Raw genomic sequence first — 243,545 nt, forward strand, 5'->3', positions numbered from 1 at the left:
TATACTATCACAAGTTATAAGTAACAACCAGCACGGATTCCATTTTGTTAATGAGTGTACATGACTGCGACGTAAACGTTGCGCATCTGCCACGCGTCCGCAACGAATTCGCTGCGCAACCGCAACGTATTCGTTGCGCACCCGCTCCGCTTTGAAACCGCTCGCAATCCGCTAGTGTGATATGTCACTTAATGTAATAGGTACCACTAGTACGCTTGTTGCATATAGATTTTCAAATGTTTAAGCTCTTGTTCTCTATAATTTAGTTTTACATAGATCGAATCTGATAGCCCCATTCCTCCAAAACACTTATAAAATAGCACTGTATTTACCCTAGAGACGAGTGTGCGGAGCTGTCCTCGCTTCGGGGATGATCTAATAAAACGAGATAAGCGAATTCCGTGATTTCCCTTGCGGGGTACGCTAAATAGTTTTGATTGGTCTTGCTTCAAGGCTGGAGATGGATTGTTGACACGCGACATTGACTTCCGTGGGCATCGACTTCGCGAAACTTCGATTGTTTCTTTGTTATTTTGTTCAATATGTCTAGCTAGTGCATGTAAAAATTTGCTTTACGTTACTATTAATTATGTAAAAAATACATTTCTTCTTTCATCATAAATATTGATATGAATTACGGTTTCAAAAGTGAAAGTGAAATTTTTGGCATTTAATTATTTAAGCCGTGTTTCTGGTGTGACAATGATTTATAACATCTTAACGATCGCCGTAAATAAACTCTGAAAACATAAAATATGTTCACATAATTACGAATTGTGAGTTTTAATATGAAATTGACTTGCTTAACATCAGCGTAACTATTAAATTTCCGGTTGAAAATTGCAATAAAATCGATACACTTCACAAGAAATTATTTTGTTGGATTCCTTCCATGAATATTGAATAGTAACTTCTGTCGCTTTAACTAACCCAAATGCTTAATAATTTTTCTTTGAAAATGAATCATATTTTACCAATACACCTACCTAACTACCAATTTATTGAATAATTTTAAAGAAAACATGCACATAAAGCACTAGCTGTACCACGCGGTTTCACCCGCATTGCTCCGTTCCTGTTGGTCTTAGCGTGATGATATATTATAGCTTATAGCCTTCCTCGATAAATGGGATATCTAACACCGAAGAATTTTTCAAATCGGACCAGTAGTTCCTGGGATTAACGCGTTCAAACAAACAAACAAACTCTTCAGCTTTATAATAATAGTATAGATTCAAATGAATCTTATTGTTTAGGTGTAGCAAACACATGTTTGGGTTTCAGCGAATTTCGGATGTAAAGTGTAAACTTAACTTAGGATTTAACACCGTGCATCTTCAAAGATCTGCATCTTATTTTAAGAAAGCTTAGCTCACTACGAAATTGTTATATTATTGTATTACTATGTACGTTCATATATCTTATGCATTCTTAAATATTTCCGCTTGGATATCTGAATTCTGAAGTAAATATAAAATTTTAATAATTATTACCATTTAATACCTATTTTTGACGTTCTCTAATGCTGTGAATTGTCATGGGTGGCGACCATAAAGTGGGAAGCCTGCTCCATTGCCGGAGTGGGAATAAAAAAAAATACCTATGGATAAATACTGTAATTATAATTTATAAGCTTGTTTACAAATGCTATAATCCGATTTTACGAAAAATACCTGTGCGAAATATAAAACAAAAAAAGAACATCGGCATAAAATTAAACAATGGATTTACCAACCGTTTTTTTGAAGGGTTATCTTTACTCCAGACCAACTTTAACAAAATATATAGCCTGAAAGTTTTCCCATTAGCTAATGTGTTATGAATTGTAAAATATTCTTTTATAATTTGTTTGTTGTGTTTCATCAGTGTATATAAGGTTTTTGCAAATAACCTTTAAGAATTAAGAGTTATTCGTGTTGTTCACTAAAAATAATAGCAAAACACATATGAATATTATTACTGTGCATCTTCAATTACATTGTACTATTTTGTTCAAAACTCGGCTAAAGCACAGAATAATAATTAATAACTAGTAGCTAAAAAATTTTTTGTGTTATTTTGGATATCGTGAAGAAAAAAATATCTATATCTTCATTATTGTTTTAGTGTTTCCAATAATTTTAAAAATAAGAAGAATATCTTCTTAAATAGATTTGGATTATATTTCTCGGCTTCAGTTCAGGGCTGATCCTTTTATAAAAATATAGAGAAAGAGATATTTGAGAAGAGAATATGATATAAATAAATAATAATATCATTTACGGTTTTGAGATACGAATTTCACAATTCTGGATAACATGAAACAAATAAGAATTAGAAAATTAGAAAATAATTCACAGAGTTATACACAGCTTCTTCGTAATATCTTGTTTTCGTACATAAATTCATCAAATTAATTCGGCTGAATTGTTGAAGTTTCTTAATGCCTAATTGAGATTTAGAGGCACGAATGTAATTTACATATAATAAAGATAATGCCGTTGTCCCAAGCAGGCTTACGAAGGGTCAACATTATGCCCATTACACGTGTTTTCTTATATAAATATTTGATATTATATAATATTTGAAAGATTCTATAAAGGTTTTCCTTACAAAAATATGTTTATTGTTATTGATACATTTATTGTCCTACGAGTTCATATAGGATATTATGATTTATTACCTACGACTCTTGCGTCCAATTTCATAGAAATCTTTTGAGAATTTTTTAGCACATCATTGAACACACCATCGCAATTTTAATATCAGTATAATATACGATTTGGAAAATTAACAAACCAAAGGAAAATTATTTAATATTTCTTTTTCTTTTTCAGATACAGTGTTATTCTGACGATATCTACCTCAACTCCACAAGGATACGCTTTGATTAGCGGTAAGGTTCCAAATATAATTAGTATATTTTTCTCTATTCTATAGTAATAATAATTAGTCCTGTGTATGTGTGATTTTAAGAAGTTACATGTTTTGTAAAAAGTATTCAGTAAATAAAAGCATGAAAATTAATGTTTTAATTCAGGATTTAGTGTATCTTTCCTTTCTCAGTATATCTTTGATTTTGAATTTCTAAGTAACAAAGTTCCAGCACAGATAATAAAGAGTTAGTTCTATGTAACATGCGGCAATTTTACTTTTTTTATTATGCTATTTTTTATTTCAATTAATTATAGGTGAATATTATAAGGATACTAATCCATACTTAATATTATAAATGCGAAAGTAACTCTGTCTGTCTGTCTGTTACTCAATCACGCCTAAACTACTGAACCAATTTGCATGAAATTTGGTATGTAGATATTTTGATACCTGAGAAAGGACATAGGCTACCTTTTATTGCGAAATATGTACCACGGGCGAAGCCCTAGTAGAATATAAATTATAATAAATATATTACGAGTAATGTGACTTTTAGTTGTGTTTAAAATGCTTGGGATTAAAAGCAAAGACTAATTTTCTCTTCAATAGCTCATAAATTAACGCTAATGTTTGCAAATCGTGTTTTGTGCAATTAAACCTCAATTTCCGGTCCATATAACACGCAATATTTTTTTCTTGAATGGCTTTTCTGTTGACGAAATATTTAACCTTTATTTAAATAAATGCGTCTTTTCAAATTATATTTTCATTATTGTACATTATATATTTTTTGAAGCAAGTAATCTGAAATAACTATGCATGTTATTAAAATATAGGAGATGTACACTTTTTGTCCACTCTCAAATCAAATTAATGTTTTTTTATGCAAATTACACTAATTAAATGTTTAATGTCTATAAATAGCTTTTCTATGTGTCAAAAAAATCGATAAGATAAATTGTTAATGAGTGTCTATCTCACCTTGTAGACGATAAAATAATATTGGCGCGATACCAATTAAGCATTTTTTAATTTGCAATAAAACGCAAATGACCCTAAATCATAATTTATTGTTATAATTGACCGTAATATCGTTGATTACTTTCGTTTTCGCAAAGTCAATGACACACAATTTGAGTGGCGGACCCTCTAATGAAATAATGAATCACATTCCCTGATCGCTGGTTACGAATGTTATGATGTTGCCGCTAATGGTTGCTCATAACAAGAGCTACTCGTATGTTAAAATCTTGAATATCTCTTTTAATTTTTCATTGAAATTAAAATCATGTCATTTAATTTGTTGATGTCACAAGTGAGTATAAGCAACTCGGTGAGCGGAGAGCTCTGCCCTGGATGAATCAGGCTGAAAAATGAATGCCTACGTCACGTAGCAATTAGAAAGTAATAAAGTATAGATCTATTTTTGAAACAGCTTAAGAAATCTCTTAGGTAATTTGGAGTTTGTTACACATTTTCAAAAATATTATCTTTATTTTAGTCATTAGTATTTTAAATCATATTAAATATAAAATAAAATGTTCTGTGCACAGTACGACATGTCTATATAAAAAAAAAATAGTTTAAGATTTTACTTTCACCTGTTATATTATTCAATCTCAGCATCTAACACTTAATGCATTATTCAAAGTTTATAGCGTCTGTAATCTGTAGAGACGTAAAATTTCGCAGATGCGTCTCTGTAAAATGTAAGTTCGGCCTGGCAGACGAGGGCGACGCAAGGGCGCCGAATGTCAGACGGTCGATTCACCCGCACTTTACTTGCCTAATTGCTAGCTAATAACTTGCGAAACTTCGCTTTTTATTGATTAATGAGTAATTGAGGATACGTTTTATCCGCTTCGACGAAGATAACTCATTTAAAAATTATTAACTTTTCGTGCGCATCAGCTTCGCTTTGAATTTTTTGTCTCTACTCTACGATAATGAGACTCATTCAAAAATACAATAACGCTTAGCCAACCTCGGCTTAACTATCACAATGTAAAGTTGCCTTCAGAATAATAGGAAGGTCGCCCGATTTTATGATAAATTAACGAGGAAGAGCAGGCAATAGTTGTTCTTATGTGGTAAAGATAAAATATATATTGGTATGATAATAATTGGGAAAATTTGGTCACCGTAAGTTATTGCGAGTGACACTTGCCGCATTTGACAGCGACATTTTTCACGCGTGCAGCGCGGCGCGGCGACGGGCGCGGGGCGGGAGGTGCTCGCGCGTCAAGGTCACCGGTGACGTCATCTCGCGCGCACAATGACCTCCCGAAATAAGGCATTGATGGTCGACGCAATTCGACAGAATTGCTGTTGACTTACGCCTGAATTTAAATCAAATTTCAATTTACTGTCGGAAATTGGTGTTTATTGTTGGCGTTTTATAGTCAACACAATGTTTCTTACATTTTATTATTAGTATTTCATACGCAAATAGACATTAATTAAATCGTAACAGAAAAAGTTTAAGTACCTACATACTTACGTATATATATATTTTATTATCGAATTAACCTTCTTTAAATAAACACAAAAATTCAGCGAGTAATGAAGTAAGTTCTTATTTGGTTGATTGGTTCCTGCCAAACAACATTTTATCGTGAAAAAACACAACAATAAAAGTGTCACACCAAATGGTTTTTCCGAAAGGCGATGTGATTTAAAATTTTAAACCTCCTAATTGATACATTGCTTGGTTTTGTCGACATATTTATACCGAATTGGTCCAGCCTAACGAGTTTTTCTTATCTGGCAAAATATTTGCAATCAGCCCGTGTAAGACTGTGAGAGATATAAGAAGTGTGTTATAAGATTTACCTTTTACATTTTTTTGGTATGACCATAAATTTCAACCAACTTCTAATAATAGTTATACGGTAATGAAAGGAAGAATGAAAAAAAGTGTAATTAATTCAGTCTTATTTAAAACAAACGATTCAACAAAATTAAGTCCTTAATTATATTTTTTTATTCTAGTTCAAAATAATATGTAAATATTTCCTGGCGTACAAACTGCAAACAGTCAACAGATAGTAAATCTAAATTGCGTGCATAAAAAATATATTCGAAGTATTTAAAATAATGCTTAAACAAGTTGTCCGTATGCGAGCATAGATTAAGTCCGCTGTTCGATAGAATAACACCTACGTTTTTATCAGCTCTCGATCTTTTCTATACATACATACTGAACAGGATGCTTTGCTATGCTTGCACGCAGATTACAAATACAAAAGATTTTATTGCTCACATAATTCACATTGAGTATATCAAGTAAAATTCCACTGGGTAATAAAGCGAGGCTATTGTTTTGTCACCTTTCCTTATAGTGATACCCAAGAGAATTTTAGGTTGAGGACGATTTCAATGTAGGAATTTTTTTAACAAAATACATATAAAGTACAACACAATTTGGATTTGAACACTTTAACATATGTGATATGAATAATTAAAAAAAGGCATCTAATCTAGATGAGGACTAACAAACAATAAAAATTGAAATATTTAAATATTCTGTTAATATTCTAATCGACGAGATACCTATCCTTGTTCATTTAAGGTCGTATCTTGTACGATAAATAGACATGATAAAATTTGCTTATGCAGACTTCTAACTATACTTAGTTAAGGCGATAATTGAATATTTCAAAGTAGAAGAATGTTGACTCTATCACTTAGAGTTTGCCTTAAACAGTTCGGAATATGTAAGATAATTTTAGTAAGCTTGATATGCATAATATAGAAATATTTATTTTCTTTCTTTTCGTTCACAATTTTTTTCACCATTATTTTAGAATGGCTATAGAAAAGATGTATACGGTGCATTTAGTTCAAACGAACATAGAGCTAAAGCTAGAGCATTATTTCGCGATCTTTTAGTGTAAACGAAAACTCGTATGCTGTGTTGTTCAGTAGGTATTAGAACATTGCATAATATTATAATATTTTTGAACGCATAAATAGACATGATAAAATTTGCTTATGCTTATTAACGGTCTTCCGTTTTGCTCATGCTAATGCTCTACGCCTGTTTACACTAAAAGAATTTGACATAGTAGGAAATGAGCATTCCCTATTTTAATATAAATGCACCGTCAGATGTGATTAATACAAATAATAATATAATCTAATATTATAGCCCCCATGAATTTTACAGGAATTTTCATCATATTCTTTTTTTTGTGTACTCATTCGTCATATCAATCTCATACAGATCTCTAAACCAAACCTTTTGCGGTTAAAATATCACTTCAACTGAATCGCAGGTTTCATTTAAGTGAGGAAAGAGCGAATGAGGTTTCCTTAATATGACATCGGTGTCGAGAATATGTGATATTAATCATAGTCATAGATGTACGTCATCAATCAAGTGTGATCGGTTTTTGCGTGATAATCTCTCGTAGCCGCTCCGGTGTCGTGTCGCATCTTGAACGATGGGATGCTGCTGGTTAAAAATATATTGTGTTGTATCATTGTAGTAGGAATTTAGCTCAATACAAATAGGATAATGTGAATAAAATACATATATGAGCTAGATACATATGATTTGATCAAGTAAGCAGTCATCAGTCGTTGAATAAGAAAACCTAATTTGATTTTACGTCCTCTTCAATTGCAAAGTAATTTGGTCAGACCAATCCAACAAAAACAATATATGTTACAAAAATACATGAAAAATACTCTACAGTCTACAACATCTGACGTGGCCCTTCCAATTTGTATGCCCTATAACACTTGAATACTTTTTAGAGCTGCATTAAAGTGAACATTTTCTTAAATAAGTTTTCATTCATCTTTTTCCTTTTTTAGAACTTCGAATATATCGTGAGTAATTTTAATAGTTAAACCTCATCGATTGTCAGTAGTTAAGTTACATTTCGGAAATTGCTACTAATTCATAGTTAGATTTATACTTAGAATAAATAATGCTGAACGTGTTGCTACAAAAGTGCAATAAATAATGGCTTGTAAATAATTTTAGTTGAATTTTCATGACAGTATTGATCGGTTACACAGTTAAAGTTCCGCGGCTCTCAGATATTTATTGGCCCATTACTTACTCTTCGACTCTAATTGATTGCTTTGTTTACCCCAGCTTGGCTGTCTTGTAGATATTTTAATAAGGCATTCAATTTTGTCTCCATGCTTTTTCTCATATCAATTTCTAAGCGGTATTATGGAGAATGTTATATAATCATACTTTGCAACCCATTCGTTTGTTTTCATGACATATTCCAGATATTATCTTACATTACATTGAATATCAAATCGGCAAGAAAGAAAATGATTGAAAAGTCACTTCTGCTTCATAACATAAATTATGTATTATGGATAAAATTTAGAGGTGGCAAATTTCTAAACCACAAAAGCCAAAAACATTTGCGTTTATTCCAATCACATTGAGAGGTGTTAAAATAGTGTATACACGTCCGTGATGACCGATAGCGTACACACGTACGAAATATGAGCTAATGTTTCAATGTCATTGTCTCGAGCCACAAGGCATCAGCGGAGCGTCCATTATTCACCTTTCAAAGTAACCTTAATGATGGGTAGGTTGTAGGGCTCCTAACGGTCAACGACCGACCTTGTTATGTTACTAGAAATTTACTATGACCGATATAATAGACTTCGGTCACGCACTCCCTGTTCGCTGTCTTAAATCGGTTCACAACGCGTCCATTTAGCGGTCACTCCTACTCGATTCAAGTACAATAAGATGAGGTCATAGATGCAGTTACACGATTGCTGTTTTGTCAGGCTGGGTGCAGAGCAAATGGTCGCGCTGCGCCGGCGCAAATTGGTGCGGCAGACAGCGCGTCGGATGTTGCAATTGTCAGGACCGCCTGTCCCCACTGGTCGCACCCAAACATTAATAAACATGCCTGAAATTGTCCAAATTACAGACGTTTTAGGTACCTTTTAACCGTCCGAGCATATATGTACCACCACTTGAAATCGTACGTCGATTTGTCTTTCGCTAATTTTACGAATATTTTCCAAGAACTACTAAGTAATTCTTAACTAAACAATAAACATAGTCTTCCACTTCAGACTCATTTAAAAAGTTAATTAGTACACGAATAATTTACACTATGAGGAAAATGTCGGAAGATAATTATTCAACCTAATCAGTGTTTAAAATGTACCCACATGACTTAAAATGCATTATTTAAACTACTTACGTTTAACATATTTTACGTACTACATGGTAAATTTAAAATTATTATGAGTACTCTATTGCAAGTGCGGAGACTCGATGATGTCACTAGTCATCTAGTAGTGTAATCACTGTAAGTACGACGTTCGAGTTACATTCGGCCCCCTAGCTTAAATTGTAGAGTCTAAAACAATTAAAAGTTATTTAAATTTAGGAAATAATAATGAATTGTGGTACAAACTTATTATTATATATGTGTGAATGTGATATATCACATAAAAAAGTCAATAGTTATAGAGAAAACTATTCAAGATTTCTTATGCTTTTGGTAATCCGTAATATTTTAGTATCATATTATCTGTGGTGATACTAATTCTGTTGGAATCAAATGGCACGATGTATTTTTCGATCCACATAATGATGTATTAGCCTTGGTACCGCGCACACGACCTCGTATCTATCATAGTTCACACATGATTCCGGTGCGTTGAAATATTACTCCTACACCTAATATTTATTGTTAACCTTCAGTGTCATAACATTGAGTGCGACCGCTCATGTAGATGTAATGTCACTTTAATGAAAACGTTCGAGGTTTCATACTAGGTACATCGCTCATAGAGAATCCAATCAAAATACTTTGCTTTATCAAATTTTCTGCTAGTTTTTACATAAAGCGGCAGATAACGTAATGACTTCATTTAATACGCCTACACTCCATCGTCTAATTTATTAGCTGTCTGTATTTTTCTTAAATTTTATTTTTATATCTTTTATTAAGAATAGCAGGAACATTACCAAAATGAAGACTTGTAGATTATTGTGATGGAAGTTAAATGCACTGTACACGCATTTGTAAATTATTTGCCTTATTTACCTATTTATAATTTTGCTTAAATATGACATTCATGGTAAATAAAATTATGTCTTCAGTTAAAAATTTAATGGTGAATCATATAATAACTTCGAAAGTTCCAAGCAAATTATCGCATCCTTACATATTCAAATAGGGGCAGAACACAGGATATGAAATAATAGATCACACTTTTTATTATAGACACTTGTAAAATCACGTGTTAAAGAGGATGTCTCGTAGAGGCAGGATATAGGTCCTAAAAGGTTCGCTGACTCCTCACCTAACCTTGAGCTAGGATGATAATTCACACTTCGATCTTGTCATGCAATGTGATATTTTTAATCGCAGATTATTAAAGCATTTGCATGCGTTTTAGTTTGTATCGTTACAGCTATATCGTTACAAGAGCAATAATTTTATAAGTAAATCTAATTAGATGTCAAACTTCTTGATATTGGTATATCCGAGCATTCTTGGATACGAATTCAGTATTTAGGATTAGAAGTGTTCAACTTCTAATCCTAAATACTGAATTCGTAACAGGATCTTGACATGAAAAAATACTGTAAATAAAGGTAATTATGTCACTCCAAAGAAATAAAAATGTTTCGTATTTATTGTACACAACCCTGGGCTTGTGCCATTTTTGAACAGACCCTTGTATCCTTCAATCAAATGCTGAAATTATAAAATAAACAAAATGATTTCTTCTATTTGTCGTATTAGAAGTTTATTATGGATGGGTATCCTCAAATAATGTGCCCACTTTGTGCCCATTTGTTGGTAATACTATATTACAAAATAATAAATTTTTCATTGAATTTACTACAAATGAAATGTCAGCTGCTTGAAATAAATAATGGATGGAGAGTTATTTCATAACTATTCTGTAATAGGCTCAATTAAACAGTCACTTTTAGTATGTATAGGGCTCCCCTACATATACATTAAATGCAGTAAAAATTCCTCTTAATTAGCTTCAATAAAACTGCCTATGCTATAAGAGAACGTAAACTTTACTAGCTGTATTATAAACCCATAAAGAAGTCGTCTTGAAATTCGTTATAATTATTCTTACGCCGCGGCCGTATTTAAAATATAATTAAGTACATAGCCTACGTACAATTTGATCTAACGCTTGTGTCCGTTTATTGCAAGGTTTGTTCCATAATTAATATAGATGAAGAAAAGAAGCATAGTATAGTTTCATGCTTAGTTTCATGATTCTTTGTGATGTTTTAGAGGACACTATTTGACTATAACTTCCTAAACAAAGAGCTTTATGTATAAAAATAACTAATCTATAAATACCAATTATCTATTGACAATACTCATGGTTGATGATAATAACGTTTTCACCAATGATATAAACGATAAAATGTTTGATTTTGTTTGGGTAAGTCAACAGAAAGGTGTATATTCACATGAAAGCAAACACTAGCGAGTATAAAAGAAACGGTAGTAAACAATAACGAAGATTCACGACACAAAAGAGAACAATGTCATTCGAGTATTCACATCAAAATTATTCTTTTGATATAAGTGTACGGGCAAACAAAATAAATTATGCGAAGAGTCCCAAAAATAAATCTTGAAAGTAGTATATTTTTTCATTAGCTGCTGGATCAAATGTAAAGTAACCAGATAAGTGTCGTTGGCTGTCACTCACATTCGGCTGTTGTGGCAGTATTCCAAGATCGCCTCTCATTATACCTCACTATCCTGCTACACAGGTTTCGCTACTCGTTCATCTATAAATAGTACTCTTTCAATCCATACTTACTAATCGCGGTGGCAAAGGATTGTAACCCTTATATGCAATGTGTAAAACGAAATGTTGCAACTGCCGTCTTGATGTCTGTAAGGCCATTTTTCCAATACGTTCGTCTAGTGGCCCAGTAGCAAGTGCATGGAATGAATTTTGCCGTCAGCTTGCACTTTCGATGTGACTTTAAGAGTCGATTCGTTATAAGCAGCCAGAATAATTTATGCGTCAAGTCAGAACTGAGAAATAGTCAATTAAACTGGAGATAACAATGCAGTCGTAACTTGAGGTTTACCTATTAACTGAGAAACTATTATAAACCTTTTTTTTATTTATATAGCGCCATAGGAGTTGAAAGCATTATGTAATGAAGCTTCTAAAGATATTGCTTAATATAATGCGTCCACACATCTCTATTTTCTTTATTAATTGGCTATGTATAAGATAAATGGAGACATTATATTTTAATATGGGCTCGCATAAATTACTTAACAGTATAAGCGTCTACTGTGTATAGCGTATAGGGCACCGGCAGTTCCTTTGTGACTGTATTAGGTATGCCTGCACAATGTCTAAGTTTAGGATCAGGTAAGACAGCGCGCGTGCTAACAATAATGAATTTAACAATTAATATTAATAAAATGTTTGTATTATAAAAAATCTAAAATTAACAATTAAGTTGTTCTGCTACAGTTGGTATAAGTGTATGTTTTTCTAATATTATAGTAGTAGTAGTAATAGGCTGTAGTTTACCGGCTCCCGCCGTGATCTCCACTTATCACAAGTGAGTCACAACAAATCAAAAATTAAACGAATTATAGTAGAATTTACATTCTTTTTTTATGCCAATCATCTGAGCAAGTCGTTCTCCAATGTAAAATATCTTTCGTAGCATGTTTGTCTTCCCTTCTAAGTAATCAAAAAGCCAAATATCCCAATGTATACAGGGTGTAATCGTTAAGTGTGCACAGGCGATTTTTCCGTAAGTATTACAGATAACAAAAAACTTTAAACTGATATCGAAAGTACTTAACCTAATGAGTAAAATGGCGGTAATAAATTTTTAAAAATAAATCGAGAAATATCAAAAAAATTATCTTTAAACCCTCCCATACATTAAGTATGAAATATGAATATCCCATATATACATTTAATATGAAAGATTTTAGCTTTCTTTTTCTTTTTTGGTTTTCTGCTTTAATTAAATGTATAAATTGTTTTTCATTATGTATGTGTGAGGCTATGTGTCATTAAATAAACGTTTTTTCTTTCTTTCTTTCTTTCTTTCTTTCTAATTACTACGCAAATTTGAAGTGGCATTTTCCACGCTTTTTCCGGACATTTTCACGCATTTTCCGGATATTTTCCGGGGATTTTCCGAGCATTTCCCTGGCATTTTCCACGCATTTCCCAGACATTTTCCGGACATTTCTCTGGCATTTTCCGGGGATTTCCAGGCATTTTCCGGACATTTTCTAGCATTTTCCGGACATTATCACGCATTTGCCGGATATTTTCCGGACATTTTCACGCATTTTCCGGATATTTTCCAGGCATTTTCCAGGGATTTTCCGGAAATTTCCACGCATTTTCCGGATATTTTCCAGACATTTTAGAGCATATCCCAGGCATTTTGCGGTTATTTTCCGGGAATTTCCCAGGCATTTTCAGGGGATTTTCCGAGCATTTCCCGGGGATTTTCCGGATGTTTTCCAGACATTTTCCGGACATTTCCTCGCATTTTCCGGACATTCTCACGCATTTTCCGGATATTTTCCACGGTTTTTCCGGAAATTTCCACGCATTTTCCGGATATTTCCGGATATTTTCCGGATATTTCCCGGATATTTTCAGGATATTTTCCGGATATTTTTCGGACATTTTCACGCATTTTCCGGACATTTTCACGCATTTTCCGGAAATTTCCGGATATTTTCCAGGCATTTCCCAGGGATTTTCTACGGTTTTTCCGGAAATTTCCACGCATTTTCCGGATACTTTCCAGGCATTTTCCAGGTATTTTCCGGTTATTTTCCGGGAATTTCCCAGGCATTTTCCGGGGATTTTCCGAGCATTTTCCACGCTTCTACCGAACATTTTCCGGACATTTTCAGGCATTTTCCAGGGATTTTCCAGGCGTTTTCCACGTTTTTCCGGAAATTTCCACGCATTTTCCGGATATTTTCCAGACATTTCCCAGGCATTTTCCGTTTATTTTCCGGGAATTTCCCAGGCATTTTCCGGGGATTTTCCGAGCATTTCCCGGGGATTTTCCAGACATGTGAATGTCCGGAAAAAGCGTGGAAAATGCCACTTCAAATTTGCGTAGTAATTAAAGCAGAAAACCAAAAAAGAAAAAGAAAGCTAAAATCTTTCATATTAAATGTATATATGGGATATTCATATTTCATACTTAATGTATGGGAGGGTTTAAAGATAATTTTTTTGATATTTCTCGATTTATTTTTAAAAATTTATTACCGCCATTTTACTCATTAGGTTAAGTACTTTCGATATCAGTTTAAAGTTTTTTGTTATCTGTAATACTTACGGAAAAATCGCCTGTGCACACTTAACGATTACACCCTGTATAATGTACTCATGTCGAGCAATTAATATATCACTGATAAATATAGCGATTTATCGAACCGGAGATTTACAACGAACACTTCTGTTCAGGCTTACCCATTGAAAAGTGATATCACATATCATTTTATTTCGCTCGGTAGTGGAGCTAATAAAATACGTATCGTGCATTCCGTTCCAAGCACCACGTATGAATAGCTCTTTGTTCATAAAGACCACTTATGTTTCGAGTATTTTAATTTTCTACATGAATGTATCTCATATGCTGTTCTTACGCGTAATTAATCATGTAGATTGTTATTGTACCTTTTTTTTCATCTTGGCTTAAATGCGGACAATAAGCTTTTATTTCTAATGGAAATGAATACGAAGAATCTTTTAAAGATAATGAATTTTAGTCATTTGTTGAGTTTGATTTCATTTTATATTCTTATTCGACTCTCTTTTTCCGAGGATGATGTACCTTGTTACTATTGTGAGATCTCTATAAAAATATCATTAAGGTTCTTAATTAAAAATTAAACACTAGACGAAATATAACACTAACATGATCCGAAAACTCTGCCTATAAACGGGTCTTCATAAATAATAAGTAAAATATAAACTCTACACGAATCTAAACGATTACTACGGGTACGGGGCAAAGAACTATTTAAATGGTCCTTGAGAATTAGAACGGAATAATTCACGGTCATGCTAACCCTACCGAACCTTAGCGGTCCCATTACCGTTACTCAATCGAGCCACAGATTATATAAAAACATGTTAAAGAAAATTATGAAGGGCTGTCGGCATGCGGCCCGCGGTTGTTTTGTTTGTCTATTCCACGTAACGCGGGTCGTTAGCCCAACAATCTGTTTTTATATTGAATCGGGTCAAAAATTTAGGTTGAACTCGATGATATCGGACGTGTCTTCACCTCTCTAGGCCACGACACTCTTACTATAAATATTATGTAAAATCTATTTATAATTTTAAGCGTTCCCTCGTAGCCGTAGTCTGATAATAGGATTATTTTTGAGTTCGTTTATTCAAGTATCGTGTTAAGCTCCTAATATAAGTTATAAGCCGGTTATAATTTAAAAGATTAAAAATCCGATCGCAAGAAGAGATTTTATCTTACAACGCTATTTTTACAGCTGGATTTGAAGTAAGCTTTCGCAGAATCTGGTGTTCGTCCGATTATTGTATGTCTTTTGTAATAATTTGTTACGCTAAAGTTGATATTGTTGAGTGCCCTCCACTTAAGTGGATTAAATTGAATCGAGTATATTTATCTACTTGCTATGAGGGCCGGGTATTCATAATACGGAATATATTCGTTGCATGGGTTATTAAAATCATCTACAATCTACGTCATATTAGATTCGAAGGTTGCTATTATTTATTTTTTCATAACTTGACTTAAAACTAGATTTAGTTTTGTGGAAACAGAGTTCAATTATAAAAGTATTTTTAAATTGAAAGTTAAAATATAAAACATTTTTTATAACTAACAAAAATTTTAACTGGCAGTTCTCATTGTATTCTCGATTAATGTACTTAAAGGTATGTAATAAAGTAATGAATAATTAATGTATTTGAATAGCAATACGACCATAAAGATCTCCCTAGCGTCACTCGCATACTGACCCAATGGACGAGTACGAGTAGGTTTGGTCTAAAAAGGAAATCCTACTTGCGCCCGCGCAACCGATATGTGAGTCTAGCGCGTGGATCAACCGACCATTTCAATTAATACGGAGTTAAATATAATTAATGTATTGTTTGCTTTTCATTTATGTCAATTATTCTGTTGAAATATCAATTATGTTGGCAGGCATGGAGATGATTGCCAACAAATAATAATAATCGAATGTTCTTACTTTGAGTGGGCTTCGATATTTTAGACACGATTAATTGTAGCAGTAAAAAAGATAATTTTTTATCGTTTTATTTTACTTAGTTCTATTTATAAACTTTTGTCTTTACTTCAATATTTATTTAAGAAAATAAGTTCATACAAAATGGTGATCAAAGAAATGTTTTATATACAAAAAATGCCGCCTGTTTCCGTTTTCCTTATTTATTTTTCTTTGTATACAAACATTATATAAAAGCTTTATATCTTGAGCAGGGCATTCACAATGTTATAGTGATTCAATTTGTCGAAAATAAATTACATTCCTGAATAAGATATTATTGAAATATTCTTAGTTAAATAATATCTACACATTTTCTTTCATCCGCATAAATTGTTGGGAAAAAAATAATTATTTAATTATTTTTTTACGAAACATTTTACTTTGTATTCAAGTATGTATACTAAAAGTAATTTCCGTTCTTTAATTAAAATTGAAAATAATTATTTCAGTTACCTTTTTTCATAACGAAAATTTGTTAAAAATAACAATCGATTTAACAACAAAAAAGGCACCGCCGCAAAACAAATATTAAGTCATAAATCAAATTCGCTTATAATTAAAAGTGAGGTTTATTTATTCGTATTGATTAATCTTATAGTAACAATTCATTTTGGGTCTGATGTGGGCAGGTTGTGGGCAGAGAGGGGTTGCCGAAAGGCGTTTTGACCTCTAAGCTCTACAGGTGTTAATTGCACCAATGTATACAAAAACACTAGTAGCAAATGTTTGCTTAATTTGAAACTATTATATGATAATTGAAATAGCTGACTTCAAATGTGCAGCGAAATGTTTTATTTGTTTTATGAAGTTGTTTCTGTCTTATGTTGAATCGTTTGTGGTTGAGTAATAATTATCGTATTGTTCATAATTCATAAATTGATGATGCTTTTTATAGAGTAAACTTTTACTTTAGGTGATGTGATTATGATGCGATCTTATCCAAATAATAATAATCTAATTTGTAATCGAAAATTTCCGGTGGGCCAAAATATACAAACAGCAAATGCGAACATGCTTTATAATGTACTTATGTGAATTATATACGCTGTATATAATTCACATAAGTACATTATACTGCTATCGTATATACGCTGTACTACAGCACAATATTCAAAAACTATGAAACATTGTATGAACAGCCTGGAGGCTCTAATGAATTTTATGTTTTCCTGGACTCGCCATTATTATCCTTTGTTGTTTTTTATTCGACAGGACTCTTTGAGAATATTCTCAGAACCAAACTATATTTCAGAATGGTTAAAAAACTTAACAGAAGTTCAGACTTACTCATACTCACCTTGTTATAAAAATACGTTTAGAGGGTAGTACAATAATGCTGTGTGATTATACACATCCCACGTTACCATATCAGCCTTTAATTATAATATTTACGTAGCACAACGAGCCAATTTAATAACCAATGTTATAACTCAAGTCCCAAAAAGGTGGCTAATGGGTACGTTGAAGACATAAACATTATTCGGCATGTTCCGATGGGTCAACGACTTTACCAATATCCTAAATCGTGTGAAGTGAACCGATGTTAGTTATTATTACGCAGACCTTAAGATAATATGCGTTGAATGTATTTTAAAAACGTTTTGCAGCTCCTTCAACACTCCATATGATTGTGTTCTGTAGTTACGACTGTTTCTATCGCTGTTGCAGATTGTGAAAATGTTTTGTTCGTAATATTTAAATGTTTATGTGGCATTGTGCGTAGAACTTGTTCATGCCCATCAGGCAGCCGCGGCGGCGCGGACAAAGCTTGTCTGCAATAAACCCAGGCTACATTTTACATAGCTGCTTCTATACACGGACCACACCTATACTTTCAATTTACGTTTTTAACAATAGCTAAGATTCTATAACATGAGTAACTGTGTATGAAAATCTACATAGCATAGACTATGTGTTGCTGCTTCTTTAATACTTTTAACACGAGTACTCATATAAATTATAATGATACAACAAACAGCTCTACAATCAGTTTATAAAATTTTACATGTTACTAGCAAATAAAACGTCAGAAACAAGCTCCACTTTTAGCTTACATATAAAAGGATTATTATAACAGTTTCCAGTTGAAGTGTTTGCATGACTTTATCCCCTAAGTGTTCTGGTAATGTTTCGGGCGCCGGCGGATGTTCTGATGTCCATACAGAACGACCACCTCGGACACACAGCCCTCACATTGTTTCGTGTCCACAATTAAAGTGCAAAGTATTTTAAGCCTGTTATGGAGAAAGTAAACGTCATGTGAAATGATTAAAAGTTGAAATCTGAAACAAGATTTATTGAGGAAATAGCGCGGCATTCAGTGACATTTTTGGTGGCTATTATATGAGAGCTAATTGGTACGCTTACCCTCTTTAGTCGCTTAATCTTCTCGCTTTAAAAATGTTTTCAAGACTTGTTTTTTTTTATTCATCCTTATTAGGAATGTCACGATTTCCTACATAAGTACATATAGGTAGAAGATGTAAGCATATATTATAATTTATATACAAAAATCAATTTCATACCGAACAAAGAAGTCTTTTACATGCAAATATAAAAAAAAATAATCACAGACGTTAAAAAACAAATAAATAAATATTATATTAAAGCATTTGAGTGAACGACATTGCAAAGTAGAAGATTAAATTCAATCTTCGTCCAGAAATAAAATCAAAAAACCATAGAAACGAGCGTATTTTAAAATTTAAGTCCTAGAGTGCACTTTTATGGATTTATCTGCAAGCTTAGGGAACAAGTCGTACAAGTAGAGCCTTTTTAACTGAACCAGTTCTACGAGTTGCATACTTTGGAATATTATTGCATAGCTTCAGTTTAATTTATTGTTACTGGGTTAAATATTTATTGTATGTAAGTATACATTTTGAGTGTAATCTCTTGGTAAAAACATTGGACATTATAATTAGTTATTTTTTTCCAATTAGCCGGGGTAAATATCCAGTTCTAATTATACATTTTAATTAATATTCACAGTCGTTCCACATGAAAATGATTTGTTGTTTCAGTCACTTGATGAGCCGTGACGCCTGCAATGAATAAAAGTATCTTTGAAACGTCATTTCAATTTTCAATGTCACTTTCAGACGTTTCTAAAAATAACAAAAGAATGCCGAAATTTAAAATACCACGCGTTGTTCATATTACACTCCTCAACAATTTAATATTATTTTATATTTATTGGTTTGTTAAATCCCGTCATTTCCAGTCATTTAGCTATGTTACTGCTAGAATTTACATTCAAGAATAATTACTAGGCTCAACAAAATCATGCTCATAATTTTTTTTTTCTACGCAATTATCTCTAGTTTTTACGTCCGAGAGTGGGTAGCAACTGCGCTCATTATTAGTTCGATAGCTCTACAATTATCTCATTCAAGATTCTAGTAAGATTTTTGCGTGTGTGACGTGGTATAACCTTGAGCACATTTTATTTTATAGTTTGCGGCGGGCAAGCGGCAAGTTAGACGAAGCGAGTAGCGACTACATGCGCGGCTAGAGCGCTCCTCTCGGCACTCGGCAGTCGGCAGTGACGCGGGCGCCCTCACTACGCCTGCTATTATTAAACGAGTTCATTGGAACATCTATTTGCGCAATTTGTAGCATCGCGCCTAAAGCATTCCGATGACCTTACTCTGCCTCCACGCGTGCATTCATATTGATGCTTTGTTTCTGACAATTCGAGCTATTCTTATTATACGTTCTGAAAAATAAATAGGTAGGTACTAAAAACTAAAGACGTTATCTAATTTTAAATTTATATTTGTAAAATGTCCAGGAGCTCTATACTAGACTATATTAATATTAATCTTATTAGATTTCTGAAGTACATTAAAAACAAGGAAATAGAAAATAGAAAAAGATCCTTTCTTCTAATAAGTAGAGTACCGAGAAGTTGTTATTGGCGATAAAATTACATCTCTTCGCTACTTAAGTGTACGATATTGTTTGTGTATACGTACAACAAATACATTTGCGTTTTGAGGCTCTATATTTAAGTGAGTGTGCGTGGCGCATGCGCTCTCGTTGTTTCTACACGCGCTGTCCATTCACTGCGCAACCGATTCGTCCAGTGAGACGCTTATATTTCAGTAAATATTCAGCGGATTGGGTTTCTTCGACGGACAACAGAATTTTAAATTCAAATAAGGAATGTTTAAAATATTATCGGTAAGTGCGTCCATAGAGGCGCTGGTCGGAACGGAAAGCGGTGTCGCGTCGAAGCAGCGCGGCGAGCGGGCGGCGAGGTTCGCGCCTCCCGGCCGCGCGAGTGTGCGCGATTGCGCGTGTGGTGGTGAAGTGAGGCTCGTCGCGGCGCGCCCCGTCAGTTGGCGGCGGCGAGTCACGCGCGTCGTCTCGTACAGCTCTCACTGTATTATTACTGCACTTCCACCCGCATACTTTGCTACCTTTCAGGCTTCGACTCTCACGCTCTCGAGCGTGGAGGTCGCATCGACCTCGCGTCGCGGTTTCGGTCTTCGGTGGTTTCACTTAGCGCTCTTGGCACCCGCGTTGCTGCAGCGCTGACCGTATTACGGTTGTGTACATGCCTGACTCCGGCTGGTCTGTTGGCCGCGTGCTGTGACAGTGAAATCGTGAGTTTTCGATTGCGGATGTGCAGTGATGGATAAATAAGACAACCGCGCTAGTGCACGCGCGAACTACATAACGTATACTTTCTAGCGGAGTGCGAGAGTGGATCGTCAAAATTGAGCCCAAACTGTATCTAGGTGGGTATCGTATGGTTTAAGATTACAGCATAAAACCCAGCGCGATGAGAGCGCTTTCTGCTGGCTGCTGGCAATGCGTTAACTGAAATCTGAATATTTATAGCGTTAATGTTTGAAAGTTTTGCTTGTTTATTGGTAGTAGAAGGTACGCCCGCATATCGCCGTATCCTACCAGCATCTTGTTCCAAAGTTTGCCTTTGTAAAATCATATTCAGATAACGTACCTACCAGAAACCTTTATGTGGCTATCCATTAAATGTATCTATTACAATAATAACATGTAAATACCAAAGGCATAGTAAGTTGAGTAGGTATAGTAACACTAACATAAGTTTACAGATTAAATGCCTACAAATTTATAACATAGGTAGGTACCTACTAACATATTCTCCATTAACTATTAACAAAATAACAGCATCAACTATTTCTATATTCCACTTTATAATAATTATCTTCAATTGTTATCATTAAAATAATGTTTGAAATAAAACGGTCCAAAATGGGGCACAAAAATATACCTACAACTAGGTAGGTAAAAATAGTTTATTTAATCAATAAAGACTAACAATTTGTAGCCGAAACAGTTCAGTTGCATTAATTTGCATAATATCATGTTTATGTAACATGTTTAATAACCAACATGTTCTTGTGATTATTTATGGACACAGTTTTAATATGAGGGGTGAATATTACAAATGACACTATGACAACACTTTCGATAATTTATGTATTTACTATTTACACTTACATCGACTTTCATATCATGTTACAACTCGGTATATTTTTGCTCGATTTATATAAATAAACTAGCTGTGCCTCGCGGTTTCACCCGCATTGCTCCGCTCCTGTTGGTTTTAGCGTGATGATATTATATAGCCTTTCTCGATAAATGGGCTATGTAACAGCGAAACATTTTTTCAAATCAGACCGGGTAGTTCTTGAGATTGGCGCGTTCAAACAAACAAACAAACTCTTCATATATTGAAATAGGTAGGTACAATATGTTACAACTTACATCATAATCATATTACAATAGATTTTTTAAATGTGTAGGTACGTTAAAACTATGTATCTACCTTGGTTTTAAATTATAACTTTTTTTTTTTTTTTTAAGTGGGGAAATCTTGCATAGATACCACAGACCTGTGATAGATACCCACGGCCTCCGGGGAAGGGGCCGCGGGTTATGTCGGATTCCTACCGACCAAAACCCCACTGTGTTCCGTCAAGACTCAAGCCGCATCAACGACGGGGCCACGGGTATGGTAGAATTCTTCCATGACCCCGTCAGCGGCTGCCCGTCGCCGGGCCAAAACAAATTGTGAGCCAACCAGCTCTAACCTCATGGGAAATTATAACCTACCCATTTTGCTTATAATGAGTATAGTAACTCAGAATGGGAACGGTAAAGAAATATACATTTGAATAAGGTGGTGTGATCTATTCCTAAATCTCTGTTTTAGATATCAAATGCCAGCCAGAATGCATTAAAAAATGTTTTTGCGCTACAATTGTTTTTGAGGTACTAAGGCACCCTAAGGTTAGGTCAACAACATTTACCTGCATCGAACAGCTTAGCGTTAGCTGTAGGTATTCTAAATCGAATTACACCGAACCGACTTCTATAAACTAGCATTAAAGTTAATACCTTCATTGGATAACAGATATCATGTACCTATTGAGTTTACAAGCCTTTTATGCAAAAGCAGACTGATATTTACTACATTTATTATTCTAGAAAAATAATATCAAATTTTATCTCAATGTTTATTTCATAAACAATAATATATAGGTATATGACTAAAGTCTAATCAGATCCGATTAATCAAAATCAGACTTGAATTGTAATAACTAGGTTTATGATTTCGCTTTTGATTAAAGTACCTGCTTTAATACATTAATCTGTAAAAATACTACGTCAACTACATTTAGATTTTTTTTATTGAAATTTGCGTGATTCAGTAGGTAACTTAAATAAAAAATAATACCCCGGTGATATCAACCTACCCAGGACTTATTTAAAGGAATCATGTTTCTAAACTCAATGTAATGTTTTTTTAAGAGGAACATAAAGAAAATTACCTAAGATTTTTCAATAAATCCATGACACCAATCAAAAAGTGGAAAACTTGTTCAGCTACACTTCAATAATTAATTAGGCATTGTGTACAAAACACCCTTGATTCACGAAATTAGACAACTCTACTTACTAATAAATAAGACCTTAAGCGTTTATAAAGTAACGAGTGCACTAACAGACACCGAAACTGTAAGTCAACAAAAACTGAAAACATCCTTCAAGCTGATGAGTTGAAAAGTGAAATCATATTTCCCGTATACCGCGAGAGCTCAGTATTTTAATTGCTGGAACTAATCTCATACGAGGCTGGCCTGCCCGGTACTTACATTGGATACCTACACACGTCGCGTGATAGACCAACTAGAAATATGAAAGTAAAGTTCATTTCTGAAACTTGTTTATCGATTAACAAAAACACAGAATATAACATTGAGTTCGAATGGACAATCATGAAAAGAGTTATGAAAAACGTTGCTTATAGGTAGGTATTAAGGCACTTTTAAAAATTTTAAAATTTGGAATGCCAATGTTCTCTGTGTCTGAACAGATGTACTCTGAACCCCCTAAATATTTAATTACGAGTATCTAAGAGCACGCCAATTCAATTTCCCATAGAGAATAGTTGGCCCAACATCTCGCGTAGCTATTGTCATTTTACTTAGCTTGCATTTAAATTTTAATTCAATATGAAAAGGGAATTTCCTGCAAATAAAATGGTTGGCATCATTATAGTCACGACGTTGCATCGCCGGTGCTGTTAACAATATCAATACATAATAATCTGTGTGCTATTGTCGTCGTGCAACGATGCATGGGTACTAAAATGTAGTGACATTGCCATATAAATAAAAGTGTTTTACTTCGTTTTGAAGTGACATGATACTGAGCAGAATTCGTAAACGGCTTTGTGGTTTGCGGCTTTAATTAAAAAAAGAAATACAGTGTATTTGTATACGATTCTAATGTTACAGTTTAAACATAAAAATCTTTATTAGAACCTCAGTGGACCTACGAACCTCAGGTCGTCGTAGAAAATGTAACTCAGTCTTTCAATTGAGACATGAACCTATTGTCAATCATAAATACGAAATATTTAATGAAGTATACTAACCAACCATGAATTATATTAAATTGACGTTGATAAATTGATAATAACTAAAAAGTATTAATATTGTCGCATGATCTAGTTGTTTGAATTTAAAAAAAAAATCTCATGTAACATGTGTACCAAAAATTAACATATTCGGCCCTGTTAAAGTTTACAATAGTTACTCCGGCCGTGATGCAAAGAATAGAAAAAAAATGTGCCAATTTCAAGAATCAGGACAAGGCTGTGCCCTCGATTCGCGAGAAACATTGGCTCGTAATAAATCTGTTATACTTTTATCTGTCCACTTGTAACCTGATAGCAAAAGACGGGCGTATTAAGTTAGTCCTTCTCATTGAAAGATCTGATGTTTTTGAATAATTATAAAAAATACTTACCTGCTGCATCCAAATTAGCCATTGAGGATTAAAATGCATCTTTTACTTGGCAATTTATTTCAGGTATATGAATTCATGACAAAAATGTCCATATTTTCATTTAAATAATAAGACTGAAATGTATACCAGAAATCAATCAATCTATCAATTAGTTTATTGTTACAGTACACGCCCGTCTGACGGCTTACCACAACAAAATGATCAACATGCCTTTAAAAATTAAAATTTTCAAGAGCTACAAATACATACTTTTACTTATTCTATGTAACAGTAAGTACTCTGTTGACAGAGAAATAATTAAAACGTATACGGAAAACCACAAATTGGCAAGCGTAGTACAAATTAAAAGTATTGCCATCCTTGAATAACAACTTCTATTTACAAAACAGCGTTCACGTTACCCGTTATGAGGTGCTATCACGTGCATTGCAAGCAATTATACAACAGGTCATAATTTAGATTAATTAATAAAATACTTCAATACAAATCTCAAGTGTATTGCACCGTCAAGACATTCATTATCACTTCGGTCGTCATGTCAGTTGCTTGTGTCAACAAAGACGGCGCGATTGCAGGTGCTTCAGAGCGGGCGCGGTCGTTCACCCCGCACTCTCTGATATTTGGCTACTATATACCCATGCGTTATAATGTGAGATAACGGGCCTAGGCGTTCCACTCGCGCCGGGAATCAGGACACGTCCGAATTATAATTATATAACGTAGGCAGCTCGCATTACTCATTATTTTTATCACTTTTTGTACTCAATTTTCATTCCACATGTTTCGAACACGTATAACATTCCAAACACATAAAGATCAAAATGCAATATCATGACTTACCATCCAATAAAACATAATATCTAAGTATGTTGAACCCGAATCGCTATCGTTGCAATTTCCTCTCTGTATTCTGCAAAACAATTACCCATATTATTACTTCACGAATGCGTAGTCAATGTCATTCAATGACCCAAAAAAAAGTTAATGGGTTACGTCATTGGAAATTTTTCTATGTGAGCTGAAATTCGTTCGGCACGCGACTAAAAAGCTAATTCGCTTGCATCCAATGCGGAATATTTGTTAAGCGTGTTCATTCAATTCGCAGAAAAGGTTTTCGGGGTCAGTAACATAGGGTTAAGATCCGGAGACGGCCGCAAAAAATCCACGCTCGCATCCAGAGGCCTTATGTCGACGGCCGCGAGAGCTAACAGGGGACACCGTAAGTGGGACGCGGTACGGGTTATTTCGGTGCCCGAATTGGGGCGGCCCGTTAAACATCAGGGTTTCCGAGTCGCGGGGACGAAAACAAATAGTTATACCGAGTGGGCGGTTTGTGATGAGATAATGTATAGCTAGCTTTATCTGCGTGGGCCTATTCTATCGTGATAAGATTTATTGAAACGTTATAAATTATTTTAACAGTAATAACTTGAGAATAACTGAGTTTATTAAAGCATTCGTCGATACAGTCACGCACAATGTTGGTCTCTGTTCCAGCTTTTATGTTCAAGGAAATAACCGATATTATACATTCTACTTCGAAATATTGAATAGTATAATTCTCTTCCAACATAACTTCAATTTTATATTCATTAGTCTGGTGAAGTGTACCTAATCACATTATAGTAGTAGTAGTAGTAGTAGTAGTCTGGACTCTGGATCATGGAGTTGGAGACGATACTAGCTAAGAATGGCTCTATATAAAGTTTTTTTATACTTACTACAAATTTGGAAGTGAGAAGTATCACAAGAATTGTAGGTTGATAGACAATGAAATAATAGTACTGCTAATAAAGAACCCAAACAATTTCAAGGTGAGTCAATCAAAGCAAACGTAATGAACTAACGACACTGAATGATCATGGCTGAAAAAATCTTGCCTAATTGAAAACGAGCTTAATTGGTAGTATTTTTTATCCATGGAAATAAATTTTTTGAAATATTTTAACTAACTATAAAATATATAGATGTATACTTGAGCTGATTGTTCCTCCGTCTAACTGTTTTATTTGAAAATTATGATAATTTTATTGCTCAACAGCCGAACTGCCGAAGTGAACTGGAATAGCCTATTTATATTATTTAACCCGTACCGTATTATTACCGGTAATTTGAAGCAAACGTACGCATCGTGCGAAAAATTTCGCCTCCAGGCATTAACAGGTAAATTCGTATCGGAGAATATTATAACGTCTGCTATAAAACTGAATGACTAATTTAACTTCAGTGAATCACTAAAACAGGTAAAGATTTTTAAACTGATTGAATACACATAGAAAAATCGATATCCGACGCTCTCGCATACACTTTCAAATCACGCCGAGTCAGACCGTCCCCGTGCATTCCTCAACTTGCTCACCCACAGCACTGGACCGGTCCTCGAGCATTGTACGAAACTGTACTACACGGTCAAGTTTCGTAGCTTGTTACTCTGTTTATTGCTGGACTCGGACAGCGACTATTCGCTTCGGTGGGGTTATAAGTCGAGGTGCGGTCTCAAGGTGAATCGCCCGGTCAACATACGTTCGATTCGATCGAATGCCTAGACCAAACATTACCTCGTGCTCTGGCTATAAATATTCTATATAAACTTACTCCTAATTTTCTGTGATGAAGTTTTGTTCATTGTTTTGCCACCGAGTGTTCAAACAATAGATATTGGAACGACACTGGAATTTAATTTACTCGATGACTGGTTCTTAGAAATACGTATTGTTGTACGACTTAGGTCACATCAATTTCCAATTTAAAAATATTTAAGAAATTTGTGACATATAATACTACAGATTAGAATGATTTACGTTAAAATAAATGATTACAATGTAGAATGCAATTTTAAACAGTATTTAAAATTAAAATTATTATACATGCCACGTGTTTGTTACCTACGATCTGACCACGTTTTAACGATATCATTTGAGAGTTTAAAATACCCATTAATATTTCCTCCTGATCGGTACCGCGATATGTTTGTACCAAGTCTCGAATATAAAAAAAAAATGTTAAACACGATGACAGAGCGTGGGTTTCATAATCGCGTATCGTAAAAATAACCTACACGTTCTATTTAATAATATAATGGCTCTTTTGTGTGGAAATATAATACATTTACCAAAGCGACACAAGCTAAACGAGTTTAGCATAGATTTTCCAGAAAGCCCTAACACTGAATAGCGTTAGGCAATTCATTTGATGCCACGTGCGTAGCTCATTGTGAATAGTAGATCGAAGCGTGACTAAATGTTTTTATACTAATATATTTTGAATAACCCTATGGATCGATGTCAATGGAACTCGTACAATAAGGCCGCACGGCCGTTGACCGAAATAAAAAATGAACAGGATTTAAGCGTTAGAAAACGGGAACCGGTATTTTGCATTGAAACTCAGTACTATTCGAATTGGATTATGTAACTGGTATATCGGTTTAATTTAAAACATTTATGGAATAGTAAATCACAATATTGTATTAAGTGTTTCAATTAAAAAGATTTTATATAAATCTTTTTGTTAAGTATAAGTATAACAACACCGTACCTACTTTTAGAAGAAAAAAAATCCAACTCGATTTTGAAATAAATACTTACCTAACCATTAAATTTTAAATTATTGGAAAGAAATAAATTTTAATCATACATACAAATTAAAAATAATTTGGAAAATCCAAAAGTGCACGCCTCATAATTTTTTTTTAATAAATATTTATTAATTATTATTTTTGTTTATTTAATAACAATTAAACCACATCGAATCAGACCCTGAAAAATGAAAGGGTTCTATTCCTGAGCATACTCAAGCGTAAGAGAAAAAAAAAGACTCGATTAGTAAAGTATTTCGGTCGCTATCGTGTTAACAAGAAAAAGGATCCGCACATACAGACACACGGACGTCCAAGACAGAACTTTTTTAAACTGTTTTTTAACTAGTTTAAATAACAAAAATGACATCAAAAATATCATGAACGTTAAAAATAGTGTTTTTTCTTAATATGTGTATGTATGTATTATCTTACAAGTGCAATGTATGATACATAAAGACATTTTAAGTTTGAAAAATCAGATGTTTTGCGCGAAGTGACAGTAGTACCCACCTCAACGCTTCGCTTATGAGGCGTGCAATAAAAGCAAACCTTAATAATCAGCGTTTCATTATCTTTGAACACAAATGGATATTAATTAATTCTTACTCATAATGCAATTTCAAGTTAAAGGTTATGGAAATGTCAGAACGTAGGTAATGAATGTCTGAGTTTTCCTCATACTGGGCGCTTATCATCGGGGTCTTTGAACTTAACACAAGTTAAGTCTCCTTCACACTCGATAAGTAATTTTTGAGACGAAGCGGTTGCTGCGTGCAATTCTGCATCTTTGAGACAAAGGCCTGCACGAAATAAACTTCTTTTGTCATTGAAACGAACATTCATTAGGCTATTTTTTGTTAATAATAATGTGACACAAATTAATTGATCTTAATGAGGAAGATAGAAGGTTATCTACATTTATTTTGTCATTATTGATGTTTAATTAGTATTTTGCGATTAAGTACATTTTTTTAATAATTCTGTTCCTTTGTCTTATTAATCTGATCATGAAAATTTTTATCACTAAATTCTCATACACTTTTATCTTCTCAGCTTATTCTAAAATCATGTTTTATACATAAACTAGCGACCCGCCCCGGCTTCGCACGGGTGCAATGCTGATACTAAATACACTACAGAAAAACTGTGAAGTGTGAACGTTGTGTATAAAAACATAGCGACCCGCTCCGGCTTCGCACGGGTATAAAATATATAGCCGGGCGGCCGGCCGGTACCGCCGCAAACGCTACGTCCCGCAATTTATAAATCTGTAATATCTTCGAAAATATTCACTTAAATCATACGGTGTAAAGGGCCATATAGATCTATATTAAATGAGCAATGTATTGAAGGTATTTAATTGGTTAAGGATTAATGCTGTATTGATTAAAATCGCATCGAAAATTAGCCATTATTTGTCGTAAAAAGTAAATGACTAAAAAAAGTTATTGTGGGTTATCCATAAGAGATAGACATATACCATCGCGGACTTTTCTGTAGACCTTTTCAATGTGTATAATAAATAATTAGTACATTATTTTGATGAAACTCGTAGGGTTCAGCCTGCGTTTGCAATGTAAGCGGAAAAAATGTAATTTTTTACGACATCACATTAGAAACCTCAAAAATAACAGTACTCCTCCACTATTTAATGGATGTTATTATACATATAAACCTTCCTCTTGAATCACTCTATCTATTAAAAAAAACCGCATCAAAATCCGTTGCGTAGTTTCAAAGATTTAAGCGTACAAAGGGACATAGGGACATAGGGACAGGGAAAGCGACTTTGTTTTATACTATGTAGTGATATGCACAAATTTATTTAAATTTATATTTGAAATAATAAATTTCAAATATTTATTATAATTTTAACATGTTTTGATATTTTAATTACCTTTAAACACGAATCTCGCAGTTCAAGAGAAACGCGTCAACAACAAAGTATGAAATTATTATTCGTCTAAACTCTAAAGTACTTCTATAATTTAACGGATGACAAAAGATTCGAAGCGTTTAACCGACTCTACCAAAGTATTGAGCAAGAAGTAATTGACAGCAAGCAATGGTAACGACCTACATATTCATTGTAGCGGCAGAAACCGGCCAAGGTAGAGCCCCATGATCTGAACGTGATCTATTGTATCTATTAAATGAGCAACAGAGTTTCTTGTCGGTTCTTTTCCGTAGAAACTGCTTTCCGAATCGGTGGTAAACGGAAAGACTAGAAAAAAATTAATGTTTGAGTTTGAAAAAAAACTTTTACTCCATTTAACTCTACCATTACTTATTCTTATGTTTACCGTTTCAATAGATAAAATTAAAATATTTTTGACACACAGGGATTACTTTAGTCATACACTATACAGTCAAACCAAAACTGTTTTAATTTAGAATTTAAGAAGCTTAATATAAACTTTTGAAAGTTTTTGTATACATTAATTGTATTCAGGAATTTATATTCTCTACCAACTAAACACCGAACCAACCATACCTACAATAAATTACAACGATATTTATTTTTAATACAAATAAAAATTTAGGTAGTAACAAAAGAATCGTTTTAAATAACAATCCGGTAACCGACTAAACTGTTTAGATTTTTTATGTGCGATATGGCGACCAAACTCGTTTTTATATAAATGATGCTGAATAGTAATGTGCCATAAATATTACTTTATTCGGCGAATAACTACCAGTCGTTTTTGATAAAAATGGAAATACAAAAGATCGGCTGCTTAGTTTACAATCAATTAATCGCTCTTAAAAAGATGAATTGCAAGAATATTGTATTATTTCGAATTCTATAGATTATGTGTAGCAATGTTTGATTTTAACGTCCAGTGAGAGTAAGTCTAAATTTAGTGTTTATATATTATATAACTATTATATTTTCTTGAGTCAAAAGTCTTTTTAGTTTAGTAAGGCTATATTATTTACTGTCCTGATTCTATTTTATACATATGATAATAGAGCCCTGCTGCGCTTTGGCTAAGCAAATCATAAATGGTTTCTGTTTAAAAGGCCTGCATATATAAAATTACAAGCCATTTTATAATTCTTATAACGTGGTCTTTAGGTAACAATATTTGTCTTTATAATATCGTTAAAAGTAAATCGATACCACTAAGAACATCTCCTAAACTGTCATTTATCAAGCATTTTTGTTTAATTTAATCAAACTTTAAGGTGTCCTCAACCGCTTACGAGTATAAATTTAATTTTATTGACGTACCAGGTAGAAACCTTTAAAAGTTTTCCGACAAATCGACAAAGCTCAGATTATTTTTAATCTTATCCCTTTTATTTGACACTTTAAACATAAAGTAAGATTTTTTATTCATCCATATAAACTCTCTAGAATAGAAAATAAGTGTAAAACGGAAGTCAAATAGACACGTGTAATTGCTGCCTTAGAAACAACATTTATACAGCACGCCTTGTATAAATACTAGATTCTATTGATCGAATGGCAACTGTCTCTACATTGCGATAAAATTGGCGCTTTTGAATAATATACATTACTGGTTTTATTTAAGATTCAGAGCAGTGCTATAAGTGAAACGAGAAATGAAAATCGCACATATACATAGCTCGCTTGCCAACGTTACATAACCCAATCGGTCACTAGTCGCTACACACACATTTGAAGAATATCTATGCTGCACACAATCACCTACATTCATATACGAGACATCAGACAACGGAGACGCTATGTTTGCGTGAGTGTAAGATTTTAATGTACAGTGATTTAAAAAGCGGAAATCATTTACTTTTTTATTACTATTTTAATCGTGAGAAACTCACTTAAATGCCTCGTCTAGTGTCATTATACGATTCTGCTGTTATACCAAAATGTTTCAGACAGTGACTCATCAAGTGTCATAAGCCATAACACACCAGTTTTAAAATTAAATATAAAATAAGCCACGAATGGTACTTAATTTCCAAAAATATCAGCAGCGCCAAAACTCGTCCGGACACTTGCTTCTTGGCAGACAGGTTTCAGACGGGGAAAATAGGCGCAAGTTGCAATGGAAATCTGTATCTGTGAGTAGCGGAAGCGAGGTATCGATCAGGGGTGTGTGGGGTCGGGCGTGCGGCGCGGGTCGATCGGTGCGGCAGAGGTGCGGCCAGCGGCGTTTGGGCGGTGCGTGCCGCGTGCGTTCCGGGGGTCAAGGGCAAGCTTTGCGCCCATTCAGCTCTGAACACGTGCCCGAATGTAAATATAGTGCTCGTAGCACCCGTTACGCTGTCCCGCCAAATTCCCCCTCTATAAATGGCCCTTTCGACTGTTTGCTGTAAGTGCATCGCCCAATTTAATCATTAATTGAGCGATGGTTATCTAATTTTATACTCAATTCTTTTGCCTTGCTCTCCCATCCCGTGTACTCGTCAGTTCTTTTTAACCTGGCTCTGTTTTTAAAATAGATGCATTTTTAATTTTTGTTGCACGGATGACCCGAAGACCACTTCAGACGTTACTACCATAAGATTTGTAAAATATACTTTATGTAATCATCATCATCTATCAGCAGATTCATTTTAACAATGAAAGTGTACACTTAATTTCAACTTCATTCCTCATACACGCAAGTAACAAATGTGGGAAATGCCACCCCTGACTCTACATTAACCTAGTAATTTAAGGTCTAATTCTCATTTTGTAAATATACTTGCGTGTAGAATATCCAGTAGTACCAATGTGAAATTATCTATTTGTACTGCACCTGTGTGAATACGATATTCATTACTTATTTACATAATATCCGAAACACAAGCAGAAAAGCTTGGTTGGGTGATATTTGTTTACCAATTCGTAGAGTATCCAGTTTATTCTAGTATTGCCTTATTAGGTAAAATTGTTTAGTTTTATCTATTTTAATATATTTAGAGGATATTAATATAAGAACATTTTGAATGTGTTTATTTAAATTTTAAATAAGCACTGTTACAAAATTGTCATAAGTTTTATAGTCAAACATTTTTTATTTAAATTTGAATTCGATCTTCGTTTGAGATAGGTATAAGATGGGTATAAGCGTGTATAGAAAACATGAAATATGACGTCACTAAAATTGTCTAACATTAGATGAACGGATGTGATACATTTACAAAGCACACGTGCTGGTTTTTCTAGTTTTCATCCATATTCTTATAGTTTATCATGAAGTAAGCTTTATTTTTATAATCTGTAACTACAAAGAAAACTTACCGGTTTATTAAAATTATGCAAACATTTTTCTGTACTGTATAACGGTTTTAATCACATTAAAACTGTCAAAGTAATCTCTTCATTTGTATCTGCAACATTTATGGTCCTACTAGTATCGACTTCATCATTTACTCTGTGTACTAAGGCTCAATAAAAAGCTCCTGAAACAAAAACAAAACAGTCGCGAAATTATGTAGCAAGCAACGCTTTCAAAGGGCCCCTTGTTCGTGCTCTCCTATAATCATAAACATAGAAAACGCACAAAAGCCTCTCGGCGTCGCGTCGCGTTGCTGTCAGATAAAGTTGTAGCATTTCTTTTGCTAGACGTGCCTATGGAGCGAAGGCGATAGGCGCGTGCGAAAGGGACGGCTGCTTCACGCCGATCGTTAGCCCTGATCTTCAGCGCGCCACAAACACACAGCCCGACCGAGAGCGAAATTGCAGCGAGAATGCACCTATTAACGCGACTGCTCTGTTGAAAAACGGCCTCCTTCCGCTCTCCGAGTCAAACAAATTTCAAACCAATTTCAAGGCAAATGGGGCGCGAATCGCTTGCACGATAACACAAACTGGTTATTTTCTCCGGACAAGCGATTGTGAACGTTGTGGTCGGCACATAAGTTCCGTTCGGTTGGTGCAGCGCAGGAACGCGCTAGGCTAGTATATTTAGCCCGCATTGCAAAGACCATCGTAGTGGGTGTATTAGGTCGCCCGCACGCACTGCTGAACTAGACGGAGGGCTTCCTATTATCGATTTACGTTGCTATAAGGCAGATGTGGAAGGATTTTACACGTTTTTCTAGCTGGAACGATTTCCTATTTTTCGCATCAACGCGCCGCGTTCGATTTCTCCTTCGAGAGCTTTATTCAAGAGAAACTTGCTCGTGGAAAATAGAATGCTTTCACTCAAGTCTAAAATTCCAATCATACGCTGATATCTTGTAGAATGTATGCAATGCATTTTTGTCATAACACCTTATCCACTTTTTTTTAAGACGTTAAACGCTTTGTTACAAATGTGGGACATTTTAATATCAAATTTACATTGTTAGCTAACAGTATACAATGTACGCAAGCTATGTAGTTCATATGCATTAAAACTGGGTTGTATAACTAATGTATTTGTTCGTTTTTATGTTGGTTCAGTTTAAGGCACATAATATATAGCTAAACGCATAAGAATGATCGCCGCTTCGTGACTATTTAAACGACGAAGTAAATACATTAACCCATTTCGATTAAATTTTATACGTAGGCAGTTATTCATATCTTGATGCGGTTGTACTGTGTTGTGTGGTTCAATTCTTAACCTATTTAACTCTTAACTAGCTTGTTAAGACTAGACTGCGATAGTTATACGGAGCGGAGCATCTTCCGTGTCGCAGCGGTGAAAGTGGTGCGTCAGTAAGTAATCTAGAAGGCTTATAGGAAAGGCGAGGGGGCTAGTGGTTTGTGGTTTTGCCCACACACGATAGCACTGTTATGTACTGCGGCCAGCTTATCTCGGTACAATCACAACCACGACGTTACAGTACATCATGTGTGTACAAAGTATATTGTTATCTGATCTCGTAAATATTATGTGTTTGCACTTTGCATCTTTATGCAGATTTTTAATAGTCAAATTTCTCATGAAATGCTTGGACTAATGAAAGAAAATTGCGTATTACATCTTTATTATTGTATGCCTTCTTGACAGTGTTATTTTCTAGTTAAGGAAGCTTGTAATCATTTTGCGATTTTGCTGTATAAATAGGCTGTTAGAGACGCCTTCATCATATCGTGATTACGTCGTGAAAGCTTTTATAAAACGTATAATTTACTTGCTCATTACAATGATACCTCCCCTCGCTTGTTATGGTTTAGTTGTCTTCTGTATTGTTTATTTATAAACGAGCTGCTATTTCTGTCAAGCCATCAACAAAAATGCACCGAAGGAGTGTCACGATTTTTAATAACTGTGTATGACATTTGAAATGTATGTTTTGATCGTAAACCTGAAAATTTCGGGATGCCAGCCAAGTAATATTTAATTTCCTTACAAATATCCTTCTAGGTGAGGAAGACAATAACGTGAAAAAAATTGGATATATTCCAAAGTATAGCGGACGTCTGCACGATCGATAGTCTTTTAAACGCCCTTTGCCGTGTTTTATTTCAGTGCGGTTTCAACGTGGCATTCAATATGCGGTACGGTGAAATGCAAGGCTAAATATAGGCCGTTAGCGACGGGAAAGCATAGCCTGGTTGTGCGTGGTCAGGATTCAGTCTCCCCCTCACACCCCGGGCCCGCAGTTATAGGGCTGTCTGTCTGCTCGACATGAGAACAATGTTGCGACCGCACTGCAGCTCTGCGCAACAAAAACTATATTCATTTTCTAGTCCCATTCATTCAGATAGTAATTGTTTTCAATTATTTAACGTCTAGGTACTATAATTTATGTTTGTTGTGGTAAATTGAGCATATTTATGTCAAGTAACTAATATACTTTGTAATATTCAATTGCGATTTGCGGCAATATAGTAATGAATATTTATTGTAAATTTATTTTGAAATTATATCGATCGCATTGAAAGAACATTATTTATATTCTCTCTATACTAGTAGATAGCAGACACTTTAAAATTTTGTAGGTAGGTACCTAGCCCTGTTGGTTTGCGGGTGGTTAGAGGGAAACCTGGATCGCAAAGGTGCATCCTATAGCTACATACATAGTTAGCATGCGTGTTCATGCATGCATAAAGTATAAACAAGTATATATTTAGTGTGCACGGAAAAATGTCGGCACTACGGTCAGTGGGGGAAACGAGTGGGTGAACGTTTCACATTGCTATAGGTCAGGATTCAGGAATAATTTAATAGCGTTCTCTTGGAATAACATTGTAGAGTTTATAATTTTAACCGTGTTTGTATAATAACTAATTAGTTTGTTATGTTTTCGTATTTCATTATTAGGTTAACGAATAGGATTCTAATGAACCGATTTATTTTTGACTGTATTGAACTATTTATTTAACTAAAGCATAATTTTAATTCAGTATATAAATGCGAATTATTTTTATTTTCAGTCGTTATTAAATATCGTAAAAATACATTCAATAGCACGAATATGTTGTTGTATTCAATACAAATAATGTTTTTGCTGTTTAATACTAAAAGATTTCTCTATGAATTTTAAAAGCAACAAAACTTAACATAACGAGGCCACCAACCCGCGCATACTCGCGGGCGCCTGTGTGTGTAAACTTAAATTAAACATGTCTGACGCTGCTCACGCACACACGGGCGCGGCTAGTGACGGACTATACACACATTTGCATGCCATAGATGTAAGCAAAATGGCAGTAAACTATACAACACTGATTTTCGATCAGTGTGTCAAGTGTCAACTCAATGTGCTACCGTGCAAGTGTTGTGTATCAAAAATTAGCAGTCGAATATAGTTCGCCTCAAATCAGTGTCGACAATCTGCGACCAGGCGATGTGCCAATCAAATATATCCCTGCAAAGGTTGTAACTAAAAATACATTCATGACTATGAGCGTTTACTATTAGGTGAGTAATTATTTATTTAGAGAGTTCTAATTTGATAAACAAAGGAGAATTTACCATTCGTTCCTTCTGTAACATTAAGAAAACTTTTTAATATTTAATACTAGCTTTCCGCCCGCCGCTTCGCCCGCTTTATCTAAAACCTAATAAATTATATACTAAAACCTTCCTCTTGAATCACTCTATCTATTAAAAAAACCGCATCAAAATCCGTTGCATAGTTTTAAAGATTTAAGCATACAAAGGGACATAGGGACTGAGAAAGCGACTTTGTTTTATACTATGTAGTGATGTAGAAGATCATTTTCCTTTCTGATAAAGAATAAGTCACAAATCTAAATTAAAATTTAAAACGCATTAAAATATATTATTCTCCATTTATCGTAGAGCACAACGCTACATAAATAATGTCAAAACCAAATCACACACAAAATATGTCGAGCTACGTTTAAAACTCGTGAGAAAAAGGGTGTTAGGTCAATTTAAAGTAGTTATATTGTCGTAAAGTAGACAATACATTGCACAAGTGTCATTTACCCCGTGGCCTTAGTTTCATAGGCCATTATTGGCATCAAATGGAGACAATCAGTTCCACTCTGAGCAGAGGTATTTGTAAACTTCATTCACTGATTCGATATGAGTTCTTACAATTGAAGCTGATATAAAATTAAATAGGAATTCAATCATGCCTTTTCTGATACGAATATCTAGGTGTTAATTAAAAATTTATTAGATATAGCGCGATAAAAAGTCGCTTGCAGATGATCTATTGAAACCGGTTATGATTGTATGATATGTATTTAATCCTATTAAAGTAATTAATGGAGTCTGAGAAGGCATTAGTTACGTAATTTAAATTTGAATCTAAAAAAAATCTTAGTCTCAGTTATCTTAGTCCGTTTTGTAATTGAAAAATTTTTACAAATTTTAAACGAGATTTATTCATTATACAAATGTAAGAAAACAATCCACTTTAACCTAAATACTGGTATGTTTAAAATGTTCGTCTACATCTAAATCTATGTAAATTACGAACAAAAATCTTCACAAAATACATTTGAGTCTATAACTTGAGATCGAACTTTGAAGTGTTTCTTGTATTATACAAAAACTTTCGATGTATCATCTTCATACAATCTCTCTTAAATAAAAGATTTTAGACCTTTTGTGTGGTTACATACAATGTTTTATATCTTATAATAAATTTAACTTGAAAGCAAATAATAATTGTTAAAAAAGAGAGAAGAATATAGAAAAGAGTTAATGACATTTAACCTATTTCCAAACATATCATTCTATTCAGTCATTTAAAAGTTGTAAAAAAATGTCCATTTAACACACGCTACACACGAAAAGTTCAGTTTCATTCCTTTTTGTGTAAAACATAATAAATACGCTCAAGTGATTAATGGATACAATTTTTTACCTGAAGAGATATCCTGGTATTCCCGTACAATTTCACAAGTTAATTTGTAATTACGAATCTCGAGCCTGTACCGGGATCGAAGTGAGTAATTAAAGTAATTTGTTACGATTTCAAATGTAATTGGTTGTGTAATTGCTTCCAGATTATAACGCCGCCCCGCTGTTCGCCTCGGAAAACGCCTCCAGTGGTAAGTGAAAGACAAATTATTTGAATATATTAATATTATAACCCATAGAATATACATAATGGTGATCTACCTTTGTCATTAATGACCAGCCGACATAGATATCTGTTTATTTATGTTCTGAAATCTGTATTTCTCAATACGTTCTCATCAAACATGCCTTAAAGCTACTCTTGTCAAAAATGTTTCCGACTATCTCTCATTGTTACAATGTGTCACTTCAAATTCATAAAAAATCTATATAGTACATCTCACAGAGTACTTTTTTATATATATGAAAGTACATCTGTAGATATCCCCATTGCCAGGACCTTATTGATATTCGTAATATTATGATTTAATACAGTGACTTATAGATTGATGTTACACCACAAATTGGGACACTCGCACCCTCGCATAAAATCGTTATATGGCTAGGTATAATATTATGTTATCCAGTTTCGTAGAGGGGAACGGTGTTATAGATATTGCTTCATCCCTACAGTTCCATTCAGATTACCAACCCCATTCATAGATGGCAAAATGTTAGTATTGATGATGCTTTTTGGAATGTACCGTTTACTATTAGATGACGTTAGTTTACTTTTTAATAATTCTGCTCAATAATCGGCAATTGATTACTTATCTAGTTGTTAGAAGATTTGAATTTGACCTATCCGGAATTCTAATAAGACGGGCGCTTGTGCATTACAAGGAAAATTCCTTGTAATAAAAACAATGCTTGTAACATATTACCTATTTGGATCCTGGAATAGGCTTTCCGAAGGACTAGGACCTAGTTACTAGGTCTTTCAAACATGAAATGTACAGTGTAACATGTGATACATAAAATTAGTACGACTATTAAAACTAGTAAAGAACCATAAAACAAATGAATAGGTGCTCTTAAATTAACAAAACATATTAACCTAAATAAGGAATGATAATCACATGATAGTGAATGAAAAGATGGAAAGTCGTGAATCGCTTTTGGCTGCATTCGATGAAGTATAACTTTCATCTTTTTATAAAACAGCTTTCTCTAGCCATTTTATTTTATTATCTACAGCGAAACGAGTCTTTATCTCTTGGACAATAGTGATATGGCGAAAAATAGTTCGTGATTATGAAATACAACAGCCACATTAAATTCCTTCGCCTTATGTACTTTTTTAACTTTTATAAACCCATAAATAACAGCTGATGCAAAAACCAAAAGCATTTTATCCAATTACGCTTAAGATAGAGAAATAGTATCACTGAATCATTTGAAAAAAAAATACATAAATAAGTAGCTATTCATCAACTTAATGACACTATCCTGGAGAGCATAAGATGGCACAAACATGTCTCTTAATATTAAGCTATGAAGATGAACAAGCGGCCTGATAAGGGTGTCGTGATTGCGCGATACTTCCAATACTGGCTATAGGTTATTAACCCAATAAGATAAGGTATCGCCGCCCGCGCCGGCGCGAACGTCCTACATACTTCCGCGCGCTGCTCTGTTTTGATCAGACGAATTCCGTCTATTTTGGGACGCGATGATCGGTAATGCATCGTATACGTATTTGATTGATTTGTGAACTGACCTATCTAATGGATTTGAGTGCTTTTATTGAAATTAAGCGGTAATTTTGATACGATCTTGTTTTCGATTCTAAATTCTAAATTGGAATATGTATCAAAATTCAAATCTATTGATTAATTGATACGAGTATTGTAATCAAGGTTAATATATAATTTGCGTGTTTTAGTAATAGCATAACTTATACTTGTTAAAAATATAAAATTTTGAGTATTACATAACAGAAAAGTTGTAGAGTCAAATCTCTACGTCGGAATTTATTGCTTTCTTAGGAAAATGTTACGTTTGAATATAGAGTTTAGCAAAAAAGACAGTTGTGTTCCCAAATATCTGAACATTTTGTGTGAAAACAAAAGTTGATAGATCTAAAAACGAATTTTACATAAGGTAGAGTTACACAAGGACAAGATCATCAAAATATTTGGAACGATCGGTGTTTACTTCAAACCGTTACATGCCATACGTATACTAAATATAGAACTATGTACAAACCTATATATTAAGTGCATTCTTTAAAAGGCATAGTTGCGAGAGAAAATGCGCACGAGCCGCAGCTGACTCGCGGCGCTTGGTATGCTAACAGATTACTCGGTTGTAGACTAAATAGTTAAATACCAATATATTATATTGTAATATAATATAGTACTTATATTGCATTCAATATTATGCAAAGCATATTGATGTATTACTAACAGATGTTGGTAAGGCAACAGATGTTGCCTAGATTTCAAATATGCATTAAATAAATAGTGAAACGTTAATATTAAATCAACTATACGTCATTTTTGACCTGAAGAAGTTATGACCGTATAATAATTTTTTCTTACAACTCTTCCATACACTAAGATACGTTTATACAAAACAAATATTGCATATGAGTCATTATATGCATTACAAAAACAGGGTTCTTGTAAATCTATACCCATATAACGACAGGAAGTAGTGTCGCACACCGTCTACTCTGTGGCTAGAAACGTCGACGTTCGCCGCTAGAGAAATTAACAACTGGTTTGCAATGCAGTGACCATTTACAACATATTTAACATCTCAAACGCGAAGCTGTATCATTAAATGAAAGTCGATGTTGTAAACCAGCTGTCATTAAATTGCTATCTGCTTGCGGTCAAAGATAGATAGCATTGAAATTACTTTCTCTTGTTAGGCACGGCTGTGTCGCGGTCTACCAGAGGAATATAATTACAAACGTTTCTCGCCCTGCGAATTATATGTCAGCGCTTTTCTGATACTCAATCTGCCTGAACTTACGAAGTAACTATTCTCTAATCTGTGCCTGAACTATGATTGGTACTATCTGGCACTCTCAAAAATATTTTAAGTTAAGGTTTTTAAACGAAGGAATATATAAACAAACCACATTCCATTCATTATCTTCAGAATAATAAGCATTAAACGATCTCGTTAAGTCTATGTTTTGATTCCAATTATTTTCAAATGGCTTTAATAGCTCTCTTGTGCAGTCCAATTAAGTACTTAGACTGTCTGAAGCCCTCACGTCAGTAAGTTTAAAATTCAATAATTCATATTATGATCATCGATATTTGACTTTGAAAATGATTGTCCAGGTGTTCAAAGTCACTGCGTTTTCAGTGAACATCTAATACGGTTGCTTATGGGAATAACGAAACAAATGATATTGTGTGTTGTATTAAATATCCAAGTACATAATCCTATTGGGCGGCGTGCGCTGGCCTCTAACGGCGCATTGAATAAAGATCGATATCAACAATTATTGAACACATTGAAATTGATGCAATCGATGCGCGTAACTACGTCAATGTTTTCGTGATGGTGGACGATAAAAACTTTAGGCTTGGAGCTCACGTCTTCTACGTGTCGCACTTTTTGTTTATGTGAATTTAAGAAAAAATCAAGGCAGTTGAATTACCATACTATGTTAATCTCTCTAGAAAAAATTTTGGCGAATAATATTTTGCAAAATTTTATTATTTGTAATAATAGTTTATCTTCAAATAAAAGTCTATAAACGGGCTATAACTGAAATGTGACAACGAAACAATCTACATATAAACATGAAAGACTTAACTTTTTTGTTCCACTACAAATCGTGATGTACACTCGAAGCCTAAGCTCGAGATTGAGGCCAAACGTTACATGAAACACCAAACACGTCAGCATTGTTAACAAAAGAATTTTGATGGGGTTGAATCAGAATATTCAGCATTTAAAGTTGAAGAGTGCATGCGAGTACCTAATAGGTTTGTATATGTTTGTAAGAATGGTTATTATAAATTTATATCATAAAAAAACTGTGCGTATTTTAGTTCATACTCCACGTATCGCGGTATTACATATAGTATTACTAGAGGCCCGCCCCGGCTTCACCCGTGGTACATATTTCGCAATAAAAGGTAGCCTATGTCCTTTCTCGGGTATCAAAATATCTCCATACCAAATTTCATGCAAATTGTTTCAGTAGTTTAGGCGTGATTGAGTAACAGACAGACAGACAGAGTTACTTTCGCATTTATAATATTAGTATGGATGTTGTTGTTTTCATATAACATAATCAATAATAATGTACTTACGTACTTATCTCCATTATTATACGAACACTGGAACGCAGGTGAGTCGTTAGATCGAAAAGGTCAGATTTCGACCACTGGGCGATTGTAGCCGATACAAATGAACTACGTAAAGGTTTAATTTGATTTTATCACAAATTCGCCTTTAATAAGAAGAGTAATTGAAATTTTAATGGACTATTTGCTATAATAAAAACAAAACAAACTTTTCCAAACCAACGTCCAAATTAATGTTTATACGAATATATTTTTAATCTCAGGTAAATGGCATACAAAATGTTATCAGCAGTTGACAAATAAGGCATGAAATGGCGTGACTCCGCGATATATTTCATTAAGGTTACATGCAAAGTTTTAATTAAGGCGACTTGAAAATATCTGAATGCTACAACTTTGTATTATGACTTATGAGTTGTAAGACACGTAGTACAAAGGTATTATATTATTCCTTGAATTCTTTGCAAAATTTATGTGTATCAGCACGTAAGATTCATTTTGTGAGTAACCCATGTATATTGTGTATATCAAAGTTATACAGACAATCAGAATTCACTTTATTATAATAAAAAATGTGTTATTACTAAATGTGTAGTTAATTCATAAATATCGCTGTTAACGTCTTGAAAACATTCGACGAACACTTACTAGACAGATTACAGAAAGTCGTTTTTTCTTAACTTGTCAGTAACTGTTATTTTTAATCTTTTTCACGCTGCGTGACAGGTCGTAATGGTCACATGAGCGTCTTATTGTGTTATGAAAGAATACCGACGTGGGGTCATTTGCCTCGGATAAGATAGTACGTGTTTTTCTCGTATTGAGTTTGTGGGTAATGGGATTGGGCTATTTTATATGATTACATGTCACGAATTATAATAACGTGTACTAAAAATATTTATTTATAGTATGTCTGGTGAATGAATGTATTTCAATGTTTGCACGTATTAAAAGATGTGAAATGTACGTCCGTAACAATTTTAATAGTAAACTTCCCAGTTAAATAAGAAAAGGAAAAAATTCATGCTTTTAATGAAATTACTAATTACATACGAGCTATTTGTTAACGATACTTATCATTTATAACGTTTAAAAAATTAACAAAGTGTTGCTAAAAAAGGTTGTCAAAAGCTAAAACTCTTTCATTCACACGAAAATCGGCATGAATACACAAAGATCGGGCGCAAAACTATCAATATGTACTATACAATATCATACATAATACAATACAAATCTCCTGCTTCTGTCGGGTAGGTCAGGCAGCAGGCTAGATGACAGAAACTGAAAGTAAGCTAACCAGTTCAAGTGCAGGGGCGGGAGAGGGCGCGACCGGGTCGCGGCGCCTCGCCCAAATGACATATCCCGGGACTCGAGTTATACATACAAACTATAGTATCGATCTAAAAGCTTTGGGATTCGATATTGAAACTATTGAGTCCACTACACTACACTCTTCGCTATTGACAGAATACTTACTGAAAAATATCAAGATATGTTTGGTAAGATGCCATTTTTGTGTGTTGAAAGTAATTCGTTGATAAATGTGAACTATTTAGTCATTTGGTAATGTGGATACTATTTCTGAGAAAAGGAGTTAAATATGCCACAATTAAGGTTTGACCTTGGAAATACAATGGAATTTAGAGAAATGGAAACAATGATTTAGGATATTAATGGTTTATTTACCTCAGACATTGGGACTGGGTAGTTAACTCTTACTAATATAAATACTAAGATTATAAAATAATATAATTTATATATGAATAATGAATAATGGTCATTAGTCTCCTACCTACATCTTAATAATTTACCTCTTCTTTCGAAACATTTTATAATAAAATTACAAATGAAGTTGGCATTTTTATAATGTTCTTTACATAAAATACGCGACATTAATATGTAAATACATCAGGATAAAATATTTCATATCAGCCGTATTGTGTCGCAATTCGATAAGTGTAACATTACATTCACTAAGCTGTTGACTTGCTGACCCATATTTCGTGTTAGTACTTGTACAAATATTACTTAATTTGTAGTTTTATTCGAGAAGTCTCAAATATCAGTGTGTGGGTTGGCAATCGTTTTGAAATATCTTCAATTCTGTTGCTGTTTCAAATGACTCGTTTGGAATTGTTAGTTGGTAATTAATTTAATGACTTAACTAGATTCTGACTAATTCCAGTTCTTGTAAGGACACTGTTTTGGTTGAAACAACATCTATATTCTAAACTGGCCTATCTCATGTTTGACTATGAATTTGATATTGTTCCATAAATGGAACTGTTCTAAATACTTTTATTTTGATACCCACTAATAATGCACGTATCTTACCTTTCAGTATAGTTCAATAATCAAATAAATCATATTTATCTGCATATAAAGCCTTACATCAACTGTAGCGCGAAGTGCGTATCGATTGGCCAGAGGATGTAGGTTACAGGCTCCCGGGTCAAAGGTCACGGGTAGGTCACCTCTGCTATCAGGGCATCGGGCCGTCTGCCTCAACTAATAAAAGCTTAGGATGCTCCGGAATACTTAGTAGTATTGACTGACAGTCTGGCTTACAAGGGAATACAAGGCTTTCTCTTTTTTACGTTCTGGCACGGACTATTTGCATAGTTATGAGGCGTTGCTATTGTTACACTATCATATTGTTTACTGTACTAATTTCAGATGGAATTTCGGAATCTATTTTGCAGATTAACCCTGTCTGTCCTTGGCCCTGCCTCAACTAATAAAAGCTTAGGATGCTTAGTAGTATTGACTCTTAGTCTGGCTAACAAAGAGCGATCGTGCAGTGAGTACGAGGTTTTCTTCTTTTCATCAAAAATGTATCAAGTAAATACTTGCCAGACTATTTACAATTCATTCTGATACAGTTACTAATGATAATGATACATTATACACGAACTTTGGAATCTACTTTTCCCCATAAGCCTTGGTCATCGATTATTAAACAGAACACAGTGGCTGTAATAAAATTTTAAAGAAGCCGACACTTGTTTCATAAAACTGTATTGGATAATAACATGTAGGTACTAACCGTAAATTTATCTTAATTACACTCACAACACGGTATATTAGATACTTCTTGACAGACTTTTACACCTATTGTATATTCTCAATTCTGTAAACGTCCTATAACACTTATATAAACAATTTCATACCGTCGTTATGTTTATCCCAATGGCTTGTTACCTACAAAGTAATTCGCATAAAGTAAAACCATAAAATACATTGTTACATACCTCCTTACTGGAATTTATTATTTATTTACGTTCAATTCTGCTTTCAATGATAATAAATTCAAAATTATTTGCCTGGTATCGTGTAAATTAGCCAGGTAGGTAGAGTTTAATGTCAATTTAAATATCAATTTATAACGTGATTATAATAAATGTAGTCTACTAAGAGGGAGTATGGCATAGGTTTTATATGTAGGTATTGATTTTTACGAGCAGTTACCTCGAGAAGTGTGCAGATAACCATAATTAGGGAGCAGTTTCAACATCATTACATGCACGTTAACGCAGATGTTTGTCCAGTGTAAAACACTGCTTATTACTAAAATTACAAAGCAATAAATCAAGTTGTGAGTACAGTGCATAATTACGGCTTTAGGATTTTGTTTGTTACCCGGTTCCCACTGAGTAATCGCTCGGTCTTTAATACTTGTGTAGCTACCGTAACATTGAGCGTAATTATAACAACATATGAAACGGTTTATAGTATCATTTGTTTGATTTACTGTGTGCAATATAGTGTTGATACAATGTAAATGTAGTTTGTGGGTTATAAATAATATACACCATACATAATTGCGAAGAAAGCCTTGCTTCAAAACATCATACAATAAACTTGCACACCACACTACTTCCTAGGACTGTGGGATTTCAATCACTGAAAGAATTTATCTTCCATTCCGATCCCACCATTTGCACAGAAGCAATATCGAGGTGTAAACACATAATAAAGCAAATTTAAATAACGGTCAGCAAATTATAGCTTCCGATACTGCCCAACACGCAACCATATATTACTTTACGAACCCTCTTCGCTCGGGAAACACGACTAAGAATAAAAGACATTTACATGCAAATACGATAGAAGAGAAGGAGCGTTATTATACATTGGTCGTGTTAGCTGAAACAACTCGTGCACTTTCTCACGCTGGCTACGAATGCACAAAGCCAATTTTCCACAAGAGCAAAAATAACACAAATTCAATTAGGGTGAATGTTTCTGTTTTGCAAAATTAGATGCAGGGGGGAAGATTTGTGAGTGTAATATAAATAGCAATGGTGTACGGTAAGCAACAGATGTGGGGAGAAACTTTAAATTGTAGACAATGAATATATCTCGCTAACTTTGATTACGGGGGTGTAAAGATGTAAATAAAGCACAAAATGTTTTGATTAAAACGCTATTGCTTCATTCCTGGATAATTAGCTCATACAGATGTTCCAAAAAGTGTTCTAAACAATTTGATTAATACGTCCGACTAACCTGCATAGCTACTTTGAGATATCTTGTACTTTTGTAGGCGCAGTCGGGCCGGAATGAGGGCGCCGGATCGATAGCACTAGACGCGAACACCGCTTCGCTACGAGCGGTTTGTTTTGTTGTGACATAACAGTTTATACACCCCCGTGCCATACGATATTGTAAGGGGTGTTAATGGACTTGCTATAGTTTAGTATGTGATCTTAGTTTTGTTTGTTAAACGGCCAGATTGTGTAGGAACTTAACTTTCGTGATGGTGGTAAGTCGAAGTTATCATTTTTTATTTACATTCGGTATCTTTAAAATACTTATGGACAGGACAGCCTTTACAATTTTATATTTTCTCACATATCCAACCCTCCTTTTCCTTCAATCTCTCTCCTTTTAAATATTTATATGAAAGATTAACATTTATAAGTTTGGACGGCATAATATATTTAAAATTCTTACTATACACCTGTAAATAAAACCTCATAATATATTTTAGGTGTAATGAATGGAGTGCAATTAATCACTTGTCCCTAACATATACATTAAGACTCCATATTTTGTCGTGCAGACACATTTAAGCCACGCCTCTGTAAACATGCCATGCATGTCTGGGCATATGTATGCAATTTCCCTTGAACGTGTTTATAGAAGCATTATTCAAGCTCACACTTTTGTCAAAAAGTCAGTTTTGTATCCAAAATTTTCGTCTTCACTATGGCGTAGAAACGGCGACTAAAATATCGTCTGAATAATAAACAATATTGAAAAATGTAGATAATAATATCTAATAATAAAACTGGAATATTTCAGGATTTTTGGAATTTTTGTTTTTTCCTTCTTCTTCTTCAATACCTTTCTCCTACTCGATTTGATAATTCATTATTCAGAAATTAAATTGGTGTTTCATATGATAAATGAAATAACTGCTTTAGCACTAAATCAGTGGATACCAACTATTTTATCGATTTACACGTACATTTGCAACAAATGTATCCCGTTGAAATCCGAATAAAACTCCACTTTATCCACCCCATTTCGTTTTTTATACCATACGTAGTAACAATGGGATCCTGTAATCAAAGAAAAGTCATTCCCATTCCTATCTATAGCATAGTTAAATTGAGTGCTTCTTTGTTCTCAAATATTCATTGTTTTATGGCAGTTTTATTTGCGTCCATACTCCATTGACTATAAAACATCAGAACAATTGTTATATCTTCCGTTATGGGGATTTTGCCATTCGTTTTCTTTGTAAGTGCCATTCGTGTTCTAAGGATAACGTTTGCTATCTTATATTTACTTATATGCCAATAACAATATAGTATATTCTTGAACTGTTAAAATTTATTCAATCTTAATTTTAACATGTAAGTAAAACACGTAACATTCTTTTCATCTTATCTCTAACTTATCAACGAACATTACAGTATAGTTTAAAGTTTGTTTAAAATAAATTAATGGAACTGTAAAAGTTAAACTTCTTGTTTTAAAACTTGTTTGTGTTTTCGTAACAAAACCTTGTAGCTTGTAGCATCTAGATAGAATAAGTTTAGCTGGTGTCAGCAATTGCACATTTAGATGCAAAATTCGAGTTGAAGAGATGGCATCGTGGCGCCGCGTAAAGCTCAGAGCATTGGTGTGTTCCCTGAATACTAAAGGATTCTAGCAAACTACATAACTAAATCAACCCGAGACAGATAATAATTTGTTTTTCCGCTACGAATTACATTCAATTTGCATGTACCGTTGGATTTATTTCCTGTTCTTGCACGTGCCATCGCCTTGTAAAGCGCTTTCTGTAGGTAAATATACTTTTTCAATTTATTTATACACGTGGTTTTATGTCTATAGAAATATAATTTTAATACTAATGAGCGTGAAAGGTATGAACTCACTGACTTGTATATTAAATGGCTGTTAAATAATTTCATTTAAAGTTCGATTTTTTCTTTCCTAGAAAAACAAACCAAGCACATAACATTCACATTTGCTATTCAATATTATTGCTGCTACAAAATTATAGAAGCGTCGTTCAATTACAAAACGAGACTGTGATTGTCTTCTTCAAAGAACAATAAATAAATGCTAATACATCGTTTTAAATATACGAGAGCTGTGGGCAATTAATATCGATGAACAAATGCAAACGTAGGCTTCTAATTAGGTGTCGTAAAGAACCTTTTGTGGTACGTGGGTATTTATAATCACCATAAAAAGTCTCAAGAGACACCATCCAGATATCTTCAGTAATTAGACTTTGCAGTTTTAGAGCTCATGAGTAATGCACTTACTCATAACTTTTATGAGGTTTTAAATTACACGGTTATTTATGGCAACGTTCTTATAGATAGTGCAATTCACGTGTCTTCACAGAAGTAGAGAGTTTTTGCATAGATTAACAAACGTGTTTGCGTTTCCAGACACGAAGCAATGTGTAGGTACATCCTTAAAAATCATTAAAAGACCAGTTTTAACCCATTGAGCCCCGAACGGCTCGATCGGTCCACGACACAATAGATTTTCTATTGTGTCTGCGATTCCGGGGCCTGAGTTATTAATAGATAATCTGGAAATTATTCCCAACTTGAAAGCTTGGTACTTCTATTCAATAATATTGGACGAATTTTAATAATGCTAAAAACCAACGCAAACTTTAAATGAGAACTCAATAGTATAAATTACGAAATCCCAGCCATTATTAATCTCATAATCCATACTGACATGTTATTATTACTCTCCATTTAAAGCAAGATTTAATTTAGCAATCGTTTTGAAGGCGAGGTGTTTAGACTCGATATTATCATCCGATCAGCTTACCGTCTTTATATGAGCATGCTTTCGTAACAAAAGTCGTGACACATGTAACTGGTTTTCATCTTGTGATTGACTATGCCCATGTATGTACTTAGCAATTGTTCACTGTTTATTGTGTAATTTGCTTTATGATGGCAGTCTTTTTGCGGTCTCAATCAACTAATATTCTTCGCTATATTTAGGTTGGTACACTGTTTCATCATGTTTGGTTAAAAATGTAATACAATTTACATATTTGGTTCAACGTTAAACAAAATACGACTGACAATTTAATTTTATTTGATTTGTGTATAAAAGCTATTGGATTCTTGATCTTTTATTGAATTGTAGTGAATGACAAAGAAAATATAAAGTTCAATGAAATTGCACACATCCCGCACGTTACGATGTAAGCGTTGAAATTGGAACGTGATTCGCCAGCGCGGATTTCACCAATCTTTTCATCTCCGCTTTTCCGATCGTCTCAAGCACAAGAATAAGACGCAGTAAATACTGACTGTCATCTGGTGGGAATATCCAAGGATTTTACATTCGAAACGAGTCGAGAAATCGCATTATTGAAGCACTCCCCCGAGGATATCAGCACTGTATCGGTAGTTACCGACGTCTAGCGAGGATCACTAATGCTCTCGTCGCATACGGTCAACGAAGATTTCCTTCTACATTTTTCTCATTTTCAGCATCGCCACGGACGAGGAACTCACTTTATTAAACATAAAATGCTGTTCTTAAACCGAAGCACATCACGTTCGTTGCGAAGTAAAGAGATTCTCCTCAGCTTTTAACAAATTAAACAATCTGAAGTTTGTTGAAAGTTTAAATTAAGTAACATTTAGTTTAGGAAATCTCGTTCCCGACGGTAATAAAAAGATGTCATTTGAAAGAAAGACATCTCATCCTTGAATTTCTTAACAGCGTTGCATACGTAATGCAGTGTAAAGAAGTTGCGGTGGATGCCATTTAACTTTCTTAATTTATTCAGTTAAATTTCTGCATGTCGAGCTTTACTATAAGAGACATCCTGTCGGAATCCTTAATTTTCCCTATCATTAAAGATGCTTTAATTAGGAAACTTTATTCAATATTCACGTTGCCTTTGTAATGATAATGATAAAACAGTATACAACAAAGACAATATTTTGATGTCATTATAATGTAATACTTTGAGTTGTGTCTTATATTTTCTAAATGTACAAAAACGTGACGTTTTATATTGATATGCGCTAGATATTTGGTAGTTATATATAATTTACCGTTGACATAGATCCTGTGGGAAAGATAACAATTTGCCAAAGGCTACCATGGTCCGGTACGTACACTGGCCACGATCTGGCCTCAATAATGCATGAGCCACCTCTACCACGCGTCAAACTCTCTAATTACGACAAACATTCGTATAATTCACACCACGCTCGGTTATCGAACTCACCTCCTAGAACTTTATGCCTACAAATCTGTCATAACAAGGTCGTCAGGCCAGTGGTGACGTAATTGTACGCCTGGCGTAGTAACTAGTAACCTCGCAGCTCGCTTATATCACTGACTATGTTCCGTTCATGAAGACTTATAGAATATTAAATTATGAAATGAAATAATAATTCATTAAGAACAAAGATACGCTTTTGGATGTACTAAACAGATTTGGTGTTCAAGTGACTAAGAATCAAACTATAAAACTTCATGAATATAATATTACAACAGCTACAATTGTTTCGTAGACTCGTAGTAACAAACAATATGCGCCAGCAATCGCTCGAAGCGCAACTGTAGTTCGCGTTGGTATGGCCGAAGGAGCGTTAGTAAATTCTATTTCCGCGTCATCAACTATTCCAAATGTTCAAGAGACTGTGGTGTTGCCTGTAGAATATAGATGGAATAGCGTTACATAAAGTGGCGCGCCACGCCGACTGCCATAGCGCATACCTATAACTATCTGCTGGTGTGGAACGGTGCTTGTCCGAACTTCAGAATAGAACATTTTACGAAAATCATGCTCATTTTCCCGATAATATCTTATTCGAGACTGACCATTCCAAGATATCGTCTGTGGTTTGCATCGAATTTATTTTCAAGGATATTCTGCGATCGCTGAAACGCGTATAAATCAAGTAGATATTGCAAATCGGAAAATACACTGCGAGAAAACTCTAACAGCAAACGACGATATATGGGAATTTTGCATTCATGTTTATTTGACGGATCTTCTCATAACTTTCTATGTGGTCTTGGCAATATACTTTCAATGCAATGTAATATAATATGTACATCTACATATAATTTATGTATGTTTGTGTAAGTTTGGTAATTATGATACGCCTTACTGGTTATCTAACACATTACGAATGTTGGATGACTGGCGCTTCATTACCATATTATCTACCGTTCAACAGATTTAGGAAATCAATCAATAATTAAACCTTATACAGAGTTTCATCATTCAATTGGCTAATGGCTTAAAGTTAGAATTGAATGAGTAGATAACAAATATTAAGACGTTTAAATGTACACTAAAAGTGACATTAGACGTAAATGAAAGATACAATATAAAATTTAATAAATTATAGTGTACATCAGGCAGCCTTATCAGCCTAACCATCGTCCTATATCTCCATTCTGCTCACAGGTATACAAATAAACGGTCTACATACATTGAAACGCAGCGTTGCTGATATTTTAAGGTCACCGTTTCCGCTCCTACCTACACAAGTTTCCGAATCATATGCAACAGAATAATGATAAAAATTGCAATCTGTAAAAACTTTTTTTTTTTTTTTTTATGTTAGAGCAAGCAAAGGAGCAGATGGGCCACCTGATGTTAAGTGGTCACCACCGCCGATAAACACTTGTAACACTAGGAGTATTACAGGTGCTTTGCCGGCCTGCCGGACTGCCATGAAATTTCAGATGTATCCTAAACATGTGAGGCTTCATGCATTAGAGAAAGCTCGACATTGGTAGCGAAGTGGGTTGGTGCAGGCGGCGCGGGCGCGGGCGCATGTAGGTGAGCGTGTCGAGGTCGTGACGTCACCCGCTTTCTCTGCGCCCGCGCGTTGTGCAACCGCCGCTGTTGGCGTTCTCACTACAGCTACGTTCTTGCACTCTGCCCTTACTGCTTATTTACCTTTGTACTGGGTGCTATCTGGGTTGAGTACGTGAGATTCAATTGACTTTCGACAATGTATCTTCGTCGGTGACTTGGCATTTACTTGCAATGTTGTTTATAAATAATATGTGAACATATATCAGTTTACACACTTATAAGAAGTTTTATCTATAATACTTAATTTTTAACGTCCTTTACTTACAAGTTTAAAAAATCTCTTCTATAATAAATATTCCTTAGGAATTTGAGGTACATGTTTCGCGATAAAATAATTTATGTGAAAAAATAAAAGAGCGTTCTCAATATAGCTATAGGGCATCATAAAATCTCTAGATGAAATATTTTAATATTGTTCCGAGCTGGTGTTGTGAGAACAAAATCGTGTATTGCATATTTATATTTTATGTTTCATCGTAAAATGTTTGAAGTAACCAAGTTTATTGTGTAGCCAATAAAATGCTGTAAACATCGACGTCTAGGTGTTGCATGTGCAAGTTATGGCGAAGAAGTAGAATTAGTTATTTAAGCCATACATTGTTACGATTTTCCAACACTATTCGTATGATGATAAATGTTTTATGTGCCATTTTCTAGGTTATAAACTAGTGCACCTAGATTTATAGTTGTTGTCTTTGTTCATTCACATCTGATTCAGAATAATAGTTTGTCATATTTTTATGATTTTGCGATAAAATTATAGATTCGCAACTAAACATTAGAAATAACAATTTTGAACATTCACCGACACATAAAAGCCCTGGAAATCAAAGCAATAGCTAAATTTACAGTCATTTTATGTTCTTTAGTATATAATTGACTGCCCAATAAAAGTTACGAATTACGATCATAGTATTCATAAAATATTCATATAAACTTAATCAGTTTTTACACCTCAGTTCTAGTTAATGTGTTGAAATAAACAATGCACTAAATGTCTGCAACCTTGGTTTCTGAACGAATGGAGATTTTAGACTGATTTGTGTTTATCGTACGATCAGTCACACGGACGTCTTAACCTACATAACGATTTATATTTTAATACAAATATATTTATTATTTATATTGCTTTAAATTGCTATTTATTTAGTAAAATTATGAGTATTTTGAACTAGAACTTTTTATATGAAATCCGGCTGAATTATTTTTATCTTAACCTCTATCGTAACCTTTTAACAAAGACGTGGGTGTAGATCTAGACTAGAACTATTCTCGCTGTAAAATGTGTTAACTGTTGATACTTCTAGAATATCAAGAGTTTATAACATAAAACAACACATTTAATTAGATAATTTTATCTATGCTCTAACTATGGCAACCTTGATAGAGATGCGTAGAACTTGCACATAAATCTCTACAAGACTCTATCAGCTATAAGGAGTAACTTAAAAAAATATGTTCATTACAAATTGTAAGAATGTACATTCTTATTTTCTACAGACTGACTGACAACGAGTTTCAAGACTTTCTGCTAAAGTAACAGTGTATATTACAATTGATGATGAATTTTGGTGATGTATTCTTGTTATAAATCCAAACAGACATAGTATTCGGCTATTAATCATTCCCTTGTATTTTCAACAATTAATTACATGCTTTCTCTGTTCTTTGTAATGTGTTTAAAGGTTTATATGAATGGGTTAATGAGCTGACTTTTATTTGCAGACGTGTGGAGCGCGGGCGGCGGGGGCGGTACAGCAGCATGCGGTAGCAGCGGCATGGACCTGAAACACGAGGTGGCGTACCGAGGGCTTCCCAGCCAGGTGAAGGCGGAGCCGGGGGTCAGTCACAACGGGCACCCGGTGAACGGCCACGTGCGCGACTGGATGGCGGGCGGTGGAGGCTCGCCGTCCCCGGGCGCGGCGCAGCCACAGCCCAACGGGTACTCCTCGCCGCTCTCCTCCAGCAGCTACGGACCGTACAGTCCTAATGGGAAAATAGGTATACTACTGACCTGATTATTATTGTTAAGAAAAACGTTGAGAAGGATTGCTTAGTAGTTACACGGTTGAAAAAGACGTTGATGCAGGCAATGACTAGACTAAAGGCCGGTTTCTGAATTTGAAATTGATTTGAGAGAAACTATTATGTCACAAATAATAAATTACCTTACCTATTAAACCCCTTACCCTCATAGGAGGCCCGTGTCCCAGCAGTGGGAACATATATGGGCTGATGATGATGATGATGATGATTAAAACAGAATTTAAGTATGCTTGAGACATTTTTAACGTCTACTCAATTCAGAAGCCAGACACAAACAATTTGCACAACCCTTTTGTAATAGAAATGTATCGGATAAATAACTAAGTAAAGTAATTAACAAAAAGACTATTACATCGAAACGTTATTTAATGAACATAATCAATTAAATACGATTGACTCCGTCGTATAAAAGTAATGTCAATTAGGTATCATTAAACGTATTGCCTTTTCAAATTGCAGTAGCGTCATTAACTTGATGTAATTGTACAACTTTACCATTTATAAATTAGTAACTAGTATAATATACAGTTAAATAACTTTAAATGTAACGAGGATATTTATTTTCTACTAGGTTTCCGCCCGCGGCTTCGCCCGCGCAGTAAAAAAAAAACCCGCATAGTTCCCGTTCTTGTGGGATTTCCGGGATTGCGTCATTTTCCCGGGATAAAAAGTAGCCTATGTCCTTTCTCGGGTATCAAAATATCTCCATACCAAATTTCATGAAACTTGGTTCAGTAGTTTAGGCGTGATTGAGTAACAGACAGACAGACAGAGTTACTTTCGCATTTATAATATTAGTATGGATAACCTTACGATTAGAGATCATCATTTGGTAATCACTCACGCAGTTGCTTCATATAAGTAGTTACTAAAGACCACAAACAGAACACAGCATAAAAAATAATTAGAAAAATTGGATCTCATGGCAGACGTTTTAAAAACAATATTACGAAAGCGTAACCAAAACAGAAGCACGACCTACTTTCAGATATCATGTCACCATGCGTAATCGTGTAACAGCGGGGATTCAATATTACCCACATAATATACTGTAAATCCCAATAGTCGATTTACCAAGGACCTCGCCGCGAAGGACTCAGGCACCCGGGTGGTTACACGTGCCTCTAATGTGAATTAAGGACTTCTTTGTTCGAAGGATTACTCTTTTAAACTCGATTACTTCTTTTAAAGGAAAACACAAAGGGTTAATAAGTTTTGAGCCTTTGTGAGCCCAGCTGTATCGGAACTCCTGACATAATGCGATTTTGTCGGAGGGGAACGCTTCCGACGCTCGTGGCCTGTCTTTTAAATATTTATTCTATAATGGAGTCAACGAAATAACACTTTATTTGTCAAGTTATAAACCCCGCGGTCAATGATACCTAAATAATTTAAGCAAGTAATATACATTCAATACAAATAGTCAATACATTGGATACGTAACAGACAATTGTTAAAATAACGAAATATAATTACCGAAGTAACGCATTTACATATTTACACACATGCATGACTTCTCTCGACCTCTTTGACTCTACCGACATCAAGGTCGAACATAAAATATTTTAGTTATAACATTCGTTATCAGCACAAACTCGAATCTGCATAAAGAACCCGATTACTCAAAGCGAAGCGTACATTTCGTATGTTATTCAGAACTGGTCGGTATTTTATCAGTATAAAAAGGATTTTTCCGTTTTTATTATCACTATCATTCAAAGCTGATAATGAGGGCAATGACCTGAGAATTGCTTTAATGCGTTAATAGATAAAAATTGTTTGATATTTTTGGTAAATATTTGACTCTTCATTTATTAAAAAGTTATCTTCGATATATGACGTAGATCGCATGTAGGTACATTGTATATTTATGTATAAAAATAACACATATATCATATTTCATTTTTTAAATTCAAACACTAAACGTGATTTAAAATTGATAATATTCTGTCTGCTAATATTTATTAATACTAAATGAGATCTGAATATTATAATATTTTAGAATGACTGCACAGTTATTCATGGCAGCGTGTATCACGATTCGCTGCAATTAATTATACTTGGACAATTTATTTGACAATCTAAGTTCGTTGCCAGCCGCGAAATGATTAAGTTCACTTCCCTTATATTAATTTGAAGTGAAACCCGGTCGAGTTTCCGAGAACCAATTAACAAACTTGTCTCACCGAAAAATATTTGCCTCCATACCGCTAAAAGCATCACGTTGCATGCGCCCCTCATTATTTTCTCGTTAAGATTTATTTCACGGCACTACCGACGGCGATGGCTTGAAAACCAGATAGTATCTAAAACTTCATATTACCTACCTATAATCGACGAGCAAAAACCTGGGGCGGAATATACGCTTGTTAAGACCGTCAAGGCGGACTCTAGCGAGTGATTAATTTTTTTGTTTACCGATTACGCGGATAAACCTTCGGTAAAAATTAATTTATAGGTTTTATACCAATGCTCGTTGCGTAACAAGGACGGAACGGGAAACATTAACGTTATAGGTACATAGAATGAGTAAGTTTTTAATGAAAATTCATTTTCATAATGCGACTCGATAAGATCTTTGTAATTAATTCAATTACCGAAGAATTATGGGAGCGAATATTTTAATTGTATATCTGATGTGTCCACATTCTCACTGCATATACAAAATAAAAATATTATACTCAACTCAAGTTGTAGGTAGATAAATATGGATTGTTTAATATATTTTCAAAGTCATCAGTATGCATTTTTCATCTGTCTATAAAACTTTTTACGTTTGTTCGCCAACGATCGGGTGGGAAAAATAAATAAACCAAAACGTACCGCTGTATTTCACATGACTTGAGCAATCGTGGTATTTAAAGAATTCTAATTTGATTTTTAAAACCGTCGCAACAAAATGCAGAGTGCAGCGTAGGAGGATGCAATGTGCTTATTTATTTTATTAAAATTAATGTTTATTTTTATGTTCGCTCAAATTAAAATATCTTATTTATTCTACCAAATATTTCAATTATTTATTGCTGTTATTTTGTGTTACGTGCTTAGAAATGTGAAATATCACGTTTGTTCGTCAAACGATTTTACTTTTTTCTTTATCTAAAAATATAGTAGGATCTAAAAGAATATTCTCATTATAGAAAGTGTCAAAAATATCACATCCAAATATAATTGCGTCGAGATTTTTGTGTTCAATATAAATCAAGATATAAATATGAGACTCGCATATTTTAACCGTTACTGATATTGAAAATTGAAATATACAGTCGTTGTTCTATTTCCAACGTTCCTACATGAAATTCATAACAGTAAATTATATATCCAAGTACTTATACCTTACCATGAGAAATATATTGGTTATAACGAAACGGTAACAAAGATATTTGCATGAATATAGTTGTCGCAGCGATCGTAGATAATATGTTTAAAATGGCTGCACAAATATACTGGGATAATATTTATTATAACTGGCAGTCTCTATTGCTTTATAAGTTTATTACGAAGTACTCCTGGAAACCACAATAACAAGAATATATTTCATGTGAAAGTAATAAACCGATGATACAAGAAAATGTGAATTACGATGGAAGATCGGATATTTAAGTCTTTTGAGAATTATTTCTGTCAATGGCTGTTCAATACGAATAATTCCTATTCAGTATAACTGAGAATTGCTTTTATGAGTTTGTGTATAGAGAAAATATATCGAAATAAATATTTTTCTATCTTAATATATATAAATCTCGTGTCACAATGTTTGTCCTCAATGGACTCCTAAACCACTTAGCCGATTATAATAAAATTCGCACACCATGTGCAGTTCGATCCAACTTGAGAGATAGGATAGTTTAAACATGTAGGTACCACGGGCGAACCACTAGTTTTGTTATAAATATCATAACACTGATCTCTTCATTTTGGCCGATTAGGTAAAATAAATAACTAATAATCGAAACTCGGACTGTATCATTGACTCCTTTAAATGTGAAGGATGTATATATTTTTTTTAATATTTAATACCTAGTAATATCTCATATTAATTAATTGTGTATAAAGAGAAGTCATGAAAATATTTTCAAATACTGATGCAATACATAGCAATCACTTATGACATTCCTAATATTTAAGGATTTCTACTTTCTAATGTGCATTTCAATACGAAAGCATTGTTCTTAAGGTTAATGAATTAGTGAAAACATTGAGAAAGCGTGCCATTGCAACTCCGTCTGCCAACTTGGCAATCTCAGTCGATTCATATAAAATTGCATAATGCAACAGACGAATTTAGCTTCAGTATGTCAATTGTTTCTTATATGAAGTTACATTGTATGTGTGTCGTTAGTCATTCGATGTCACACGTGTAAGGAAATGTACAATTAATGTGACAGCTTTAACCTCGATAAATATAATAATTTAATATAGAAAACTATTTTGAGAAAAAATCTAGGTTATAAATTTGAAAAATCAACATAGTACGTTCACAATAATAAATAAGTTCTAAATAACGAATGTAAAAACTTAAAATAGGCTGTAGATCGAAATTCACTCCAGGAAAACGTGAAACGTGAAGTGATGTAAATAAATTACAGCAACATTATGAATGAGCATTATAACATAATACTCCATATTTTGGCTTTTGTGAAAACTTCGCAACTCTTACCTCTTTCAACAGTTCATTAAAACGTTTCATAATCAGTATTGTCTATCGCTGAACCGGGGCCAAGGCCAGCTTTATCGCTGGTTGAACCCGTGTGAACCCGGCATGGCGCAATCTGCTCCCATAATGTGTACGCGGCTTAATCTGCTCGTTAGCAATGATTATACCCCTATAGACAAGCTTATTGGCTTTATCTTAGCAATCTCTTTAAAGGAGAATCCTATTTCTCTGAATGTACCTAATTAGAGAAATTCTACTGCTAATTCCTTTTAAATTTACGAAGAGAAATCCCGTTTGCGAGGAATTAACGGCGACACAGTTGAGGAAATTAATATTCGAGTTTTAATTCGAATTCGCTGAAAATTTTAATTGAAATATCGTTGTTTGTAGCGAATCACTGTAAATAATACAGCTACTGGAAATACAATAAAATTAGACAATCTGAAGTGAAACAATGAACGGAAACGCGGTTCAATTTGCGAGGATATAGATGATCGATTATACATGCGATAACACTGAACGCTTGAAAAAATATTCATAATAAAACATCATTGTATGTGCAAATTACACATAGTCATGCAACCAAACAAAATTTAATTCAGGACATAACGATCCAACGACATTCATGGGTAGTTCATATTTTGTATAGAATTGATGTATGGTAAGTGTAACAAAGGTTGTTATTATTATTAGGCGTACTTAAACATAATACAGTTTATTGGTTACAAATAATGGCATTTAACTTTGTAGCATTCCTGCTACACCCGAAAAAGTTACATCTACTACAAACTTAGCTGAATTACTTGCGTAGGAAGTGCTACAACGAAAGAGTGCTCAAATAGATTTCCAATCAAGTGCAAATAAAATGAGTGCAAATGTAAATAAATTAGCAGCGGAAGTCGCTGATCTCACCGCGTGGGGGCGTTGCTGAGCAATGGCGCACGCGTTCGCGCCGACAAACGGCATTGTATAGCCGTGCGCTGAATTGATGCGGACAAACCGACAAAACGTTATTGACACTACGTAGGTGACGCTGATGTTCACGATATACTTGGTGCTTAACAAAGGAAAAAATAATTATTGTATTTGGCAAACTTTGAAAAATAAGATACGGTGGAATTTGAGGGATCTAGTATCATATTTTTACCGTCGTCGTGCTAGCAACACATTTTGACGTATATTATAATTTATAATTATTATAAGATTGATGCGATTTATTTCTAACCCTTAGAATCTACCCATTTGAACTGGCATCGATACATAAAATCAACTGTAAAATATCTGCTCAATAATGATACAAACTTTCCATGTACGAATCTCAATTTGCAACTCGCAAGTCTTATGATAATATTTCGATTTCCTTCCAGCAAGAAATAACTTTAACCCGTGTGAATAATTTGCGGAGATTGACTAAATGCAATTGTATTTCATATATAGAATCATCCCGAATGGAAATCTTATTGTTCGCAACCATCAGCGCGTGAAATCAGTCTCACTTTGTGAATGCATTGATACAATTACAGAGCTTATGGCCTATTACATTTAAACTATAATGTAATCTCATTCAACATTATACATTAATTATTCAACCAAGGTAAAATTTCACGCTTCACCAAATTAAAATGTAAATAGAACACGACGAAAACAACAAAAAGTTTGAAATTATATTTCGAAGACCGGTTATAAATGAATAAAAGCTGGATAAGGATAACATCTCGAATTGGGTGTGCGAAATCGTTTATTTTAGATTGAAATAAAATAAATTGTACCGATAAATATCAAAGTCAATAGCTTGATGGTCGTGTGAGAAATACAGAATCTGAAATAGAAAAGGGCAATGCTAAATGAATTGGTATTGTTGGAGCTTATATAGACGTAACTGTATTGAAATGCGTAAACGATAGCGCTCAATATTGACCTATGTATGACGTCTACGTGCAACTAGGTCATGAACTAATGGGGTAGGTCGGACGGTTTCTAGAATTGGGACGATTCGGGACAGCGTGGCCTACTTACGTGTCCTGGGTCGACCCGGTTATAAGCTCGATCTTTATCTCGGTCTAAGAAAGAATTAATACGTTAGATTAAATTCGTTCAACGGTTTTATTGAGCTTGACCCCGTATATATTATACTATCTTTGTTTTAAATCTTCTTCTGTTTGGGTGTGGTTTGGGCAAGACGAACTGGTTTGTCTTTTTCAAAGATCTTGTTGATAAGAGCTTACGGTTTGGTAAAGCCTTAAAATATAATTCAATGAAGATACATAGCATGCATTTGATATTTTTATTAATTCAATTGTCACATTAGAAAAATTTTTAAATGCTCCAATAAATAAAAATATTTTTTTTTTCAAAATTCCGATTGCATAGCAAGGGTTCGCGATTCTCCGGAATACCATGAGATAATTTCTCCAATAAGATGTCCAATAAGAATTTACCCTCGTTAATATTCTCATCAGAGACTGCAGTAATTTTGCATTCTGCGATCAATACACGAAAAGATACTTGATTGAAAACAGGTTTATTTTGAGAAATGCGCTTATGCGATTAAGTAACGTTTCGCAAATTTTAAATATTTATTTCGCGTGAGTTACAGAAAATAAACGTTTGGGAAATAGCTCTTCGCTCACGGAGCATGCAGTTTAAAAAATATGTTGCAACGTAGCTAGACTGATGTATCCATTGCATTTATCTTGAAGAATTTATTACAAAAAACTACATTTAAAAAAAAATGTTGTGTGGTTTTATGAAACCACGGTAAAAGTGAAACTTTCCGAACACTGCTTTATACCTACTCGGCAGCCGACCGTCACGCGACATGCGCTACACAGACCAAAAAGTTTGAGACGATGTAATAAAAGTTTCACTTTAAAAAGTTATTAGGTAAACCTTATCAAAATTTTAATACGAAATTGGTACAATGTATTTTAATGAGTACTTTTCTGTTTCAATTACAAAATCCGATTGCTGGAGTCAATGCATAACCACAGATTACTAATGATATATCAATCAATATTTAAAGCTTTCTGAATATTTTTTTTCTTTCGATGCATTGCGATGTTGTGTATGCAAAACATAATGATTTTATTACGAATTCAGTGAAACGCAATAGATTTGTAAACGATTTTAATTTTAGTAGCGATGTAATTTTTTGGGAAGATATTATCGATTGCAAATAATTCCGCCTGCTATTTTCTTAAGCAAAGATACAAGTGTGGCAACGTCGTTTATAATAACTAAATTTACTTTAATTAATAAACAAAAGCTCTATACATGAATCTCTTACAATTACAACATTGATAGACAAATCGATTCATTCACGTCGCATCGAAATGCCATACAGGCCTATGTCACAATATTTTCACACATGATAAATAACGCGTTCCCACATCCCATAAGAGTGAGAGCCGCGGAGCGTTCAGCCAATTAATCACTTTTTAGACGTCGATTATCGATAGCATTCGCTTTCACTAGTCCAGGGCACATGTACCGCATAAATAAAGCATGAGCTATCTCATCCGTATTCAAGGGCGCATGGACGCTTGCAGCGCTCCGCTGCGCTCCAGAACGTTCAGACTAATGACGTAACACATCTTGAAATATTAAATTACGACTCGAAATGAGAATGCCATTCGAAACTCAATAAATGCGATACGTTGTTACGTGAAGACTGTAGGTAATATTAGGACGAAACAATGGAACAAAAATTGTGCGGGTCAAATATATTTCATTTGTTTTTGTACAATGAGTTTTATTTAAAATTTACTTATGCAAAATTTATTCTGAAATATTCAAATTTTAGCAATAATTATTTTAATTTTTGTTATTTGAATAAATTATCGCTGCCACCTATTTACAGTGTATGGATTATTTTCAGTTTTCCATTACATTAAAGTTTGTATGGCGATATTAAAGTAAGAAAGCGATCTGACAACACGATATGACTTTCCACAAATAAAATAATTCTTACACTATACAGCTGGTTAATGAGCTAATAAAATATTTAAAGTAAAATTTAGTTGCAGTAAAGCTCGGTAAGCTTCTTTATAGCTTGAAAAGGCCAAGTCTAATGGCGATATTCATCCACTATTTATATCGCGATGTCTCCCAGTAAGAGACCTTAAGTCTTGGCAATAGAAATTTAACTATCCGTAAAGCCTGAGCAACGCTAACGATCGCATTTAAAGCGGGGTCATAATTTAAGCAACGCAGCCATCGCTTGGAAAATGTCTTGAATTGTGATGGATATTAAATTGAGAATTAAATATGTATATCCTTGTTGAAATTACGGGTCTTAAAGTCCAGCGAAGATCGGGCGTACCAATGCTAATGTTTAACCCACCAGCGTATAATGTTGGTAATGCAATTATCTACTAAAACGTTTTCAACCCATCAATATAAAATTGTTTCACTCCAGTTCCCCTATGTTCAAATTTAAGAATAAGGTACACAAATGTATTAAGTTCGAAGACAACGTTAAGCTGTATAAATGTGCTTTGATGAAGATACGTTTCGTTGCAAAGTATTTGAATTGAGAAGATCAGTGACCGTGGCTCTATAATCTCTTCTTCCTTTTTTAATCTGTTCGTATGAGTGAATCTTATATATCATTTCTTGTAGTTTTTGATGACGATTCAATAAGACCTGTTGCTCATTTGTTTTAATAAAATGTATGTGTTATGTAAAAATTAATGGTGATGGAGATTAAAAAACCTGGTGCTATTAATAATATGAGACAGAACATTAAAATGTATCACATGAGTCATTTCACAGAACTAGATGTATTGCAAAAAGTAACATTACACTAAAACTAATGGTTACGCAATTAATCTAGTCGCTAGCTCGAATTAACTGCCAGAGAACACTTGCAAAGGTTAATAACTGTAGTTATTAAGAAACTGGTTTTCGTATTAACTTGATTAATTTACTTGTCATATGGTGACATATGCAAATAATCTCGCCTTTGTATTGTCCTCATAAATCGTACCGCTGATGAAACTGCATTGTATAAATGCAAATCTTGTTTAAATAACAACATGCCAATTTTATTTTTTATTACGACCCATCGTTATTGTTTACTTTGTCTTAAAATTGAAGTTAAAAATATTTTTATTTCACGAAGCATTTAAAAAAATCTATCCTACCTGTCCTTACAATATCAATATAACTAAATTAGTCTATTATTCCTACTCTCGCTATATTTTTTCACTGAAACCTTTATTATTCAATATGTATTTAGGTATATCATTGCCATCATTTTTTAACCAGCTAAATAATGTCACTATCACAAAGACATTCCAGTCCCGTAGCCATAATAAGATTTGTCAGTTTTAAATCTGCTGAAAGAAAACTGTAAACAAGTCTTAAAAGAGAAATGAAGTTTAGAATGCAACAATGGCCACTGCGGGAGCTATTTACTAGTATTATTCCGTAAACTATGTGGCTTCCACAAACACAATATAACTATAATTCCTTTGAAGTACATACCTTACTTTCTATTTCAACGTTGTTACACTGAAGTTTATTAAAATAATACCGTATATTTCAATTTGCGTTTGTTGAAAGGGTTTGTCTTACAGTTTCATTTCCATGAACAAAGTTCTAAAAGAAAACGTAAAATAAATTACTGATATAATTAAAAGAAAACTATGAACATGTTTTGATTTATTTATTTACAGGTAAGTTGCCCGCAGTTTTCCACATGGTTTCCTTTCATCGAATGAAAGTATGGTAAGCCACATTATAATTTATACTCCATTAGTTATTCATTATTAAGTATAATTTTCAAATAAATATTTGTAAGTTTTCCTTCTAATCTTTCCGGTTGCAGGAGACGTCAGACGACAAAGAAAAGTAAATTCTTGAATGTATTGTATTAACGAAATTAAATCCACATTAACATAATCAAAATCAATAGTTCTAAGGCATACGACAAATTGCACCTGAAACCTTTGAACCTTTGAAATTACTAGAGAAGAAAATAATATCGATTTACACCTAATTGCTCTATCATGCATAATATCCAACAAAGGGCGCACTATTAGCTGCATGTGCACGTCGCTCCATTGTCGACTGACCTTTGCTTAATGTCTTTACTCTTCATACTAAGAAATTATAATTCAAATTAAGTTATTTTGAATAGTCCAATTATGAAGCCAGCTTAACTTTCTAAGAAACTTAACATACCTTTGCGAATAGAAATAATGTGAAATTTGTTGAGGATACAAAATGATTGGAAAAAATATCCACATACGTTCGATACAATTTCGTTTATTATTCATCCGCTCTGTGTTCTTGTAAAATCAGGATTTAAAGGCTATGTGAATAAATACGTGAAACACACGAGCCCGAAATAAATTATTGTACAAGTGGATCGAATTTCATTAGACCAGTTAAAGGACGTAACTTGACGACCAATGAGTAATGGCTTCTGCGCGATGAGATCACTTTCAAATGGTGCTAATTTAAAATAGCCGCTTGCCGACAACCCTGGGAGTCATTACACTTTGACGTGTTTACTGTTTTCAGTATAAGTTATCTTTCAATACACACCTAATTACAGCAGAAAATATGGCCCAAATTTTGTATTTATGAACACGGAGGTAATTATACAGATAATAAAGATTTAATGCTTTTATCAAGCTTATAGGTATCAGACTTCAAAATGTGATAAAAAAATCTTTTTTTTTTTCATTCATAGCTAATCAATCGCAATCACGTGAAAATTAACAATATTATAAAATGTTGGTAAGAACGTTAACTTTTTTTTGTAATATTAATCCGTATTTTATATTTTATTACGAATTGTAAATAACACATAAAAACTAAAAACATATTATCGCAATTCATCGATGTAGCACATAGCGCCATCTGTTACGCCATAGCGGAATCCAATGAGGCAACGACATGCCGACATTGACCGCTAGATGGTGTTACTAGCACACGATATGAATGACGCAGGCGGTAAATGAACGTTCTTGACTGCGGCACTCGAGTTCATACTGACACAACACAACAGTGGGAAATCATGCCGTAGCTTTAACTCGTGGCAACGTCACCTTGGTAACATTTTATTTACACAAAGATCAACGGCTTTATCTTTTCTATTTTAATGGGCTATTGCCACTTAATTTTAATTTTAATTAATATCGTAGCATTTACATAATGTCAAATGTGTTAATGTTCATTTCACGTAAATACGGTGACGCGATTATTCGTGATTATGTAAATATTTTAAATTTAAATTAATTTGCGATGAAACATATTTTCTTTTTAATTAAATTAACACTTAGTTCGTCATTATTTTTAATAATAACGATATGACTAGGCGACTCGTTATTAAACAATTTAACTCCAAGTCGTGCTAATAGATGGCGTTACGCGTTCTTTCTTTCTTAACGTTCACAATATTATGCTTTCTGTATGGACTAACTAATTTCTACTATGGCATACAGATGCCATAGTAGAAATTATATCTTATAGAAACACCTATGCAGACGAAATAAAACTTTTGCGCTTTACTATAATTTATTATCATTCTTTTGGTTTATCTTCTTGAAGATAACTACTAAAATTTATTATTATTAACAAAAATATTGTCCTGGGATTGAATATTATGACATAAGTAGGTACATAAATATAAAATAATACTTACATCAGTTTTAGATGTTTTTTCAAACAATATTAAATTAAATATCAGGTAAGGACTTCGGTACATGTTCTATTCAATGCGGTTAAATAACCGTCAATACCATGACATCGCATGACATTAACTTACAATAATTATATTATGTGTCTTTCTAAAACACACAGCGTTGGTGAAGAAAGCTGCCTATGAATCCTATATATCTCTATGAAAAAGGGTCACCTTACCGAATATCGATGGATCTTTCACCTCACTAGCAAGAGCGCGTCCCTAGTATGTCATCTGTCATCGCCAATTTGACATCACCTTTGAAGCGCTGTCATCTGCCTCTGCCGACATAGCGTTTATGAATTCGTGCGCAATAACATCGCGCAGAATATAATTAGTATTTATCTCTAGTAAAAGTGATAAAAAAGTGTTAAAACACATTAAGCGTTAAATTTTAGCAGTAATTGGTGTTTTTCTAGTTGCTAGGAACGTAATTAGTTCCAATATGAAACACAAAAGACCACGTTGTCGGAAGAAAATTCGAAAACCGGTGCTTTGGTATGTATAATAGTGGCGGGAACTCTTTTTCGTCCTCGGAGGACGAGAAAAGCAATGGTTCGTCACTGCCCAAGAGACCGGGAGACGAGAAATTCCGTAAGTACAATCAGACTTGTCATGACATGTCCGGACTCGTGCATAGAATTCCATGCAACACGTGGCATACATTTCAGTACCTATTTGACACAAATACATCAATATTTAGATGTAGGTAATTAATAATAAAACACAATGCATACAATGCATGCAGACACATTGGTTACTGTGTCAAGTATTGCTTTTAATCAGACTTGTGAGATAGCGTTATTCTACCTAGGTAGAAGGTATTTAGGTATAAGGAATCGACCGTGATCCCCTATGGCTAACGAGCCCCAGCAGCAGGTAGTGAGGTATCTCAATCACTTACCATTCAATTGTAACTACCTAAACAAAAGTGAGTACCTACTACTTAGATTTTAGACAGGTACAAAACCAATCTATTACAATATTCTAAAGAGAAGAAATTGTTAATTAACTATTATAATATTATTTCAATATTGATACATGTCACATATAGATTTTACATTACTTAACTGTTTTAATATCATTTCAATATTGATACATGTCACATATAGATTTTATATTACTAAGAATATGATATAGAGTGTATAATATGAGCAACAGTCTCACACAATATTCAGTAGGAGCTACTTATTATTGCAAGCTGAGATTACCTAATTTATCTTACGGTAAATAATTCTTAACATAAAGAGCTTATTTTCATAGTCAATTGATACCAGAATAAGCCTTGGTTCTATGGGTACTTATTTGAATAGTAGTGGAAAATCATAAGAAATAGACATTGCATATTATGAGAAGTACATATGATATACATTATCATCATCAAGGACCCATATTTACCGTACCCCGAACAGTTGAATGATATCATTCTTGCTTATAATGTTACCGATGATAATGATGTTTATCTAGTTCCTTTCTTACTTAAGTGAAAGAGCTTGCCTTAAAATTAACACTCAGGCGTGATAAAATTTTTATAATATCAACAGTAAAGTAACCAAAATCTTTGTATTTTTTATTTGTATCTTCTACAAAAATATGTACTGAAAATATGTACAAGGCGTCCTTAGCCATGATTAGCTTAGTATGGTTATGCTGAAAGAACTGAGTGTCCAGAAAGACACAGAAAAATATATGCCATACTTACATTCAGATATGCTTCTGGCAATAAGAGCTGATGGCTCTGCCAGGTTGATATTCAATCTGAGACACCTAAACACCTAGGTATTAACCAGGTAATTTTGATACATATCACAGGTTATAATGGTAATTAAATTTTTACAAAGCCAGGATTGGCTTGTAAAATTAGACATCATTGGTAACAGTAATGAGATTCTTTCAAGGCCAGGATTGGCTTGTACAATCAGGCATCATTGGCCTATTTTCTGCCTGCATATTGCAGCCATTTCAAATGGTCGCGGAGACCCTACAAGCTAGAGGTGCCCTCTTTCTATTTTATTTAAGCTATTAAGTTTGGTCTATTGAGACTGTTACAAAATTAACTTCACAGGTCTTGTAGACTGTGAGGATTTTGGAAAAGCTTGATTGGCACTACAGCCACATAAAGTCCATTGCCTTCTGGTTTAGTTGGACAATTATCTTTTGGGTCTACCATGACTAATCCAATTTAATTTCACAGGTCGCGGAGACCATGGAGGTTTTGATAAAGCCTGATGGGCAGGACTATTCCAATTCAACTTTACAGGTCGCGAAGACCATGGAGATATTGGTAAAGCTTGATTGGCACTCCAATCACAAAAAGGGCCACAGCCCTCTGATTTAGTTAGACTATCAGGATTATTCTAATAATTTAACTTCACAGGTCTCGGAGACCATGGAGATTTTAGTAAAGCCACAGAATGAGCCACAGCCTTCTTGTTAGACAATTATCTTTTTGTCTACAAGGATTGTTCCAATTAACTTTACAGGTCCCGGAGACCTTAGAGATTTTGGGAAAGCAGGTTTGGCACATCAATTACAAAATGTACATTGTAAACCTGGATACTTGTGCCTCATGTGTGAAAGTATAGAAATGTCTGTGTTATTGCTAGTCCCAAAAGCTTCAAAGATGGAGTATACTGTGGTAGTCATTAAGAGGACCATGTCTTGCACTAAATAAGAGTTGCAGACAGTTCTAGACATCTAACACTGAGAGGACTGTACAGTTGTCGCCTCCAGGTATTTCTCTAGAGTTTCGCGCACAGCAGACCAAGAGAGAAAGGCTTTCCCTCTACATGCTATACAAGACTTACAAGCTGTGGAAAAGACAACATACACAGAAATGTCATAGTCTTTGTAAAAGAACAAGTTTGTCACTTCCTAACTACAGATACCGCGGATGCGGGCTGAGTAGGACATCTGAACAGTACTTACCTGTCAGAGAAATGGAGAGGGAAGCAGGGGACTTAGCCTTAGAATTTCTGACTTATATGTAGTGTACCATAGGTATGCAATAAAAATGCTTCTGAGTAGATTGAAAGGGGCGCACATCCTGTAGCCCAAGCAACCAATCAGACTTTGGTCGCCCACATACAAAGGTTGCTAACTCTCTTAGCCCTCACAACTGAGTAACTGTACCTAGCTGAGAAGTTGAGAATAGCTCTTGGCACGCTTCCAGGACGCCTAAATGGCTTTTGATTTAGATTGCCTCTCAAGAAATCTACCTGTACCGGAGTGGCTTCTCCTACCTTGTACAACAGGAAATATATTTTGGAGGCTCCTGATATGGTCCATTCCGCTATCCAAAGAGGTGCTTTAGTGCCAGGGCATATTTGCCAAAGCCTGCTCCGAATTTTGCGACATCTGTAGTCGCTGATAGAGCTGACGCCTAGGCTGAATATTCACTTCCAAGGATAATCCTCCAAGTGTACTAGCGCACCTCGCACCCCGGGACCCGGGCAGATACATAGCACCCAAGGGTGGCTTATGGTTAATATAATAAATAATAATAATATACGGGCATTTCTCCGCAACTCGATGTCAAGCGCCTAAAGATGGCTTATGGTTATTGACTATTATGGTTATATATGGTTATTGACCCGGAAATCAGGAGCACTCAGACCATTGGTGAATGGCCTTACCCCCCAACTGCTCAGTCAAAAAAGGGGGGGGGGGAGAAAAAAGCCCATTGTAGAGCAAAGGAGAAAGAGCAGTTAGGTAGTGGTGCCCCTCCACAGTGCCAACATATGATCCTCCAAGCAGGAGGTGACTTTCACAATGCAATGCAATGAAAAAAAAAAAAAAAAAAAACAAAAAGAATGCATGTAATCTAGTGCACAGAGATTCTATTTAGCTAATTAAATTAAATTAATTAATTTTAATTAGCCTAGGTCTATCATAAGCAAGCTGACCCTATTCTCTCAGCAGCTCTTTGCTATTACTGGGGTCAGGCCGAGAAGCTCATGACATGAACATGACTTCTGAAGATCTCAAAATAGAGTTTTTTATCACAGCAAAATAAGATTATAACCTGACCTGAATTTGGATATAAAATGGATACAACAACATATTATCCATCAGGGGTCGGTTGTAAGGACAACCAGACACATAAATGTGCCCAGTGACCCATGTGGAAAGGTTGGTTCAAGTAACAAAGGACTGATTTTCAGTCTTAAAAGTAGATAATTGATTCTTATCTATAGAGGGGCGGACCCTTTAAGCTTGCAACACAAACCTTTATGTCTGGCTAGATAAGGTCCTTCTAGATCTTAAAGAAAGTAGCAACTCTGTCCAGCAGTGGCTTCAAAAAGGTGGTAAGGGCACCAACCTGTTGAGGCAATGGAAGGACCATACAGTCCTTTATAAAGTTTTACTGTCAATCAGTCAATTTAGCCAGTGCCAGTGAGTCTGGTTTACTTTAAGGTAACCTTAAACTGTTTAATTAATTATTTAATTAATTGTAATTAATTTAAGATCCAAGTAATGATCAATGTGTAACAAACATGCTTAATGCTCAAGGTACAGTTGTGTTAACATTGGTTATTATAGTTATTTTATATACAGATGTTATTTACTGTAGTATTTAGCCTTAGAGGCTCCATTGTTTATCCTTGATGACATTGATCTTCCTTTGAGTTATAATTTTTAAAAAGGTTATTTTTATCTTATTATTTGAACTTTGATTTGTTTCAAAGATACAGAGAAATAATTAATCAGTTCTTAGGTTCTAAGACTTAGTTCATTAGTATTGGCTTATGATTATCTGAGGAGAATAATTTAAAATTTAGAGGATATATGGTTAGTTCTTACATGAAAGAAAAACTATCTTTGTTGTTGCTACATAACCCCCTTGTATTGTTTTTAGAATTTAAAATATAACTTTATTTTACAATACAAGAGGTTCATTTAACATTCTGAAAGGAATGAAATTTAAGTTGTTAATACTCTTAGGTATTACAATATTAACAAGATAATTTATTTTCAACATAGCGTTTGTATGTCTTTCTTCACCAGCAGATATCAAACACATCTTCACCAACGCTGTGTGTTTTAGAAAGACACATAATATTGATGTTTTGCATTAAAACAAAACATGTATTATGTGTCGAATAAAACACACAGCGTTGCAGTTTACTGCTTGCTGATGAAGATGCTATGCCGGCAGAGGCAGATGACAGCGCTTCAAAGGTGATGTCAAATTGGCGATGACAGATGACATACTAGGGACGCGCTCTTGCTAGTGAGGTGAAAGATCCATCGATATTCGGTAAGGTGACCCTTTTTCATAGAGATATATAGGATTCATAGGCAGCTTTCTTCACCAACGCTGTGTGTTTTATTCGACACATAATACATGTTTTGTTTTAATGCAAAACATCAATATTTAATAAACACCATAGCAGCGTAACAAGGCTAGGTTGTAAAAATTAGTCATTAAGTTGGTATAGGTCATAATTTACATGTCAGGTCTTGTCTACCAAAGCATGAAAATGATCTCATCACCATAATTGTGATAAATGTACAAGTCATTGGTGCTTATGAATTATTGGAGGCCAGTATCGACCATTTTAATTGTAAGAATGAGTTCAATTTATAAAAACAGCATCTCTTGTGCGAATTAACCAATCGATATTTTATCTGTGCGCAATTAAAAGGGCGAAGTTCCCCCATTTATCATATTTTAATTGACATTTCTGTAATAGATGTCTTTGTAAACAATTTTATTTATATTTATAAATATTTATTTAGACATTAAGTTACAATTGGCGTTGAATTTAATTATATTTAATGAACGTGTTTGTATTCGAAATAATATTCCTAAACGTTGCATTGGTATTGTAAGCATTCATATTCGTTTAAATCAAACATACGCATTCGCTCCTGTATTTATTTTAAAACTTGCTTGCAAATTGCAATGTTGTTAATTCTCAACGTTTATGCTTTACAGTTTGCGACGTTGTGTTTTGAATTACTAGTCTATTTACAGAAATAATTAAAACGTACTTCGCCCAACGTTTCAAGATAAACGGTGTTGTTATACGTGTTTTATGTGAAAAAGAATACAAGATTTAAATAAATCATAAGAAATATTTTTAAGTTTGAAATAAACTTATTTGTTAAAAGCCTTGTTGAATCCATTTAAAAATTGTTACGTTTTATAAACACAGATCTTTCTAAATAAATTATGTTCTAATACACTCATGCAATGCATGCACTTAATAGATTTTACTTTCATTTCGTGCTCCGTAGTTAAACACAAAAATAAGTAGGATAATAAAGATACTGATCTCAACAAAGCAGCCATATAATAAAAACATTATAATGAATTCTCAAGACGATTCTCATTCTGGAAACTGTATGAAAAAATTTATCTAAACAATTCATAAAGGCAGTTCGTATTTCGAATTATGCAATCATTATGTTTTAATTAATTATAACTTTAAAGAATTAGTTTTTATTTAAAAAATACTCCATAAATGTTTATATATGTGACATAATTTTCTTTTACCAAAAATATTATTACTTTTCCCTTTCTGATACTTATAAGTTTGATACCATGTTTACATTCTCTTTATGTACAGTGAGTATGTACATTTTCATCGAAAATTGGCTTGCGAATCCTAACGAAGGCCAAACCACTTCACTGTACAAACATCTGTATCTCCAGCAAATAATTTGTTTGCTTCCAACACCCTTATCCTTCGAAACCCACTTCAGTATCTACAACTACATACGTTTACTTAGTTTTTTTAATAAAAAATATACCTACGATACATCTATACCTATGACTAAAGTTACCAAAGAAATATGGAAAAAACCTTAACTACTATGGAATGGAACTTGTTTTTATTTTGTCATTTATAAAGGACTATACTAATAATGTAACAAAAGATGATTATATCTATATGTTTCATTTGACCTCGGAAACCTTTAAAAAGTAAACGAAGTTAACTTGTAAACATGAACGTTAAAATTATTATTATTCCGCCGATAGTTAGTCGTAGAAACCAATTTACATTTTGTTGGAGTATTTACTGAAAACCTTTACATATTCACAGTTAGTTCATGCCTCAAAAATAAATATAATTTATGCGAGTGACTCTCGATACCTGAGAATGTGTTGAATTTATTATCTCATAAAAACTGATAGGTCAACGCTCGTTTACAAATACAGTGGATAAATAGACAAAGGTGCGAACGTACGAAATTGTAACGATATTTGAGAACCTCTGCTTGCTCTTGGTGAATTGAAGTGTTTAAACTTTGGTGGAATTTGTAGTTGTTTACTGCGCAGTTACACATCTCTCTAGGGACATGAACAAATAAATTGAAATGAAATTAGTCATACAAATTGCTATTTTTTTGTTAAGGACCTCTCCTTTAATATTTACAAACAATCCACAAATATAGCATTCGTAGTCATATTATGTGGCTCTGAAACACTTGTTTCTAGAATTTTATTTCTTATATAAGACGAGGCACAATTATCTTCTTATATATAAAAATGAATCGCAAAATGTGTTGGTAAGCGCATAACTCGAGAACGGCTGAACCGATTTCGATAATTCTTTTTTTATTATATTCCTTGAAGTACGAGGATGGTTCTTATGTAGAGAAAACGTAAATATTATGTACCACGGGCGAAGCCGGGGCGGACCGCTAGTCTTATATATAAAAATGAATCGCAAAATGTGTTGGTAAGCGCATAACTCGAGAACGGCTGAACCGATTTCGATAATTCTTTTTTTATTATATTCCTTGAAGTACGCTGTACGAGGATGGTTTTTATGTAGAGAAAACGTAAATATGTACCACGGGCGAAGCCGGGGCGGACCGCTAGTATTTTAATAAATTTAAAAGTGAGGATTATTAATGCAACTTATTTATAAACTAAGAGAAAGCGACCGAATAGGAAGTGTTCATTGACCCCATTAAATTCGGCCAAGGTATGTGCTGTGACTAAAGTTTTCCTTCGCAATTAATGCACAATCAGAATAACATGTAGTTACTGACTGCACACATTCTATTAATAAACAATGCTCTGAATCTGTTCAATGTTATAAATTGTTTGTAAAATAAACAGTCGAATGCAATGCTTTATGAAGTTGCTGGTGCAGTGGTGCCACCAGCCAGCTAACCAAGCACCGATTGAATATACGAATGCTACGAATTTTTTAAGTGCGGACAATAAGACATTTAAAACAATATTCTTAGGACGTCCAAATAATATTCTCATAGGTTTTTTAGTATAGTAATTTCGATTTAAAGTTCCAGATAATTTATTTATTCTTTTTTATTTCAATATATCTGGCTCGTGTTTTTATGATTCAGATGGTCATAAGGATACGACTGAACGAATCATAAACTTTATCGTCGTGCGGGGAAAGTTATAAAACAGAGCAAGGCGATCGTCGAACCTGTGTCTAAAATCGGCCAAGGTCCCCGAGGTCGTCGACCCTTTAGAGAAACCCATTCATGGCATATTTTCTCAGTATTCTGATGAAAAACTCAGAAACTAATCGAGGTTAGAGTTTTGGGCATTCCAAAAGTCCGATAAAAGATCCCACACGATGAAAGTAAAACGAATGGCATGGAGTTTGTCGAACCGAGTCTAAATCCAGCCAAGGCCTCGTGGCTGAAGGGCACCACGTCCGACCGCAGTCTGCCGCCTGCCGGCCGTTTACATCGCCGATAACAAAGGGTACGCCGTATGTGCCTACCTCAATGACTCATTTGTGTAAACTTTCTTGCAAGGTGAAAAATTATCACCCATTGTAATATTTCACAATGTTGCTACAATTGGCTGGATATTTATCTTATGAACGCATTTCTGATTCGTTGTTTATTTGTATGTCGATTTATACATTTAAATGGTTCGTTAATAAACTTTATAATTAAATGATTCCCTACTGCGCTTCCCCGAACGACTTCCAAAACGTTAGTCCTGCTCGACATATTTATGTCGTAAGACTTTGATTAACATCGGTTTAGAGACCACCCGACGGGTAACACGAAATATTCGAAGTGCTCCAAAACCATTTAAATTAATTAAACTCGCACAAATAAAATAAGAAACGAATTTTGCGAATTAGCGAGAACCTCCATAGGAATCTTAATTAAAATGCAAAACACTAATGAAACGTACAAGATTATGTGGATCTGTCTATAACGAAAGTTATTTATGTGAGCAGAGTCTAGACTCGGTTTTGCTTGACTGCACCTAGATGTTATGGTGTTGCGGTGAGCTCCCGCGGCGTTCCCACAGCTTAACCAAACAATTAAAAAAAAAACAAGATTTTTTGTAACTCGATTATTATTGGTTACATAGAACGATCGCATGTTTAGCTGCACGTCTATTAGTAAAACGTAATAAAAACGTTAAAGCTAATTACTAAGTGTATAGATAAGACGAAAATGATATGAGCAAAGGGCGTTAACCTCGTCGACCTGCCCCAACGCTCTCGGCGCTGATAAACTTCGTGCATTCTGTCGTCAAGTGCGGTCGAAAGCAAAAAAGAATTGTTTTACGCTTCGCGGGCCCGTATCGTTCCCTCGATGACCTATATTCGCTCCCCCAGTACTTAGGGCTTACAGTGAGTGCCTGTGCCTGGACCTGACCTGCCTCAACGGCGGCGTAGTTGTGTATTGGCAACCTAAAATAAACAGGACGCATGTCAGCTGCTCTGTCCTACAGTCGTGTTACTTCCGCATTTATCAGTTTAATTATAATCATGAATGAATACTGTTGAGGAGCGCGTCAATAGTGCTCTTTATTGAAGAATCTTACGTTGTTTACTTCAATGACTTTGGTCATTGGTGCATATTCATTCATTCATCATTCCATTGAATTAACAATCAGTGCTGATGAAAGATGCTAAACATAGTTAGAAATATAAAATACCACGTTTTAATGAATTACAATTATTATGTTATTGATTAATAATTATCAAAAACAAATTTTCATAATTTATTTTTAACTCAATAATAGATGTCCCACAAAACGTGGTTGAAAAAAGAAATCTTTAAATAAAATTAAACGCAACGTATAAAAGTTTATTTATGCCATAGTGGTCCGCCGAGGTATTCCAATAACAGCAACACATAATGGCGTCGTATATGACGGGCACGACACCGCCTTGGCATTCATTATTGATTGGCAGTATGCGATGCATCAACATTGTTCGCAGGATCGATTCCTAGCGTCTCTGTCGCCCCCGCTTCTATTTTTACCGCTTCATTGCCTACTCCCCTCGTTGCTTGTTTCCTGCCTTTTATTAAACTATCTGTATGTTAATTAACAACGGCCTCGCCGCTCGCCGATGTTTACTTTTCTGTTAGCCTCTTCCTACGAATCGTTTATTTACTCTTTAAGTCACGCATTTCAAACTTTAAACCGACTCTCTCATCTTGCTCCCAGCTGTTTATTCCATTTTTTATTTTACCAACGATCACCATTTAACGAAACGTGCAATGCAGATATTCTTTTATTTTTCGACCTTTAACTATATTTAATTAGAGTTCCTACACTGCGTCCCCCGAACCTACTCCCTTGTCGCGCCTTCCTTATCTATCTCGAACGTACCTTTATTTTTGTCTCTTTCTACTCAGGCATCTGGTATACATAAACCTGCGTCTGTTTACGTTATGTCTACATGTTGCATTGGTGTGCGTGTCTAGGGGTGCATACATGTGTAGCAAGCGTTTTGTCTACAGCTGTTGTAGATTTGTGGGGCTTAGCCACTATCGACTTCACTAAATTTATGCTTCCTCATGACCTACGCCCTGACGCTACAGGGCATGCATTAAAAGAGATTTCTTTGTCCTTAAAATTCTAAACAGGGATTCGTCAAGTTAAAAATTCATTGTACCATGTCCCAAAAAACTTTATTGTTTTGTGTCGTTTACATTTTCTATTTCGTGATATTATTTAGAAAGAGCTATGAGAACTTTAATGGTGACCATTGCCAGGAAATTCTTAAATAATATGAAGGTTCGCGGTTGCTCATGTCGTGTGATTATTATCGCAATCTTCTAAGAGGAAAATAATGATGTCATTATCCACGTCTCTTTTGTCACGGATCGTGTGTACCGGAATGGTTTCTGTATTAACCCGTCTTGTGCACTTGCCTTCATCTTCACAACAAACAGCTGGCGAGAGGTCATCGACACGGGCTAGTGTAAATTGTATAGATACACATCGAATAAAGCAAAAAATGTCGGCTTTGTTGTATCCATATGCCTTGCAATCAGAGAATTCCACGAATTCAACCGTTAGAAACCCGTATGCAGTTTTGGGATTTCCTCTCACCGTTTGAAACAATTTGACTAAGTTTTATCACGGCACATCGTTTTAATACCTAAATTGTGAGTACAGCGTCGCTTGGCCTCATTCTTCTCACAATATGTTTCGAATAATAAATCTATGTGTGTAACATAGGCGTAACGCAAATTAAAATATACATATTTTATTGCTGTAACACACAGAAACCATTGTTTTTGGCACGTCAAATGCGTGATCACATAGCGTTAAATTCCATGTTCTTGATGCGCATACGCCGAAACGATGTTATTCTGATGACGTCACTAGCTCATGGGGTCGTTGATCGGGCCCTTACCTGCATTTTTTATTGCATCCCCTGTGACGCAAGCAGACCCTTCAAACATAAAAACAGACACCGTGGTCCCTTCATTTGCGTCAAACTGTGGGGCCTCACTGCCAGTTATCCCCTCGACAATTAAATTGACAATCATTATTGACGACTAGTTGTTTTGTAGTTGGCAGCGTAATATCCGTGATGGATTTTTTTCTCGGAACCACATTTTATACATATTTCGGTTGTAAGAATATTGTTCCAACATAAATCATGAAGCTATAATAATTACAGAAAGACGTCCTGAAAAACAAGAACTTGTGCACAATAATAATTTAGAAATTACATTGAACTTTCAAAGGATCGTAAGAACATTGTCAAACTTTGATTCAGCTCCTTCCCGGCTACAATAGGCGCAACCACGCTTATTTTGGCAACCTCGGCCTACAGCCCTACTGATTGGCAGCCGGGACCCCGTTGCGCAAGGCAGGTCGGCGATCCCAAACAATTGGGCCAACCAAAAATGTGTCAAGTTGAACTCCGGTCGTTCACCCTGTGTATTTACCTCTTCAGGCGTGCCCCGTGACTCGCGGCGATGGTTATTGTTAATATAGAAAATACTACAATTAAATATAAGACATTCTCAATACTACAAATATAATTAGATTCCAGCTACATTACATATTTGATATTTTTTATTGTTAGTGAAAGATGCACTCACTATTATTTCAATTTTCATGCGTTTTTTTTTTATCATCATTTATTTCACCTTACCACCACCAATATAATATTACAATGTAACAATTTTAGTCTTTGAAATCACAGTATTATCAACATAGATTCGTATATATAAAAAGCACAAGATAAACTTTTTGACATACAAAATTTGCTTGTTCTTAGAATATAAATACTGAAATTACATACAAAAAAAATGCCATAAATTAATTAAATGCATAACTAGCACTCTACTATAAAATTCTAAAAACTATCCACAACAATTTATTATTTAGTATATTAATTAGTAGGGATGCATCGATACGCCTTTTCGCCGATACGATACCGATACCGATACTCTTATAAAAATATCGGCGATACCGATACCGATACCACAGTATTACCTAGGAAATAATATTGTAATACTGTGCCGATACGCTGACTGTGAATTCAAAAATAAAAATTATATACGAATTAAATACCTTAAAATAAACGAATTGATACAATGGCTTTATTTTCTTTTATAGTATTGTGAGTATTTTTTGATGTCAGACAATTAAAAACGTTATTCAAATAATATTTTTGTGATATTTTAGTTAGCAATTAAATACAGTTAACTCGTGCCGTCTCAGTGATAGGTACATACGCACAAGAGAAAATGTTTCAAGGGCAACTGTCGGTGAAAAATGAAAATATAGAGCTTTTATTAACTATACTTACCAAGTTACCATCCATTATGTGAGTGAACATGAGTTAAACCTTCCGTTTTATTATAGTTTATTTCTATTTTAACGAAGCCAAAACCGCCAATTAGCTACCGAAGTAATCCATTACAAGTCTTAATTAGACCTCTGATACATACCTTCGTTGGAAAAATAACTTCATACGGTATAAAAAAGGTATCATGACTACGGATATTAAAATTTAAAAGCACAAAAAAATATTAACTTGCAGACACGAACCTTATAGACCGGGAGATACTGACACAAAATTTCGAGTCATTTGTAACAGGATGGCGGTTCTACAGGGTTCTAAGTACGCAATGACAAAAAGAAAAACGATGTTGTGAACGCTGGTACCGGCGTCTTAGTCGCGTGGGCGTTAGTCGAACTCGTCGGAAAAATAGCGAAAGTCAAACGATTTGTAACACAAAAATTTTAGAATTTACCGATAGCCCATAAAAAACAAGTAGGCGGTAGTGTCATGCCATACTTTTCCGGTGTGACTTACAGCCCGCCATACCGACGCGAATGTGTTGATTTAAATAAAACAATTATTCAACCATTTGTATCAGGCTAACTTTTGCACAGGTAACCATCGTCGTGCAGCCATTTACGAAAATCGCCATGCCATACTTTTCGCACGATTCCAAATGGTCGCCATACCGCCGAAAATCTGCAAAAATTTTTTATTTCGCCAAACTTTTTGTACCAGTATTGCATTTGGATTTTTGGAGAGTATTTGATAAAATGTGACCATTATTATATTTGCCATACTTCTAGTAGGGGGAAAAAGTGCTGTCATACTTGAAAAATTAATTTAGTATTAATTTATATAAGTGAAGATTTCCAACACCTAGATCTTTGAAATTTTGTATTTATATTCGTTGATCCTCAAACTTACAGGAAAAATAAGTGCCATACTGTTACAAATCGTTTGACTTTCGCTATTTTCCGACGAGTTCGACTAACGCCCACGCGACTAAGACGCCGGTACCAGCGTTCACACCATCGTTTTTCTTTTTGTCATTGCGTACTAAGAACCCTGCAGAACCGCCATCCTGTTACAAATGACTCGAAATTTTGTGTCAGTATCTCCCGGTCTATTATTCAATTTCAATAACAAGTTTGCGCTGGAGTCGGTCGCGTTCACTGTTTCAACTTAAAATAGTCAGGTACTTATTATTCACGAGCTGTTGCCTTCAAGTAGAAAAGAAATAATTGTAATGGTGTCTACGTGAGAAATAAATAATTCATGGAGATCTTTTGAAAAATATCATGGTCGGTCGGCGCAAGCGCATTATACTTGTAGATTGCCGTATATAAGTTACTACGATCGTGTCATTCTGGGCGTTTAACGTCTTTATAAGGTTAAAACTATTAAGCAAATTTGTTTAAACGAGCAGTGTAAATAAAAGGTTATATTCAATGATCATCTGAATACCATTCGCAACCAAGTACCTACCTATTTTAAATATTTATGTAAAATTAATTTGAAAATTAGTATGATAAAATATAAAATACTATTTTTTGAAGTCAAATGGTAGTTTAATTTTACACCTAACACTTTAATTGATGTCTACATATTCACTAATTATTCTTAACCATACAAAATTATATTGGCAAATACAAGTTGAGTTCAAAATGTGTGGACATTACAAACACGAATAAAAAACCAGTTCTCTATACTGTCATCGCTTAATAATAATTACTTTTTATAGAGTTCATTTTCAATTCATGTACCTTTTGTTGCTTCATGCTCTATGCGAACACAATGCATCATAGATGTAAAGATAGCACACGTCGCCATAGCAACGCGTATCTATATAGGTTGGGGATAGTGCCCTATTTGGCTCACCCACAAAATTCTCTCGTTGGAAATCCCCCGGTGCACCTTTTTTTTAAGCGACAGCCACACTTTATAAATTACTGCATGTGTTTATCAGTGTCTTCAGCATAAATTAAACATTTTTCTAAAGCTGCAAACTTTTGAACCAAAATTCTCAATCCCGACTTCAATTTACGTAATGACTTTAGTCGTCTGCCAGACCCCTAAAACATTCTCGACTTAATATCGGGGAATATCTCCAGAAATCCTGAAGCACTTTACGTATATTAGGTGAGCTCGTCTATTCGCGGCGTCTCAATTTGTATCAAGCGCATACCTAGCTTAAAGTTTCTCATTTAGAAGAAAAATCCGAGAAAGCTTATATGTACACTCAAGTGAATCTATTTTGTTCAGTAAATCTTTTCAAATCTTCTTACATCATCAACATACTTTAACCGAAAGCAAAAATACGAACGAACATAGAAAACAGATATAAAGTTACAAAAGAAATCGTTTCATCGCAATGTTTACTAATAAAGGTATATTAAGCCAAGTGTTTAAAAATAAGATCTAAACATTCTTTGTTCACGCTTTATGTTGCATGCCTTACGGGACGAGGAGAATAAAGAATAGGCCTTACAAAAAACTAATCTAAAATGCGCCGCGGCCTGCAAGGAGGATAACAAAACAAAGCTTATGCAACATCCTGCTATGTAATCGTACGGCAGAGGGGTAGATATAAAACTTGTGAACTGAGCTCGCATTTAGTCTGCTGTGGCCTTGATTTTTTCCGATTCGACGCTTTGGCCTCGAGCAGGCAGGTGATTAGGTTACATAAACTAAGTCCTTCCCCACTTCCTGCTGGCGCGCTTTGCAGTTGTCGGAGGTTTCTAAGAAAAAGCCGAATTCGCAGCCCGCCCCTATTGTTTTGTTCGTGTTGCTTTTCCAGTTTCGCCTCCTTAGGCTTCTCGTTCACGGCGCGGGTTTTTTACTCAACTACATTTCATTTTCCTCCTTTCCTGATGAATCATTAGTATTGCATGCAATTATTATTATATTCATGCTTAGTTCTCGTAATGATGATGAAATAGATGCAGATGGATATGAAAGCTGTAACACACGCTTATTAAGATCAATCGAGGTTACTAAAGCTAAAAAGAATATTCTTCAACAAGTTAACCACATAACATTCTTAATGCTTCAAGTTTAGAGCTCGTCACGATTGTAAAAATTGTATCATTCCATCGAAAGCTATTAAAAACTGTTGTTAAATAAAAGAAATAGTAATGTAATGGGCGCGCTGCCTTACGGGTGTGGTGGAAACCAGAACCAAACTGGTTTGGCCGCACGCGATCCGGCTCCAAGCGAGGAACATGCAACGAATAAAAAGAAACCTAAATGCAGCTCTAGGAAACGCTGACCTTGGACGCAACAAGCATGGCACCTGGCGTTTTTATGTCCTTCGAAATTGCGCGCTATATTTGTTACAATTTGGCCCGCTGTTTAAAATTTTACTCACATAATACTACAGAATGATCCTTTCAAACCCTAAAGTATTTATCCTTTATTCGGTTTGAATTGCTGATGATTACGTGGGATAAGTGTGGCATTTGTGTGTGACAGTGACGCGCTTTCAAAGCCGGTATGTCGGTCGTAGAGATGGTTGCGTAACCGGTGTGGAGTCGCGAAGAAAGTGAATGCAGCATTACGAGGTCGCGTAGAAAGTTGCCGCCCCGCCCGCTCTCTGTCGGTGTCACATCACTATTAACACTGTTCTTCTCGTTGCTTGCTTCGTACTGAATCATTCTTTACATTAACAATACCAGAAATTTCTTTTATAGTAATGCTATCTAGAACAAACATTTTTTCTTGCGTCTAGCTATGATGCAAAGGTATTTTGATTTCAATGAATTACGGTTAAATTAGTCTCGATCCTTAAAACGTAAACATCACGCAATGTTTGCGTTCAGCCGTTTTAGAATGACTCTACAATTCCAAGAATGAAACTAATTTTATACCTAACCCAAATCGGTTCGGAGCTATAAATATGTTGCATAATAAGATATTCAACCCAGAATCTTCAGACGCATTAACCTTTTGACCGCCAGAGCAAAAACGCATCGCCGTGCCCTCCACGCCAAGCCACAAATTCAATGAGATAACCTTGAAAATAGTAGGGATTCCAAAATGTTATCGATAAACATAATAATTCACGTCTGAATATTTGAATAAACAGCTTATAACACAAAAATAATATTTATTTAACCTCATCTCCTACTGTAAAAACTTAAGACCACATTAAATAGCAACTATCAACAAAAAAATCAACCTTTTGAGATACAAAAATACATATAAAATTGCAGCAAGTTACAGCACTATTCTCTATCAGTTACGCCCCATTGGCATGTATACATGCCAAATGGCGCGGGCAACCATCCTTTTTTTTATAATCTCTCGCTTCTGATTAGGGATGTGTAGCTGTATATTATTATAACTTATCGAGTTTATTTATTAAGTTTATATGAACTATAGGTATTATTGTGGAGTGTTTATTTGTAAATATCAAAACAACATTACCTTTAAATAAAGGGAATTGAATTATGAGCTATTACGCACTGTCGACCAGTCGCCGGCGACTGGTCGACAGTGCGTAATAGCTCTAAAACTACATATTTATTTTCCAATCATTTAGTTTAATACTTGAGTTATTACAAATACTAATTATATGTAGGTACCTATTTAGGTCAATTACCATATTTTGATATGACATAGCGACAATTTGTATCATAAGAATATTCTAATAAAGGCACTCACACTCTCGGCAATACTCGATAAAATATTTTTACAACTTTCCGCACTTAACAACACGGCACGCGCTTACGACGTCACCAGTCCGACATCTATTCATGTCAATGGCGCAGAAGGGATTGCATATCGATACTGTGCTAGAGATGCGCATGATTGGCGAAAAGGAAAATATTCAAATCAACAATATCCACAATATAGACAATATGGTATTATACCAAAGAATGTATTATTTACCTTTTTTCTCAGTGACTAAGCTTATATATTTTTTTTGTAGTTATTACAAAAATTAAGCGAATTAGAGTAATTTCGCTGAAATTTTAATGAAGTTACTTGAATATTACACTACATCACTAGTAGGCACGTATACATGTCATTGGCGCGAGAGAACATGCTTTTTTAGCCATTAATTAAGTTATTTTTTGTCATCAAATATTTGAATAACTACTTGGCAATTTTGTTTACTGTGTACAATTATGTAATAACTGGGGATTCAGTTCATAAACTGTATAAATAAAACACGTAAAAGTAAAGGTTTAATATGTTTATTTTGTATTTATCTATGATCTGTTTCTTGGCATGTATAGGTGTCGCTGGCGCACAGGGCACGATTGCGCATGACATCTATAGATGTCATTGGCGTTCAAAAGGTTAAAGAATTCCAAAGAGTGCACAAAAAGTTACACGTGCCACTCAGCTCAATCGCTCAGGGCTATTGAAATTTTGGCCATGGCCGGCTTGGCTTGCATATAATAGGACATCAATTCCGCCTGACAGTGTGGAATTAAAAGGCGGAATTGGTTTTATTTTTAATCTTAATTCATCAATATCTTAGAAACGTGTTTTGGTTCGAACATGTAACGCTTTTAAGTCAGAATGGCGAATGAGTATACCTAATGAATAAATTGAATTGAAAAAAATGCTATCAGAATTTTTATAAATTTATTTTTATTCGTCTCGACATGTAGGTACACATAGAACGTAAAATAAATACAAATAATTGATTATTTAAAACAACTTGAAATTACTGACAACAAATCATACTTTTTATTTATATGATGTATTTTATGCTATCTAGGTAAATGTACTCCATTTTTAGAAAGTGCTATGCTGAGCTCTGGGTTTGAAATTTCAGAGTTCAGGATTTCGATCATGCATAAATTGAATAATTTGCATATGGAGACGTCGGATGAATTGTTGGAATTTTCGGAGCTTCATTGCGGTATTCCGAATCCTTTACTGATAGCAAACATTTATAGTGACTAGCTGAGGTAATAATAATAAAACATTTGATCACTTTTTTTATGTGAAATATAAGTTACCAAAATATAAGTTCTTCTGAATTTTAAAGTCTTAAGGCGGTTAGTCCTGATGATTTCAGATGTGCGTTCATAAGTCGATCGGTATTTTCCTTTTATAAAATATCATATAAATCAATAATTAATTGTGATCGCGACAAATGCATACCTCACATAAACCTCCACATGTATGGTAAGTGAGCATTCCTCTCAAATTGCTTCCATGCATCGTTTATGTTCTCAAGTGCCAGGCTAGAGCCAGGAAGGCGACGTTATCTGTCAAGTCTCACATCAAGTGTCCCGCTTATCTCCCCACATGTTTGATCAGGTGCCTGTGAAAACGACTAATATAAACTTCATGTACCAAGGCCTCCACGATTACTATTTGACCATGAAAATTCGATCCTGTTACGCTCATATCAAATTATATAATACGGCTTCTGATCAAATTTTTTTCAAGATATCGTATAGCTATCTAAAACCAACAAAAATTTCGAGGTGCCGTTGAGAATTTTTTTACGAATTTTATCCTTATATCTAACTCACTTTAATAATTGGCCCTTCCAAATATTAAAAATATCTGCTGTATAGTGCATAAGCTGAAAGGGTTTTATTTTTTAGTGGAGTACAAAAACGACACATTAATTCAACTCAATGCTAAAAGTATACTAATCGGCTTAAATCTTGGTTTAGGCGTGAAATTAAACTGTCGGATTTGACTTGGCTTCAAAAAACTCTATCGTCGTTTGACTATAATTTATTTTACAACATTGTCGCGAATCATGGATTTATTTTGATATTTTTAACTTGAAAATTGCAAAGTATGTATTTTAATTAATTAATAGTTATATATTTATTTGCAGAATGCGTTATCTTTCACTTTATTGGTACAAATGCACTTAATGGAATGCTGATGTCACCGATATTCAGTATAAATTCAGCTAAGTAGGTCGCCACGCGTGATTCAACCATCCACATAGGTTTTACGGCAAACGGAAAGCCTCCTTTTACCTGTCAAAAGGAAATTACAAGTGGACAGTCAAACCACCTTGGACGAAATAACGCATGACGTAATCCATCAAGGATTTGAACTTGACTCGACATTCACCAGCTTTCGACACCAAAACTTACACCATTTGCATAAACTGGTTATTTTACGCAGTTACTTTTATGTTTGCAACGATATTTTAAGGGCTCGACAAAATATTTTGTGGCAAATTATTAATATACTGATCGAACAAGAGCAACTTTGTAATTTATTATTCTATTTAAACTTTTTTTAATATCGAATACCTCAACAATGTTTTATGTAGTCGTTTTAATTTGTTTCTTCTAACATAATATAACAATTTCGAATAAAGTCTTCGTTGTCGTCGTCGTCGTCAGCCATTGGACGTCCACTGATGGACATAGACCCCCCCCCAAAGACTAAACTAAATAATAAAGTACTCATTAAAAATCAAACCCAAGAAACTCAATATATTCTAACACGTCAATATTTATATTGTAGTGAATATTATAGGTTATCGTGTAACAAATGTGATATCGAATTCCTTCGCCTTGGGCACTCGCCAGTGAACCTCCAGAGGAACCTAACGGGTTTCTGACTTGATGCGAAGATAATGGCCTGTGTCTCTCGGACAGGCATATACGGAAAAATCAAAGCCGTATTTTTTTACTTGAAAATATATTGTTGAATTTTAAGAACATAAGATTTGGAGACTTTAAGCTTCGAAAAAGCTTCCAAAATTATTTCTTAAGTATGTGATGTAAAAGAAAGAAATTGCACTGTTAAATTATATCTACGTTAGTTGATTATAATAAAATTATTTGCAAAGAGTATTCAGGTAGAAGCATACTAATGCTTTTGGAATGCATACGACAAGTCATATAAAAAGTAAAGAACTAAATGTATGCTCAGATAATTGAAACGATTAATCATTTTTCTTAGATTAGTCACCTCAACGAAGGACCTGTCGATGAGGAATAAATAAATAATAATTAGATAATGTATGTACCTACTTGATTTAGATTTATTGCTAATAGTTCGATAACATATTAAAGTTAATTTGAGTCTTGGAATGAATAATGTGTCATTTATATAGTTCCTATGTTGGTTCCTACAGTATGTGCCATAGTTCTTTTTTTTTTATTATTTTTATAATCTTTTTGAGTTCTTGGATACCCTATGTTTATAATATCGATCGTTCCTTAACATATAAAATATAATGCATAAAAAAATTATGTACTGCGACAAATTAACAATTTTTTAAAAGAAATATACATTTCTAAAATCAAATTTGCACGTTTAAAAATACCTTAAATTTTCTCACCGTTTACACGAAGAAAATCAAAACATTTATTTTATGAGTAACGGTTAATTTTGTGCAACGGTATTGATCTCTTTATCTTTTATTGGCTCATTATTCACATTCGAGAATATTCTTTTATATGAACGTTACAGACTTACATGCGGGATGAATAAAGCTAAATAAGATTGATCGTGGTATGGTAACATTTTCGTCTTGATAATGATTGGCATCCCTGTCTTGTCGGTTGCGTTACATCTTTTATGTTTCGTAAATAAAACTCTATGCACTGGTCATAAGGATTAGAATAGGCTTGCCACATGTAACAAATCCGTCCTCCTATCTCCAATTAAATCGCGGTAAATTTAAAGTTCTGTCTTTTGGGTGATTTTTTTGTTTTTCTTCTTCATCTTCATACTGGTAATTATGGATAAACATGACCCAAATAAACACCTCTGTGGGTGTGACATTGATAAGATGTGATAGTTAAATATAATTGCTTTATAAAATCTGTTTACTAAAGTAGGTATTTCGTAAATGATAAAAGCGCAGGGCCACCGCGCCGGGTCACGTGAATCAAAACTAAAGAAAACGAATAAATGAAAATAAATCTCATATGTATAAAGTAATTGCTATATATATTTTATGACAATATGTATAAGAGCAATAAATTTGTGCTTTCAGAATGATGTTATTGTTATCTTATTAAGATAATTAGTATAGGCTTACAAGAAACTATTACAGAACTATTAGTTACTTCCATCACGAATAAAGAAAAATTGTCAAATATTTAGCCGTTAGAAAGGATTAAAAAGGAGCACGACCACGTGTCAACTAAACAAACTTTACACTCTTGAAAGGGTTAGTCAAATCTAAAAAAAAGCACCTATTCCATCCACACAATACTTTCTATGAAAGGTATTGTTTAGAAATCACTCAATAGTGCATTCGTGTTAATAGACGGGAAATAAAAAGTCTATTACCACGGATCCTTGGTTTTAGCGGGCACTAATTGCGTTCCCCGCTTCACAAAAACTATAACGTGTTCCTTTCCCATGACTTGAATTATGTGTGACTATTTATTGTTCTACGATGCTTTACTAGTAATAGAAATATTATATGTATGTATTAGAATTTGAAATTGAGATTTTTTTGCTGTAATGGTGTTGAGAATTTAATTCGCATACATTTACGTCATACATCTTACATACTGTAGTTACAGTAGTTTAGAGATTTACGTTTTATTTTTTCAAATTCGTAACTTTCATTTAGGTATTAACTACTTATAACCTTCAGACTGTAAAAGGCTTGTACTTTTTACGAAGCAACAGGGTATAATATCACGGCTTACGTGAATTTTATAAATTCTTTAATAACATTACAAAATAATACCTATTGGTATAATCCTTGTCCACGAGTAAACAACATTCCTCAAGGGTTTTTGGCACGTCCAATAAATATTTAGCCATCGAAGTCAGGCACATGACGCAATGCAACGTGAGATGTTTTTCAAATGCAAATCTTAACCAAATCACAAATGTAGGTACTTATATTTTCGGATTTTATCACTTAAAGCATAAACTGAGATATAAACGGACAAAGCGCACCGAACCATGTAAGAAAATAATTGTGTAGTTTTGGAAATAAGTATTATTTGGAGCGGCTGTATTAATTATGTATGTTATATTTCATTAAAATTAAAAAGGATAAGTTTTTTCTCACCTCTATGCTTAACATTTTAATGTTAACATAAATATGTAAAAACGAGATAAGTTCTTACTTCTTGCATAAACCAGAATTACATTGTGCTAATAAATAATTATACTTTCAACAGCGTAAGTTTCAAATAACCAACAAATAGATAAATTAAACTTGTTTAAGCAGCAATTATGTAATATAAATAAAACTATTTTACAAGTGGCATTAGAGCTAGAGACAGAGTCGATTTCCCGTTGCCATCGGCCTTGGAGTTGGACCTTGAGCGAGCCAAGAGTATCCTCAATGTGGCTCGACCAACGCTTCGCTCGCAAGGGGCACGGAACCGCCGCGGACGTTCACTAAACTCTGCCGATTGCGTCACATTGTCTTGGCTTTTCGCACAATAAAAATAACGAACAAAATTGGCAGCGATTTAAACCATATTTTCGTAACATTCAAAACTCATTCGCGTTAAATAACATCCAATTCTAGGCGTCGACGTTAAATTCGCTTTGTTTCTCTCATGTTTTTAATTCAAGGTAGACGAATGGTCATGACATATAGGCTCAAATATGAGAGGCGTCAATAAATCATCATAAGGGGCCCGCTATTGTTCCGGTTCCAAATCGCACTAAATCATCTGAGACGTGTCGTTCACATACATACCTAATTATGTATTTATGTGTGGTTATCAGTGTTTGCGTCGTCAATGTCACTGAGTTGCTTGGAGGGCAACGGACGCGGTATCTGTAAACAACACGATTCATAGTACATTATATTATATCGTATCACATTCACAGTGATATTTTTATCGGTAGATATTATAAGCGGTTACGTTTTTTTCTTCAATAATTATTTTCATCACATTATTTAATACTGCAGTATTGCATGTTTGACCTTTATAATAAAGCCATATGTTTTATGTTCTTCTTTGTACTAATGTGTAGAGTAGGTACATAAGTAGGTACATCTGTTGTAGAGTATAATGTGGTGATCAATTATAATTAATAATAATTAATTCTGCATCTACTTAATATAATTTACAAGCAGCGGCAAAAACCACAGCAGATCTTAATAGATACTATTGATAAAACGGGTATTATAATTCATTGCCCTTGGCTCTTATCTCAATTCCGTCTACAAAACAATATGCAATACATTAATCGTTAGTACATATAGAATTGAAAATAAACTGCTGCTCCATTATAATCTAACTAACGAACAATTTTTTTTATATTTTTTATTAAGTAATTAAACGGAGAATAACCTTTTATTTATACACTAAGCAACATTGTTAATAATTTTTTTGTTTATAAATAATAATCAATAATGTTCTATAAAATTCGTTCGTCAAAATACAGAATGTTTATTTGTGAAACTTGATAATGTTCACATTTCGCTAATAAATTTACTTCATGTGATTTTATTACGTGATAATTTAATTTAATGAATACACCTATTAACAGACTAGATAACATTATTTGTTGTGGCAGAGGTTGATTAAATTATTATAATATTTATTTAAACAAAAACTAATTATAATTGCATTTTTCCATAAGTCATTTTTCAGATAAGCAGAACTATTATAGTTAATAATAATACTTTGCTTTTTAAAAATTATAATTTTTGTTTATATATGTTTATAATGTATATTTTTGAAATGCTGTAATTTATAATATTATTCTCAACTAAGATTCTGAATAACAAATTTTTAAGCAAAAAGAAAACTTATCGCAGTAGGTACTGACTGGCTGATAAGAACAGATTATATTTTTATAACCGTTTTGTGTATCTGACCTCATTCTACATATATTTGTGGATCAATGCACAAAAATATCATGAACATAATATATCATTTAACATAACAGAAGAACGAAGATATGAATTAATTATGAAGTCAATAAAAAATACTAAAAAAAAAATTACCTACATGATTGTTTTTTTCTGTTCATCGCTCTTGTACATGATCACGATCTTTGTAGGTACTTATTCGTTTAAAAAAATAACCAAACAAGTATCTTCTTATTAGTATTTTTAATGATAGAAATAAGATGATATCATTACAAATAATAAAACGGTAAATTTAGAGAACTTTGAAAGGTAATAAATAAGTTTAACCCACGTATTATTAATCTCAAACATTATTTTATTCAAATAGACATACATCATGAAGAAGAACTTTTGAATCGTCATACAAAATAGCAATTATTACGAGACTCTACATGTTGAAGATACAATTCTTCCCATAATAAATACACGCCTTTGCTGGTACACGAGCTGCATATAAAACAAAGGGGCGCCAAATAATTTCACTGCATAAAAATCTATCTTTAGAAGCAGGCTACTTCAAAAAATAAGGTATAAAGTCAACCACGTGCCGCGGTGGACCGAGACGTAACCGTGGTACTAGGTCATGGCGTATACTTGCATAATCTCAGTTTTTTTCAGCCAAGATTAATAGTCACGGCATCTGATGTTTTAATTTTTAGTACAAAGCATTTTTTAAACCATGAACTCAGCTTTATTTAAAATCGTCGCACGTTTATGTGTGAATGAATGAAGCTTATGTACCTATTTCATTTTGCTATTTTGTTGAAACAAGTTCATATTTTAAAAGAGCAACAGTTTTTGTTTGAATTTATATCTGTACCAAATGATCAACTCAACTCATAGAGTATGTTCTTTTGTATTTGATACTGCCAAATCAAGGTCGTTTTGGCTTGAAATTTATGAATTCCTGTCACTGAGATATAAAATCTGAGCATTTAATTAGAATGAACGTTCTAATCACAAATAGCCTTCTATTACGTACCTGAAGTCATCTAGTCCGCGTGACTCACTAAACGAACATGCTAATGAACTCTATAAGAACAATTTTTCTCATAATAATTTTTACTTGAAATTTTAAAGCTTATTAAAATAAATTCTGGAAGTACTAATTTTGTAGGAAAAAGATGTATGCTAATTTTTACTGAAAGAAAAAGTACTGGTGACAAACGAGGATCAAAAGTAACCTTCTTTAGTCACATATTTTATTAATATACCCAGTGCTTCTACATTTTTTCTAATACAATTTTTTTATGTGCAATATTATCGGCCAATCGAGTAACAAATTTACAAAAAAGGGCTGCTGCGTGAAATTGTCATAAATCGCCACAACCTTTTAAGCATGCAATATACACACAATCAAGCAATATTTTAAGGCCATATAGATATCTTGCAATTTACTTTCCTTCCTCTATCTTGTACCAAAAAAGAAAAGTCAGTATTTTTCATAACACTGTAATAAACACGAAACAAATATTCTATTGACATTGAAAATAAGATAAAATATGTTTGAATTACGATCCTTCATATTATTATGGCTATAAAAATTTAATTATAAATATTGAATGTTAAAGGTGTGCATTATAAATATAGTCGTTCATTATCAGCATTTGTTCGAGACAAAGTGCATCAACCTGTTGTAGGACAGGTCCTCTGAGATCATTTAAAATATTCCAACTGACCGCAACTCGTTTTGTTTTCTTGGGAACGTTTTTTATGTTTTAAAAAGAAAAGCCTTTAAACTGACTTATAGAATCCACTATAAGGTATGTTGTTCGTATAATCATGAGTATTTGATCTTAATTGAAAGAGGTAACGAGAATTTAGTAGTTCCTTACTTTTAGATTTACTGATTATATCTCATTTGGAAACGGTTGTTAATATCAGTATTGTCGGTGAAATTACGTTCACTTTATAATAAAATCAAATAAATATACTTAGCCACAAATTCATTATAAATTTATAATATTCATTCACAATAGGTAATTTGTTTATCTATAACACGTATAATAATGATGTGCGATAATTTGGTGGGCGACAATAATATATTTTGTCGTTATTTTGAAATAAGTAGTGCAAAACAAGGAAAAAATTAAAATATTTAACGGCACCTCGGTTCCTCTGTCTAGGGGCTGACCGTTAATCGGTTTGCAAATAAAATGAATGTCATGTACATTTTAATATCCCTGGATGTATTCACACATAAGTGTAATACCCACGAACATGTTACAATGTAAACGAATATAAGGTTGTTTCCGATCATTGTGACGTAAATCATAATATATTCATAACTTTTTTATTATACAGCATACGTTCTTGTTGAATTTTATTGGATAGAACGCCCTGTGATATTTGTCTTTTAATAATCGAAAACATGCTCAATACAGGTCCTTGGAGTAAAAGTAATCAACAGATTATCATGACAAAAGTATTTAAATTCGTATGTTCGATTGCTTAAAATAGATTGAAGATTAAGCTCGTACCAATTTAATGGGACATAACCTTGGTGGTATTTGCGCAGTTAAAAATTAAATTTTTTTGTGTAACAACATATTTTAGTATGAAAAATGTTCAGTAGGTACTGGTTAAATAGTAAAATTGATACGAGACGTTGTAATAGACGTCCAGTGTTGCTATTATGAATTCCATACAGGTGGTAGGGGCGGCGCAGGTGTCGCATTGTTACTTGCATGCTATGACCTTTGCATAAGAATACAGTTGTTATTCTGTATGAAGAGTTTAGTGTATAATCGCTGTTCTAATTCTAATTTCAATTCAAGCGGAAAATATTCTTTTCACATCAATGAAAAAAAAGATTATGAATTTTTTTCTTAGTTATAATATGATGTATTTTTATGGTGCAATGTAGCGAATAATTTCGATTATTAAACTCATAACCTGATTTTATTTTGAGACTAAGAGCAAGACACCTTAAATGTATTTTTAATTCTCTTGTAGCGGAAATATAGCACAATGCTATAATTAATATTTTGTCATTGTAAAATGTTAAGTAAAAACCTCTAATCGCCCACAGCCTCACTACCCAATTTGTTTTGCGGCTAGCGACTCATTGTATGCAGTTTTTTGCTAGGCGCGAGTTTTGGGAGTGACGTACCTATCTTATGCCGATCGAAAGCCGAAAAAACTCCATCAGAATAAATTGAATCACGTACATCACTTTTTGTGATGAGACAATATTGATTATGTGGCTATTATTCTTAGCTTGCGGATTTTAATTTGTGGTAAATAAGACGTGATCTGAGCCGCGCGGGCGGGCGTCTCCTATTTCGGTTGTTATTGTTGTAAATGAGTGGGATGCTTCGCGAGATTAATATATGCTTCTATATGCTAAGACTAATCTGAGGTGTAACGTTTTGATTTCGCATTATAACCAATGAATAAATTATCTTCATACTTATTTAGCTTATTCATATCGAACATCATCTACTTGAATACGAAATTTTAGAAAAATATGCGTATCAAATTATATTTTTAAATTATTAAAAAGGATAGAGCTAATCAACTATATTTAAAAATAAATAACATTATAAATTTAGACTATAAGGTTCATTTTACCGTATCGTTCCAACGCTCAAACTTGACAAAGTTTGTGCGCACGTAGCAATGCAATCATACTTCGAAGCTTTGAAATGTATAAATTTAATAGCAACAGAACATCGCAGTGTGAAATTGAGAGCGTTTATCTGATTCCACCGATGTGCTCGAGATAGCGGTAAGTGGACCAAGGGCGGTGATAATACAAGGTTGCCCTACAATGCAGGCAGCTATCAAACGCCATTCGCGTAGTTCATGTTAGTTCAGTTGAACGGTATTCTTACTACGATATTGTTCTTTCGAGGCAGTAATAGAAGCTTCGTTGTTGCGGAGATGGCATTTCGGTGAATTGAACTTTAGTTTGGAATGGAACTGAGAAATGAACCCAAAATGTTCTAGCAAAAGTCTAAAATATTTATTGAATCCTACATTTATTTTATTGAATGCCTGGTCGCTGACGTGACGCTTCGTTTAAAATTTGAAATACACAAAATAAAATAAAACATAGGTATAATTTTTGCAAAATTTGAAGACAAAAATAGAAATGAGGATAAAGCCACCATTGAAGCCACCTTGCCTCTATTTGAAAACTATTTCAATCTAGGTATATTTTAATTTTAAATTTATGAAAATAATGAATTTGTGTATATCCAAAATAGAGTTCGAACGATTTTAAAAGGCAATCTACATTTTATAATACAAAATTAAAGTACCTACCTAAAAGTGGATAAATTAAATCATTATTCACCAATCTAAAAACGTAATTCATTAACCTTCATAAATCATAGAACAATTTAAGGAAATACATTATTTCGTTAAAATTTGCACGATTATTCTATTGCTTTAATAACACTAGACCACATGTTATACCTAATTGTGGCTGTTATTACATGTGTGAAGTATTCCAAACACAGACACGTATGTTAGACACTTCCTTAATATAAAGCGGATGAACTAAACGTGCGTTCCTTTTTTGTTACAACACATGCTGGGGAGCTTCAATGTCTTCTTAATCGCAAATTTATTTGAAGAGACTCGATAAACACACTCAAGGATATTCATTTAGATGTTCTTTTAAATGTGTAATTTGCTCCAAATTTTCACGGATCGTTTCAAAAATGTTCAATATCTGCATTGTAAATCAATGCAAAATCTTCACACTTGATAACATTAAGCGGATCACCGAGCGACGGTTAATCCAACAACCTAAAACTGGAAGGCCGAATGATAACAGCGAATGCATTGTTTTCATTTTATAAAGGTCGCCACTGATAAACGTATGACGACCTCGTGATTCGTGAATACGGAAGAAACAGGTCAATATAAATTTACCAAATTATAAATTTATCATTGTAAGCGCTCGTGTCGTCAGAAACATATTTTTCCGTCGACTTCACTCGGTAAATATGTCGCCGACAAAGCTCAAGGTTGACCTCCGAGATAAACGCGATAACTTTAGGGTTACAGGCTTTATGATGCATCGAGGAAACGCGACGGTAAAGATTTATCTTAAAATGTTTACTCAAGATGTCTAGACAGGATTGTAGCTAAGATGTATGTAATTTTTTGGAAATGCCAAGCATGCGTTTATGCACTAGTACCTACATGTGAACCGACGGGAGTGAGTTTAATTCCCTTAGGAATTAATAAAGCGGATAGCTCTACAAATAGCGGGGCGCGTAACGACTTGATAGAATAATATGCTATCTGCAGCCTTGTCCCCGTTCGGCGACCCACTTGCATGTCCTGGAGGATGCTCTTTTACTAGCACACTTCTGAACCAATTACACCATTTGAAACTATGAGAAAATAAATGCAATCCCTCTTCACTTCGAATGAGTTGCATATTTTTTCCATTTTAACATTACTTTGTCTTCTTGTTATTCATTAGATAAGATCTTTTAAATAAATAAGCATATTTCTAAGAAGTGCATTTTATGGACAACAAGAGATAACTGCTAATGATTCTCATAGTCAAATTAAACGTTAATATACGAGGAGAGATGTTGATTATATAATAGCAAGTAAATATAAATAGGAGCAAGTGACGCACGTTGCAGTGGATGCACACGCTGTGAGTCAGGCGCGGTCGGCCAGGTCAAGGCTATGCTGGAGTGTGCCCTGATTTGATGACCTGCTTCCGAACTCCCAATTGTACCGTCAACCGCTTCTGTACACATCAAATGCTTTCATAATCCTTACACAGCAATTATGAATTGTTGTGTTGTGTAAGCAAAATTCATAGTGTCGCAATTGTTTCACTGAACAACTAAATTATATTAATGTTTCGCAATTGAATGACCAAGAATAAATACATTATGTAGGAAATAAAAAAAAAATTAGAAGAAATTCAAGATGTAATTGCAAACATAAGTACTCGAATCAGTTAATTGACTATTATCGCGGATCTGAATATTGCTTTGGACTTGAGAATTATTATAATTTTTTTTTTTGGTTGGAGACACGTCTGTATGTACCTGTCGTGACTATGGCTCATCAAGCCCCGATCTTTCACGCATTTTATGGGAGATTAAAAACTTCGTCTCGGTATGTATTACGCAACGCTCGACTCACGACGAACACTGCGTTATCGTATTTCAAGGGCAGTTCATCGATGTGCACTGTGCTGTGTGCAGGACTATGTAGCGCCTACATTGTGTGCCATACGTGCTGTCATGCATTCCAAAGATAACGTTAATGTTCTCTTCGGCTCTAGTTAAAAACGATATTTCACTGTGCACTACAAAGTAAGGTCAAACCATTCTGTTACAATGTAATGGTGCACAATATGCTCAAAATAACTTATTTTACGAGCATTTTATAGCAATAGAAAAAAAAACGTGTTCAAACCGGCTCTGGACCTAAATTACTATGAGAATGTTAAGACTAAATAACTTTTGCGAAACTGCTCAAACGACCGCATAAAATAGATTTACAGTCGCGGAAATACAATAAAATAACTAGAAATAGATATTGGAGAACAGCGACCAACAAAATATAGAACTGGTTGGTTGATTGATAGATGTCGAGGCTTAATCACTTCCGACTAACCGGGAATGTGATCTATTTTCTAAACACTGCCAACAATAAACGGTTTAGCTTTATAGTCTTAAAAGTCTGTATCTCTCAGAAAAGAAACACGCTGAATTGATTTAAAAACTGTCATTTATTCACTTGTTTTTTTGTACAGGATCAGCACTATAATATGTTTTCTAGACATAATTAAAAATAATCGTTACAGCCAGTTATGCGTAATCTATGAGCACATGTCAGGTAATGGCGATAACTTTTAAATTGATAGAGCAGAGGTGAACCTGCAAGGATAAAAAACAGCAGATGCAATTACAGTACAGGGACCGTTGAAATGTCAAGCATATTCAAGCAAGTCGATAAAAATACCTCTGCTAGAACCGAGACTTGACAAACATTAGTTAGAACACGTTCTATCATTACCAGGTGTCCTGTAACCGTAACCACATGTTAATTTATTAAATCGATTAGCATTACAGAAGCAAAATTTAATGAAGGTCTTGTTGCAAGTTATCTGCAATCGAAAAACGAAACCAAGAGATTTATTTCACGGTCATCATTTATATCTTGATACAATGTGATGGGATCGATTGTCGGAAATGATTTACAAGACTTGATTAAAGGGCAGAATAAAACCTCGCTACGGACAGCGGCGTCGGGGTACGTTAATGCTATATCCAATTAAATTACAAGATTATCCATGCCATTTTAATAATAAGTAATTACAAGTCATTAAACGGTGAACAATATAAATTGAACTCGTTGCCCATTATCGGTAGATGTAAGATGCCAGAAAAAAATCACTTAAATTGTATTCATTCTAGAGTTAAATTATAGGTCTTCTTTAAAATTTACAGTTATTCAAAGCAAATTTACCAAAGTTGATTTTCGATGTCTTTTTCAAACTTAAACTGATTCATTCAAGTAGTTCTTCTTTACAGTTGCTAATCTGTAGAATTCCTTTCAGATGAGTATTTTTAAAATTGAAATTTGAAACTTCATTCCTGCCTACAGTAGGAAATGGCAAGTCGGAATAGTTTTACGAGAGGTGGTAGTAAAATTCTTGCATTATACTCGTGTTGGTAGTTTATACAAGTGCTCTTATTGGCAATGTGAGCTTGCACCAAAGCGACTTTTATTCCTAGCGTGAACAATGGCCGAGACGCCAATACAGCCGGTTTTGTTACTCTCAGTGCGATCACAGCTACGAGTTACGACGCTATAAATTCAATATACTAAGACGTGCCCGTGACCTGCGAGGCGTTCGTCTTGCTTCGCCGGTCTAAGTAATACGATCTATGTATTTACATTGAGCTATTTTTACACTACGTCCTAAGGTAGCGTCAAGTCACATAAACCTCTTCGAGGCTTCGCTCTTGTTTCATGATTTTGCTCGTTTGTAATATCCTTAGCTTCATAAAGCTTACTTTTCTAAAACGCTTATTATTGTTGTAAGGTAAATTAACTGGATGTGGAAAGGTCTAAAACCCAGCCTAGAGCCTTGGCAATTGTCCAGCACTGCAACTAGGACACACGTTCGTAGGTGTCAGTCGAGAACGGAGAAACCGTTGTTGGCAGTCTCCTTAATAGGTTATGCGGAATTCGCACTAGTAGCATCAGCCAGTATAATAAATATTTGATGACTACACGACGAAGGAAGGTAAACGTACCAATTCAGGCGATTTTTAAAATCATTTTCAAGGCAACGTCGTATTAGCACATGTGTCATGCTCATCGCGTTCAATTATTGTGCAAATAAAATCTCGAGCAATTCAATGTTAAGTGCAAATTTTATGTGCATTAGGCGCTGGAATAAATTTCAGCCAATAGTCTTCATATTGCAAGTCATAAGGAAACTGTGATTTATATTATTTTTATGAGCTCCGTCTCGAAATGATACTTTGTGATTATATGTCATAGTTATGTGTACCTATGTCAATTCAAGACTAGACCTTCGATACACCTTCAAATGTAATAGCATATTGGTGCTTATTAGCCTTGACCATGACTAGCAATTAGATAGAATTATCTTCAATTTATCCCACTACTAATGTGCCTCCCAGCGGTCTGACATAATGTTCAACTTGGCATGCAATTATTCTGCACATGCGAATTAGACCTTGCACACTATGCATTTACAGGTTATATTATGTTATTGTTCTTAGATAACGACTATGAATGATTTATGTTCCGAGGCTCAAATATGACTTCATTTATCACATGCCAATTGTATACCATCTGGACGCCGAATTTTCGTTCTAAATTAAAACTATGATCTTGTTAAAGCCCACATGTTTTATTTAAAATAAATATACATCATTATTTTGTCTAATTGCGAAATTGGCAAATGTTGTGGGAGACGACACAGGCTGTCAATCTTTTTCTATAAAAAACTGCAGATCTTATCTTTTGGCAAAATTTTCTTCCGAGCTGGAGTCAACGGCTTCTGTGACAGCGGACACGGACTATGCCAGATAAATAAATAGATACACCATTTTAAGCTTTTAGAAAAAAAATTGTTTATCTACTTATTGTTCCGCCTTGATATTGAAAAATTGCTCCACTCCTACACGAATTTCGTATTTTAATGTTTTAGTTTTGTAATCTCCTCTTAATAAATTAGAGTGCGATCAACTCTTTGATTAACGTTATTATTAGTTTTAACTTTGCTTAGAAACAAATAGAAAACAGAAATGAAATGGATATTTTAGTATAAAATATTATATTTTAGAACATTTTCATTGTAATTTAAGAAAGCAAGAGTGTTGTTTTGCGGTAATTAATATTGCATAAATTTAGCTAAAAGTTTTTGTAACGTTGCGTGCATTCTTTGTCGGAATTTCTGATAAAATAAAACAAAAAGCTCTACTGGATTTCTTTGCCCTTTGTGAATTACTAAGAACTTGTCAAACCAGTAGCGTTTTATTACAGTGTTGTTTTGTTTAGGACTATAAATAAGGATGACTTATAAGTTATAACTTGAATTTGAAGTATAATTACATACGTTCAATTTTAGGCTTCAACTGTTGGAGGCACAAGAGCAAAGTATGCAAAATGGGAAGATAGTTTGAATGATGAATGAAACTGCATAGTAACAAAGTGTCCCAATTATAGTAACATGTAGTTGTGTCATCGTTACCCTACAGTGAGGACAATGCATTACGCAACCGATGCATTTTATCCATCTGTATGTCACTCACGCGCGCCGCACAACGGTCGACGCATCAATGTATTGCTTTGACCTATTTGAGTCTAGTGAATACAATTTGAATCGTAGAAAATGGATTTATTTCATCCGTGCAAATATATATTTTAGAGCTGAACAAGCTGTTATTTCATTTTAGAGCTGAACAAGCTGTTATTTCATTTGTGTTAAAATAATTTTTACAGATTGCTTCTGCTGTGCATTTATCTTATATCAAATTCTTCATCCATATGCTAAAAGTATGTATGTCCAATATATTAATTATTTTTTTCACGCATATAATGTCGATTGTTTATTACATTTTCTCTTAATTTCCGGATTCCTGCAGCACGTCTGTTTTTACAGGCGCTCAATAAAGTCCCAAAGTAAACATGTAACCAAAAACAAACATCGCATCTTCGCATCGTTGTCATACAAAAATAACTCGCTTTCGCAGGAACACTCGTAAATACACTCATAAAACATGACCAATTACTATATTTTTTGACATGTTTCGTGATTAATATATAAAAAAGTGACAAATCTCATATATGTATTATAATTTTTTGTGGAATGAACTACTCTGCAGAATCCTTTAAAGACGATAATATTATGTTAAGAAAAGCGAAAGACTTATGAAATTCTCATATATATGAAGGAACAGAAACAAATAAGCAAGACAACGATTCTATATTTTCCCAAGGCCTAGAATATAGTATTAGCCCGCGGCGAAACCTTGATTGCCCAGTGCAATATCACTGCGAATGCGGACTCAATAGTTATATCACGTAAATCATACGGTATGAAACACGAACCTGTAAAGGAGTGACTACCCCATTTCGTGATACAAGAATGGACTTTACTTTACCCGAAACAGAGCTCATATTCCTAGAGCTCTGAGACTGAAATACGGCAAATATTGTTTGCTAGTAGAGTTTAAGTCGATGCGCTTGCAGGCGAAAGTAAAACTAAAGCTGTTCACTAAAAGCCTACGTTCATCTAACATCGTAACATAATGCCTAAACATTACATAATCGTCCGTGTGACTGAATAGAACGGTAACATGGTTCTTAGCAGGTCACATTCGCGACTAACATCAGTGATTGTCAAGTGCATAGAAGTCAACGAACAGGATTACCATTGCGTATTCAATAGATGCTCTTTAGCCTTGACTTCCTCCTGTACTCAATGGCTCCCAGCCAAAACTATAAGTTCTGCTTCAGGTCGTTTAAATTCCGTCCTTCCAGGATCTATCATCGAGCGAGTATTTCAAACTACAAATGCAACTAAAACATATTTACAATGTACGGTAATTAGAACACTAAGTGAGAGAAAACCTAATTTGTCACTGGTCAGTTCAGCACGCTCGGTTTTCTCATTACGCTGCCATTGAACGTAACGAATGACCAGCACCGATGCATGTGTGGGTATTAAAGGTTATGCAGCCGGCGTGTTAAGTCTGCTATTATCTTTTAATACCATCGACTTCATTATTCGCTACATTTTTTGCGATGGCAGCGAGGCGCGGCACTGCGAGTCGCCGACACGGGTTTGATAACCCGGAGACCTTGGTCTTAATTGCGCTTCAGCAGACCATTCCGCCACGTCCACTTTTTATTCGCCTGCATCGCTAGTAACAACACGACAACGATAATAACCCGTCCAACTTCGAATGATACATAATACGAGAAAGACTTAAACCAGTCGTGCACTTGCTAAAAATAGCCGTGTAACTTTAAGAGAACTCTACTCAGAAAGCTAGTCATAGCGATTCTTTACAGATTCGCTCGATAAATCACATTTTTGTCGTTCTGTTTTTTGTTCTGAAATGTCATACCATATCCGTCATGAAATATACCAGGGATAAACGAAGAAAATTAATCTAATAGGCTTATATATGTAGATGTATATCTACTAGATGAAAGCGTCTCTACCTAGATACATTGAAAAATCTCTACAATTTTCTTTCACATGCTTCTTTTCTACTATGTTGTTATTATTAACAAAATCTTTTATTGTTTCAGGTAAGCGGGATAAATTACCAGACTCTTTTACGCATCAGGTATTTAACGTATGAATTACCTATCACTATTATTTTAATTTTCAAAATAATTCGTGGTACTACATTAATTTAATCCCTTAACAATGCAATACCAATCCACGTTTTGCCTAGTAACTAAGTATTTTTAATAGGTCTAAACTATAAATGCATGTGATTTAATTCTTCACATTCAATTGTTTCAAGTTTTCCTTATCCACGTCCACTTCAGCAATATGCAATAGATTTTAATCTGAAACAGTGCAAGTGCGCTATAAATATGAGTTACTAAAAGTATGAAATTGTATAAATAATGTCATTGACTAAAACACTAAACAATCGCGATGACTTCAATAACGTGATGACTTTAAGTGGTCGGAGCGGGGTGGGGGGAGAAGCAATCGAGCACTTTGTGCACGCATGACTGAGTAACATCACGACTGTACAAACATTGTCTGTACTCTGTAGCTCTGTAGTCTGTACTATAGAGGCGGTGACAAAAAATATACTTTGCCCTGTTCAAGAAATGAGACGGTTCGAGTCACTGATTTCAATTATTGTTTACTTATAGGTCGTAGAGTCACGTTGTTATACGATGTTCAAACAAGTGTACCTCCTTGTAAAAAGCTTTTTATTTTCAGTACGTTTGGAAATATTATTAGTTGCTATCTACCGTAATAATTAAAGTTGCACCCACACAATAACGAGTAATTAGGCAGGTAGGTATAAATAGTTTAAGATTTATATTTAACTATTGCTCTATTATTTTATATTTATTACCTACGGCCTAATTTATATTTACATAACAATAAAGTTTTACACTTTTATCTCTAATATGTTATCCAATTCGCTTACTAAATTATACAAATCATGATATAAGAATCAAATTAGCCAAGATGATACTTCCAAAACACAGCAGGTCAATTACCCTGCGAACACGTGATTATGACGAACTAACAATTTGTCACCGAACATCATTCTCACGTCATACAGAGTTATCAAATCGTTGGATTGAACTTGAGTATAAATATTCATGTAACATTCCATTAAAAAAAATACACACGAACGTAAAATCTCCTTTTGTTTTTGGGAGTCGGTTAAAAATTATAAAACCCGTTGCGAACGTGATTCAGATGACTAGAACGTAAGGTTGGTTTGATAACCTGAATTTAATTTAGGTGAACTAGTAACGCAGATCAGGTACACGATAGAAAATTCATTGAATATTAGATTTATCCAATCAAACGTAGCTATACAGAAAAGGTAATAAAATAAATATAATTTATTTTATTCAAATATAGAGTTAACATTCAGGCCTTGATCTTCAAAGTGTTATATACCTACCTATGAAAAATTACGTTTTTAGCATGTTTCTTACCAATCGAATTATAAGAACCTAATGTGGAATCGTATTAATATAATTACAGTAGCACCTCGTTAAGTCGAACCTCGATAAGTCAAAAACCTCCAAATCTCGAAAAAATGTCTTGTTCCCTTCCCTTCAAACCCGAAAACCTCCGTAACTTGAAATCTTGGCCCTCTGTTAGTCGAAATAATCACCGAGTCCCTCCAAGCCATTTTTAGGGTTCCGTAGCCAAAATGGCAAAAACGGAACCCTTATAGTTTCGTCATGTCCGTCTGTCCGTCTGTCCGTCTGTCCGTCTGTCACAGCCGATTTACTCGGAAACTATAAGTACTACAGTGATGAAATTTGATGGGAATATGTGTTGTATGAACCGCTACAAAAATATGACACTAAATAGTAAAAAAAAGAATTGGGGGTGGGGCCCCCCATACATGTAACTGAGGGATGAAATTTTTTTTTTCGATGTACATACCCGTGTGGGGTATCAATGGAAAGGTCTTTTAAAATGATATAAAGTTTTCTAAAAAACATTTTTCTTAAAGTGAACGGTTTTTGAGATATCAGCTCTCAAAGTCGTAAAAAGTATGTCCCCCCCCCCTCTATTTTTATAACTACGGGGTATAAAATTCTAAAAAAAATAGAGGTGATGCATGCTAATTAACTCTTTCAACGATTTTTGGTTTGATCAAAGTATCTCTTATAGTTTTTGAGATAGGTTGATTTAACTGTAATTTATTATATTTGCTGCTACGGAACCCTTTGTGCGCGAGCCCGACTCGCACTTGGCCGGTTTTATTGTACATATTTTCACTCTATAACTCGAAAAATTAAATTTGACCTCTGTATCTCGAACATGGCAACATTTTATTTTACAATCTTTATAACTTGATCATTTGGACTTTAACAACTTGCCGACAGTGCAGTACTGAGTACACTATAATTGTTTCTTAGAAAACATTTTAGGAGTATACGATAATAAATTTATGACTCACGTAAACACGTGTTTCCATTAAGTAGGTAGGTATCTGATGAAGAAATTATCGATTCAGTAGCTCAGAAAACCGATACTAATGATTAAGATGACATAGAAGACGTGAATAGTACATGCGCTCCATGCGTTTCCATCAAAGAGGCAAGAATATACCTTACGAAATTTTATGGAGCGAACCAGTATCTCTGAAGAAGAAGAATTTTCTGTTCTTTATAGATTAGACAATGCTAGAGAACAACCAAATTATCTAAAGCAAAAAAAATACTGACTTTTTTAATGCCGTATTTTTTATTTTAAAATGATTTGAAATAATGTTGATTTATAAATAATAAATAAAAACATGTTTGTCATCTCTGCAAGTTGAATTTTAATGTACTTTACCTCTATAACTCAAAATTTATAAGAATAAACCTCAAACTCTTTATGTCGAATCAAAATCCGCCTAAGTCGAAATCCTCCATAAGTTGAAAACTCTATAACTCGAATTTTTTGGTGTCTCCCTTGATGTTCGAGTTATAGAGGTGCTACTGTATTAATTATTATGTATAGGTGCGTGTACACTGTACATTAATAATTTATATTTACGGTACCTATTTAAAGTGTTTTATTAAATTTTCTCGATAGTCGCTTAACGAAAATCATTCAATAATAGTTAGGTACCTAGGTAGGTAAGTAGTTAAAAAATAAAAATATTTTGAACTTGACTCTACGAATATGTTTAAAATTTAAATCTTTACGGTTTAATACCGTACCTAGCTACTAAGAAAATATGCAATTGATAACATTGCAAACGAACTCGTTATACTTACTTTGAAAACAATTTGTTTAAAACAAAAAGTTTTGATAAAGTGCTTTTACATTGTCACCTATTTGATTTTCTGTGCCACGGCTGCGCGACTCGGCAGAGGCATGCGGGGTGGTTGCGGGGTGCGAGCGGTGGTGTGACGTCACGCTCGACCGTGGCAGTGAGTATAGTGAGAGCGGCGGGCGGCCGCGTCGTTGTTCGCTCGCTCTACGTACTTCGTTGACGACGGTCGCGCGCGCGTAACGTGTTTGTGTTTGTATTTTAACGTACGCGGTAACTTCTCTGGCTCTGCATTTTATCTAGACAAACTCGTGTGACTTTTCTCCCTGCATTGCCTATTGTAGCGTTGACAAAAACTCGGTTCGCATGAGACTTTCTGTCTTATTGGAGTGGAAGTAGAGACGACCGACGGTGAAATAGGATTTGTTTCGGTCTCGACGCCGGTTACATTAGTGGCTGTTATTATAGCGTTTTGATAGTTCAGTGCGACCAAAAGTGAAGTGTTGGACGTAGGGATAATGTCCGTCGGCGGTCGTGAACACGGGAGCGTTTGACGCGCTCGTCGACATGAGACGCCGCTGGTCCAACAACGGAGGGTTCCCGTTGCGTATGCTCGAGGAGAGCTCATCAGAAGTGACTTCCTCATCTGCTTTGGGATTTCCTCCGGCTATGGTTATGTCGCCGGAATCGCTAGCCTCGCCCGAGTACGGGCTCGAGCTTTGGGGCTACGATGATGGCATCAGTTACAACACTACCCAGTCGCTGCTCAGTACACATTCGTGCACGATGCAGCAGCAGCAGCCGCCCACGCAGCCCTTGCCGTCTATGCCGCTGCCGATGCCACCCACGACGCCTAAATCGGAAAACGAATCTATTTCGTCAGGTTAGTTATCGGAACTTTCTGGTAAATTTTTCATACAAATGTTTACATCAAATTTTGGCGGTCGGCGATGTGCCGGTGCCGATTTGCGGCCGAGGCGGTGCGATGCTGTCATCGACCTTTGGCCTGGATACCTTGACCGGGCGACACAGGCCGATGTCTCTGCGCACAATGCTCATAATAGGTACAAACGTTTTGTTTACCTACAGTTGCCACTTTGACCTAGACCACTTACCTATTTTCAATAATTATTAATTAGTATTATAAACTGTTATTTTTCGGAACCTTGAAATCAATTAAACATTTTATTATAGTGATATACCGTGTATGAACATTTGATTAAGTAGATATATTTTCATCAGACATTGAACAACGCATATTGCACCATGCGTTATTATAATTTATGGACCACACGCCATTAAGTTGAGAGTACAGTATGGTGATTGGTGACTAATCTTAGTAATGACAGAATAGTTTGTCCGTGGGCGACCTATGGTTAAAAATACGCCACCCATGTTTACCTGCCCATATTACTCAAGTCAGTTATAGACTTATAGCGACGAGAGCTTCGGGAATGGTAGGTGTGATGGTGTACGTTGTTATTCTTAGTAAACAAAGTTGCTTGTTTGGTTTGTGGCCGCTAAATAGGTAGGAGGAACACTGTATGAGTAATTGTTATCGCGACACGTTCAAGGTTATCGTGGAAAATTTAATACATCCACAGCCCGTGTTCCGGAAACAGAAAACCGTCGGCATTCAAATAAGTTGTGAACGATAAACACTAAGCCGGTTCAATTAAAATACAATATAACTAATTGAAGTTTATCGTTCATACCTTACTTGTGTATACATACTCCCCACATGGTTTTAGTTTTGTAGCAAGACACTAATGTTAATTTAGTTAATTCATGGCTGAATTACCTAACATGCGAAAGACTACTAATAAGTTATTATTTTCAATAGTTGTACACCTTTAATTACTGGTGTATAAGTGTTACTGCGTTTATGTGTATCTTACACTGCAAAAGCTTATGCGAAAGTTTTAGTTGATGGGCTTGATTTCATAAAAAATAAAAATGTACATAGGAGAAAGTGCCTTTAGAAATTATGTAGCTAAGCATAAGAAATTGCCATAATTACAAGTTACTACTCAAATCTCATCAGAAACTAGAATCGTAAGCTATAGTTAGAAAAGCAAAATGAGTATAATCATGTCTAGTGAACTCGCAAACATAATTCAGTGGCTTTTGCTGTTAGGTAATTTATATTTTGACTTCGCTTGTAAATGAAATCCTTCTGTACTGTTACTGTATGTACATTATGGAGATTATTCTTATTATGAATAAAATTCTAATCTTTCACCATTCGAAAACACCTGAATCCAGTATTGAAGATTGCACAACATTATCTGAATTTCGAGAAAAATCACAAACGTGTTTGCAAATTACGTTAGACTTAGAGGAGCGTCCAGTAGAGCGTCGCAGCTTACAAGACTATATTCGGCTGTATCAAAGGAACACCATTTTGTTGCCAGAATAGTACAATACTTAATCTATCATCAATTCTCGAGGGAGGTATGAGGGGTGCTCGGGATGAGGGACTCTCCCTCCTATTAGCATCAACTGTTGACTCGTCATGAACGAAGAATTTTCTATATTTAGATTAAAGAATGTGAAATGCTTCCATACACGACGCTAATATAATAGGAAATGTTCGGCAAAGGCAATTTAACATATGTTATTGGAAACTTTATGTCTTCTAGTTATTCTACATAATATAGAAACATCTCAAACCACGAGTCACCATAAAATGTCGATCCCAATTTATAAATGGAATATCTAATATCATATTCTAATATGTCATAATATTCTAAATCGACTCCTTTCATACGATAAATAAAGTAATACACATATAAACAATTTAAAAGTGGATGCAGTGGGTTTCGTCGAAGAGGTTGGCTCGTTTGACCGGTTTAGAGACCACTTCGATGGTGAATCGCATCGCCTGACAAGGCACGTATGTCCATGATATATATGTATACAGCCATCTATGTATAATGGCAATGTTACAAAAATAAAGTCGTTCAATTCACATTCATTCCGATTGCAAAGGCCAGTCTCGGCGCAGTTTAACAAAATAAATTGCACAGAAAATGCTTTAAACAATTTCTGCAAGTTCCACTGGAAATATGTTCGCTGATTTACTCTTGGCTTGCTAAAAAGTTAAAACTTTCGCTGGCGTGTACTTTTATCTTCACAATTTTTAGTGTCACTCAATAGCTATTATAATTTATAACAAAAGTACCTATTACATACATAATATCGCTAAGTATACCAACCTCTTACTAAACGAAACAAAAACAAAAAAAAAACGAAAAAAAAAGGTTGGTTATGTTTGAGAATCAAAAAGTGTTTATTATAATTAAATTAGATATTAATATATTCATTCTTTAGTAGTTTTTATAACGAAAGGCTTTTATTTTAATCATCATTTGAATATTCACAGAAACGATCAGTTTCTTTACAATATATTATGCAACGTAATGTTCTAGCAATTTGCTAATGGATCATATTGTTGCTAAATGGCAAATTTAAAAGCTTTTATTCTTTAACAAAAACAAAATTAATGTTCAGGCTTCATCAAAAACACGTCATAAGACGTATGCGCAAAATAGTTCAATTCGTTTATCAACAGACAACGCGAATTAATTAAACCGACACATTGTCAAAATCACTTGCGTTTCAAATAAAAAATTTGGCATTTAAAATTATGTAGTAAGTCACTGACCTCCAAATAATGCGTATAATTTCTATATTTCAGTAAATTCTCGAACTTGTCGCGTAGGTATAACTATGATGGATTACAGTTTCTTTTGAACCAAAAAAGTTTCGAGTTAAGATTTTATGATTACAACAGTATTAGAGTAATTAACGTTATTTTAGGTTATCAGAAAATAAACTTAAGTATTTATTATTTAATTAATATACAAGTAAAAAGGGGGATAATTTTTTTTTTAATAGTAGTAGCCACTCAACCCGGACTCGCATGTGTTACCAAAATATTAAGTAAACTAAACTGTTTGTGTCTAATAAATTACTAAACATTGAAATGTGCAAACTAATTGCAACTCATTTATACATTATAGTATACCTACATAATATTTTGAATAAATCTAATTTTCTATTAATTTTTTTAATAATTTAATCGAGTAAGTAAATAGAAATTATTGAAAATGAAAATACTTAACGCAATAACTATGGGATTATCCCCCACTTAATTAAAGTAACCCGCATCAGCCGTCGTCTAAAAACATCAATAAAAGTTTAAGTCATGAGAATTAAAACTATCACAGTTCACAGATAACTATTGCCTAGCGACACAAACATGCGGGTAGAATTATTATTCTCTTATTACTTTTATGAAAACCCATAGATAGCACATTTAATCATGCTTATTAAAAATTCATTGTCGTTTGATATCTCTACTTCTGCACTGGGAAGATTATTATTATTTGGAACGCATACATAATAGTAATTGCACAATCAAATGTTTCCTTAGGGCGGCAATGTTTATCTTGAGAATGTGTTTGCGTACCACAGGGAAATGTTTGTAGGGCTATTTTCCTTCCCCACGGGCCCCACCTGAGGTGAACGTATGAGCGCGTCCGCGTGGGGGCGCCAAGGTCACCGCGGTTTTTTGACACGTCGATTTATAAATAGTGGCACCGGCTAACATCATGCATTAATTACTCTGCAATAACATTACGTATAGCCGGAAATTATTTGTTTCTAGCGCTGAACAGTCTGTTTGCCGCAACGACAGGGTTACGGACCGCTGCGAAGGTCCTTCAGTCGATTAGTTGATTGTTCGAAAATGGATTCGAATCGCGCTTCGATCGAACAGCGACTCACAATTAGATTTCCTGAAAATTCGTTCACCGAAGCAGTAGTAATAAATGGCTGTGACGTCGGCTTAATGGAATATTATTTTCCAGCTACTACATAAAAGGCAGCATATTAGATATCCGAGAATATTTCAATAGTGTGAAATGCGATATCCTCTTGTATACAAGTCATGATTGATGATTCCTTAATCAAAGAGGTCGCCGACCTCAGTCAGTGTAGAGAGTAGATAGCTTATGACTTCATCTGTTTTAAATAAAACATATTATGTAATAGCAATAATATTTCCATCGCCATATTCAAAACGATTATAAGATTCGACGTCCTATTCAAAACTGCCGCTAAATGAAGTTGTTCTTGAATTAACATAGAAATCTGAGCAACTCTACAAAGTTGTGTTTATGGACGTTTAGTGTTAGAATAATATTACTTAATCCGATCCCCACAAGCAGCTGTCGTTTGAAGCGCAGAAGGGAACAAATTTATAATAGTGGCGTGATTCTGCAACCCTTTGACTGCATAATCTAATAGCTATGACCCCTTTCTAAGTCTGCACAACACACGTCAGTAACAGTGTCAATCAATAGTCAACAAAATCCTGACGAAGTAAACCCACTACCAAATTCGAACAAACACTGCCAATTATTATTTAAATAGTTTAGTCATTGTCTTTTAATTTACCTTTACACAATAGAAAAATTTTCTGCTCAGTCGAGTTCAACGACATTGCAGCTTGCTTAAAAACACTTGTTTCTGAATCCGTATTTATTGCCTGTGTTAATAATTTTACTTATTTCATAACCAGTTGACACTTAAACCAGTAAAGAGAAACTTAAAGTAATAACGTATAAACAACAATATACATTGTTCACGTTTATTAAAAAGGGAAAACAAGTAATTTCTATTGAAAATATTGTTCGTATTATTAGCGCTTAAATACGCTACATTAAAGTCGTATTGTAAGTAATTGTGGCACAGCTTTGAAAACGTTACTTTTACGACTTCAGATGCTTTGTCCAAAGACTTGAACGTAATATGACGGTTCCAAAAGATAATTTCATAGCTAAAATGGTCTAGGAAGGCTTCGGCGGATGTGCGGTCGAGCGCTCGTCTCGCTCGGCTGCGCGCGCGCTGCCATCGCGTCGCTTGTTAGTTCTATTATCTCCCTCGAGCCAGTCTTCGTAACTGTGAGATGCCTCTATCTTGATAGGAATCACTGGGGTTTCAATTTCTTCTAACAAAAACAGATAGAATCGTGATAATCGTTAATCTACAGCACTAACAACTTTCTGTTAATTTATGTATGAATCACGTAAAAATCGTTGTACTACACGTATTTTTCCCTGTAACCAAATGTATATTTTTAAGATTGGTGGGGCGTGATGAAACTCATGCTGTCGTTCTGTCATTTGCTCTCCGCGAAGAAAAAATCTAAATGTTTTTCACGGAAAATTATTTGTTCTTCAAATTTATTTGCTTACCAGCTTGTGACGTGACTTGAATCCGCGTCACGAACTTCTCACAAAACTTATGTGATTCAGATTGTGCCCGCGTAATGAGGTTTTGATTATACTTCGAATTTTTGCTTTTAAACTCGATACGTAGTCTAACTAAAAGCAAAAAAGCACGACGATTTCCGTGCACGTCTTATAATGGTTTTATTTATCTCTTCGTGGGTATCTGTTACATTGCTCAAGAGCGCTTACAAAGCGGGCTTTGTTATTAGTAACGTTATGCCCAAAATCAAATCTTTGATCTGAGTCAAATAATTATAACGGAATGGTTAATGTAGTAAAGATATTGAGTATCTCATTGCTAAACACAACTACGCTAAGGATATTGTGATCATATAAAGTGTTGACCGGTTCCTTTTATTGGAAGTCGCACGTATTGTCGGGACAAGACAAACCTGTTACCGCTTGGTTAGTTATAAATTACATGTCTGACGAAATTATACTTTGATTAATAGGCGTATTTCCTTTGAATCTAGTTTAAGATAACATTAAATCCAAAATTTATGTTATCAATTTGCCGACATTTTGCAATAAATCCAACTTTCAAAGCAACATACATATGATTGATATACAGGTGGAAAAACCATTCGATTGACAGCTTTGGTTTTTGCCTCTTATAATTCGATGTAGGTACATTTCAAATATATTTTTATATTACCTTTCAATTCGATTAATTAAATTAAGCAAGGCATATTCACACAATATGACATGAACGTGAATTATGTCACTAGGAAAGAACAATCGAAAAGGAAATACACCTACCTGAACAATATAGCAGAGGCAGCTCACGTACTTCCCGGTGTACATCGATATATAATAAAGCTTTATTCATTTAGCCTCGCCCACAACAATGTTAGTGTAAAAATTATAAAAGATAACTGATAATTTTAGGCCGACATTTCAATCCAAGGACTTTCTGAAAATAGTATTAATACCAGTCATTCTAAGAATTCCATTTTCTAGGCAATAATTTGATACTAAATTACGAAGCAATCTTTTCATGAGTACAAGTTGAATAGGTCTTGATTCGAAACGACTTTGTCTGTATTTAATATGAATGTCTATATTATATAAGAAATGTATTATATTAACTCCTGTATCTACATTGTTGCTACCCCCATACAAATGTCCTTACACTTTATTGTATCCTGAGATCTTAAGCTGGGGAATGTATCCCAGAACATGTTTCCAGTGGGTGGTATTGCTTTTATAAGCCTTGTTTTACGTAAAATAAAACGGAACGGGCGGATAAAAGTCTAAAATATTTCAATTAACAAATGTCAGAATTCAAAGTGCTCGTGAATTATTCATACTGAGTTTTGATTATTTATAGATAGAGTATAGACCATCGCACGATAGTGTGCGAGTCGTTAAAATATTTCAATTTACACACCAATCAAAATATAAAACTTTATCACGCACTCCATAAATCATCATGAACAGCGTCACCTTGCGATTTTATCTCATGTTTTAAAACATCTTCCTACTCTACAGACGTGGTAATGAAGCAAACATTCATTAAAGATCAAAGAAAATATTTGGCAAAAATGTTCCGTCAACAAGAATTCTCAACTTATTGTCCGTGACTTTTCATTATTTCGTATTCATTAAAAATTTAAATACTCGAATAAATCACAATTTAGCGGGACTTTTATTTTGAAGTTGATACATATTTTGTAAAATATGTCTATATGTCATATTTTATAAAATATGTCTAGAATTTAAACACTTGATTAAAACATTGACTAGACCATTTATTTCTATAGCAGTGGATTAATTACCATACAGTGTGTTATCTTAGTTATTACATTCAAGAATATAATGCTTATAATTCTTTACATTCATATACTTACTCGTTATATCTAATTAAATATATTATACGCATTTGTGTAACGAACAAAATAGAGTCAGTGTAATTGTGTGATTTTAGTTCAATGCATTTAAAACAGATTGATAATTTAGTTCGCCTGGCCTTGATCGTTGTGCATCGCTGCATGGCGCGTTGGCATTCACCTTATCGTGTGTTGAACTGCTGTATATCATACGAACACAGATGGCCCCAAATTCAGCTATTACACGAACGAGTTGCGTAGCACCTTCAATGTTTTCAGTCACGGTATGAACTTCGAACGTTACAACGCGGTCGAACTATGTTTGCTAGCTTCGAAATCTTTAAATATATTCGTGACGAATACATTCCTTCTGTTGATGTGTGAGTGCTTGATATACGAGGCGGTAGTCAAGGTCGACAATGTCATTGTACGGCGAGCTCGCCGACTAATTCACACATTGACACAACATGCATGCTTTGTGTGCAGTCGAGCTATTGAAGTAATCTTATCATATAGGTCACCTTATTTAGTATCTATAAACTTATAGTACTTATTGTTCATGCTGCTAGTTTATTTCTACATTTTTATATTTTTAATAATATCAAATCAAAATATACAAGAGCGTAGATACACATAAATAGAGTACTGGTACATATTATGTACTGTTCGAGGGACAGTGACTCTATTAAATCTCGGCACTCTATGTAAACAACGAGCTTCGAGTATGCACATAAAATTTCGTTCCATTTTAACGTTTACTTGACTTCCCCGTTGTTTGATGTGTGCACCCAAAATAGACGCACTGTAGTCGAAAACATCAATGGTATAGCGATGTATAGCCGCGAGCCCGGGCTCTACCAGCGATTGACGCAAACAGCGTCAGTTGTTTATAGTACTACCGCCTTAGGTTATTTACATCGGGGTCACAGACACGTCGAAGGAGACTCGGTTCAATCGATATAATTCATCTAACCTGCACCCGAGCGGAGGGAACCGGCGGCCGGGCCGCGGCGCGGTGAACGTCGCTCGCGAAACGCGACAATGACCCGCTTTGACATTACGAGGTCGTTTATGCAACGAACTTATCTAGGTGACTCTAGCAATACAGAATGTAAAGATGATTGGGCAAGGCCGCCGTGACTGACGCTCGTACCTGTGCATATACTCGCTCGATAATTTCTAAGCCTCTAAGGGTACGCCGAATATTGTTATCATGCCTTAATTTTTATCTTGTGTCGAGGTGCGTGATAGTGAAACGCTATCAGCGTCACATTCCGGGGTCAATGTTCTTAACTCCACGTGTTACGTTACGCAACACTTCAGTGTTTATGAAGATATTCCTAGAAGAATGTACGGCGGATTGTGCGTTCGTTTCTGCAACTTTTGCACACATTACAGAAGCGTAATTGACATTAACACTGATTAACGTAATGATAGAGACTTGTCTTTCGAGTGAAAGTGACTGTACATATGTAACATACTGCAATATTCAACAAGTTTGAGATTTTATCGCTATTTCTATAGCTGTCGGCGGCGAATAACTCGCGTACATTATTCTTACAATGTCGAGATATGTATCTAAATTAATGGCGGCCGTGCTCGTGAACATCGTCCTGCAGCTATCCATCATTCTATTGTCTCCTATCTCTGTTATTATCTTGCATCCTTCGAGACGGAGCCCAATTTGCTAATAAATTATAATTTGTGAGTACATTCCAATACTGCTATTGATTATCATATAAAGAGCTCTCTTAGTCATTCTCTCTCGAAAGTCATTCGGTATATTTTATATTGTTGTAAAAAGTAAAACATAAAGGAGATGGATGTTGCAGCATATCTATTTATATCTGGTCCAGCCGTAAACAGCCTGCTCTTGGGAACCGGTCAGCCGCGCCAGTGGAATGCTATTGCTCTCGCTTGTCTTCACACAGACTGTGAAAATACACCGATACTTGGCCAGAACGGTGTACATCGCTACTCACTTTAGAGCTACCATTATGCTCGCGCCTCGGAATTTGACGTATGGAGCAATGAAATATTGTAAAAACTTTGCCTCAATTCTAAAATCAGCGCGGTAAAGGAATCTAACGACGGAGTACAAAATATGTACTAACAATGTTTCACTAACGCTGCCTATAACCCATTTATACATCGGAGTTCCATATAAAATGTGTAAATTTATAGTACGTTACATAATTTCGATATATTTTTGTTTCAAAATGCTGGATATATTAATTCAAAATCAAGTAGAAATCGGAATAGCGTAAATCTGAAAACATATTTAACACTAGAACCAAGAAAGTCTCCTAACTAAGCAAATAGTATAGTCATGAAAGTTGAATCAGCACCAAACGTGAGAAAAGAATTGAAAATCAATTCAGTTAGCTCTTCGGAGTTCGTCAGAAAATTAAATTGTGAACGTGAGGAGTAAGAAGTAAGAACATTGTAACGTTGGGAAGTTTTGCTGTGTCGGCAGAGTAACGGGGTATGAAATCTTGTGATACGTTGCGGCTCGTTTATTCGGTGAGCGGGTGATTAGGGTACACTTACAGCTAACAGTGTCGTACAAAAAGAATGTATGAAAAGATGGGCGAGGGAGAACTGTGCGTTCCCGCATTGTCACCGCCGCCTCATCCATCATACTGACAACACGGATTAATGTTAACCGCCAACACGTACATTGAACAAAAGCACACACACTGACATCCTAAATCGTAATTAGAGTGCGTTCATTTCGAGATGTTAAATATTATATAAACTTATTCATTTTTTAGCAGTTCCATGTAATATGATTGTATTGATGAATGAAGTGTCAGCCAGAACGGCATCAAATAAAGTTGTAGAGGGCGGGCGACCTTCCGACGAGCGTGGGCCGAGCCCATGACACAGTTCACGAGATGTGCCATCAGACGCTTATTTCTGTCACATCGTATCCACGTAAACACACCTTGATATAATGCGGCCTACTTAATTGTTTAATACCTCTCAAAATACTTCGCATTACACAATCGTATTGCTATTCTTTTGCTGTGCTGTGATCGAATCGTTTGATCTATGACTTGCAGAAATCAATTTACTTGTATCGAAGTGAACATTCATGTCTGTTTTTTTGTTTCGATGTTGTTCAGTTGTTGTCTGTAGTTTTTGCTCGTTACAAAGATCTGGTCATGCAGCAAAGAGGCCCTGCCGGTGTGACCGCTTCGATGTTTTATTTTAATATTTGAGTTTTATTCCATGCCTTTTCTTTTTCTTTTTCGAGAATTTATATTATACCGATTTACTTCTTCGATAAAGTTTCAATTTCAAAGACGTTTGCGTGCATTACCAACACTTATTACAGGTAATTCTTTTGCCTGAACCGGTAATAAATATAATCCATACATATCAAATATTCTGTAGAAATTTAAACAAATAACGGTCAATGTCAGGCTGATAAACTTAAGAATCACGAATAATAATCATAATCTAATCATTAAATGTTATTTGTCGTCACAATTCGTGGAAAAACAAAAATTCTTTGTCAGGCGACGGTTTTCGTAGCGTTACTTATCGCGTATGATATACGGTCACTGACCTTAAATCTTCCCGGATGGCATTTAAATAATAATATGACTTTACACTTTATGAATGATAAACCAAAACAATGGTTGTTCGTAAACAATATGGATAGAATAATATTATTTGATGATTTAATACGCAAAATCTGTCATAATCGAGCCACATTAAATGTTATTTCAGCCCGGTTTCCACGACAACAGACACTCGACCTACTTTCAACCATACTGTTTTCCTCCTTGAGGTTAATCCTGTCCTGTGATACAATGTTAATGACCCAAAAAAGCTAAATATTTTGTTTAAACGTACGTTGTGTGTATACTCGTCCGTTATCTAAGACAAGGAAAATAGACGACAGAAACACTGCCTTCATAAACAAATATTAAAATTAAACTCTTACGATAGGATTTTCTGAACATGTAACACGTGGCATCTGTTGGAAATCCATACCGACCTAGTGTCTCCATTAATTATAAAATACTTTATCAAACTAACAAAGAGTCGTTGACCCAATTGGTCGCCGGTCTTAATTAGCCCTTTATGACGATTGCTCTACGGCGATAAGTTTTTGACGTCACATAACGTGCCTTGACCCAGTTTTCTATAAACTGTATAACAATTTCATAGAACGAGGTTAATAAATAACGATTGCGGTTATGAATAATAGTAAATTGGTAGAAACAGTATGATAAACGGGATTAAAGGGCGCTTTGAGATGTCAAGGATGTAGACAGATGTCGACTGCTGTTTTCGCTGTAGCCGCGAGGTCAGAACTACCAGGACAAGTGTGACAAGGCTAACCGTACTGATATGACACAAATTACCGCGGCGTACAATTTTATGAAACAAAACGTTCACTGAATGTGCAGCCGGAGGTTACGTGTACGTGGGGAAACGATGCGGCATTAATTCTAATTATATCTCTCCCTTTTCTATTTACTTACCCATTCCCATGTTTACTCAAAAAGGCCCGCTAGCGTGGGTGCAGTCGGTACTAAATTGGGGAATAGACAGAGACAAAAAAGCGTGAGTAACCGTTTAACACTGTGGGAAGAGAGAGGCTTGATGTAATCCAAGCACCTCCTGTCAATATACATAGGGAGCTGACGCGTATCCATTACACACCTATCTCGTATGCGTGCATCTATGTACTTAGGTTTACGACTACTCTCTATTTTGTGGTTTTAATGGACGCTCGTCGTTTACAACCTCATGTTTTATATAACATAATTCTTCGAACCTTGTACCTGCTACAAGGGGCTGTAAACATAAGACTATATTTGGCAGCATTTATCGGCCCGGATGCTTCAGTCCGGATGACGTTAGCAAGCGGATAGCGGATGTAAACACTTCCACGTGTTAGGCGTCTGATCTAGTACGGGCCGCCCTAAGCGCATCCTCATTTCCTGATTCAAAATTTAACTATTATTTCAGACATAAACACATAAAATCCTGCAATCCTATAGGACTTAAAAGAGCACTTCTAGAATAACTGCAGATACGAAAAGGAGATTTGACAACATGAATTATATCCTCCTCTCTGATTTATCTCGATGAAGTTGAACACGTTGCGAATGAAACTCGAACAGCATTTATCGAGAGAATGAAAACATAATCATCTTAGTTTCCACATTAGCGTGTGACGTGAAATGGCGATTTTCACCGCGCGATTTCTATTTCAATCCAATTTTCCCGGCGCGTGGAGAAACCGATCGCTCCAGTTGCGCCGGCACCGGCCCACATCTCTTGCTAGAAAGTATTGTAGAAAGTAACATTATAAGTCGATCTCCGCCCAACCGATGCATCGATCACGTGTGGGTTTTTTATAATGCAGTTTTTGTCACGAGCGTCTATCGATTTATTGAAGCGCAGATACTAACCAATTTCCATCGGCGGCTAATTGGCATCGTCTGGTAACTGGTAAGGGAATGTTTTATAGCGTCTTACATTATTAGGCGCGACGCGTTGCGCTCACTTTCGCCGTACCCGAATTTCAATGACTTGTAGGCTTGTGCAATACCTAAGTTTGGGTAACTTTCACTAGCTAGTAGGCGCTTACGCGGTCCGCCTGCGAAATGATTGCGTTGCCTGATTCTCAGGTCACAGTGAAAGTTAAGTATTGTTCAATCGTCACTACTTTGGTGGAATCACATTTTCACTATTTAAATGTGCCGTCATGTGCGAATTTCACAATGTGTCCTACTATGGTAGAATGTACTTGTAGCTAGCTCAAATTTAAATTGAACACAATTTTCTCGCGTAGTAACTGTTGTTTATTGAGGAATGGGTAACAAAAATTAAAACCAGTTTGCAAAATTAAAATAATAATTTTGAACCAAAAATGGCGTAATTATACTGTAATTATGTTTTTCATGAAAAATAATAGGCAGTCATTTTTACTAATCCTCTGTATTATTTCTTGAATTAGCAGTATTTATAATTAATCATTTTCCGAAATGATCATTTACCGTTCTATGTTCTATCACTTCTATTATGACAGTAATTTTCTCACGAGTTCATTAAAATATGAAATAAACCTATTCACTTAAATAATAGTGGGCTAAAGAGTTTAAAATATAAAAAAATATTGCTAGAGAAAATTTACTTGCTATGGTTACCAACAGTGAATGGAATATTATGTTATTCGTGTTAATTTGCATTTTCATGGTTACGCCATAAAAAATTTATTTGGCTTGAATAACTGGTCTATAATTATATATTATATAACAGTTTTTTCATACTACTTATGTTTTAGGTGTAATAAACTAACTTCTTATAATTGTTACTTTCTGTGCGCGTAAATAATTAACTTGATATTGCATTTTTATGTGCATAGAGATCGACATCGATTTAATCGTTTACTGAAAATTTGAGATTGTGCTGCCTACATCAACTTCAATAATCTGGCAGTCACTGGAAGTCGAATGTAAAATGTAACAGATAAATTCGCTCGAAGGATCTGCCATGTTAGGTATTATCTGCATCAAAGGCATGAAATCTAAAAGAATGAAAAAGTCGAATCGCGTGAGAGGAAAAACGAGTTATTATTAGTAGAGAATCGCGAGCTTCGAGTTCTGATGCTATCATAAATAATGTGGCAAGGCGGGCGGTGGTAGCGCGCGCGGGGGGAGGCGGCAAGAGTCAAGGCCGCACGCTGCCCCCGGTCGACGCTCGCGCCCCACTTGTCTCCTCGCGCCGTCCCGCTCTCGCGCCCGAGCCCGCCCGACGCGCGCCGGCCCGCCACGAACTAGACCTTCCTATGCGCCGGCGCACACTGATGACTGAACACTGAACAGCTGGGACGTAATAACATAACACACTGACTCGGTCATCCGTGCATTCAACTTTTGATTGGCTTTCTTTTTCATGAGCATGAGCTTTGCAGCTGAATTGTTGTGCCTAGTTGTCAGTTATTAGCGGCTTGTTCAGCAGTGGATTACGTTATTAGTTATTACCTATGGTTATTACTCATTGCTTACACCTTGTCTAATAGATCACAAATGCATAATATGCATAATGACTATTTACCAAAACAAACTATTTTGAAAGTTAATACATATCCAATCTTAAACCAATAGATATTAATCACCATACCAATAACCAATATTAGCTATAAGATAAATGTATCATATAGTATACACATTTATATAAAAGTTAGATGATCACACGCAGAAGGTTTTCTATTACATAAGTGAGATAATTGGCTGCGGGTTTTACGGTCGCATCAGTTGGTTACTCGGTTCGAACGCGGCCACTTTCACCGCTTATCAGATATGTCATTGCATCACTATCTATGCTTACGTTTATCCTCTTACTGCTCGCTCCCAAATTTTTTTAAAAAGGTTATCTATTTTAAAACTTTCTACGTTCCTTACATTTACAATCTATTATGTTCGATAATGGCTTTCAGAGTATACCGGCCATTTTAAAATATGGAATTGTTTTACTTTTATTTGTTTTTCAATGCCAAAAGTGTAATAAAAAACAATTTTTACTTGATTATGAAATGATTGTTGACCTCGTTTCATTAACTAGCAGAGGAATATAAACAACTGTAGTTTACCTTCGCTTTAAAATCATAAAATGTAAGAAAATAAATATGTACCATTAAATAAAATATACTTTGTAAATAAAACTACTAATTAAATAATTTTGTACCCAGCAAATAAAAATTCCTCTACGCTCTGCGTATCACGCCGGGGCAATAGGTATTGTAGAAATGCAAAAATACAGTGTTCTTAGTTCTATAGGTTTTTTGGAAACCGTGCCAACGTATGCGTTATTCTGATCTCCCTGAGATATATTCGCAATATCGCGAAAAATAGCCCAGCTTAGAATAGTTGGATATACTTGTTTATTTTCGTGAAAGGCGAGTAAGCGGCGACTGATATGAGCGTGGCCTCCGACACCATTAGATCCCACGTGGAACCGCCGAACTAGTTTTTTGGCACCAGTATTTCGGTCGGTTGCGCAACGCAGGTACGTGCTAAGGCCACCGACCTGCGGCTACATTATAATGGACGTATTCAAAGCAAAAACTTTATTTCAAAGGATTGAACCCACTGTTCACTAACGCACTTCAAATAGCCAGTATGATAATATACGAGATTTTAAGGATGTGCGCTGCTCTTAAATGGTGCCACTTTACGGCTTATTTAATTGCCTTTCCATCCGAAAAACTTGTTTGGTTACTTGTTTTGAGCTATATATTTATGTACTTAGTAGGAATCGCTAAAACTGGATATGAAATCTTGTATTTGTTTTTATTGCACTTGCCACGAACTCATATTTAATTCACAGTGTAGTGTGTGGTAATTGTTTTATTTCTTCTATTTTGAGGGCACTATCTTCAAACATGTCAGTCGTTCGTATTAAAATAACTTACGAAACGTCGTGCCAACAACATTAATATGCGGACGGTAACTCCATCAACCTTTTGTATAGACAGGAAACGTACACTACCCAAAATTACTTGTCAGTTTTGATCCAAAACATCTAGACGAAGAAATTTCAAGATGTTTTTTATAACGAAAACGAACTTCGGTTGCCCGCCAATGCAACAAATGGTTCGTGAAAATATATGCAAATTTTATAGCGTCCGATTTTAGATGCTCGACACTCGGCGCCGTTGGGCCACCCGATCCCAATCATTTATTGCGCAGTTGCATTAAGATACTAAGAAATACGATACATATCTTCACGCTTTCAAAGGCTCAATTAATATTACATTTATATGAATGAGGTCCTCAAACGTTGGACAGAGTATTTATACTAGATGTTATTTGTTTCAGGGCGCGAGGAACTCTCTCCAGCATCAAGTGTGAACGGCTGCAGCACAGATGGAGAGGCGAGACGACAAAAGAAAGGCCCCGCGCCTCGTCAACAAGAAGAATTATGTCTTGTATGCGGCGACAGAGCCTCCGGATATCATTACAATGCACTCACATGTGAAGGTTGTAAAGGTAAGTATCTTAGTTACCATTTATGGATTTCCTAGTATTTAGGTTCACGATCGACCTTTGAGTGACTAAATTGTTTGCTTACATTGTTACCTAGTAACCTTGGCCAAATACTGATTACAAGTGACCCTATTCAGTATGAAATTGATGCATTGTACTCTGCTTCTGCGCTATTAGGGGTATATACGCATTTTAGCGCACACCAAACAGACTACAATGGCTGTCTGTGAGCAGTCTACTGCTAAGCTGATTCATCGATGATGCCTTATGCAGACGACATAACATACAAGGAAGAAAATCGCTTGCTAGGTATTTAGTAAAATTATAGTAGTGGTCATAAAATTCACAAATAAAGTTTCGCTTTTAATATTTTGTTGAACTGCGTAAATCAACAACGCAATATAAGACACGTTGACTACCTCGCCCATCACTATTACGTGCATATACAAAACATTTGACGTTATCTATTTTGTTTACTTACTGTGTCCTATTGAGCTGTCACTGACCATTGCCTTTCAGACAACCTTTTCAGATAAAACTGATGAACAAAGGTGATTTAGTCGAGCTAGATATGCATTTTTTACGTGCGTATTAAATGCTTATTATTTTTTCCAGGGTTCTTCAGGCGGAGTGTCACCAAAAACGCAGTGTACATATGCAAGTTTGGGCATGCGTGCGAAATGGATATGTACATGCGGAGAAAATGTCAGGAGTGTCGGTTAAAGAAGTGCCTAGCGGTCGGCATGAGGCCCGAGTGCGTGGTGCCCGAGCCCCAGTGCGCGCTGAAGAGGAAAGAGAAGAAAGCCCAGAGGGAGAAGGACAAGCTACCAGTGAGCACGACCACAGTGGACGATCACATGCCGCCCATCATGCAGTGCGATCCACCGCCGCCCGATGCAGCCAGAATTGTAAGTATAACCATGCTCGAATTTTAATATAGAAGTATTTAAATATTTAGAAACTCGATTTCATTAATATTGTCATAAACCCCGTAAACAACCAGTTCCCATAAAAGAGACATAAAAAAGCCATAACATAAGTAATCTTTACGTTTTATATTTTACTAAGCAATGGAAAACACACACATTTGTCAATAAACACACATGCTTTCCTTATCGGGAAGTTTCTAGACGCTACGGACTGAGCATTTTACGGCTCGCGTGCTTGTTTTCCTTCGTATAAAACTCGTACATAAACAATGTTCGTGACGATCATTATTATATAGACGAGATATTAACATGTGTCGTTTCCTATGTGAAGCTGGAATGTTTGCAGCACGAAGTGGTCCCGCGGTTCCTATCTGAGAAACTGCTGGAACAGAACAGGTTGAAGAACATACCGCCGCTGACGGCCAACCAGCAGTTCCTCATCGCTAGGCTCGTGTGGTACCAGGACGGCTACGAGCAACCTTCCGAAGAAGACCTCAAAAGGGTAACTCAGGTATATACTAAATACACGTAATATAATGAGGATTCCCTTTCATTGAGCCTCATTAGTCTCTTGGATTTTTAATAACAAGTAATAGTAATGAAGTCCTCCCTTTGTAGATGAGTAACGGATCTCAAATCTATAAAAACGATTGAATAAAGCATTAATTGGAAACAAAAGCATCTCCAATTAGTTGATTATACAAGTATACAAGACAGACTGACGTAAAAATGATGCGCTTGTACACAAATTTATTATTTACTATAATTGGAACATTATTTAAAGCTATTTTATAATAAACGTGATGAAGAACAGATCTTCAGCACCCTAAGTATGAATAACAATTGCAGACTTGGCAACAGGCAGAAGACGAGGATGGAGACACGGACGTAGCGTTCCGTCAAATTACCGAGATGACGATCCTGACCGTGCAGCTCATTGTGGAGTTCGCTAAAGGCCTGCCCGGCTTCGGGAAAATATCGCAACCTGATCAAATCACACTGCTAAAGGTATATAACATCAAATAAATACAAAAAATAAGAAAAATTTACGGCCCCGCTATTGTTTTTTTTCAAACAACCTGATAATAAATGGTCATTAAGTTGATACAGAGGAAAATGCATTTTTTGTCTCGAAACATTATCATTTTTCATACATTACATTTCTGGAGATAATCACTAAAAGAATATAAACTTTTATTTCGAAATTTATTACTTTAGAAGGCAAAAACACCCATTGATTGATCAAAAATGCCATTTCAATGGAGCAAAAAGACTACATCGATTTATTTGCAATTCAGAATTTTGCGAATCCTTGAGAAAAATCTGCATTTAATTAACACAAATGCAAAAGAGGTTGATGCAGGTAACATTTCTAAATATAGAGATGCTGTGAACCAATAAGAAAAGGATCAGTTACCAGTTCCATATCAAATCTCCCGAGACGTTATTTATCTAAATACCTGCAATATATTCTTTACATTGGGCCATTATAAAAGATACCCATGTTGTGACCATTTTTTTTTATATACGCACGTAAATGAATAATATTGAAGTTATTATATTTCTTTAATTAAATTATGATACATTGTTACAGTACCTACTCTCTAATAAATTCAAAATATCATAGATTAAATAATTATTCAAAATTACTGAAATTTTATAAAAAATATTAAAAATTGAATAAACCATCAAAGTTTTATCATAGTGCAGTACAAGCTCAGTAGCATTTTTGATATGACTCATATATTTTATAGAGATTGTATTGACGTTTCACGCATATCGGTCAATCTTGTATTTATCTTCTTCTTATATATAAAAATGAATCGCAAAATGTGTTGGTAAGCGCATAACTCGAGAACGGCTGAACCGATTTCGATAATTCTTTTTTTATTATATTCCTTGAAGTACGAGGATGGTTTTTATGTAGAGAAAACGTAAATATGTACCACGGGCGAAGCCGGGGCGGACCGCTAGTTTTTAAATAGATATTGAAAGATTATATTCATGTGAAGCGATCATAGCATACATTTAAATTCAAGTTATTTAAAACAAACGAATTCTAATTATTAAATATTCCTTGGATTAACTGAGATGGTTAAATATTTTTACAAACTTTTTTATTTCGATGTCAGTGGATATACAATTTATTTTTATGATGCCATCTTAGCCAAGCCCAAGTACTGTGAATAAGTAGTACCTATTGAAATTGTACATAGATTATCATTGTTATTATTTATGCGAGAAGTTCATGTCAACCGCCCCCTACAAAACAAGATCCTATATAAAATTCTACAGATATAACTAATCTGTATTCGATCTTCCAGGCATGTTCAAGCGAAGTGATGATGTTGCGAGTGGCCCGGCGGTACGACGCGACGTCCGACAGCATACTGTTCGCGAACAACGAGGCGTACACCCGCGACAACTACCGCAAGGCCGGCATGTCCTACGTCATAGAGGACCTGCTGCACTTCTGTCGCTGCATGTACGCCATGTCCCTGGACAACGTGCACTACGCCCTCCTCACTGCTATTATTATATTCTCAGGTGAGTTGGTATTAGCGTGTGGAATATCAGCATTTATGTCATCGGGTTATTGATTTCCAGTGTGCCTTTTGCAATAGTTTGGCGCAGTGGTAAAGTAACTGCCTACTGAGCCGACGGTCCCGGGTTCGATCCCCGGTCAGGGCAAATATTTGTGTGATGAACTCAATTATTTGTTCTTGGGTCTGAGTGTTATTATCTATATTATTATCTTACTGTGGGACTAGGTCGATTTGTGTAATAATATCCTATAATATTTATTTATTTATTTATTGAAATAAAATCTGTTAAAATTTTTAACCTGGGATCGAAGGTACTATAATTAATGATGACAAATAACTGGGGCTGGTGTAGAGTGTATTGCACAAGTTGAACACAATGTCGGTGTTGGTTGCAGACCGGCCCGGGCTGGAGCAGCCGCAGCTGGTGGAGGAGATCCAGCGGTACTACCTGACGACGCTGCGCATGTACATCGTGAACCAGCTGAGCGCGTCGCCGCGCTGCGCCGTGCTGTTCGGGCGCATCCTGTCCATCCTGTCCGAGGTGCGCACGCTCGGCATGCAGAACTCCAACATGTGCATCTCGCTGAAGCTCAAGAACCGCAAGCTGCCGCCGTTCCTGGAGGAGATCTGGGACGTGGCGGACGTGTCGAGCGCGCAGCCGCCGCCCGTGCTCGACCGCCCCGCCGACCTCTAGCGCGGCCCGAGCGCACAGCCCCCAGGAGAGAACGCTATAGACTGGCTAGTTTTAGTGAAGTGCACGGACGCTGCGTAAGAGATTAGTGAATATATGTGCTGTTGGACGTTCGGAGTATATATTTAGTGTTGATGGTTGGCGCGCGGCGGCGGCCCGAACGACGGCCCTCGTTTCGGCCGCGCCGCGCCCCGTTTTTATTTGGTTACGACTGGATACCGAGTTGGTCACTCGGATGCGACTGTGTGATAAGACTTCGAGTACGCCTCGTGAAATACGAACATACGTACGTACGCTATGAGAGTTATAGATAAAAAAGTAATATATGAAGAGATGTTTCTATTGGAAGTAAAAAAAGTTGATAGTTATGTTTATTTACCAAAATTGACGGTGCGTCGATTGACCTTTTCGATTGATATATATTTGTAGTCGTTCGCCGTGACGTTCCGCGAAGCTGGCGCCCTCCGTCGGCGGACGTTGTTGATCATTTTCGACTGTGTTTGTTTATATATAGTTTATGTCACGTGTTATCGTGTCCTGTCGATTTTAGTTCCGATTCATGTTCCATTGTCCTGTGCCCGTGTCCCATTTTACGAATAATTATAATTTATTGCTGTGATTACATTTATAAAGTGTTGAGATATCTTATGTAGGCTGATATAAGTGTGTCTTATTACATATAGATTCTACTGTCGTCGGTAGCTTTCATAAAAGCATCACCAATTTCTCGCCTGTATAAATAGTTAGATAAGTGATTTCTGGGTGATACGTTTTTACAGATCACACTGCACTGAGTCAATGTTACGTTTAGATTACCAATAGTCCACTCCGGTACGACCTAACCATTTGATATATCGCTTGACAGGCCGACGCCGAGGGTACTAACGATACCAGTCACGTACCTATAGATATCGATACCACAAATCGCCTAAGCAATAAATTTAATTCATTTAAAAATAGACTTCTCGTGTCACATTAATTTATACAACGGAGCGAGGTTTGGCGATCTGTTCATTTGTATTTTCTATCCGATATACAAAATAAATATTATTAGGCAATCTTGCGTGCATTTTGTTTGGCAGCTGTTGTAGATGAATGAGGTTTAGATAATATATGACGGCCCCTAAAACACTAATTTTATTATTTAATTTCGTTAATTGTGTTAAAAATTTGTTTCTAACTTTAAATTAATTATTATGAGTATGTTTAGAATATAATTTATAAAGAAAATGGCAGCTGATTTAGCTCTATTGCGTTGGATAACAATTTGGCCGAGCTTATTAAATGGGAACAATATTGGTATAGTATTTATTGTAAATGTGGATAGGAAACATGCACGCAATATTGCCTCACGCAATATTAAGCCAAATCTTACTCCTACAAATACTATAAGATGTATCGAAAAAGTCCATATTATATTAAATCGACAGTAAATTATTACCTATTGGCGTATACAATAAAAGAGAACTGCCAATTTTTAATCACATACGAAATGCCTTATTTCGCGTTACCTGTACTCGTGTACCTACATTGTTGAGAATGGATATCATAGTATATAGAACTAAATTAATCGATCTCAATTACCCATAAGCGTTGTTAAATCATAAACTAAGCGTGTTCTCAATTCACTGCTGGGCAATTTTCCGTGTAGTCGTTACAGCAAGTTTTTAATAATAAATAATAGTAATCGTTGTGCAGTGTCAATCTTCAAGCCTTCGTCGACTGTGTCAACTCGAACACTTAGCTCACAAGTAGTCGTGGTTCTCATGTCTCATTGTAACATTGTCACCGGCTCGCCGACACCCGCCATCCATAATAAATAATAATTTTAACGTAAATTTAAGTCTGTGTTTGGTGCGTAATGCGTGTTGAATGTGTCTTCTTTACATGCCATTTAGTGTGCTGTAAATTTACATAATATGTATGTTTGAGGTTTTTGGAAATGCATTTCTTAATATACGTATAAATTCAGCGAGAAACGATCGAGCTAGCACCGCGGACCGCGCGCTAGTCCGCTTCTAAGACATCTTTTCGACTTATATTTATAATTTTATTCTAGCAGTAGGCGAATCTAAATAGATGTTAAAGCACAAACGTCACGGAGTGTCTTAGGTGTCTCTGCTGATATAGGGGCGTATTGACAACACACACTGCCATTACAAACGTAACCCATGGTGCGATCTGGTATGATTGGGTCATAACGATGTTTTTATGCGATTCTGTCGTTATGAGTGTTTAGAGTGAACCTTCACGATTAATCTTTACGCTACGATATGATGCCTTATGACTCGGATGCGAGGGTAAGCACTCGGATCTTACAACGTATACTTCGCATCTTGAGTTTGTGACAATTATAACTGCCATTCGATAAGTAATTATACATCATTTGACGCGTAGAGGTTCATACGAATAGCTTCATAGTTACGGACTCCGTCGGTGCGTAGCCGGTCGTGTTTGATACATATTATTCAATTTCGAAATTGTAATAGATTTATTAAGTATGTAATAATCTCGCAGGAGATAGGTAATGAGATACCATAATATAATTTGTGTCTTAGCTGATAATGGAACATTAGTGTGATGATAAGTTTATATCGCTGGGAATGAGGAGAGTCGGCACACGAACGATCGGGACGGACGAAGCACGGACTGCATGCGCGACGGTTGACGGCCCACACTCCACTTGTTGCAAAGCTTTCCCTTCCAATGCTCTTAATCTTTTTCATTTTTGTATCGGAAGCGAACGTGAGGTGACCAAACGTGGCACGTCCAGTCTATTAGCTGCGGGCTCTCACGAGTCCGCTCGTGTCCATTTAAACTTTGTATATAGGTACCCTTAGATTCTATTGTCATATGTTTGACATATGTTTAATTTTATTCATCTAATAAAGTACAGATGGCTGTTGTTATTTTTATATTATTTGGGTAGAAGTATATTTTTTGTAAATTACCTCTGTATTTATCTTTTCTAAGCTTTGTAAGCCATAGGAACTTAGATTAATATACGAGCTACGAACATTGTGATTAAAAACTAACTTTGAATTTGTATTTACGGATATATTTTTGTTCTGCGTATATATTTCTTTGTTTCGACAGATTTTTCTTAATAATTTTTTTGTTACTTCAGAGTGCAATATGTACAAATATTTACATATAAAATATTAATTGTACAGTCAATTTTAGTTTTAATTTTGTCAACGCAATATTGTTCGCTATTTCATTCGTTGAATGTACACCGGAAAGCATAATAACCTATATCACAAGCGAGCAGGCTCGGGTGAGTCGAGTCCGACTCGCTCCCATTATTGTGTTTTCTTATACTTAAGTGATTAATTTTACATAGTCGGACTAGGTGATGTTTGTATTTAAATTTGCTAATTTTTTGTAGCAGATTAGATTTGTTTACTTGGATAAGATGAGTAATGTACATTTTGAATTGATTTTAAAGTGATTTAGTTGTTATTTAGTAACGAATTTTTCTTATTAATTATTGTAACTGGCAGCCTCGTGGCCAGTCCACTGATACCAGTGTGATTCGTGCAATGTCCATTAGAAAAAATAAACAATTGAGCTTCGTATACGCATACCGGTCGTGCGAAGCGGGCCCACAGTTGTGTGCGCTCGCTTCCCGACAGTTGGTCTCTGCTTGTTGTCTTCGATACTCCTTGCACTAGTTACACCTCCGCAGAGGAACGGCGTGTCCTCTAGAGTGCCACGTCACGTCGGATGTTACTGGAAGGCTGATATTACGAGATAAGAGCCCATTCCGTGTTCGTTTAAACACATTTTTGTATATTGTTTCGTATTTCTATTTTCCGCAGTGACTATTACTTTCATCCTAATACTATTGCCTTAGTGAATCCTCTATTTTATAATTTAACTACAGTGGTGAAGAGAATTAGATATAGGGAACAGACATGACGAATATGTTAAAATTTTAGAGAGACAACTTTTATAAAAGATAATATCTACAAAACAAACGATGAAAAGGTGTGTACAAAACGAGGAAATTTGTATGAAACATTGTTATGCGAATAAACTTACACCTCAATATAAAATATTATTGTCTTTCATTTTTCCTGTTATCCTTTATAAACAACATTCCTATTACCTACTTATATGAAAATATGCACAGATACATATCAATAAATGGAATTATTAAAAACACCTACACGAACAAAATGAATTGAATGAGATTGTTTTAAAAAAATCCACAAAAAAAATTCATTAAAATCGGTTAGCACCCCTGAGTAGTGTGAAAAAAATCTTTTCTCCTTCCTGACGTTCTTGTAGTGGTACTAGTTAACTAAATATCAATGACAGAGAGTTTATACAATGAGCATGTCATTATATCAATATAAATCAATGTTACAAAAGTTAAAACTTACCAGCCGATTCTTTTAATTTATGATACCTAATATAACCATTTGAGGATTTTATTTCCCACAAGGAGCTTCCGAATAAAAACATTATAGGTATGTATAAAGTTCATACGTAAAAATACATAGGAAGCATAGGTATGCTTCCTATGTATTTTGTATGTATTTTATGTAGGTACATGTTAACATGCTGGTACTGTTGAACAAAACATCCTCTTTTTGAGACTGGTTAAAAATAAAATAACCATTATAAAATGATGTTCTTTATTCACTAAATGATTCATCTGTCGTTTTTACGTAAGTATATGTTAACTTATGAAACACGTTAGACGTCGTTATAGATACTATAGCCTTACCGATGTACCTAATTAAAATCAAAACGGAAACATATTTATATTTGAATGAAATATATTATGACTTTGTAAAGGAAACAATTTTATCTGAGCTTGTAATATAAAATAATAAAAATATACTTACTTAATAGATAAAATTATGCAATTATCATTACTCAATCGTAAGTTTTTTAATTACTACACTGTATGCCATGAGCTTGACCTATTAAGTGTTTTGGCTCAGATCAACTAAAAACATTGCACTAAGTTACTATAGAAAAGATTTTCTCCTACTGAATAGATAAAACTTCATGATTTGCGGTGGTGCGTGATTTAACCTTTCGTATATTTTCAACCCCGCCTTAATGAAACAGAGTGACAAAAGTTACATTTTAATAGTTTCTAAACGCAATGCCTGCTGCTCTACACAAAAATAAGGAAGGCAGGTATATGTAATTTTAATTATGGTAGCAGGGAAATAATATTTAAAATGCATAATAGATACTTATAATTACTTATAAAATTCATCTAATTCAAAAATAATAAAATTATAGATTTACTATGTCTCTCTCTCTAAAACACAAATTTAATCATACTTTAATTTAACTAATACATTAGAGTACTTAGTACCTACCCAGTAGCGCATATTATTTTATAGGTAGGTAGGTATGATAAGTTTAAATGTGAAAATAACAATACCACAGGTGTTGAACGGAAATAATACAAAACGAGTGACCATTGAATACCAATGACCTCAGGGAAGTACCTTAATGGCACAAACTCACAAGTTCTTGAGCGTATTAATGAATAACTAAAATCTTGTGTTATTATATTACGTCAAGAAAACTTAATCTTAAAAATATATTTTAATTTATAAAGCCTAATCAACGAGCATCTTCAATTTTCCTGTTCGTCATCCTAGTGTAGCGATAGATACCTAATGCTTCGTATGTCTCTACAACAAGTCTATACTGTCTCAGTACTCAATAAATTATATCAGACTTCAGAGTCTCATTCGTATGTGATGGTTTCGCTGAGATAGACGTGCTGATTCAATAAAATGTTGCATATTAAGTGTTGCTTTGTGTTATTATGTGTCCACATTATATTATCTTGTAAGTATGTTATGGTATATGAAATCATATATTCCTATACGAGTGTGCTTATGACGCTTAAATTTTATCTGCGATACGTGTTGATGAACTTGGAATTATTAAATAAAACCAGTATTGTACAGAAAAGAAGAATAACAAATGGTGTTTACGATTACACGAAACGATGAGATGGTCTTAGATTAAAATGTTCTGATAAAATATATCTATAGTATATTCTGGTTAAATTTTTAGCTGGGCAACCTCGAATGAAGTTCTTCCGTAAGGACTATCATTTTATAGAGTCGACGGGCAGTTTTTATAAAATTCAAACGATACACAAAAATTGGGACAAAGCGAAAGAAAAATGTGAAATGGAGGGAGCTACACTATTTTATCCTGACGATGATGATGAAGCCGAAGCAGTGCTGTCGTTCTGGAATGAAACGCAACCTTTTTCGTGGGTGTTTATTGGTGTCTCCGCCTTAAACGTTCCCGAAGTTTTTGAAACTGTTGATGGTGAGAATTTTCAAGATATCATTTTTATAACAACTTTAAAGTCATATTTCCGATAAGTATTTTTCTAATCTAAAATCGGAAGCCTTCCTTTAAAAGATGTATCCTACTTAGGTGAAATAGCTCAGCATCATTCATTTCAGGCCCTCCCAAATTAACGCTAACTTAATAGTTAGTCTATAGTAGGTATAACTAAGTAGGTACCTATGTATAAATAGATAAGAACATATATTAAAAAGGATAAAGTTGAGATAAGATTTTTTATTCTTCAAAATAAAGGAATAGGAATAGTGATCACTGATCATTTAGTTTTTCTCAATTTAAAATTCGCAAGAATCCATAAATACATAATTCTTGATTGCTTTGCAACTCGTTTGAAAGGTCAAGGGAATAAGTTTAAATTTAGAATTTTATTATTTGTAAAAACGATTATGTATCGAAACATTACAAGAGGCAGTTAAGGATTTACGGGATAACTTATTTTTTTTCTTGCATAATATGGGTTTAGCTAAGTCACAAAGCGTATATATACCAAAAAGTATATAATATAACTATTTTGAGGACCAATGAAACACCATACCTGCTACGCTTAATAAAAAAATGTTGCAGTAAACGAAGACTGCTGCAGGTAGATCGCTCGCTTCTCGCAGTAAAGCGTTTAAAAACAGTAAATAAACTTTAATTTCTAACTGCATACTGTCATAAAAGCCAATGCACATTAGAACCTTAATAATGCGGTCTCGATCGACGAACTTGTAAGAAAATTAGAAAGTAGGTACTTGAAAATCATTTCCCCAACAGGTATTCCTATAGCCGAAGTGTATGACAGATGGGGTCCAGGTGAACCCAATAATGCCGGTGGTAAGGAAAGCTGTGTTATATTGCGTAGAGACGGCACTCTCAACGACGACCAGTGCAGTAGATCCTACCCATATATTTGCAAGAAGACTTTGGGATCTCTTGAATGGAACAACGTTTGCGACATACCTGATACCAGTGAGTATAGTAGATATAAGAGACTTATAAAACGTTCAACGTTGGGGAGTCAATTGCGTGTTAATTCATACGTCTTAAATGAGTTCCCTGTAAGTGTCCTTGTCGACTCATTAACGGGGGAATGCCCAAAACATATTTGACTGGAAACCCCACATGAAAAAATCTGGATATACCAAAGTAGGTATCCTATCTGTTCTATCTTTAACTTTTCCAGTATCCAAAGTAATGATAATGGCATGATACTTACATAAATAAATATCGTTATCCTTCAATGTTAATATACAACATGTAGTCTACTCTAGTCAGAAAGAAAAGGTGAGTTGTTTGATTCCCTTAGCTTTTTCATGATTTATGAAGCGACTTAACTAAATATGTTGTAATTTGTACGTAACAAACCATCTATGGTTAATTTATTAATATTTTTACTTATTAAAATATTTTCTCTTCAGTCATTCCTTGCGTACAAAAATCTTACATTAGTTAGTCGCAGAAATACGAAATTAAAGAAGTTTTAGAAGATCAACTATGACTTTATAATAAAAGTTAAGTATATAAAATTATTTCCAGAATATGAATACAGTGAAAAGCTGGGCAGATGCTATAAGTTCCATTCGACTCCCATGAAATGGACAGACGCGTATGTCGTTTGCAGCGCAGAACAGTCATACTTAGCCATCATAGATACTCAAGAAGAAGCTGATTATTTAGTAAACATAACAAATAACGCTAATAAAGACATAGGCGGCGACTTTCTGGGGGGCGCCGTACATTTAGGTTTTGTTCAAAAAAATGAATGGCGATCAATTAAAGGTAAAAAGTTTTTAGTGTACTATTAATTCTTACCATTTGATTGGTATAAAACTAAATATTAAATATTAAGTATTAATTGTTATTTATAATTGCTACCTAGCAATATTTACCTACCTATTATAAATAGTAGAAAATATTTGTGAAAATTTTCTTATTATTAACTATGTTTCCGCCCGCGGCTTCGCCCGCAAAGTCAAAGAATAACCCGCATAGTTCCCGTTCCCGTGGGATTTCCGGGATTACATCATTTTACCGGGATAAAAAGTAGCCTTTCTCGGGTATCAAAATATCTCTTTACCAAATTTCATGAAAATTGGTTCAGTAGTTTAGGCGTGATTGAGTAACAGACAGACAGAAAGAGTTACTTTCGCATTTATAATAATAATAAGTATGGATTTCTTGCATAGGTGCACTTCGCGGTAAATTGTAATTCCCAAGAAAAACGTGTAAAAATATGGCAGTCGGAAAAACCGCTTAGACCTTTGTTAATAGCCTTTATAATATACCAACAGCAGTAACAACATGTTCTTATATAGTCATGAAGTTAAGAATTATATTGATTTTTCAGGTATGCCATTCAAATCTCTGGGATACACCAGATGGGGAAATGGCCAGCCAGATGGCGGGGAGAGAGAAAAATGTGGATCAATGTTCTATAACGGCAAACTAAATGACATAAACTGTGATGTAAAATGCTTCTTCATATGCGAGCATGAAATATCCTTCCTTGAATCTGCGATCAACCCGAGGTTTGGAGATTATAGTAGTATAGAATAGGTTATTTATTTATAAATTCTAATACTCAATAAAAGCTTTGTGTTCATTACATTGTCCGTTATTTTGTGTATTATTATATTGTTATGAAGTTCAGTATCAAATGATTTATAATTTCAAGTCAACATGTTTCCAAATTTATAAGCGTAATCACAAAACTGATACTAAAATGTTTACTCATTTTATATACTATCTGTGCCCCGTGGCCGCATATCTCCTATTGGACTTAGCGTGATGTTATATAGCCTTCGTCAATAAATGAACTATCTGATATAATTTTTAATAACGGACCTATAGTTCCTGAGATTAGCAGTTCAAACAAACAAATAGCTCACCAATCAACAAGTATAGATAACAATCTATAACTGTCACATCATTTATATTGTTTATGGTATTTATTATAATTGTTTTATTAAATGGTTGCTTCACCTGACATATTATAATGAATAATGATAACTTATATCTATATAAGTTTACAAAGTAGGTACTATGGATACTACTGGTTAAACGTAACATTACATAAAAAAACGAATCCAGAAGTCGATTCCTTGAATTAGTACATACAACAACATAATACAACTAAGTAAAAGAAAGTCATTATTTAAAAATATATAAGTAGGTACTTATTTACTTTTCATATGTACAATAATATTGGTTCCTTGCTTGCGCAAATAAAATAAATCGCGTTAATTTCTTTATTTATATGTATATTGATACAAATCATGAAAAACAGTAATAGTAAAGGCTATGGTTAATAAAACACTAGTCAAAAATAAATCCATCCTTTGTATAATATATTTATTCAACAACGTATACAATATCATTATTTATAAAAGACCTATATAGAACTTACAATGATAACCTTTGCTATGATAACGATACAGTGCAAAGTAAACATTAAGTGAATCAAATACTTAAAACAGTCTTAAATTTATATTATTATTATTTAAAGCTTCCTTAGACACCATTTAGACCGTATTATGAAGTACTCTCATAAGAGATCTGACACAACCTCCCACCGTTATAATTCATTTTTGGACACACGTATTTCTTAAGAGATTACACGCTTACTAAAAAGTTATTAGTCATAATATTAATTCATCTTATTGCATATCTTCTATTCTTCTACATTTATAGGCAAATTACTTCGTTCTTTTTTTAAATTAACCGACTTTTATATTTCAAACATCTAGAGAACCCAAAGGCAATGAGAATTTTTAAATTTGTTTGCTATGAAACTAAATATCAAATATCAATGATACGAAAATTAGTTTAAACCGAATATATCATTCCAATTCCATTTAATTAAGTCTTTTAACACATAAAGCTTGTTTTATTATAAAATTGCGATATCGCAATGCATAATTTGTGTAATTATATTTACGGTATTACTGTTGACCAAAAACTGCCTTTCCAACTAATGGAAGATGTTTAACAAACGGACCTCCAAAAGACAATAATACTCGAAGTGGTTCGAACAATAGAACTAGCCAATACAATATTAGAAGATAGAAAAATGCCGAAACAATCAGGTCCAACACAAATAATCTGAAAAAAGATGTTAGCATTATTTATAGAAAAATAATAATCAGTGTAAATAATTATGTTTTATTCAACTATTTCACACGATAAATCACATAAGGAATACCTTCGCTTTAAGTCTTATAAGTATGTATATTCTCAATGTAGAAACATAAGCCATGAAAAGTGTACAAATCTCAAGACAGTCATAGTTATTTTAACTCTTATTCTATTATCACTAAAAGTAGCCTGTAGCATTTACCATATAATTATTTAAGTCGCAGGAATGGAAACCATTTCTTTAATCAAATACCTTCAGTATGAACAAAATTATCTTAATTTTACATAATATATTATGATATATTTCTTAGAATATAACAAGAAAAAGCATGCACTGTTAATGGATGAAAATTTATTTGTTCATAATAATTTTTATCTATCTATTAAATGCAATTGCGATATACACTATTAAGGATATCACAGATGTGGTGTATTAAGATCGATGAAAGGAACAAATTACTTAAATACTTAAGTACTATAATTTTTGTATTTGATAAATTATTAAAACTCTACCTCTACCTACATACTTAATCTATAATCATATTATTATTTATTAATAAAAATGCGTTACAGTTTAATATCTTTGTACTTACATATTATTCTGCATCCGGGCCTTCGGAAGATTTTCCAATTTTTCCCTGAGGCAGAACAGCTTGCCTCCAATCATACAGCTTTCAATGTACGGTTCGATTTTAATAATCGTAAGGTCCATAGGGAATATGCTGAGATCGATCGGATTTAATTTCTTGGGTAGTTCCTTGAAATTATTTGTGTCAAACCACCATTCGCGGGTGGTAAAGTATTGTAAGACTTCTAAACCGACTGAAATTCTCTTTTGTATCCGCACCATGCTAAAATAATAAGAAAAAAAAATATCATTATTCAAGTTAATTTTATATAAGCGTAGTATATACTGACTGTATCAATACTGAATGACCATCATATTTTTATAAGAATATATGTATAAAGAATTATAGGATACTAGATTTCCGCCCGCGGCTTCGCCCGCGTTTTCAAAGGAAAACCCGCATAGTTCCCGTTCCCGTGGGATTTCCGGGTAAAACCTATCCTATGTGTTATTCTGATGTATAAGCTATATTGTGGTAAAGTTTTATTCAAATCCATTCAGTAGTTTTTACGTGAAAGAGTAACAAACATCCATACAAACTTTCGCCTTTATAATAGTAATAGGATAACGTTAGGATATATATAACGTTTAACGCTTTGTTTAGGTCACGGTTTTTTGGTTATTTGCTTATATTATGCGTAGGAATATTATAATGTTAGCTGTAAAACGTGTTATTTTTGATTGAGGCATACCATCTTTTGTTTAACATTTAATATTAAGTTTTAAAATAAGTTATACAATTAATTGTCTTTTAGATTAGTCATTTCGTTTTCTTCATTAAAACTTCCTTTGATTTTTTAATGAGTTAGAATTTTCCTTTTTTTTTAAATTTTCGAGACGTCAAGATAACACGTTTTATTTTGTTTTAGGAAGTGATGGCGGCCGTTAGATCGATGAAATAACATATCGTCAAATAAGTCGGGAAGCAATGTTTGCCCGAATGTGATATCTACGTTCCATATCATTATACATATCCAAATAAATACTCTAAGATCTCTATTTTATATTGAAATAAACTATTGAAGTTTGATCTCCTTTTTAATTTCCATTTGGTATGTTTTTTGCAACAAGTTGTTTCTATACAATCATTTTAACTTCAGCTCGCAATAGAACTAATTTAATTCTACTTCAGCACGAAATTGAGCTTTTGAAATATTAAAATATTCTGATTTGAAAAAGCTCCTTTCATCTTTCTTGTTAACCGCTATCACAAAAAAAATTGACGACCCATCTAAATTTAAACGTAAGTACCACATGAATAAATTTTAGCCAAATTAAACTCTATTGCATAGAACATAAGGATTATACTCACAAGCGTTTCTGTCCAAAAATGAGCATGAGGAAGTCGATAAAATACGCCGGCAGTATATGGTAGAAAAGCACACACAACTCGTGTATATATTTATTGTGACGTATGTTCCCATTGGGGTACCATAGTGGCCCTTCAAAGGGATACCTGCGGACTGTAGCTTTGCCAACGTCTAATACCTCTTTCCATGTGTCATTTCTGTCATCGCCTGATGTTAAATTAAAGACTGGGATTTCTTCTGATCTGAAATAAAAAAAAAATAATAAAAAAAGTTTTTTATTTTTTATTTTAGGAAGGAAGTTTGTTACGAGACAAAAATTACGAGATGATCTCATTTTGTACAGTATTATTACATTATAAATAAATTATATAACAATCTATACCAAAATGCAGGGGACATACATATAAACTTTTTCGCCATGTCAGTTATTGTATTCACAACTAACTCATACAATGAGCGAGCCAACTGGTTTTGAAATTCTTGGTACCTACAAGCTTAACAATTAGATGATCACTTATAATTTAATCTCATTTTGATTTTCCTTGTTCAAACACGTAAGACTAAAATGAGCGATTATTCACCATATTGTATAATACTATTTTAGAAAATCACTTATTTTAAGATTGGATGGTTCGATATTATTGTACGTGTATAACCTAACTAGGTACAATGTTTTAATCGTAGTTTGTTACATTACTAAGCGGAGCGGACGGAGCTAACTAAATCTTATGCTAAAATTATACTTCCTTATAGTATAGGATCCCGCTATACAACGACCTTCACCGAGATGCTTATTTAATGAGACGTATTTTTTATGTTATTAAATATGCCAATAAATATATCCTATATGGGTTGCCTAACAAATTTCAGTCCAGAGTATATTTAATTAATAATTTAAAATTGTTTTTTTTAAACATTGCACCGGTGTGATTATTAAATAAATTTGATACCAATCGAAAGTTTGAAGCCCATAGAATATGCAAACGTTAGGTTGCCTATTTTTTTCCGGTCACAACCACGGGTTGCCAGGTGTAAACAGGTAAATATATACTAGCATTTTGCTACGGTCTGATTATTGAATCAAACTTAGATAAAATGAAAGATTATTTCATAAGGAACACGGTGGTATAGGGTTGCCTGCGAAAAATCAGTCCCGAATTACGGTTGTCGAATTTTAAATAATAAAATATCGCACAACATTACTCGTTTCATCCTCAGCAACTGTAGCACAGGAATCGACACTAGGATTCAACTGTTGTGGTTCTTCTTCAGTAGTAGATACATCGGTATGCTTCTAAAAAAAAAACAATTTTTGCGATTAAATGAAAATGTTTGATTATAAATTTTAAAAAATTTTTGATAAGAATAGTTGATTTAAAACATCCTCATTTAATTATTCCAAAAAAAAAAAGGAAATCAGAACATTTTCTTGTTCAATTTTCAACTACCGTTTTTTAAGTAAATTACAAAAAAAAATATGTGTGTCGAAAATTAACAAAACCATAAGTGAGTTTTACTAGCAATTACTTCAACATGACAAAAATAATATAGAAGATGTATTATTAGCTTAGATAATTTTAAAGATTCAATTATTATGTACTTACTGGATATCTTCTTAAATATATAAAAATGAATCGCAAAATGTGTTGGTAAGCGCATAACTCGAGAACGGCTGAACCGATTTCGATAATTCTTTTTTTATTATATTCCTTGAAGTACGAGGATGGTTCTTATGTAGAGAAAACGTAAACATGTACCACGGGCGAAGCCGGGGCGGACCGCTAGTTCAGCGATAAATTTAAGAAATTCTTCGTTATATTTTTTATTCAAAACAGTCACTTTTTTGTAGCACGTGGTATGATAACCTACAAATTGGAGTGACGCACTGGATAGCTCAACAAAATTTTATTTAATTTTTTTTTTTACGAAAAGCTAATTTTAATGCACAGTTTTCAAAAGTTTCATCATCAAAATCAATTATTCCGATATTCGATATTTTATTATTTAAAATTCGACAACTGTAATTCGGGACTGATTTTTCGCAGGCAACCCTATACCACCGTGTTCCTTATGAAATAATCTTTCATTTTATCTAAGTTTGATTCAATAATCAGACCGTAGCAAAATGCTAGTACCTATAGATTTACCTGTTTACACCTGGCAACCCGTGGTTGTGACCGGAAAAAAATAGGCAACCTAACGTTTGCATATTCTATGGGCTTCAAACTTTCGATTGGTATCAAATTTATTTAATAATCACACCGGTGCAATGTTTAAAAAAAAAATTAAATTATTAATTAAAAATACTCTGGACTGAAATTTGTTAGGCAACCCATATAGGATATATTTATTGGCATATTTAATAACATAAAAAATACGTCTCATTAAATAAGCATCTCGGTGAAGGTCGTTGTATAGCGGGATCTTAGACTATTATAACATGTGATTATTTATAGTGGGATTTGGGAACATAAATACGCAATGTTGCATTGTTTCACTGAAGGTGTGTAAGAAGACTCATTGGTTACTTGTAACATTTAAAAATATTTGATAAACATATTCTAGTGAAATACTTAATTAGCACAAGATTTACACTACTATTATGAACGCATTACGCAACCGTAATCTATACCAATAAATAAACACAGGTTTATTTATTGGTATAGATGTGTATGTATGACAGACATGATATCTGATTTTTAAACTTGTAATTATTTTTGGCAATGAACAGCTTTTTTTCTTTCATTAAATATATTTTTCTTACCTTTCATCCTTAGTATTCAAATAATACGGGATGACGACAAGCGCGTTGATAGCAATATCAACCGGTATGACCTCAGCATGGTAATGTCCATAGCAATGCATGGAACGTATTACTCCCTTGCCAGCACCTATCATAAGGCCTATGGGACCATTGAGGTTATCCACCCAGCCTGGTACAGGGTCCTGATGAGATGGGGTCACTGAAAAAACAGTATAGAACTTCGTTAGGGAAATATAAATAAAATATAAATAGGATAAAAGAAACAAAATAAACAAGAAACTAAATACAATAAGAGAGGAAAAAATTACAAGACAGGAATAGAAAATAGTTTAAAATAAAGTTGCACAAGTATATGTATCAAAACGGAATATTTCTCAATATGAATGTGACATGTCGTAGTCTTGACTTATAAGTATACTAGTGGTCCGCCCCGGCTTCGCCCGTAGTACCTAGATGTTTAAACTATCCTATCTCTCAAGTTGGATCGAACTGCACATGGTGTGCGAATTTTATTATAATCGGTTAAGTGGTTTAGGAGTCCATTGAGGACAAACATTGTGACACGAGATTTAGGTATATATATTAAGATGATTTTTGTATTCCTCGAGTTCAGAATCATGGCTAATCTAGCCTTAACATTCATAAATTTTGTAGCACAGATATTTTATAAATAATGACAATGATTACCTTGAGATTTTAAAGAAAAATACAGAATTGTCAATTCAACGCAATATCATCATCCCTATTAGCGACAACAATCGAGATAAAAAAAATTAGCTTGGTAGTAATCAATAGTAAAATATCTGGGATCCTGGACCATAGTCCTACATATAAGTATTTAAGAAAATGACAAAATTACATATTCTGAATCTGCACAAAAGTGTACTTTAGACTGTCACGATTATACATATATACAGGTTTCTTACGTCACGTAATTACCTACTTCGTTTTAGAATCTAATCTTTATATAACTCTTCCAAGGCATTACGCACGTACCTAGTTGAAATATTGAAATTAATATAATTAATTATAAAATTTGTTCCGAGAATAATTGTTATTACTGGGATTGATTCATTCGTAATCTATACGTACTTAATATTATGAAGCTGAGAGTTTGTTTGTTTAAACGCGCTAATCTCAGCAACTATAACTGGTCCAATTTGAAATATTCTTTCGGTGTTAGATAGCCCATTTATCGAGGAATGCTATAGGCCATATATCATCACGCTAAGACTAACAGGAGCGGAGCCACACGGGTGAAACCGCGGGGCGCAGCTAGTAATGAATATATGGATAAAATAAAAATTCGTATATATGTATTCTTACAAAATGTTTTAGAGGTCAAAACATTAAACTCTGGCACAATGCATGAGCAAAAACAACAGTAATGTCGTGTTAAACACAATGTTCAATTATGCATAACCGAGCGAAAAACGTTGTTATTACGTTATTAATAATTTAGTTAGAACCAATATTAATTTATGTTTATACATTGTGGTCATTTATTGCTTTGGGAACTACAAAATATTATGATATAACTACTTTATAACAAAAAATTTACAATTAAACATAAACCCTCCAGCATTTTTAAAGTTGGTTAAAAACATCTGAGCAACACGTCTAGAATATACAATTTAATAGATATTATTGCAATAATCATCACTATCCAAAAGATATTAAATTTAAAAAAGTCAATAACATACATACATAAGTGTATTGCATAGGTTAAAAATCTATTCACGCAACTCTATTACCTAGATAATTATAACGAACAAATTGTTACGAATACACATTCCGAATTCGTAACAATTCTTACACAAAGAACTTTCCTTAAAATCTGTTCTGTACAACCCTCTTTAATTTGTAAATAAACTATTGAAATGAGACGTTTCACCCCAGTAAAAATTAGCCTATGTCGCTGTCTATCTCCAAAATAATGAAACACACGTTTTTAGTATAAGTTATAATAAACTAGATGTGCTGCGCGGTTTCATCTGAAGACGAACCCGCGTGCAATATCAAGTATTCTTATAGCTTATGTGTTATTCAGACGTATTACCTATATTCCTGTAAAATTTCATCCAAATCCGTCCAGTAGATTTTACATGATAGGGCAACAAACATCCATACTTACAAACTTTCGCATTTATAATATTAGTTAAGATAACACCTACCTATACTCGGTCGTACAACAACAGCCGGTAAGTCCGGGTAAGACTCCCTAACCAGAGCTTCAGCCAACCGTTTAGAGTAAGTGTACGAGTTGGGGTGTTTCTGCATTAGTGAGGGAGCCAGTAAGTTCAGCTGATCGTCAGTCAGCCAGCTAGCAGCTTGGAGCACTGCGTGGGGATCCGCTGGGGGGTCGTGGACCTTGAAAAATACATTACCCGTCAACAAAACACGGACTAACTACTAAACTGAATCGTAAAACCATGGCTTTAGTAAAGTCATAATACAAAACCATAGACTATCTATAGTCTAAAGGTAAATTAGGTAAAACATTGCGCTCTCTGGTTTTACGATGGTTTAGATTTTAGTCGGTAGAGTTACGTCAATTTGTTGTTTAGAGGTTAGAGTCAGTTTAAACCAATAAAAACAAGTTTTAAATCACTGTTTCACAAGAAATTTATAGTCTGGTTAGGATCAAACCAGGTCTATTTAAGTTTTTTTTTTATAATAAATCGGTAAATGATAATTGATAAGTAATCAATATATTTTAGTATTTGCTATACGTCTTGCAGAAGACCTTCACTTTTTCATACAATGTAGTCACAACTTCTTTTGAATTTGTTTTGACTTTTCATTTATTTTCCTGACCTTCACCTTTCATGTAAATCAGTAGATAAGTAGTTACTCAAAAAATAAACTTAAGATAATTATTATAATATTTTTATAGTATGTGTTACAAATTGCAATAATTCGAGAACTTACAGATAATTTGGTTAACAACGGTATTATTTTTTTATTCTCACCATTGTCTCAGTCTCATATTTTTTATAATATATGATCATGTGCACACATTGTTTATTTTTTATTATACACACATTTTAAAACTATAAACCAATCAAAACAGTACACAAATAATAATCCTAATATATTTCGGTATGTACATTTTCAGAATCACTAATTCTAATCTCTTCCAACTTATATTATAGGTTATATAACTATTTAATAAGTATATATTGAAGAGAAATTACACTAAAGATAATATAATAGTTCCCAATCCACATACCGCACGCAGTAGACAGATGGACAAAGGAAACCAAATTTTTTATCTTCTTAGCCACGTCTAACACTCGCCGTGTCCCTCGAGTGTTCATTTCCAAGCCCTCTTTGAGAGGTGCTTCGAGACGCAATGTCGTTGCGAAGTGGAACACTATTGAAACCTGGAAAGTATATGTCTTATTGAGTAAAAATGTTTTTTGGCATTATGAAAGTATATAAGTAATAGTGTCATAATAATGTCATGCATTTAATGTATATTGCAAGGAAGCGATCCAATTTGGTGTTTTGACAACACTAGTACTCTTACATAGGGGTTAGTTACGAGGATGGTAAAATTGAGAGGGTGAAAATTTTATTAATCGCGATAATATAACACAGAATATAATTAACCTAAATCAAACTTAAAATAAGAGATAATTTTAAAGTGATTTAGTTGTTATTTAGTAACGAATTTTTCTTATTAATTATTGTAACTGGCAGCCTCGTGGCCAGTCCACTGATACCAGTGTGATTCGTGCAATGTCCATTAGAAAAAATAAACAATTGAGCTTCGTATACGCATACCGGTCGTGCGAAGCGGGCCCACAGCTGTTGTGTGCGCTCGCTTCCCGGCAGTTGGTTTCTGCTTGTTGTCTTCGATACTCCTTGCACTAGTTACACCTCCGCAGAGGAACGGCCTGTCCTCTAGAGTGCCACGTCACGTCGGATGTTACTGGAAGGCTGATATTACGAGATAAGAGCCCATTCCGTGTTCTTTTAAACACATGTTTGTATATTGTTTAGTATTTTTATTTTCCGCAGTGACTATTTCTTTCATCCTAATACTATTATTGCCTTAGTGAATCCTCTATTTTATAATTTAACTACAGTGGTGAAGAGAATTAGGTATAGGGAACAGACATGACGAATATGTTAAAATTTTAGAGAGACAACTTTTATAAAAGATAATATCTACAAAACAAACGATGAAAAGGTGTGTACAAAACGAGGAAATTTGTATGAAACATTGTTGTGCGAATTACATTTCCCCCCGCCGAAGTTCAGCGACCATTTTTGAATTTTGTGAAAAAATGTTGCTGGAAGCTGGGGCTCATCTGCTCATCTGTGGTCCTCTATAAAGTATGTGTCGATCTGCGTCACATCGTGTACCAAATGGCCAAAATTAAGACTGCACCAACCAGAATTATGTATATAGGGATAGTGGTTTGATATATTACAGGATCATTTTCTATAGCGATAGGGGTTTGCATTAAAACTTGCTATTGGATTTTGTGCTAATCCTCCAAATTAACTGAGTTGAGAATTGCGTATCTTGTATATTATTTATTTCTAATTTCCTTGATATCTATATCGCTTATCTTCAGTGCCTGTTCCTTAATTTTGTCATTTACATTATAGATCTTGAAATTCTCCGACTCGTACATACATCCAGTAGGTATAGTTAATAAGAATGTACCTTGGAGTATCACGAAGTCCTCTTGTTGCATTTATAGTGAGGTTTTAGATGAGCGTGGTAAAGTTGTATGTAATGTCGTTCATCTAATTCTTGCGTCGTTTCTTTTGAGAGTGAAATAACGTCGTCTCGCAGGAACTATTTAAGGTTTGATTCTGAATCTGAATGAAGTCCTGAATACAGTCCGGCTTCGTCTGAATTTGATTGTTTTCCGATTCTCAGAGATACCAGATATTATACTTCGGGCATTCAGCCTCTATGTACAAGAATGAGTTACTGTTAGTTGCTATATAGGGATAGGAAGGGATGAGGGCCTGCCTATTCTTATTTGTAAAAATAACTAAATGAAATAAATCAAGAATATCTACTAGTAGAAACTAATGGAAATTTAAAAATTATTACTATTTGCTTATTCGAAAAGTAGTATCCAGGCTTAAGTATATTATAATATTCCCTATCTTTTAATTCTTATATTTGATTCTTATTATAAATCTTACCTAATTTCTTAATCATCTTCCTAACTGTTTCCATAACTAACATTGAATGATGATTAACTAACTTAATGTATCTAATAAGGTTATTGTCACTTAATTTTTTTTAAAGAATTGAATTAATATGAAATTAATTTTCTTTTGATTTTCCACTATCGGAGAAAGAATAGATGGCTGTTTTATCTCATTAACTACAATAGTTGATGATATAAACTGAATGCTGATTTTTTTGAAAAGCTTTAATGAAATTGTCATATTTTATAGAATCTTGTAATCCAAATTAATACCGGTACCGGTTTATACCTGTGATGATCGATCTTAATCTTCATAGTCAGTAAAGCTATTACAAGCATAGTGTGTAAAGTTCGGATCATATGTATTGTATAGTATATACCGATAAGGCGATTCACTATAATTGTAATACGAATAATTCTCGGAATAAAAGTCAGGGCCGTACTCAGGTGGGTATAATTCATGCATATTCGTTTCACGCATTTTCAAATTATTTTGTGTTAAAGGTAAAAAGTAAAAGTAACATGGTGACTGATGCCACTCATTGGTTTAGGGCCTTGATTTTTATTCCTATTAGGTAACCGAAAAACATTTCTACGGGGATTATATGCGGGTGATGTGGATTAGCTTGATAAATAGGGTTTTAAAGGTATATAGGGTTGTATATACCAAATAAGGTTTGTATGGTTTGCGACATGTAAATGATGCAGAAAAATTAAATGCAGTACGTCCCTGGAATGGTGACGCTGCGCTATGGGTACGGGTTTCGAATTAAATTATTTTATATCACTTTTACTAATGATTAAAATTATATTTATTCTGTAAATAAGATGCATTTAAATTCTAATGATTAAATTAAATTAAATTAAATAAAAAATTTATTGGTCACAATTTTTAAACGTTTTTTCAATTGAAATCGGCCGCATACATTGAATTCTTGAACCTAAGGGCTCCTATAAACCGCGAATAAAAGCTTGTAGAATTTTTTTTTTTATATAAAGTGTACTTTTTGCCTCTGTGATGGTTACAACCGATTCATGGTTACAACCGATGCCAAATCATTATATAGAGTGGTTTTGTCTTTTTGATCCTGAAATTATTTATTAATGGATTTTGAATGCCTACTCATTTTTGGGTATGTAATTTTATTTAATTTACCTATTAATATATATAATATATTGATATATTGATATTAATATATTGATTAAGAAATTAGGCTATTCACTACCTTCAGCATTAACTTTATAATATAACTTTACAATCTAGTTAATCTAATTAATTTTAAACTAAATCTCTAATATTATTTAAAACTAGTCTACGAGCAGCCTAACTCAATGTAGTGCTCTTGGGAATTTGACTTTCACGGATGGAAAATCATGGAAAGGAAATTAGGACTAAAAATAGGTATAAACTAGTAAAAGGAAGCAACACAGAACTATTCTATGTACTTACCAATTAATCTGGTTACTTTTTGGGATCGATGTTTGATTTAGCCTCCAGGCCGCAGAAACCGTAGATTCTGGATCCTCAGCTCCGTAGCGATAGCAAGGTTCTATGCCACGTTTTTTGAGGATCCTACCGACTGCGCCAATTACATTTCCCGCAGCCGGAGGCCCCAAAAGAAAACTAGATTTATTTTATAACTACATTTATTAACTAAAGTGAGACTTTTACACCCATGTCTGCACGATGCAGACCGGAGTTAAAGAATGAATTTATACATTTTAATAATTATAAAGACGTAAACTTGGATGCTAACTCAGGGAAATCGGACCCACATTCTATTCCCGTGCGAACGGCGTATTCAGCAGTTTCGTATGAAGGCAGGGCCGTAACTTGCGAATAAACTTACACCTCAATATAAAATATTATTGTCTTTCATTTTTCCTGTTATCCATAATAAACAACATTCCTATTACCTACCTATATGAAAATATACACAGGTACACATTATTTAATGAAATGCTTAATTATGATATATTGAATAACACCTACATCACGATCAAAATAATTTGAATAAAAAATGAAAAAATGTTTATTTATACACACATTATAATTTATAAATAGTAACACAATAAAAAGACACGACGGTCGACTAAACTAGATACTAGACCTGTGCTGAGATTGTTAAAAATCCACAAAAAATTTCGTGAAAATCGTTTAGCTCTTCTGAGTAGTGTGAACAAAAGCTTTTCTCCTTCCTTACATTCTTGTAGTGGTTCGAATTAACTGAATATCAATGATAGATATAGCAGTCTAGCAGACAAATGTGAGACAAATACAATGAGCATGTCATTATATAAATTAATATAAATCAATGCATGAATGTTACCACAAGTTAAAACTTACGAGCCGATTCTTAATTTATGATAATATAACCATTTGAGGATTTTATTTCCCACAAGGAGCTTCCGAATAAAAACATTATCGGTATAAAGTTCACAAATTCTTAAATATACACAGGAAGCATACATTCACTATTGAACAAACCATCCTCTTTTTGAGACTGGTTAAAAATAAAATTACCATTATAAAATAATGTTCATTATTCACTAAATGATTCATCTGTCGTTTTTACAATTTACACATAATATAAAACACGTAGTCTATGGCCTTACCGACGTAATTAAAATCAAAACGGAAACGTATATTATAGACTACAAGCCCGCATAGGACAAAAATATGGGTCAAATGAACCACCAGGGGACATATCTAGAACGATAGCAGAGCAAAAAATAATAAGATTCATCACTATGCCGTCACTTGTAAGCTGTCCAACTGAGTGCAGATGAGAATTGAAAAGTACAGGTAGACTCGGTAAATTTTGGTCATATATTTTTGTACGGCATTCTTAACCATCGATAGATCCATTAAAAATAATAAGAAACCGCTCAGTGCCGTACAAAAATGGTGGTCCACCAAGTCGGAATTTTTATTTAATTTCCGAGAGTTACCGGGGGTAAATTTGGTCATTTGACCATGTACGGCATCTGTGTCATACTATTGCTATACTGCTTTTAATCCATTATTCCGCAACGCCGTACAAAAATCATGGGGACAAGGGGAAAAAATCGAGAGTTGTAATCCCCTCTCTTTCCCCACTCCAGGGGGTCATTTGACACAACACGAAATAAATTTATTTTTAAAGTATTTTATGCATAGATAATATTTTTTCATGTGCCGTACATTTTCGTTGGTTCAAAGGGGAAAAATCTGAAAAAGAAAAAAATCCATATAACGAAATGTTTGCTTTATATTTTTATAATAAAATATAAATAAACATTAATATTAAGAAGCTCGAGGTGGTTAATTATCACCTTGGAAAGTCGGAGTCAGGTGGAATGGACTCCGTTAAATTGATGAACTAATAAAAAAGCTATGAACGAAAAGATGTGAATTATATGCAATCAGTCCATGATTACAGGTAAAGTCACAAGCAAATGCTAGTAATATATACATATTCAAAATGTACAAGTAAAGCGCTTTCAAATGATACCAAACACTGCATATTTATCTTAACTTTATTTTTTTACTCTGTATGTTTTGTCCGCTAGAGGGCGCCACATTAGATTTTATGAAACCCCATATAGCCTTTAGCTAGCTGGTCGCTGGTTATCCAGTGAACAACTCAGACGCTTCTAATGATATGTCATTTGTCGAATTCTGATAAGTAGTTTAGAAGTTACGAGGGAATAGATGAACATACATACATGACCTGTAAACAACCATAACCCTCCTTTTGCTTTGCCGTAGTTGGGTAAAAATATGTTAATGCCGTACTGTATCAAATGGCCATAAAGCACCCTTAAAATTGTAGCTTTCGTCGCTTTCATCAGCCTAAAAGATGTGGTCTGCACAAAAATGTACGGCATCGTTTTTTCCTAATTTATCTATGTTAATACTATTTAAAACAACGGATAAAGTGTAGAAAACTATTATATTTCATTAATCTACGATGTTTAAACTTTGACAAAATTTCTGGTTTTGCATTTCTCTATAACTTTTTTTAGAACGGTTTCTTTTGAACGGCAATACTATACAACAATTGAATTTTACAATATCATGTTAAAAAAAGTTCCCGTACAGGGTCAAATGACCTTACAGCTCTTTATATCAAGAATTCGATGAAATTAAGATGATTATTGGTATACATTTAAAAGAACAATTATTTTTTGACGGCATTGCTTTTAATAGTACTTTTGAGTGCTAGATAATGTTTTGGAACCGAAGCCGTACTTAGTCAAATGACCCCCTGGAGTGGGGAAAGAGAGGGGATTGCAACTCTCGATTTTTTCCCCTTGTCCCCATGATTTTTGTACGGCGTTGCGGAATAATGGATTAAAAGCAGTATAGCAATAGTATGACACAGATGCCGTACATGGTCAAATGACCAAATTTACCCCCGGTAACTCTCGGAAATTAAATAAAAATTCCGACTTGGTGGACCACCATTTTTGTACGGCACTGAGCGGTTTCTTATTATTTTTAATGGATCTATCGATGGTTAAGAATGCCGTACAAAAATATATGACCAAAATTTACCGAGTCTACCTGTACTTTTCAATTCTCATCTGCACTCAGTTGGACAGCTTACAAGTGACGGCATAGTGATGAATCTTATTATTTTTTGCTCTGCTATCGTTCTAGATATGTCCCCTGGTGGTTCATTTGACCCATATTTTTGTCCTATGCGGGCTTGTAGTCTATTATAGTTGAATGAAATATATTATGACTTTGTAAAGGAAACAATTTTATCGGAGTTTGTAATATAAAATAATAAAAATATATTTAATAGATAAAATTATGTAATTATTATTACTCATTTTCTAATTACAATACTGTCTGCCATGCCTGTTAAGTGTCATAAGGCTCGGCTCACATCAACAAAAAACATTTATAAGTAGGTACAATTAGCGTTAGCTACTATTAGGTATTCTGTGGTACAGTGGAAAAGCTTTTCACCTATTGAACAGATTAATACCTACATGAAACTTCATGCTTTGCGCTGGTGCGAGGTTTAACCTATGCAGCTATGGGATATTTTTAACACCGCCTTTATGAAACAGGCTGAAAATATTTATCGATTTTAAACGCAATTAGAGAATCAAACACAAAAAATGGTACCTAAGATATAATAAGTTATTCTCTGAACGCATCGCAACATTTTTTTACCCTAAAAGTAGATAGGTATCTACAAAATACGCTCTACAGTAATTTATCGAATTCACAAATAATGAAATTATAGATAATAGTTAATCCTTAAAATACATTTAACAGCAATTGCTATGTTATATGACATAATATTACAGTAGTGTCCAGTAATCGATACCATATTATTTAAAACGATAAGTTTAAATATAAAAATGACAATACCACAAGTGTTGTAAGGAAATCATACAAAACGAGTGGCCATTGAATATCAATGACCTGGCACAAGCTAAAAAGTTCTTGAGCGTATTAATGAATTACTAAATTTTTGTGTTATTAGGTATATTACGTCAAGAAAACTTAATATTAAAGATTTATTATAATTTATAAAGCCTGATCAACGAGCATCTTCAATTTTCCTGTTCGTCATCCTAGTGTAGCGATAGATACCTAATGATTCGTATGTCTCTACAACAAGTCTATACTGTCTCAGTACTCAATAAATTATATTATCAGTCTCATTCGTCAATCGTCATTCGTATGTGATGGTTTCGCTGAGATAGACGTGCTGTGATTCAATAAAATGTTGCATATTAAGTGTTGCTTTGTGTTATTATGTGTCCACATTATGTTCTCTTGTAAGTATGTTGTAGTAAATGAAATCATATATTCCTATACGAGTGTTCTTATGACGCTTAAATTTTATCTGCGATACGTGTTGATGAACTTGGAATTATTAAATAAAACCAGTATTGTACAGAAAAAAAATAACAAATGGTGTTTACGATTACACGGAACGATGAGATGATATTTGATGAAAATGTTGTGATAAAATATATGTATAGTATATTCTGGTTAAATTTTTAGCTGGGCAACCTCGAATGAAGTTCTTTCGTAAGGACTATCATTATATAGAGTCGACGGGCAGTTTTTATAAAATTCAAACGATACACAAAAATTGGGACAAAGCGAAAGAAAAATGTGAAATGGAGGGAGCTACACTATTTTATCCTGACGATGATGATGAAGCCGAAGCAGTGCTGTCGTTCTGGAATGAAACGCAACCTTTTTCGTGGGTGTTTATTGGTGTCTCCGCCTTAAACGTTCCTGAAGTTTTTGAAACTGTTGATGGTGAGAATTTTCAAGATATCATTTTTATAACAACTTTAAAGTCATATTTCCGATAAGTATTTTTCTAATCTAAAATCGGAAGCCTTCCTTTAAAAGATGTATACTTAGGTGAAATAGCTCAGCATCATTCATTTCAGGCCCTCCCAAATTAACGCTAACTTAATAGTAAGTCTATAGTAGGTATAACTAAGTAGGTACCTATGTATAAATAGATAAGTATATTAAAAAGGATAAAATTGAGATAAGATTTTTTATTCTTCAAAATAATAGGATAGGAATAGTGATCACTGATCATTTAGTTTTTCTCAATTTAAAAATCGCAAGAATCCTTAAATACATAATTCTTGATTGCTTTGCAACTCGTTTGAAATGTCAAGGGAATAAGTTTAAATTTAGGATTTTATTATTTGTAAAAACGATTATTTATCGAAACATTACAAGGCAGTTAAGGATTTACGGGATAACTTATTTTTTTTCTTGCATAATATGGGTTTAGGCTAAGTCACAAAGCGTATATATACCAAAAAGTATTTAATATAACTATTTTGAGGACCAAAAAAACACCATACCTAAAAAAATGTTGCAGTAAACGAAGACTGCTGCAGGTAGATCGCTCGCTTCTCGCAGTAAAGCGTTTAAAAACAGTAAATAAACTTTAATTTCTAACTGCATACTGTCATAAAAGCCAATGCACATTAGAACCTTAATAATGCGGTCTCGATCGACGAACTTGTAAGAAAATTAGACCATTACAAGAAAGTACTTGAAAATCTTTTCCCCAACAGGTATTCCTATAGCCGAAGTGTATGACAGATGGGGTCCAGGTGAACCCAATAATGCCGGTGGTAAGGAAAGCTGTGTTGTATTGCGTAGAGACGGCACTCTCAACGACGACCAGTGCAGTAGATCCTACCCATATATTTGCAAGAAGACCTTAGGATCTCTTGAATGGAACAACGTTTGCGACATACCTGATACCAGTGAGTATAGTAGATTTCGAATAAGAGGCTTATAAAACGTTCAACGTTGGGGAACACTCAGGAGTCAATTGCGTGTTAATTCACACAAGTCTTAAATGAGTTCCCTGTAAGTGTCCTTGTCGACTCATTAACGGGGGAATGCCCAAAACATATTTGACTGGAAACCCCACATGAAAATATCTGGATATACCAAAGTATCCTATCTGTTCTATCTTTAACTTTTCCAGTATCCAAAGTAATGATAATGGTATGATACATAAATAAATATCGTTATCCTTTAATGTTAATATACAACATGTAGTCTACTCTAGTCAGAAAGAAAAGGTGAGTTGTTTGATTACCTTAGCTTTTTCATGATTTATGAAGCGACTTAACTAAATATGTTGTAATTTGTAGTACGTAACAAACCATCTATGGTTAATTTATTAATATTTTTACTTATTAAAATATTTTCCCTTCAGTCATTCCTTGCGTACAAAAATCTTACATACGTTAGTCGCAGAAATACGAAATTAAAGAAGTTTTAGAAGATCAACTATGACTTTATAATAAAAGTTAAGTATATAAAATTATTTCCAGAATATGAATACAGTGAAAAGCTGGGCAGATGCTATAAGTTCCATTCGACTCCCATGAACTGGACAGACGCGTATGTCGTTTGCAGCGCAGAACAGTCATATTTAGCCATCATAGATAGTCAAGAAGAAGCTGATCATTTAGCAAACTTAACAAATAACGCTAATAAAGACGTAGGCGGCGACTTTCTGAGGGGCGCCGTACATTTAGGTTTTGTTCAAAGAAATGAATGGCGATCAATTAAAGGTAAAAAGTTTATAGTGGACTATTAATTCTTTACCATTTGATTGCTATGAAACCAAATAGCTAGGTACCTATTATATATATACCTAGACAATATTCGTGAAAATTTTCTAATCATTAATTTCTTGTATAGGTGCGAGCATAACACGGAGAAGAGAAATTACCACTTCTCTTTTTAATCAGCTTTAATTTGTTTACTAAACCTACAATATAATACTGCATATTTTATCTTATTTTATTAACATCAAATTATCAAGAAAATAATCTCCACATATTTTTTTACTCTCATTTATATTTGTTGGCTCGCGGTAAATTGTCCTAATTCCCAAGAAAATCGTGTAAAAAAATGGCGATTGGAAAAACCACTCAGACCTTTGTTAATGGCCTTAATAATATACCAACAGCAGTAACAACATGTTCTTAAATAGTCATGAAGTTAAGATTTATATTGATGTTTCAGGTATGCCATTCAAGTCTCTGGGATACACCAGATGGGGAAATGGCCAGCCAGATGGCGGGGAGAGAGAGAAATGTGGATCAATGTTCTTTAACGGCAAACTAAATGACATAAACTGTAATGTAAAATGCTTCTTCATATGCGAGCATGAAATATCCTTCCTTGAATCTGCGATCAATCCGAGGTTTGGAGATTATACTACTATAAATAGTGTACTATAGTGTCTATACTACTATAGAATAGGTTATTTATTTATAAATTCTAATACTCAATAAAAGCTTTGTGTTCATTACATTGTCCGTTATTTTGTGTATTGTTATATTGTTATGAAGTTCAGTATCAAATGATTTATAATTTCAAGTCAACATGTTTCCAAATTTATAAGCGTAATCACATAACTGATATCAAAATGTTTACTCATTTTATATACTATATGTGTCCCGTGGTTTTACCCACATACCTCCGCTCCTATTGGACGTAGCGTGTTGATACTATCTTCTGTCCGTCATTTTAATAACGGACCCGTAGATTAGCACGTACAAACAAATAGTTCAGCAATCAACAAGTATAGATAATAATCTAAATCTGTCACATGTTTATGGTATTTATTATAATTGTTTTATTATAAATGGTGCTGCATCTGACATATTATAAAGATAACTTATATATAAGTTTTCAAAGAACTATGGATACTACTGGTTAAACGTAACATTACATAAAAAAAACTAATCCAGAAGTCGATTCCTTGAATGAGTACATACAACAACATAATACAACTTAGTAAAAGCAAGTCATTATTTAAAAATATATAAGTAGGTACTAAAAATAAATATTTTCATATTTACAATAATATTGGTTCCTTGCTTGCGCAAATAAAATAAATCGCGTTAATTTCTTTATTTATATGTATATTGATACAAATCATGAAATACAGTAATAGTAAAGGCTATGGTTAATAAAACACTAGTCAAAAATAAATCCATCCTTTGTATAATATATTTATTCAACAACGTATACAATATCATTATTTATAAAAGACCTATATAGAACTTACAATGATAACCTTTGCTATGATAACGATACAGTGCAAAGTAAACATTAAGTGAATCAAATACTTAAAACAGTCTTAAATTTATATTAAATTTGTTATTTTATTTAAAGCTTCCTTAGACACCATTTAGACCGTATTATGAAATACTCTCATAAGAGATCTGACACAACCTCCCACCGTTATAATTCATTTTTGGACACACGTATATCTGAAGAGATTACACACTTACTAAAAAGTTATTAGTCTCAGTCTCATATTTTTTATAATATATGGTAATGGTTTAATAATAATGTATATTGCAAGGAAGCGATCCAATTTGGTGTTTTGACAACACTTGACTTACAGTAGTACTCTTACATAGGGGTTAGTTACTAGGATGGTAAAATTGAGAGGGTGAAAATTTTATTAATCGCGATAATAACACACAGAATATAATTAACCTAAATCAAACTTAAAATAAGAGATAATTTTAAAGTGATTTAGTTGTTATTTAGTAACGAATTTTTCTTATTAATTATTGTAACTGGCAGCCTCGTGGCCAGTCCACTGATACCAGTGTGATTCGTGCAATGTCCATTAGAAAAAATAAACAATTGAGCTTCGTATAACAGTTGTGTGCGCTCGCTTCCCGGCAGTTGGTTTCTGCTTGTTGTCTTCGATACTCCTTGCACTAGTTACACCTCCGCAGAGGAACGGCCTGTCCTCTAGAGTGCCACGTCACGTCGGATGTTACTGGAAGGCTGATATTACGAGATCAGAGCCCATTCCGTGTTCTTTTAAACACATTTTTGTATATTGTTTCGTATTTCTATTTTCCACAGTGACTATTACTTTCATCCTAATACTATTGCCTTAGTGAATCCTCTATTTTATAATTTAACTACAGTGGTGAAGAGAATTAGATATAGGGAACAGACATGACGAATATGTTAAAATTTTAGAGAGACAACTTTTATAAAAGATAATATCTACAAAACAAACGATGAAAAGGTGTGTACAAAACGAGGAAATTTGTATGAAACATTGTTATGCGAATAAACTTACACCTCAATATAAAATATTATTGTCTTTCATTTTTCCTGTTATCCTTTATAAACAACATTCCTATTACCTACCTATTTGAAAATATCCACAGGTACACATTATTAATTAATGAAATGCATAATTATGATTTATTGAATAACACCTACATCACGATCAAAATAATTTGAATGAGATTGTTAAAAATCCACAAAAAATTTCATGAAAATCGGTTAGCTCTCCTGAGCAATGTGAACAAAAGCTTTTCTCCTTCCTTACATTCTTGTAGTGGTTCGAATTAACTGAATATTATCAATGACAGTATAAAAAGTTAATTCATAGCTCGCAGACAAATACTATGAGCATGTCATTATATAAATATAAATCAATGTATGAATGTTACAAAAGTTAAAACTTACCAGCCGATTCTTAATTTATGATAATATAACCATTTGAGGATTTTATTTCCCACAAAGAGCTTCCGAATAAAAACACTATCGGTATAAAATTCACAAATTCGTAAATATACATAGGAAGCATACATTACATGTACTATTGAACAAACTATCCTCTTTTTAAGACTGGTTAAAAATAAAATAACCATTATAAACTAAATCTCACCGATGATATTTGGCTCAGCCAATATCATCGGTGAGATCGCAAAGACTCCGATGGCTCGGCCATGTAGAAAGAATGGGGGAAGATCGAGCAGCGAAACGAGCGTACCTGGGACAGCCCTTACAAACTTTCGCCTTTATAATAGTATAATAAGTAGGATAGATAAAATTATGTAATTATCATTACTCATTTTCTAATTACAATACTGTCTGCCATGCCTGCTAAGTGTCATAAGGCTCGGCTCACATCAACAAAAAACATTTATAAGTAGGTACAATTAGCGTTAGCTACTATTAGGTATTCTGTGGTACAGTGGAAAAGCTTTTCACCTATTGAACAGATTAATACCTACATGAAACTTCATGCTTTGCGCTGGTGCGAGGTTTAACCTATGCAGCTATGGGATATTTTTAACACCGCCTTTATGAAACAGGCTGAAAATATTTATCGATTTTAAACGCAATTAGAGAATCAAACACAAAAAATGGTACCTAAGATATAATAAGTTATTCTTTCCTTCCTATCATTAAACCTATCATCACTCACATTTTAAATTTTTCCATTTCCTCTGGTCAATTTCCTGAAGACTGGAAAAATGCTCACATTTTTCCTCTTCCCAAGAATCCCAAACCATCTAGTCCTTCAGACTTCCGTCCAATTGCTATTTTACCTTTCCTGGCCAAAGTCTTAGAACGCTTAGTACAAGAGCAACTAAGTCGCTTCCTCAATACTCACAATCTCCTTAATCCTTTTCAATCTGGTTTCCGACCAGGTCACAGCACAACTACTGCTCTAGTTAAGATCACAGATGACATTCGCCGGGGGTTTGACAACAAGCAGCTAACGTTACTTTCTCTACTTGACTTCAGTAACGCTTTTAACACCGTCGATCATGATGTTTTGTTAGCAATGCTACGCTCTCTCAACATATCTCCAACGGTTATTGACTGGTTTCGAAGTTACTTGTCTGGACGACGGCAGCGTGTCATGGTTGAAGACTTGTCTTCTTCCTGGTGCAACGTATCTGCTGGCGTCCCGCAAGGTGGTGTGTTGTCTCCTCTCTTATTTTCAATTTTTATTAACTCTATATCCAGTAATATTAATTCTCCTTATCATATGTATGCAGACGATTTCCAATTATATTCGCACGCCTCATTATCAGAACTACCGAATGAGATTTTTCGTATAAATACTGAGCTAGCCACCATCGTTAAATGGAGTAAAGACCATGGTTTAAGAATTAATCCTGACAAAACCAAGGTTATTATCTTAGGCAGTAAACAGCTTATAGGTCGTATAAACTGGGAAACCCTACCTAGTATTGCGGTAGACGGTACAGTGATTCCTTTCTGTAAGAAGGTGAAAAGTCTTGGCTTGCACTTGGACGAAAGTTTATCTTGGTGTGATCAAATCAAGGAAGTGCAGAAAAAAGTGTTTGCTTCTGCTTCTTCTCTCCGTCGTTTACGCAACTTCCTGCCGATTTCTACCAAAATTGCGTTGACTCAATCCCTTTTGCTTCCTCTCCTAGATTATGCCGACTCCTCTTACCCCGATCTTCACGAATATCAACTTGATGCTCTCGAGAGGCTGCAAAACTTTTGCATCAGATTCATTTTCGGCTTGCGCAAGTTCGATCATGTTTCTGATTTTCGCAAAAGATTACACTGGCTACCTATTCGCCTTCGCCGGAATACTCACATCCTTCAACTCCTGTACTCTGTCCTGTTTAACCCCAAAACTCCTGTCTATCTCAAAAATCAGTTTCATTATTTAAACTCCAATAGTTCCCTTTCCCTTCGTTCCTCTGATCTCCTTCTCCTATCCACCCCTATTCACCATACCAATTTTTTTAACTCCTCCTTTACCGTCCTAGCGATTCGACTGTGGAATGCTCTTCCTGAGACTATCAGACGCGCCAAAACACCACATCATTTCAAGTCACTTGTAAAAGAGCACTTTTTCTCCAGTATTTAGTTTCCTTTTTATCTTATAAATATGTATTTATATTTTATATATACTATGTATAATATGTATTTATATGCATATATATTTAAATATATTTATTAATTTGTATTTAACTTATTATTTTTATTTAATTTGTATGTATAATATAAATATAACTTGATTAATACATATATACTGAATTATCTATGTCTATTCTTTAATTAGTAATGAATTATTTGTGTTATCTAATAATCTATTCTTTTTTTTTTTTTAAATCTTTTTGATGCGCCCTCGCTTTTTACCAATGTCTTACATGTCCTTTATTTTTATGGTTGCCTGGAAGAGATTGCTTTTAAGCAATAAGGCCGCCTATTGTACACTTTCCAATTTTATGTTTTTTCTTATTTTAAATTCCTGTTATATGTACAATAAAGTGTCATAAATAAAAATAAATAAATTATTCTCTGAACGCATCGCAACATTTTTTTACCCTAAAAGTAGATAGGTATCTACAAAATACGCTCTACAGTAATTTATCGAATTCACAAATAATGAAATTATAGATAATAGTTAATCCTTAAAATACATTTAACAGCAATTGCTATGTTATATGACATAATATTACAGTAGTGTCCAGTAATCGATACCATATTATTTAAAACGATAAGTTTAAATATAAAAATGACAATACCACAAGTGTTGTAAGGAAATCATACAAAACGAGTGGCCATTGAATATCAATGACCTGGCACAAGCTAAAAAGTTCTTGAGCGTATTAATGAATTACTAAATTTTATATTACGTCAAGAAAACTTAATCTTAAAGATTTATTATAATTTATAAAGCCTGATCAACGAGCATCTTCAATTTTCCTGTTCGTCATCCTAGTGTAGCGATAGATACCTAATAGTAGGGGAGCCCATGATGCTAAATGTGAATTTACTCGAGCGTCACGGGAACCTATTAGAATTGGTAGATTAGACCATAGCGAGAAAAAAAGGTCCTATAATGTTTTCACTTTTAGCGGTGGGGAAGGGTTTTTTGATTTTTTTTAATTTAAAAAAGAAAAAAATTGGCTTGGTAATACTCAAGCGCGTTAGATATTGATATTTTGCATGCTCCAGGACGTCACTGAAATAAAGAATACGTTAATCTGACGATTTAAGTGGCGATTTAATCGCTATGAAGAAAGGGTAAAAAATTAAAGTAATATTATTCGAGCGCGTCAGATTAATATATGGGGGGGTTAATTACAATATAAGAAGTCCCCATTTCGCTAATCTGACGATTCGAGCTCAACCTTAGGGAATTATGGATTATTCAAATTTTCCAGCGGGGCCCCTGAGCGCACCCACCAACAATAACTGCTCATATTGACTAGAGGTACTAATGAATAGCTAAGGTACCGTCCCTTATAGTAATCTGACGCGCTCGAGTAAATCCCAAAATCCCCTCTTGGGCTCCCCTACTATAATGCTTCGTATGTCTCTACAACAAGTCTATACTGTCTCAGACTGATATAATTTATTGAGTACTGAGACTCTCAGTACTCAATAAATTATATCAGAGTCTCATTCGTCATTCGTATGTGATGGTTTCGCTGAGAATTGAGATAGACGTGCTGTGATTCAATAAAATGTTGCATATTAAGTGTTGCTTTGTGTTGTTATGTGTCCACATTATGTTCTCTTGTAAGTATGTTGTAGTAAATGAAATCATATATTCCTATACGAGTGTTCTTATGACGCTTAAATTTTATCTGCGATACGTGTTGATGAACTTGGAATTATTAAATAAAACCAGTATTGTACAGAAAAAAAAATAACAAATGGTGTTTACGATTACACGGAACGATGAGATGATATTTGATGAAAATGTTGTGATAAAATATATGTATAGTATATTCTGGTTAAATTTTTAGCTGGGCAACCTCGAATGAAGTTCTTTCGTAAGGACTATCATTATATAGAGTCGACGGGCAGTTTTTATAAAATTCATACGATTTACAAAAATTGGGACCAAGCGAAAGAAAAATGCGAAATGGAGGGAGCTACACTATTTTATCCTGATGATGATGATGAAGCCGAAGCAGTGCTTTTTCTAGACGTCATTCCGAATCAAATGAGCTATCGCACGTATTTTTAAGAGACTTATCTCTATTTTACGCCATTTTCAACTTATCAAGTAGACTATATTCAAACGAGTTGCAAAGCAATCAAGAATTATGTATTTAAGGATTCTTGTGAATTTTAAATTGAAAAAAAAAAATGTGTGCGTGTACTAGAGTACACACGTAAGAAGTGAAACTTCTTTATGACCTTATTTTTCAAAAAATAATTTACTATCTACACTAATATTATAAAGAGGAAAACTTTGTTTGTTTGTTTGATTGATTGTAATGAATAGGCTCATAAACTACTGGACCGATTTTAAAAATTCTTTCACCATTCGAAAGCTACATTATCCACGAGTAATATAGGCTATATATTATTACGCTAAGACCAACAGGAGCATAGCCACGCGGGTGAAACCGCGCGGCACAGCTTGTATACAATATTACAGAAATGTAAGTCTAACACGCTCGTCGCTTCGCTCCTCGCTACCTATTTAAATATTTACACCAGCCGCTGCTGAAACTCGCTCGCTTCGCTCGCTCGGCTCGTGCGGTAGTTCAAAAATCAAAAGTTAACCTAAGATGCTCGTCGCTTCGCTCCTCGCTACCTATTTAAATATTTACACCGGCCGCTGCTGCAACTCGCTCGCTTCGCTCGCTCGGCTCGTACGGTAGTTCAAAAGTTAACCTAAGATGCTCGTCGCTTCGCTCCTCGCTACCTATTTGAATATTTACGCCGGCCACTGCCGCGACTCGCTCGCTTCGCTCGCTCAGCTCGTGCGGTAGTTCAAAAGACCAAGGGAGACGCCAAAAAATTCGAGTTATATAGAGTTTTCAACTTAGATTAAGGACAACAACAACTAAGGATTTCGACTTAGGCGGATTTTGATTGGACATAAAGAGTTTGAGGTTTATTCTTATATAAATATTGAATTCACAAAATCATAATTGAACACCAATCAAGCAAACACGTGTTAACGTGAGTCATAGATTTATTATCGTATACTCCTAAAATGTTTTCTAAGAAACAATACTGTACTTACATTGTCGGCAAGTTCTTAAAGGCGGTAACTTATTTTTGTTCGAACAATAGAGGTAATAAATATAAATTCCTAATGTCGAAATCTTGAAACAGTCAGAAATTAATGACGCACATAGTATATACATATTATGACAGAGGTTAAGCTTAAATAACTTGAAAAATAAATAACATGATCTCGCCCACGTGTTGGTGTTTTAAAAAATTCAATCAAAAACTGAGGTTAACTTTAAATACAATTTTAGAAAAATAAATACCACAATCAACATTCAAGTATTAGAAAAAATTGATACCATAATTCCACCCACGTGTTAGTGTATTGAAAAATACAATCAAAAAGTGAGGTTAATCATAAATAACTTAGAAAAATAAATACCATTATTACACCTAAGTATTAGAAAAATAGATGGGTATTTCGCAAAAAATGTGTAAATTTGACACAATTGTTTGACTTTTGGATTTCTGCTCTATAAGCTGTTGGAATAGTTAGAGGACCGTATCATGGTCTATAATTTAGGAAAGGGAAGGTATGTTGCTAAGAAAGATTTTTGAAATCTAATATGCAGAAAAAATAGTTGATCAGGGGAATGAGAAAAGGGTATCAGGTTAATTAGATTCATCCAAGTTTTTGAGATTACAGAGCCAGGTTAGGTAGGTTTTTGCAGGTGTATTAGAAAAACCCGGTATAATGCTTTATAAATTTATTAAATTGTAACAAAAATTATTCATTCTTACGTTTAATCAATTAAGCTGTTTGCTTAATTAAAAGAAAACCTGTTAAAACAAAACAAAATACCATAAAACTTAACATCACAATAAATTTAATAACGAACAGGAATGATATCTAGTAACTTAACAACTTATTCTAGAATCTTATTTTATCATCACAAGAAAATATTCATAATATTTAATGTTAAACATGCATGATATCTCAATCGCAGTATGCCTTGAAATAAAAAAAAAATACAATTCCAATAACAGAAACAAACACGATAATACAAATAACTCAAATACCTAATAAAAAAAAAAATAAAAAAATAAGTTGGCTGGGACTTCGTCTGTGCACACCACACGTATAATATGGATGAATGTTAAAAACTAAAAAGGTTAAAATTCATGTTTCTTTTTCATTCTGGGAAATATCTCAAAGCTGTCACTACTGTCACTCTGCTCTATTACATTGTCGGCGATATTCTCCTTATCATCGTAACCTTTTGCTAAAATATTATCTAAAGAACTCCTTTGCAGTTCAGAAGGCAATTCTAACTCGGATAACGCGGAAAATGCTGGTGATCTTATTGGCGAAGCCACAAATGTTGAATTCGAAATGCTTTCTTGATAAGCACTTCGAATTAAAACGTCGGAAAGGATCCTCACCCTCGGCAATGCTTTCAGCAGAGGTTCGTGGAAGCTTAAATGATTGCCATGAGGACACCGATTCGCCAATATGCGACAAGAACTTTCCGTACAACTTAGGATTCTTAGTGCAACCATTGCTTTTTTATTTAAATTCCATACAATTTGATGGACTTTTTGCGTACCTTTGAAATGTTGCAAATTTTTGGGCAGCAACAAATCCTTCTCGACAATTGCATACTCTGAAACTGTGTCTATAATAACATTATTCAGATGTTCTTTTAACAATTCGACGAATGTAGTTAAATCCGGTATATCCTTTCCGCATTTTACTAAATTATTCGCAGATCGCTTTAATACAGCTCCGACCCCATCAGGGGCACCTTTACCGTGCCCTGCCTCAGTGAAATTCCAAGTAATATGTTCTATATTTGTAAAACTCCAATGTAAAGCAGTAATGATAAAATACATTTTTAGGTTCCTGTACTGGCTCCCAGCTGAATCAGAAATAACATGTAGAGTGGTCGTACTGGGCGCATGTTTCTGAATAAATTCCAGAAGCGGCATTAAATGGGCCCATACTGCTGCTGCATCATGTCTTGTGTTGGTACTTGCTGTGGCGTAACACTTTGTTACCTTCACTTGGTTAACATCAAAATAATATAAGACGCTTGTGTGTAAAGAAATCTGTTGTTTGCTACCACCAAAATGTACAGCCTGGATTTCTCTGGAAAATTGACATTTGTAATTCTCGGAAAAATCTACATGGATTATTGCTTCAGACGGGCTTAAATTTTCCTTCAAACTTGTTATAGCGTTACGTTGTGCTCTGATTTTACCACAGTGATTTAAATATTTAATTAACATGTTTTCAAAAGTAGCTATTGCTTCTTTCGGTGTAGTTTTTATTTTTTCTTTTTTGATAATTTTGTATACTTTTTGTGTGGCAGTTCTTTCTATTTTCGATTTCCAAGCCCAATAGAAAAATTCAATTGAATTATCAAACTCCATGTAGCAAATATTTAGGTTTTTACACTTATGACATTTTCGAAATAAACAATTAACGTCGTAAATGTCACAGCAAATTTCCCTCAGAATTCCAGTGTCGTCACTTGCTTTGATTATCTTGCTCCTATGTAAAGCTGTTACAATTAATAAAAAAAAATTTTCATGGAGAATGCACAGACATGTTTCAGAAGGTTTTTTGCAGGCGGGAAATATCCAGAAAGGACGAAATTGACAAAAGGTTGCATAACTAATTCTAGTGTCATTATACTGTATAAACTTTTTATGTAGGTTATAAAGAGAATCATTTAGATACCGTTTTTGAAATTTAATACCTGCCCTTTTAACATATTCTTTCATTCCAGCTGCAACACAGCTATTTTCATCATCTTCCAGGAATTTTTTTACTTCTTCTTTATTTTTTTTTATTAAATTAACCTTTTTTGATTTATTTCTAAAAATAACGCGTAGTGATCCTATTGCTCTTTTAGCCTTTAGAGGAAGTTTAATGTGTTTTTCTAATGCATCTGATAAGCATTTTAATTGATTAAACGTAAGAATGAATAATTTTTGTTACAATTTAATAAATTTATAAAGTATTATACCGGGTTTTTCTAATACACCTGCAAAAACCTACCTAACCTGGCTCTGTAATCTCAAAAACTTGGATGAATCTAATTAACCTGATACCCTTTTCTCATTCCCCTGATCAACTATTTTTTCTGCATATTAGATTTCAAAAATCTTTCTTAGCAACATACCTTCCCTTTCCTAAATTATAGACCATGATACGGTCCTCTAACTATTCCAACAGCTTATAGAGCAGAAATCCAAAAGTCAAACAATTGTGTCAAATTTACACATTTTTTGCGAAATACCCATCTATTTTTCTAATACTTAGGTGTAATAATGGTATTTATTTTTCTAAGTTATTTATGATTAACCTCACTTTTTGATTGTATTTTTCAATACACTAACACGTGGGTGGAATTATGGTATCAATTTTTTCTAATACTTGAATGTTGATTGTGGTATTTATTTTTCTAAAATTGTATTTAAAGTTAACCTCAGTTTTTGATTGAATTTTTTAAAACACCAACACGTGGGCGAGATCATGTTATTTATTTTTCAAGTTATTTAAGCTTAACCTCTGTCATAATATGTATATACTATGTGCGTCATTAATTTCTGACTGTTTCAAGATTTCGACATTAGGAATTTATATTTATTACCTCTATTGTTCGAACAAAAATAAGTTACCGCCTTTAAGAACTTGCCGACAATGTAAGTACAGTATTGTTTCTTAGAAAACATTTTAGGAGTATACGATAATAAATCTATGACTCACGTTAACACGTGTTTGCTTGATTGGTGTTCAATTATGATTTTGTGAATTCAATATTTATATAAGAATAAACCTCAAACTCTTTATGTCCAATCAAAATCCACCTAAGTCGAAATCCTTAGTTGTTGTTGTCCTTAATCTAAGTTGAAAACTCTATATAACTCGAATTTTTTGGCGTCTCCCTTGGTCTTTTGAACTACCGCACGAGCTGAGCGAGCGAAGCGAGCGAGTCGCGGCAGTGGCCGGCGTAAATATTCAAATAGGTAGCGAGGAGCGAAGCGACGAGCATCTTAGGTTAACTTTTGAACTACCGTACGAGCCGAGCGAGCGAAGCGAGCGAGTTACAGCAGCGGCCGGTGTAAATATTTAAATAGGTAGCGAGGAGCGAAGCGACGAGCATCTTAGGTTAACTTTTGATTTTTGAACTACCGCACGAGCCGAGGGAGCGAAGCGAGCGAGTTTCAGCAGCGGCTGGTGTAAATATTTAAATAGGTAGCAACTCGTTTGAATAGTCTACTTGATAAGTTGAAAATGGCGTAAAATAGAGATAAGTCTCTTAAAAATACGTGCGATAGCTCATTTGATTCGGAATGACGTCTAGAAAAATGTATCGGAAATGTGTATTAGCACCAGGGGCGTAGCTACCGCCGTATCTGCCGTATCAATTATACGGGGCCCCCGCGTTGAGGGGGCCCCCAACGTGCGCTTTTGTGAGAAATCTTTACCCTTCCTAAGGGCCCCCAAACAAATTTTTATACGGGGCCCCGCCAAGGCACGCTACGCTTCTGATTAGCACACAAAAAATTGCAAAAGTTATAAACAAATTAAGTTGCAAAAAAAAAGGTATTTCGTTTATTGTTAATAACTCCGAAATTATTAACATTTCAGAAATTTTGAAAAAATATTCTTAAAAGTGGAGGAAATTTCCAATGAAAATCTCCCGACTCCCGGAATTCTATCTCCATTATTTATAATTTTAATTTAACGCTGAAAATAGGCCTCCGCGCGGCATTTTTAGTTAGCGCGCGCAGCTTCAAAACCGAGCACGTCACACTAATTATTTTTTTTAAGGTAATAAATATTAATTTAAAAATTTAAAAAAATTATGGTGTATTCCGAACACTTCAAAGAATTTGCACCCGTTGGAAACTTTACTTATAGTTAATTTTTCAACAAATTAGACAAATGTTAACTAACGAAATTTTTTCGAACTTCCGTCCTTATTGCACATTAAAAAAAATGTTTAAATAATTGTCAGTAAAATTTTTCACTTCGTGGAGCCCTTCATATAAATATACTTAACAAGATCGCGCTATAAAAGTTTAAAAAATTTTAATACTTTGTTTATAATAATTTATTCAAGTTAACAAAAAACTAGAAATTTCTAGTGTTTTGTAGTTTTTTGTTCAAGTTTTGTTTTGTTTCAAAATTTCTGAAATGTTAATAATTTCGGAGTTATTAACAATAAACGAATTACCTTTTTTTTGCAACTTAATTTGTTTATAACTTTTGCAATTTTTTGTGTGCTAATACACATTTCCGATACATTTTTCTAGACGTCATTCCGAATCAAATGAGCTATCGCACGTATTTTTAAGAGACTTATCTCTATTTTACGCCATTTTCAACTTATCAAGCAGACTAGAAAGGTCAAGGGATTAAGTTTAAATTTAGGATTTTATCTATACTTAATATTATAAAGAGGAAAAGTTTGTAAGTATGTATGTATGTATGTATGGTTTTCACGCATAAACTACTGGACCGATTTCAAAAATTCTTTCACCATTAGAAAGCTGCATCTTTACTGAGCAACATAGGCTATATTGCATTTTCAAAAAAATTAGAGATCCTTACCAAAAATGCAATAATGTAACCCAAGGTGTAAAAAAATCCTCAATAAAACTTCTGTCATCGCGTGCGCTGCGGAATCTATTGAAGATAGAACAAAAAAATGTTCTACGGTATTATAGAATGGATCAATATCTACAAGAAAGTCCGCGATACCATATGTCCATCTTCAGTAGTTATGTTACTACAACAACTTTTTTACGTTTTCAAAGTAAATAGAAGTGCCGACAGTAATCAAACCATGTTATCCATACACATATATTAATCCTCATCCCATTAAATGATGTTTTATTGTAGACTGTTTCAATACCAGCAAAATACTTTTTAAATTAAAAAAATTGGATATTCCATTCAAAAGATATAACGAATTTTTAAAAGTGTCAATCTACAGAAAATAGTAGGTTTACTGTTTATTGTTTAATACAATGAGCAGGCGTAGTTCGGGACGGGGTGAAGGTGAGGAGGGAAGGGATATTGAGTTCTGCGAGATAGGTAGCCGCGCGGCTCACTCGTGCGGTCGGCTCCCTACGCAGTGGACGCAACCGAAATCGAATATTTTGAGTTTTCAAAGCGTTAAAAAGTTCTTTTCAGAACTACTTACAAATTATTTTATTCATCTTATTGTTTCTTCACAACACATTTTCCGGTTTCACTAACTTTTACTATTATTAACATTATTTATTTTTCATAGAAAGATAGTTATTTCGATAACATTCTTAGGTATTTATTTAGTATATTACAGTATTTATCAATTTCAAAGCGTTAAAAAGTTCTTTTCAGAACTACTTACAAATTATTTTATTCATCTTATTGTTTCTTCACAACACATTTTCTGGTTTCACTAACTTTTACTATTATTAACATTATTTATTTTTCATAGAAAGATAGTTATTTCGATAACATTCTTAGGTATTTATTTAGTATATTACAGTATTTTATCAAATTTATCCATTAGGTATTTATTAACTAGGTACGTTATTAACTTTGACAAATAATACATCTTTTCCAAAATAATAATGCCACGAAAAAGAAATTCACAACTATCTGCACGTAGTTCTCAAGCGAGAATAGCTAAAATACGTCGTATTGGAGAGTCTTCTTCTGAAAATTCAGCTCGACTTACGAGTATGAGAGAGTACGCGTTGCAATCGCGTGCTCGCGAATCTAGCGTTGATCGTTCGCAGCGTCTTTCTGAAAATAGAGCTAGGGTTTCACAGACACGGGCTCGCGAATCTAGCGCTGATCGTTCGCAGCGTCTTTCTGAAAATAGAGCTAGGGTTTCACAGACACGGGCTCGCGAATCTAGCGCTGAACGTTCTCAGCGTCTTGCTGAAAATAGAGCTATGGTTTCACAGACACGGGCTTGCGAATCTAGCGCTGAACGTTCGCAGCGTCTTGCTGAAAATAGAGATAGGGTTTCACAGTCACGAGCTCGCGAATCTAGCGCTGAACGTTCGCAGCGTCTTGCTGAAAATAGAGCTAGGATTTCACATACACGGGCTCGCGATTCTAGCGCTGAACGTTCACAGCGTCTTGCTGAAAATAGCGCTAGGGTTTCACATACACGGGCTCGCGAATCTAGCGCTGAACGCTCACAACGGCTTATGGAACAGAGACAAAGGCAACGGTCCGTAAGAACAACGACGCGTTACAGAGTTTTGGCACACAGTAACAGATCGGCATTTAATTATGATCCATGCACGCATGCTTCATCTTCTTTACGGCATATTGTTTGACGCTAGAACACCGAACTATCTTAAGGAAAGATTTATATTTCGTCACTCCAACAGCTTGGTATTGAGATCTCCTTACTCCCTTTCTCTTCTAATTCCATCTCACCACTCTAACTTTTACCATCACTCTTTTACTATGTACGCTATTAATCTTTGGAATTCGTTGCCAGATTCAATCAAACATGCACAAACCATATCTACGTTCGATAGTTTGGTAAAAAAATATTATTTTTCGTTATAAATTTATCTATTATATTTTAAATTTTATGTATACTATTTAACATTGTATGTATTATTATTACATAATATGTAGGTATATATATTGGTGTACTATATATAATATATATATGTGTATTTTATTTTATTTATTTATTTAGTTATTTTTCTTAAATATTAAGTGCTCTTTTGCTCACACCTCCATAAATGTATTCTTCCAGCATTTTCCAATATCACAGGTTGTCTGGTAGAAATCACTTGTAAGTGATAAGACCGCCTTTTGTACATTGTCTCTATGTGCTGTTTTCTTTCTGTTATTTTATTTGGTGTGCAATAAAGAATTTATTATTATTATTATTTTTGTTCCATAATACTCGGGTACCACCAGAAGGACGGTACCCGGACCTTTGGAAGGCTTACGTGGGGACACGGATCCAACACGCAGAGGCCCTTTCGAGAATTTTACTGTGTTGTGGGACACCAGCCGCAGCCTGTCCATGACTGCACTATAGAGATACAGTCCTGGGCAGTCCGCGGCCGATGTAGGACTATTGTGAGAAATGGAAGCAAAATAAACCGGGCTATGGAATGGGATGCTACATGGACTGGAATTGGGGACTATGGAAACTATGGCACCTGCCTTTCTACTTAAGGGAAGTAAAAATTTGTTGGCAGGTGGTGACTCGCCCTCTCACTGTATGGGCCCCCGAAATAAGTCGCTGCAATAGTGCGACAAGGGGGCAACATATTGTGAGCAGCTAAGGGTGGAGAGGCGTCCCTGGACTTTAAACTACGATCACGCGCTCCCTGAGGGTCCAGCATCACGTGCCCACTCGCCACTTACGATTCGCATCCACCCTTCGAGCTAAAAGCTCTCGCGACTCCACTCTGGCCGGCCGGTTAAGGCAAGCCAGAGGTGGGGGTCCTGTCCTCGTCAGGCTTCACTCCGACCGGCCGGTGAAGGCAAGCCGGAGATGAAGACAGGGGCCTCCCCCGGGAGCGCTCGGTTCCCGCGGGGTCGCTACTCCCCGACACCCCGCCACAAGGTGTCCTGCGGGTTGACTGACTGCACGGGTGAAATATCTATTGTCACGTAAACAATAGATATTCCAACCGTGGGCGATGGGGTCGTCACATCCCTACGTCATTATTATTATTATTATGATCCCCAAATCGATTATGCTAACCAGAACTCTGTTCAAATAGGAGCAATGAATAAGATATGTCCTAAATGTTTTGCAAGAAAATGGTCCGATGAAGCAAATGGTATGTGTTGCGCGTCTGGTAAAGTTATTCTTCCTGATATTGAAGAACCACCAGAACCAATAAAAAGCCTTTTAACAAATAATCATACATTGTCGGCGCATTTTTTGAATAACGTACGTAGATACAATAGCCTCTTTCAAATGACTTCGTTTGGGGCAAAAGAAATTCGCGAGGGTAGTTTTATGCCCACCTTTAAGGTTGAAGGACAAGTGTATCATCTGATAGGTAGTCTTTTACCGCCATCTGGCCAAAGCCCATATTTCTGATGCCGACCAATTATCTCTGCGATCGAACATTGCCCCCACGCTAAAACCAGATTTGATAAACGAATTGCAGATCATGTTGAATAGTCACAATATATACATACAAAGTTTTAAACAAAACTTAGAACTCAACTCATCGGAAAATTTAAAACTCATTATTCATTCAGATCGCACACCACAGACAGCACACAGAGGTAGATTTAATGCTCCTAATGTAAACGAGGTAGCCGTTCTTTTGGTCGATGAAGAAAAGGGCCCCCGAGATATAGTTTTGCACAGTAAAGATGGACAGTTAAGAAGAGTTTCAGAATTACACCGCTCATATGACCCCCTACAATATCCTATAATGTTTATAAGAGGAGAAGATGGTTATTATCTAACCATCCCACAACAAGGTACAGCGCGGAACAAAAATGTTACATGTATGCAATTTTACGCATATAGATTGATGTTAAGAGAAAATTCTTTAAATATATTACATTATTATAGAGATTTATTTAGCCAATACTGTGTGGATATGATGGCCAAAATGATTTCCAAAAGATTAAATTTTATTTCTCGGAATCAACAACAACTCAGAGCTGACGATTACATCCATCTTAGAGATGCTTTAAACCAAGACGCGAATGTTGACCCATCAAATATTGGTAAACATATAATATTACCGTCATCTTTTACAGGTTCTCCCCGTTATTTACATGAAAAAACACAGGACGCTATGACCTGCGTCAGAAATTACGGGAGACCTGACTTATTCGTCACATTTACTTGCAACCCGGAATGGGATGAAATTAAAGCGTTGCTGTTACCAGGTCAACGGTCCTTCGACCGACATGATATTATAGCGAGAGTGTTTCATTTAAAGATGAAAAAATTCATCAAACTTTTCACCAAAACCGAAATATTCGGTAAAGTAAGATGCCATATGGCAAGTGTAGAGTGGCAAAAGCGCGGCCTACCACATTGCCATTTGTTGTTCTGGCTGGAAAGAAAAATACAGCCAGACGAAATTGATAATATTATAGTTGCCGAGGTACCTGACCCACAAATTGATCCCGGATTGTTCGATATTGTAACGAAAAATATGGTGCATGGACCGTGCGGAGAGCAGAACTTAACGGCTCCATGTATGAGGAACGGTATCTGCACTAAAAAATACCCACGACGTTTCGTTATGGATACCCAGACGGGAGAAGATGGTTATCCAGTATATCGTCGCCGTGACACGGAAAATGGAGGTCGGAGCGCTACATTGAACATTAGGGGAAGTAGGGTCACCATAGATAATAGGTGGATTGTCCCTTATTCCCCACTGTTATGTAAAAGTTTCAACGCTCATATCAATGTTGAATATTGCCATTCGGTCCAAGCTATAAAATATATTTGCAAATATATTAATAAAGGATCAGATCAAGCTACGTTCAGCGTTAGAAATCCAAACAATGAAGTACAAAACTATTTAAATGGCCGCTATATTAGTACATCTGAAGCTGTATGGAGACTTTTAGAATTTCCAATTCACGACCGGTACCCTACTGTCGTGCATTTAGTTGTTCATCGAGACAATGGTCAGAGGGTCTACTTTACACCAGGGAAAGCTCAACAAGTAGCTCAAAACCCACGTAAAACGACTTTGCTGGCGTTTTTTGATCTGTGTCTTGAAGATGAATTCGCTAAAACCCTACTTTACCACGAAGTCCCTCAATACTATACTTGGGCTAATAATAAATTTACAAGAAGGAGGCGTGGTGAAGATGTAGTTGGCCATCCGGGGATAAAAAAAGATGCCGCTTTAGGTAGAGTTTACGGGGTACATCCCTCTCAATCAGAATGTTTTTATCTCCGAATTCTGCTACATCACGTACGCGGTCCGACCTCCTTCGAATATCTCAAAACTATAAATGGTATTGTCAAGGAGACGTTTCAAGCAGTTTGCCGCGATTTAGGTTTACTTGAAAATGATGACCACTAGAACTATGCCCTAAGGGAAGCTTCGTTTTCTGATAGTCCTAAAAATCTGAGAGAGCTGTTTGTAATCATTCTTTTGTTTTGTCACCCATCGGAACCATTGCAGTTGTGGGATAGTTTTAAAAATCATTTATGCGAAGATATTAGACATAGAGTCAGGCAGGAAAACCAAGATTTTACTTTACCTTTCAGTGAAGATATTTATAATAAAGGTTTAATAGAAATAGAAAACAAACTGTTGCAATTAAATGATAAAAGTTTGAGTGATGTTGGATTACCTCCCTCAGTTCGTTCCCACCATAATACAGACATTACGTTAACACGTTATAATACAAATGAATTAACAGCATTTATCAATGACAATGTCTTAAAATTAGTTCCTGATCAAAAACATGCTTTTGACACAATAATAGACAGCGTAGACAACAATCGGGGGAATTTATTTTTTTTAGACGCTCCAGGAGGTACAGGCAAAACATTTCTTGCTAATTTGATTCTTGCTAAGATAAGACAGACAGGCAAAATAGCAATAGCAGTAGCTTCGTCAGGGATTGCTGCCACTCTTTTGTGTGAAGGTAAGACTGCACATTCCACATTTAAACTCCCACTGTCCGTCTCTTTGGAACAACAATCAACATGTTCTATCCGCAAGAATGGACCTCTTGGCAAACTATTACAAGATGCGTCATTAATAATTTGGGACGAATGCACTATGAGCCACAGAGCTCATGTGGAGGCTGTGGACCGATCTTTAAAAGACCTACGAAACTCTGCTGCTGTTATGGGTGGTATTACTTTTGTGTTTGCCGGAGACTTCAGACAGACCCTTCCAGTAATTAACAGAGGCACGCGGGCAGATATTATCAAAGCTTGCTTGAAATCGTCTCTACTTTGGGCATCGATTCAACATTTGAATTTGCGGACTAACATGAGAGCTCACCTCCGTGGAAACACTCAAAGCAATTTTCCAAAATTTGTTAAACTTGGTGAAGGCATTTTCTCGTCTCCGAATTTAAACACTTTTGAAGTTCTTTTAGATGAGTCTCTGGGCCAAATAGTTTATAGTTTAGAAAATTTGATAGATGCTGTTTACCCTGACATTGAAAATTTACTTGAAAAAGACTTTCATTGGCTGTGTTCTAGAGCAATAGTGTCTCCTCGGAATGAGACGGTCGATGAAATAAATAACATCATCACACAAAAAGTTCCCGGCCAGGTTAAACATTACAAATCGATAGATACAGTTTCTAATACAGAGGATGCCGTTCATTACCCACAGGAATTTTTAAATTCACTTAATCCTTCAGGACTACCGCCTCACAATTTATCATTAAAAGTTGGGACGCCAATCATGCTTTTGAGAAATTTAAGCCCACCAAACATGTGTAACGGGACGAGACTACTCATAAAAGAACTGAAAGACAACATAATTGTAGCGACTATTATAACTGGGCCTGCAACTGGTGAGATAGCTTATATTCCAAGGATACCAATGATACCCACGGATATACCTATACCTTTTAAAAGAATACAATTTCCGGTAAAAACTTCCTTTGCCTTGACCATTAATAAGTCTCAGGGCCAAACATTCAATTTAGTAGGGATTGACTTGCGTAAAGAATGTTTTACTCATGGACAATTGTATGTTGGCCTATCCCGAGTCGGAACTCCAGAACATCAAGTAATTTTGCTGCCACAAAACAAAACTACGACAAATGTTGTATATAGGGAAGTACTGAGACACTGAAGTTCTACAAATAAAACTTTTTCAAATGTTATAGGTACAAGAATTTTTATCAAAAATATTGAATCTCTGTTTTTTAACAATTTATACTGATCAGGTTCAAATCAACTGGACCGACTAAAGAAACCAAACTACTTGATGTCAATAATTTTTCAAAACCTGTAGAGTATTTTTAAATTTACTAATATAACATTTTACATAAATGGTGTTATGAATATAAATTAAAATCTGCATTCATTATTGATTAAATGACGCTGTGTATCTAATAATCTGAAAGGAATTCATCAAAAAATAAGAAAACTAGGTAAACTAAAATTTTCATGTGATTAAAAATTAAACCTATAGTCCGACCTATAGTAGACTTTTCACTGTCACGATATCGCTATCTATGCGGGTGAAACCGCAGGGCATTGCTAGTTATCTATAATATAAAAATGAATCCCAAAATGTGTTGGTAAGCGCATAACTTAAGAACGGCTGAACCGATTTCGATAATTCTTTTTTTATTATATTCCTTGAAGTACGAGGATGGTTTTTATGTACAGAAAACGTAAATATGTACCACGGGCGAAGCCGGGGCGGACCGCTAGTTTATATATAAAAATGAATCGCAAAATGTGTTGGTAAGCGCATAACTCGAGAACGGGTGGACCGATTTCGATAATTCTTTTTTTATTATATTCCTTGAAGTACGAGGATGGTTCTTATGTAGAGAAAACGTAAATATGTACCACGGGCGAAGCCGGGGCCGACTGCTAGTTATTTATAAAAACGATTATTTATCGAAACACTACAAGGCGGTTAAGGATTTACGGGATAATTTTTTTTCTTGCATTACGGATTTAGCTAAGTCACAAAGTATATATAATATAACTATTTTGAGGACCAAGGAAACACCATAGGTACCTGCTGCGCTAAAGCTTAATAAAAAAATGTTGCAGTAAACGAAGACTGCTGCAGGTATATCGCTCGCTTCTCGCAGTAAAGCGTTTAAAAACAGTAAATAAACTTTAATTTCTAACGGCCTACTGTCATAAAAGCCAATAGACATTAGGACCTTAATAAGGCGGTCTCGATCGACGAACTTGTAAGAAAATTAGACCATTACAAGAAAGTACTTGAAAATCTTTTCCCCAACAGGTATTCCTATAGCCGAAGTGTATGACAGATGGGGTCCAGGTGAACCCAATAATGCCGGTGGTAAGGAAAGCTGTGTTATATTGCGTAGAGACGGCACTCTCAACGACGACCAGTGCAGTAGATCCTACCCATATATTTGCAAGAAGACTTTGGGGTATCTTGAATGGAACAACGTTTGCGACATACCTGATACCAGTGAGTATAGTAGATATAAGAGGCTTATAAAACGTTCAACGTTGGGGAACACTCAGGAGTCAATTGCGTGTTAATTCATACAAGTCTTAATTAAATGAGTTCCCTGTTAGTGTCCTTCTCGACTCATTAACGGGGGAATGCCCAAAATGACTGGAAACCCCACATGAAAAAATCTGGATATACCAAAGTTTATCTTCCTATCTGATCTATCTTTAACTTTTCCACTTTCCAGTATCCAAAGACCATAGTAATAATAATGTATGTTTGTTATTGCATGATACGTAAGTTCATAAAAATCGATGCCCTTCAATTTCAATGTATAAAATGTAGTCTATGTTCACCAATTAGAACGACAAGGAGGTAAGTTCTTTGATTACCTGTAAAGTCCGTTAGTTATTATTTTTTTTTTATATGTTTGAAAATTAAAATATTTTTTCTTCATTCATTAATTATTCCATACAAAAATTCGAGATTATTTAAAATACAAAAGATATGTAAAAGTGTAATGTATGATAAATAAATAGATATAAAAATGATTTCCAGAATATGAATACAGTGAAAAGCTGGGCAGATGCTATAAGTTCCATTCGACTCCTATGAACTGGACGGAGGCGTATGTCGTTTGCAGCGCAGAACAGTCATATTTAGCCATCATAGATACTCAAGAAGAAGCTGATCATTTAGCAAACATAACAAATAATGCTAATAAAGACGTAGGCGGCGACTTTCTGAAGGGCGCCGTACATTTAGGTTTTGTTCAAAAAAATGAATGGCGATCAATAAAAGGTAAAAAGTTTTAAGTGTGTTCAAAGAGTAAAGAAATAAAACTAAATATTAAATACTATTAGTTAATTATTATTTTCAATGGCTATTATAAGTACCTAGTAGATAATATTCGTGAAAATTGTCTAATCATTAATCTTGTATAGGTGCAAGTATAACACGGAGAAGAGAAATTACCACTTCTCTTTTTAATCAACTTTAATTTGTTTAATATACAATTTATTCTGCATATTTTATCTTAATTTATTTACATAAAATTCTCAAGACAATAGTAAACTCCACATATTTTTTTATTCTCATTTATATTTGTTAGTTCGCGGTAAATTGTAATTCCTAAGAAAATCGTGTAAAAAAATGGCGATTGGAAAAACCACTCAGACCTTTGTTATTGGCCGTAATAATATACCAACAGCAGTAACAACATGTTTTTAAATAGTCATGAAGTTAAGAATTATATTGATTTTTCAGGTATGCCATTCAAATCTCTGGGATACACCAGATGGGGAAATGGCCAGCCAGATGGCGGGGAGAGAGAGAAATGTGGATCAATGTTCTTTAACGGCAAACTAAATGACATAAACTGTAATGTAAAATGCTTCTTCATATGCGAGCATGAAATATCCTTCCTTGAATCTGCGATCAATCCGAGGTTTGGAGATTATACTACTATAAATAGTGTACTATAGTGTCTATACTACTATAGAATAGGTTATTTATTTATAAATTCTAATACTCAATAAAAGCTTTGTGTTCATTACATTGTCCGTTATTTTGTGTATTGTTATATTGTTATGAAGTTCAGTATCAAATGATTTATAATTTCAAGTCAACATGTTTCCAAATTTATAAGCGTAATCACATAACTGATATCAAAACGTTTACTCATTTTATATACTATATGTGTCCCGTGGTTTTACCCACATACCTCCGCTCCTATTGGACGTAGCGTGTTGATACTATCTTCTGTCCGTCATTTTAATAACGGACCCGTAGATTAGCACGTACAAACAAATAGTTCAGCAATCAACAAGTATAGATAATAATCTAAATCTGTCACATGTTTATGGTATTTATTATAATTGTTTTATTAAATGGTGCTGCATCTGACATATTATAAAGATAACTTATATATAAGTTTTCAAAGAACTATGGATACTACTGGTTAAACGTAACATTACATAAAAAAACTAATCCAGAAGTCGATTCCTTGAATGAGTACATACAACAACATAATACAACTTAGTAAAAGCAAGTCATTATTTAAAAATATATAAGTAGGTACTAAAAATAAATATTTTCATATTTACAATAATATTGGTTCCTTGCTTGCGCAAATAAAATAAATCGCGTTAATTTCTTTATTTATATGTATATTGATACAAATCATGAAATACAGTAATAGTAAAGGCTATGGTTAATAAAACACTAGTCAAAAATAAATCCATCCTTTGTATAATATATTTATTCAACAACGTATACAATATCATTATTTATAAAAGACCTATATAGAACTTACAATGATAACCTTTGCTATGATAACGATACAGTGCAAAGTAAACATTAAGTGAATCAAATACTTATAACAGTCTTAAATTTATATTAAATTTGTTATTTTATTTAAAGCTTCCTTAGACACCATTTAGACCGTATTATGAAATACTCTCAAGAGATCTGACACAACCTCCCACCGTTATAATTCATTTTTGGACACACGTATATCTGAAGAGATTACACACTTACTAAAAAGTTATTAGTCTCAGTCTCATATTTTTTATAATATATGGTCATGTGCACACATTGTTTATTTTTACACGCTTTTTATTAGCTTCACCTGTATGTTTGTATGTTCGTTTGTAACCGACTTCTTTGGGCGCGATTTTGACCCACTTTAAACGGCCAAGTTTCGTTCAAACTTTGTAGATTTATTGAGGACCGATGACAATACACTAATTTGATAAAATTATTCCATTTTTATGTTTGTATGTTTGTTTGTAACCGACTTCTTTGGGCGCGATTTTGACCCACTTTAAACGGCCAGATTTCGTTCAAACTTTGTAGATTTATTGAGGACCGATGACAATACACTAATTTGATAAAATTATTCCATTTTTATGTTTGTATGTTTGTTTGTAACCGACTTCTTTGGGCGCGATTTTGACCCACTTTAAACAGCCAGATTTCGTTCAAACTTTGTAGATTTACTGAGGACCGATGATAATACACTAATTTGATAAAATTATTCCATTTTTCAATTTGCAAAATATGATTATTGTTAATTTATATAATTTGCATCTATAGTCGATAAGGTAAGAAAATAATTAAAATTTTCTATAATTTTTCTCTACAGTCGATAAGGCAGGACTCGATGTTAATTTTTATTTCCAATAATTATCTTTAGCCGTTTTCTTTAATATTGACAATTTTTTGTATACTAAAGAGAATTTTAATTCTACAAAACAAATAATAGTTTAAAAAATTAAAAATCATATGTTCACTCAACAAAATTATTTCGTTATTGTAACCGAATCTTTCAATTATTTAAAAAAAATAATAAATCGATTTGTTAAAGCAACGGAATAGCTTGTTCAAGTAACAAATTTTATTGATAAGAAAACTATTTTGTTATTGCAACAAAAAAATTTATTACAATAACAAAGCGATTTTGTTAAAACAACAAATTAACTTCAGAGCAGTGAAAACTCATTTGTTATTGCAACTTAGTTCATCTTGTTAAATAAACTAGTTGATTTGTTATTGTAAGTAAATTCATTTTTTATCACAGCATATTTTTTTGTTATCCCTGTTTTTGTTGTCCTAACAAATAATTTTTATGCGTGCATGTAACTTAGATTTCACGAGCCACGAAGAGTCCGCCACCGTCTCTCGTTTCTATTGCATTAAATTAATTTTTAGCAAGTATAGAATTAATCTCCGTTAAATTATCTCGACAATAGTATGCAAAATATCTTGATTCCTTTATCTAACAAGCCTATAATACTAAAAACAGTTGCCAAAATAAGGCGAAAAAAATTTTTCGATCGTAAAGCACTCTCTGATGCTTCGCATCATGAGTCGTGCAATAGTTTAAAATTAAAAAAAAGACGGGTTGCACTCCGGGAGTGCCGGCAGAAGTGAAAACTTGATTATTATTAACGTTCAGCATGTTTGATATTTTGGAATGGGATCCGTCTTACGCATGGAATATAAGGGCTAAAAAAAAAAATCCGTCTTACGCTTTTTCGATCAGGCCACGTGTCCTGACGCGAGTTTAAGATTTTATACCCAACGCCGCTAAAGAAGTTTTCACTTCAAAAACAAGCTATTATAAATAATCCAAACTAAAAAGTAGAAAATAAATAATAGTTTAAAAAAACTAAAAAACACGCTTTTTATAGAAAACCGAACTAAAAAATAGAAAATAAATTTAAATGAATTTAAATTAAGAAAATAGTGTTAAAAATTACAATGAATATAAATTAATAATAGTGTGAGTAAAAAAAATTATTTTATTTTAAAAAAAGCGTGGGGTGCATGCATGGTGTAAATGGTTATAGATATTTTATTGATAGATATGAGTAGAGTGATTATCATTTCGATAATATCTTAAGAAGCACCCCACGCTTTTTTTAAAATAAAATATTTTTTTTTTACTCACTATTATTAATTTATATTCATTGAAATTTTTAACACTATTTTCTTAATTTAAATTCATTTAAATTTATTTTCTATTTTTTAGTTCGGTTTTCTATAAAAAGCGTGTTTTTTAGTTTTTTTTAACTATTATTTATTTATTATACACACATTTTAAAACTATAAACCAATCAAAACAGTACACAAATAATAATCCTAATATATTTCGGTATGTACATTTTCAGAATCACCAATTCTAATCTCTTCCAACTTATATTATAGGTTATATAACTATTTAATAAGTATATATTGAAGAGAAATTACACTAAAGATAATATAATAGTTCCCAATCCACATACCGCACGCAGTAGACAGATGGACAAAGGAAACCAAATTTTTTATCTTCTTAGCCACGTCTAACACTCGCCGTGTCCCTCGAGTGTTCATTTCCAAGCCCTCTTTGAGAGGTGCTTCGAGACGCAATGTCGTTGCGAAGTGGAACACTATTGAAACCTGGAAAGTATATGTCTTATTGAGTAAAAATGTTTTTTGGCATTATGAAAGTATATAAGTAATAGTAGGTAATGTCATGCATTTAATGTATATTGCAAGGAAGCGATCCAATTTGGTGTTTTGACAACACTAGTACTCTTACATAGGGGTTAGTTACGAGGATGGTAAAATTGAGAGGGTGAAAATTTTATTAATCGCGATAATATAACACAGAATATAATTAACCTAAATCAAACTTAAAATAAGAGATAATTTTAAAGTGATTTAGTTGTTATTTAGTAACGAATTTTTCTTATTAATTATTGTAACTGGCAGCCTCGTGGCCAGTCCACTGATACCAGTGTGATTCGTGCAATGTCCATTAGAAAAAATAAACAATTGAGCTTCGTATACGCATACCGGTCGTGCGAAGCGGGCCCACAGCTGTTGTGTGCGCTCGCTTCCCGGCAGTTGGTTTCTGCTTGTTGTCTTCGATACTCCTTGCACTAGTTACACCTCCGCAGAGGAACGGCCTGTCCTCTAGAGTGCCACGTCACGTCGGATGTTACTGGAAGGCTGATATTACGAGATAAGAGCCCATTCCGTGTTCTTTTAAACACATTTTTGTATATTGTTTAGTATTTTTATTTTCCGCAGTGACTATTTCTTTCATCCTAATACTATTATTGCCTTAGTGAATCCTCTATTTTATAATTTAACTACAGTGGTGAAGAGAATTAGGTATAGGGAACAGACATGACGAATATGTTAAAATTTTAGAGAGACAACTTTTATAAAAGATAATATCTACAAAACAAACGATGAAAAGGTGTGTACAAAACGAGGAAATTTGTATGAAACATTGTTGTGCGAATTACATTTCCCGCAGCCGGAGGCCCCAAAAGAAAACTAGATTTACTTTATAACTACATTTATTAACTAAAGTGAGACTTTTACACCCATGTCTGCACGATGCAGACCGGAGTTAAAGAATGAATTTATACATTTTAATAATTATAAAGACGTAAACTTGGATGCTAACTCAGGGAAATCGGACCCACATTCTATTCCCGTGCGAACGGCGTATTCAGCAGTTTCGTATGAATAGTCCGGGATACATCGCCCATTTTTGCAAGTGATTACTATCAAGCTAATTTTTCGTGAGTAGCTTTATTTTGATGAGATACCCAATAATTTCATGTACGAAACTCTCGATTGTGGTAGCTACCAGAGGAAACAAGGATAAAATATTTTGATTTGATGGTTCTCAAATATTAATTACTAACTGAATGTTTTTTTTTGTTCAATCTCAAGATAATTATCTAAATTATTCGAAAAAATATTTGTCCTACAAAATCTATGGTTTGATCAAAGAGTCCCCCTTTCCAATGTGTATCGATAACGAAGTCATCATAAATGATTACTAACCAGCTGATTTTTTTATTTTCACTTATTTAATACTTAAATAATTCAACAGACATATTGTCCTACAAATTGCGTAATAAATATTTGAGAACCGTCAAATCAAAAATTTTTATCCTTGTTACCTCTGTAAGCTACCACAATCGAGAGTTTCGTACATGCAATTATTGGGCATCTCATCAAAATAAAGCTACTCACGAAAAATTACCTTGATAGTAATCACTTGCAAAAATGGGCGATGTATCCCGGACTAGAAGGCAGGGCCGTAACTCCTCCCGCCGAAGTTCAGCGACCATTTTTGAATTTTGTGAAAAAATGTTGCTGGAAGCTGGGGCTCATCTGCTCATCTGTGGTCCTCTATAAAGTATGTGTCGATCTGCGTCACATCGTGTACCAAATGGCCAAAATTAAGACTGCACCAACCAGAATTATGTATATAGGGATAGTGGTTTGATATATTACAGGATCATTTTCTATAGCGATAGGGGTTTGCATTAAAACTTGCTATTGGATTTTGTGCTAATCCTCCAAATTAACTGAGTTGAGAATTGCGTATCTTGTATATTATTTATTTCTAATTTCCTTGATATCTATATCGCTTATCTTCAGTGCCTGTTCCTTAATTTTGTCATTTACATTATAGATCTTGAAATTCTCCGACTCGTACATACATCCAGTAGGTATAGTTAATAAGAATGTACCTTGGAGTATCACGAAGTCCTCTTGTTGCATTTATAGTGAGGTTTTAGATGAGCGTGGTAAAGTTGTATGTAATGTCGTTCATCTAATTCTTGCGTCGTTTCTTTTGAGAGTGAAATAACGTCGTCTCGCAGGAACTATTTAAGGTTTGATTCTGAATCTGAATGAAGTCCTGAATACAGTCCGGCTTCGTCTGAATTTGATTGTTTTCCGATTCTCAGAGATACCAGATATTATACTTCGGGCATTCAGCCTCTATGTACAAGAATGAGTTACTGTTAGTTGCTATATAGGGATAGGAAGGGATGAGGGCCTGCCTATTCTTATTTGTAAAAATAACTAAATGAAATAAATCAAGAATATCTACTAGTAGAAACTAATGGAAATTTAAAAATTATTACTATTTGCTTATTCGAAAAGTAGTATCCAGGCTTAAGTATATTATAATATTCCCTATCTTTTAATTCTTATATTTGATTCTTATTATAAATCTTACCTAATTTCTTAATCATCTTCCTAACTGTTTCCATAACTAACATTGAATGATGATTAACTAACTTAATGTATCTAATAAGGTTATTGTCACTTAATTTTTTTTTAAGAATTGAATTAATATGAAATTAATTTTCTTTTGATTTTCCACTATCGGAGAAAGAATAGATGGCTGTTTTATCTCATTAACTACAATAGTTGATGATATAAACTGAATGCTGATTTTTTTGAAAAGCTTTAATGAAATTGTCATATTTTATAGAATCTTGTAATCCAAATTAATACCGGTACCGGTTTATACCTGTGATGATCGATCTTAATCTTCATAGTCAGTAAAGCTATTACAAGCATAGTGTGTAAAGTTCGGATCATATGTATTGTATAGTATATACCGATAAGGCGATTCACTATAATTGTAATACGAATAATTCTCGGAATAAAAGTCAGGGCCGTACTCAGGTGGGTATAATTCATGCATATTCGTTTCACGCATTTTCAAATTATTTTGTGTTAAAGGTAAAAAGTAAAAGTAACATGGTGACTGATGCCACTCATTGGTTTAGGGCCTTGATTTTTATTCCTATTAGGTAACCGAAAAACATTTCTACGGGGATTATATGCGGGTGATGTGGATTAGCTTGATAAATAGGGTTTTAAAGGTATATAGGGTTGTATATACCAAATAAGGTTTGTATGGTTTGCGACATGTAAATGATGCAGAAAAATTAAATGCAGTACGTCCCTGGAATGGTGACGCTGCGCTATGGGTACGGGTTTCGAATTAAATTATTTTATATCACTTTTACTAATGATTAAAATTATATTTATTCTGTAAATAAGATGCATTTAAATTCTAATGATTAAATTAAATTAAATTAAATAAAAAATTTATTGGTCACAATTTTTAAACGTTTTTTCAATTGAAATCGGCCGCATACATTGAATTCTTGAACCTAAGGGCTCCTATAAACCGCGAATAAAAGCTTGTAGAATTTTTTTTTTTATATAAAGTGTACTTTTTGCCTCTGTGATGGTTACAACCGATTCATGGTTACAACCGATGCCAAATCATTATATAGAGTGGTTTTGTCTTTTTGATCCTGAAATTATTTATTAATGGATTTTGAATGCCTACTCATTTTTGGGTATGTAATTTTATTTAATTTACCATTGATTAAGAAATTAGGCTATTCACTACCTTCAGCATTAACTTTATAATATAACTTTACAATCTAGTTAATCTAATTAATTTTAAACTAAATCTCTAATATTATTTAAAACTAGTCTACGAGCAGCCTAACTCAATGTAGTGCTCTTGGGAATTTGACTTTCACGGATGGAAAATCATGGAAAGGAAATTAGGACTAAAAATAGGTATAAACTAGTAAAAGGAAGCAACACAGAACTATTCTATGTACTTACCAATTAATCTGGTTACTTTTTGGGATCGATGTTTGATTTAGCCTCCAGGCCGCAGAAACCGTAGATTCTGGATCCTCAGCTCCGTAGCGATAGCAAGGTTCTATGCCACGTTTTTTGAGGATCCTACCGACTGCGCCAATTACATTTCCCGCAGCCGGAGGCCCCAAAAGAAAACTAGATTTACTTTATAACTACATTTATTAACTAAAGTGAGACTTTTACACCCATGTCTGCACGATGCAGACCGGAGTTAAAGAATGAATTTATACATTTTAATAATTATAAAGACGTAAACTTGGATGCTAACTCAGGGAAATCGGACCCACATTCTATTCCCGTGCGAACGGCGTATTCAGCAGTTTCGTATGAAGGCAGGGCCGTAACTTGCGAATAAACTTACACCTCAATATAAAATATTATTGTCTTTCATTTTTCCTGTTATCCATAATAAACAACATTCCTATTACCTACCTATATGAAAATATACACAGGTACACATTATTTAATGAAATGCTTAATTATGATATATTGAATAACACCTACATCACGATCAAAATAATTTGAATAAAAAATGAAAAAATGTTTATTTATACACACATTATAATTTATAAATAGTAACACAATAAAAAGACACGACGGTCGACTAAACTAGATACTAGACCTGTGCTGAGATTGTTAAAAATCCACAAAAAATTTCGTGAAAATCGTTTAGCTCTTCTGAGTAGTGTGAACAAAAGCTTTTCTCCTTCCTTACATTCTTGTAGTGGTTCGAATTAACTGAATATCAATGATAGATATAGCAGTCTAGCAGACAAATGTGAGACAAATACAATGAGCATGTCATTATATAAATTAATATAAATCAATGCATGAATGTTACCACAAGTTAAAACTTACGAGCCGATTCTTAATTTATGATAATATAACCATTTGAGGATTTTATTTCCCACAAGGAGCTTCCGAATAAAAACATTATCGGTATAAAGTTCACAAATTCTTAAATATACACAGGAAGCATACATTCACTATTGAACAAACCATCCTCTTTTTGAGACTGGTTAAAAATAAAATTACCATTATAAAATAATGTTCATTATTCACTAAATGATTCATCTGTCGTTTTTACAATTTACACATAATATAAAACACGTAGTCTATGGCCTTACCGACGTAATTAAAATCAAAACGGAAACGTATATTATAGTTGAATGAAATATATTATGACTTTGTAAAGGAAACAATTTTATCGGAGTTTGTAATATAAAATAATAAAAATATATTTAATAGATAAAATTATGTAATTATTATTACTCATTTTCTAATTACAATACTGTCTGCCATGCCTGTTAAGTGTCATAAGGCTCGGCTCACATCAACAAAAAACATTTATAAGTAGGTACAATTAGCGTTAGCTACTATTAGGTATTCTGTGGTACAGTGGAAAAGCTTTTCACCTATTGAACAGATTAATACCTACATGAAACTTCATGCTTTGCGCTGGTGCGAGGTTTAACCTATGCAGCTATGGGATATTTTTAACACCGCCTTTATGAAACAGGCTGAAAATATTTATCGATTTTAAACGCAATTAGAGAATCAAACACAAAAAATGGTACCTAAGATATAATAAGTTATTCTCTGAACGCATCGCAACATTTTTTTACCCTAAAAGTAGATAGGTATCTACAAAATACGCTCTACAGTAATTTATCGAATTCACAAATAATGAAATTATAGATAATAGTTAATCCTTAAAATACATTTAACAGCAATTGCTATGTTATATGACATAATATTACAGTAGTGTCCAGTAATCGATACCATATTATTTAAAACGATAAGTTTAAATATAAAAATGACAATACCACAAGTGTTGTAAGGAAATCATACAAAACGAGTGGCCATTGAATATCAATGACCTGGCACAAGCTAAAAAGTTCTTGAGCGTATTAATGAATTACTAAATTTTTGTGTTATTAGGTATATTACGTCAAGAAAACTTAATATTAAAGATTTATTATAATTTATAAAGCCTGATCAACGAGCATCTTCAATTTTCCTGTTCGTCATCCTAGTGTAGCGATAGATACCTAATGCTTCGTATGTCTCTACAACAAGTCTATACTGTCTCAGTACTCAATAAATTATATTATCAGTCTCATTCGTCAATCGTCATTCGTATGTGATGGTTTCGCTGAGATAGACGTGCTGTGATTCAATAAAATGTTGCATATTAAGTGTTGCTTTGTGTTATTATGTGTCCACATTATGTTCTCTTGTAAGTATGTTGTAGTAAATGAAATCATATATTCCTATACGAGTGTTCTTATGACGCTTAAATTTTATCTGCGATACGTGTTGATGAACTTGGAATTATTAAATAAAACCAGTATTGTACAGAAAAAAATAACAAATGGTGTTTACGATTACACGGAACGATGAGATGATATTTGATGAAAATGTTGTGATAAAATATATGTATAGTATATTCTGGTTAAATTTTTAGCTGGGCAACCTCGAATGAAGTTCTTTCGTAAGGACTATCATTATATAGAGTCGACGGGCAGTTTTTATAAAATTCAAACGATACACAAAAATTGGGACAAAGCGAAAGAAAAATGTGAAATGGAGGGAGCTACACTATTTTATCCTGACGATGATGATGAAGCCGAAGCAGTGCTGTCGTTCTGGAATGAAACGCAACCTTTTTCGTGGGTGTTTATTGGTGTCTCCGCCTTAAACGTTCCTGAAGTTTTTGAAACTGTTGATGGTGAGAATTTTCAAGATATCATTTTTATAACAACTTTAAAGTCATATTTCCGATAAGTATTTTTCTAATCTAAAATCGGAAGCCTTCCTTTAAAAGATGTATACTTAGGTGAAATAGCTCAGCATCATTCATTTCAGGCCCTCCCAAATTAACGCTAACTTAATAGTAAGTCTATAGTAGGTATAACTAAGTAGGTACCTATGTATAAATAGATAAGTATATTAAAAAGGATAAAATTGAGATAAGATTTTTTATTCTTCAAAATAATAGGATAGGAATAGTGATCACTGATCATTTAGTTTTTCTCAATTTAAAAATCGCAAGAATCCTTAAATACATAATTCTTGATTGCTTTGCAACTCGTTTGAAATGTCAAGGGAATAAGTTTAAATTTAGGATTTTATTATTTGTAAAAACGATTATTTATCGAAATATTACAAGAGGCAGTTAAGGATTTACGGGATAACTTATTTTTTTTCTTGCATAATATGGGTTTAGCTAAGTCACAAAGCGTATATATACCAAAAATTATATAATATAACTATTTTGAGGACCAATGAAACACCATACCTGCTACGCTTAATAAAAATGTTGCAGTAAACGAAGACTGCTGCAGGTAGATCGCTCGCTTCTCGCAGTAAAGCGTTTAAAAACAGTAAATAAACTTTAATTTCTAACTGCATACTGTCATAAAAGCCAATGCACATTAGAACCTTAATAATGCGGTCTCGATCGACGAACTTGTAAGAAAATTAGACCATTACAAGAAAGTACTTGAAAATCTTTTCCCCAACAGGTATTCCTATAGCCGAAGTGTATGACAGATGGGGTCCAGGTGAACCCAATAATGCCGGTGGTAAGGAAAGCTGTGTTGTATTGCGTAGAGACGGCACTCTCAACGACGACCAGTGCAGTAGATCCTACCCATATATTTGCAAGAAGACCTTAGGATCTCTTGAATGGAACAACGTTTGCGACATACCTGATACCAGTGAGTATAGTAGATTTCGAATAAGAGGCTTATAAAACGTTCAACGTTGGGGAACACTCAGGAGTCAATTGCGTGTTAATTCACACAAGTCTTAAATGAGTTCCCTGTAAGTGTCCTTGTCGACTCATTAACGGGGGAATGCCCAAAACATATTTGACTGGAAACCCCACATGAAAATATCTGGATATACCAAAGTATCCTATCTGTTCTATCTTTAACTTTTCCAGTATCCAAAGTAATGATAATGGTATGATACATAAATAAATATCGTTATCCTTTAATGTTAATATACAACATGTAGTCTACTCTAGTCAGAAAGAAAAGGTGAGTTGTTTGATTACCTTAGCTTTTTCATGATTTATGAAGCGACTTAACTAAATATGTTGTAATTTGTACGCATGGGCGTAGCTAGCCATGGGCTCAAGGTGGGGCAACAATAAAAAATAATATGTAACTAGCAACTGTATGTACCCAAAGTTATATCCAGGTCTTCAAATGCCGGCGGCACGGCCGCCGGCATTTGCGAAGGCATTTGCGAAGGCATTTGCGAATGCATTCGTGATGGCATTTGCGAAGGCAACAAAAGTGAAATTGGATAAGATAGTGGGGTAACTAATTAGGGTACCTACTATACCTACTCATTTTTCTTACAGTTCATGTAACATAGAAGCCTCAGCTATTTTCTTTTTTCGTGTGTAATTCGTTATTCGAATTATTCTTATTCAAAACACCTCATTGTTCACCTACCACTGACCACACCACGAAACGATCCAAAAATGTGTCCCTATCTTCAGCCGTTTGGTCGCTGGGCGTATGACACTTGTTAGTTAGTAATTTAGAGGTAAATAATACTAATTATAAAGGTCGCATTTTCTGTGTCGCCTGTCGACTTTCGAGAATCGAGTGTGAATTTTCTTACGGATATTAAGCTTAGTACTTAGTACCTAGATAATTCAATTTTTAGATTTGGTTAGGTACCTTCCAGGTCAAAGCTAGGGTGGGGCAAGCGCCCCACCCTGCCCCACCGTGGCTACGCCCATGTTTGTACGTAACAAACCATCTATGGTTAATTTATTAATATTTTTACTTATTAAAATATTTTCCCTTCAGTCATTCCTTGCGTACAAAAATCTTACATACGTTAGTCGCAGAAATACGAAATTAAAGAAGTTTTAGAAGATCAACTATGACTTTATAATAAAAGTTAAGTATATAAAATTATTTCCAGAATATGAATACAGTGAAAAGCTGGGCAGATGCTATAAGTTCCATTCGACTCCCATGAACTGGACAGACGCGTATGTCGTTTGCAGCGCAGAACAGTCATATTTAGCCATCATAGATAGTCAAGAAGAAGCTGATCATTTAGCAAACTTAACAAATAACGCTAATAAAGACGTAGGCGGCGACTTTCTGAGGGGCGCCGTACATTTAGGTTTTGTTCAAAGAAATGAATGGCGATCAATTAAAGGTAAAAAGTTTATAGTGGACTATTAATTCTTTACCATTTGATTGCTATGAAACCAAATAGCTAGGTACCTATTATATATATACCTAGACAATATTCGTGAAAATTTTCTAATCATTAATTTCTTGTATAGGTGCGAGCATAACACGGAGAAGAGAAATTACCACTTCTCTTTTTAATCAGCTTTAATTTGTTTACTAAACCTACAATATAATACTGCATATTTTATCTTATTTTATTAACATCAAATTATCAAGAAAATAATCTCCACATATTTTTTTACTCTCATTTATATTTGTTGGCTCGCGGTAAATTGTCCTAATTCCCAAGAAAATCGTGTAAAAAAATGGCGATTGGAAAAACCACTCAGACCTTTGTTAATGGCCTTAATAATATACCAACAGCAGTAACAACATGTTCTTAAATAGTCATGAAGTTAAGATTTATATTGATGTTTCAGGTATGCCATTCAAGTCTCTGGGATACACCAGATGGGGAAATGGCCAGCCAGATGGCGGGGAGAGAGAGAAATGTGGATCAATGTTCTTTAACGGCAAACTAAATGACATAAACTGTAATGTAAAATGCTTCTTCATATGCGAGCATGAAATATCCTTCCTTGAATCTGCGATCAATCCGAGGTTTGGAGATTATACTACTATAAATAGTGTACTATAGTGTCTATACTACTATAGAATAGGTTATTTATTTATAAATTCTAATACTCAATAAAAGCTTTGTGTTCATTACATTGTCCGTTATTTTGTGTATTGTTATATTGTTATGAAGTTCAGTATCAAATGATTTATAATTTCAAGTCAACATGTTTCCAAATTTATAAGCGTAATCACATAACTGATATCAAAATGTTTACTCATTTTATATACTATATGTGTCCCGTGGTTTTACCCACATACCTCCGCTCCTATTGGACGTAGCGTGTTGATACTATCTTCTGTCCGTCATTTTAATAACGGACCCGTAGATTAGCACGTACAAACAAATAGTTCAGCAATCAACAAGTATAGATAATAATCTAAATCTGTCACATGTTTATGGTATTTATTATAATTGTTTTATTATAAATGGTGCTGCATCTGACATATTATAAAGATAACTTATATATAAGTTTTCAAAGAACTATGGATACTACTGGTTAAACGTAACATTACATAAAAAAAACTAATCCAGAAGTCGATTCCTTGAATGAGTACATACAACAACATAATACAACTAAGTAAAAGCAAGTCATTATTTAAAAATATATAAGTAGGTACTAAAAATAAATATTTTCATATTTACAATAATATTGGTTCCTTGCTTGCGCAAATAAAATAAATCGCGTTAATTTCTTTATTTATATGTATATTGATACAAATCATGAAATACAGTAATAGTAAAGGCTATGGTTAATAAAACACTAGTCAAAAATAAATCCATCCTTTGTAGGTACCTATAATATATTTATTCAACAACGTATACAATATCATTATTTATAAAAGACCTATATAGAACTTACAATGATAACCTTTGCTATGATAACGATACAGTGCAAAGTAAACATTAAGCGAATCAAATACTTATAACAGTCTTAAATTTATATTAAATTTGTTATTTTATTTAAAGCTTCCTTAGACACCATTTAGACCGTATTATGAAATACTCTCATAAGAGATCTGACACAACCTCCCACCGTTATAATTCATTTTTGGACACACGTATATCTGAAGAGATTACACACTTACTAAAAAGTTATTAGTCTCAGTCTCATATTTTTTATAATATATGGTAATGGTTTAATAATAATGTATATTGCAAGGAAGCGATCCAATTTGGTGTTTTGACAACACTTGACTTACAGTAGTACTCTTAGAGGGTTAGTTACTAGGATGGTAAAATTGAGAGGGTGAAAATTTTATTAATCGCGATAATAACACACAGAATATAATTAACCTAAATCAAACTTAAAATCTTAATACTATTATAAAGGCGAAAGTTTGTATGGATGTATGGATGTATGGATGCATGGATGTATGGATGTTTGTTACTCTTTCACGTAAAATCTACTGAACCGATTACAATGAAATTTAGCACACATATAGAGGGTAACTTGGATTAACACATAGGATAGGTTTTATCCCGGAAATCCCACGGGAACGGGAACTATGCGGGTTTTCCTTTGAAAACGCGGGCGAAGCCGCGGGCGGAAATCTAGTATATTATAAAGGCGAAAGTTTGTAAGGATGTATGGATGTATGGATGTTTGTTACTCTTTCACGTAAAAACTACTGAACCGATTACAATGAAATTTAGCACACATATAGAGGGTAACTTGGATTAACACAAAGGATAGTTTTTATCCCGGAAATCCCACGGGAACGGGAACTATGCGGGTTTTCCTTTGCAAACGCGGGCGAAGCCGCGGGCGGAAATCTAGTAAGAGATAATTTTAAAGTGATTTAGTTGTTATTTAGTAACGAATTTTTCTTATTAATTATTGTAACTGGCAGCCTCGTGGCCAGTCCACTGATACCAGTGTGATTCGTGCAATGTCCATTAGAAAAAATAAACAATTGAGCTTCGTATAACAGTTGTGTGCGCTCGCTTCCCGGCAGTTGGTTTCTGCTTGTTGTCTTCGATACTCCTTGCACTAGTTACACCTCCGCAGAGGAACGGCCTGTCCTCTAGAGTGCCACGTCACGTCGGATGTTACTGGAAGGCTGATATTACGAGATCAGAGCCCATTCCGTGTTCTTTTAAACACATTTTTGTATATTGTTTCGTATTTCTATTTTCCACAGTGACTATTACTTTCATCCTAATACTATTGCCTTAGTGAATCCTCTATTTTATAATTTAACTACAGTGGTGAAGAGAATTAGATATAGGGAACAGACATGACGAATATGTTAAAATTTTAGAGAGACAACTTTTATAAAAGATAATATCTACAAAACAAACGATGAAAAGGTGTGTACAAAACGAGGAAATTTGTATGAAACATTGTTATGCGAATAAACTTACACCTCAATATAAAATATTATTGTCTTTCATTTTTCCTGTTATCCTTTATAAACAACATTCCTATTACCTACCTATTTGAAAATATCCACACAGGTACACATTATTTAATGAAATGCATAATTATGATTTATTGAATAACACCTACATCACGATCAAAATAATTTGAATGAGATTGTTAAAAATCCACAAAAAATTTCATGAAAATCGGTTAGCTCTCCTGAGCAATGTGAACAAAAGCTTTTCTCCTTCCTTACATTCTTGTAGTGGTTCGAATTAACTGAATATTATCAATGACAGTATAAAAAGTTAATTCATAGCTCGCAGACAAATACTATGAGCATGTCATTATATAAATATAAATCAATGTATGAATGTTACAAAAGTTAAAACTTACCAGCCGATTCTTAATTTATGATAATATAACCATTTGAGGATTTTATTTCCCACAAAGAGCTTCCGAATAAAAACACTATCGGTATAAAATTCACAAATTCGTAAATATACATAGGAAGCATACATTACATGTACTATTGAACAAACTATCCTCTTTTTAAGACTGGTTAAAAATAAAATAACCATTATAAACTAAATCTCACCGATGATATTTGGCTCAGCCAATATCATCGGTGAGATCGCAAAGACTCCGATGGCTCGGCCATGTAGAAAGAATGGGGGAAGATCGAGCAGCGAAACGAGCGTACCTGGGACAGCCCTTACAAACTTTCGCCTTTATAATAGTATAATAAGTAGGATAGATAAAATTATGTAATTATCATTACTCATTTTCTAATTACAATACTGTCTACCATGCCTGCTAAGTGTCATAAGGCTCGGCTCACATCAACAAAAAACATTTATAAGTAGGTACAATTAGCGTTAGCTACTATTAGGTATTCTGTGGTACAGTGGAAAAGCTTTTCACCTATTGAACAGATTAATACCTACATGAAACTTCATGCTTTGCGCTGGTGCGAGGTTTAACCTATGCAGCTATGGGATATTTTTAACACCGCCTTTATGAAACAGGCTGAAAATATTTATCGATTTTAAACGCAATTAGAGAATCAAACACAAAAAATGGTACCTAAGATATAATAAGTTATTCTCTGAACGCATCGCAACATTTTTTTACCCTAAAAGTAGATAGGTATCTACAAAATACGCTCTACAGTAATTTATCGAATTCACAAATAATGAAATTATAGATAATAGTTAATCCTTAAAATACATTTAACAGCAATTGCTATGTTATATGACATAATATTACAGTAGTGTCCAGTAATCGATACCATATTATTTAAAACGATAAGTTTAAATATAAAAATGACAATACCACAAGTGTTGTAAGGAAATCATACAAAACGAGTGGCCATTGAATATCAATGACCTGGCACAAGCTAAAAAGTTCTTGAGCGTATTAATGAATTACTAAATTTTTGTGTTATTAGGTATATTACGTCAAGAAAACTTAATATTAAAGATTTATTATAATTTATAAAGCCTGATCAACGAGCATCTTCAATTTTCCTGTTCGTCATCCTAGTGTAGCGATAGATACCTAATGCTTCGTATGTCTCTACAACAAGTCTATACTGTCTCAGTACTCAATAAATTATATTATCAGTCTCATTCGTCAATCGTCATTCGTATGTGATGGTTTCGCTGAGATAGACGTGCTGTGATTCAATAAAATGTTGCATATTAAGTGTTGCTTTGTGTTATTATGTGTCCACATTATGTTCTCTTGTAAGTATGTTGTAGTAAATGAAATCATATATTCCTATACGAGTGTTCTTATGACGCTTAAATTTTATCTGCGATACGTGTTGATGAACTTGGAATTATTAAATAAAACCAGTATTGTACAGAAAAAAAAATAACAAATGGTGTTTACGATTACACGGAACGATGAGATGATATTTGATGAAAATGTTGTGATAAAATATATGTATAGTATATTCTGGTTAAATTTTTAGCTGGGCAACCTCGAATGAAGTTCTTTCGTAAGGACTATCATTATATAGAGTCGACGGGCAGTTTTTATAAAATTCATACGATTTACAAAAATTGGGACCAAGCGAAAGAAAAATGCGAAATGGAGGGAGCTACACTATTTTATCCTGATGATGATGATGAAGCCGAAGCAGTGCTGTCGTTCTGGAATGAAACGCAACCTTTTTTGTGGGTTTATATTGGTGTCTCCGCCTTTAACGTTCCCGAAGTTTTTGAAACTGTTGATGGTGAGAATTATCAGAATACTATTCTCATATCATGCTTTATAACAACTTCAAAGTCATATTCCCGATATTTTTCAAATCTTTAAATCGGAAGCCCTCCTTTTAAAAAAATTTGTGAAATTTGAAATTGCTCAGCATCATTCAATTCAGGCCTCCAATAATAAACGCTAATTTAAACTTTAAATAGTAGATAAGTCCATAGTCTGTAGGAATGTATTAAAATAGTTTATTGAAAATTATAAAATGGTTTGTTTTCAATGTATTCATTATTCTCCAAAATAAAGGAATACTCGAAGTGATCATTTCGTTTTTTTTTTCAATTTAAAATTCACAAGAATCCTTAAATACATAATTCTTGATTGCTTTGCAACTCGTTTGAAAGGTCAAGAGAATAAGTTTAAATTTAGGATTTTATTATTTATAAAAACGATTATTTATCGAAACATTACAAGGCGGTCAAGGATTTACGGGATAATTTTTTTTTTCTTGCATTACGGATTTAGCTAAGTCACAAAGTATATAATATAACTATTTTGAGGACCAAGGAAACACCATAGGTACCTGCTGCGCTAAAGCTTAATAAAAAGATGTTGCAGTAAACGAAGACTGCTGCAGGTATATCGCTCGCTTCTCGCAGTAAAGCGTTTAAAAACAGTAAATAAACTTTAATTTCTAACGGCCTACTGTCATAAAAGCCAATAGACATTAGGACCTTAATAAGGCGGTCTCGATCGACGAACTTGTAAGATAGACCATTACAAGAATATACTTGAAAATATTTTCCCCAACAGGTATTCCTATAGCCGAAGTGTATGACAGATGGCGTCCAGGTGAGCCCAATAATGCGGGTGGTAATGAACGCTGTGTTGTATTGAGTAGAGACGGCATTCTCAACGACGGCCAGTGCAGTATATTCTACCCATATATTTGCAAGAAGACCTTAGGATCTCTTGAATGGAACACCGTTTGCAACATACCTGATACCAGTGAGTATAGTAGATTTCAAATAAGAGGCTTATAAAACGTTCAACGTTGGGGAACTCTCACGTGTCAATTGCGTGTTAATTCATACAAGTCTTAATTAAATGAGTTCCCTGTAAGTGTCCTTCTCGACTCATTAGAGGAGCACTATAAATACTTTCGTAGATGGATGGCTGAGCGTATTTCCGTTTTGACCGTGACATCGTGAAGAATAACATTTAAAAAACGCAAGAGTGGTGTGACATCAGAGACTCATCAACATGGATGTGGAAGAAAGATCGCTAACGTTCTCGGTGGATACCTTTACCATGCGCGCACCGGCTACGTATCGCAGGGCCCTTCTCATCGTGGCTAAGTTTGCGCAATATTCAGATGCATACAAACAGTTTCTCCATGGGATACATAAAATCGATGTAACTTTTCTCAACGGAGCAAAATTTCCGGTGAAGTACAACTTTGATGCCACGAGGATGGAAAACGACCGCCTGCTTATCAATTGGGACTGGCTAGCTCATCTGTTCGGAAGGATGCCACCAGGTGAAAGGGATTTCATGAGGGTTCCCAAGATACTGAAATTCATCAAGAAACACGTTCACCTGAACGAGTGCTGGATCGCCGTTGGTGACGCCTGCTCGTGTGGAAGGGAGGAGAATGAAGCAGAAATTCCCAAACGCGAGTGCAAGCACTTCCATTTTCATCATTACTGTTCCCTGCACTTAAGCTCATGGGTGTCCGATTACTAACGATGCACGATACGGTAAAAATGGTCAGGACTTAATTGTAGAGCATAAAAAAAGGAACAAAAAGTGTCTTGTAAGTGATTTCCGAATTTCATCGGATAGCCGAGTTATTGCCGAAAAACAAATATTACCCCTTTTTTTAAGATGGTGGCGAAAGCTCATAGGAAATCTTGGTCGAAAAACTCAAGTTAAGCTTTTCTAGGTATCCCCTACAATATATCAAAAAATTAGATGCGCAAATTCACTTTCTTTTTTAAATGTTTATAATGACTGTACTATATCAACCTCACGTAACGTGCGCTGCAGCTACCTGTCGCTGCGCCGCACGTCACGTTAGCCCTACAATCGTCTTACCAGGTGTAATGATCACATCATGTAGGACAATCCGCCCGTAATGTGTTCGATGGTTAAACTAATATCAGGTGGCTAAATAAGTTTCTCGTGATGTTTTCAGAAAAGTACACGTAGTCTCAGAACTTAGCACTAAGGTATCGAATGAAAAGAACATAAATTGATAAATAAATAATTATTTAATATGTACTTCACTTAACTACTTCACTTGAGATCACTTCTTCCAAGCATTGCTTGGACGGTTCAGCCTCTGCGATTGTAACGCCAGTGCGTACGCCATTAAATGGCGGTCCCGTCGCTGCTGCTCCTCTTTTTGCCGCCTCCTTTCGTCTCGCTCCTTGTCGATTTTACGCCTCTCTTATTTATTTTATTTATTTAACACTGTTCTATATACAGATTAGGTATATGGTATGTGTGCTATAGGTTACATGACATCAGGCGTTATCGAACAATGGAGTATTGTTCAATTTTCCCCAACGGTAAAAATATATTAATAAACCCAATCAGTAGGATAAATGATCGATTATAGGTAACCTCTTGATTAGGTCATCGCAACAGATTAAAATTAAACTTTTTCCTTATTAATTATTTTAACAACGATAACGTTATCGCTATGACCATTACGATTTTTCGTGTTTATATTTGTACCTAAAACATTTGTACTGCTCCAAGATCGTACTTGTAGCTTAGGTGTAAACATTCTTCGTCTTTGATGACCTAGGTCTGAATCTTGTTTTCATAGGCTAAGAGCAAGAACACTTCCAACTGAATACTTTTAATAACTTGTGTATCATTGCATCATGCACGGCCCTCATCTACATACTCCAACATCACGCTGCCAGTCCACTGATCCTTAATTTTCCGATTATATCCCGTACGTTCTTATGGTCCGGACTGTACCTGTAAAGTCCGTTAGTTGTTATTATTTTTTATATGTTTGAAAATTTAAATACATATTTTTTCTTCATTCATTATTTCCGTACAAAAATTCGAGATTATTTAAAAGTGATTACTTAAATGGTCATAACTTTTTTATTTATTAACCGATTAACATGAAATAAACACTAAATGTTAAATGAAGCTTACCACAATATATTTGTGAAAACCGCATCTAAATCGGATAAGCCGTTTCTGAGATTAGCGTGTTCAAACATACAGACAAACAGACAAAAATTTTTTCAACAACAGTTTTGGATTCGGGCACGATTCAATAATAACACCTGCTAATTTTTTTTTACATATTTCAATTGTACAGACACTACTTTTCTACAATTTTATTATATGTATTGATTGATGATGATTGATGATATTGATGATGATTGATGATGATGATGATGATATACGTAAACGATAAAATTGTATGTATGATAAATAAATAGATATAAAATGATTTACAGAATATGAATACAGTGAAAAGCTGGGCAGATGCTATAAGTTCCATTCGACTCCCATGAGCTGGAATGAGGCGTATGTCGTCTGCAGCGCAGAACAGTCACATTTAGCCATCATAGATACTCAAGAAGAAGCTGATCATTTAGCAAACATAACAAATAATGCTGTTATAGACGTAGGCGGCGACTTTCTGAAGGGCGCCGTACATTTAGGTTTTGTTCAAAAAAATGAATGGCGATCAATAAAAGGTAAAAAGTTTTAAGTGTGTTCAAAGAGTAAAGAAATAAAACTAAATATTAAATACTATTAGTTACATAATTATTTTCAATGGCTATTATAAGTACCTAGTAGATAATATTCGTGAAAATTGTCTAATCATTAATCTTGTATAGGTGCAAGTATAACACGGAGAAGATAAATTAGGTACCACTTTTCTTTTTAATCAGCTTTAATTTTGTTAATATACAATATCATGCTGTATATTTTATCTTATTTTATTAACATCAAATTCTCAAGAAAATAAACGCCACATATTTTTTATTCTCATTTAAATTTTTTAGTTCGCGGTCAATTGTAATTCCCAAGAAAATCGTGTAAAAAAATGGCGATCGGAAAAACCACTCAGACCTTTGTTAATGGCCTTAACAACAGCAGTAACAACAATATGTTCTTAAATAGTCAAGAAGTTAAGAATTATATTGATTTTTCAGGTAACTATGCCATTCAAATCTCTGGGTTACACCAGATGGGGAAATGGCCAGCCATATGGCGGGGAGAGAGAGAAATGTGGATCAATGTTCTTTAACGGCAAACTAAATGACATAAACTGTGATGTAAAATGCTTCTTCCATATGCGAGCATGAAATATCCTTCCTTGAATCTGCGATCAATCCGAGGTTTGGAGATTATACTACTATAAATAGTGTACTATAGTGTCTATACTACTATAGAATAGGTTATTTATTTATAAATTCTAATACTCAATAAAAGCTTTGTGTTCATTACATTGTGTATTGTTATATTGTTATGAAGTTCAGTATCGAATGATTTATAATTTCAAGTCAACATGTTTCCAAATTTATAAGCGTAATCACATAACTGATATCAAAATGTTTACTCATTTTATATACTATATGTGTCCCGTGGTTTTACCCACATACCTCCGCTCCTATTGGACGTAGCGTGTTGATACTATCTTCTGTCTGTCATTTTAATAATGAACCGTAGATTAGCACGTACAAACAAATAGTTCAGCAATCAACAAGTATAGATAATAATCTAAAACTGTCACATGTTTATGGTTTTTATCAAGAAGCTTATATCTTATACACTGGAGATTTCGGTATGAACATTTGACGAGTAACAAGAAAATTGTTGTGTTCTATCACTTTCACACCTAACTTGGTATTGCCACTGTTAATACGAAGTTTTCCCAAGGCTACTATGTATGCTGTAATATTCTGTGCAAAAGGTTAGTTTTTGTACATGAGTTTGTTGATAAATTGCCAACAACGTCATTCAGAAGCATTGTTGGATGAGACAATTATTATTTATGCTAAATAAAATAAGTATCTGAACCAATTATTAAAAAGCGATACTCCCTGATTATGGGTAGTTACCATAATAAAATTGTAGCAACTCTCACTTTGACAATATGGCATAAGTGTCAAAAAAATTGCGTCGCTTCGAATATTTATGTTAATATTGTTGCGTATTTAATAAATATTTTCCGAATATAAATAATGTATTGCATTGTGAAAAATTGCAGAAGTTTTTGGACACCAAATTCTGGCATAAAATTTCACAGGCAAGTGTATATTTACGCTATTTACAATATTCCTCAATACTCATGCATTTACCTGTTTAGAATCATTTTCATGGCAAAAATCGTAAATTTTATCATCATTTTAGTAATCAATCATGCTAAATATCTTCTATCTATCTTCTTTTCCTAATAATTTCATCATTTTTCAATAAACCAATTTAACAAGTAAGGTAACCATGATGACGAGTTTTTACGGATAGCGAAGAGAAAATATTGTAATAGTTAACAAAATTATGATGAACATTTAGAACACCATTTCAAAGATTTTTATACTAGTAATGAAACAACGCACGACATCGATATTGCACTCACATGTGGTTTTATGTTTGTTCTTCTTTAACATGGAAATTAATAGTTCTTTTAACTTACCAAATTTTTTTTGTTTTACTTATTTCAGCTTTCCAAAAATGAAATAAAAAGAAATAAATGGCTGTCCATAGTGCCTATCAAGGGTAAAATTTATCAACATGCCAGAATATGCAGTTTGCATTTTAAGCCTGAGGATTACGGTCCAGAAAAAAAATACCTTTTGAAAAGTGCTATACCTTTTTATTTACCACATTCTTGTTACTGCGTCTCAATTGTGGATAAAGTAATTTTAATTATACATATTATAATTAACCACCATGAAACCATTATATTTCACTGAATATTTATACTAAAATAACAAAAGTATTTACAAAGTACCTATATAATCTGAAAATGTTTTTAGGCATGTAGTGATTGCATATTTACCAGTAATATTATAATATAAATACTGTTAAAAATATATGTCGTTATTATTTATAGACCATGATTTTTAGTTTTTTCTATTTCGAAAAATCCTGAATATACAAACCAGTGTGGTCACCCACAGAAAGAGACAAAAAACAACACTGACGTCATTCAAGGTTATATTTTCTTGTGACAAGTTAATGGTCATAGTGCAATCTCCAGTGTATTAGATATAAGCTTCTTGGTATTTATTATAATTGTTTTATTAAATGGTGCTGCATCTGACATATTATAAAGATAACTTATATATAAGTTTTCAAAGAACTATGGATACTACTGGTTAAACGTAACATTACATAAAAAAACTAATCCAGAAGTCGATTCCTTGAATGAGTACATACAACAACATAATACAACTAAGTAAAAGCAAGTCATTATTTAAAAATATATAAGTAGGTACTAAAAATAAATATTTTCATATTTACAATAATATTGGTTCCTTGCTTGCGCAAATAAAATAAATCGCGTTAATTTCTTTATTTATATGTATATTGATACAAATCATGAAATACAGTAATAGTAAAGGCTATGGTTAATAAAACACTAGTCAAAAATACATCCATTCTTTGTATAATATATTTATTCAACAACGTATACAATATCATTATTTATAAAAGACCTATATAGAACTTACAATGATAACCTTTGCTATGATAACGATACAGTGCAAAGTAAACATTAAGTGAATCAAATACTTAAAACAGTCTTAAATTTATATTATTTTTTATTTTATTTAAAGCTTCCTTAGACACCATTTAGACCGTATTATGGAATACTCTCATAAGAGATCTGACACAACCTCCCACCGTTATAATTCATTTTTGGACACACGTATATCTGAAGAGATTACACACTTACTAAAAAGTTATTAGTCATAATATTAATTCTCTTTATTTCATTTTATATTATCTTCTATTCGTTACATTTATAGGTATACAAATTAATTCGTTCCTTCTCGTTATAAACTGATTTTTTTATATTTCAAACATCTAGAGAACCCAAAGGCAATGAGAAATTTTAAATTTGTATGCTATGAAACTAAATATCAAATTTCAATGATACGTAAATTTGTTTAAATAAAATATTTCATACCAATTCCATTTAAGTAAAGCCTTTTAACACATAAAGCTTGTTTTGTAATAAAATTGCGATATTGCAATAGGTATGCATAATTTGTTTAATCATATTTACGGCATTACTGTTGACCAAAAACTGCCTTTCCAACTAATGGAAGATATTTAACAAACGGACCTCCAAAGGACAACAATACTCGAAGTGGTTCGAACAATAGAACTAACCAGTACAATATTAGAAGATAGAAAAATGCAGAAACAATCAGGTCCAACACAAATAATCTGAAAAAAGATGTTAGCATTAATTATAGAAAAATAATCAGTGCAAATAATTATGTTTTATTCAACTATTTCACACGTTATTCATTCGCTTTTAGTCTTATGTGCTTATAAGTATGTATATTGTATATTCTCAATGTAGAAACATACGCCATGAAAAGTGTACAAATCTCAAGGCAGACATAATTATTTTAACTCTTATTCTAATATCACTAAAAGTAGCATTTACCAAGTCGCAGGAATGGAAACCATTTCTTTAATCAAATACCTTCAGTATGAACAAAATTATCTTAATTTTACATAATATATTGTGATATATTTCTTAGAATATAATAAGAAAGAGCATGCAATGGTAATGGATGAAAATTAATTTGTTCATAATAATTTATCTATCTATTAAAAACAATTGCGATATATAGTGTATATCGCTAAAGGATATCACAGATGTGGTGTACTAAGATCGATGAAAGGAACAAATTACGTAAATACTTGTACTATAATTTTTGTATTTGACAAATTCTTAAAACTCTACCTCTACCTACATACTTTTTCAATAATCATATTATTATTTATTAATAAAACCGGCCAAGTGCGAGTCGGGCTCGCGCACAAAGGGTTCCGTAGCAGCAAATATAATAAATTACAGTTAAATCAACCTATCTCAAAAACTATAAGAGATACTTTGATCAAACCAAAAATCGTTGAAAGAGTTAATTAGCATGCATCACCTCTATTTTTTTTAGAATTTTATACCCCGTAGTTATAAAAATAGAGGGGGGGGGACATACTTTTTACGACTTTGAGAGCTGATATCTCAAAAACCGTTCACTTTAAGAAAAATGTTTTTTAGAAAACTTTATATCATTTTAAAAGACCTTTCCATTGATACCCCACACGGGTATGTACATCGAAAAAAAAAATTTCATCCCTCAGTTACATGTATGGGGGGCCCCACCCCCAATTCTTTTTTTTACTATTTAGTGTCATATTTTTGTAGCGGTTCATACAACACATATTCCCATCAAATTTCATCACTGTAGTACTTATAGTTTCCGAGTAAATCGGCTGTGACAGACGGACAGACGGACAGACGGACAGACGGACATGACGAAACTATAAGGGTTCCGTTTTTGCCATTTTGGCTACGGAACCCTAAAAAATGCGTTAGTTTCATATCTTTGTACTTACATATTATTCTGCAACCGGGCCTTCGGAAGATTTTCCAATTTTTCCCTCAGGCAGAACAGCTTGCCTCCAATCATACAGCTTTCAATATACGGTTCGATTTTAATTATCGTAAGGTCCATAGGGAATATGCTGAGATCGATGGGATTTAATTTCTTCGGTAGCTCCTTGAAATTGTTTGTGTCAAACCACCATTCGCGGGTGGTAAAGTATTGTAAAACTTCTAAACCGACTGAAATTCGCTTTTGTATCCGCACCATGCTAAAATAATAAGAAAACAAAGTTTATTAATCAAGTTTAGGTTTAAAGCGTAGTAAATAACGAGGATTATAGCTGTATTAATACTGAATGACCATCGTATTTTTATAAGAATATAAAAATAATTATAGGATATAACGTTAGGATAACGTTTAACGATTTGTTTAGGTCACGCTTTTTTAGTTATTTGCATGAGACTCCTTTTAGCTGTAAAACGTTTTATTTTTGATTGAGGCATACCATAAAATGTTTCTTTTTATCATTTAATAATAATAAGTGTTAAAATTTATTGTCTTTTATATTAGTCATTTCATTTTCTTCATTAAAAAATTCCTTAGATTTCTTAGTAAGTTTTGGATTTACATATTTTTTTTTTAATTTCGAACCGTCAAAATAACACGTTTTATTTTATTTTAGGAAGTGATGGCGGCCATTAAATCGATGAAATAATATATCGTCAAATAAGTCGGAAAGTAATGCTTGCCCGAATGTGATATCTACGTTCCATATCATTATACATATCCAAATAAATACTCTAAGATCTCTATTTTATATTGAAATAAACTATTGAAGTTTGATCTCCTTTTTAATTTCCATTTGGTATGTTTTTTGCAACAAGTTGTTTCTATACAATCATTTTAACTTCAGCTCGCAATAGAACTAATTTAATTCTACTTCAGCACGAAATTGAGCTTTTGAAATATTAAAATATTCTGATTTGAAAAAGCTCCTTTCATCTTTCTTGTTTACAGCTATCACAAAAAAATTGACGAGCCATCTAAATTTAAACGCACCACATGAATAAATTTTAGCCAAATTAAACTCTATTGCATAGAACATAAGGATCATACTCACAAGCGTTTCTGTCCAAAAATGAGCATGAGGAAGTCGATAAAATACGCCGGCAGTATATGGTAGAAAAGTACACACAACTCGTGTATATATTTATTGTGACGTATGTTCCCATTGGGGTACCATAGCGGTCCTTCAAAGGGATACCTGCGAACGGTAGCTTTGCCAACATCTAAAACCTCCTTCCATGTGTCGTTTCTATCATCACCAGATGTTAAATTAAAGACCGGGATTTCTTCTGACCTGAAATAAAAAAAAATATGAAAAAAATGTTTTTTAGGAGGGAAGGGTAGTTTACAAAAATTATGGGAGGTTTTTCTTTTTGTGCAGTTAATTTTGCAGTTTGCAGCAAGTTTGTCATCAATCCAGGGGACATACATATAAACTTTTTCGCCCTGTCAGTTTTTTTTATTCACAACTAACTAATACAATGAGCGAGCCAACTGGTTAGGAAATTCTTGGTACAAGCTTAACAATTAGATGATCACTTATAATAATTTAATCTCAGTTTGATTTTCCTTATTCAAACACGTAAGACTAAAATGAGCGATTATTCACCATATTGTACAATACTATTTTAGAAAACCACTAAAATAAGATTGCATGGTTCGATATTATTGTAGTGTATAACCTAACTACAATGTTTTAATCGTAGTTTGTTACATTTAAGCGGAGCGGACGGAGCTAAATCTTATGCTAAAATTATTACTACTTCCTTATAACATGTGATTATTTATAGTGGGAACACAAATACGCAATGTTGCATTGTTTCACTACGTGTGTAAGAAGACTTATTCGTTACTTGTAACGTTTAAAAATATTTGATAAACATATTCTAGTAAAATGCTTAATTAGCACAAGATTTACACTTAGCACTACTATTATGAACGCATTACGAAACCGTAATCTATACCAATAAATAAACCTGTATATATGACAGACATGACATCTGATTTTTAAACTTGTAATTATTTTTGGCAATGAACAGCTTTTTTCTTTCATTATATATATACTTTTCTTACCTTTCAACCTTAGTATTCAAATAGTACGGGATGACAACAAGCGCGTTGATAGCAATATCAACCGGTATCACTTCAGCGTGGTAATGTCCATAGCAATGCATGGAACGTATGACTCCCTTGCCAGCACCTATCATAAGGCCTATGGGACCATTGAGGTTATCCACCCAGCCTGGTACAGGGTCCTGGTGAGATGGGGTCACTGAAAAACGTTATAGAACTTCGTTAGAGAAATAAACAAAATAAAGAACTAAGTCACACTAAGAGGTATCAGACAGGACTTGAAAATAATTTAAAATTAAGTTGATCTGAGTCTATATTATATACACTTAAAAAATGTTACTTTTGAATTTCTCGATTTTAGACATGATAACCTAAACAATAAAATACATACATTTTGTAGCACATTTTTTTTATAATTTTTTATTGAGATTTAAAAGAATAACACAGGAATTTGAGAATCGTCAATTCGACAGTTTCACCGCAAATATCGATATTTTAAAAGGAATTGCTTGTTAGTTATAAATAGTAAAATATCTGTGATCCTAGACTTTAGGGCAATTACATCTGAAACTGCACTAACGTTGTGCTAACGTGCACTTTAGACTGTCACGATTATACCTACAGGTTTGTTATGTCACGTGATTACTTCGTTTTAGAATATAATCCTTAAACATTACGTACGTAGTTAGTTGAAAAATTCAAATAAATATTATTAATAATAAAATTTCTAAGAATAATTGTTATCATTGGGATTGATTCATTCGTAATCTATACTTAATCTCAGCAACTACTGGTCCGATTTGAAAAAATATTTCGGTGTTAGATGGCCCACTTATCCAGCAAGGCTATCATCACGCTGCGCTAAGACCAACAGGAACAGAACCACGCGGTTGAAACCGCGAAGCGCAGCTAGTAAGTAGTAGATAGTATATATGGATAAAATAAATATTCGTATATACGTATTCTTACAAAATGTTTTAGAGGTCAAAACATTAAACTCTGGCACAATGCATGAGCAAAAACAACAGTAATTGTCGTGTTAAACACAATGTTTAATTATGCATAACCAAGCGAAAAACGTTATTATTACGTTATTTATAATTTAGTTAGAAGTTAGAACCAATATTAATTCATACATAGTGGTTACCACAGACATGTATCAAGATAGACTAAGCGAGTGTATGAGTACATACACTCACACGGGAAGTATCCCGTGTCCAAACTAAGGTTATGAAACTTACTTGACGCCGGCCTACACTCAGTCCGCGCTTGCAGTTCGCCAAGGAAAGACGTGAAGCTGAATAAAGTAAAATGCCGAATTGCGCCGTTATAAACTGTAGAAACTCCACAGCTGTGAGTGGCCGAGTTAGCATAGATGTTTCCTTCCACCGGTAAGTAATTTTCTAATCAGAATATGCACTATTTATTTTAAAATCAAATAAAGAATATCTGTGGAAAACGATCGTGACAAACACGGATACCAAATCATACGAAATGATTCGGAATACATTGCGGCTTTTACTTGGCACGGTAAAGATCGCGTCGTATGATAACAAGCAATGAATAGCGTCTTCTCATTTTTCTGTTCTCATTTTTCTGTCCAATTTTGTGGTTAGTGATGTTCATTTGATGCAACAGTTCTCGATTCTAATCGATTTTATAATCGAACAGAAAAATGATAATTTGAAGGAGCAATTTTTCAGAAAAAAAGGCATAGATTTTTTTTGTCATTTAATACGACTTGACCTAGAACTTTTAAGTATTTTAATACAAAGGTACTAAAAATAAATATGACATGGACGCCATTAGTTAAAGTGTCATCTTGGGAGTTTTTTAAGAAAACTCCTTATTGCTTAGACTATGTTTGTTTTTTCAGTTTTCCAAGTAACCCGAACATAAAAGGAAAATGGATCGATGCAACGGGACATAAAGATTGATTGATTGACAGTTTCATTACTTTCTTTCGAAGGCCTCTCTAGTACGTAGTACATGGTAACTCAATGGGCATATGTAAGAAAAGGCTAAAACACATTAGTTTACTTGTTAGAATATTAAAAGGTTTATAACTTTATTTTATCATCCCTCTGTCTATGGTAATTATCATTTTTCTGCCTAGAATCGATTTAGTAATCGATTACGATTCATTTATTTGACTACCTCTTAGACATAGATCTAGTTTGATCTGATTTCTTTCGATTTACTTCGATGGGATAGGACGATACTAGAATCGCCGCGCGAGTGGCGGCCTAATCGATTTAGCGTAAAATGAAATTAACATCACTAAAAAGCGCTCGTGACGTAATAACGCGTCAAGGTCAGTACAAAAAATATGACACGCTTGGTTTTCATACAGATCGCGGTACTTGCGTTGTCTACTTAAATATACATGTCTGTGGTGGTTACTTATTGCTTTGGGACCTACAAAATATTATGATATAAGTACTTTATAAAAAAATACAGTTGAACATAAACCTCCAGCATTTTTAAAGTAGTTTAAAAACATCTGAGCAACACGTCTAGAATATACAAATTAATAATTAATAAATAATTAATTATTGCAATAATCATCCCTATCTAAAGTATATTAAATTTAAGAAGGTCGATAACATAAGTACATTACATAGGTTAAAAATCTATTGACGCAACTCTATTACCTAGATAATTATAACGAACAAATTGTTACGAATACACATTCCGAATTCGTAACAATTCTAACACAAAGAGAACTTTCCTTTAAATATATGTTTTTCTACTCTCTTTATTTTATAAACAAACTATTGAAATAAGACGTTTCACCCCAGTAAAAAGTAACCTATGACACTGTCTGACTCTATCTCCAAAATAATCAAACACATATTTTTAGTATTAGTTATAATAAACTAGATGTGCTGCGCAGTTTCACCAGAAGACGAACCCGCGTGCAATATCAAGTATTCTTATAGCTTATGTGTTATTCAGGCGTATTACCTATATTCCTGTAAAATTTCATCTAAATCCGTTCAGTAGTTATACGTGAAAAAGCAACAAACATCCATACTTACAAAATTTCGCGTTTATAATATTAGTTAAGATAACACCTACCTATACTCGGTCGAACAACAACAGCAGGTAAGTCAGGGTAAGACTCCCTAACCAGAGCTTCAGCCAATCGTTTAGAGTAAGTGTACGAGTTGGGGTGTTTCTGCATTAGTGAGGGAGCCAGTAAGTTCAGCTGATCGTCAGTCAGCCAGCTAGCAGCTTGGAGCACTGCGTGGGGATCCGCTGGGGGGTCGTGGACCTTGAAAAATACATTTCCCGTCAACAAAACACGGACTAACTACTAAACTGAATCGTATTTAAACCATGACTTTAGTCATAATACGAAACCATAGACATCTATAGTCTAAAGGTAAAACATTGCGCTCTCTGGTTTTACGATTGTTTAGATTGTAGTCGGTAGAGTTACGTCAATTTGTTGTTTAAAAGTTAGAGTCAGTTTAAACCAATAGAAATAAGTTTAAATCCCTGTTTTACAAGGAATTTATAGTCTGGGTTTAAGCCAGGTCTAATTAAGTTTTTTTTTATAATAAAACGGTAAATGATAATTGATAAGGAATCAATATATTTTAGTATTTGCTATACGTCTTGCAGGAGACAAGACCTTCACTTTTTCATACAATGTAGTCACAACTTCTATAATGTAGTATTTGTTTTGACTTTTCATTTATTTTTCTGACCTTCACCTTTCATGTAAATCAGTAAATAAGTAGTAACTCAAAAAATAAACTTAAGATAATTATAACTAATGTTTTATAGTATGTGTTACAAATTGCAATAATTCAAGAACTTGCAGAAAATTTGGTAACAAACTAACAAGATATCTTTGTTAAACGTGGTATTATTTTTTTATTCTCACCATTGTCTCAGTCTCATATTTTTTATAATATATGGTCATGTGCACACAATGTTTATTTTTTATTTTACACACATTTTAAAAATAACAAACTATACAACAACCAAAACAGTACAAAAATGATTTTAAAACGTAATAGACATTCCAATATATTTGGCTATATTTTCAGCATCACTAATTCTAATCTCTTCAAACTTTCATAGGTTATATAACTGTTTATTACATCTATATGGAACTAGAAAAAAAAAAATATAATAGTTCATAACCGACATACCCTTTCAGCCATTCTCTCATAATCAGGATAGCAGAACGCAGTAGACAGATGGACAAAGGAAACCAAATTTTTTATCTTCTTAGCCACGTCTAACACGCGCTGTGTGCCTCGAGTGTTCATTTCCAAGCCCTCTTTGAGAGGTGCTTCGAGACGCAATGTTGCTGCGAAGTGGAATACTATTGATACCTGGAAAGTATTAGTCTCATTGAGTAAAATTTCTTTTGGGCCTTCTGAATGGGCATGGAAGTTAACAGTAGTAGTGTAGTAATTGGATTGTGGAAGCATTACATTAAATATTTATGATAGGATGCATTTGATAGCAAGGGTGTGACCTAATTTGGTGATATGACAACACTTGACTTTCAGTAGGTGTACTCTTACATAATAATAATAATAATTCATTTATTTATTCAAGTAACCAGGACTCATTTTGTTAGTAACAATTATTATCTTAAAAATTATGTTAGTAAAAATAAAATTTATTATGACTGCTAGAAATGTACTCCACCGCTACAAAGCTATCAAGGAAGCAGACAGTTTGCAGCAGTGGTTCACATACCAGCAGTCGAGCCGACTCGCTATACAGCGCATGATTTCATTGGGGCTGTTCCGCACACGGCGCACCAGGGATGTGCATCTCTTTCGCATTGTAGCGTAAAAACAGTCTATATGAGCTTCTGCAAACATCCCTGATGCGCTGCAATAACGGGGCAGCCCCATTAACACCCGGAACGCATTATTATATTGAACACGGAGCGAGCTGTAAGAATGTTGAGTATGACTAGCCCATAGGCTGCACGTGTAAAAAGATGTACAATACGCACGAAATAGGGTTTTTTTTAACTTCATTAGAACAACGTGCAAACCTACGAGCTATCATATTTGCCCTCACTGCCAGTGCCCGTCGTTCCCTTTCAATATCATCATCGTCTCTGAGTCTAGGGGTCAATATGTGTCCGAGATATTTGAATTTAAAGACCCTCCCCAATGGCACTCCGTTCAAACGTATTGGGGGTAAAGAATGGGTAACTCGGCGCCCAGACTCAAAGACCATGACTTCACTTTTCTTAGTATTGTAGACCAATCCATGAAGAGCAGCGTACTCTTCACAGATGGCCACTAATCTTCTAAGACCGCAGATTGAAGCACTCAGCAACGCCATATCATCTGCGTAACTTACATTGTTGATGCAAACTCCATCAATATGACAACCAATCCTTTCGTTGCTGAGTGATTCAATCAGCTCGTTGACATATACATTGAAAAGCGTGGGCGAACTTAACCCCCCCTGCCTCACGCCGCATTGCAGCCCAAACGGCTGAGATAAAGCCCCCGCCCATCGGACTTGATTGATCTGGCCTCTGTACCAACATTTAAATGTGTTAATAAGAGAGGACGGTACATTAGCTTTCTTTAACTTATCCCAAAGGATATCATAAGAAACCAGATCAAACGCCTTCGACAGGTCAAGGAAGCACGCATATATTGGCGTATTTCGGTCCATATAGTACTTGACAGCCCACTTTAAAGACAATATTGCACTTTCCGTAGAAAGTCCCGATCGAAATCCAAACTGATTTTGGTGTATTTCTACGTACCTGTTTAGTTGTTCATTAAGCAGGCTGTCAAATACCTTTGCAATTACCGTTGCAAGAGAAATAGGCCTATAGTTGGTCTGGTCCGCTAAATCACCTGTTTTATTTTTAACAATTGGCACTACGATAGTTTTTGTTAAATCACTGGGAAGATACTTATGCTGAATACACAGATTAAAAAACTTTGATAACACTCTCGATATGTGAGGCCCTGCATACTTTAGGTGCTCAATACTTAGACCATCGTGACCGGGAGATTTTCCTTTAGACATTTTACTTATTATTCGCTGAATTTCTAAAGCAGTGACTTTAAATTCCCGATCATCCTGATCCACAGCATCAGGCACAGACAGACTCGGACCTAATGGAGACGTAACTTTAAAATGCTCTTTGAAGAGGTTAGCAATACTAACAGGATCATTAGCGCCACCTACAGATACATAGGGGGTTTTTCTTAAAGTTGTTCCCGTTAATTACACACAAAATAAGATTAACCCAGATCCCGAACTTAAAATCCATTTCCAGTTTATGAAGCCTTTATTGTGAATGAGACTCACTGATTTAGTCAAATAATTTAAATTGGTTCAGCGTGATGATAGAGATTTGTAATTAATTTAAGATAAATAAAATTGACACACTTGGAAGGGATAAACAATGAAGTACCTAATTAGCTAGGTTTTTTATATAGCATCAATAGCATTTCACACGTTAGTAAAAAAGTTCCTTATTAATGGAAACCCATAAATCAAATCGTAACAAAGGAGCTTGTAAAGCCGCTTTCACTTAGTTCTTGCTTATTGCAAATATAACTTATCAGATAATACGCCTAGACAAAGAACTAGTTTATCAATATTTTATACGGGTGAAGGAAATAATTGCAATTTACGTTATATAAAACGAACTTTATATAATATCTATTCATTACCTCGTAAATTATAAATATTCATGCTAAATGATATAATGAAGAGATTGTACTTTTATAATCGGTTCTAATACTTATTTGATTATTTTTTTAACTATCCAGTAATTAACGACATCAACAGTGCATTAATGGTATATACGGTAATATAGGTAATAGTTATAGTATAATATTATTACTCACAATTAAAAAGTACTGTCAGTCTTTTGTGCTTTTCTAGTACAATTTTTGGCTATAAAAAAATAATACTTAGGTACGTGAGAATAATTTATATTACACGTATTAAAACATTTCGTACTGTTATTAAGAATTTTCACAACCTACCGCATGATCTACAATCTTAGACTTAACTACAAAGGAAACCAGTAAATGAAGTAATAAAAGATCAAATCATATTTTATTTATTGTACATCATACATATATAAATTGTACTTATCTTTAACTTTGATGGCTCTTTCACTATTGTGCTCTACCAAGGATTTCAAACAACTTTCTCTTATTACTTCCAAGCATTTCTACACTGCCTATGTTTACTTTCGTGTTTAAACTATTGATACTATTTGTTAATCACAATTTTTTATTTAACAATTATTAAATTTCAAGAAAGTTAAACGAATATTTATGTATTCTAAATAGTTGAAATTAGCATTAGCATTGATTTTGGAACGATTTTTTTTTTCTTTATTGATCCTTTATATTTTACGATAATGTAGATAGAAAACAATAATGAATCATAACATTATATAAATATTAAAACATTTTCAAATTGCTTAAAAATAATACGTCAAGATTTACAAATATCCGTCGTTTTTTGGAAACATAAATTAGAAAGTAAGCTTTATGTTTATTTTCCGTATTATGAACTTGACTGCTATTATTTTACAGAATAATTTATAAAAATATATATTTTATATATAAGTATTAGTAAGAGGAAATGAGTAATTGAAAGTTTGACAAACAATGAATACATGTTAGTAGTAAGGAGTTTGCTACATGTGAATACATGTAACAAACTCCTTATTTGTTTTTTTCCCAGTTTTATTTGTGCATCCTTTAGGGGACCATGCAGTGTGATCCTTTAGGGGACGTAGTTAGGTATTATTAGAAAACATTGCATTATAAATTAGAAATAATAAATAAATAGTTACCTCATCATATATTTGCTGCAGCTTCTCGTTATCAATACCGAGGTTATCATTCAACAAATCTCCTGTTACTGGTATCAATTTCTTCATTACGTGTGGTTTTTCTTCCCTTATTCTCGAAAATAGCTAAAAATTAACAAATATTTATGAATAGTATAGAAAAATATACTCACTATTTTTAAGAATCCTATTTAATCATAAATATTAGTTAAGTCATTAAAACCGTATGGTATTTACCATTTATATGCTGATTTATTTATGTATTATATCTTCTTCTAAAAATAATAAATATCTTGGATCTTAATTAACAACGATATTTTATTGGCATTTTATTGTTCACTTCATGCCTTTATATCTAAGCTATCGTATAAAGAATTAACTAACGCGGTTTATAACCGCGCAGAGAATTATTGTTTATGTAGGTACATAAACCTTCATGCGCGTACAAAAATTTTATCCCAAAGTAACTTGGGACCTGGGACAAGTCATATATATTATGTAAATGGTACAAATGATGAAAAATAGCTATTCGCCCGAGGCTTCTTCCGCATAGTAAAGAAAAACCCGCATAGTTCCCGTTCCTGTGGGATTTCTGAAAAAAAAACCTATCCTATTTCTGTACCAAATTTCACCTATATCGGTGCAGTGAGAAGAAGGGACAGTCAGACAAAGTTACTTCCGCATTTATAATATTAATTAGGATACTCACAGGCAATTTCCACATGTCTTCAATGCGCGATTCAGGCGACTTCCCGCGCTTCGGTCTGACCAAAGCGAAGATACAGCCTATATCGGGCACGCTATATAGAAGCTTCTCGATCAGCACCTTCCCCATGAGACCAGATGATCCCGTCACCAGGATCTTCCGACCCCGGTACCACTCGTTCACTTGTGACGTCATTGTCTATGTCTGGCGATTAAATAATAAAGAAACATTTATAATATTCCTTAGACTCATATTCAAATGGACTTGAACTTACACTCTTGCTATGAATGGCTGATTAACATATTTTTTGCAATACATACCTATCTGGCATATAAAAAAAAAACCCAATCTTTAAGTCTAATGTTCACGCTATATTTTTTTACTAACTACGCATTTGTTTTTAATATTCAAACAGATAACAAAATGTATGTATAATGTATGATGATCTTAACTTAGGAAAATTTGTGCCATAGGAACTAAAGTACCTACGTAGAATATATGACACAGGTAGGTTTTTAAACATTTTTTAAGAAGAAAGAATAGTTTAAGGCAAATAAAATAATAAACATGTGCATGATAACCCGTTATAGGAAATTGTAGGTAGAGGAAACCTTACCAATTAATTTGAATAAAAAAAGTGCAATTTGAAAAACCAGGGACAAATGGTTACAAGCTAAGTTAAAAGCATTACCAGAAACTATAGAACAACTAGTGAACTAAATATTATATTTATTTCATGAATCGAATATGATTGCAAACAAAACAATTGCACCGATAAATACAATTGTTTGCTCAATTTTGTTTAGTGGCCTGTATGGCTGTATGTAGGTGATATTTCTTAATACGGTTTAACGTGACGCAAGCCATTTTACGGATCCGCTGCAAAAATATAAGTAACGTTCGAAATATGATACTATACCATTACAATTCACAATACACTTCAACTTGGTATATAATATGAACCAAGTACCAACCAATATATTTTTATGGGCTATCGATAAATTTTAAATGTTTGTGTTAGAAATCGTTTGACACTCGTAATTTATCCAACGAGTTCGACTAACGCCCACGCGACTGGTCCCCCGGTACCAGCGTTCTGACCATCATTTTTCTTTTTGTCATTGCGTACTGAGCGCCCTGTAGAACCGCCATCCAAACATGACCCAAAATTTTGTGTCAGTATCTCCCGGCCTATTAAGTCATTATCATCCATACGAACTTTGTAAATTTTGAACATGCTCAAATCTCTTAAAATTTTCTTCCATAAATAAATGTGCATGTGCAAAAAATATTTTATAAACAAATATATTATCTAAACACAGGAATACCAAAGCTATTAATGGCGTTCCACTTAGAACAGGTAATTCTGACAGTTACGTAAATAGTTGTGTTACGTCACAAGGGAAATATTGTCAACTTGCGAATTACGAGGTCTAGCCAACATCTATTAGGATATATGGACATTTCTATCTGTTAATGATGAATGAAATTTAATTGAAGCCTTAGAGTTTTTTTTTTCAGGGCAGAGCAAATTGTAGCTGGATCACCAGATGTAAAATTTAACTTGACTTTTGTTTTTTTTCGAGACTTGGTTGAGAACATATGATAGAATAATAAGGCTATTATTTAATACATATATGTATATTGATAATATTCATATCCTTTCGATGAGAATTTAATTAGAACGTGAGAAAATGTTGCATGCAAGGTACCTATTCTTCTTTTTGGTAGTTTTAGTGGTAGTTTAGTGGCGTGGCTGTTTTTTTTGTTGTTATATTTCCGTAATGAACAAGGAACTTTACACTGATCCGAATGAATAATTGGGAATATAACTGGAATTATCTACAAGATCCATGTTCCACCACAGACACATGGATTAAATCAGACCAATAGGTATATCAATAGGGCATTAAAATATAAAAATAGGCTTTACAGCATGTGATACAATAAAGTGTGTAAAATTACATAAAAATTCTACAACTTTACTTAAGTTGATTGTTGTTAAGTTGACTGATTGCATTTATCTGGATTAGATTTGGCATTGACATAGGTCATAGGTAATGGTCTGATTAGGACATAGCATACCGCTAGAGTACTACGGTATTTATTAAATTTTAAAAGATGATGAAGATTTCTCATAGGTATTAATTATATTAACATGTACTTACGACTAAAAAACAGAAGTTTTCTAATACTAAAAAACACATTTTCTATTAAGTTCAATTTATCAGATAGCATACAACATGTTATGAAACAAGATATTTGTGGTTTTACCGCAAACGGGAAATGAGTGCGTGATTTTCTTATTCCATCGCATCGTAATCACACAAACTATCAACTGAGAAGACGCGGTCAAATTATCCGGTGAATTAAAATAAAGTTAGAGACAAAATATAAACATAAACATTAAAAATATGCTTTAGGTATACAAATTGATTTTCATGACTTTATGCTCTTGTTTGTAAAAATTTGTTAACAATATTTTTCTGAACTGTTCTCCGAATAACTTGACATCGACATCTCAATGTACTAATTCATCTTGACAATGAGATAGCAAACGAAAGTAAAAACTCACCAATCAAGTGCGATGGTCTAGCAGAGCGCGACGGTAGAGCCGTGCGATGCGCGTGCGCAGAGCAACTGGCTTAGCGTTAGCTTCACCTGGCTTGGCGGTGGTACCACGTAAAAGGCTTCGAGTTGCTCCACCAATTTAGAATTGTACCATAACGTAGTTACAGCTTTATGTTTGTACGACAGTAATCGAGTTTTCGGTAGAGTAAATATACTCTGTAATATTGTTTGGTACATTTTCATCTAATGATTCTAAATCTAACTTTCCTGTTTTGATCTGTGGCACGTATAACTTTCATCTTGATTTCCGAGTTCAAAGACATTTCCTTACTGGTTGGATTTTGCTGTACCGTTTTGTTTATGCCTGTGTGAACTGACCTAGGAAAAAATTATAATTATTAATTTATTCTATATTATGAAGAATTTTTAATATTGAAGTTTTTATATTTCTATAGGAGCATGAGATTAGTACAGATTGTATTCTATTCTATTGTACTATTCTATTGTAATTAAAATTATGCCAGTGAGTAGATCCTATTGTTAACAGTACATATTATATCGCATATGTAAAAATATTTAAATATCCTAGTATCTAAACAGAATCATAGAATCATCATAATAATGTGTTACACCTTTCGATAGCAGCTCTCAATTATACATAATCTGATGTTTCCTCTAATGAATATGTATTTCATTATGAATTAAACAATTAAAAACTTACATAGTGTGTATTATATGGTTAATTACCAAAAAAGGAATAATAATTAATTTTTTTCCACTTCCGTGCTTAGCAGGAAACGACAAGCGCTCTCTGGTGGTCACTGGCAAAACAATTGATTCGTGTACAGCTCTATCTAGCGGATATGTTCAAAACTATAAGAAAGGCCTCATTTTATTAACAGCAGAACACAAAGGAATTGAGCAGCCTTTTCATAGATCGCGCTTTTTCCAAGCCCCAGTAATAACTTTAAATACGAATAGCTGCGCCGCGAACTTTCAACTGCAGACGAACTCGCGTGTAAAATCATGTATTTTGAGTTTTGACACATGAGTATAAAGTTTTTCATCAAAATTCGTCCAGTAGTTTGCGTGAATGAGTAACAAACATCCATTGCACAGATAATAATATGTACTATATACCAGTAAAAACTTTAGCGTTTATAATATTAGTAAGATAGTCACTCGACTTACGTTATTTTTTTTATCAAGAAAAAAATATTCTCCTAACAGATACGACTGGATTTGGTGGTTGTATACAGAATGATCACGAAAAATCCGTTAAAATGTCTTTAATATCCTTACTCAAAATTAATTTAATTTAAACGCAAGATGCAACATACATTCTTGTGGGCCTTTAGTTGGAGGAAGTGATATTTTATTTTGGAACGTGGAAGTTATGTTTAAAACATATGTGATATATTGTATAGACCAAATATATCTACAACACCACTGAGTGCTTCAATTAATAAGTATTTTTAGCATTGCATTATTTAAATCAAGATGAACGCATGGGGAAAACCTTTCGGATACTTTGCCAAAAATATATTCGTGTGGGAATTTTTGAACTCTCCCTGATTTTCCTCAATCTCTTTTTTTAGCTATTTCAAACTATGCATTTTTACCTTTAGCAGTTACAATTAAATTTAAGTTTGCTTGTCTCTGCACCGAAGTTCATTCGAAATTCAACTGCTTAAAAATTATTATGGTTGAGTCGTTATTTAGCTTGACGATATGTACTTTATTATTATTATTATTTGTTATTGTCTTTGTGTCGTATCAGCTATTCTGATTATTTTATTTTAATATGGAGAGTTAAACTTAAAAATAATAGCAACGGAAGTACAGCTATGATTATTAAATAAGTCAGTCACATTTCAAACGACCGACTTTAACAATGGAACATCCACACCCAAACAGCGCTCGTCTTTTTTATGTGCACTCAGGCACACACAGCTTTTGTTTTGGGGTAAGGAAGATCCTAACAAAAGTGTAGGTAACTGTTTTCTATAACTTAAAAGTAAGGACCCATTTATTCCCTATAAGAAAATGTTAATGTTTTTTTTATCTCTTTCAATTTATATGTTTACATAACTTTGTGAATAGAAATACTTTTCAAATAAAGTGCAACTTATTCAAATATTGCAACTTATTCAAACATAGCGCTATTAGAGGAATAATAAACGTTTCGAAAAATATTTCTTCTTTCAATGTAACGATGTCAAATATACATTTAACTCGAGGGGAACTAGCCCATATAAAGTAGACGTAGTCAGTGTTTTTATCATAGTCATCTTAATTTAAAATAGTATAATTGTACGTCAAATAACAAATGTACAACTCATAGCACCCAATGGGCACTACGATTCACTGGCAGAGTCAGGCATTCCGCGATCCGGCGCCGACGCCGACGCGCCTGACGATCGACCGCGACGACTATTGGTGGCCGAATATTACGAAATGTGCGCTAATCAATATGGGTAATGTGCAGTGTTATACAACCGAGAATCTAAATGAGAAACAAGCGAAGAACAAAAAACACAAAGATAACAAATCGCAAAAGGACAGTGATATACCAGCCAAAATGGGCGCGAAAAAAGAAGACCACTCATCGAATAACACTGATAACGTGTGTAATTTCAAGCCAATAGAGAAAAATAATGAAAAATCGTCTGCGACGAACAACGAGAAATTGATAACGAATGACACCAAGGTTCAAGCGCCACCGATAGAAAGTGTCACTAAAATTGAGACGCAGAACAAAGATTTGGCAAATGGAAAACGTGTCCCTGAACAGGTAACAATATTTTCGCTCAATGTTGCAAGGTCATATAATTTAAACGTAAGATCAATGTTATCTACGCTTTTTTTGCGTTATCTTGAGCGTAATCCATTACGTGATATTTATATTTAAAATTTCTTATAGGTAATATATTACGTATTTTCATTAGGTACTAGATAATAACGTCTTTTTTAAATCAGTGTGTTACACAATATTCATAATTATTGTCATGCTAGCCGAGAGCATGGATAGGTATTTCTTACGTTAATAAAATCGTGAAGTGTTGTATGTACATGTAAATTAGATAAATACATAATACCACAGACTAATAATAATATTATACTACGTATTCAAAATACATATATGCGTAAACTGTTGTAGGACAGCTATTTCAATCGAAATAAATATTACGCAAAATAGAATAAACCGCGTCGTATAGATGCTTGATAATAATACTGAGGAATTATTTTAAAAATGTAATATATTTATTTGATTGTAGAAACAATTATTATTCAACAAAATTACTATTAAAGTATTTTTTTGTATTCCGGGTTTTCCGGTACAGAGGCGGGACGAGCAGGGGTAGCAGAAAATCGTTATTTTATATATGTATATGTACAATGTACGTACTAGATGGTAGAGACCTACTCTACCAGACTTTAGAAGAGGTTAAAACATTATTATCATTATTTCGATAACATATTTTAACACTGATGGTGAGAGTAATTTCAAAATCTGTTGCGTCTTTATTAGCGGGTAAAAAGAGGATTACACTTGAAATAGAACTTCCATTCTCACTGTACACTGGACAGCCTAATTTTTTACATAGCATCTTATAAGTACAACGCGTTAAATCTATTAAGGTCCATTAGGCATTTTTTCTGTGATGATCTAATATGCAATATTAACGGCCAAGGACAGTAGATTTTGCTATCTGATCCAAGCGTTTTTTACACTCCATTAGGCGGTTGAAGTTTCCATATATTAAAATTTAAAAACAATATATGAACGGAATATAAACCTTTTTTAATATTTTAAATCGCTGTGTGACTCTAATAATGAACGGATTCATAGAATGGCACAATATTTTTTTATTAAATTCTTATTCTTAAGCTATGAGTATTATACCATACTCATAGTCTAAGAATAAGTATTTGCAGCAGAAGTCAGAACTTGCAAATTATTGCCTGGATTAAGAAGCTATTTTTAACCAACGTTCTGACAAAGGAAGCAAGGATCTGAAGTAGTGATGTATTATTAAAATGTTTGTAGTGTGTTTATTACTGGTTTGAGAAGAGTAAAAAATTTGTATCGAATGTTTAATTTACACATAATTGTAATGTTTGTAACATGTTCACAAGGTCTACATACTTGGTATAATAAAAAATGAGTCAAAGTAAGCATAGAGCACGAATTTACTTAAAACGTTCAAATCTATAGTTGCTTGTTTCAATTATCTTCATTACATAGTCTTTTTAAGTACCTACGTACTTAGTACCTCATTTTTTAACTAGAAAGGAGGAACATTCGAATATCTTTTTGGATAGGAACTTGGAATTCTTGATGACAACTTAATTTTGAGTTAGATATAATTCTAGAATATTTCCTTATACCTGAAACTATGAAACTAACAATAACTGATCTTTTAAAATATTTATACATTTTGATTATGAAATACCTACATGCGTAACTGTAGATGCATCGAGTTGATAACTTTCTATGACGTAAAAGTAATATTGAAGTAGAGCCAAATTACAAATTATTTTGATAATTTATCTGTGTAAATGTTCTAATAGTTTGCAAGAATTTATTATTTTATATTTCAGGTTAATTATAAATTTAATAGGCTCGACAGCTTAGCTTTTAACTACTGTCGTTAAATAAACATTTGATATTTATATTTAATTAAGATTTTGATAAAAAAATACACAATCAGTGCTTTCGCAGTGTGCGTACCACCGCTAAACTAAATCTAAGATTTCTTCGAAGTATTCGTAAATGATAAGGCCAACTTTTTTGCATTATTTAATATGAAATAATAAATATTATATTTTTTTGCCAAACAAGACAGACAGACTTTTCTGTATTACCTAATAACATATAAATACTTCTTCATATAATATACATAGATTAATTTATTATCATTTCTATAAAAAGAGATGAAGGTCAGGTGGGGTAAGAGGGTCACTGGGGGAAGAGGGCCTAGATACCATAACTAGTAAACCGAAGCGTTTATGACTATGTACTTTCCGTGGATAAAAAAGTGAAGGCGAATTAGTTTGAGCGGTTTTGAGTAGATGTCGCTACGTAGCACAGACGTCACAAAAAATGTAAACAAATTTGACAGTTGCGAATTCGACTAAGACCAAGTTGGCTCTTTTTTTGCGAACCCATATTTTAGTGATAAACGAGTGCTATAAATATTTTAAATATACTGATACACGGAGAAAACTGTAAGTATTTCTTTTATTAATCATTTTAGTTAAGAAACAACTAAATTATGTGAGTTTCTTTCGCTTGAAAATCCGAGCCTACAAAAACAATAGCTGGGGAAAGAGGCACACTATTGACGGTGTAAGTGGAACATATGTTTCTCTTCCCCCGTGTGAGGGGTGACCAACATTTTGATTAATTTATAATTTTATATGTGGGTAAAATGAAAAGAAGTGACTGACTGTTCTGTACCTACTACAATTTTAAATTATAACTAAAAATTTCTCGCGACATCGTTCATGTGTTTTTTTATATATTTTTTTTTATTTAATAGGCGGGCAAAGGAGCATACGGATCACCTGATGTTAAGCGATTACCGCCGCCCATGGACACTCGCAACTCCAGAGGAGTCACAAGTGCGTTGCCGGCCTAAAGGACTACGGTGTTATGCCTCCTGTGCCAGTAATTACTTCAGAGCCTCATCTCACCACCAAACCGGAACACAGTGATGTAAAACGGAACCACTATTCGCCAAGTTTCGCTAAGTTCGCCTGTCCCAAAATTCCAGAAATTAAAAAGAATTTCTTTTGGATCAAGAAGATCATTTATATTTTTAACTGACTTCTTAAAAAGGAGAAGGTTCTTAATAGAAGAATTAAAAGACTGATTCGCAATATTGATCTTATCACATAGTGCCATTGTTATTTTTAAAGAGTAACTAACTAGGAAAACTAGTTAGGGACAGACTGTTTACCATTACTATGTATGATTAAATAAAAATAGAATTATAACTAGTCGACTTCTTTTTAGTTTGCCACCCCTGATCGAATCTGTATGTCCCTCTTACCCCGAATTGATGTATTCTTCTTTTTTATTCCAAATTATACCTTATTTCATCGATTTTAAGATCTAATATTGACCAAAGACATTCTACCTACAAATTAACGAACGAATATTTTAATATAAACACCAATCTTAGGAAATACAATGACTGTCCCTCTTACCCCATGTAAGGGGGAAGAGGAACGATTACTCAATCTTGACATTAACGTCAATATCTTCGTAAGAACTGTTATTAGAGTAATGACATTTAGCCTACGGGAAGCTAATACATAAAGGTAAGTTCTGTGTGTTTCAAAGATCTTAAAAAGCTATAACTGTTGTTCCTAGCAGTCAAAATATTTTACTGAAAATGAAATATGTTCCTCTTACCCCACCTGACCTGAATCATTTGGTCGATCTTTGGCTGCAAAAATTGTAGCTATTTTTCAAACAAACCTGTTTTATCTCTGGCTGCTTTTAGGTTAATTGTTTCTCTTGATAAGAATATTACGTAATTAGTCTTAAACTTTGCAAGATTTCGTTTTCTTTGTTTGTAGTTGCCTACTGTTTTTTCTCTCCATAAGAACTTTCCTTGAGCTGTAACAAAAACGCTTAAAAAATGTTCGTCGTGCTGTTCTTGTGTTTGAGAGTAAGATGTAAGGATGTTAAGTGAACGTGAATCAAAATAAATTTCTCACAGGGGATATGGGAGACTGCATCACCCACTCGAGCAAAATAAATCGATACATATACTGATGCAGTATGCGCTTGCCATATGGATCATATCCCACGCGGCTGTAATGTAGACTCACTAGGTATATAATATCTCTACTATTTCACCTCTACTGTATTAAAATGAGAAACCCTATCTTTTTTTCACGCCTAAAGCACTGAAGCGATTTGAATGAAATTTGATACGAAGACAGTTTAATACCTGACAAAGAACATAGGATAGATTGTATTTTTATAATTCGCAAAAACTACAAATATTTGTCAATTTCCTTAGTTATTTCCTAAAATTGAATGATTGATTATTTTCAGAATTCGAAGGAAGTAATTTACGATATCTGAAAAGATAGGAATTTCTTAGAAGTAAAGGCATAGTCAGAAACATTAAAAATATATTTTTTGGATAAACTACATAATCTTTTCAGTTTTTAAATGAAATTTCGAAGACAATCATTTACTACTACTGTTTTTAGTTAAACAGATTATAGATTCAGGTGTAACTTACATAAAATTTAAGTACATACGTATTAGGTATTTTATTTAATTGGTAAAAACACCATTAGGTGTTCTTCTCTTGTCCTGTCCTCAATAGGGTCCTTAAAATAAGTATATTATTTTATGGCATTATAGAGACGACGATGGACCAATTAGATTTTAGCATTAATGCAATCAGCTGCATTCTTCATGCTAAAATGAACATGGTTACTTTACAATTCCAAATTTCCAAACAATAATTAAGGAAAACAAATAAAGTTTTGATATTACATCTGGCTCTAATTAAGTACAATTTTGACAAATATTTTGAAAATACCATGCGTCATGCATAATTAACTAATAAATCGAAAATTTTATTTAATTCCTCAGAAGTTTTCCTGCTCTGTTCTACAATAAGAAAGAGATAGATATACGATAGCGATATAAGATGTTGCACTGCATTGATAAAAAGCAAGCGGAAAACTGTATGTCAGTCCGCTAAGTAACTTGTAGAGTTGAGCACGGTATTTGAGTTACATTTTTACTCCTACACAATTATTGTTTCGTAAACATAACAATATGTAAACCTTGAAGGAAAGACTTGTTATAAGTGCAAATGAACTATGCTTGAAAAATCTATAATAAGTGTTACTTTATATTGCGTCAGAATATCTTTAAAAAATAAATGGTTTATGCAAACGTTATCATATGAAACATTGAAGTGAAGTTGATGTTTACAATTTTATTTTACAAATAATGGTTGTACCAAATAATGAAAATATGTCATCGTATACTTTTACCTCGTACTCGGCAAAACCAAGGAGTTTTCTGCCCAAGAAGGTAAGAAAAACAACCCAAACATGCGTGAAACTAAACTTATGACATTATGCATATTTTATGAAATTATTTATTTGATATGTTGAGGTGTTTCTTTTTTTCAATATGAAGTAGGTACTATTGATAACTGACTGTTACAATTATGTTATTTGAGTAGTTGTTTTATAAATAATTAGCCGCTCCACCCGGGTTAACCTAGGTTAGCTCTAGGCTAACCCGGGAAAAAAGGTGTATGCCACTCTGGAACAATGTTGCTTTGGGGGTAAAATACCTTTCAAAAATACGAGTAGTATCGAGATCATTTGGTATGAAACAACAAACAAAAAAATATTTATCATATCACTAATTTACAAACATTGATTATCTATAAGGATAAGCGAGATAACTTCTATATTTGTTTAACTGAGAGCCAGATCCAAATTTGGTATGATAAGCCTGATTAAGGAAAAGAAATCCAGTATTTCTCCTGTTCTGGAACCTGTGTAAATAACCAGTTTGTAAACATGCGCTATCTTAACTTTTCTATAAAATGAATTAAACATTGCCGATGCTTTAATTGTTTTATCATTAATTCTTATATATAAAAATGAATCGCAAAATGTGTTGGTAAGCGCATAACTCGAGAACGGCTGAACCGATTTCGATAATTCTTTTTTTATTATATTCCTTGAAGTACAAGGATGGTTTTTATGTAGAGAAAACGTAAATATGTACCACGGGCGAAGCCGGGGCGGACCGCTAGTTTTCTATAAAATAAGCAGTATGCTATTTCGTTTGAGATGAAGATTGAATATTGAACATTGATGCCTTTAGTACTTGTATAATAATATTATCTTTAATGCCTGTCTTAAAAAAATATAGCTTTTATCGCAAATTGTTTTTAATAATTATTATTAATTAACAAGTTTCAGTTTGCCAATTTACACGCGTGTTATCTGGAAAATATAGACATGTGCTTACGAATTCATTCATTATAACTGAAATAAATATATACATACTAGCGGTTCGCCCCGGCTTCGCCCGTGGTACATATTTACGTTTTCTCTACATAAGAACCATCCTCGTACTTCAAGGAATATAATAAAAAAAGAATTATCGAAATCGGTTCAGCCGTTCTCGAGTTATGCGCTTACCAACACATTTTGCGATTCATTTTTATATATATAAGAAGATTAATATCAGTCATTGAAGTACTTATAGCCACTAGGAAATGAAGACATCTGCATCATGGATACAAACACATGTTATATTATGAAACTTAGAAGTTTACTGTTTTTCATCAGGGGGCGTCCATAAATTACGTGAGGTGTTTTTTTAATTTTCTGGATTAGCACATAGGATAGGTTTTATCCTTATTATTTAATTATATAACTATATTATTTATTTATTATTTAAATATTTTGAACTACTACTACTACGACGACATTTAGCGATAGTCGAGTGGTTATAATATGCAATGATATCATACTGTAAATGTAAACAACATCAATGATTAGGAAACTCGATACTGTGCTATAAACCACCTAGGTCGGAACTACATATCTCAAATCTCAATCATGATTGAGTAGGTAAGTTGTATATTTTTAACGAAATTTTCCTCAAGTATAATTTAAAGTTACGGATGATACAGGATGTCTGACTCATAACCATGCATGAACTAACCTACCCACTGTGATAAGGAACCACGTGCTAGTGTGATGATTCATTGAACAACTTCTATACATTTTGAAACGAGCTCGGATAATGAGATTATAGCCTTATCTAGAGGCTAAACCTATGTATACAATTTTCAGAAAAATCACGGAATAATCTATGTAGACTAGGTATATAATGCGTTCATGTTGTTATCATTTTCATTCGCAAACACATTTTAATAAGGCTTACTATATTCGTACACTACATTAATAGAATGTAGCTAAAAAATCACATTCATAAAAAAATATATCCAACACAACATAAATTTAAAATAATATTTCCGCAGAATATGACGTGATTTTACACTAATCCAAAACATACAAAAGATCTATGTATTGTTAAATTAATCTGAATATAAAACATCAGATTTTTATTTATAAACAAACGAAACAAAACAATGCGATAATACTACAACTACTGTAACCGCAAACTTCACCATTATCTAACATCACAATTAGGTTAAAGATATGGTTAAAGTTTATCACCTTACCAATTACCATGCTATAGGACTACAAACGCGAAGGTCGGAAGGAACGGCATTGACGCCGGCTTATTGTCAGTTTACAATCGGCAGTTCGTAGACACGCTGTGCAAAAGCATCACATTCAAGTTTGCCCACTCGCGATAATATAGCACATGTGTGATGTGACACGAATAATATTGTTTATCGAACTTGACATCGCATGTGATACTTCGCAATTCGTGATTATAGTAATATAGGTTAAATTAAACAGAGGAGCTTGAACGTTAAGTGTAGTGAAAGTTATGTGTACGACCAAGCGTGGGTACTGGGTATTCAATATTAGTATTTTAGGTAGGTACTTTTGAAATTGCGAAAATATAATTGTAGGTGAGTTTTGCGGTTAATATTATTATCTAAAATTTAAATTGTTTTTGTCTTTTTATACTAACAGTTTTGATGTTGTATCATGTATGCTAATGTATGTTGTAAAGTAGGTAAAATAATATTAAATATAGAAATGTATCGCATAGTAACAAAAACATCAATATCTTATCAGAAAATGCATAACATATGCGTATCTTTTGGATATTTGCAATTAAATCATTATTGCAAATTGTGTAAAAATATAAAATTAAAAAAAAATCACCGTAACTAACATCAAAATTCTATAATAAAAGATCATAAATGTTAATAATGGAGACAAAAAAACATCACTAAAATATTGTGTGCTACCTGTGCAGTGCTACGTTCAATTTATGAATTCAACAGAATTGTCAATCCATACTAATATTATAAATGCGAAAGTAACTCTGTCTGTCTATCTGTTACTCAATCACGCCTTAACTACTGAACCAATTTGCATGAAATTTGGTATAGAGATAATTTGATACCCGAGAAAGGACATAGGCTACTTTTTACCCCGGGAAATAGGATAGGTTTTATCCCGAAATCCCACGGAACGGGAACTATGCGGGTTTTTCTTTGACTGCGCGGGCGAAGCTGCGGGTGGAAAGCTAGTATTTAATAAGAAATAACACTTGGTATAATAATATAAAAGTAAATCTAGTAAGTATACAATGGCATAGTATTAATTAGCATACGAGTAATATAAATTATGTTATTATGTATTGTATTGTATTGCAATGCAGTAATGGCCTGATTGTTTCAAAGGAACAATTATAATCAAATGCATTTGATTTGCCACACTATGTAGGTATATACCTATATCCAAAATTTCTTCATTTATATGCTGAATGAAAAAATATTCTACTAATATTACAGAGGAAAGAAAACAATATTTTTAAACTTTGCATACATTCAAATACTGTACAAATTCTTTTACCAGCCGAAAGCTGCATAGCCCTCTGTGACAAAGGCTATACTTATTTATTCCCGGACGTGCGGCTATTAAAATATATAAAGGAACTTTTTCGTATAAAAAAATATTTACATAGCGGTGAAACGTATCGCAAAGCACACACAATTACGTCGTACCCATAAATTTGTGAGATTGTTACGATAATATTTCTAGAAACCTGAGTCACTCGCGATCTCTTATAAAATTGACCTATTATGATACCACCTTAAATAATAAATACAATATGCATGGACATATTACTCATCGTTAAGCTTGAAATAAATACTATTTGAATAATAATCATCGTTTAGCATTTCATTATGTATTTATATATTATGTTACCACTAATATGAAACTTATTATCTATACCTACCTACAGTTAATATTATAAAGCTGAAGAGTTTGTTTGTTTGTTTGTTTGAACGCGCTAATCCCGGGAACTACTGGTCCGATTTGAAAAATTCTTTCGGTGTTAGATAGTTCATTTATCGAGGAAGGCTATAGGCTATATATCATCACGCTAAGACCAACAGGAGCTGAGCCACGCGGGTGATACCGCGGGGCTCAGCTAATAGTATATAAATTTTAATTTTTAATTCAAATTTCATACAAAAGCCTTGATTCCTTTTTTTATTGTTCTCGCATATTTATGTGAAGCCTATTAAATTAAATTTTTGTGTAATATAATAAGTATTCAAATTATAATACTATTTTACTTCAGGGTCGAAATAATATGTATTTTTACTCTATACTATGTACATCTTGTTAAAGGTTCCTCCTTCTTACGCAAGTTTGAACAATAACATGAAACAAGATGAGAGATCAAGTTCAATGGAAACTCTGAAGAAAAATAACCAAATATCCAGAAACAACTTTATCATGAACAATGATGTTTCAATCCCTACAAATGATAAGGTATTGTTTATATTTATAAACGCATTTTTTTAATAATTTCACCCTATTAGTTACCCCATTTGGAGCCTTCCTGTAACAATTAAGGTGCTGGTCCTAAGACATGTAATTTTTATTACAAATAAATTGAAAAATAAAGTTTTTGCATGCTCAATATACCTAGTTTACAACCATGTACTATTTTGTAAAATTGCCATCATTTCCCGAACGAGTCGATTTAAGGAGTCGAAAATATAGTTCTAAGTATTATTCTTTATTACAGTCGCAAAATATTAACAGTATAGCAAATCAACGTATTCAAAGTTCATCTCAACGCGCCAGCTCACTGAAATCAAATCTAACCGAGTTGCAGAGTTCGATATCGGAAATGAAAAACCTGAGCAACTCTAGTAGCTTACAATTTGGTCAAAGGTAAGGTTTTGGACAAATAATACCTATTTTATTTTTATGTACTATCTCAATATTGGCGAAATTATATTATCAGTACACCAAAGTCGAATCCTTAGTGCTGTACCATCTTAAAGCGCTATAGATAACTACTTTTACGTTTAATATTTATTTAGCAAGGTATAGTGGGTAATAAAGTATAATGTGATAATTACACATTAATAATTCCCCGTATAGCGTTAACACGCACGACCCACGCATGGCACAGTGTTCATAAACAACATGTAAATAATGTTTATAGTAAGTCATTGCATATTCCATATAGCTCAGTTGAATCCGAATACGTATCGATTTAAAACAATCGATTCATATTTATTTAGTTAAAAACGTCCACATTTATCATATTTCTACAAACACTCAGAATTATGATTTATATGAATGAAGAACAGGATAATTACTTTATTAATAATTTCTAATGTAATAGCAGTCATTTATGAAAGTATCTGCACCTTTTCAGATGCAAAAAGTCAATGGAAGATATTTTAGAAACCGATGGAGCGACAAAAAATAATATCGGAAATAGTCAAAATTACATCAACAGATTTGGAATCCAACAAAATAACATTGGGGATAAATTAATGTTTGTTGCTGACTCCAGCAAACTTTTAAATAACAGACAAAATTTCTGTGAAAACGGTTCACCGAATGATTTAAAATATAGTGCAGCTCGCACAAGCTCAGCAAGTTCAACCAGCTTAGTCACTGATGGTTTTAGTGCTTCAAAATCGGCAGCGAACAGTTCGAGATCCAGAAGGTTTCAACAAGGAGATATGTTATATGCTGATCAAAGTGCAGTCGGCGCCACGCAAAGATTATTGCAAGCGGAGAGCCTTACGGCAGAACAAAATGCAGCATACCAACGAGTAAGTAATATCTAACCGAACGAACGACATAATCAGAAAAACTGCACAGTACTTTGTATTTTAGTCACGAGAGTCTATGGTAGTTATCATACCTCACTGGTTAGTAAGGCTAAAAACGCGCCCCGAAGGACACAACCTCGCGTGACATAGACCGATCAATAGAATCCTAAAATGACGTCTCAGCAATGCGCCGCTAACCCCTCAGTATAGCAAGTTCCCTTCGCCTGAGCACAACTAAGTTTCACGATGTCACTATTATGTAACCACGTGCGCACTTTACTGAAGCGATAGACGCACGATGGCTGCAAAATTAGTTAATTGGACGACAAGGATTCTCCGTCGAGGAGGATCGCCGGGCGCGGTGAGATCATTCGTCTCAACTTGAATTTAAATAATACGCTTGGAGGAAAGATAAATTGTGAAATTAAAATAAAAGAACTCTAGTCAATTCATTAATCATAAATTATAATAAATTATTCAAAACAATTTATCGACGATTTACCTATTAAATGAAAATACTCTAGAATCTAGTTCATCTTGTAAGTGAGAACGTCATCAAAATCAACCAAAATATTTATAATGGCCGCGTAACCTTGTTCGTTGTGCATTATTGATATTGCCTATTGCATAATGAAGTCCACCTCCGTATCCTGCGTTGGGCCTCTTGCCTGGAACATTCTCTATCACCGTCATCGGCCTGCTATTATAACATCGCGTATACACAAACTTTAAAATATCTTCATATGCTCGCGCGATTGGCCTATATCCAATAGAGCATAGATATTACTCAGTACATAATCCGAGCCATGACGCGCGGTATCTTTTAATACAAATATAACAGTTTCAATTAAATTCCACAAACTAGCTATTATACTTTTAAATATGTATTCGAAGCGACGTCCAAAGCCCAATTTGCGTATAATTATTCCAGTAAATATGTATTTATTCAAGGTACACTCACGTATCGTGTGATTTTAGGATTTGTGTCAAGTGTTTATATGTTTTTAGGAGAGACAGACGCTGCAAACAGCAGAAATGAGGACCCAGGAGGCAAATAATATGTCGACATGCAGCTCTAGACTGCAAACGGATGCTTTTAGTGCTGAGAGAAAGGGAACAGCTACATCACAGGCCCGCCAGACGGTCAGTTCAAGTGGAATTTTTACTCACAAGGAACATTCAAGTGTAGCACATTCTAATATGACTATATCAAGTAAAAACATCTCATCAACAGCAAAAATGCTTTCATCGCATGTAAGTACTTATAATAATCTAAATATTATTATTATACATAAGAATATTTGACTGATTTTTAAAGGATATTCGTTAGGTAGTACATTATTAATAAAAGTTCATGTTACAATTTCAGTCTGATGGTCTATTAAATGGAACTAACAAACCCGTTGGGAGTGATCTACTCAATTTAACTTTTGAAGATTTAGACGAACTTAATCTTCGTTCAAGCCAAAGTGAAATAGATGCTGCTAAACAAAAGTATACAAATAGAATGAATGCTTTTATATCTGCTATTAAAGAAGATAAAATGGATAACAACTACACATCATTACACTTTAACAAAGTAAATGAAATGTTAAGAAAAGCTTGGGCTGTACCTACGTATGGTCATGATCTAGGCAATTCCCTGTGCAATACGCTTCGGACTTCAGGAGGTCTAGACTTATTGATGGAAAATTGTATGGAATATAAGAATCCAGAATTACAATTCTCATCGGCAAAGATCCTTGAACAATGTCTCACAACCGAAAACAGAGAATACGTTGTTAAAAACGGTTTGGAGAAAGTAGTGAATGTAGCTTGTGTCTGCACAAAAAATGCAAATTTAGTCGAATACTCGAGAATTGGTACCGGAATATTGCAGCATTTATTTAAACATAGTGAAGGAACGTGTAGCGATGTTATAAGATTAGGAGGCTTAGATGCAGTTTTGTTTGAATGTAGAAAAAACGATATTGAAACATTGCGACACTGTGCTACAGCACTGGCTAATTTGTCACTATATGGTGGTGCAGAAAATCAAGAGGCTATGATAAAAAGAAAAGTACCTATGTGGCTATTTCCTCTCGCTTTTCATCACGACGACAATATCAAATACTATGCATGTTTAGCTATAGCAGTGTTAGTCGCCAATAAAGAAATAGAAGCAGCTGTTTTAAAATCAGGCACTTTAGAATTAGTAGAACCATTTGTTACTTCACACAATCCATCAGAATTTGCCCGCTCAAATCTTTCTCACGCTCACGGGCAGAGTAAACAGTGGTTACAAAAATTAGTTCCAGTTTTGAGTTCAAAAAGAGAAGAAGCAAGAAATTTAGCGGCATTCCACTTTTGCATGGAGGCAGGTATAAAGCAACAACAAGGAAACACTGAAATATTCAAAGAAATTGGTGCAGTTGAGCCCTTAAAGAAAGTTGCAAGTTGTCCAAATGCGGTAGCTTCTAAATATGCTGCTAAAGCATTACGGCTCATAGGGGAAGAGGTGCCGCATAAACTATCACAACAGGTTCCCCTTTGGTCTATTGAAGATGTTCGGGAATGGGTGAAGCAAATAGGTTTCCTCGAATATGCAAATAACTTTTATGAGAGTAGGGTAGATGGTGATCTTTTACTGCAAATAACAGAAGATAATTTAAAAGACGATATTGGATTAGACAATGGAATCAAGCGAAAAAGGTACTAACTTAATAAACATTATTATACTGGTTTATTAAAGTAACTGAGTCCTAGAGTATTTATAATTTTTGAATATATTTCAGATTTGCAAGAGAACTTCAGCAGTTAAAGAAAATGGCCGACTATAGCCTTCGTGATACATGTAGTCTTCATGAATTCCTACAAAGTATAGGTCCAGAATACACCGTTTACACGTATTCTATGTTAAACGCTGGTGTCGACAAGCAATCTATTCTCGGTTTAAGCGACGAACAACTAGAAAATGAATGCTATATTAAAAATAGTATACATAGATTAAGAATATTAAATGCTATACGAGGTAAATACATATTGAATCATAATAATTATATTTAAAAAAAGAAAGTTTGTTTTTCTTATAAATAGTACCTAACTCATATGCTATTTACGATTGTCATTACACACGCTTTAGAAATGACGTGAACAAGTCTATTAACAATCTAATTATAACATCTTTAACATCAGACTGTTCATTTTCTTCAACCGATAAGTACCTACATACGTTATAAAAGATCTTTTATAAAATTATATATTTAAATAATAGGGCTCCTTGTTAAAATGTTATTAATGCTTTCTGAGATAAATATATCGAAATTTGTAAAATTGAAACATTTCTTAAGAACTAACCTTTATTCCAGATTACGAAAGTCGATTACCAAGTCTTGAAGAAGATAATATGGTTAAGAATTTGGACGTATTTATTTGCTATAGGCGATCAAATGGGTCACAGCTGGCTAGTTTACTCAAAGTACATTTACATTTACGAGGATTTACGATTTTCATTGACGTGGAGAGATTAGAGGCGGGCAAATTTGAAAATTTACTTCAAAGCATTCGGCAAGCAAAACATTTTCTGCTAGTTCTTACACCAAATGCTCTGGACAAATGTAAAGAAGATACTGAACAGAAAGACTGGCTACATCGGGTACTTATAGACATTTTCCTTATAATATAATATTTTTAGTTTTTACGCAAGTTCGTCCATTGGAGTATTCCGTTAAAATAACTGGATTCAATTTTTTTTTAATCTGCTGACTAATATAAATAAACAACTAACTTACAGGAGATAGTGGCAGCGTTGCAGTCGCAGTGCAACATAGTGCCGATAATCGACAACTTCGAGTGGCCCGAGCCGGAGGAGCTGCCGGAGGACATGCGCGCCGTCTGCCACTTCAACGGCGTACGCTGGATACACGACTATCAGGACGCGTGTGTGGAGAAACTGGAAAGGTATTAACTTACACGATATGATGGCAGCGTTGCAGTCGCAGTGCAACATACTGCTGATAATCGACAACTTCGAGTGGCCCGAGCCGGAGCACATGCCGGAGGAGATGCGCTCCATCTGCCACTTCAACACGACGCGTGCGTGGAGAAACTGGAAAAGAATGTTAGCTTTTTTATTTGAAAACAATAAACAAAAAAAAATTGGTTATCTGTAAAGTCGGTTTACTGACGATAGTTGAACGTGACAACGTCTGATTGTGCTTCTTTGTCGCTCGTTCCGCGCTCTCGCTTGCACTTCAAGCCTAAATGGAACGCCTCAGAGCGAGGTAACGCCGAGTCATGTTTTTTCGTGCGTGCAGCCGGCTCTATCGAATTATAAGACGTTGTCACGTCAAACAATATCCCAAAGAGTTCAAGCATTGAGAACTCATTGTCGATATGAGACTCGTAACAGAAATGAATCCTGATAGCATACTGCATTTTAATTGTTGTGGATTATTTTATAAATATCTTTTTTTTTTCAGTTTTCTACGAGGTAAATCAAATCTGGCAACCCGATTAGAAGGCGCACATCGTGGACCAGGACACATACAAACACCGTGCACAGGCAATACTAGTAGAGGACCTCCAAATTATCAAAGAATGCAATCAACAGAGAATGACTGAATACATTTAACTAGTCTCAGGTAATATTTATTATTGTATGGAGTTCATAACAGGTTTAAAATTTAATTTACGCATTATTGCCATCTATAAAGCCCCCTGACCTTTGCGTTATTACTGTAGTCAAATTAAATAATAATTTGTTAATTGCATTAAATATATGTTTTATATTATTCATAGAGGTAGAACAATTTTCCTGTCTAATTAGGCCATTCATTTTTTTTGTTTCAGATTGAACATCACAGAAGTCAATACAACAGAAATAATGTTGAAGAAAATATTGAAATACTTATTTTTTAATTATTTATTTTTTTGTGTTTCAAAATGTAATTAGTACTGTATACTTTGTGTTGTACACACAACTAGTAAATCTAGGCTTTGTAATCTCAACGAGTGAATGACAAATAATAATGTATTTCAAGACATTATTAGAAAATATTTATGAATATTGTAGCACTGATATATTAATGGTTTGCTATTCGTTGTAGCATAGCAAATGGTGTTGTACTGTTTATTTATATTTATGTAACTGAAATTATTATTTGTTGCATGCCAATAGAATAGTACAAAAGTGTTGAATGTATTTTTTATCTGTATCAGTATTCGGAATAGTGTACAAATATAAATGCAATAACCTTGGAGTATGATGTATTACTAGGTACTAGGTAGTATAAATACTCTTAGGCAATAACAAACAACCATGAAATGCATAATTTATTTATTAATATTGCAGTAAATTTTAAAATTGCCTTAAAATAATCACTCTCAACTAAGTCATAAGCAGCTCTTATATTATAACAAAATTGTTATTTTAGGTACATAGTGATTGCATAATAGGAAAATATAATACAATAAAAAAATGTTTATAATATATTATACTTTGTGTTTTATTTTATTTTCAATCTCCTTATTATAACTATAAATAAACTATTACTTTAATGTATTTCAAATCCACATAGTTACCTAATAGGAAAATAATAAATTTGAAAATGCTACAAATATTGTTTTTTTAACTATGATATTGATAAAAGTTATTTTACAACTTCAGAACTTCTATACTATCTAATACATATTATAAAGGCGAAAGTTTGTAAGGATGTATGGATGTATGGATGTATGGATGTTTGTTACTCTTTCACGTAAAAACTACTGAACCGATTACAATGAAATTGAGAACACATATAGAGGGTAACTTGGATTAACACATAGGATAGGTTTTATCCCGGAAATCCCACGGGAACGGGAACTATGCGGGTTTTCCTTTGAAAACGCGGGCGAAGCCGCGGGCGGAAATCTAGTTACAAATATTGCATTGACTATATTATGAATTGAAATGAATTATATTCATTCTAATTATGAATTTAATTACAATTGAACAACAATTGTTTGTAGATTTACAAACAATTGTTGCTAATAACTAATATTTTTGACTGAATTTTGGATACACCAGCTAATAAAGATTTAGATTCACTACTTATACATTTCACAAAATCTAAGGATATTTTGTTTTACATCAAATATCTATAAATCTATGAAGAATTCTAATACAGCTGGTAGAGTATAAGAGATGTGCGAGGATGCATTCTTAAAGAACCAATAGTAAATACGAGAATGTATCGCTTCATTTATATAATGTTAATGGAGCGACATTCTACTAGGTACATTCTCGTTATTAGGTTACTATCCCTAGGCATGCACAACAGAATTTAAGACAGGTATACTGTGCAAGCCAATCTCAAGCTTGAATATAGTGGGAACAAAGAGCGGCAGCGGCGGCCATGCCACAACAAGGAAATTTTTCATAGATTTTTAGATAATTGATGAAATATAAAATATCTCTAGATTTTCTTGATGAGCATATATACACCCTAATCGGGTACTAATAAAATATATTTTCTTCCCAATGGAATAGTTTGATTAAAGTGACTATCTATTGTCACCAGAGAATGATCAAAAGGAGAAAGAACAGCTTTACATACACTTATAATTATTGTAAATATATAAATTTAAATTTACACATATACAACATAATGTTATAAAATATCAAACAGATTAAAAAAAATGTCTGTGGAACATACTTCAATTAATGAACATAAATATGGTTACTTATTATCATATAATATATATAGGTATATTTACTATATATAGAGAACAAGTTTAAATAAAATCTATATACAGTAAATTTCTCTAAGAAAAAGTGCCTCATCTCTCAAGAATATCCAAATCTTGAAGTGTCCTAACTATAAGAAAGTATATTTTTAATTGAACAGACAATTCATACATTAAAAACAATAAATGACTTTCATGAAGGCAGATTAACTTGTATTGAAAATGAACATTCATTACAACCAACTATCACAGAAGGCGGTATCGCATCACATGTTTCCAAATAATAAAGACCACTGCATCTACAAGGATATGTGTATGCACCATCAGATACATCAAAAGTCATTTCTGATAATGAGATTGTTTCGTATAACAAAAGATTGGAATGGTCATGGCATACCAATTGAGCGTCAAACTGTTTGCGACTTTCAGGATCCCTTAGAACTGACCACGCTTTCTGAATGAGTAGAAATGTTTCATCTTTGTCACTTTTGTCCGTTTTGTCAGGATGAAATAACAACGCTAGTCGCTGGTAATTCCTTTTCAATTCTTCGTGAGTAGCGTTTCTTTCGCATTTCAACACCTTATAGTAGTCCACAATGTTTTCACTCATTTTACGTATTTATTAAATTATTACACTTCACAACGATAACCAAAAGGACAGCAAATCACTAATTAAATTATTCAAGATCAATTGAATCTCGTAATCGTATCGTACAGATTGGTTGATAAACTTTTGTTTAAAATACAATATTTATAAAAATTCAAAATGACAATAAATTATCGGAAGAGAGGCAACAGCTGTTTTTGACAGAGTTGTGTTCCGCTTAATGATCATGGATCATAAGCAAAGTAACATATTATTATTTTTTTGTTATTTAAAATAGTAAATAATTTTATGATTCATGTTTTAATATTGAAAAATTACTAAGGAATGATAAGCAATAAAGCTCCTGTAAGTCTTAGTCATAGGTTAACTTTAGTTCAATCTACGTAGAAGCTTCACGATACATGACGTTTCCTATGTCATTACGCAGAACGCATCTACAGTTTAAAAGTGTTTAAAAGTTTAAAACTCATGGAAGATTCAAGACAGCCTATTAAAATAATTAATAATATCGAGTAATTGTTCAAAGGTAATCACTACTTACCTATTTAATTATATTATGAAGACAGTGCCAAAATTTATTAGCAAAATAATGATACGTCATGTTTTCGTATTTATCTATATTAGTTAGTAGTAAGTTTGTATGTAACCGATCATTTATAGTCTAAGATCCCACCGCAGGATCAGTGCGTTCATCGGTTTTTTGCTGAAAGCCGAATTTTTATGTATATTTATAATTAGGAGAATATATATCGACTAGGTTGCCAGTCAAAATTTGGCCGCAAGCATGTTTAATTAAAATTTTTCTAATCGATTTTTGGGAAAAAAATTCGTTCACTTGTTTTTTGAATAAAATGTAGTCTACATCACGTCAAATGATATAAAAATTCTAAAAAATCACGGTTGCCGCTTTTCACCTGGCTGCAACATCTTGGCAGCCTGGTGCAAACAGGTGTGATTTCGATTCATTTTTACGTTCATAACGCACATTTATGAATCATATATCAAATTAAAGCTAATTTTTTTCTATGTATTATCATATATGGTTGCCTAATTAAATCCCGCCCCAAATAAGGGTTGCTGGCTTTTAAAAATTATAAATATAGGATTAGTGCGTTCATCGTTTTTTGCTGAAAACTGAATTTTTATGTTTATTTATAATTAGGAGAATATATTATATCGACTAGGTTGCAAGTCAAAATTTGGCCGCAAGCATGTTTAATTAAAATTTTTCTAATCGGTTTTTGGGAAAAAAATTCGTTCACTTGTTTTTTGAATAAAATGTAGTCTACATCACGTCAAATGATATAAAAATTCTAAAAAATCACGGTTGCCGCTTTTCACCTGGCCGCAACATCTTGGCAGCCTGGTGCAAACAGGTATAATTTTGATTCATTTTTACGTTCATAACGCACATTTATGAATCATATATCAAATTAAAGCTAATTTTTTTCTATTTATTATCATATATGGTTGCCTAATTAAATCCGGCCGCAAATAAGGGTTGCCGGCTGTTAAAGATGTTGAATATTTAAGGTTGAGTGTAAACATGCTTGCGGCCAAATTTTGACTGGCAACCTAGTCGATATATATTCTCCTAATTATAAATACATATAGTTACATAAAAATTCGGTTTTCAGCAAAAAACCGATGAACGCACTAATCCTATATTTATAATTTTTATAAGCCAGCAACCCTTATTTGCGGCCGGATTTAATTAGGCAACCATATATGATCATAAATAGAAAAAAATTAGCTTTAATTTGATATATGATTCATAAATGTGCGTTATGAACGTAAAAATAAATCGAAGTCATACCTGTTTGCACCAGGCTGCCAAGATGTTGCGGCCAGGTGAAAAGCGGCAACCGTGATTTTTTAGAATTTTTATATCATTTGACGTGATGTAGACTACATTTTATTCAAAAAACAAGTGAACGAATTTTTCTCCCAAAAATCGATTAGAAAAATTTTAATTAAACATGCTTGCGGCCAAATTTTGACTGGCAACCTAGTCGATATATATTCTCCTAATTATAAATATACTTAAAAATT

General features: G+C 34.0%; 11 protein-coding genes across 24 annotated transcripts; 7 read left to right on the forward strand and 4 right to left on the reverse strand.

The window, feature by feature from the left end:
• Nucleotides 1–20,434: 20,434 nt before the first annotated feature.
• Nucleotides 20,435–132,402, forward strand: EcR (Ecdysone receptor). 9 transcript variants are annotated; one of them, XM_090105349.1, is made up of 9 exons: nt 20,435–20,884; nt 38,366–38,410; nt 54,612–54,887; nt 124,009–124,179; nt 124,792–125,084; nt 125,452–125,616; nt 125,967–126,113; nt 127,430–127,652; nt 128,047–132,402. In XM_090105349.1, exons 3-9 carry the CDS (start codon nt 54,665–54,667, stop codon nt 128,343–128,345), a joined length of 1,521 nt encoding a protein of 506 aa, XP_089961475.1. In that variant the 5' UTR covers nt 20,435–20,884; nt 38,366–38,410; nt 54,612–54,664; the 3' UTR covers nt 128,346–132,402. The 9 variants fall into 9 exon arrangements, with proteins under 9 accessions (XP_089961475.1, XP_089961476.1, XP_089961474.1 ...); XM_090105350.1 differs by having other exon boundaries at nt 20,441–20,884; nt 125,437–125,607; nt 125,955–126,113; XM_090105348.1 differs by having other exon boundaries at nt 20,441–20,884; nt 125,955–126,113.
• Nucleotides 132,403–134,029: 1,627 nt separating this feature from the next.
• Nucleotides 134,030–207,969, forward strand: LOC149905945 (C-type mannose receptor 2-like). 3 transcript variants are annotated; one of them, XM_090105357.1, is made up of 6 exons: nt 134,030–134,168; nt 134,400–134,663; nt 135,462–135,656; nt 136,224–136,466; nt 137,035–137,215; nt 207,809–207,969. In XM_090105357.1, the coding sequence occupies exons 1-6, from the start codon at nt 134,114–134,116 to the stop codon at nt 207,813–207,815; spliced, it is 945 nt and encodes a 314-aa protein (XP_089961483.1). In that variant the 5' UTR covers nt 134,030–134,113; the 3' UTR covers nt 207,816–207,969. The 3 variants fall into 3 exon arrangements, with proteins under 3 accessions (XP_089961483.1, XP_089961482.1, XP_089961481.1); XM_090105356.1 differs by lacking the exon at nt 207,809–207,969 and adding an exon at nt 140,319–140,702; XM_090105355.1 differs by lacking the exon at nt 207,809–207,969 and having other exon boundaries at nt 137,035–137,289.
• Nucleotides 138,183–146,909, reverse strand: LOC149905946 (putative fatty acyl-CoA reductase CG5065). The gene is made up of 6 exons (XM_090105359.1): nt 146,756–146,909; nt 145,698–145,893; nt 143,524–143,722; nt 140,762–141,001; nt 139,415–139,672; nt 138,183–138,788 (listed from the first exon to the last, which is right to left on the reverse strand). Exons 2-6 carry the CDS (start codon nt 145,801–145,803, stop codon nt 138,629–138,631), a joined length of 963 nt encoding a protein of 320 aa, XP_089961485.1. The 5' UTR covers nt 145,804–145,893; nt 146,756–146,909; the 3' UTR covers nt 138,183–138,628.
• Nucleotides 147,137–159,350, forward strand: LOC149905947 (C-type mannose receptor 2-like). Of its 2 annotated transcripts, none has more exons than XM_090105354.1 (5): nt 147,137–147,514; nt 154,720–154,983; nt 155,769–155,963; nt 156,543–156,785; nt 157,243–159,350. In XM_090105354.1, the coding sequence occupies exons 2-5, from the start codon at nt 154,734–154,736 to the stop codon at nt 157,458–157,460; spliced, it is 906 nt and encodes a 301-aa protein (XP_089961480.1). In that variant the 5' UTR covers nt 147,137–147,514; nt 154,720–154,733; the 3' UTR covers nt 157,461–159,350. The 2 variants fall into 2 exon arrangements, with proteins under 2 accessions (XP_089961480.1, XP_089961479.1); XM_090105353.1 differs by lacking the exon at nt 147,137–147,514 and adding an exon at nt 154,340–154,490.
• Nucleotides 163,838–168,786, reverse strand: LOC149905948 (uncharacterized). Its single transcript, XM_090105151.1, has one exon. It carries the CDS (start codon nt 167,743–167,745, stop codon nt 166,132–166,134), a length of 1,614 nt encoding a protein of 537 aa, XP_089961277.1. The 5' UTR covers nt 167,746–168,786; the 3' UTR covers nt 163,838–166,131.
• On the forward strand, nt 173,739–180,643 carry LOC149905949 (uncharacterized). The gene is made up of 7 exons (XM_090105262.1): nt 173,739–173,793; nt 174,224–174,451; nt 174,737–175,866; nt 176,131–177,487; nt 178,909–179,103; nt 179,647–179,889; nt 180,355–180,643. Exons 1-7 carry the CDS (start codon nt 173,739–173,741, stop codon nt 180,570–180,572), a joined length of 3,426 nt encoding a protein of 1,141 aa, XP_089961388.1. The 3' UTR covers nt 180,573–180,643.
• Nucleotides 190,171–194,021, forward strand: LOC149905950 (C-type mannose receptor 2-like). The gene is made up of 5 exons (XM_090105363.1): nt 190,171–190,321; nt 190,550–190,813; nt 191,610–191,804; nt 193,033–193,275; nt 193,733–194,021. The coding sequence occupies exons 1-5, from the start codon at nt 190,267–190,269 to the stop codon at nt 193,948–193,950; spliced, it is 975 nt and encodes a 324-aa protein (XP_089961489.1). The 5' UTR covers nt 190,171–190,266; the 3' UTR covers nt 193,951–194,021.
• Nucleotides 197,861–202,274, forward strand: LOC149905951 (macrophage mannose receptor 1-like). The gene is made up of 4 exons (XM_090105360.1): nt 197,861–198,042; nt 198,273–198,536; nt 199,325–199,519; nt 202,003–202,274. The coding sequence occupies exons 1-4, from the start codon at nt 197,988–197,990 to the stop codon at nt 202,257–202,259; spliced, it is 771 nt and encodes a 256-aa protein (XP_089961486.1). The 5' UTR covers nt 197,861–197,987; the 3' UTR covers nt 202,260–202,274.
• Nucleotides 205,146–220,503, reverse strand: LOC149905952 (putative fatty acyl-CoA reductase CG5065). Its single transcript, XM_090105352.1, has 9 exons — nt 220,372–220,503; nt 217,800–218,000; nt 217,094–217,216; nt 213,432–213,617; nt 212,347–212,542; nt 209,266–209,464; nt 208,247–208,486; nt 207,137–207,394; nt 205,146–205,951 (listed from the first exon to the last, which is right to left on the reverse strand). The coding sequence occupies exons 2-9, from the start codon at nt 217,989–217,991 to the stop codon at nt 205,792–205,794; spliced, it is 1,554 nt and encodes a 517-aa protein (XP_089961478.1). The 5' UTR covers nt 217,992–218,000; nt 220,372–220,503; the 3' UTR covers nt 205,146–205,791.
• Nucleotides 220,504–220,636: 133 nt separating this feature from the next.
• LOC149905953 (uncharacterized) lies at nt 220,637–241,673 on the reverse strand. 2 transcript variants are annotated; one of them, XM_090105362.1, is made up of 3 exons: nt 241,284–241,673; nt 238,130–238,265; nt 220,637–220,745 (listed from the first exon to the last, which is right to left on the reverse strand). In XM_090105362.1, the coding sequence occupies exons 1-3, from the start codon at nt 241,494–241,496 to the stop codon at nt 220,726–220,728; spliced, it is 369 nt and encodes a 122-aa protein (XP_089961488.1). In that variant the 5' UTR covers nt 241,497–241,673; the 3' UTR covers nt 220,637–220,725. The 2 variants fall into 2 exon arrangements, with proteins under 2 accessions (XP_089961488.1, XP_089961487.1); XM_090105361.1 differs by lacking the exon at nt 220,637–220,745 and adding an exon at nt 226,809–226,998.
• Nucleotides 222,740–239,011, forward strand: LOC149905954 (NAD(+) hydrolase sarm1-like). 2 transcript variants are annotated; one of them, XM_090105339.1, is made up of 10 exons: nt 222,740–223,161; nt 232,728–232,871; nt 233,131–233,279; nt 233,773–234,178; nt 235,187–235,432; nt 235,548–236,869; nt 236,953–237,188; nt 237,526–237,812; nt 237,951–238,117; nt 238,639–239,011. In XM_090105339.1, the coding sequence occupies exons 1-10, from the start codon at nt 222,841–222,843 to the stop codon at nt 238,778–238,780; spliced, it is 3,420 nt and encodes a 1,139-aa protein (XP_089961465.1). In that variant the 5' UTR covers nt 222,740–222,840; the 3' UTR covers nt 238,781–239,011. The 2 variants fall into 2 exon arrangements, with proteins under 2 accessions (XP_089961465.1, XP_089961467.1); XM_090105341.1 differs by lacking the exon at nt 222,740–223,161 and adding an exon at nt 228,099–228,444 and having other exon boundaries at nt 238,639–239,010.
• Nucleotides 241,674–243,545: the final 1,872 nt, after the last annotated feature.

The sequence above is a fragment of the Colias eurytheme genome, chromosome 9, assembly GCF_061535395.1.
Source record: "Colias eurytheme isolate Ceu_HAF_F1 chromosome 9, ilColEury1 Martin Lab GWU primary, whole genome shotgun sequence".
NCBI classification, from domain to species: Eukaryota; Metazoa; Arthropoda; class Insecta; order Lepidoptera; family Pieridae; genus Colias; species Colias eurytheme.

What these genes read in the sequence shown, in the direction of transcription:
- EcR (XM_090105342.1), top strand. Translation starts at nt 107,602, where the DNA reads ATGAGACGCCGCTGGTCCAACAACGGAGGGTTCCCGTTGCGTATGCTC. An exon ending in ACCTCAAAAGGGTAACTCAG is followed by an intron (nt 125,617 to 125,954) that starts GTATATACTAAA and finishes TAACAATTGCAG; the next exon opens with ACTTGGCAACAGGCAGAAGA. An exon ending in ATCAAATCACACTGCTAAAG is followed by an intron (nt 126,114 to 127,429) that starts GTATATAACATC and finishes TCGATCTTCCAG; the next exon opens with GCATGTTCAAGCGAAGTGAT.
- LOC149905945 (XM_090105355.1), top strand. Translation starts at nt 134,114, where the DNA reads ATGTTGCATATTAAGTGTTGCTTTGTGTTATTATGTGTCCACATTATA. An exon ending in AGTTTTTGAAACTGTTGATG is followed by an intron (nt 134,664 to 135,461) that starts GTGAGAATTTTC and finishes TTTCCCCAACAG; the next exon opens with GTATTCCTATAGCCGAAGTG. An exon ending in TTGCGACATACCTGATACCA is followed by an intron (nt 135,657 to 136,223) that starts GTGAGTATAGTA and finishes AATTATTTCCAG; the next exon opens with AATATGAATACAGTGAAAAG.
- LOC149905946 (XM_090105359.1), bottom strand. Translation starts at nt 145,803, where the DNA reads ATGCAGAAACACCCCAACTCGTACACTTACTCTAAACGGTTGGCTGAA. An exon ending in TGTTGTACGACCGAGTATAG is followed by an intron (nt 143,723 to 145,697) that starts GTAGGTGTTATC and finishes CTGTTTTTTCAG; the next exon opens with TGACCCCATCTCATCAGGAC. An exon ending in TTGAATACTAAGGATGAAAG is followed by an intron (nt 141,002 to 143,523) that starts GTAAGAAAAATA and finishes TTTTTATTTCAG; the next exon opens with ATCAGAAGAAATCCCAGTCT.
- LOC149905947 (XM_090105353.1), top strand. Translation starts at nt 154,436, where the DNA reads ATGTTGCATATTAAGTGTTGCTTTGTGTTATTATGTGTCCACATTATG. An exon ending in AGTTTTTGAAACTGTTGATG is followed by an intron (nt 154,984 to 155,768) that starts GTGAGAATTTTC and finishes TTTCCCCAACAG; the next exon opens with GTATTCCTATAGCCGAAGTG. An exon ending in TTGCGACATACCTGATACCA is followed by an intron (nt 155,964 to 156,542) that starts GTGAGTATAGTA and finishes AATTATTTCCAG; the next exon opens with AATATGAATACAGTGAAAAG.
- LOC149905948 (XM_090105151.1), bottom strand. Translation starts at nt 167,745, where the DNA reads ATGAAAGAATATGTTAAAAGGGCAGGTATTAAATTTCAAAAACGGTAT.
- LOC149905949 (XM_090105262.1), top strand. Translation starts at nt 173,739, where the DNA reads ATGAATAAGATATGTCCTAAATGTTTTGCAAGAAAATGGTCCGATGAA. An exon ending in TCTAACCATCCCACAACAAG is followed by an intron (nt 174,452 to 174,736) that starts GTACAGCGCGGA and finishes CATCTTTTACAG; the next exon opens with GTTCTCCCCGTTATTTACAT. An exon ending in TTGCGACATACCTGATACCA is followed by an intron (nt 179,104 to 179,646) that starts GTGAGTATAGTA and finishes AATGATTTCCAG; the next exon opens with AATATGAATACAGTGAAAAG.
- LOC149905950 (XM_090105363.1), top strand. Translation starts at nt 190,267, where the DNA reads ATGTTGCATATTAAGTGTTGCTTTGTGTTATTATGTGTCCACATTATG. An exon ending in TGTCCACATTATGTTCTCTT is followed by an intron (nt 190,322 to 190,549) that starts GTAAGTATGTTG and finishes TTAAATTTTTAG; the next exon opens with CTGGGCAACCTCGAATGAAG. An exon ending in TTGCGACATACCTGATACCA is followed by an intron (nt 191,805 to 193,032) that starts GTGAGTATAGTA and finishes AATTATTTCCAG; the next exon opens with AATATGAATACAGTGAAAAG.
- LOC149905951 (XM_090105360.1), top strand. Translation starts at nt 197,988, where the DNA reads ATGTTGCATATTAAGTGTTGCTTTGTGTTATTATGTGTCCACATTATG. An exon ending in TGTCCACATTATGTTCTCTT is followed by an intron (nt 198,043 to 198,272) that starts GTAAGTATGTTG and finishes TTAAATTTTTAG; the next exon opens with CTGGGCAACCTCGAATGAAG. An exon ending in AGTTTTTGAAACTGTTGATG is followed by an intron (nt 198,537 to 199,324) that starts GTGAGAATTATC and finishes TTTCCCCAACAG; the next exon opens with GTATTCCTATAGCCGAAGTG.
- LOC149905952 (XM_090105352.1), bottom strand. Translation starts at nt 217,991, where the DNA reads ATGACGTCACAAGTGAACGAGTGGTACCGGGGTCGGAAGATCCTGGTG. An exon ending in TGCAGCAAATATATGATGAG is followed by an intron (nt 213,618 to 217,093) that starts GTAACTATTTAT and finishes AATACTTTCCAG; the next exon opens with GTATCAATAGTATTCCACTT. An exon ending in ATTTTTGGACAGAAACGCTT is followed by an intron (nt 207,395 to 208,246) that starts GTGAGTATGATC and finishes TTATTATTTTAG; the next exon opens with CATGGTGCGGATACAAAAGC.
- LOC149905954 (XM_090105339.1), top strand. Translation starts at nt 222,841, where the DNA reads ATGGGTAATGTGCAGTGTTATACAACCGAGAATCTAAATGAGAAACAA. An exon ending in AATATTAAATGCTATACGAG is followed by an intron (nt 237,189 to 237,525) that starts GTAAATACATAT and finishes CCTTTATTCCAG; the next exon opens with ATTACGAAAGTCGATTACCA. An exon ending in TGTGTGGAGAAACTGGAAAG is followed by an intron (nt 238,118 to 238,638) that starts GTATTAACTTAC and finishes TTTTTTTTTCAG; the next exon opens with TTTTCTACGAGGTAAATCAA.
- LOC149905953 (XM_090105361.1), bottom strand. Translation starts at nt 241,496, where the DNA reads ATGAGTGAAAACATTGTGGACTACTATAAGGTGTTGAAATGCGAAAGA. An exon ending in AACAGTTTGACGCTCAATTG is followed by an intron (nt 238,266 to 241,283) that starts GTATGCCATGAC and finishes ATTCTTTTCCAG; the next exon opens with TTTCTCCACGCACGCGTCGT. An exon ending in CAACGCTGCCATCATATCGT is followed by an intron (nt 226,999 to 238,129) that starts GTAAGTTAATAC and finishes TTTTTGTTACAG; the next exon opens with CTCAAGGAAAGTTCTTATGG.